General features: G+C 45.7%; 5 protein-coding genes and 1 pseudogene across 24 annotated transcripts; 3 read left to right on the top strand and 3 right to left on the bottom strand.

Annotated features, from left to right (window-relative positions):
• The first annotated feature begins 9,769 nt into the window (after positions 1-9,769).
• On the top strand, positions 9,770-145,203 carry FNBP1 (formin binding protein 1). 13 transcript variants are annotated; one of them, NM_001206712.1, is made up of 17 exons: positions 9,775-9,992; positions 56,867-56,982; positions 69,642-69,698; positions 70,399-70,546; positions 86,330-86,392; positions 86,828-86,932; positions 112,863-112,991; positions 114,656-114,802; positions 116,786-116,983; positions 117,938-118,120; positions 123,888-123,902; positions 127,762-127,871; positions 133,149-133,281; positions 135,567-135,688; positions 136,010-136,146; positions 138,284-138,442; positions 142,254-145,203. In NM_001206712.1, the coding sequence occupies exons 1-17, from the start codon at positions 9,969-9,971 to the stop codon at positions 142,259-142,261; spliced, it is 1,854 nt and encodes a 617-aa protein (NP_001193641.1). In that variant the 5' UTR covers positions 9,775-9,968; the 3' UTR covers positions 142,262-145,203. The 13 variants fall into 13 exon arrangements, with proteins under 13 accessions (XP_024854738.1, XP_024854734.1, XP_059747366.1 ...); XM_024998970.2 differs by lacking the exon at positions 123,888-123,902 and having other exon boundaries at positions 9,770-9,992; positions 117,968-118,120; XM_024998966.2 differs by lacking the exon at positions 123,888-123,902 and having other exon boundaries at positions 9,770-9,992.
• A 5,194-nt stretch (positions 145,204-150,397) lies between these two features.
• On the bottom strand, positions 150,398-194,603 carry USP20 (ubiquitin specific peptidase 20). 4 transcript variants are annotated; one of them, XM_024998400.2, is made up of 26 exons: positions 194,436-194,603; positions 184,707-184,821; positions 181,197-181,293; positions 176,179-176,232; positions 174,367-174,429; positions 173,958-174,089; positions 172,848-172,944; positions 172,510-172,579; positions 171,321-171,434; positions 170,191-170,269; positions 167,919-168,366; positions 167,237-167,374; positions 166,758-166,867; positions 166,305-166,477; positions 165,577-165,671; positions 158,508-158,541; positions 158,299-158,344; positions 157,001-157,181; positions 156,796-156,922; positions 155,935-156,104; positions 155,774-155,855; positions 154,682-154,790; positions 153,737-153,839; positions 152,603-152,674; positions 151,896-152,072; positions 150,398-151,746 (listed from the first exon to the last, which is right to left on the bottom strand). In XM_024998400.2, exons 3-25 carry the CDS (start codon positions 181,275-181,277, stop codon positions 151,912-151,914), a joined length of 2,739 nt encoding a protein of 912 aa, XP_024854168.1. In that variant the 5' UTR covers positions 181,278-181,293; positions 184,707-184,821; positions 194,436-194,603; the 3' UTR covers positions 150,398-151,746; positions 151,896-151,911. The 4 variants fall into 4 exon arrangements, with proteins under 4 accessions (XP_024854168.1, NP_001098803.1, XP_059747064.1 ...); NM_001105333.1 differs by having other exon boundaries at positions 194,559-194,591; XM_059891081.1 differs by lacking the exon at positions 194,436-194,603 and adding an exon at positions 185,452-185,777.
• Positions 181,302-184,677, bottom strand: LOC132346641 (prefoldin subunit 2-like; annotated as a pseudogene).
• A 206-nt stretch (positions 194,604-194,809) lies between the features above and the next one.
• Positions 194,810-203,355, top strand: C11H9orf78 (chromosome 11 C9orf78 homolog). 3 transcript variants are annotated; one of them, XM_005213303.5, is made up of 9 exons: positions 194,810-194,935; positions 195,300-195,359; positions 197,742-197,793; positions 197,928-197,998; positions 198,529-198,606; positions 199,145-199,342; positions 200,343-200,479; positions 200,583-200,681; positions 202,696-203,355. In XM_005213303.5, exons 1-9 carry the CDS (start codon positions 194,853-194,855, stop codon positions 202,785-202,787), a joined length of 870 nt encoding a protein of 289 aa, XP_005213360.1. In that variant the 5' UTR covers positions 194,810-194,852; the 3' UTR covers positions 202,788-203,355. The 3 variants fall into 3 exon arrangements, with proteins under 3 accessions (XP_005213360.1, XP_005213361.1, NP_001069516.1); XM_005213304.5 differs by lacking the exon at positions 195,300-195,359; NM_001076048.1 differs by lacking the exon at positions 197,742-197,793 and having other exon boundaries at positions 194,827-194,935; positions 195,300-195,354; positions 197,943-197,998.
• Positions 203,356-204,444: 1,089 nt separating this feature from the next.
• TOR1A (torsin family 1 member A) lies at positions 204,445-212,371 on the top strand. Its single transcript, NM_001099058.2, is given in 5 exon segments — positions 204,445-204,685; positions 205,290-205,555; positions 208,152-208,327; positions 208,429-208,556; positions 211,766-212,371. Coding segments are annotated over 5 exon segments (1,002 nt in total). The 5' UTR covers positions 204,445-204,504; the 3' UTR covers positions 212,017-212,371.
• Positions 212,372-214,319: 1,948 nt separating this feature from the next.
• On the bottom strand, positions 214,320-221,555 carry TOR1B (torsin family 1 member B). Of its 3 annotated transcripts, none has more exons than XM_024999589.2 (5): positions 221,299-221,555; positions 220,400-220,665; positions 218,369-218,544; positions 216,659-216,786; positions 214,320-216,205 (listed from the first exon to the last, which is right to left on the bottom strand). In XM_024999589.2, the coding sequence occupies exons 1-5, from the start codon at positions 221,495-221,497 to the stop codon at positions 215,964-215,966; spliced, it is 1,011 nt and encodes a 336-aa protein (XP_024855357.1). In that variant the 5' UTR covers positions 221,498-221,555; the 3' UTR covers positions 214,320-215,963. The 3 variants fall into 3 exon arrangements, with proteins under 3 accessions (XP_024855357.1, XP_024855358.1, XP_059747838.1); XM_024999590.2 differs by having other exon boundaries at positions 216,043-216,129; XM_059891855.1 differs by lacking the exons at positions 214,320-216,205; positions 216,659-216,786 and adding an exon at positions 220,024-220,071 and having other exon boundaries at positions 218,457-218,544.
• Between the last annotated feature and the right edge of the window lie 1,241 nt (positions 221,556-222,796).

Below are 222,796 nucleotides of genomic sequence, written 5' to 3'. Positions count from 1 at the left end.
ACTGGTAAGCAAACTGAAGTTGAGAGATTGTCATTTGTTCCAGGTTGAAGTGGGAATCACGTGGAAAATGCTAAATACTGTTATATCGCTTCATGCTATTTCATCCAACCACTAGAGTATGAATCTCTTAATCCTGTGTGGAAACTTGCCTTGCTTCTAATCTTTTGAATTTGTAGAGAGACCTTTAATGAAAGAATTCAGTAGTTTGTTCCCTCCAAATCGCTATTTTGATCATGGAGTTATAAAAAAAAGATAATGCTTATTAAAATTACCAATAGACTAGCTAGGTTTATTTAGTTTTTCGGTGTATTTTTGTTTTGCTTTTTTTTTTTGGCTTGCCACGCAATGCATGCTCTTTGTGGGCAATCATTTAAACAAAAGAGAAGAAAATAAAAACCACAAGGAATCCCCCAATACTGCATGACTATCAGTGTTTTATGACAGAATCAGATTCCTAATCTTTTTAACTGGAACTAGGAACTGAAGTTAACATGATATATCTAAATGAAGATAAAGTGAGTAAACTGCTGCACTCAGGTTAACAAAAATCAGGAGGGGAAGTACAGAGGAGAGGAGTGAGAGTCCCAGATCTTTTAGCTGTGCAATCTCAAAGTCATGAATCTATGAATTCTTGAAAGTGAAAGTGGCTCAGTTGGGTTGTCCGTGGAATTCTCCAGGCCAAAATACTGGAGTGGGTAGCGTTTCCCTTCTCCAGGGGATCTTCCCAAGCCAGGTCTCCTGCATTACAGGCAGATTCTTCACCAGCTGAGCCACAGGAAAGTCCAAGAATACTGGAGTGGGTAGCCTATCCCTTCTCCAGCAGATCTTCCTGACCCAGGAATCTGCACTGCTGGGAGGTCAAAAACTAGTACAGGTTCTGTCACACCCTCTGTAAGAACAAAAGTAGGGCACTAAGGTGTAGCCAGGAAGATAGAAAGGCAATGTTTACTAGTTGGTAGTTTAATGTCTTTCTACAACCTAAGATTTTTAGCCATGTATTATGGATATGTCATCGTACTTCTATGAACAAAATTCTTGTCTGATCTTACTACACAATTTTACAGATGAAGAAGCTTAGAACAAGAAACTTTATTGTCTTAGAAATCCACAAATGAGATAATAGTTAATCTATTTATCAAGCAGTTAAGTTTGCCAAATATTCTGCTAAGTACTCTATATGTTGTTGTTGTTGTTTAGTCACTAAGTCATGTCCTACACTTTGTGATCCCATGGACTGCAGCACACCAGGCTCCTCTGTCCTCCATTGTCTCCTAGAGTTTGCTCAAATTCATGTCCATTGCGTCAGATGCTGTCTAACACATCTCACCCTCTACCACACCCTTCTCCTTTTGCCTTCAGTCTTTCCCAGCATCAGGGTCTTTGTGCACATTATCTCATTTAAGACCACAAAATCTTTGTATGGTCTGTATTTTTGTTCCTTTCTTAAAGACAAGACTTGGTTAGAAAAATTTATTCAAGGGTGGTCTGATAATTTATAAATGACTCTCATCCAGGCCTTGCCCACAAAGCCCAGCATTTAATCCTTATTCTGCAATTGTTATAAAAAATCTCATACGAGGCTGGAAGTGTCCTTAGAAAATCAGCAAATCCTTTCACCTTATTAATAGATTTGAAAACAAATCCAAGGAACTCAAAAATGATTTTCTCAGGATCACACAAGGATTTAGGTAATTTTGGGCAAGCATCCAGGACTGGACCTCATGTGCTTTAAACTGGCTCTCTGCTTCTTGTACTGTACCATACGTGGCATTCTTTTTATTCAAATTTTATTATTTTTTAAATTCTTTTAAATTTTCAAAAAATAAAATCCCAGAATCTGAGTAGCCAGTATCTTATGAAGTGAAATTCAAGAGAAATGTTCAGAAAGCATTTTAAAAAATCAGCAATATGAAAGAACATGGAAGAAATAAAAAATAATTGATACTTTCTTTTAGGTAAGAGGAAAGAAAAACCAGACAGTCAACTGATCCTCACGTCGATATCAAACTAGTTGTCAAAAGAAATGGGGATTTTTAAGTGCAGTTTCCTTTTTTTATGGAGGCTTCCTAGCTGGCTCTGTGGTAAAGAATCCACCTGCCAGTGCAGGAGATGGGGATTTGATCCCTGAGTTGGGAAGATCCCCTGGAGGAGGAAATGGCACCCCACTCTAGTATTCTTGCCTGGAGAATCCCACGAACAGAGGAGCCTGGCGGGCTACAGTCCACGGGGTCACAAAGAGTCAGATACAACTAAGCACGCACGCACTTCATTTTTAAAGGGAATCTGCAATGTTTTGGAGTGTTATTGTATACTTTTTAAAGTGAGGTACCATTTTTGAGAATCTCTGGTTTTAAATTTGAAAATAATAGGCTTCTAAAAATGGATTGATCAGGAATAATCTTAATTTTATATTAGAATAACCAGTTTATAAAATAGGAGACCTTTGTCTTTTAGTCTCTGGAAAACAGTTTGACAAGGGCTCAAAGCTGGGTTTTTATACCTTGCTGCTTTTCACTTGGGAATTATTATGTGACTTTCACAGGGTCACATACCAGTGACATCTGTCCAAAAGTTTATGAGAAATGGCTTCTTCAGGTATTTGAGAACTATATTGTGCCAGTCATTAGTTTGGAACTGAGAGATTTGAGCAAACTCCAAGAGTTGGTGAAGGACAGAGAAGCCTGGCATGCTGCAGTCCATGGGTCGAAGTCAGATGCAACCTAGCAACTGAGCAACAAAAGAAAGGGAGCACAAATTACAAAGATTTAAAGGTGAAGTATGCTTTTGAACCATCTGGTGATGTCCATGTATAGAGTCTTCTCTTGTGTTGTTGGAAGAGGGTGTTTGTTATGACCAGTGCATTTTCTTGGCAAAACTCTATTAGTCTTTGCCCTGCTTCATTCTGTATTCCAAGGCCAAATTTGCCTGTTACTCCAGGTGTTTCTTGACTTCCTACTTTTGCATTCCAGTCCCCTATAATGAAAAGGACATCTTTTTTGGGTGTTCGTTCTAAAAGGTCTTGTAGGTCTTCATAGAACTTCAGCTTCTTCAGCATTACTGGTTGGGGCATAGACTTGGATTACTGTGATATTGAATGGTTTGCCTTGGAAATGAACAGAGATCATTCTGTCGTTTTTGAGACTGCATCCAAGTACTGCATTTCGGACTCTTTTGTTGACCATGATGGCTACTCCATTTCTTCTGAGGGATTCCTGCCCACAATAGTAGATATAATGGTCATCTGAGTTAAATTCACCCATTCCAGTCCATTTCAGTTCGCTGATTCCTAGAATGTCTACATTCACTCTTGCCATCTCTTGTTTGACCACTTCCAATTTGCCTTGATTCATGGACCTGACAGTCCAGATTCCTATGCAATACTGCTCTTTACAGCATCGGACCTTGCTTCTATCACCAGTCACATCCACAGCTGGGTATTCTTTTTGCTTTGGCTCCATCCCTTCATTCTTTCTGGAGTTATTTCTCACTGATCTCCAGTAGCATATTGGGCACCTACTGACCTGGGGAGTTTCTCTTTCAGTATCCTATCATTTTGCCTTTTCATACTGTTCATGGGGTTCTCAAGGCAAGAATACTGAAATGGTTTGCCATTCCCTTCTCCAGTGGACCACATTCTGTCAGATCTCTCCACCATGACCCATCCATCTTGGGTTGCCCCACGGGCATGGCTTAGTTTCATTGAGTTAGACAAGGCTGTGGTCCTAGTGTGATTAGATTGACTAGTTTTCTGTGAGTATGGTTTCAGTGTGTCTGCCCTCTGATGCCCTCTTGCAACACCTACCTTGGACTACAAGGAGAGCCAACCAGTCCATTCTGAAGGAGATCAGCCCTGGGATTTCTTTGGAAGGAATGATGCTAAAGCTGAAACTCCAGTACTTTGGCCATCTCATGCAAAGAGTTGACTCACTGGAAAAGACTCTGATGCTGGGAGGGATTGGAGGCAAGAGGAGAAGGGGACTACAGAGGATGAGATGGGTGGATGGCATCACTGACTCGATGGATGTGAGTCTGAGTGAACTCTGGGAGTTGGTGTTGGACAGGGAGGCCTGGCATGCTGTGATTCATGGGGTCGCAAAGAGTCGGACACAACTGAGCGACTGATCTGATCTGATCTGATGCTTTTGAACTGTGGTGCTGGAGAAGACTCTTGAGAGTCCCTTGGACAGCAAGGAGATCCCACCAGTCCATCCTAAAGGAAATCAGTCTTGAATATTCATTGGAAGGGCTGATGCTGAAATTGAAACTCCAGTACTTTGGCCACCTGATGCGAAGAACTGACTCATTTGAAAAGACCCTGATGCTGGGAAAGATTGAAGGCGGGAGGAGAAGGAGACGACAGAGGATGAGATGTTTGGATGGTATCACCGACTCAATGGACATGAGTTTGAATAAACTTCAGGAGTTGGTGGAGAGGGAGTCCTGCCGTGCAGTCCATGGGGTTACAAAGAGTTGGACATGACTGAGCAACTGGATTGAACTGAAAGTAAAGGGTTTTTAGATAGTTACTTCTCAAATTCTGTGAAAATGCTATCTTGGCAATTTTACTTAGGCACATGATTTCAGAGTTTCAAGAGCAGGTTATTTGCATAATCATGATACTGTAACTGGGAACAGACCTGTTGAGTAACAGAGCAAGTTAGGTTTGCCTCTCCCTGGCCGCATTTTCAAAGGGGCATTAAACTTTAAGGTACTGACTGAAAAAGCCTTGAGGGGCTGGAAAGACTATATCCTAAACCTGACTTTCAGCCTTACCCTCTTCGTCAAGTGGGTCTTATTTTTCTGTTTCCTCTAACATTGCAAGATCTACTGAAGTTTGCCACTAGTAGCAGAATTTGGAGTTTGAAACTAGTGTGATTAATAATGTTTGACATCAGTTTAGAAATTTCCAGAGATATTTAATGTAATTATGGGGTTAATATTCTCTAGTTATGATTGTTCTTGTCTTTCTTATCAAAAGAGATGACGTTTCTGATCAAAATTCTGTATAAACACAGTACAGGGAACCAGAGGTCAAACTAGAGCGTGGCAATATATTCAGAAGTCAAATGTCACTTTCATTCTTTGACTTGAAATGTCATTTCTTGGGGCTTGGGGAATGCCCACAACTCTCCTTGCAGAGTCATCTTCCTGGAAAAGCTAGCCCCGGACACATCTTGAATCCTGCAGGTTGGAGAAGAACTTCCAATCCGCTTCTCCTCAATTCGGTGGCACAGTGCGTAACTTGCTCAGCCACAGACAACTGGTTTTTCCTGATATTATGCACATCTTTATAGACCATCAGGGGAATTCCATTATTGAGTACAAAAATTGGTTGCAGTCTTAAGATTCTACTCATGACAGAGTTCTCCTTTTATCCCACTCCAACTTTTTCCACTCCACTGCTTTCTTGGGTCCTTAGTAAGTAGTTTGAATGTTAAACAAATGGAGAATTTTAAGCTGGAAACTGATGGAACCTACTTTAAAGGAAAAAGAAGAAATCCTGAGAATCTCATTAAGAAGAGTACTTCAGCGATAGACAACCAGTCAATGGTAGTTCAAGCAATCTGTTTTACCACATCAGGAGTGCTTAAAGGATTGCTTTCCTTGATAGAGGAAGTAAAAATCCTCCAAAAAATAAGAGGAAAAATAGGGAACTGATACTCGTGCCCCCATGTGCTACATTTTAGAACATTTTACATGTGTTCTTTCTTTTCGTCTTTGCAGTAACTTTTGGAGCAAAGCATTATGTCCATTTTATGGAGGAGGAAACTGAGGCCTAGAGAAGGGAAATAATTCAACCAAAGCTCTAGAGGTTTCTGTGTGGGGCTATCCACTCTGTGCTCATGCCAGCTCCCTTCTTTCAGCCTCACAACAACCTTGGAAGTCTGTGTTTCAAGTGAAGTTCTGAGAGTTTAAGTAACTTGTCTAAGGCCACAGACCTAATAAGTAGTGTAACACTAGGATCCCAATGGAACAATTACAAAACCACTTAACGTATTAAAGAGCAGAGCGATCACTTTGCCGACAAAGGTCCATATAGTCAAAGCTATGATTTTTCCAGTAGTCATGTACGGATGTGAAAGTTGGACCAGAAAGAAGGTTGAGCACCAAAGAATTGATGCTTTTAGACTGTTGTGCTGAAGATCTTGAAAGTCCCTTGGACAGCAAGGAGATCAAACCAGTCAATTCTAAAGGAAATCAACCCTGAACATTCATTGGAAGGACTAATGCTGAAGCTCCAATACTTTCCCAACTCATTGGAAAAGACCCTGATGCTGGGAAAAATCAAGGGAGGAGGAGAAAGGGGCAACAGAGGGTGAGATAGCATCATCGACTCAATGGACATGAGTTTGATAATACTCTGGGAGATGGCCAAGGACAGGGAAGCCTGGCGTGCTGCAGTCCATGGGATCACAAAGAGCTGGACATGAGTTAGTAACTGAAAAAAGGAAGCCTTTTAAATAGATTAGATAGTGATATCTCTACATCTAAGCCCCTGAATTAGATGTTTATACTAGCAAGAGCATTGGAGTTGCTGAAAGACTGTATTAGAATTGTTTACCTCTAACTCCATAGCAACTATACAGGGTCTATATTTTCTAGATACCTTATTTCAGTGCTAATAACATCTGTGTGATCAGATTATTCAGTGGGAATTTATGTAGTCACCTGCCAAGATCATAACTTTGTAAATCAGTATTCTCCACATGTTCCTAAAAGGTAAAACAGGTGTATATAGCCCAAACCGATCCCCTAGGTAATTTAGAGTCCCTTGGAGAGCAAGGAGATCCAACCAGTCCATGCTGAAGGAAATCAGTCCTGAATATTCATTGGAAGGACTGATGCTGAAGCTGAAACTCCAATACTTTGGCCACCTGATGCGAAGACCTGACTCATTGGAAAAGACTCTGATGCTGGGAAAGATTGAAGGTGGGAGGAGAAGGGGACGACAGGATGAGATGGTTAGGTGGCATCACTGACTCAATGGACATGAGTTTGAGTAAACTCTGGGAGTTGGTGATGGACAGAGAGGCCTGGCATGCTGCAGTCCATGGGGTTGCAGGGAGTTGGACACGACTGCAGGACTGAACTGAACTGAACTGAACTGAGGTCATTGCAGTATTTACATAAATGAGGTTTACAATTGTTTAGGCATTAAATCATGTCCGGCTCTCCTGCAGCCCATGGACTGTAGCCACCCCAGGCTCCTCTGTCCATGGGATTTTCCAGGCAAGAATACTGGAATGGGTTGCCATTTCCTCCTCCAGGGGATCTTCCTGACCCAGGGATCAAACCCCCATCTCCTGCATTGGCAGATGGATTCTTTACTACTGAGCCAGTGGGGAAGCCACAGGATTTACAACACCTCTTGTGAAAACTGATTCCTAAGCAGGTCAGTCACAGTGACTTGTTAATAGAAGTTCTTCTCTTAAACTCACTCCCTTTTACTATAAGGTAAACTGAAATGGATTCAGTTCCTCCTAAAAGATACTGTGCTGTATTTAATTTTTTTCTTTGCTAGCTTATTTCTTTTTATGCTGAATCCTGTTTGTTTCCATTGCTTTAAAATCAGTGGTGACTTTTCCTTTTATTTCTTGGAGATTCTGATACCTTCAACCCTTTTTTTCAGTTACCACCAGACTTAATGAAGTTAAAGGTATTTGCAGTATGGTCTAATTAACCCAGTTCCATACAGTACTGCTGCCGTGGCTTTTAATGGGTTCCTATAACTGTTTCCTGCTTACTCATCTTAAAAGGTTTCCTTCTAATGTGGTCTCTCTCTCTTTCTGCTATCTCTTGCTCTTTGTCCCCCGTTTCTCTTCTTTAGAGCTGCAGGTTGTTTTTCCTCCTGATTAGCATCTTTTCACAAGTCACTGGCAGTCGAGATTAGATCACTGTATTTGAAAAAACAGTAAATCTTGGCAGGAAGAAATTGAGGTGATTTGTGAGGCAGGGTCCTGTTAGATTACCTGCATTTCACTCAGCATTTCCAAATAGCAAACTAAACTGTGCAGTATTGATTGAGTTTCTGACCCCTCCAACTCACTCAAGCTGTTAATGAATGTACCTTGGAAGGTAAGTGGCTGGCTGTTCTGATGGTTACAGGTCTAGCAGGATTGGAGTACAGAGTTTCCAGACCGGGTAACTGAGAAAAAAATATTTAAAATGCACACTAACAACAAACTGGTGGAAGGAACTCCTTACTGAAAAAAGATAGACCAAAACAGGTTTGACAGTTTAAATTTATTGTAGTCCTGTCCAACAAAGGAAGTAGACTTGGTTTATCTGCAGGAGTAGGACACCACCCTTGCTCCACCCTCTCCTGGAGAAGAATGATAAGCTGGTTGAAGCTGGGTGTAGTGGGATTAGAGAGACAGGCAGCTGAAATACTTCTTAAATGGGGCCCATTTTAGGAGTTCACAGATAGTCAGAAAAGTCAGTAGGATTAGCTGAGGAAGAAAGAAAAGTTGGGGGAGAAAGGGCCTAGTGATTCAGAGGAAGGAGTGGGAACCCAAACAGTTCTCCAGTCCCAATCCTGGAATCGGGCTTCCCTGGTGGCTCAGACAGTGAAGAATCCGCCTGCAATGCAGAAGACCCTGATGGATCCCTGGGTGGGGAAGATCCCCCGGAGAAGGAAATGGCAACCCACTCCAGTATTCTTGCCTGGAGAATTCCACGGACAAAGGAACCTGGTGGGCTACAGTCCATGGGGTCGCAAAGAGTGGGACACGACTGAGCGACACACACACACACACACAATCCTGGAATGTTATTTGTGTATACTCTGGGAGTGCAGGGGAAAAGGAGTCCGTATCTACTTAAAAATTAGTTCTCAATTTACCAACCACTGGCCGGGTAACAGGTGGTCATCTCTCGCTGAGCTGGGTAGTTACTGCCTCCCTTTGGCGGGAGGTGGGGGAGGAGGCTCTGAGCTTCTCCAGAGGTGGAGGCCTTGTCCTAGGCCACCCAGCTAGTGAGTGCGGGTTGGCGGGACTGGAACCAGAAACGCGAATCTGTGGACCCAGAGCCTTTGCTTTTTTCACCCACTACGCGGCAACGTGATTTCAACGTCTGAGAGTTTCTTGGCCGAACAAGTCGGAAATCACCGGTTTCAGAGATTAGAAATCACCGGTTGTGCGCCCCTGGACTCCTTTCCCCAGGCACTCTGCTAGGTCGCTCTCGGCCTCCGAGTCCTTCTGTGTGCAGTACGCAGACAGCACCGCACCTGGCCCCACGCCCACCCGCGCAAGGCTGCGAAAGACCCCCGGGCCTCCAAGGCTTCCCGGGCGGTGGGGGAAAAGACCCGCTCGAGCTAGCTCTGATGGTTGAGCAACGAAAAGCATGGTCCTTAAATTCAAAGCGGCGCTCGGCGCAGGGGAGCAACCTCAGGCTACTCGGCAGAACCCCCGTAATAACAGAGGCCGGCTCCGTTCAGAGGCGAGTGGTTTGTCCCTAAGAGCAGAGAGTGTGGCTGCTAATAAATAATTAAAAAAAAAAAAAAAAACAAAAAAAACGGCAGCGGGGAGGCCGGCGGCTCCAGGTCTCACCAGGGCCCCCGGCTTTCTGCAAGTCCTTCCGGACCCCTGGGCCATGCGGGCGGGGGGCTCCCGGGGGGAGGTTGGGCCGGGGGCGGGGCGCGCGCGTGCGCGAGCTGTCAGGCCGGCCCCGCCCCCGGCGCGAGGCCCCGCCCCTCCCCTCCCCCGCCCCTCGCTCTCGGGTGTGGGGCGGGCGGGCGCTGCGGAGACCGCGGCTGCTGCTTCCTCGGGCCATTTTGCCGAGGAGCGACCGGGGAAGAGGACCGCCGCGGAGACCCTAGGCGAGGAGCGGCGAGCTGGAGGAGGCGGCGGCCGCACGGAGCACGAACTTTCCTCGATCGCGGGGATCTCCCGGGGAGACGGGATCGCTGGGGAGGGGGACCGGAGAGCCGCGCCCCGCCGTGCGGTGCGCCCCTTCCCGCCCCCTGCACCATGAGCTGGGGCATCGAGCTCTGGGTGAGTGAGGGGCCGGGCCCGCGAGGATGCAGGGAGGTCGGGGAGCGGTGCCTGGTGCGCCTGGGCTGGGGGACGCGGGCCGGGCTGCCCCCGGTGGACGAGATCGCTTGCCGGTCGGGGGTCTCGGCGGCCCTGGCGGGAGGCGCAGGTCCGAGTGCCTCTCGTTGGCCTCGGCTTGAGCGGGAGGTGCGCGCCAGATTCGCCCTTCCGAGGTGAGGGGGGGCTGGTGTGAACCGCGCCCCCCGCCCCGGCGGCCAGAGCAGGGGCCGCTGGTGTGGGTCCCCTCCACGGCCCGAGAGGGGCACGCGGATCTGGGTCCCCGCACCTCCCGATCAGAGGCGCGGGCGGGACCCCCCTGTCTTCAGCGCGGCGGGCCGACTCAATGGGGGCGTGGAAGGCCGGGGATTTTCAGGGCTGCGTTAGGTATTCGGCGCCCAGACCCGCGGTCCCCTGCTGTCTCTCCAAGGAGGTGCGGGTGTGTCGGGCGCTCTCCCGGGGGGCGGGGCGGCCCTGGCGGGGCCGGATCCCAGGGCTTGGGTTTGGGGGTGCAGGGGTGAGTGAGAACTGGTGTCTTCCCTCTAGTGGCGAGGACGTTTGCCCTGTGGTGGTTTGGGGTGCGCTTGTGATTCTCCCGGGGCAACTCAGATCTTGGATTTGATGGGATTGCGGCGTTCGGCCTGGAGGGGAGAGTAGTAGGAGTTAAGAGGGACGCCTTGCGTTGCCGCCTGCGGGAAGAGACATTAGCGGGGTCAGTTTTGTATTTTTTAACCGCTGGGAGGAAAGAGTCTGAAATGCGGTAGGGAGCGCCCCGCCGGGATGTTTAACCCGGGGCGCGGATGGATAAACAAGCGGCGTGGTGTGTGCAAGCTCCTCTCTCCCCGGACCCGGATGCCAAGGCGGTGCACTGGCGGTCCTTGGGAGGAGAGGCTGTGGCTTGTGGACTGGGGCTTGTTTTCCTCTGGATTCCTTGCTTCCTCTGGATTCCTAAGGAGATCTCTGGGCAAGCGATGGGCAGAGCGGAGTGCAGAGGAAGAAGGAGATGAAATCTCAGTTATTGCACCGAGACGTCCTCAAGATGAGACATTTCCCAGGAGGAACTCGAAAGTGCCTCCTTTCGGAATTCCATTTGTAAAGGGTGTGGAGAAGAAAGTGTGGGGTGGTGGTTGCTATCTGAGTGGAGGCCAAGAAATCTCACGTCAAAATAAAAGGTTAGAGCAGCTATAGAAACAGAGCGCATCCTCCCTTAATTAATTTTTTTTCCTTTAATTGTTTTTACATAACCACTTCTTAGGCTCAGAAGCAGCTACTGTTATTGATACCAAAATCCTGAAGGCAGTAGTTTCCTTAAATGAGAATTCATTTTGTAAACATCCCCGGCTAAAAGGATCTCAAATTTTCGACTGATGTTTGCAAATATTCATTCTTAAAGTAGCAGATGGTCGTAAGTATTCATACACAGCCAATTAGGCAGTCTACCATTTTAAGTGTTGGATTTCTTTCCTCTTCAATTCCTTCTGCACTCCCTTTGCCTCTTTTTACCCTAGGGGGAACGAATCAGAATAAATTTTTATCAACAGAATAGAAATTTTGGCACAATTTTTATTTTCACTTGTTCAAACAAGAGAAAGGGTTTATTGGGAGGAGGGAATACAATATATTTCCAAGTGAAATAGGCTGTAGTTTAGGGATTGAACACCATGGTGGCCATTTCATGGTGATGTTGGTGAATGTTATAGAAGGTGATCCAGAAAGGGGTGGGCGGTGGGATAGTAGTTATGAGGAAACACCAGATAAAATAGCCTCAATCCCCTGCGTTATTCTGTACACTTCTTTTGGCAGGTAGAGGGTGGAAAGGAAGGCAAAGGCAAGTTGTTGAAAATCAATAGGAAATGGAATATACACAAGTACAAAGAAACCTTAGATTTGCTTCAAAAGAGTTTGGGGTGATAGTGGATGGGAATGGGAATGAAATGAAATTGCGCCAGAGCCGGTCACTGCTGACCTGGGGAATGGGTACAGGAAGGCTCGTGATACCAGGTTTTCTACTCTCTAGGATTGAAATTCCCTACAGTGAAAATAACTGGAAAAGATTTTTAAGGGAGAGGGTGTGTAAACTACTTGAAATTTTTTCTCACTTGTTAAGGTTTACGAGAAAGAACTAGTTATCTGTTGTCTCTAGGAAACACCTGTCCATGAAGAGTTAAAAAAAAGAAAACGGCATTCTACTAGAGTATCGCCCTTTGCCCTTGAGTGGTTTAGAGGTTAATAGAGGGAAAAGAATGGAACTTGTAATTTGTACTAAGAGAAGTGCAAAATCTGAGTTTAAATTCCAAGAAGCATAAGGGCACCAAAATGTCTGTTTTCAGTTGCCTCATTTCATTAAAATTTGAGATTAAAAAAGAAAATTTAAAAAAACAAAAAGAAGAAAAATGTGAGATTAAAAAATGAAGAATTCTGAAAAACGAACCTCCAGTTCTCTGGTGGTGAGAGACTGTGGTGTGGTGCATGGGGCGGCCTGGCAGAGCCCTGATTGAGGGTTTTCCTTGAATGGTGGCTGTGGAATTTTGCACAGGGGTAATGAGATAATGACGGGGCACTCAAGCCTAACTTGGCAGAACGATGCTTCTAGATGGAGAGAGATGGAGCTCTAGTTTGGATGGCCATGAGTTCTTTGCGACAGGTCTTTGCAGCTTTCATAGACCTTCACAAACGCCATCAGGTTTTACACATGTTTTAGGAACGCAAGTCAACGTCCCTATAGGCTTTTCAAAAGGACGTATTTCTAACGTGCACTTCACATTAAAGTTCTGTTCTTAGCCACATCCTGCTTTGTAGACAGTAAAACCGTTCTCTTCTCTTTTTTCTTTTAACCTGTTCATCGGCATAAATTTTGATATTCCTGATAGTGAGAAATCAGGAAATGTCAGGAAGGTCTCATGCAATCATAAAAATGAACTCAAAACCCATGATTTGTAATAACTGTACTAGATTGTGTGAAAATTGGGGCTTTCTATTTTATACCAGTAGGTCGTAACAAAGTATAAAATGGATGATTTGAAGTGATGGGGTCATTACAGAGTATCGAGCAGATGGGAATAGAATGAAAAGAGTGGATATATCAACTTATGTATGTGTGACTGATTCACTTTACTGCACAGCAGACACTAACAATATTGTAAATCAACTATACTCCAATAAAGTAATTTAAAAATTAAAATTAATTTAAAAATTAAAAAATATAGTAATTAGGATATAATAAAATATTTCTGTACATCTCTTCCTAATTTGCATTTTAGTCAATTTTTAATTTTTTTATTGAATAGCTATTGTGTGTAAGACTGACAGGAGCCTGTGGTTTCGCTTTATATACTTCGAAGGGAATCTGCCTATTTCAGTGAAAGCATGTAAAATCGGGTTTAACTCTAGCCTGCAACCTCAAAGTCAAAAAAGAGATTTGTTTCCAAGATTAACCAAAATGCATTTACTCAAGACTGTGTTTAAAAGGTCATGTTAAGAGGCTATCTAGTTTGTACTGACTTGTTCAAGTTGTCTCTGGTCATTGGAGAAATGGCAAAGCAAGAATTTCTTTTGAATTTTTTGGGGTTTTGTATCTGCATATTAAAAAGAAGTAAGGCATTATTGACGTGTCAGCTCAACTTTTTATAAGCTTGATCATTAATGTGAAGTAAAAATAAATCCATTGGAAATTTTAACCTGCCTTACAATGGTCTACTCTTTGTGGCTAATAAATTACTAAGTGATATAATCTGTTTTTATCTCCTAGTGTTCTCTCTGCTATCTTTCTTTCTTTTGATGCTAATAAGAAATGGAATAGCCCAAAATAATAACAAGAAAGCAGAGACCCAACTAATACATATTGGTTAACATATTACTATGTTAAGCCACCTGTGTTGATGGTACTTAATTTTCTTTTAAACATATTGTTTTTAGGACAGTGCCAGGCATATAATGCTTTCCACAATTTGTTGGCTATAGTGACATTGATTGTGGTGTTCACTTTTAAGAGGCAGCAGTGAAAGTTGTCGACCAACTGGATCAGGAACAATACCTGCCTCACAGTAGTAGTTCAAGAAATAACTTATTGAATAAATGAATGAATCCTTTTTTTTTCCCTCTTGTTTTAATATTTGCTGTTTGGTTTTTTTTTTAATATTTACTTATTTTTTATTTGGCTGTGCTGGATCTCAGTTGCGGCATGCAGGATCTAGTTCCCTGACCAGGAGTCGAACCCGGGCCCCTGCATTGGGAGTGTGAAGTCTTAACCTCTGGACCACCAGGGAAGTCCCAACATTTGCTGTTTTAAAGTAATGGCAGGGTAGTTTTAATGCCTTTCTTTGCTTTGGCAGTGTAAAGATTAAAAAAAAAAATTCCAGGCACCTTTTTGTAAAAAGTAGACTATTAAAAAAATTTTTAATATATATTTATTTGCTTATTTATTTGGCTGCGCCAGGTCTTAGTCGTGGCTTGCACTCTTAATTGCAGCATTTGGGATCTAATTCCCTGACCAGGGATGAACTGGGGACCTCTGCATTGGGAGCTTGGAGTCTTAGACACTAGGCCACCAGGGAAATCCCAATAGACTACTTTTTAGAGCAGTTTTAGTTTCACAGCGAAAATGAGCAGAAGGTCCAGAGATTTCTCATATACTCCTTCCACACAAACACAGTCTAGACCTTTTTTTGTTTTTTGGCCACCCCAGAGACCTGTGTGCGGAAGCGTGTGTGCATGCTAAGTTGAGTCTCTTCGATGCTACGGACTGTAGCCTGCCAGGCTCCTCTGTCCGTGGGATTCTCCAGGCAAGCACCCCTGGAGGAGGGCCTGCGGAAGCGCGGAGTCTTAACCCCTGGGCCTCCAGGGAAGTCCCTCTAGACATTTTTTTTTACCTTTAAAGTAGAGCTTGAAAAGTTGTCTCTTTTCTGTTGTTCATGCGGCTGATACCTGATGCATATGTGTGTGTTTATATAAGAACACTGTGTGTGTGTGTGTGTGTGTGTGTGTGGACACACTCCTGTGCGTGCTAAGTCACTCATTCTTATCCAACTCTTTCTGACCCCATGGACTTACACCAGGCTCCTCTGTCCATGGGATTCTCCAGGCAGAGATACTGAAGTGGGTTGCCCTTCCCACCTCCAGGGGATCTTCCCAGCCCAGGGATGGAACCCCCATCTCTTGAATCTCCTACATTGGCAGGCAGATTCTTTATCACTGCACCTCCTGGGAAGCCCATAAAGAGCACTTTATAGTGTGTTAAAATTTCAAGCTAGACAATACTGATTCTTTTTTTTAACATTGACGTAATTAACTAGTTGCAGGATTTGGAGAATTATTAGCTTTTCTCACTGCCCAGCACTCAATGGAGCAGAGTACTAACAACAGTTCATAGCTCTCCTCCAGCTCTTTTCTTCTTTAACCCTTCAGAGGTTTCTGTTTGGGATAAACACGGCAAGACTGACTTGGGAGACATCAATCCTGGAACTAGGGTGAGCAAAACCACCTCAAAAGACAGACCAAAAAAAAAACAAAAAAAAATCAAGTGTAGTTCTGTCAACCCCACCTTTCCATTAAAACAGGGTTTGCACCGTCTTCTCTGGATAGTAGATTTTTAAAAAATATTAATTTATTTTTTATCTTTATGTTCTGTAACTGAAGTATAGTTGATTTATAATGTTTCAGGTGTATAGCAAAGTGATCCAGTCATATATATATATTTCAGTCTCTTTTCCAGTATAGATTATTACACAATATTGAATGTAGTTCATACAGTAGGTCCTTGTTGTTTATCTATTTTATATGTAGTAGTTTGTATCTGCTAATCTCAAACTCCTAATTTATCCCTCTGCTGACTCAATGGACATGAGTTTGAGCAAACTCCTTGAGATAGTGAAAGACAGGGAAGCCTGGAGTGCTGTAGTCCACGGGGTCACAAAGAGTCAAGACACGATTTAGCAACTGAACACCCTTCTCCTTTGATCACCGTAGGGTCGTTCTCTATGTCTCCGAATCTATTTCTGTTTTTCTTTTTTTTTGCCACACTGCTCAAGGCATGCATAATCTTAGTTCCCTGACCAGGGGTGTATCTGGAGCCGTAGTATTGAAAGCGCCGAGTCCTAGCCGTTGGGCTGTCAGGGAAGCCCCAGTCTATTTCTGTCTTGTAGGTAAGTTACTTTGTGTCATTTTTTAAAAATTCCACTTATAAGTAATATGATATTTGTCTCTCTGGTTCAGTCAGTTCAGTTCAGTTAGTCGCTCAGTCGTGTCCAACTCTTGGTGACCCCATGAATCGCAGCATGCCAGGCCTCCCTGTCCATCACCAACGCTCTGGTTAGTAGGTATTAAACAAAACAGGGGAGATCTGGTGATTTTCTGGTTGACATTTACCCATCAGTGTGTTGCTTCCACCTTGTACTCAGATATCATCCTAAACCTGCATTTTGGTAGGTGAAGCTGTACTTCACTACCGTAAGCGGTTTTGCCTGTACTTCCTGTGTGACTACATCAGAACGCTTGCTTTACATTGGTGCGACATGGAAAGTGCCTCTTGGAAGGACTGCTCAAGTGTCACCCACTTCCTCGCTAAGCTAATATTGTGTTTCCTGCAAGTATTACTCATACTTGTTTCATCAACACCGCCCACAGTTTAAAATAAAGCTTTATTTTGACACTTAAAAATTGCAAGCTACCAAGAATACATGTTTGCCCTAGGAAATTAATCTAATTAGATTTTGGAATGTGGGTGTGAAGTCTTCTGGAATTAGTGTTTGTAATGAAATATTTGTTTCCTGATTTAGTAATATATAGTCTTAACGGCCTGAGCCTAGTGATGTGTCTGGTTAATGAATTCAAAAAGTCAATAAAGGGCCAAATGTGTTTATTATGTCAAAGAGTTAGTTGGGAATATACACATTTTTTTAATATTGATTCTTTTAACTCATAAACTTCATCTGTAAGACTCTGTGCTAACTTTCTGTAAATCTTAACAACCTCAATTGCCTAATACTAGAACTGGATTCATACCACCACCACCACCAAAAAAATAGATGAAACTTAAAATTTCCTGTTGCACAAATTATAAGATTTGTTCACCTCGAAACTGTAATATCACATTCACTATATTATGGTTTCTTTTTAAAACTTAGAACACACTATTCTAATAACTGGAATGAAATTTTTAATAAGAGTTAATTCTTAGACTAAAGCTATGGTTTTAGTGTGTTAACAGTTCAGCAGCTACAGTTTCCACCTTTACTTCTCTACTCTACGGGTTGTAAAAATAGAAATAGATTATCATTGCATAAACTCTGTAGTTCTTGTAATAATTTCACGTGCACCATGCCTTAAAAACAGTTGAATTGGTGTCATCAACGTTGCTGATTATTATCATGCTGTATACCTCACACTTATTTTCTGTATGTCAATTATATCTTAATAAAACTGGAAGAAAAACAAAACCAAAGCAAAAAACAAAACACACTGCTGCTTACGGAGAGCATACCATGCCTCAGGTGCTGTGAAAGTTTGTTGTCCGTCATCTCATCGAATCTTCAGAAGAATCCAGTGAAGTTAAAAGTACCATTTGGGCCAGCATCTGAGAAGATTCTGAGATGGAACTAGGAATGCTAAGCTGTGTAGCGAAGGAACCACCTGTGAAAGGAAAAGGGAGTAATTGTGATTGGGCCGAGGGAGCCATCAGACCATAATGCTGCCTGAGAAAGCCTCCACCCGGCCAACGAGAAGCTCTAGAGCCAAGATTATCCATTCAGGGAGTCTCACGGTGGGCAGAAACGGCCAGGCCCTTGTACCACTGCCTTGCTCGTTCACTGGCAAAGGGCTACCCCAAGAACAATGTGACTTTGGCTCGGAAGACAAGGCAGACCCTAAAGGAAGCTGTCTGCTAACCACACCCTGTGCAGCTGGGCAGCAAGTCCTTTCTGGAAGAAGGATCTGAGTGGCACAGCTCTGCACTGACCACACCATCATTATCCTTTTACAAGAGAGGAAATCGAAGCACAGAACAAACAGTACGATAACTTAGCAAGTTCACAGAGCAGAAAGCAGAGATTCAATCCCAGGTCTGGGATGCTAGAGCTCTCCTCATCTTTCTTTCAAGTTAATACTTTCAGATGTTTTTGTTGTCGTTGTTGTCTATTTTATTTTTATTATTTATGTATTTTTATTTTTTTAACACCAAAACCATTTTCTATTGGGATATAGTCGATTGCCAGTGTTGTGATCGTTTCAGGCGAACAGGGAAGTTCAGCCACACGAATTTCAATTGTTTGAACTTCTTAATAGGAATTTTCAAACATACATAGAGAAAATACGATGAACCCCTCTGTACTCACCACCCAGCTTCAAGATTATCAGTGTTTTGGCATCTTTTTGCCCCCATGTGGTTTTTCCGGCCCCTCGGTCTTCATCAGCACACATCGCAAAACCTCTCTGCTGCCTCCTTTTCTGGGGAACCTGCAAAGAGCCCAAATTGTCCCTCCATCTTTTAAAGTGTGAAAACAGAGAGAACCAGCCTGTTCAGTGCTTGACACACCTTGATTAAGGGATTTAAATACATGCTTTCATAAACTAATAAGGACCCTGTGAGTTTGTTATTCACATTTTATAGACCAGACCCACCCAAACCATGAATACCAGTGCTGGAATGTTTTTTTTTTTTTCTCCTAACACTAAACAAATGTGAGTTTTAAAAAATGTATCTTCTGTATTAGCAGCTCATAATCCCTCTTTCCCCAATTCAGTTCAGTTCAGTCGCTCAGTCGTGTCCGACTCTTTGCGGCCCCATGGACTGTGTCGTGACTGTGTCGCGACCCTGGCGACAGCACGCCAGGCCTCCGTGTCTATCACCAACTCCCAGAGTTTACTCAAACTCGTGTCTGTTGAGTCGGTGATGTCGTCCAACCATCTCGCCCTCTGTCGTCCCCTTCTCCCGCCTTCAATCTTTCCCAGCATCAAGGTCTTTTCAAATGAGTCAGTTCTTCGCATCAGGTGCCAAAGTATTGGAGTTTAACGTCTTTAACAGCTTTGACAGCTTTAACATCAGTCCCTCCAATGAATATGCAGGGCTGATTTCCTTTAGGGTAGACTGGTTGGATCTCCCTGCTGTCCCCATTACTCACTCGTGTTTCCCCAACCACTGATGGGGGTTTTGCTTTCTAAAGCATTTAATGTTACTCACATTGAGAATCACTGAGAACTAATGACTCATAGTGCTGTGCTATAATCACAGCAGAAACCACTATGAACAAAGCTTCTGTTGTAGCAGGTGCTGCGTGCATGTCTAATGATCCCCCATTCCTGTAAATCTGAAGGTTATTTTTCTTTTTAAAGAAATTAATTTGTAAAGGTATGGTGAAAGAGAATGAAAGCGAAAGTCACTCAAAGTCGTGTCGGACTCTGCAACCCCATGGACTGTAGTCCATGGATTTCTCCGAGCCAGAATACCAGAGTGGGTAGCCTTTCCCTTCTCCAGGGGATCTTCCCAACCCAGGGATTGAACCCAGGTCTCCCGCATTGCAGGCGGATTCTTTACCAGCTGAGTCACAGGGAAGCCCTGTAAAGGTGTTATAATTTGTATCTATTAATTTGTATTACAATTAAATAAAGGCATTAATTTGTAAAGGGAGTATCAAGTTTCTGATCTGGGGTCTAACAAAATTATGTCTTGATGAAAAGTACTTTTAATGAAATTGAGACAGAGCAAAGAGAATTAGATACTGACCACTTTGCGGGTGATCTGGCCGTCCCAGGCAGCACCTCAAAGTTTTGGTTCCCTAGGAACAAGAAATTAAATATTTCCCTTCATTTCAACAGCAAAAAAAAAAAAAAAAAACCCGGCACCTTTACGGGAAGCTATACCCTTTGTACTTCTATCTGCACAACCAAACTGGACGGTTCCTGAAATGCAATAAAATACCTATAGGTCTTTGGGAGAAATGGTGTGGGCACACCCAGATGGATGAGAGGGCCTGGAAGCACTCAGCCAGGACTGCATGGCTTGCCCCATCCAGCATTTATTAGTGTTGGGCACATCTTTATCTCTGCTCCTCGTTTTCCTGATCTATCAATTGCTACGATGAAGCTTGCCTTCACAAGAAAGTGCAAAGATGAGTGCGTGCTTGCTTGTGAAGTGCTTCGAAATTGTTGGATGAGAGGGGATGGGTAAATACAAGTTAGGAGAGTCTTGTTGTTCAGTTGCTCATGTCTGACTCTTTGTGACCCCATGGACTGCAGCACATCAGGCTTCCCTGTCCTTCACTACCTCCCAGCGTTTGCTCAAACCCATGTCCATTGAGTCAGTGATGCCATCCAACCACCTCATCCTCGGTCGGCCCCTTCTTCTCCTGCCTTCAGTCTTTCCTAGTATCAGCATCCTCTCCAGTAAGTCAGTTCTTCTCATCAGGTGGCCAAAGTATTGGAGCTTCAGCTTCAGTATCAGTCCTTCCAATGAAGATTCATGGTTGATTTCCTTTAAGATTGACTGGTTTGATCTCCTTGAAGTCCAAAGGACTCTCAGGAGTGTTCTCTAGCACCACAATTTGAAAGCATCAATTCTTCGCCACTCAGCCTTCTTTACGGTCCAGCTAGAGTCTGGGGGAAGGTTAAAGGGGAAAAAAACAGACAAACCTGTTCCTTGGGAACAAATTGCAGAGTTCTCCTGCTGGAAGCTAGTCTCTGTTAAATGAACATTTCTAGTTTGCATGGCACAGGCTGTCCTTTGATTTAAAATTCTGTTTTCATGTTAACCATAAAATAAAATAACCTAATAGTAGAGAGAAGGCAATGGCACCCCATTCCAGTACTGTTGCCTGGAAAATCCCATGGATGGAGGAGCCTGGTAGGCTGCAGTCCATGGGGTCCCTAAGAGTCGGACACGAAAGTGAACGACTTCACTTTCACTTTCCACTTTCATGCCTTGGAGAAGGAAATGGCAACCCACTCCAGTGTTCTTGCCTGGAGAATCCCATAGACGGAGAAGCCTGGTAGGCTGCAGTCCATGGAGTCACATAGAGTCGGACACGACAGAAGCGACTTAGCAGCAGCAGCAGCAGCAGCAATAGTAGGAAAGTGCCTGGAAATAAGTGCTTTGGAAAGGAAATCTGAATTATAGACTATGCATGCATGTTTATCTCTTTTCTTTAAGAGATAAGACTCTAACCATTCTAATTTTTTAGAAACATACTTGGATCTACTTAAGGTATAATATTCATATTATCCCTCAGGTGGACATAATTCTTTGTGGCTGTTCTTACCATTTAAAAAAAAGCTCTGACGAAGTCACATTGTCCTCCCCCCTCCCCTGCAGAAGCTGGGTGTTTGTTGCTTGAGGCAGCTAATGAATATTCTATATATCAGCTCAGTTTGAGACTGTTTTCTTCTTAGCAAAGAGAACTAAGAATTTTAAAAATGTTTGTGTTAGGACAGATACATATGAAAATGACAGTGTTTGTGCAAAGAAAGTTGGATTTCATGAGTGTACATGTGTATGTAAAATATATTTTTCAGCATGACTCTGAATTTTTGAATTTAAAATTTACTTATCTTTAAAAGTAAAGCAATTATCCTTCAATTAAAAATAAATAAATTTAAAAAACTTAGGTTATCTGTTTGCATTATTCAATTTTCAAAAGATACTAAGGTTACATGAAAAGTCTATCTATCATCTTAGGATAGATGTAACTCTTAATTGTCATTACCATTTTCAGCAAGAGGGTCAGTGATGTTGGTGGCAAATAATTACGACTTTAGTACATAAAGGAAGACACCAAAATTAGAAAAAAGTACATCAGACGAGGGAGACAAACACCTTGAAAGTGACTGAGACTTCATATTTTGTCCACAGTATCTATTTATTCTTTGAGCATCTGCTAAGTGCTAAGACAGTGTTCTTGCCCACTGGCTTGCAGTCTATTCAGGGGACAGAAACATACATAGGAAATTGCAGTACAGTGTGATAAGAACTACGGAGAAGGCAGTGGCGGCCCACTCTAGTACTCTTGGCTGGAGAATCCCATGGATGAAAGAGCCTGGTGGGCTGCAGTCCATGGGGTCGCAAAGAGTCGGACACGACTGAGTGACTTCACTTTCGCTTTTCACTTTCATGCATTGGAGAAGGAAATGGCAACCCACTCCAGTGTTCTTGCCTGGAGAATCCCAGGGACAGGGAAGCCTAGTGGGCTGCCGTCTATGGAGCCGCACAGAGTTGGACACGACTGAAGCGACTTAGCAGCAGCAGCAGGGGTAAGAACTAAGATAGAGTAAACTACCCAGAAACTTGTACATAGGAGTGTAACTCAGTTGGGGAAGAACTGGACCTATATGCTGTCCTGTAGGACTGGTAAGTTACACAGGTGAAGACAGGTGATCAGGTTGGGAGGGCGATCTGGACAGCCTTCCTGGAGGAGGGATTAAATGCCAGGTTCAAAGACCCACAAGTACAACAGAATGCCGAGCTCCAGAATGAACCGAGCCATGAAGAGAAGCCTGAAAAGGTAGACTGCGGCTGAAAACAGGTGAAGACAATGGCTTCACCTTGGGGACATAATAAGATATCCATCCTTGAACTGCTGAAAGCAATTGCTATGGGGCTAGTTCTTCAGTCTCCTTACTGCAGTGCAGAGAAGGTTGGAAAGCAGCGACAAAGCTGCGGGCCAGACTAGGCTTAATTGGCCTATTGGATTAATCCCCTGGTTTGGAGCAGAGAGCACCCCTTCACATTTTTCTAAGGGTGGCATCACTGACTCAGTGGCCATGAGTTTGAGCAAGCTCTGGGAGTTGGTGATGGACAGGGAAGCCTGGCGCGCTGCAGTCCATGGGATTGCAGAGAGTCGGACACGACTGAGCGACTGAATTGAACTGAAGCGTGGAATTGGTGTAAATGATTTGCCAGGGAGTCTTGTTGCCTAGGGAAGACCTGGCAGTGCACTTCGTGTGTGGTGAGCCAGGGCATTGGAAGGATGAGGTCAATTCACTGCTTTGGCTAATGGGTTAAACAGTATATTGGCCTTAGTTCATTTTTGTTTTCTCTCCAGTTGGACACAAACTGCAAACCTACAGTCACTTCTTTCTTGCTTTCTCTTTGTTTGTGCTCAGTGCAACCTTGATGGGGCTACCGGGGTCTGCTTCTCAGCTCTTTTCACCTAGCAGAATTGGTATTTTCAATCTGCGTTAGAGGTGACTCACATTAACCAAACTCCCAAGACTGATGCACAAACCAGAACGCAAAGTTTCAAATTTACAACGAGAAGTATATCTATGAGCAGACTAAGCTATTCATATTTGCTGAAGCGCACGTATTTCTTCCTGAAGGCTAATCTTTGTGGAAAGTTAAATTCTATACAAAGTTTCTTGGAGAGCATAAAATCAAAATAGAGTTGGAGGAATTTAATGGATTGTGACGCCAAGCTGTGGAAGCCTGAGGCATCTGTTTCTTCTGGAGAGGTAAATCTGCATTAAGGATAGAATGGAGTCTGTTTTGGGTTTCCCTCAGTGGCTCAGTGGTAAAGAATCCTCCTGCCAAGCAGGAGACACTGGTTTGATCCCCGGATTGGGAAGATCCCCTGGAGAAGGAAATGGCAATCCACTCCGGGATTCTTGCCTGGGACATCCCATGAGTCAGACACAACTGAGCGACTAAACAAGAGAGTCTGTTTTACTGATACTATGTAGATTATTCCCTTTCCTTTTATATTTCTTTAGACAGACTATAATGTATTTAGTTAAGTCAGACTTTCTAAATTCTAATCTCTATTCCATCTTCCATCCCTGAGATTCCATCAGGGTTTCCAGGTTGGGCATTGGGTGTTCATCATCTTCTCCCTTCCCAGCATTCCCCAGGCTGGCACATCCAAGCATCTGTGCATTTAAAAGCTCTCCTAGGTAATTCTGATGTTGCTGAAGAAGCATGATTCAACACTAAGATTCCTTTTTCATACATCCTCAGTTTTTGCTCATTTTATCCTTTATAACAAGTTTAAAATCTAGCAATACTTTGGAGCTACTTGCTTACCCCGTTAACCACTTACAAGCATAATCATTCTAAGGTACTCTTTCTTTGAAGTTACATGACACGGTGTCACTTCTTTTTTAAAATGTTTATTTATTTAATTTCGGCTGAATGGGGACTTCATGGCCGCACGCGGGCTTCCTGCTCTGGATGCAGAGCGCGGGCGTCTCACTGCGGTGGTTTCTCTTGTTGCAGGCTCTAGGACACGTGGGCTTCAGGAGTTGCTGCTCCCAGGCTCTAGAGCACAGGTTCCGCAGTTGTGATGAACAGGCTTATTTGCCCCGTAGCATGTGGAATCTCCCCCGACCTTGTCCCCTGCATGGGCAGTCAGACTCTTAGTGGCTGGACCACCAGCGAAGTCCAGGCCTCTTTATTCCTTTTGGGTCTCTCACTGTGATTTATTCAGGCACCAGGTAAGTCATCATTCATTCATTCAGCAAGATTAATGACCACCTCCTATATGTCAGGCTTTGTTCTGGGCATCGGGAAAGGGACAATAAACCAAATGGTAAAAAAACATTGCCCTCATATATGTGATCGAAGGGCAAGTGTAAGGGTATATCTAATGTATCCAGTAACGATAAATGCCGTGGAGAAAAATAAGGCTGTGAGAGACTGAGAACAGGATTAAAGTTGACGGTGGCGGAGAGAGGGGGAAGAACAGAAGTTTAATGTTGGACATTTTGCCAGATGCTCTTAGATATCTAAGTATCTAGTTAAATATATGCATCTGGAGCTCTGGGCTCCGGGCTGTTTGGGTCTGTTTGGATCTGATTATTCAATATAAGGTTGGGGAATCAGAAAATTCTAAGCTCTTGACATGGTTATATTTCTACAAGCACTCTTATTTAACTTTAGAAAAACTGTCATAATATGCTGCCCTTTTGGACAGGGGCTGTGCTCTCTCTGCTCCACTGTTTGCCTTACTAAAAATCCAGACTTGCCTGGTGGTCCAGTGGTTAAGACCCCATGCTTCTAATGCAAGAGATGAGGTTTCAGTCCCTGGTCAGGGAACTAACATCCCACATGCTGCGTGGCATGGCTAAAAACAAAAACGAAGACAAAAAAAAGAAAACCTTACTGAGAATCATAATGTGAGACTTGTGTTAGTTTAGGAGGGCATAGACTATTAAGAGTTGATTGGTTTTGTAAAATGTTATAGGAGCATAATAAACAGATCTGAAGCTTCGATAGGCGTAGAAGTAAAACTAATGTACCGATTCATAGATGAAAAAATAAAAGTAAATGGCCACTGATGGGCACTGAGTTTTTCGTAATAATCAGAAATTAATGTCACACATGCATCATTTTAATAAGCTTTTGCAGACAATCTGAGTTTCAATTGTACTTCTTTGAAAGCTCCGCGTGTGCTTTGGAGATGCTTAAAGAATGTTTATAATTATTCAGTTTGCATTCTGTTGACTTAGGGATCTCTCTCGTGCCTGATATATGGCCTAATATTCCCCTTTGCATTTCTCAGAGGTAGTTTAAAATATTAGATCACAAAATCAATCAGATTGGATGGGGTGGGGGGGTGGGGGGGTGGAGGGAGGGATTCTACTTCACACATGTGACAGGTTCTGTTTTGCAAGGATGACTACAATAGTATCTCCCATTCTACCTGCTCTTCCAATGTCACCTTGAGATTCCTCCCACTGAGGAGCGGGGGAAGGCTTCTGTCCCTTTCCCTTGACCCTAGGCAGAACCTTATGACTTCCTTGACCGGTAGAATATGGTAAAAGTGACGCCATGTTATTTCTGAAGCAGGATTGTAAATACACCAAATACACCATGCACTTTGGCCTTGCCCTTTGGGGATGGTTACTCTTAGAATTCAGCACCATACTGTTAGGAAGCCCAAGCAGCCCATGTTGTTGTTGTTTTTCAGTCGCTCAGTCGTGTCTGACTCTTTGCAACCCCATGGACTGCAGCACGCCAGGCTTCCCTGTCCATCACCAACTCCCGGAGCTCGCTCAAACTCATGTCCATCAAGTCGGTGATGCCATCCAACCATCTCATCCTCTGTCATCCCCTTCTCCTCCTGCCCTCAATTTTTCCCAGCATCAGAATCTTTTCCAGTGAGTTGGCATCAAGTGGCCAAAGTATTGGAGTTTCAGCTTCAGCATCAGTCCTTCCAATGAATAAGCTGTCCATGTAGAGAATCCATCTGGAGAAGTTAACTGTAGGGGTCCCAGCTGACAGCCCAACTGAGGGCTTGGCGAACAGTCATAATCAACAGCCAGCCTTAGGGAAGGGCATGCAGATGGTCATACCCTCTTGCAGTCAAGTCCCCACACACAGCCTTCAAGCCTTTCCAGTTGGGGTCCCAGCCATGGAGGATCAGAGACAAATTGTCCCTGTCAAACTGCTGGCCTAGAAATGATTCTTCCCCACTAAGGTTTAGGGGTGATTTCTTACACAATAACAAGTAAAACAATATCCTTGGGTGTCATGCTTGATAATAATACTACCATTGTTCATTTACTTAAGAATAGAGCTACAGTTTGTCTTTTTCTTCTATCTAAAAATAAAATAAAATACCTTTCCAAAGAAATTCCTTAGAATAAGAAATCGAAAAGTTGAGGAACATTCAAGTAGTATTTATGCTTACTCTTTCTGAAGATGATGGGATAGGAAACAGAGAAGCTCTGACATGAAGACTTATAGGAGAAAATAAACTCCCTAAACTATGCTGTGCTTAGTCACTCAGTCATGTCCAGCTCTTTGCGACCCCATGGACTATAGCCTACCAGACTCCTCTGTCCATGGGGATTCTCCAGGCAAGAATACTGGAGTGGGTAGCCTTTCTCTTCTCCAGAGGATCTTCCCAACCCAGGGACCGAACCCAGGTCTCCCGCATTTCTGATGGATTCTTTACCATCTGAGCCACCAGGGAAGCCCAAGAATACTGGAGTGGGTACCTTATCCCTTCTCCAGGGAAACTTCCTGACCCAGAAATTGAACCAGGGTCTCCTGCATTGCAGGCGGATAGAGGAGAAAATAAACTCCTTAAACTAAATTTGTCCTAAGGTTCTTGTCATGAAATTGTCAACTTTGAATATGATGATACTGTGTCATTCTTTACCAAGCCTCAAGATTTTCTGCATTATTGTCACAGCCATGGACCCACAGAAGAGGACATTTCCCTGCAATTCCTTTTCATAGCAAATAGTTTTTCTAGTTTTTTCCCGCCTAAAATGCATCTTCTCTCCGTGGGCCATACTGATCCAGTAAAGAAGTGTTATATAAGAAATATCAAGTAAAATGCCATGATTTCTGTTGCTTTAGTTGTGAAATAGAGTCAATATTCTGGAGGCAATGAACCTGTTAGACTAAAGCTAAGCAGATGCATCTCGTTGTCTGTCTGCTGCTCATTCATTCTGTCTTCATTCTCCGAGTGGACCACTTGGGCTTGATAGCCTCTAATGATTCCCTGGCGTGCTGCGATTCATGGGGTCACAAAGAGTCGGACATGACTGAGCGACTGAACTGAACTGACTGAACTGAATGATTGCTTAAAGTTCTTTTATTCTTAACAAGATTTCCACAATTTAGCCAGCGCCACATTGTTCAACAGCAAGGGACTGGATGGTGATGGCTTGGTTCATAACATGATACTAACTAGCTGAGTAATTGTGGACAAGTCACCCGACCTCGGTTCCTTCATCTGTAAAATGGGGAGAAGAGTGCCTGCCTTATGGGGGTACTGAGAACATTAAATGAGTTAATGAATACTTGGAGCAGTGAATGTCTGACACAATAAGCTTTATGAGCGTTGTGTGTTGGTATTCACCTTTACGTGTTGTGACGATCTTGAGTTTTCTGTTGAGAAGAAACTGAATGAGTACTCCTTTCTGTGTTGGGGGTTTTGTCGAAGTGACTGATGAATTGGGTGTAAATTAGACCGCATGACCTCAGGCCCCTTCAAGTGTTCTAGGGTAATCTGAGTTCCAGGATCAATTGACCCTAGAGGTGGTTGTCCCAAGAGTAATGCTTCATAATACGTGGAGAATACATCAAGGTCAATTATGGTCGGGTAACTACTTCCAAGGCTAGCAACTCTATTTAGAAATTTTACATACAGTTCCCACACTGGAGCTCAAAGAGATGCCAATAATTTTAGTCGGAGGTTTGTAGAAGTTTCAACAGATCAAAAAGTGGCATGTAAATAGACTCATTAGACCCATTCCCTAAGTTGTCAGATGCTCTATACATGGATTGAATGTCTTGGGTGTGACTCCATACACAGAAATATCTGGGACTATTTTGCCAAACAAAAGCTTTTTGGCTGAGAAACCCGAAAGGCTGGATGTTAAACTTATTTTGTCACTTTGGTAGCTGCAGGTAAATAAGGTAGCTACATGAGATCATTCCAGGAAAACTTTTAGGCCGTCAATGCTTCGTTTCTAGATAAAAATATTCAGACACTGATAAAAATGAAATGCAGGTTGGCGACTTTTTTCTTCTTTACTTTCTGGATTATTTTTTGGTTTATGAAGTGCTAATAATTGAGAAAGTGGAAGGAACAGCCAGTCGAATGAGAAGGAAACCCTCCATTAGATGAGAGACACTGGGATAAAGAATGTTCCTGATAATTCCAAGCAGATCTACACATGCTTTGATTGTTGGAAGAAAGAAAAACTTAAAATTTTGTCATTTGCAGAAATGGGCAAAAAAAAAAAAAAAAGAAATGGGCAAAGGATCATCTCCATCAGCAGTGTTCAGTTAGGTGCCACCCATGTCCCATAGTCTGTAAAAAGATCTGTTTGATTAAAAAGAGATCAAGTTTGTTTGAGGTATAGACCCCACTCAGGTCACATGCTTGGAGTATGGGACTGGCTGTTAAATGATTGCAAACGTAGGCCAAGCTGAAGATTGTACGTATCTTGATTTTACAATGTGGCAGAGACCAGGGTAGCTCAAAGGGAGATTAGAGGATTTTCTACACTATTTACTTGGTCATCTTTGAACTGTGGGCTCATCCTGGGGACCAGGCAATCTCACATGGGATGAAAGGAAAGAAAGAAAGGGAGAAAAGAGAGACTAGATAGGAGGAATGTCGGGTTTGCCGACGTCAGTAGGACGTTGAGCTCAGGTAAACAGGGAAAATGCTAAATACTCAGATTTTAAAAGATGACCCACTCTTGGGATCTCGTAGGCAGCTTCAAGGGGTACTGCGGGGAGAACACGTAGGAACCTGGGTTATCTCCTACGCGGTAGGTGAGGCGTGGCCCTGAGCCCACACCTAAGGAGGCCTTGCCATGCTGGAGTAAAATGGGAATTTAAGAGGACTTCCCTGGCGGTCTAGGGTTTCCGACTTTGCCTGCCAGTGCAGGGGGTGCAGTTTCGATCCCTTGGTTGGGGAGCTAAAATCTCACATGCCTCTAAGCCAAAACACCAAAGCATGAAACAGAAACAATATTATTTAACAATTATAATAAGGACTTTAAAAATGGTCCACATCAAAAAAAAAAAAAAACCCTGTAATTAGACAACCCTTTACCTTGCCAGCCTGCCCGGTGTCCCTAGACACTCTCTTCAGCCAAATCTGCCTTCCTTCCTAAGCACCAGCCTGCTTCTCCCCTTGGGCTCTGCACTGCTCTGTCCAGCTTCACCCTCCACCAGGAGCACCCTTGCCTGGGTAGCTTCGTGCCTCTTCACCTCCTCCCACCAACCTTCCTTGTGTGTCATTTCTCCCTGTGATATCCTTCATGTAATTCCACACTTAAATGAACTCTTCGAGTTCAGCCCTGAGAGAAGACTGTTAAAGTAGCCAAACTGGAGAAGAGTCATGATTTCAAAGGAATGATTTATTTCTTATTTACATACTGAATTTATTTATGTATTTGAATAGGCGATACACCCTTTTTCCTCCCTGGGGACAATCATTGTTACTATTTTGTTTTTTTTTTAATTATTTATTTTAATTGGAGGCTAATTACTTTACCATATTATGGTGGTTTTTGCCATACACTGACATGAATCAGCCACGGGTGTACACGTGTCCCCCATCCTGACCCTCCCTCCCCATCCCGTCCCTCAGGGCTGTCCGAGTGCACTGGCTTTGAGTGCCCTGTTTCATGCATCGAACTGGGACTGCTGATCTGTTTCACATATGATAATATACATGTTTCAATGCTATTCTCTCAAATCATCCCACCCTTGCCTTCTTCCACAAAGTCCAAAAGTCTGTTCTTTATATCTGTCTCTTGCTGTCTCACATATAGGGTCATTGTTACCATCTTTCTAAATTCCATATATATGCGTTAATATACTGTACTGGTGTTTTTTTGTGACTTCTTCCAGTGACTTGTTGGTTTTCGTTTGCTAAGTCATGTCCGACTCTGTGATCCCATGGAATGCAGCACACAAGGCTCCTCCGTCCTCCGTTTTCTCCCAGAGTTTGCTCCAATTCATGTCTGTTGAGTCAGTGATGCTATTTAACCATCTCATCCTCTGTCACCCGCTTCTCCTTTTGTCTTCAGTCTTTCCCAGCATCAGGGTCTTTTCCAATGAGTCAGCTCTTCACATCAGGTGGCCAACGTATCAAGGCTTCAGCTTCAGCATCAGTCCTTCCAGTGAATATTCAGGGTTGATTTACTTTAGGACTGACTGGTGTGATCTCCTGGCAGTCCAAGGGACCTTCAAGAGTCTTCTCGAGCGCCACAGTTCAAACGCATCAATTCTTTACGGTCCAGCTCTCACATCCGTACGCGATGGATAGCTCCAGTGAGCTATCGAGTGTTTATAAACAGTTGCCACTCCCCCATAGAAATGTTAGTATATTATTCTCACTTTTTGCTACCTTTTATCACTTGTAATATCTTGGTATTTTATTTCGTCTTTTTCCTTAGCTACCTCGTTCTTCGTGTGTCCCTTTTTTCCTCTTTTCTTTTTGTTTAAATTCAAGTATAGTTGATTCACAATGTTGTGTTAATTTCAGGTATACAACACAGTGATAGTTTTATATAAAACTGTCTACATCAATATATATAACTATGTATTTAACTATGTGTATATTCTTTTTCAAATTCTTTTCCCTTATAGATTATAACAAAATATTGAGTATAATGTCCTGTAATTTAATGTAACTTAACTTTTAGTTAATAAAATCCCATGATACTGATATATTGAAATTTGCTAAGATCATTCAACTGCCTTCAGTATATTTTCCTATTAAAAACAGTGCAGATTAATAGTCTTCTATGTGTTATTTTCCATCAGTGTAAGTATATTTGAAGGATAAATACCAAAAACTTGGGTAAGTGTCATCAGATCACCCTCCAAAGAGGTCTGACAACTGTGTTGTCACCAGGCACGTATTGAGTTCTCCTTAACTGTTTGTAATCAAATGTTTCAATATCTGCTCAACAATTGAGTGTTGTTAATTTTACGTTAGGTGAATTTCATCTCAGTTTAAGACAAAAAAAAGATAAAAAGCAGATTGGTACTGGGCATATTTGTTATCTCTAAGACGACAACCAATCTGGGAAGCTTCTTGATCTTTGGAAATTTAAAAGCCATTGTAAACACTATATAAAACAGTTGAGCTTAAACTCCTCAGAAGGGTTCTAGAAATTTTCTCCCAAGTAATTAAAGGATTGCTGTGTTGTGTTTGAAGTCTCCTTAATGATTGTCTGAGAACTCTTGTTGCAAAACAGGTTCTAAGGGTATATTAGGTGCAATTAAAAAAAAAAAAAATACACCCACAACATTAGCCCAAACTCGAAGAATTAATTGGGAACTGTTCTCTTTGCAAATTAATTTTTCACCAAATCAGTTGTTAAGCTGTCTACCCAAACCAGTACTTAGTGGCTTTCAGTTAAGTTGGCTAATGTTAGTGTTCCAAAGAAGAGAAAGGAGCAGACGGTGAGCAGTCAAGGTTGACTTTTTACATCTCACTGTAATTACTGTGTGGGACTAAAAATAGCTACGTGGTTTTGTTTTTTTTTGTAAAGCTACTATAGTTAGATCGACTATAAACATCATGCAGTTTACCTGTGTTGTAACTCGCTTCCACAAACATGCAGTGTGCAAAGCACCGAACGAGGTGCCTAGGGGGTGGATATGAAAAGACCTGACAGCCGTCCTTAAGCTGACCAGGTGTGAGGTTTCTAGAAATTGCTGTCATCATTTTTCAATACCTAAAACCCATTTGTTCTGAATGGCCAGTTTTCTGTTAGGTCAAAAGCATGTTGGAAAAATATTAATAGCCAGTATTTGACATTGTTTGAAGAAGGCTTTTTTTTTTTTTTAGCAGGTGGGGATCTAGAGTATCTATTAATGGTGATTTTGATTTGTCTTAGTAACAAAGGATGTCCTGACACCCACAGTCTACAGGGGCCAGTTGGGCTTTATATTCTCTGCTGTTCCTGCAGTGGGAATGAAAGGCTGAAGGCTGCCTGCCACTTGAAAAGATGGCAGCTTTTCAAAGTCCTGGAGTGCTCCCCTCCCTTGAATCTGTTAAGGCATTCAGAGCCGAGTACAAGAAACTCAAGGTCTGAATTGGATTCTCTCTTTGCTGAGTTGGCATAGCATATTAATGCTCTCTTCCTATTGGCAATTTTTGGTGTTGTTAATAAATTCTTAGGGCTTCCCTGGTGGCTCAGACAGTTAAGAATCTGCCTGTAATGCAGGAGACCTGGGGTTCGATCCCTGGATTGGGAGGATCCCCTGGAGAAGGGAATGGCAACCCTCTCCAGTATTCTTGCCTGGAGAATCCCATGGACAGAGGAGCCTGGCGGGCTATAGTCTATGGGGTTGCAAAGAGTCGGACATGACTAAGCAACTAACACTTTCTTCTTAATAAATTCTTAGTACCTTTTTTTCCCCCTGTAATTTATTATTATTATTATTATTTAATTTTTGACCAAGTCATGGGGTGTGTGGGATCTTAGTTCCCTGACCAGGGATTGAATCCATGCCCCTGCATTGGAAGGGTGTAGTCTTAATCACTGGACTACCAGGGAAGTCCCACCTTTTGGTTTTATGTTGATGTAAGGTAGTTCAAATGTTACAGAAACCGTCATTTTAAAGTTGTCATTGTACTATTAGTCTCAAATAGATAACATTTAATAAAGCAAAAAAGGAAAAAATGCCTAACACAAGAATAATGACAGGGCGATTCTGAAGTACCCGAATTCAATGAGAAAAATCAGTGTTCACGTGTATTGCTGATGTGACAATAAGCACGTATGCCATTTTCTCCCAGGCTGAATCACTGCTGTTCGTACCTTGTGTATCATCTAGGGTGTTGACAGCCAGTGGGGATTTTCCCTTTAGTATCTACATGGAGAAATATGACTGGAACATACTTCTGTTGCCTAAAAGGCAGATCATCAGAACAGCCTCCTAAGGGACGTCCAGGTTGCTTTCACGTTCTGTAGGCTTTTTTGTGTTTAATCTAGTGGGGTCCTGTGAAATAGTCCACTGTTTACAGAGATACGATCAGCACCGCGCATTTGAGCACTCGAAAAACTCGAGGTTCCTTCCTGGCCAGCCATCATTTAGAAAACCAAAACAAACAGCCAAACAAGCAGGAGTGGTATTGTTTCTTTCTTTCCGGTTAATTATTGTCAAATAGGAATTTGTGTGGCAGCTTTGGGTCCCAGATGGAGCAGTCAGCTCTTTTGGAGCTTTACTCATTGATTTTTGTAAACACAGGAGCAAATTACAAAACTGATACTCCCAGAATATTTTCTTAAATCACTCCACTCCATGATGTCTCTTTCATCCAAAATCACTGTTAAACTCATAAAGACTTTTTATGAAACCAATGCAATCGCATTGTTGGTTTAACCCAGGAAATCATCTTGGCTGGTGTATGTTGGCTTTTGTCTGGGGAAAAATATAACAATTTGATTGTCTTTTTGATGTGTTATTTTATTATTTCTAGCTAGGAAAAACTGATACTTACTTGCTTGAAATAAATTCCCCACTTCAGATTTTCATGCAGCAGAGTTTTCAGTTTGTAGAAATTCTTGTACAACAATTTAGCTACCTTACATTCGTTATCCCAGCTTTATTGATATAATTGACATATAGCATGGTATAAGCTTAAGAAGTACAACTTGTTGATTCAATGCTTATATATTACAGAGTGGTTACCACCATCATTACCTAACACCTCCATCATGTCACGTAGTTATCTTCTCTTTCTTGTGGTGAGAACAGTGAAAAGCTACTGTCTTAACGATTTTTAGGTATGTAATATAGCATCATTAACTATAATTACCATGCTGTGCATTAGATCCTGAGAACCTTTTCACCTTCTAACTGGAAGGTTCCACCCTTTCACCAACATCTCACCATTCCCACATTCACCTCCAATCCTACTCCCTGGTCCTTGGTAACCACCATTCTACTCTCTGTTTGGCTTTTTTATATTCCGCATATAAGTGACACTATACAATATTTGTCTTTTGGTGTCCGATTTCTTTCATTTAGCATAATACCTTCCGAGTCTATCCATGTGTCACAAATGTTGGAATTTCCTTCTTTCTCATGACTGAATAATACTCCATTGCTTATATGTACATCACATATCTTTATTCATGTATTCTTATTTTCGTAAGTGGTAAGTGCCTGTATATAAAAGTGGACTCTTCTTTACTGCTTTTAAAATCATCCAGGGGGTGGTGGGACGGAGGTGATACATGTGTACACAGCTGAGTCACGTTGATGTACAGCAGAAACTAACACAACTTTGTAAAGCAGTCATACTCCATTTAAAAAAATAATTCCGTATTCTCCATATGCTATGTGACAAGTCTAAAAACAAAATTTTGAGGTGGCGAAAATTGCAGTGAACCTTAGCAATTCCTTTTTGTCTTTTTCTTTCTGCAGCAATTTTTAATCAGCTGTATATGAGATGCTGTTTGAATCTTTTCAAAACCTGAAATGTTTTTAAGTTTAAGAAATTTCTCACTAACGCTGGCTCTTTTGATATTATTAAAATAGTTCTTTTGCCAAAATACTCATTCTGTTATACCCCAGAGGAATACAGGGGTGAGCACACAGAGGGTGCCTACCCTCATAGAGCTTACTAATCAAATAACATCCCAGATAAGTGTGGATTTATACTCTTATCATTACCACAAGAGAGGAGTACATCATATTATGAGACCGTGCTTGGGGAGCTAGCTAAGACTAGGAGTTTCAAGAGGTTTCCCTGGGGAAGTGAATACCGTCTTGCTCGTTTATGCTATCTTTACAAATACTGCCTGAAAAAAAAAATTTGCATGGCATGCCTACAATTTACCACACTTTAAATTAGTCAAGATTTTTTTTTTCTGAAGGGAAAATATCAGTCAGATAGACACACCCATGTTTATAGCAGCTTTATTTATAATTGTCAAAACTCAAGAAAGAAACATGATGTCTTTCAATAGGTGAATGGTAAAACAAACTGGTATATTCAGACGATGGACTATTCTTCAGCAATAAAGAGAAATGAGCTATCAAGTCACAGAAAGATATAGAGGAACTTTAAAAAAATTTTAATTGAAGTATAGTTGATTTACAATATCATGTCAGTTTCAGGTGTATAGCACAGTGATTCAGTTATACAGGGACACACACACACATATAAATATATGCATTCTTTTTCAGATTATTTTCCCCTATAGGTTATTACATAATATTGATTAGAGTTCCCTGTGCTATACAGTAGGTCTGTGTATGACAGGGAGGAACTTTAAATGCATACTGCTAAGTGAAAAAACTGGTCTGAGAAAGCTACGCATTGTCTGATTCTAACTATATTACATTTTTGGAGAAGGCAAACTATAAAAAAAAAAAAAGTCACTCAGTCTTGGCCAACTCTTTGCGACCCATGAACTATACAGTCCATGGAGTTCTCCAGGCCAGAATACTGGACTGGGTAGCCTTTCCCTTCCCCAGAGGATCTTCCCAAGCTAGGGATCGAACCCAGGTCTCCCATATTACAGGCAGATTCTTTACCAGCTGAGCCACCAGGGAAGCCCAAGAATACCGAAATGGGTAGCTTATCCCCTTCCAGGGGATCTTCCTGACCCAGGAATCAAACCAGGGTCTCCTGCATTGGAGGTGAATTCCTTACCAAACTAAAAAAGTCATATTTGGTACAACCCCTAAAATTTGGTACTACACCAAGAGCGAGGCTCTAGTTTCAAGAATATTAAAATATTCAAATACATAATGGTGTTGTACGACAATAACCAGGGTATGATTGGCTTACTCTGTTGGGCAGTATTGCTATTCATTTATTTGTAATAAGTAAAAAAGCAAGTAACTCTGCAAGCCAAATTCTATGTTGGAAGTGCTTTGGGTCACTCCGATGAGAACAACAAGGTTAATCGCTATTAGGTTTTGATCTTTCTTAAAGCGAAACTTGAACTTGACTTTTGTTTCAATTGCTGTTTATAGTACCAACTATTATTATGACCTCTTCTTGTGCTGTTGGACTTTGTTTCCTTTACTTAGAATAAACAGAGGTTTTATTTATTTATTTATGGTTGCACCGGGTCCTTGTTGCAGTACCCGGGTTTCTCATTGTGGCTGGCTTCTCCTGTTCACTAGCTGTGGCTCTAGGGCCCTAGAGCGCAGTGTCTTCGGTACTTGTGGCTCACAGGCTTAGTTGCTCTAAGGCGTGTGGAATCTTCCCAGACCAGGGATCAGACCTACGTCCCTTGCATTGGAAGGGGGGTTCTTTACCAGTGGACCATCAGGCAAATCTGCATAAACTTTTTTTTATTGTAAAATATACATAATATTTCTCTGAACTATCTGTTTGTGTTGATTTTTTAAACTTGAATAGCTTTTAGTTATTAAGACGTGAGTTTGAGTAAACTCCGGGAGTTGGTGATGGACAGGGAAGCCTGGCGTGCTGCAGTCCATGGGGTCACAGAGTCCGACAGGACTGAGCAACTGAACTGAACTGATAAGTGTACAGTTCAATGGCTTTAAGAGTGGTATTTGCACTCACAGAAGTTATGTGACTTCACGCTGTTAGCGTGGTGGGGCGCTGAGACAGGAGGCCAACTGTGGTGCCTCATGCTGCAGCGTCCACAAACCTCCCTCCCCCTGCCCTGCAATAAAACACGGAGTCTGACTAGCAACGCTGTATGTTTTTAGCTTACTCATTTTAGTTCATTTTTAAAGTGTGACACAGAAATAGCTCAAAAGAATGGAATAAGATGCAGCTAGAAACACTTTACAACCTCTCAAAAATAGAGCCAAACACGATGGGTTTTCTTTGAGCTATCTGTTTGTGTTTATTTTAAAAACTTGAATAGCTTTTACTTATTAAGAAAACTGTGCTGAGTGCTACATCACTTCAGTTGTATCCGACTCTTTGTGACCCTATGGGCTGTAGCCCGCCAGGTTCCTCTATCCATGGGGATTCTCCAGGAAAGACTATTAGAGTGAGTTTCCATTTCCTTCTCCAGAGGATCTTCCCGATGCAGTGGGTCCTTTACTACTGGTGCCTCCTGGGTAGCCAAGAAAACTGACTACTCATGTATAATTAATGAAAAGAAAAGAAAATACTTGTGCCAGAATTATAGCTATCTAAACATTTGGCTGTCTCACATTCCTTGGTAACAGCTTGGGAAAGCAGCCATGTACTAGAATTTTAAGGTTTTTTTTTTTTTGCACCTGAGCTCAGAGACTTAAGGGCATGGAGACCTTGGTTCGATTCCTGGGTTGAGAAGATCCGCTGGAGAAGGGATAGGCGACCCCCTCCAGTTTCTTGGGCTTCCCTTGTGGCTCAGCTGGTAAAGAATCCGCCTGCAATGCAGGAGACCTGGGTTTGATCCTTGGGTTGGGAAGATCCCCTGGAGAAGGGAAAGGCTACCCACTCCAGTATTCTGGCCTGGAGAACTCCATGAGCTGAGTGACTTTCACTTTTAGGGACTTAAGGCAAATCTTAGTTATTGTGATTGGAAGTTGTAGAAAACAAGGCCAAAAAGTAAAAGCAACCTTATATATGTAAAATCTCATGTTATTGTAGGTTCTTCAAAAGTAACATGTTTAATGCCTCCATGAGAGCACGGTACTTTTCTGCTCGCAACTGCAGTCCTAGCTCTTGGCAGAAAGGCTAGCACACATTATCCTGAAATCCAGGATAACTCATTCTGATCATGGACTTGAAGGAATTAAACAGCAGAAGAGTTACAGTTGTAGCTGAAGAAGTTTCCACTGATTCATTCATTCCTCAAATATTTAACAATGACCCCCCTGGTGGCACGTGCCATGTTAGTCTTGTTTGATGGTGCAAGACGTGGTGAGCCAGGCTCAGATGAGGTCGTGCTCCGTGAAAGAGGTAACTAGTGTTGGGATTACAGGTGAGAGTTCCCAGCGCATCTTTGGTAAATGGATTACTATGAAGGTTTTGGCACTTGGCAGCACGTTTAGAAATTTAGACAAAAAGACATTTGAAAGTGAGCCATGGATTCCTGTTTAATGTACAAAAGTCAGTGGAGATGTTTTCCCTTTTAGTAGAAGCACCACACTTGAATAAAATGGCAGCATTTATGCTATTTTTATCATGAATTAAGGAAATGGGAACCCATTCCAGTATTCTTGCCTGGAAAAGCCCATGGACAGAGGAGCCTGGCGGGCTACCGTTGATGGGGTCGCAGAGTCGGACACGACTGAGCGACTAACACACACACAGCCTGGAAGGAAATGGTAATACAGTAAAGTGAAGGTAGGAGTTACTTCCAGTATACTAGATGTTTACGTATGCTATTTCCTTAGGTGTCTTAAAATACATATGTATGTGTATTGTGGGCTGCAGCGGGTCTTAGCTGCAGCACACAGCCTCAGTAACTGTGGTTCGGGCTTAGTTGTCCTGCAGCATGTGGGGTCTTAGTTCCCCAACAAGGTATCAAACCTGTGTCCCCTGCATTGAAAGGCGGATTCTTAACTACTGGGCCACTAGGGAAGCCTCTCCTTAGGTATCTTTAAAAATAATAGCTAATTTTAAATTAACACCAAACTATATTGATAATCGGAGAAGGCAATGGCGACCCACTCCAGTACTCTTGCCTGGAAAATCCCATGGACAGAGGAGCCTGGTAGGCTGAAGTCCATTGGGCCGCACAGAGTCAGACACGACTGAAGCGACTTAGCAGCAGCAGCATATTGATAATCAGGGAAAATGCTCATTGAAGAAAACTTGGAATGCACAGAGAAGTATAAAATAGTGGGGGGACCCTCAGAGTTCTCTAATCCCCTGAGGTAACCATAACCATATATTACATTTCTCTGCATAAAAAATATACATCCAATTTTAAATCCAACAAACTACGAAAGACATTTATACCAAACATGACGCTTAAACATTTAAGAAATGGTGAGCTTATGCAAAGCAATAAGATAAATTCAAAATTTCTAGTAGATAAGTGAATAGAGGTTAAGAGAATAGTTATGAGAGGAAATTCCAAATGCTAATGAACCACTGTAAAAAACTTAAATTCATCAGTCGTCAAAGAAACACATAATAAAGCAATGTTTAACAGATTGGCAAAATGAATTTTTTTTGTTCGTTTTTTAAAAAAAATTTAATTGAAAGATAATTGCTTTACAGAATTTTGTGGTTTTCTGTAATGCAACAACACGAATCAGTCATAGGTACACCCGTGTCTCCTCCCTCCTGGACTTCCCTCCCACCTCCCTCCCCATCCCAGCCTTCAGCCTGTCACAGAGCCCCGTGTGAGTTCCCTGAGTCATACAGCAAATTCCCGTTGGCTGTCTATTTTACATATAGTGTTATAAATTTCTTTATCACTCTCTGCATCCGTCTCCCCTTCTCCCTCCTCCCCTCCCCCCACGCCTGTTCTCTGTCTGTTTCTCCATTGCTGCCCTGAAAATAAATTCATCAGAGCCATCTCCTCAGATTCCACATGTATGTGTCAGTATATGATATTTCTATTTTCTCTTTCTGACTTACTTCACTCTGTACAATAGGTTCTAGGTTCATCCACCTCGTTAGAACTGATTAAAATGCGTTCCTTCTTATGCCTGAGTAGTATTCCGTTGTACATAGGTACCACAGCTGCTTTATCTGTTCATCTGTCGACGGACTTCTAGGTTGCTTCCATGTCCTAGCTATTGTAAACAGTGCTGCAATGAACATTGGGGCACATGTGTCTTTTTCAGTTTTGGTTTCCTCAGGGAATATGCCTAGGAGTGGGATTGCTGGGTTAAATGGTGGTTTTATTCCTAGCTTTTTAAGGAATCTCCATACCGTCTTCCATAGTGGCTGTATCAGTTTATATTCCCACCAGCAATGCATGGGTGTTCCCTTTTCTCCACACCCTATCCAGCCTTCTGATGATGGCCATTCTGACTAGTGTGAGGTGGTATCTTGTTGGAGGTTTGATTTGCATTTCTCTAATAATGAGTGATGCTGAGCCTCTCTTCATGGGCTTGTTAGCCATCTGTATGTCTTCTTTGGAGAAATGTCTCTTCAGGTCCCTTTCCCACTTTTTGACTGAGTTGTTTGCTTTTCTGGTATTGAGTTGTATGAGCTGCTTGTCTATTTTGGAAATTAATTCTTTGTCAGTTGTTTCCTTTGCTATTATTTTCTCCCATTCTGAGGATTGTCTTTTCACCTTGTTTGCAGTTTCCTTTGCTGTGCAAAAGCTTTTAAGTTTAATTAGGTCCCACTCGCTTATTTTTATTTCCATTACTCTAGGACGTGCGTCATAGAAGATCTTGCTTTGATTTATGTCATCGAGTATTCTGCCTATGTTTTCCTCTAAGAGTTTTATAGTTTCTGGTCTTACATTTAGGTCTTTAATCCATTTTGAATGTATCTTTGTGTATAGCGTTGTTAGGTCGTGTTCTGATTTCATTCTTTTGCACGTAGCTGTCCAGTTTTCCCAGCACCGTTTGTTTTTTGCTTTACAAATGGTAATATTAAATTCTGGTCAATGTTCAGTAAGATAGGCACCCTTATTCTCTGTTGGTGGGGTGTAACTGTAATTGGTCCACCTTTTCTGGAAGAGACCTGGGCAACAGACAAGGCTGATTTTCGGTCAGAATGGCCTCTGTTCTGATTGGATGGGGGAGTCTGTTGATATTTGGTTGTTAAATATTTTGACTGTCACTTCTGCTAGTAGGTATTAGCGGGTTTTAAAATGATGTTATCTGGAGACCTAGTAGTTATCATGGGAATGTAAACTAAATTAATTTTGGATTAATCTTTCTGAGATTTTTTTTTTATAGTTTAATACAGTAAAGATCTACTAGTACATAAGCTCCATAAGAATAGAAAATTTATGTTTTCTCTTTGCTGCTATGCCCTCCAGTGTTTGACACATAGTTGGTGCTCAATAAAATATCACTGGATGAATGAATGGATGGATGGATGTGATTTTGGTATAGAGAAGACATAGCATATGTTGCTTACTCTGTAATATAATGTGTTGTCTTAACCTTCATCGGCATTTTATTGGAGAGAAATTATCTATTATGTTCCTGTGATAGTATGTGAAAAATATTTTTGGCTCTTAGACAATAATAGTCTTGGATTCTTAAAGTTTTTTTGCTTTTAAGTGTGAAATATTTTTTGCAATCAATAATCAATCCATACTTGGGTATTAAATGATGCCCATCTTCTGAAGAACATTTTATATTTTTTATGGGAACAAACTAAGAAGCACATCAATCAGGGAAAAAGTAATATTTCAATACTTAATGTAATAGATTTTTCTATTAACTTCATTTTTTTTTTCTTTCATAAATGTATCTTCATTTTTGATTGCCCGTTGGCAGAGGTTTCAGTGATCTTAAGTTCCTCTTGTATTGAAGGTTTCCTCATTAATCAAACTGTAAACTAATAATTAAATATTATTTATGGTATAATTAGTATAGTATAATTGAGTCAGGTGGCTTAGTGGTAAAGAGTCTGCCTGCCAGTGCAGGAGACCCAGAAGACCCATTTCATCCCTGGGTCAGGAAGACCCCCTGGAGGAGGGCATGGCAACCCACTCCAGTATTCCTGCCTGGGAAATCCCACGGGCAGAGGAGCCTGGCGGTCTACAGTCCATAGGGTTGAAAAGAGTCGGACATGACTGAGCATGCACGAGCAAAGAGCAGTATGATCTATTATAAATCAATGTATGAAGCTGTGTATGGATAGAATGATGTGTGCAGAAATAGTGAAATGCACACCCATGAGCATTTCATCCAGGGAAAGAAATAGAACTTTACTCCATCCAGAAGTCCCCTGTGAGCCCGATCACATCTCCCCTTTCTGTCGTATTGCTCTAATTGAGCATTATTCAAAATTTTGTATTAAAAACAGTCTTCAGTTTTTCTTTGTAGTTTTTCCTCACTTATGAATATACCAGTAAACAGTAGAATAGTTTTGTCAATTCTATGACTTGATATTCATTCTTAAAGTTATTATGATTTCCCTTCTTTCCTATTGGGTTTCTTTCCTCTTTTTCAGAAATTTAATTTGGTTCTCATCTCAAAGAAAAAACAACTTTTGTAACTATGTATGGTGACAGATGTTGACTTACTGTTGCAATCATTTCAGGATATATATACATATCATAATTATTTTGTACACCTGAAACTAATATAATGTTATATGTCAGTTATACCTCAATTAAAAAAAGAAAATTGATCTGACGATTCCTTCTATTAATATATTGTAGATACTTACTAATCCTTTGTTGATCATGTATTACAAATATCTTCTCCCAGCTCGTCATGTATCATTTCATTTTCCTCATGGTATCTTTTCACGAACAGAAGTTTTTAGTTTTTACACAGACAAGTTTATCAATTTATTTTTCTTTATGGTACATGCATTTTTTTATCTTGTTTAAAAATCCTTTCCCACCTCAAGGTTGGAAAAGCATTCTTGAATATTGTCTTCTAAAAGTGTTAACAGTCTTGCTTGTCTCCATTTAGGTCCTTAATCTGCCTGGAATTATTTTGTGTATATATTGTAAAAGAGAGTTTTGATTTCATTTTTCCCAACAAATATACAATTATCCCAGCACCTTTTATCGAACAGCTTGTTTCTTCCCCATTGACCTTTGATCATGATGGTATGATGGTGGTCATGATGCTAGTATTAACACTCACTAAGGACTGACCATGTACCAAGCAATGTTCTAAGTGTGAGACAGCTTATACAAATCCTTTTACAAATTCCTACAAACAGATCCTGCTATTATTCCCAGTTTTTAGATAAGAAACAAGCACAGAGAGTTCAAGTAACTTGCTCCATGTGACATAGCTGGTCTATCAAAGAGCTAAAGTGAAAATGTTAGTTACTCAGTCATGTCCAACTCTCTGTGACCCCCATGAACTGTGTAGCCCACCAGGCTCCTCCGTCCATGGGATTCTCCAGGCAAGAATACTGGAATGGGTTGCCATTCCCTTCTCCAGGGGATCTTCCCAACCCAAGGACTGAACCCTGGTCTCCTGCACTACAGGCAGATTCTTTACCATCTGACTCCCCCAAGGAAGCCCCAAAGAGCTGGAGTTCAAACCAATTCATTCTAGCCTCCGGTTCCTGCCTTTAGCTTCTCTGACTCTTCTATACGATTACCTGTTTTCTAGACAAAGTCTTTTTTGGCTTGGGCCTGTTCCTGGCCGTCTCGTCTTTGCATTCTCCTATTTTTCTGTCCCTGGCCAGTACCACACAGCATTAACTTTACAGTAAGTCTGTGCTGGGTGTGGCCGCTACCCCTACCTTGCTTTTCAAGAGTGTTTTGTCTGTTGACTGACTTTTGCAGTTCCTTTTAGTCTTGAATTACATTCTCCAGAAACCTGGGATTTTAATTGAAACTACATTAGATCTATCGATAATTTGGGAATGATTTGATATATTTACATTATAGAGCCTTGTATCTCTTCATTTCTTCTGGGTTTCTTTAATGTCTCAAGAAGGTTTTATTGTTTTCTCCCTGATGGTCTCACAGGTTTTTTATTCAGTTCATTTCTACCCAGTTGCAATTTTTCATGCTATTGTGAATGATATTATTGCTAAAACTTCACGTTCGGCTTGTTGCTCTTGTACTGAAAAGCAGTTGCGTCCTATGCATTGATTTTATATCCAGCAACTGTATTAAACTCTTAGTTCTTAAAAGTTATCACTGGATTCTTTTGTCTGTGCTACATAGTTAATCATATGCTCTGTGAATGACATATTTCTTCCTTCCTAATCCTTATATTTTTTTCCCTATCTTGTCTTATTGAGCAACTGATTTCCCCAAATTAGGTCTGACACCCATTATCCAAAACCTTTGGGACCAGATGTGTTTGGAATTCCAGATTTTTTTAAATTTAGAAAGGAACTACAGTAAATATATCATGTAATGTAATAACAATCTGGTTCTACCATGGAAGATAAAACTAATCACAGTAAGTGTGACACATGGGTAAAGCGTGTCACTAGATGAATTAATATTTCTTAAAATACTTTTTTATTATTTATTTGTATGCGTCAGGTCTTCATCATGCAGGGTCTTTCATTAGTTTTTCTAACATGCCTTCTTTAAACTTAAGTATTTAAAAAATATGTAGTATTTGGACCAGATGTTGTGAATAATAGCAGAAATAAAAATGTTTTATTCTGTATTTTTAAACCTGTTTCGTACAAATAAGAGCTCTCCTGGTCGCAAAACAGACTCTCAAAAATTCTCTAGCTGTGGCATGCAAGCTTAGTTGCTCGGTGGTAAGTGCAATCTTAAGTTTCCCAACCAGAGATTGAACCTGTGACCCCTATGCTAGAAGGTGGATTCTTAACCACTGGACCACCAGGCAAGTCCCTGAACCGACTTTACTTAACATTGGAAGTGAGTTAATTGCTACGCGTTTACTCTTTTTCATTGGTGTTAACTAAGTTTCAGGTGCCAGGACTTAAACAAAAATTTTCCCCTATGGTATTTCTCTAATATTCTGCCCAATCCCACACACACACCTGGAAATAATTTATAGAGTTTAGAAATAAGTCAGAGTTTTAAAATCTGGCTTTTTCCTTCTCATTAAAAGTTTAGTTTATATACTTTGCTCTTCGTTAGAGTTTGGACCGCCTTCAAAGTTCCTCCTGGTATTCAGAATGTGGTTTCCTCCTCTCTCCCTCTCCCTCTTTTCTTCTGCCCTTGGGTTAGTCTTAAACCTGTGGAGGATGGTGTGGGAAGTTTGAGAGGTACAGTGAGTTCTCTAGGACTCAGAGGACGGCTGGCCAGCTGGAGGAGGGGGAGGGGACTGAACTCTTGGACCTGCTGAGGGAGCTGGCCCAGGAAAGAAACCAGTTCGTATTTAGACAGCCTTCCATGTCCAAGCTGATGCACAGAAACCTGGAAAGGAATGAGAAGATTCCATTCCAGGTCGAGGCCAGATGGCGATGATCCTGAGCGTTTGTTTTAAAAATGTTCATCTTAACAAACTTGACTAAGCAATGAGAGCGTTCTGTCACAAGGAGAGCGTTTTTTTTTCTTATAAAGAGCAAGGTTTTGTTCTCTAATTTCCATCTTCAATCAGCATTCATGCAGCCCACTACAATTTCAAGCTAGACCCGGCTTTCTGAGCCTAGTTTTTATAGTTTCATCATCCTTCCTTCCTTCCTTCCTTCTTTCATTGAATATACTTGATTTACAATGTTGTGTTAGTTTCAGGTATACAGAGCAGTGATTCGATTTTATATATTTTTTTTTTCAGATTCTTTTCAGTTATAGGTTATTACAAAATAGTGAGTATAGTTCCCAGTGCCATACAGTAGGTCCTTGTTGTTCGTCTATTTTATATACAATAGTGCTTAGTTGCTTAGTCGTGTCCGACTCTTTGCGACTCTCAGACACCCATGGACAGAGGTGCCCGGTGGGCTACAGTCCATGGGGATTCTCCAGGCAAGAACACTGGAGTGGGTTGCCACGCCCTCCAGGGGATCTTTCCAACCCAGGGATCGAACCCCAGGTCTCCCGCATTTGCAGGTGGATTCTTTACCTTCCGAGCCACCAGGGAAGCCCTATACAGTAGTGTGTATCTGTTAATCCCAAACTCCTAATTTACCCCACCCTACCCATCACCCTTCATTCTTTTCTTCCTCTACTTAAATATTTGACAATGTCTGTCTGGAGGAGTACCATTAAAAATACCATTTACAGGCAGAAACTTAACACAAATTGTAAAGCAATTTTCCTCCAATTAAAAAAATATATATATTAACCATGAAATATTATTTACAAAGTTAGTGTTTTTTTCTTTTTTTTAATGAAAAATAGTGAAAGCTCCTTGAAATGTTTTTTCGTTCAAAATCTTATTCTTTGCTATCTCTTTCACGCAGCCTGTTTGGGGTAGTTACAGATGTCTGTTTTTGTTTGTTTGTTGCTTTTACTGTATCCAAAGGAACAGAGAAGAGGGCAGAGAGTGATTAAGGTGTTCTAAGAACATTGAAATAGGCCGGAAGCTCACTGCAGCTTCTTAAAGCAGTATGTTCCAGAGCAAATTCCCCTGCGAGTCTCATCTGCTTGGTCTCGAGAACAGTCAGAATTTGGGTGCTTTTTCTCACATACGATTTGTTACCTTCTCTTTTCATTTCAGGATGCAGGGTAAAATCACATTACACTTGGCCAAGGGCACCCCTCATTCATTGGCCTGAGTCCTCTGCTTTCTGGGGCCTTTAATTTGTTGTACATCCAGCCAGCACCAGCCTCCTTACTGCCCTTTGTACACAATGTAATTATTGTTAGAAAAATTCCAAGACGCAACTTTTCATGTACTGTGCGCCTTTCCACATTCTTTATGTCAATAACTTCACCCATACGCTGTTGCCTCTTAAACTTCAGCTACAGTTTTTGTTTTTGACTTGAACATGTATTTTCATCTCGTGTTTATGTCCTTACCTTTTATGTTTCCAGAGCACTGGCTGGAAAGAACATGGAGTGATTCTTTAGTATTTTCATTTTCGTAACAGAGAGAGTTCACAACAGTGACTCATTATAGCAAATATACCTAACTTTGTACCTGTTTTTTCTGACATGCTGTAGACTTCCTTGTTTGTTTTTAAATGTTTATTTATTTGGCTGCAGTGGGTCTTAGTTGTGGCACGTGGAATCTTTGATCTTCGTTGTGGCATGTGGGTTCTTTCAGTTGCAGCACCCAGAATTTTTAGTGGCGGCTTGCATTATACACCTTTATACCATGCAAACTCTTAGTTGCAGCATGTGGGATCCAGTTCCCTGACCAGAGATTGAACCCAGGTCCCCTGCATTGGAAGCACAGAGTCTTAGCTACTGGACAACGAGGGAATCCCTAGACCTGCTTTTTAAGGAGATCTCAAGTTCAGGAACGGAGAAGGCATTGGCACCCCACTCCAGTACTCTTCCCTGGAAAATCCCATGGGTGGAGGATCCTGGTGGGCTGTAGTCCATGGGATCGCAAAGAATCAGACACGACTGAGCGACTTCACTGTCACTTTTTACTTTCATGCATTGGAGAAGGAAATGGCAACCCACTCCAGTGTTCTTGCCTGGAGAACCCCAGGGGTGGGTGAGCCGGGTGGACTGCCGTCTTATGGGGTCGCACAGAGTCGAACATGACTGAAGCGACTTAGCACCAGCAGCAAGTTCAGGAAAGCCTTTCGTTTTGCATGCATTCCCTTCCTAATTAAAATCTGTTGTACCAACTTGACTGTCCAGCCATGACCCTGTCACATCAGAGCCCCTATTTTGTCAGTTATGTTACAGGCTGTTGCCTGAGTAGGCATTCTCAACCCAAGGAGCTGCACCACCCCAATTCACTGGACCCATTTCAGAATCAGCAGATGTATATATGGTTTGACAGAATCTGCAAAAATCTGTATTGTCAAAACACAAGGCTATCTGGCTCCTTGAAAGAAACCCTCTAATGCTGTCTCTCACGTTTTATCTACTGTGGACAAACGCTGACGTCACTTTGGGTAATGGTTTTTCATCACTTTCGAGGTTTGACAGCTTTTACGTTGAACCTATATTTTGGGGTATTTCTGCCTTTAATTTAATGTATGAGGACAAGTCTTCCTTTGTCCAAGGAAATGAATTGAAATCTTTGTTAAACATCCAAGAAATAGAGTCGCAGATGGTATTTTGGATGACACGTTTTTGTTTATAAAGTTCTATAATTTTTTGTTGTTCTTTCTATAGATGCAACCACTTGAATATTCAGACTCAAGTGGATTTTTAAAAACTTTTTAAGTGAGTTTTTCTTAGATTCAGTCTGGGTAAATCTATATCTTCTGACATTTTGTGTGTGTGTGTGTAGTAACTTTTTAAAAAATTTTATTTTTAATGGGAGGGTAATTGCTTTACAATATTGTGTTGGCTTCTGCCGCAGAACAACACGAATCAGCCATAAGTATACATTTGTCCCCTCCCCCTTGAACCTGCCTCCCGCTCCATTCTACCTCTCTAGTTCTCACTGAGTTCCAGGCTGTGTTCCTGTTACACAGTGACTTCCCGTTAGTTGTTTTACACGTGGTAATCTGTATGTTCGATGGCTGCTCTCTCAGTTCGTCCCGGCTCTCCTTCCCCTGCTGTGTGCTGTGACCCTTCTCGGTTCTGTGTGTCTGTGTCTCTATTCCTATCCTGCAAATAGATTCATCAGTACCATTTTTCTAGATTCCATGTATATGCATTAATATATGATATTTGCTTTTCTCTTTCTGACTTATACTTCACTCTATAAAACAGGCTCTAGGTTCATCTACCTCACTGGAACTGACTCAAATGTGTTCCTTTTTATGGCTGAATAATATTCCATTGTATATATATACCACAACTTCATTATCCATTCATCTGTTGGTAGACATCTAGGTTGCTCTGACACTCTTTTAAAAGTTTTTTTATTTTACATTGGAGTATAGGAGATTAACAGGGCTTCCCTGGTGACTCGGACGGTAAAGGATCTGCCTGCAATGTAGGAGACCTGGGTTTGATCCCTGGGTCAGGAAGATCCCCTGGAGAAGGGAATGGCTACCCACTCCAGTATTCTTGCCTGGAAAATCCCATGGACAGAGGGGCCTGGGGGGCTTCAGCCCACGGGATCTCAAAGAGTTGGACATGACTGAGCAACTAGGGACTCATACAATAGTAGGTTAACAATGTTGTGTTAGTTTCAGGGATCCAGCAAAATTATTCAGTTACACATATACCTGTATCTATCTTTTTTCAAATCTCTTCTAACACTTCCCTCAAAGAGAAGAGGATGCCAACACCAGTAATATCATCCCAAGGGATTGTGTTGAAATAGAGCCATTTGGGACACTTCCCTGGCTGTCCAGTGGTTAGGACGCCTAGTTTCCACCACAGGGGGCACACGTTTGATCCCTGGTTGGGGAACTAAGATCGCGTGTGCCCCATGGCACGGCCAAAAGAGAAACAGCCGTTCAGGATCAGGTGCTTCTCAAGGCGCCCAAGTCCTTAGGAAAGCGGGTTTCTTACAGAATTAGAGCACCCTAAAACAGTGTTTTGATACCACATGGAAGTGCCCCACTGACAGGAGGGGATAATTCCCTTTCCTGAGTAAGTAACTTCCGGCAAGGGGATGGATTTCCGCATTTCTGTGTGGAGGAGGGCTGCCTTTGGATACCCTTTCTCCAGTCTGCGCCATTTATACAGAGGCGACTTTGGCAACTTAGTTTCTTATTAGATTGGCTTTGGATGTGTCTGTTTAATATCCTTTTTGATTAGAGGAAGTATCGTGTTAAAAATTGACCTGTACTTTGGAGACAGCTTCACTGTGGCCGATATGGGTCTCTTCATCTTAAATAGCTTTTGTGCTCATAATTCCTGTGTTAGTTCTTTGGTATAATTTGAAAAAAAAAAATCCGATTTCAGAAGTCTTCTTGAGTAAGCAAGAATAGTCATTATATCTGACCTAGAGAAACCAGTCTTCACCCTGACTGATGGGTTTATATTGTAGGTCTATGGGAAGGCAAATTTTGTTTGTATTAAACTTTATGATTTGGGGACTTGACTGCAAGGAGATCCAACTAGTCCATTCTGAAGGAAATCAGCCCTGGGATTTCTTTGGAGGGAATGATGCTGAAGCTGAAACTCCAGTACTTTGGCCACCTCATGTGAAGAGCTGACTCATTGGAAAAGACTCTGATGCTGGGAGGGATTGGGGGCAGGAGGAGAAGGGGATGACAGAGGATGAGACGGCTGGAATGGCATCACTGACTCGATGGATGTGAGTCTCAGTGAACTCCGGGAGTTGGTGATGGACAGGGAGGCCTGGTGTGCTGCGATTCATGGGGTCGCAAAGAGTCGGACACGACTGAGCAACTGAACTGAACTGACTGAACTGATGGCGGTCCAGTGGTTAAGACTCCATGCTCCCAATGCTAATCCCTGGTCAGGGAACTAGTCACACATACCACATGGTGGAGCCAAAAAAAAAAAAAATAGAAACCCAAAATACAAAAAAATAAATAAACTTCATGATTTTTTAGAACGTCTGATGACGATAACTTCATGACCTAAACCAATGCTAGAGGTCATGCTTATTTCATTGTTCAATCTTCAATGTATAAAGGAGCTTGATCACAGTCTAGGACGTAAAACCAGACCTGAAAAAATAATTGTAAAATACTGATTAATACAGTTGCACTTTCCTCATTTGTCTTTTCAGCTTACTCGGCCCCTTGTGGCTGAAAGCTCCTGCCAGGAGCCTTTGGTTCATTAGAATTCAAGGAGCAATGAGAATTCAAGAGAAGGGGGGAGCGGGGGGAGGGGGAAGGGGATTCTGAAAAGGTACCTGTCAGGTTGTAATCAGTTACTTGGACACATCCGTTTGCAGTTCTCTTGGCAAATTTGGAGTTATTTGTTGAGTGTGTATATAGTATACACTTATAAATTAAACATTTTCCATTAGGTCCTACATTATCCGACTTTCTTCGTCTTTGGCAGTATGAAGCTTTCAAGTGAAATTTTAGGGTATGTGTCATATGATAGAGGTTCCTCAAGTGCGTCTCTGAACCTCTGGAGGTTCCAGAAACCCTCTCGTGGAGTGCACGAGGTCAAAACTATTTTCATAATGATACTAAGACATTGTCTTTTTCACCGTGTGGGCATTTGCACTAATGATACAAAAGCAGTGGTGGGTAAGATGACTGGTGGCTTAGCAGGAATCAGGGTGCTGGCTCCAAATTGTGGTAGTGGTTATTGTATTCTCATCATTGCCTGTTTAAAGAAAAAAAAATCAGTTTTATTTTTAAATGTCTTTGATGAAACAGTAAAGATGAATGATTTTATTAAATTTCAATGTTTGAATATACATCATTCATCTTTTTAATAGTGTGGCAAGATAGGAACCAGAATACTTAAACCAGATATTAAAGTATTAAGTAATTAAACCAGTATATTAAAGTATTAAGAATACTTAATCCAGAATACTTAAGTGATTGTATTTTGAGCTGGACTAGCTGCTTTTATCAGGGGCCTTCCCAGGTAGCTCAGCTGAAAAAGAATCTGCCTGCAATGCAGGAGACCCTGGTTCAACTCCTTGGTTGGGAAATTTCCCTGGAGAAGAGATAGGCTACCCACTCCAGTATTCTTGGACTTCCCTGGTGGCTCAGACAGTAAAGAATCTGCCCTGCAATGAGGGAAACCATGGAAGACCAAATGAAGGAGGGCATGGTAACCCACTCCAGTGCATACTTGCCTGGAGAATCCCCATGGACAGAGGAGCCTGGCGGGCTACACTCCGTGGGGTTGCAAAGAGTCGGACACGACTTGAGTGACTGAGCACAGCTCAGCTGCTTCAGTCATGCTGCTGCTGCTGTTTGGCTCCTACGTCGTGTCTGGCTCTTTGCAACCCCAAAGACTGTAGCCCACCAGGCTGCTCTATCCATGGGATTTCCCAGGCAAGAATCCCACAGCAGGTTGCTATTTCCTTTTCCAGGGGATCTTCCCAACCCAGGAAATGAATCTGAGTCTCCTGCATTGACAGGTGGATGCTTTCCCACTGATCCACCAGGGAAGCCCACTTTTATCATAGGCTGTCGTTTTTACTTCAAAGAACAATCAACAGATGAACTCTTGGGCATTTGGCAGACATTTTCTCTAAAGTGAATGAATCAAGCCTGTCACCTCAAGGAAACAACTGACCATATTTGTAGCTAAAGATAAAATCCCAGCTTTTAAGTGGAAATTAAAGCTTTGGAAAATGTGTCCTTGCCACTGTGACCTGACTGTTACCACATACTTAAAGACTCATCGGATAAGATCAGTAATGATATAGACGTGTGTTTCTAAAATGGTTTATATTGAAACATGTCGACACTTGGAAGATCTGCATAGTAAGTGAAATAACATTTCCAAATGACCAGAGCATAATGCAGTCATGCCCAGGTAAGAGATCCATTCACAGTGCAAGACAGACTAGTGCATTTTATTGTAACTGGTATGAAAAATTCATTGCCATGGTTTCAAGTTTCACATTCCAGCTAGCCTTTAAGAAACTAGTATTTGTTGAGTTTGGGTATGGTATCCACAATTATCTAGAAAGGACATTGAAATATGCCTCTATTTTCTAACCATTGCATATCTGGGTTAAGTTGTATTTTTTTATATACTTCCACCAAAATAAGGACCCACAACAGACTGAATGTGAAAGAAGATGAGAATCCAGCTGTCTTCTATTAAACCAGACATTAAAGAGATTTGTAGACATGTAAAACAGTACCATACTTCTAATTTTTGTGGGGGGAGGGGGTGTTTTTTTGAAGTAAAGTGCCTAAAAATAATATATATAGATATATATATGCTAGGTAAATTAATATACAACAAATTTATTGTTGTCTTTTAAAATTAATTGATATTTTTTAAGTCTTTCAACTTTTAATTTCTGATAGAGTAAATATTGATAGCTATAAAGCAGATAAACAGGAACTTGCCTGGTGGTCCAGTGGGTAAGACTCCTCGCTCCTGATGCAAGGAGTCTGGGTTTGATCCCCAGTCAGGGAACTAGATTTCACATCCTGCAGCAAAAAGGTCCTGTGTGCTGCTGCTAAGACCCAGCACAGCCTCTGTGTGTGTGTACACAGATACACACACACATGCGTATGTGATAAAATAAGATGAGCAAAGGCTCTTTGGGGTCTTTAATGAATTTTAAGAGGGGAAAGGAGTCTTCAAAACTGCTGCGATGTGACATCAAACAGCAAAGGATACATTTTCTCTCTCTCTTTCTCTCCCTGCCGCTCTTTAAATCAAGTATAATTCACAGAAAATGGAAAGGACTCATTTTTGATCATGGTACCATCTGCAAAGTGGTAAAGGCTATTTTGAAAAATACCACATACAATATTTGTTCATAAAAGAGTCTTTTTAAGATCTGGAGGGTTTTGGGTTTTTTTTTTTTCCCATTAAGTTTTCCACATTTTCATCAAGAATGTAAGCGGGTTGATTGGTTTTTCATCTGTTTTGAATTTTCTTGTAGCTGCTGTCAGAAAGTCCATGTTGCGGCCGTCCATGTGACAGCAACAGTAGAGTCTTGCATCACTGAGGTGTTGTAATATAGCAGAAAAAAGAACTATGCTATATTCATGAGCAAGTGCTAGTTGGTTACTGAGTCAGGTTTTTTTTTTATTATTATTATTAAGATCTTCTATCCCATTTGGACACTTATTTTAGTAAGTGCTTTATTATAGCTTGCAGAATGGTCTTGAATAGAGATAACTTTATTGAAAACATATTGTTGGTTTGAGGCCAGTAATTTTTAAGGTAGGCTCAATTCAAGTGTAAATTTTTTTTTAAAAGTTTTTTGATCTCAAAAGCTATTGCTTTATATTGTACACATTAGTGCTGAAAAGAATTGCAAAATAATATAGTAAGGAAAAGTAGGAAATTTGGTTGTTAGCAGGACAAGGGTGAAATCTAAGAGCAGATGATCTTAGTAAGATTTTGAGGAAACATCTATACCTTTAAAAATAGTAAAGCTGGGGACTTCCCTGATGGTCCAGTGGTTGACTCCATGCTTCCAACGCAGGGGGTGTGGGTTTGATCCCTGGTCAGGGAACTAAGATCCCACATGCCCTGTAGCATGGGTGAAAAAAAAAAAAAGTAAGGCTCTGGTGGTAGAAATTATACAGAGAGAGGGGTCTCAAATGGAGGGAGGGGTATGAAAAAGAGTTAAATAAATAAGGTCATTGTAAAACTGTATTAACAACGGTTTACTGATTAGCAGAAAGCTTTAAAGTAGCCTTGCTCTGGGAATTCCCTGGTGGTCCAGTGGTTAAGAATCCAGCTTCCAATGCGGGGGACACAGGAATGATCCCTAGTTGGGGAATTAAAATCCCACATGCTGTGGGGTAATTAAGTCCACAAGCCCTGCAACTAGAGAAGCCTTGATGCACCTCAACGAAGACCCAGAGCAGCCAAAATAAAGAATAAAATAAAACAGCTAATTAAAAATAAAAGAAGCCTCTGAATAACTAGGAACGACTGCAATCATTACTTGAACTGTTTGTATATTTGTTCTCTGCAGTACTTTAAAGAGATCTACAGTCTTGTTTACACTTTAAATTTGCCTGACCATCCTTGTCCTTAGAGGTAACATAAATAACCTTCTTGAGCAGTGAAGTCTCAGTTTGTGAAATCTATTCTCGGGGACCAGGAATCAGTGAAAGTCTTTAATATTGGTCCTTGATTTTTGGTGGCTCAGCTGATAAAGAATCCGCCTGCAATGAGGGAGACCTGGGTTCGATCCCTGGGTTGGGAAGATCCCCTGGAGAAGGGAAGCCTCCCACTCCAGTATTCTGGCCTGGAGAATTCCACGGACGGTACGGTCCATGGGGTCTCAAAGAGTAGGACACGACTGAGTGACTTTCACTTTCTTTCACTCAGTTTTTTTGTGGTAACAGTAAACATTATTAGGTATGGAGATAAACATTTTACAGTGCTAATTTTCAATTAGAAAACATTCTAGTAAAAGAAAACCTGAATTTCCTTTTTTTTTTAATTAATTCTTTTCGGTTATGCTGGGTCTTCGCTGCTCTGCATGGGCTTCATCTAGCTGGGGAGAGTGGGGGCCACTCTGTTTTGCGCACCAGCTTCTCCTTGTGGCAACTTCTCTTGTTGCAGAGCACAGGTCTAGGCGCATGGGCTTTAGTGGTTGCAGCTCACAGGCTCTAGGACATAGGCTCAGTGGTTGTGGAGTTGGCTTAGTTGCCCTGCTGGCATGTGGCATCTTCCCAGACCACGGCTCGAACCCATGTCCCCTGTATTGGCAGGTGGATTCTTATTCACTGTACCCCACCAGGGACGTCCAAGAAAACCTGAATTTCTTACGTCGTTTCTCCAACTGTTGTGTGGGGCTGAGTTCTGCTTCATGGAGAAGACAGGCAGAGGGGCGGCAGTTTGGGGTGAAGTGATTTGTTGAGTTAGGGTTCCATGAAGCAGAACCAAGCAGCCACCCTAGGATTCTCCCCTCCACATCCCTTCCAACTCTCCATCTAATCTGTCATGAAGGCTAGCTGAGTTTGAGCTCAGTGGTGCGAGCCCATGGACTGTAGCCCACCAGGCTCCTCCATCCATGGAATTCTCCAGGCAAGAATACTGGAGTGGGTGGCCATTCCCTTCTCCAGGGGACCTTCCCGACCCAGGGATTGAACCCAGGTCTTCAGCATTGCAGGCAGATTCTTTACCATGTGAACCACCAGGGAAGCCCTTCTAATTGAAGTACAGTTGATTTAGTGTTGTGCCAATCTCTGCGATATAGCAAAGTGTCTGAGTTATACACATATGTATATTCTTTTCTTATAATCTTTTCAATGCATTTTTAAACATTCTTTTCCATTATGATTTATCCCAGCATTCTGAATATAGTTCCCCGGGCTGTACATTAGGTCCTCGTTCATGCATTCTAAATGTAATCGTTTGCATCCTCGCTGATTCTTTGTTCATGATCTGTAGACTCCTTCCCTCTGCTCCTGGTTTTTTGCCTTTGGATTACTGAACAGTCCCCTGACTTCCAGCTCCTGGTGATGCTAAATGTATCTCTGGCAGTGCCCCTCCATTTGTAAGCCATTCAGTGGCTCACTGGTGCCCACCAGAGAGTCTGAGCACCTTAACTCGGCATTCAAGGCCCTGGGTGATTCAGCCGGGCCCCTCTGGTTCCATCAGCCACTGCCACTCGTTCCCTTGCATCCTACCCCCACCTTGGACTCTAGCAAGACCAGTCCACCTGATTCCTCTCCCTGCCTTTGCATTAGCTGTGGCTGGAATACCTACCCGTTCTCACTCTTGCAGACTGCTGTTCTCAAGGCACTCGGCACATTGGGGCTATATTTTTATTCTTGGTTCCCCAGCCCCAGTCACCATACCTGCCCCACACGGTAGGCTTGACGCATGGGTGAATGTTGAATAGAGTCCATGTGAGTCATTTTATTTGTTTGAACTCTTATTTTGTAACTCTTCTCTCTCCCATTTCTTTGCCCCAAATTTCAGTGAGCTTATGTTGAAAGTTAACTCGCAAATGACCCTTAAGGGGCTAAGAGTGTGGCTGAGTTAACTCGGGAGTGTGTTTCATGTCTCAGTTTTTGGTATCTGCAGAAGACACTGCTTTGCGCCAATACATTAAATATATCCAAACACCACGTTTTTAAACAGAAATAGGGAACGTGAACGGATGGGTCAGAGTTCAATATCTCAGGCAGTTTTCAAACCAAATTTGGTAATGTTGATTTAAAATTGCTCAACGAAAAAGCACCCAAGTACAATCATGGAAAATGTTAGAACTGCTTTCTACGTACTGATATATTGTTGAGAGAACTGTGCACTGAAGTTATGTTAATCACAGAGAAAGATTACAAGCTCTGCCTTTGTTTTTTTTTTTTTATTAACAGGATCAATTTGACAACTTAGAAAAACACACACAGTGGGGAATTGATATTCTTGAGAAATACATCAAATTTGTAAAGGAGAGGACAGAGATTGAACTCAGCTATGCAAAGCAACTCAGGTAAGTTGATATTGAGAAAGGTTGTTTGTTAACTGCAGAATGAATGTAAGGGTCATTTATATCCTCATTTTATACCATAAATGTGTAAGCCTTTAAATATTGATTTTCCCCTTTCAGGAAAGCTTATATTTCAGTAAAAGCAATTTTTTTCATATAGAAAATTATTTTTCAGAGCACAGTAAACAGAAAAACCAAATTATTGCTTTTATACTCTGTTGCTTAAAAGGTCAGCAGCTGAATTTTTGAGCAGCTTTTTTTTTCCCCCAGAAAACTTTATCTGAAGCATAACAACAGAGAAGTACACATATCACAAGTGTATGACTCCAGAAGTTTTCAGAGTGAATACAATTATGTGATCGGCACCCAAGTGAAGAAACAGAAAATTACCAGCCTCAGTGTCCACTCCCCCAGTCCCTTCTGGTTCATGCCCCTCCCCTGCCCCCGTGGTTGACCACTCTGCTCATCTCTGGCCGCATGGATTGGTCTGGCCTGTTTTTGAAGCTTTGGTGAATGTTATCATTTATTATGCACCATTTGTATGTGGTTTCCTTTGTCCCTCATTAGGTCTATGAGATTCATTCATGTTACATGTTGTGGTGCTTTTTATTTTGGTTGATGAGTGTGCCGAAGCTTGTCCAGTCTGCTGTCACTAGGCTATTGCTTGTTTCCAACTGGGGGCTGTAAAGTACATGTCCAGGAGTGGAATTCCTGGGTCTTAGGCTTTGTGTATGTTTAGATTTAGCAGATGGAGTCAGTTTTCCAGAGAGCTCGTCTGGTTCATGTTCCCTCCAGCAGCAGCTGAGAGGTCCTCAGGCAGCCCTTCTTACAACTCCAAGGACCAAATTATCCAAGAAGTTTGTGTTCTTACATAAAATATTTAAAAGTTGCTGGCAGAACTAAGCTTGAAGTGGCAAGATCTTTAATGACTTCTTGTTTGGTTGGTTTGTGCAGATTGTGAGTATCTAGATGACTTTCGATTTAGAAACATTTTATTTTAATCCAAAGACCATGTGGACAAGGTGAATGTCATGTATCTTTGAAAGAATCATCTTAGAGAGCTCTTGTTGTCATTTAATAAGCACCTAAGTGGTACATATGGTGCACTTCATGGATGATAAGTTTTGTTTCCATTGAGCAAATAAAATACAATATATATTGCTCAATGAAATAATTTTTATAAAGAATTTTTTATAAATTTACTATTTATTTGCTTAATAGTACAGCTGGGAAAGACCGCAGACAACAGGAGACAGGGGCGGCAGAAGATGAGATGGTTAGACAGCATCACCGGCTCAATGGACATGAATTTGAGCAAACTGTGGGAGGTAGTGGAGGACAGAGGAGCCTGGCGTGCTGCAGTCCATGGGGTCACGGAGTTGGACATGACATAGCGACTGAGCAGCAGCAACAACAAATTTCTTTAGTAATAAATATATTATTTAATAATAATTTGATAATTTATTTACTATGAATTAAATTGTCTTTAATTTTGCTGAATAAAATTTAAGTAAAATTAAATTTCCTCAATAAGAATTTCGTAAATAAACTTATTTTTATAAATGAATTCTATTGCAGATGAACTTCTGATGCCTTATATGTGCATCAGCCTCATTAGCAGTTGAAAGCTTCATAACTGACAGTGTGAGTGGCCAGCGAGCTGCTCCGTGTTGATTATTTAAACATTGCACCGTCATAAAATGTTGTCTTTCCTGTGGAGATGGGTTGCGCAACAGCTTTAGCCAAAGTGTGCTGCGCTGTGCTTGGTCTCCCCTAAAGGATTTCCCTGCCTCCGTCGACTTTCTGTCTTGGCGTCGTCTCCTCTTTCCTGGAGCCTCCGCCACTGCCTTGATTTGCTTGGGAGGTTTGTCATCCAATGTCGTGAAGTCTGTCCTCGGCAAGCTTCTCCGTCAGTTCTGTGTCAGGACAGAAAGGCACTGCTTTTGCTGCCCTCTGGGCAGCACCTGTCTCCCGGCCCTTTCTCATGACTCTGTGAGCGAGGATTTAGGTAACAAAACTGGAGGCTATTGGAAAAGACTCCCAATTCCAGCAGTAGGTTTGGGGTAACATTTAATAGCTCTCCATTGACCATTTCCCCCTGTTTCAGATCTAGAATAGCAGTGTTACTGCTGTGGCTGTTATCTCTTGGGAAGTCCTTTTCCTGAGATGTAAATGTTAACATTTGTTTCACTCCATCCCTGCAAAGTATCTAAATTTGTGCTTATGGGTGTGTGCTTAGTCGCTTAGTCATGTCCGACTCTTTTCGACCCTATGGACTGTAGCCCACCAGGCTCCTCTGTCCATGGGGAATCTCCAGGCAAGAATACTGGAGTGGGTTGCCATGCCCTCCTCCAGGGGATCTTCCCAACCCAGGGATCGAACCCCAGGTCTCCTACACTGTAGACGGATTCTTTACCCTCTGAGCCACCAGGAAAGTCCTATGCTTATGGGAGAGGTTGACAAAAACAGATAATGAGTAATTGAACCTTGCCTTCAAGACAATTACTAATCCTCTGAAAGTGTCTTCTAATCTTTAAGACTGAGATCTGGGCAGGGCCCTTGGTGCTGAGGAGTAATCAGACTGTCTTTTGTTGATCTGCTTTTCCATTTGCCTGAGTTCTTCATGGCTTCTCTTGCCACACACCCCAACATCTCCTTCCTACTATCTTCACTGCTTGCTTCCCGCTTCCCTGAGAAAATCGAAGCAGTCCAAGGAAAACATCCTTAGAGTTTCACACTCTGTAACCCACCTGTCCGAATCTGTTCCCATACCTGATGCTCCTGTCTGAATCCCAGCCCACCTCTTACACCCTGGCCCTTCCCAGAACTCGATTCCACTAGTTTTTCCTCCATCTCCATGTAATCAGTGCTTCACTTTCTTAGATGATCCCCATCTGCACAAAAACGCACCGTCTCCCGTCGTTGAAAATCCGCAAAGAAAACAAAACTTTTGAGCTCACCCCTCCTCTCCTTATTGAGCTCACCTGTGTGAACTCCTCCTAGGGGTGCCCGTGACCTTCATCCTGCCCCAGCCAGTTGCCTGTCCTCAGTCCTCACCATCCTTGACCCCTCAGCAGCTTTGATGGGGTGGATGCTGCCTCTTCGAAAACACTTCCCTCACTTGGCATCTGAAACCCCTATCTCTAGGCTTCCTTCCTATCTCACCGAAAGCTCTTTGGAAGGCTCTGCTCAGGCTCCCTAGAGGTTCCTCGTCTCCTCCCGCCCCTTCACCCCAATCTGCCCCAGTGCCCAACTCCCGGTCATCTTTTCTTATCAGTCTATGCTCTCCTGGTGATCTTGTCTGTCTCCTGGCTTTCAGGATGGTCTCTATGGCAACAGATGTGTGTCTCCAAGCTAGACCTCTGTCCTGAACTCCAGAAGCAGGTTGCTCAGAATCTCCGTTTGGATGTCTAGAAAACATCTCACATGTAACGTATCTGAAAAGGCATCTCTCCGCTCAAAATCTGCATCTCTGCAGCCCAGTTCTCCCTCTCCCCACTGCCCCGCCCCCCCCCCCAACTCAAGTTTCCCTCAGAGTAAATCCTAAATCCTTACGGTGGATGTCCTACAAAGCGAACACAAATGGTCTCCCTCCCTCTCTTACATCATCTCTCCCTTCGTATCTCTGCTCTAACCATCCCCGCCTCCTTGTTCAATCTTGTGCGCACCAGGCCTGCTCTCGCCACAGGGATGCTGCATGGCCATTCATATGGATCACATAGAGGTTTATCTCCCGGGATCCACGTGGCCAACTGCCTCACCTCCTGCAAGTCTTTGCTCTAATGTCGCCTGCACAGTGAGGGTCTCCCTGCCTCCCTGCTGTACTTTCTGGTTTTTCCAAAGTGCTGATAACTTTCTAATATTGTATAATTTTCTTATATACTGTTCATCATTGCCTTCCACTTCTGCTAGAATATAAACCTCTCAAGGGCAGGGCTCCTTGAGTTGTGTTGACTGATGAATCCCCATAGTACGGAACAGTGTCTGGCACATACTAGGGACTTAGTAAATAGTTGTAGAAAGAGTGAATCAATGGGAACAGGTCTGCAATATTTGGTCAACACTGTTTCAAGGAGAATTGCGTGTTGTCACAGGCCTATAAGAGCTGATGAGGCTTTAGCAACAAACAGAACAACTAACAATATGTCGGTAGGGTTAGGGGAGGGGATTCTAGTGAAAGAGACACCGGAAGTGCCAGAGCCTAAGGGATTCACCTTCTCACTATGGAAAACAGACCGCATGCAAATGAACAAGGCCGTAAATCACTTAAAGATAGCATTTTATCACCTTGAATAAGTAAAACCAGTGATGCGTTAAAGCTTGATGTGGGGCAAGGGTTACTTAGTCACACCGGCCAGGGAAAATCCATAGCTTGAGAACTGACAGACAGCAAGCAAAGGTCTGAGAGTCGTTCTTCCAGGCCAAGGAGTCAGCACGTGCAGAGCTCCTAAAGTGGTGACAAGTTCGAGGAATGAAAAGTTCCAGCCAGTGTGACTGGAGCATATTCAACAAAGACTTGCTTGAAATATCAGTATGATGTTGAAAAACATCACTTTTTTGGGAAGATATCTGTCGTTAATTCTTTTCTGCATTAGAAGAAAAAAAACACTAACTTATTTTAGATGTAGAAGATGATAATTAAGGCTTTGGTTTCTGTAGGTCAGTGGTTAACAAACTATTGGCCACCTCTGTGGCCCAATCCATCACTGCCTGGTTTTATAAATAAAGTTTTATTGGAACACAGGCACATCCATTCATTTATGTATTGTCTGTGGCTGTTTTTGCAAAAAATAATGGCAGTGGAATAGTGCAACAGAGACCACATGACCATGACCTGCTTGCAAGTCTGAAATATTTAGTGTCTGGTCCTTGCTAAGCTTGCTTATGTACGTGTTCAGTTCAGTTCGGTCGCTCAGTCGTGTCCGACTCTTTGCGACCCCATGAATCGCAGCACGCCAGGCCTCCCTGTCCATCACCAACTCCCAGAGTTCACCCAGACTCACGTCCATCGAGTCAGTGATGCCATCCAGCCATCTCATCCTCTGTCGTCCCCTTCTCAAATGTAAATATAAATATATATATATATATATATATGCTTATATAAGTTTGCTGACACCTACTATAGTTACACTCCATTCAAGGCATGTGTGCATGAGTGCTCTGTCGCTTCAGATATGCCTGACTCTTTGCAACCCTATGTACTATAGCCCACCAGGCTCCTTTGTCCATGGGATTCTCCAGGCAAGAATACTGGAGTGGGTTGCCATGCCCTCCTCCAGGGGATCTTCCTGACCCAGGGATTGAACCCATGTCTCCTGTATTGTAAGCAGATTCTTCACTGCTGAGCCACCGGGGAATCCCCTCCATTCAAGGCAGGGTTAAATTCTGAATATAATCTTAAAATATGTTATATGACCTATATAAGAGAACCAAATATTGATTGCCCCTTAGCAACTGTTTCTTAAAAAAAAACAAAACACTGACTTATTTGTTATGACCAGGTAATGAACTCATATGACTGAAACGTCTAATCCTTGCTTCCCTGAAGTTCAGGGTGGCCTTGCCTTTCTGCATCCTGCAGATTATTCTAGAAGTTCATGTTTATCTTTTATAACTATACAGTGTTGCACTGGATTGGTGGATAGTTGATTGTTTCCAGCTGTTTGCAACTCTGAACAAAGTTGCGATGGATAACTTTGAATGAAACACTTGGGCAAACATGTCTAGAGAATAAGTTACTAAAAGAAGCACTTTGGTTCTGGTAAAATTTGCTAAGTGGCCCTTCTTGGAAACTGTAACATTATTACCATCCAAGAGTGCATGGCACTGCTCCCCACCTTGACCCTCAGTACTTCTTGTTACCTGTCTTTTTTAAATCTTTGCTAATTTGATAAGTAAATATTGCTAGATCTGACCAGTAATTTATGTTTTTCTTCGTAAGAATGAGGTTGAGTATGTTTTTATGCATTGGAGTCATTTGTACTTTCTTCTTGAGCCATTCTTATCCTGGTCATTTGTTTTTTGTTTTTTTTAATTGGAGCCCATTGTAAATAAAAGGAAACTGTCAAAGTCATTTTATAAAATATACTGCACATTGTATATACAAGGTATTGAATTTAAATTTACTTGAACAGTTAGCAAGATATTAAAGGGAAACTTGAAGGATTTACTGAGCTTGAAATATTAAATTCTTATAAGATTTAGCAAAAAAAAAAAAAAGCAGGTTGTCATTGCTGTTTGGTGGGGTTTTTTGTGTGTGTTTTTGTTGTTGTTTGTTTTGTTTTTAACTCATGTTGTAATTTTAAACAGTCTCAGTTGACTCACTGCTAGGAAAGATAAAGAAGAGAGTATTTACATCTTTTACTTCCTCTCCTAGTTGAGTTATATAACTTGGTTTATAAAATGAGTCTCACAGTTAGTTTGTCTTAATTACAGATATATGTTCATCAGCATTCCTTCTACCACAGCCTCTGCACTTGTTTGTTGGCATCAAGAAAAACAGGGATATTTTACCCGTGATGGGAACTTTTGGCATGCTCCTCGAGTTCTTTCTTGTTTGAGAATACCACTCTACAGTCATCCCCCAGTGTCTGTGAACATCGGTTCCAGGAACCACCTCCTCAGATACGGAGATTTGAAGATGCTCAAGTTGCTTTATATAGCAAGACATAGTATTTGTGTATAACCCTCACACATCCTTCCAAATATTTAAATCATCTCTAGACTCCTTATAATACCTCATACAATGTAAATACTGTGTCAACTGTTGCCAGCGTGAAGCAAATTCAAATTTTGCTTTGGGGAACTTTCTGGAACTCCCCTCTCCCCTCTAATATTTTTCATCTGCAGTTCATTGACTCCATGGATGTGGACCCCAAAGATATGGAGGATAGACTGCACCTAACAACAATTTGACTTAAATTATTCTGTGGTCATTCTTTCTCTCCAAACCTTGTTGTTGCTACATTGTCTTCTGGTGTAAAAGTCTAGGGGCAGCCCAATATTTATTCTAACCTTTTTGTGCCACTTAGCAGTTTGGTAACTTTTCCAAGCAATGCTTTGTGGTTGATCCCTCTTTATCAATTTTCCTTACTTTCAATTGCAAAGTCAGTTGTTTATTTCATGCCCTCATATATTTTCTTCCAGATTGGGTTTTTCTCTGTCATTTTCTTCCTCCCTTGTCTTCTGTATTACACTGCATCTTTTCACCTTGCTTGTATTTAATGCAGGCAGTTTGGTGAAGTGCTTAAAAGCAACAGACTCTAGAGCAGCGGGCCCCAACCTTTCTGGCACACCGGTTTCACGGAAGACAGTTTTTCCACGGACTGGGGTGTGGGAGAGATGGTCTTGGGTGTTCAAGTGTGTTGTATTTATTGGGCACTGTGTTTCTATTATTACATCAGCTCCACCTTGGATCATCAGGCATCAGATCCTGGAGGTGGGGGACCCCGCTCTAGAGTCTTAGTGTCCGGAATGTTCTTCCACTTAACAGTAATAATGATTGGGGGCAAATTACTCTGTGTGCTTTGTCTTTTTTCATCTGTAATATGTGAGTAATAAGGATGATGATCTTTCCTGCCTTACGAGGTTGTTGAGGGGTCTTAATGAGATAAAGCATGTAAGTGTCTTAGGTTGATGTCTAAGCATGTTTTTGGTATTAACAAGCGTCACCAGCGCTCCTGTTTGATCTGATAGAATGTGAACGATCGTTGCTGTGCTTCTGGCGCCATTGGTCTTGGTGTTACCAGATCAGGTTCGTTGGCCAACACGCGGTAAACCAAACACTGAGACACCGAGGTTTGCAGCAGAGAAAGGGTTCATTCACAAGGCTGCCAAGGGAGGAGGCAGGAGAACGAGTCCCAGATCAGCCTCCTGGAAGGCGAGGGGCTTGGGATATTTATTAAAGAAGCAGGGTGGTGGTTGGCCTTCGGTGTGGAGAACGATGATTGCGGGCAGGATGAGGTCATCCGTTTTCTGTGCAGGTGTACCTGAGTTGCCTGCTTCTTTGTGGGATGCATGTTCCAAAATGGAGGTGCTTAGCGTGATCTGAGGGTGGAGTTTCTGACCCTCTGCCATCAAAAGGCCATTCACTGGACACCTGTGCAGCTTCAGGTTTAGGTGGGGCTTCCCTGATGGCTCAGATGGTAAAGAATCTACCTGCAGTGCAGGAGACCTGGGTTTGATCCCTGGGTCGGGAAGATCCCTTGGAGAAGAGTATGGCTACCCACTCCAGCATTCTTGCCTGGAGAATTCCATGGTCAGAGGAGCTTGGTGGATTACAGTCCATGGGGTCTCAAAAAGTCATACATGACTGAGCAACTAAGACACAAAACCAGTGTTAGTTGGCTTGAACTTGAGCTCAACACAGCTGACTCCAGGTTCCCAGGCAAACATCTTACTGTTTCGGCTGTGTAATGCCTGGAAGACAAGCAAGGCTTTTGTAGCAAGAAAGCAAGCTTGAATGGTGAAGGCAGGTTACAAGCAGAGGGGTTTTGAACAAACTGGAAGGCAAGCTCAAGAATTCGTGTTAATCACCAGTTTCGGTTAACCCCATGGGGCGCCTGACTTTGTACCTCTTGTCTTTGAGACTCTGAGTTTCATTGTCTCTTCTGAAACTTTGTTAGTGTTTCTATTTTGACATTCATTCCATTAGGTCACAAGCATTCACTCCTATTCCTTGGGGGTCCTTAGGTTTGGGGTGATCTCCCCCAGGCATTCAGCTTGCGGCCCTGAGAAGTGGAAACCCAGGGGGCCAGCCCCGGCCCCTGCCAAGTCCTGGAATCTGGATGCTCAGTCTGCCTGTCTCCCTCTCAGAGCTTTTCTGTCTCTGTTCCCTGAGTGCTGGCTCACCCCTCATTTAACTTCTGTCTGACTTGATTTTCAGTCAGTCCATGTTCCGCGGACTTATTTCCCTTCCAATGACTGTGAGGGAGGGGTCAAGCATCTGTTGTACACTGTTCTAGAACCTTCCATCTCTCACATGGGTCACCGCTTCTCAAAGTGTGTAGACTGAGGTTATGTGCCTTTCTTCATTGGTTTATTTTCTGCTCTGGAAAATTTCCTGGCTTTTATTTTACCTCTTGTTGGAAAAAAGCACAATTCTCTGATGAGATTTTATTTTGCCATCTTTATCTGGAAATCTGCGGTGAGCTTTTAAAAGTATGAAAGAAAGATAGAAAAAAAAAATTTCCTGGGTCCAACCCTAGACCTTCCGTTTTAGAGGATCTGAAATGGAGCCTAAGCATCTCCTTTTAAAAGCCTCCTGGCAGCTCTTAGGAACAACCAAATTTAAGTCTAGTATTTTTATTAAAAGAAGTGTATTTTCCTCCTACCTTTTAATTAGCCTATCTGAAGAGCAAATATATAAAACACTTGTTTCTCAGAAAGATCCCATAAATTTAAAGTTGCTTTTGGTGGTTTATTTGCTTGCTTATTTTTATAATAACTTCATACACATAGGGCAAGAAAGCCCATCTCGAGAGAACGGAAAGGCTCTTTTTTTTTTTTTTTTTGTAGTGGCCCCTGACAGAAGTATCTTTGGATCTGAAGTTCTCTTCTAGACCTCTTAAGGTTTTAGTTTTCTGTTAGCATTTATAGAGTGAATTATTCATTGATGCTTTTAAGAAGCATTTGAATGCTATATATGTGTAACACTGTCAAAGTGATACTCATACACAGAAGTGGACCATCTTTACTGCAGATCACCCACAACAGGTCTTTAATCCTGTTTGGGGTTTGACTGGGAAAACGGAACTATAAAAAGTGCTGGTTTCTCCTGGATCTCTTCAAGCTCTGCTTCCTTCGATTAGGTATAAAATTTGAACTATTTTTATGGCTGCAAAGGACTGGAAGCTAAAAAGAAAGTGTGGGTTTAAATAAACCTCTAAAAAAACAGTTTTGAATGGATTTTTATATAAGGTGTGAATTTAGAAGGGGCATTTTTCCATTTATAGTTTATGGTTAGCAGAAGAAATGGTCATTATTTAAAACCATGCACTAAAAATGTCTCATAAAACTTCTAGGCTTTTCAATACTGAAGATCACATATATGCTACTTTAAATATATTTGCCAAAGAATCTATTGATTAGTCATCTGCTTTCCATGGCTCCCCTTTTAATATTCCTGGTACATGTAAGTTGGAGCCACTGTTTTTGTTAAATCTATCTTTTTTTTGGCTGCACTTGGTCTTCACCGTGGTATAGGCGCTTCGTTGCTCCAAGGAACGTGGGATATCAGTTCCCCAACCCGGGATCGACCACCAGGGAAGTCCCCAAATCTTTAAAGATGAAATGTGGTAGACCACCTCAAAGAATTCCACTGTGTTCTTGATATGCAAGATTTCTCTTTTCTGCATCATTGTTTTTCTCTGAAGTACTTGCTTTAGATATTTCATATTTAGGAAATATTGCTTCTTCACAGTCTTTTGAATCTAAATCTACCAGATAATCTTTGCTGTGAGAGTATCAGTAGAGAAAACACGACGTAGTTGAAACACAGCTCATGTGATAGCAACCTCCAAGTCAGTACATTTTTCTTTTATCAGTTTGTCTACTTAAAAATTTTAAATTGTTATGTACCCCTGCCTTTTTTAAGTAATTGCAGCAATCACTATTCTATTGGGTGATGTATATTCCCTTGGAATTTCGAAACTTTAAGGGACGAGAGAGGTCATTTCATGCCCCTACCTCAGGGTTTGAGATGAGGAACTGGAAGCACAGACTTGCCCATTGATTTGTTCGAGGTCACACCATCCAGACACTTGGTCTCTGGATTCCCAGAGCAATGTCCTTTTTACTGAAGTCCTCTGCCTCTCGTGTCATTTAGTAACACCTGTTGGAGATGAACTCACGTTTCACTCTGTCTGTAAAATGTACCATGATCAAAATTGCAAATTGATTCCTGTATACTTCTCTAGGCACATCTGTAGATTCAGGGGAAATGAAAGAAATTAAATGTGAAATAATGAAAGTAGGTACTATGAAAGAGGAATAGCAGTAGGGAATAAAAAGAGAAGTGAACAGTGAAATGGCGTCATACGGAGAGTCTCACTGTGGACCACGGGTCACCTCCTAGGACTGTTCTTTCTCCTCCCTTCTTCTTTTTGTAAAAGTTGAAGTATAGTTGGTTTACAATGTTGTATTCATTTCTGCTGTACAGCAAAGTGACTCATTTATACATGTACTTACTGAGTCACTTCTTTTTCATATTGTTTTCCTTATGGTTTATCCCAGGACATTGAATATAGTTCCCTGTTCTATTCAGTAGGACCTTATGGTCCATTCATCCGACAGGCAATAGTTTACATCTGCGAATCCCAAACTCTCGGTCCTTCCCTCCCCCGTCCCCTCCCCCTCGGCAGCCACAAATCTGTTCTCTGTATCTGTGAGTTTCTAAACTTACATAAAAATGTTTCACAGACAGGTTCCTCTGTGCTGTGCTTTGGCATTTGTTTTTCTCTTTCTGACTTACTTCACTTAGTACGATAGTCTCTCGGCCCACCCATGTTGCTGCAAATTCCATTGTTTCATGCTTTTTTATGACTGCACAGTATTCCAGTGTGCACCCCACTCCAGTACTCTTGCCTGGAAAATCCCATGGATGGCGGAGCCTGGTAGGCTGCAGTCCGTGGGGTCGCTACAAGTCGGACACAACTGAGTGACTTCACTTTCACTTTTCACTTTCATGCATTGGAGAAGGAAATGGCAACCCACTCCAGTGTTCTTGCCTGGAGAATCCCAGGGACCAGGGAGCCTGGTGGGCTGCCGTCTCTGGGGTCGCACAGAGTCGGACACGACTGAAGCGACTTAGCAGCAGCCGCAGCAGCAGTATTCCATTGTACATATGTACTGCATCTTCTTTATCTATGGCTGTTCTTCTAACTACAGAAGCCAAAATAGGACCCAAGAGAAATCAATCAGTGGAGCCATTAGTGAATTTTCTTTTTTCAAGATCACTCTTAGTTTTTATGTAAATTTAGGCCTGCAGAATGTAGAGGGGAGTATTTGGATTCTTGACCTGGAGGTGGGATTAGGAAGAGAGATTAGAGCAATTTTAGCTAATCTGAGTGTGTTCAGTGTGAGCCTGCTACACAGGTTAAAATTTCTCCTAGTTAAATGTCTTAGCATAAACATCCCTCCAAATATTGTTTCTACTTCCTTCAAGGAGACTTATTCACACAAGTGGTTTTCATTAGCTCTTTGAAAGAGAAGCCACAGAGCCTTGAAAACATGCCCTTTGAATTTTAATTTTAAACATTCGGACCCAGTCCATATGTTTGCCTTGGATTTAGAGCAATAATGCTTGACTGAGGATGAGTATACGGGATGGTGACCTGGTAAGAAAAACTACCCCAGCTCAGTGCTGTAAATAAAAGCCACTGCATAGAAACCCATGGTCTGCCCTCTAGTTAAATAATGTCAGGTCTTAACATCCAGGTAAGTGACCAGCTGGTGACCATGCCTATTCTTATTTGCTCTATCTTTAGCTAAAAGATTCAAACCTATGCAAGTCTTTCACATTGAAAGATGGAAGGAATTAAATGGTTCAGTTGTGAACATTTTGTGGCTTTTTAACTTGTAAACAAAAATACTAACTTCATCTTTTATCCTTGATTTCTCAATCATCTTCTGTATAAGGTGATATGTCTCCCTTTTTGTTTTAGGAACCTTTCAAAGAAATACCAACCTAAAAAGAACTCGAAGGAGGAAGAAGAATACAGGTGTGTTTATCACTGATTGTTATGTGGGCGTATGTATATGTCCTTGGTGATGATTATAAAGGAAATCTACATATACTCTGTAGATGTAGTGTACCTACAAAAATAAGTTGCATTCCTCATTCATATTTGTGTCAATTTTTAAATTGGGGGAAGACAATAAAAACTTAAATAACTTTTCTTATAGAGGCACTAGACCTCGTCCAGATTGTTTCAATTAAGGTAATTAGGAAAAGCTTAGCCTATAAGCAAATACAGGAAGTGTGGATGGACTGTGCATTCCACATCTTGGTAAATTCAGGTGTCTCATTCATCTAGGAAATATGTCCGTTTCAGACAGCAGTTAAGACATCTTAACATGGCTAGTCCAAAAGTATCATCTCTAATTTAGATCTAAATATCCATGACATTAGAACATTTAGTAGATATATGTATTTGGGGTTTTACCTGGGCTAGTAACAAAGCCAAATGTTGCCTGATACAGAGCAATTTGGCTTCGCCAAATGAAAAATGTTTCAGTTGTAATTAATTGTGTGCCATGTTGATGAGAACACCCTGATGTGTAATGAATTTGTCAAGACCCTATGGGAGCTGGAGGCATATTACCCTGATAGTAACGTTAATTACTCTTTCGCTGGCGGGAAGCCGCGTGAGAGAGGATGTGCCCTGTTTGGAAAGGAGTGGTGTGTGTTCTGTTCTGTAGGTATACGGCTTGCCAAGCCTTCCTTGCCACCCTGAATGAAATGAACGATTATGCTGGGCAGCATGAACTCATCTCCGAGAATATGACCTCTCAGATCATTGTGGAGTTAGTGCGCTACGTCCAGGAACTGAAGCAGGAGAGGAAATCGGTAACTAAAACTTGTTTTTCTTCCTAAGAGGTGGAGCAAAGATGATGGGACTATCCCTCCAAGTTTTTGTTTGTTTGTTTTTATGGTTTCCTGTGCTATACAGTAAATCCTTGTTGCTTATCTATTTTATTTATTTTTTGACCATGCCGCTAGGCATGTGGGATCTTAGCTCCCCAATCAGGAATCAAACCTGTGTCTCCTGCATTGGAAGTGCAGAGTTTTAACCACTGGGCCGCCAGGCAAGTCCCTCCCGAGAAGTTTCAAAGTTAAATGAAATCATATGAGACGGTGGGTCTTAAATTGCCACCTTTGAGAGGCATATAAAAATTCAGGACCCTATTCCTAGAAAGTGTGTCCAGATCTTTACGTATGATTTCAAGGGTCCATTATATACTCTGCAACTCATTTGTGGGCCCCAGAATACTAACCTTTTACGATGAATTTAAATATATTTGAGGCTCTGGGACATACAAGAGCAAGCAAGGTAATATGGTGTCTGCTGTGTGGAATAAACTGTATTAAAATAAATCCTTATAAGGAGTTCAAAAGAGCCAGAAAGATGGCCTCAGTTACAGACACTCTGTTCCCTGGCTCATTCATTGTCATCTAATAAAGGGCCTTTTTGGTCCTCTCATCACCATTACAGTCTTTTCATGACTTTTATTGATAACAAAAGGGAAAAATGTACCCTCGAGTAAAGTATATTCATAGTCAAGATTTTGACCGAAGAGATTTATCATTAAGCCGTGGTCTATATCACTGTACTTGGATTGCCTGTGAGGCACGTAATAATTTGTTGTAATAAAATACCAAAGTTGGCCAGTGACATGCTTTTCTCATGCAAGAGTCGACTCATTGGAAAAGACCCTGGTGCTGGGAAAGATTGAAGGCCACGGGAGAAGGGGGTGGCAGAGGATGAGATGGTTGGACAGCGTCACTGACTCAGTGGGCATGAATTTGAGCAAACTCTGGGAGATAGTGAGGGACGGAGGAGCCTGGCGTGCTGCAGTCTGTAGGGTCACAGTTGGACACAGCTGAGGACCGAACAACGATGACAAAATGCTTTCCTGTGTACGTTTGAGTCCTTCTCTGAGTGCTCTGGAGATACATGAGCCAATAAGACTGGTAGAGTTTTTGCTGAAATGGAGGAGACATTAAATAATAATGACCAAAATAATTATTTAATTGCAATTGTGATAGTGTCAACAAAGTCCAATGTATATACACAAATGAACATATAATGGGAACAGCTGACATGCTCATGCGCCATATCAGGGGAAGGTTCCCCAGAGGGCTTGAGGGACAAGTGGGAGCCACCTGGGACAAAGATTCAGTAGAGAGAACAGCTGTGCAAAGGCCCTGAGGCAGGAAGGTGTTTGGAACAAAGTTATATTGAGATGAGGCTTTTTGTCTGTTCACATTAGAGTGGTGATTCTCAAGAAGGCACAGCTTTTTCTACCCACCCCAGCAAATATTTGTCAATGTCTGGAGATGTTTCTGGTTGTTTGGGTTATTATAGCTGGGGGTGGGTGTTGCTGCTGGCTTCCAGTGGGTAGAACCCAGAAGTGCTGTTAACATCCCATAATGCACAGGATGAGCCTCCACGACAAAGAATTACCCGACCCAAAATGTGTGCGCCAGAGCTCCAGTAGGGTGACAGGCTCGATAGACTGTTCACGAAAGGGGAACTTTTATGTGACGGCAAGGAAGCAGCGAAACAGAATACTGAGGTTTGGAATGAAGCAAAATCCCCATACAGTCATAAAATAAACACGGTAAATCTGGATGCAATGTTGGACTGCTTCCCTGGCTCCAGAATTTCCCTCGACCCCGCAAAGTTTCTGTTAAACACCTTCTTCTTATTTGTTCCTTTGGTCAGTGCCTCGTATCTCTTACTGACCTTCCTTCGCTCATACGGTTTAGCATTTTAGCCAACACTCTGAGTTGAAAACTCCGTGTATTTACCTTAGAGGGAAGTATTCATTCTCTTTTCTGGAGTGAATCGTGAAGTGTGAAGTCCACGTGACTTGGCCTCCTGTTGCTTTTTTCAGTGCCTCCCCTCCAACCACACAGCCCCCTCGCTGCTCCTCGCCCACGCCCTCTGCGTCCTGGCCCAGAGCCTTTGCACTGCGTTTTCTTGCCTCGGTAAAACTTTTCCCTAAGTATCTGCAGAGTCCACTTCCCGACTTCTTTCTCAGGAATGTCAGCTTCTCATTCAGGTCTGTCTCGTTTATCTTATTGAAGACTATAGGGCTTTCCTGGTGGTCCAATGGCTAAGACTCTGCACTCCCAGTGCAGGGGCCCAGGTTCCATCCGAGTCAGGGCACTAGATCTCATGCGCCGCAACTAAGCTGCTGTGCTACAACTAAAGATCCCACATGCCACAGCTAAGACCCAGCACCGCCAAAGAAAGAAATATTTTTTTAAAATTACAAGGTCCTCCCACCTTCTCCACCTCATTTATGCTACTTCCCCCTGCTTTATTTATTTATTTTTCTTTAGCTGTTGTTGTTCAGTCACTTAACTTGTTGTACTGCTGCTGCTAAGTCACTTCAGTCATGTCCGACTCTGTGCGACCCCAGAGACGGCAGCCCATCAGGCTCCCCCGTCCCTGGGATTCTCCAGGCAAGAACAGTGGAGTGGGTTGCCATTTCCTTCTCCAAAGCATGAAAGTGAAAAGTGAAAGTGAAGTCGCTCAGTTGTGTCCGACTCTTAGCGACCCCACTGACTGCAGCCCATCAGGCTCCTCCATCCATGGGATTTTCCAGGCAAGAGTACTGGAGTGGGGTGCCATTGCCTTCTCCTTGTACTAAAGCAAAGCTTAGATTCTCATGTTTGCATTTTCATGTAAATAACATTATGTTGTTGTTGTTGTCCAGTCACTAAGTTGTGTCTGGCTCTTTGTGACCCCACGGACTGTAGCACACCAGGCTTCCCTGCCCTTCACTATCTCCCAGAGTTTGCTCAAACTCATGTCCGTTGAGTTGGTGATGCTATCTAACCATCTCATCCTCTGCCATCCCCTTCGCCTCTTGCCTTCTTTAGTACTTAATAGTACCTAACATTTTAAGTGTTTGTTTGTTTCTCTTTCACCCCACACTGGAAACTCCACAAGGGCAAGACATGTCTTGTCTCAGCCCCTAAAAGAGTGACGAGTGTCGGGCTCTCGATCAATACTCTTGGAGTATTGAAAGGAAGAATTGAGGAGTAGAAGCAGCCATCTTCAGCATAGCTTAGTTCTCAGTGGGACTTTACTAGTTGGGGATCCTGTGTTTCTGTGTTATGACTGCATCCTTTTGTTTAATTGACTCACTGTTAATCATATGTCTTTTTTATAGTGTGTCATATCTGTACTTTGAATTCTTTTCCTTCTTTAATCAAAAATTATAGTCATTTAATGAGTAAATGATAGGTAGTACAGTCAGACATTAAATGATATCTTGCAATACATAGCATTGCTTTTATTTTAGGGAGAATTACTCTCTCTGAGTCAGATGTTCTGCTGGGAGGAGATGTAAACAACATACTCTCTTAAAGCCTTTTGTAATTCTATTCAGATGAAAATTTAGGAAACTGAAAGTTTTTAAAGTTCTAGAAAGAATATCAATAAATACATGTACATTTCCAGTGTTTTAATGTAATGATTTATGAACTTATTTGCTTTATTACATGGTAATAGTTACCATTATTTAGAATGCTTGATATGGCAGTATGTTGATGCTCTAATATCGAAAATTATTTTGATAATAATATTGGATATTTAACCATTTGGCCTCAAGTGCTTGTTTTTATAGGTGATAATAACTGATGAGGAGGAGGGGCAGGCTGTTATACATTTTGCTCATTGTCTTACTTACATTTTGCCCCCAGCCAGCCCACCTCTCTGGGCAGTGGTTGTTCACATACGAGCTTTTGTTCCCGCTGAGTTTATTTTCTTGAACTTACATCCAAAGATGCCAGATTGACAGGTATGAAGGTCTCTGCAGCGTAGAAAGGGCTGTAGAAGGGCTCCTTGGGATGCTCTCGTGCTGAGCAGCCTTTCTCCCCTTGACCTTTCACTTTTGGTTACCCTGACTTTTCTTAGTAAGTGATCTAATTTTCTTAAGGATGATTCTCAAAACCACAGTGCACTGCTATCGCTTCCACTTTCTGGTGATGGTAACTATCAGCAGAAGGACACCAAGAGAGCTAGAGACCAAATCCAGCTCTTCTGGGGTCACATTCAGTTGCCGCTTCACTGCGGCACTGTGAAGCGCTGCCAGTGAACTTCAGATCTTCCTGGGAGGAGAGGAGAGCCTGAATCAGAAGTATGTCCAGAGAGCCTCAGGTCCCGGTAGTCGGGGAGGTGAGGAAGGGACCCAGGGTCTGCAGTCAACAAACCCGCTTAGGACTCCAACAGCCCCACCAGCTAGGAAACCTTAGTCAGGATGTAAAAGTCTGAGCAACTTAGTTCTGCATCTGTAAGTGAGGCTGATGGTAATAAACCCCTTCCAGAGTTGCGGGGAGGGTTACAACAAGACAAGTACCCACCACCTAGCACCTCACTGGTATTGATGCGTAGGCACTGCACATCTGGAACCTCCCATCAGGGCCTTCTGTTTCTCAATACAGAATCTCCTTCCTACTCCAGAGAAAGGGCTTGATCAGGGTTTATTACAGAAAGCAGGAATGTCTACAGGTCTCCTTGTGACCATGTGTCATAACAGGTGCATTTAAAAGGATCTTTCTAAAAATGTTGACTTGGCGGATGGTATTGAAAACAAGCTGCTTTTAAAATTTTAGGTCAAGCTATTGTTTCTTGTGGCTGGCTAGAAATACTGTCCTGCTGAAGTACCATTCTTAACTGTCAGCCTAATACCTTCTGAGCCACTTAATATAGTGGTGAGTTCCTCCCTGCCCAAAGGGACAGTTTAGAATTTACAGGATTACTGCTGGATCTTATTACTCCCAATAGAGAGTGTTTCCACGTTCAGTTCCAATAGCAGTAGAAAATCATTTTTCATCTAGATTTTTCTATGTTTGAGCACATTAATCTCTAACAAGGTGAGAAATGGCTCACTATGCAAAAGATGAGGTTTCCTTCCTTCCTTGGATGGATTTGAAAGGAAGTGGAAGCACCCGCCTGCCAATGCAGGTTAGATGTAAGAGGCACGGGTTCGCTCCCTGAGTTGGGAAGATCCCCTGGAGGAGGGCACAGCAACCCACTCGAGTATTCTTGCCTGGAGAATCCCATGGACAGAGAAGCCTGGCAGGTGGCGATCCATAGCGTCACACGGAGCTGGACACGGCTGAGGCAACGCACGCTGGTGGTGTGAGAGATGAGAGTAGAGGGGGATACGGACATTCTCCTTGCCTCTGGGCCATGTTGTGCTCACAAGTGAGTTGTCTGATCTTAAGCAGAATCTTGAGGTCTTAAAGGTATAACCAATTCACGATGCTGTAGAGCAGAAACTAGGCTCCCACATGCTGAGTGGCCAAAAAAAATTTTTAATTAAAAAAGTGTACAACCTGAGAGTTTCAAAAAATTAATTTCAAAAAATCTCCAACTGTAAGATAGAATGATGCTCACTGTTCATATTTTTAGGGGGAAAGATGATTTTTTAAAATTTATTTCATTTTTTAATTGAAGCATGGTTGATTTACAATCTTGCTCCAATCTCTGTTGTACAACAAACTGACTCAGTTATGCACATATAGACATTCTTTTAAAATATTCTTTTCCATTATCGTTTACCCCTGGAGATTGGATGCAGTTCCCTGTACTGCACAGTAGGCCCTGGTTTATCCATTCTAAATGGAATAGTTTGCATCTACCAGCCCCAAACCCCAGTCCATCCCTCTCCCTCCCCTGCTCCCTGTTGGCCACCACGGGTCTTATTTCCATGTCTAGGAGTCTGTTTCTGTTTTGAGGGTACGTTCATTTGTGCTATATTTTACATTCAACATAGAAGTCATGCCATATGGTATCTCTGGGCCCATCCGTACTGCTGCAAATGGCATTATTTTGTTCCTTTTTATGGCTGAGTAGTATTCCACTGTATATATGTACCATATCTTCTTTATCTATTGTTCTGTTGATGGACATTTAAGTTTCCATGTCTTGGCTCTTGTGAATAGAGCTGCTATGAGCGCTGGGGTACAGGTATCTTTTCGAATTCTAGTTTTGTCTGGATTTATGCCCAGAAGTGAAGTTGCAGGATCTTATGTGCTGTGCTGTGCTTAGTCGTTCAGTCGTGTCTGACTCTTTGGGACCCCATGGACTATAGCCTACCAGGCTCCTCTGTCCATGGAGATTCTCCAGGCTAGAATACTGGAGTGGGTCGCCATGCCCTCTTCCAGGGGATCTTCCCAACCCAGAGGTTGAACCCAGGTCTCCCACGTTGCAGACAGATTCTTTACCACCTGAGCCACCAGGGAAGCCCCGGGATCATATGATAACTCTATTTTTAGATTTTTGAGGAACCTCCATGCTGTTCTCCATGATGGTTGCACCAACTTACGTTTCCATCAGCAGTGTAGGAGGGTTCCCTTTTCTCCTTTCTCTTTCATTTGTTATTTGTAGACTTGAGGAAATACGATTTTTATGCAGCAGTTTCCACACATGCTCTGTTCTGTAGGGAGCTCACTCACCTAGTATTATGAATAACCAGTGTCTGTCCTGATACACAAAAGTGTGTTTGCTTGTTTTGACGAAAATGTGTTGATTTTGTGAAAGGAAATTCTTTAAAAGAGAGCTTTGACTTGCCATTTGCAAGAGCACAGCCATTTAGGTTCTTTCCTGCCTGGTGTTTGAGCCAGCAGCAGTCCTCACTAGGGACCACCAGCACTTCTGGAAGCCTGAGAGGGGCAGTGGCTCTTAATTTCTTCACCTAATGGGCTCCACTCAAGGCAACTGTATTTTTGGCAAGATGCTCACCTTCTCTTTAGAAGTAATGGAATTAGTAGCCTGCCCTTGGGGTGAGTGTAAGTCAAAATATACAGTGACCGTTTCCTTTGCTTCGCATTCAGTCTTTTATTCTCAAAGATAAATTCACACATCTGATTTTGTGCCAGTGTCTTGGATTTACTGGTGTTCAATGATTATGGGTAGAAACAACTGGGGAAATCAACAGTTCTTTCTAAGGCAGCATGACGAATTTTAATGTGTAAAATCTGGAAGTTTTATACTGGCTTGCTTTTCGTGAGTGTGAGTGAGTGCTCAGTCATGTCTGACTCTTTGCAACCCCACAGACTGTAGCCCACCAGGTTCCTCTGTCCATGAGATTTTCCAGGCAAGAATAGTGGAGTAAGTTGCCATTTCCCCCTCCAGAGGATCTTCCTGACCCAGGGATCAAACCTGTATCTCCTGCATTGCAGGCAGATTCTTTATCTGGCTATCAGGAAGCTTGGGCTGGTTTTTCTAGATTTTTATAAATTTACAATGAGAGCGATATTCATTATCTCTGTAATCTAACCACATGCAATGAAAACTTCAATTTCTTTTATTTATTCTTTCTTTTTAGGTAGAGAGACAGTGATTCATTTATTAGTTGCCAAAATTTTACAAAAACTCTGAATTAAAGAACAAAAACTTAAAATCCTTGTCAATCAAAATCCTCATTTTTGTAAGTTTCCTTCTGTGTATATGCTCAGTCACTCAGTTTTGTCCAACTCTTTCAGTCCATGAGGTCATTCTTTGTGACCCCATAGACTGTAACCCACCAGGCTCTTCTGTCCATGGGGTTTTCCAGGCAAGAATACTAGAATGGGTTGCCATTTTCTTCTCCAGGGGATCTTCCCAACCCAGGGATTGAACCCGAATCTCTTGCATCTCCTGCATTGGCAGGCAGATTCTTTACCACTAGTGTCACCTGGGAAGTCCTGAAAATATGTGGTTTTCATAATTAGAATTTTAGTGGCTATAGTTATTAAATAATTTTAGAGAGCAGTGTTCAGCTCCAACCTCTGAGTCTGTGTAGGGTTATCTGCAGTGGTCACCACTAACCACATATGAGGGATTTATGGAGATTTATAGCTCCAGGAGGGGAATCAGGAGGTTCCAGCCAACATTTACTGGAACCTCTAACTACATTTCTCCCGGCAGGTGGAAAGAATGCTTCATTTCAAAATGTTGGCCAGGAGCAGAATCAGTTTTTGGCAATGGTTATCTGAAGAGTTCTAGAGGAAATAATTATACAATGCCTTCAGTGACTCACTAAAATTTTTCTAAATCTCAGATAATGCTTGCAAGACCCTACATTACTGCAAAATGACCATAAGAAAAATTTACCCAAGGTTTCAGAGATGTTGAAAAATTGATAACTAAAAGTCACGCACTCTTCTTAAAGTTTAGGTGTTGAATAGGTTCTGTTTATGAAACTTACAAAACAAACTTAATTGCCTGTAAGGCAGTTCTGCAGCCCAGACTGGCTCTCATATGTCTAGGGCATGTTTTTTTTGTTCGTTTGTTTTGGCTGCACCCTGCCGTGCAGCTTGGGGGATCTCAGTTCCCTGACCAGGGACTGAACCCCAGCCATGGCGGTGAAAGCACCAAATCCTAACCATTGGGCCACCAGCAAACTCCCTAGAACATGTTTTTATAAGAGATGACAGTGAACAGTTAAAACTTAGCATGAAGGAAAGCAGAAAGTAAAAGGAGCTTATCTGTGTGATCAAGCTAATTGCAAATCTGTTTTTGATTTATTCAGTCCTGTTGAGATTCAGCTGTGGATACTCTGTTATAAAGCCAGAACCTGTAAGAAGAAAATGCAGAAAAGCAAGGCAGATATTAGATTTCATGATCAGGAAAAAGAGCAGTGGGTCTAAAAAAGCAGTTAGTTCTTCCTTACTGGTGTTACTGTGCTGAGTCACTCGGTCATGTCTGACTCTTTGCAACCCCATGGACTGTATAGATAGCCCACCAGGCTCCTCTGTCTGTGGGATTTCCCAGGCAAGAGGGGGTTGCCATTTTCTCCTCCAGGGGAACTTCCTTACTCAAGGATGGAACCCACATCTCCTGCACTGCTCATTTATCACTGAGCCACTTGGGAAACCCCTCACAAAGCAGGAAACCCTCCAAAACTAATTGGCCTTTTGTAAGTCATGCGTATACAACACCCACTAATAGCGTTGGGTTTAATGTATGTCTAGAAGGTATATTTTGTTTTGTTCTGTCCTCTTTGTTTTCAAAGAATATTCTATTTAGACCAGCATTCTATGAAGACCCTGTCCCCACTGTGGCTCTGTCACCTGCAAAACCACTGGTCTGATGAAGCAAAGAAATTCTATTTTCTCATTTATGGGATGACATACTTAGTTATCAGGATCCTTCAGTTTTGTCCTTGACTTCCTGAATTTGAAATGTGACTTTGTATTTCCCCCTTGTAAGTAGGAATGAGACCTTTTTCTTCTAAAATTTGTGAGAATTCCTTGACAAAAGTTGTGTGTCTCTCCCCTGATTCACTGACACAGCATCGTTGTCAGTGGAGGCCCTGGAGCCCAGGAAGAGTGTAAAGGATGTCCCAGAGTTCTGTGATGAGGTGGCCCACTCAACCTGTCCAAAAACAAACTGTGGATCCCCAGAGTTTATCCTTTATCCTGCCCCAGTCCTATCCTGTTATCCAGTCCAGCACTTCCCTGGTGGCTCAGACAGTGAAGAATCTGTCTGCAATGCAGGAGACCTGGGTTTGATCCCTAGGTTGGGAAGATCCCCTTGAAAGGAAATAGCAACCCACGCCAGGATTCTTGCCTGGAGAATCCCATGGACAGAGGAGCCTGGCGGGCTACAGTCTGCGGGGTCACAAAGAGTCGGACACGACTGAGTGACTAAGCACAGCATTCCTATCTACAATTCCCACCATCTGTGAATGGCAGTCCTTTTTAACCCAGTTGTTCTGGCCAAAAACGTGGGGCACCCAAGGCTTATTTTTCCCTTACGCCCCGTCTTCTGGCTAACGTCAGGTCCTGTCGGCTGTACCTTCAGTAAATGTTCTGAATCCAGACACTTCTCAGCACTTCCTGCACAACCAGTCTCTCATCATCTCTCATCTGATGGACTGTCCTAAGCCTTTTAGTTTTAACTTGTCTCTGCTTCCAGGCCTGCCTCCTGGTCAGTGGTCCAGCTCCCCATCTCCATCTCCACCACCAGCTCCCCCTTGGGCAGGTGCAGCAGCCTGCCCCTCCTGCTTCCATTCAGTACGTTCTCCATACAGCAGGCAGCACAACCCTGCGATAATGCAAATCAGACCATGTCACTTCCCGTCTTACATTTTTCCAGTAGCTTTCCACAGTGCTCGTGGGGCTTGGGAAGCCGTCCACGGTCTGGCCCTTGCTTTCTTCTCCTGCCTTACCCTCCCTCTCAGTCTAATTGCACTGGCATCTCTCAGTTCCCTGGACAGGCCAAGCCCTTTCCCACTTCAAAGCATCCTCATTAGCTGTTCCCGCTGCTTGCTTGGAACGGTGTTTCTGAGAACTTTGCAAGTTCACTCCTGCACTTTGTTCAAGCCTCTGCTTCAGCATCCTCCCAGACTGCCCCGTCTAAACGCTGCCCACACCCACACCCATCCCTCCCTAGTTCCTTACCCTCTTCTCCTACCGCTGTGTCTACAGGTCCACAGGGAAAGGAACTTTGTTTTATTCACAAGCAATGTAGCACCCTGCACGTGTGGGTGTGCAATGAACACACTTGAATGAATGATTTGAGTTGGACTTTAAAACCTTTCAGCTCAGGGAAGGATGACTGTCCCTGAAGTTTCACCTACCCACCTAGCACTCTATCTAAAACCCTTATTAAAGGTGATTTCCCTTGGTTTGGTTTGGAAGAACAGTTTCATACCCTTGGAAGAGATCACCTGAAGAATCTAAGCCATTGGCTGCTTACTATCGATCCTTTGAAGATCCTTTCATCCTGAGTGAATCAGGATCCTTCAGAGGAATTAGAATCTTAAGGAATGTGAAAGAATGGATTGTTTTGAAGAACAGTTTTAAAAAAGACTTCTGGAGTCTAGGTGAAAAGTGTGGATGCGGGGAATTCTCTGCAGGTCCAGTGGATAGACTCTGTGCGCTCACTTCCGAGGGCCCAAGTTCAGTCCCTGTTTGGGGAACTGAGATCCCATGAGCCTCGTGTGCAGACATAAAGAGCAATAGTGTGTTTGTGGAGAGTTCTGGGGAGTGAAAGCCAGCAGGAGAATAAGAGGGTGCTGGGGGGAGGGGAGCAGCAGGAGAGGGGGTGACGGCAACTTGACCAGAGCTGCTGGACCTGGACTGGGCTGGGGGTGGGGGCTGCCCAGTGCCCAGACGGTCAGTATTATGGGGGAAGTTAAGTAACTGCACACGACACAGGGAGGCAGGCATTTTAGGAACTTTAAACAAGTCCATTGAGAAAGTATTTTTGTTATAAATGAATTTGGAGGAAACAGGTCTTACTGAAGAAAACCACAAGGCCATTCCCATCACAAATGTTTCTGGGGTTATGGTTTGGGCTTCACTGAAGTGACAACTGCCCTGAACCTGTCTGAAGGTGCTTCACAGCTTCCCTACACAGTCCACATGAATATCCACACACACAGATTTATCATTAGGTTAATTAACCCTGAGTCAGGCTAGCACTAGAAGCCTGCTGGTATTCAAGCCCATCACACTGTAGGGTTTTTTGGAAATTCTAGTATCTGTCACAGCTATATTTTCTGGAAACTCCTTTCTTCTTCCCCTTTTAAAGTTTTTTGTGTTCCTTTGTTTTCATATGTAGAATCTGAGTTTTATTTAAAATTCCAGATGGCTGGCTGGCTGGCTGTCCTTATTTGAGTGTTTATTCTGTTATTTTTTTTTCCACCTTTTTTTTTTTTAAAAGAAGTGGCTCTTTTCACATCAATGCCGTATTTTGCTTTTTTAATGTAGTTTTAAAAATTGTTGATCTATGTTATATATATAGCAAAATGAGTAGCTGTTGTACCTAATTGCAGTGTGTGAGTAACAAATAATCTCACCATTTATCTATTCAGCCTAAGGATGATTTCTTGCAGCACAGTTAAATCTGCTTCGAAGCTTTGTCTTTGTCATTTTGCTTTGAGTTAATGCCTGCCTATTTTAGGTTTCTTGTGATTTTTTTCTTTTTTTTTTTTTTTTTTTTAAATCTCAGCTCCTCCTGGTCCCTGGGAAATTTCTGAAAAATTTTTGAAGGCTCATTTGATTTGTATAGATTTTACCTGTATATTTTTAAGGTTCAACCAAAAGTTGAAAGTAAGCTTCGCTGCCACCCAGATAGCATCAGGCATTTAAAAAGGTCTATTATCATGTTTGAAGAGAGACTAAAGCATCTTATTACAGGAGAAAGCAAAGAGCGTTTTTTTTCTTTTCCTGGGTCTCTAGAGATGGCATTTCCTGTCTCTCCTCTGATAGGAGCAAAGAGCTGTGATGACTTCACTCCGTGGCTCCAAAAGAAGTGCCTATTATCTTTTTTCTCGAGAACAATTCGTCTTTATTTAGAGCTTGGAGGCACACTTTTTAGATCCACACTTGCTCACTGCCCAGCGAAGAAATGTTTGACCATTGTTTGTTAATAAACAAGAAACACATCTGGCAAGCTGGTTGGTTTGTTTAACTTTGCAACTGTTGAAATAAAGCCATTAAAGGAGGGAAGATCTAGCTGGCTACAAAGGGCCGCTGCTATTTAGGTCATGGGATGCTCGAAACCATCAGAAGGGCTTTTGTTCCGTCCATTGGTTTCCTAAGGGATCAGCCAGCCCAGGGTTTTTGTGTCTTGCAGGCAAATCCATCTTGGAGAACACATACTAGGCAAGAAAGACTAGAAAGAAAATCGGTGACAGTTTTTTTTTTTTTTTTTTCTCTTAAGCCACAGGAAATGCAAGCACAAGTGTACTTCTTGAATAATTGTTTTGGTGTTGCGGGGGCGGGGGGCGGGGATGGTGGGGGAGAATGTTATGACAGGAGCCCTTCCTGGGAAAAAGCTAACCAATAAAGTTGAGGTCCACACTGTGCTTGAAAAATAAATGCATATTTATTATTCAACCTGGAAATGAAGAAGCAAGAGAATTTACTATCTAGTAGGTTTTTGATCAAATTATCCACTTGTGCATCCCAAACATGGCCTTTTTTGGAAGACTGTGGTCTTCAGAGCCGGTCCCTCTGCTGGTAAAGCCCGATCCCCCTTTCCTGTGCAGGGTCCGTGGCTTTTGCACGTTCTTGGGCTGCGTTTCCTCTCGGTCAGGACGGCGCTGGCTGTGGGGGAGCTTTCGTTTTGTGAAACCGTTCATTTCAGAGCTGCTGTTAGAGTAGAAGCTTAGAGCCCAGCTCTGAATTGGGTGCCGAGGTTTTCTTTTTGTGTCTGTCTTTGAATCTCAAAGTAAGATTGGGGAGAAATGGGGATAGCTTTTCAGCCAACTATAGGACACCAGGGACCTGCATAGGAAATGGGGCTGGTCCTCTGGATAGTTTGGGGATGAGGGACTCTCGGGGCCGAGGGGCACAGCTGAGCCTTTGTCCCCCTCCCGAACCCCTCACTCCTCTGTCTCCCCAGATCCTCCCCACCCCCCTTCACCTTCTTTAAAGTGATGTCTGTGGCTTTCAGAAAACCTGCTCCCGTTCTGTACTTCCCCTCAAAGCTCAACTCTGCTCTCGGCTCATCTTACGCCTCCCCAAAGTCCATCCTTTCTTACTTGTTTATGCCTACCTTCGACTCCATCTCTTTTTGGTCGTATCCACCTCTTTTCTGTCGTATCCCTCTGTCTATTATGAGACTCGAAATACGAAGCCCCACGGGGCTCCTCCAGACCAAAAAAATTGCTAGATGGGTAAACCTTGCTGTCAAGAGGCACTTAAAATGGTGAAACGTGACCTCTGAAGAGAGACAAGAAAACATTCCCTTATAAAGGAACACTGTTCTTTAAGAAAAAAAAAAAAAGAGTCTGATTTTTGTCTCCTCCTCTCTGGCCTCCCGGGGTCAGTTACCTTGTGTGTCTCGGCTAAGCCATAGGTTCTGATGAGGTGAGAGAAAAGGCTCTGAGTACCGAGGGGACCTCTCCATGCCCGCCACCCTTTTGCTTCCCTCCACTACACCCCACTCCCAGCCATGCTTACCTCCTCCGCCAGAAGACAGACAGCACATTCACGCCGGGTCACTGAAGGAAGGTCATTTATTAAAAGGAGCATTTAGCACTTGTGGAGAGGATTCAGGAAGAGCAAAGGGATGGACTGGTACTCCCCACACCCCGGGCTGATCACAGTAGGGAGCTGCCGTGGCCCTAGGTCTCAAAGAGCAGGGGAGCCTTGTAGGAACTTCAGAGATGAGCTGTGGGGGCACTGCCCGGCCAGAGCTGTGGCCTTTGGTCAAAGGACTTGGTCACCCCTTTGCATCCTAGCGACGGTGCAGATGGAAATTCCCACTCTCTGATCTGCCAGAACCTGTCAAGTCTAACAGCGGGCAAGGGCTTTCGTGCACGTGGTCCATGCAGGTCAGAACATCCTTGGAATCACTCTGACCTCTCCATATCTCACAGCCCACATCTGATCTGACTTATTGGTGATTTTCCCGATCAAAGGACACCGAGAGTCTGAGCCTCTGTCACCACATACACTGCCGCCCCAGGGTGCAAGTGTCCATCATTTCTAGGGTTGGAGAGGGACTCCCACCTGGAACTCCCTCCTGGACTCCCACCTGGAACATTCTTGCATGACATCCCTGACTTCCCAGCTCATGCAGACAAAAAGCCTACAGACTCTGCATAGGCTGCACCTTTCTTCTCTGACCCCATCTCCTCACATTCTTGAGACTCACTTTGATCTGCCTCTCTGACGTCCCTGGTGGTCAACACCAAGCATATACCTGCCACAGGGCCTTTGCAGATGGCAGGAAGGTGAATCGAAGTTTAAGAAAATCTAAGTTATGGAAACATCTACCCAAAACTTAGACAAGTATTTGCAGAAGCATTATTCATAATAGCCCCAAACTGGGGATCGGTCACCCAAAAAATTACCATGTGGCAATAAAAGGAATAAAGTACTGATATGTGTGATCATTGGAAACATTAGACTAAGTGAACATTATGATATGCTGAAAGCATGATGTCAGTCACAAAGGACTTCATATTGTACAATTCCTTTCATATGAAATATCCAGAATAAGCAAGTCTATACAGACCGGAAGTGGTGCGGTATTTGCCTAGGGCTGGGGAAGATGGGAGGTGACAGCTAAGAGGTGCAGCATTTCTTCTGAGGTGATACAAATGTTCAAGGGGCTTCCCCAGCAATCCAGTGGTTAGGACTCTGCCTTCTAATGCAGGGGGTGAGGATTCGATCTCTGGTTGAGGAACTATGATCGCACGTGCCTCGGGAGGGTGGGGTGACAGGGGTACGGCCAGAAAATTTTTTTAAATGTTCTAAAATTGATTGTGATGAGAGTTATTTATTTTGTGACTAGACTAAAACCCATTGAATTGAACAGTTTCAGTGGGTGAATCGTATGATATACGAATTACATCTCAAAGCGATTAAAAATAAAGATCTGATTGCCATCTTTATAAAGCATTCCTGTCATTTTTACAAGTAGCATAAATAACTCTTAGCATTCAGTAGTCTTATAGCTAAAGTCAGATGGAACTCTGTGACTATTGACTTATTACTGTTTTCATTTCTCATTTATTTTTTAAGTCTTACATTTCTTCGGAATGCATGGGCTAGATATTAATATTTAAATGTCCTTGGAGTGGGTGAATTTTTTTTCAAGTCTTAATAAGAGCAAGATGGGGTACTAATCATGGGTGTGTCTCTGCTCCTCCCCCCACCCCCCAGCACTTTCACGATGGACGGAAGGCACAGCAACACATAGAGATGTGCTGGAAGCAACTAGAATCAGTAAGTGAAAAACCAACCGCTCAAGAAATGTCTTTATAGGTGTTTCTGATCTGAATTTAACTTAAGTTTGAATCAACAGGAAGTACAAAATAGAGACCCTAACGTCTTTAGGGAATTTTACAATTTGGATTTAATTGATTTCTAGAGATTATTACTGGAAGTAAAATGTTGAGCCCCAAAGAACCCAAGTGGAGTCTTTTTTCTAAAAATCATAGGGAAGAACAAAGATTAGACAGTTTGGATGGAAATAAAGGCAGATTTTAAAATAAATTCCTGAAATGATGGCATGGAACAAATCAGTTCGGAAAAGAATGCTTTTGGGGAGGGGGCATGAGGGAATGCCGATAAAATTATGATAAAATTACATCTTCATATAGGAATCTCATGGTTTCATTAACAATCACTTTCCCTGTCACCATCTTCCTCTGCTCTTAGAGTAAAAGACGTTTTGAGCGGGATTGCAAAGAGGCTGACCGAGCCCAGCAGTACTTTGAGAAAATGGATGCTGACATAAATGTTACGAAAGCAGATGTTGAAAAGGTAAGGTGAAAGCGAGAGTCTTTTTTTTTTTTTTTCATTTCCCCTTTTAATGCTTGTCACGTATCCTCCCAGACTGCTGGTCCCCAAGTTCTTCTTTCTGATGCAACCACAAAAGGCCACTCAACTTGGGATTATTTTCGTTTCGTGTCAACTTGGGGTGTGGGGTGTTAGGAGGAGGCTGGTGGGGGAATCTAAAATGTGGGGGAATCTTCAGTGTTCTGATTTAAGCAGCGTGTTGATTTCTTTAGTCACCAGGACGATTAACGTGGAGACTTAAACCATGAACATATCTTACGGGGTGGTTTCCGCAGACTGTGGTTCTCTCTTAATGGCTTTTCAAAGAAAAAAAATCGACCTCTTAAAAGCTGGAGCAGACCGCCCAGCGCCATCTGAAAGAGCTTGGCTGCTGGCACTGCTTCTGATAAAAAGATAAAGAGACTCACGCTAGTGGCCAGAGTTCTGATGGACTCATTCAGGTTGCTAACAGGTTGTAGCCCAAGGCTTGCATTGGGAGGTCCTCTCCAAAGCTTTTCCCAAAATGGACTTGTGTGGTTGGCAATTAGGAATATAATTATAAAGCTTGTACTGTGTCTTCTTGTGGTTCCCTGTGTGTTTTTTCCCTAGAAGCTAAATTTTCTTTTTATAAAAGTCATCAATATGACTGTAAACAAAATTAGGCTGTTAAAGAACCGTATTCATTCCTGACTGCCCAGGGCTGATTTGGCATTCATAGCTTCATGCTTTTACGTGGGGAAAAGCACTGCGTTTTTGTAGATTTCTTTCACTTTTTGCCAGATAATTTGGAGATGAATTTGCTTGGAAAATATTGTAAATTAGGTATTTAGTTATTCGCCCAATTCTGCCAAATTCCTTGCTTAAAGCCTAGGCATAGATTAGTATGGCTTCCTCTAAAATTACCTAGTATATTAGAAAACACATTCTTAATATCTGTATTTGATCTTGAGTGGGGATATTTAGTTTACCAAAAGATACATTCATTTGCTGGTAAAATTACCATGCTCATAGTAATGTAACAGTCACTCAGTCATGTCTGACTCTTTGCAACCCCATGGACTGCTACCCACTGGGCTCATCTGCTCATGGAATTCTCTAGGCAGGAATCCTGGAGTGGGTTGCCATTTCCTCCTCCAAGGGATCTTTCCTACCCAAGGTTTGAACCTGAGTCTCCTACATTAGCAGACCCCATGGACTGTAGCCTACCAGGCTCCTCCGTCCATGGGATTCTCCAGGCAAGAGTACTGGAGTGGGGTGCCATCGTCTTCTCCAACCTGAGAAGCCCCAAAATGCACCATAAATTACCATAAGTTCTCATGAAATGTTAATGCCCCAAAGTATTTAATATGTTACTCAATTAAAATAGATTGACCCAAAGTTTATTTAAAAAAAACAACTGGAGGTTAAATGAACATAAAACTTTTGTATATTCATTTAGAGCCAGATGCCTTGCTAATAAACTCTTTTTATTTCTATTTTGGGGTTTTCCTTAGAGACAGTCGTAACAGCAGATAATGACAGTCTTATTCAGTCTTTATGCCTTTTATTTATTTTTCTTATCTTGCTCTTCTGGTTATGACCTCTTTTATCCTGGCAGAAGCAGTTATTGTGGACTTCCTTATCTCGTTCTAGATAAAGAGAGTGCTTCAAATGTTTCCCCATTAAACATGATTATAATAAGCCTTTATCAGGCTTATTATAAGGGATTCCCTTCTTTTCCTATTTTGCCAAGAGGTTGTTTTTGTAAAAACTCAACTTGATATTGAATATCATCAAATACCTTTTCTGTTTCCTTTAATCCATTAATGGACAGATTACATTATTAAGTTTTCTTATATTGAACCAAATTAGCATTCCTGGGACTAGTGTAACTAGATTTTGATGTATATTTTTTTTAAATACAGAGCTGAATTTACATTATTAACATTTTACTTGAGATCTTGCATCGATGTTCACTGAAATCAGTTCAGTTCAGTCGCTCAGTCGTGTCCGACTCTTTGTGACCCCATGGACTGCAGCACACCAAGTTTCCCTGTCCATCAACAATTCCCAGAGCTTACTCAAACTCATGTCCATTGAGTTGGTGATGTCATCCAACCATCTCATCCTCTGTTATCCCCTTCTCCTCCTACCTTCAATCTTTCCCAGCATCAGGGTCTTTTCCAATGAGTCAGCTCTTCACATCAGGTGGAGTTTCAGCTTCAGCATCAGTCCTTCCAATGAATATTTAGGACTGATTTCCTTTAGCATGGACTGGTTGGATCTCCTTGCTGTCCAAGGGACTTTCAAGAGTCTTCTCCAACACCACAGTTCAAAGGCATCAATTCTTCAGCGCTCAGCTTTCTTCACAGTCCAGCTCTCACATCCATACATGACCACTGGAAAAACCATAGCCTTGACTAGACAGACCTTTGTTGGCAAAGGAATGTCTCTGCTTTTTAATATGCTATCTAGGTTGGTCATAACTTTTCTTCCAAGGAACAAGTGTCTTTTAATTTCATGGCTGCAGTCACCATCTGCAATGATTTTGGAGCCCCCAAAAATAAAGTCTGTCATTGTTTCCATTGTTTCCACATCTATTTGCCATGAAGTGATGGGACCAGATGCCATGATCTTAGTTTTCTAAATATTGAACTTTAAGCCAACTTTTTCATTCTTCTCTTTCACTTTCATCAAGAGGCTCTTTAGTTCTTCTTCACTTTCTGCCATAAGTATGGTGCCATCTGCATATCTGAGGTTATTGATATTTCTCCCAGGAATCTTGATTCCAGCTTGTGCTTCTTCCAGCCCAGCATTTCTCATGATGTACTCTGCATATAAGTTAAATAAGCAGGGTGACAGTATACAGCCTTGACGTACTCCTTTCCTAATTTGGAACCAGTCTGTTGTTCCATGTCCAGTTCTAACTGTTGCTTCTTGACCTGCATACCGATTTCTCAGGAGGCAGGTCAGGTGGTCTTGGTATTCTCATCTCTTTAAGAATTTTCCACAGTTTATGGTGATCCACACAAAGGCTTTGCCATAGTCAATAAAGCAGAAGTAGAATGTTTTTCTGGTTCATTGAAATAGAAACCTGTGGTTTTTCTTTCTTGGCTGTTCTAGTTTTCTATGTTAGTTTTGGAATGTTCCTTTTTATTTTCTAAATTATTATTTAGAAATGTTCCTTAAATGTTTTGTAATACTTTATAGTGGGAGAGTTTCTAACTACTGATCTAATTCCTTTTTTGTCCTTGAAAGCATTCACTTTCCGCAAAATGAAAAATCTGATCCCACATGTAGTTTCCTACGCTTACCTGTTGTTTTTACACAGGTGGAAATATCATTCCAGATTTTGCATTCATAGTCCCAGCTTTTCTAGAGAGCTCACAGAATGCACATTGTAGTACTTCTTGAAGCCGCTGAGCCAGCCACTACTTGCAATCTTTAGCCTTTTTCTTCCTTTTTTTTTAAATTGAAGTATAATTGACTTACAATATTATATTAGTGTCAGGTGAACTTCACCTTTGTGTTAGTTAAGATCTCATGACATTGTAAAGGCTTACCCATGATTGCTTCCAAATATTGAGTATGAAAAATTGCATAGAGACTGGCAAGCCTCCTATACCAACATCACCACTGCCTTATATTTCAGTCACATAAGAAGGTAGAAGTCACAGGAGAAAACCTGTGAGATTGAGAAGACAGTGTGTGTGATTATAAATGTATGTTCCTTGGAATTTCCACTCTGGCCCACATTTAAAGTGGGTTCTCCGGGAAGCTCTCCCGGCTCACGGCCAGGCCGGGACCACCTCAGTCTGAGTTTCCCACTTAAGGTTAGGGAATCTACACCTGCTGGGTGAGTTCTGGGCCTTTGTGATTGAAAAATTTTCCAGGGTGATTCTTTAGTTTTCCTCCCTTGGGTCGGGTCCAAGAGAGTTAATGTATCAAAAGCACAATTTCTAGGTCCGGTTGCAGCTTTAGCGCTTTTGAAAGGTACTACCAAACTGAATCGCTCTTCTCAACTATTTTAATATTTCCAAGGATGCATTGTTATTTCTTATACTGACAGTGTCATTTAGTTATGTTTACGGAAGTCCTATTGCAGTTCTGTTCAGTTCAGTCGCTCAGTCGTGTCCGACTCTTTGCGACCCCATGGACCGCAGCACGCCAGGCCTCCCTGTCCATCAGAAACTCCCGGAGTTTACCCAAGCTTGAGTCGGTGATGCCATCCAACCATCTCATCCTCTGTCGTCCCCTTCTCCTGTTTACCTCCTCCCTAAGGACGTGCACTGTCTAATGTTGAAATTCTGGGACTTGCCTGGTAGTCCAGTGGCTAAGGCTGTGCTCCCAATGCAAAGAGCCTGGGTTTGATTCCTGGTCAGGGAACTAGATCCCATGTGCCGCAACTAAGACCTGGGACAGCCAAATGAATAAAAATAAATAAATATTTAAAAAACAATAATAACAACGATAACTGTGCTTCTCCTGACACAAACTAGGGCACTTCACACTTAAAAAAATAAATAAACATCGGAATTCTTAAATTATTCTGTTTATGAATGTGACTTGAAGCGCTGTAATTTCCCCAAAGCAAAGCCATGATTTGATTGTTGTATTAGTTTTTGCATTATCTGTCGCCAGTGAAGCCTCTTGTCAGGATCAAGCTGAAAGGAAGCAGTGTTTCAGTTCTTAGGGGCACTTAATGTAATTTCCCATCTTGACTTCTGAGAGTCTTCGGATCTATTATAAATGTCTTTTCCTCCAGTTTCTGCAAATGATTCAATTACCCAGTTGTCTTTGAGGTGACTCCCCCTGCTTTTTCCGGCAGTCAGCTCCACAGCCCTTGGAATGATAAGCCTGTGTTTACAAAGATACTGTCGCTGCTCCCACTGCGCGTAGGACGGACTTTCCTAAATCGCGCTTGTGTTTGATGACACCGTCTGTGGGGACTGTGTCTGCATGATGCTTCTTCTGTGCTGCATGGGATCTGGATGGGAGCTGATCTTCTTTCCCTTTGGGGGGTTAATGTTCCGCAGAGAGACTGCCCAGATCTACCCCAGCCCACACTTTGGCTTTGGGTTCACCTTGAGTATGTCTTTCGTCCTTTGCTTACAAGCGGGCATGTGTTAGCTTTGAGGTGCCCAGTTTAACTAAATGTAAATTTATATGTATAAATAGAGAGACAAAAAAAAAACCCCAAATCCACTGGCAGTCTTGTCTGTGGGCCCGTGGAAATATCTGGGTGTCATGATCCTGCCATGTCCCTTAGAAGAATGATGGGGAAAGAAAGTCAGTTCAATGGAATGGTTTTTATTGGTGATGAAAATGCAAGGAGCCAGGCGGTTTCTTTTCCCTTGCCAAGAGGCCGCTGTCGGAAAGTTTTGAATTTGAAGACTTGGAGTGAGCTGTAGTGACTTGAAATGGGTGAAGCGGGGTTTGTCAGAGAACCAGTATAGGGTGGAATAGGTCATCTTGTGGCTTGTGACCTACATGTTCAGGTTAAAGGTAAGGGAAACCAGCCTTTTCCCCTCCCTTTTAACGAGATGGAAAAGATAATCCTTACTCTCTGTCTTGTAATATTGAGAGGTCAAAGGACTGCAAGTGAACACGGAACAATTAAACCATGTTACGTCTTACTCAGCTACAGGAGTCTCATGTAAAAAAAGGCAATTAAAGCACTGAGAATAAGGTGAAGTATTCTCTGCTGTCCAGCCCTCCCCTTCCCAGACCCTCCTCAGGGGTGGTCACTTTCGCCACATGATATGTGTCCTTCTAGGCCTTTTTTAAAATATATTTTATTTGTTTACTTGGCTGTTCCAGGTTTTAGTTGGGGCACGCAGGGTCTTTGCTTGAGGTGCACGGACCCCCTAGTGGTGGCGGTGGGCTCAGAGTGCAGGGCTCAGTAATTACAGTGTGCACACTCAGCTGTTCCCTGGCTTGTGGAAGCCGATCCAGGTCCCCTGTGTTACGAGTCTTAACCACTGGACCACCAGGGAGGTCCCGAGACCTTTCAAATGGGTGTTTATCGAGGTGTGATTTACATACCATAGCGTGGCCACGTCTTATGTGGACAGCTCAAAGAGTTTTTGCATATAAATGAAATTGTGTGCTAGGACCCCAAATAAGGGACGTTCCTAAGACCTCAGCAGTCCCCCTGGGACCCTATCCCCACCTCAAAGTTATTATTATAATAATAATAACTATTATCCTGACATGGGACATATATTTGTTTAGCCTGTTTCTATAGTTCATACAAGTTATACCATCCGTATTCTCCTGTCTAGCTTCTCTAACTCAATATGGTGTCTGTGAGATTCATACTCTCGTTGCAAGTAAGGGAGATGTGTGTTGCTGTGTGGCATCCGTCGTGCGGACGTACAGTTTATCCGTTCTCAGGTTGGCAGATGTTTGGACTGTTTCCATACTGAGGCCAAATGAAGAACAAAGCTCGTACGAACATGTGTATACACCTCAGTTGGCAGACACGGGCTCTCCTCCTCCTTAGTGGTGTGCCCGAGGCGGAACGCTGAGTCACAGGTGCGTATCTGGCGCAGTGCGCTGTCAGACCTTGACAAGGTGGCTTTACCAGTGGACACACCTTCAGCAGCGGCTCCTCACCCTCACCGAGGGTTGGTTCTCAGTCCTTCTATTTCGGCCTTTTTAATGAGTATGGAGTGGATTCTGGTAGTGTTTTTAATTTACCTTTACATTTCTTTGATAAAAAATGATGTTGAGCATCTTTTCGTATGCTATTATCTGCTAGTTATAATAACCTTTTTTGTAAAATGCCCAAATCTTTAACTCATTTTAAAAACAGACTTTCTTCTTTCTGGCGTATGGTAGTGGTGGTGGTTTAGTCGCTGAACTGTGTCCGACTCTTTGCGACCCCACGGATTGGTAGCCCATCAAGCTCCTCTGTCCATGGGATTGTCCAGGCAAGAATACTGGAGTGGGTTGCGATTTCCTTCTCCAGGAGACCCAGGGATAGAACCTGTGACTCCTGCTTGGCAGGTAGATTCTTTACCACTGAGCCACCTGCATAGCCATATACATATGTATGTATGTATATAATTATACAGTTATCTTTACTTACCCCAATCAAGCTTTTTGCTACACTTTTAATTACTATGTGATTGATCTTTTAAAATTTTCATCACTACTATTGAAATATTGTGTGATGGGAAAAGCCTAGACAACTGGAATATTAACATTTCCAAGTCACACATTTTTAAGGGTTAGGCTTAGAAGTACAGAGAGCCCAGCTCTCCATGGCCCCTTCTCTCAGAAGCTCAGTACCATTGCCATCAGAGTGGACATGGTGCCAAAGAACTATTGTTCATGGCCACCGTGAGCAATTAAGCTCTTCATGTATTCTCGATTTTGGGGGGGGGATGGTGGTAGAGTACAGTGTATAAAGAAGTGGGCAGGAGACGTTTTTTTAAATATTTATTTGTTTGACCATTCTGGATCTTAGTTGCAGCGAGTGGGGTCTTTGATCTTTCAGTTGCAGCGTGCAAACTCTTAGTTGCGGCATGCAGGATCCAGTTCTCTGACCAAGGATGGAACCCAGAGCCCCTGTGTTGGGAGCAGGGAGCCTTAGCCACCGGACCACCAGGGAAATCCCAAGACTACTTTTAATGGAGTCAGTATTTCAAGTTTTATACAGTTTGGAGATTACTCGTGAAGAATAAGAATTCTAAGTAGCCATTAATTTATTTTCATAAAAATTGTTTCTAGTAATGTCTTTCTTGCAGTTTCCTTCCATTTGGTATAGTTCTAAATTTGGTATAGAACTAAATTCCAAATTTGTCTTTTTCTATGTAAATATAGGCCCCCAAATGAGTTGCTCCATACTTTTTTTTTTTTTTTTAATTTAAGGGAATTCTAATAGAATCAGCATTTCATGGTCTTATTCTCATTTTTAAAAAACGTGTTTAAATTTGTTTTATGGATATATAGTTGGTTAATAACACGTTGGGAAAGACTGAGGGCGGGAGGAGAAGGAGACGACAGAAGATGAGATGGTTGCATGGCGTCACCGACTCGATGGACGTGAGTTTGAGTAAACTCCCAGAGTTGGTGATGGACAGGGAGGCCTGGCGTGCTGCGGTCCATGGGGTCGCAAAGAGTCGGACACGACTGAGCGGCTGAACTGAACTGAACTGAACTGAACTGAATAACGTGTTAACTTTTACGGTACAGCAAAAGGATTCAGTTGTACATATATGTGCATTCTTTTTCATCTGCTTTGTCGCAGGATACTGAGTAATTCTCCCCGTGCACACAGTAGGGCCTTGTCGTTCAGCCATTCTCTATATAATAGTTTGCATCTGCCAAGCCCAACCTCCCGGTCCATCCCTCCCTCACTCTCCCTCCGTTTTGGCAACCGCAAGTCTGTTTTCTAAGTCCGTGAGTCTGTTTCTGTTCACAGATAAGTTCATTTGTGTTGTGTTTTTTTAGGGGGGGAGGGTTAACATTTTTTAAATTTATTTTTTAATTGGAGGATGATTGCTTTATATCGTTGCGTTAGTAGCATCTCCCTTTGTTGACAAAATTCCTGAGCTGTGAACTGTTCCCATCCATCGATTCATCCCCTCAGCCATTATCTATGGCCTACATCCTGGCCAGGTGCGGGGTTGACACAGATACCATCATGGAATCACTGCCTCCTTGACTTTAAGGAATTCGCCTTTCACTCTCTTCCTAACACTCAGGGACTGTATGGTGAGTTTTCCCACGTGTTCCCTAAGTACTTCTTGAATGCCATTCTGGTGACAAACACATTAAAGTCGGGTTTTATCTGTCCCTGTGCGTTGGAATAATAACACACTAGACAGACGTGGAAGAGAAGCGGTGCCTCATCTCTGCTTCCTGATAATGCTGCAGCCGGCTAGTGTGGCGCTGGGATGAAAAGGAAAAGGTTATCAAAATGAATGGAATGTGCACTAATATTTCCCAACAGAGAGCACAGTGTTTTCTAAATGCATGCATTAAACTGAGTTCATCCATGTCAGGCAATGAATAATTCCCTTTCTCCAACTCGCCCTCGCCTTGTGACTGTTGGCTCTTACATAATTTCTAAATGCAAAATAGGATATTGTTTAACAGAAACTGCTGTTCGTTTGGTTACAAGTAGCTGCAGAAATGGTTAGTGAGTTCGAGGTTTGATTTTTAAACTCCGGCATCCATTTCTCCTTTTCCTATGTAGGTTTAGTGTTGTTTAACTTGTCTGATTCTTTGACTGCCAACGTCTTCATTTTCTAGGCAGTTGTTTGCCGTCTAATGGTTAACTTGGCTTCTTAATTCAAATTCATTGCAATTCTGAGTGTTGACTAACCAGAAGAATTCTCTAGACCATGTGAGAAGTTGCCTTATTTGGCCTAATCGTGAGTTTTCCTGTATCACCTGATTTAAGAAAATGTTTTTAAAGTTATATTAGATTAAAAGGCTGACTATGAGCCTTTAGAACAATGTCTCCATTTCTTAGGGAGCTTGCATTCCATTTTTGTGTGATATTACAGCTTCTAAAAATATTTTGACTTTGAACATTATTAGCTTTTAAATTCTTCATCGATGCCCCTATCATAAAGTATTATAGAATAAGACACTCAGTCATCTATGAATTAAGGTAGAATTCTAAGAAGTAGGTGATAAAACTTCACGTTTCTAATTATAATAAAATATACAGGTACTGTTTTTATGTGTCACTGGAGTGGGTTGCCGTTTCCTTCTCCAATGCATGAGAGTGAAAAGTGAAAGTGAAGTCGCTCAGTCGTGTCTGACTCTTAGCGACCCCATGGACTGCAGCCCACCAGGCTCCCCCATCCCTGGGATTCTCCAGGCAAGAACACTGGAGTGGGTTGCCGTTTCCTTCTCCAATGCATGAAAGTGAAAAGTGAAAGTGAAGTCGCTCAGTCGTGTCCGACTCTTAGCGACCCCATGGACTGCAGCCCACCAGGCTCCTCGGTCCATGGGATTTTCCAGGCAAGAGTACTGGAGTGGGGTGCCATTGCCTTCTCCGATATTACAAAATAGAATCCCTTAAAGGGAAAAATACAGTTTTAGTAAAGAATCTATGTCAGTATTAAGCAAGAATGAAGGAGTTTACTTTGATTATCAGTTTGATACTTATCTTAATAAAGCAAATTAAATTTACTAGTTTGGGAGGTTGCCCTCAGTTGGAATCAGGGATGCTGGCTCTGTGAAGCACCAACAGGGCAAAGTTGTTCTAACTGAAGCCAGCTGAGGAGCAGAGTGTTAAATTTTTTTACCATTTGGGGAAACATTCTCTAGCAAGATGACTACTTTAGTCGTTGTACGTATAAGGAATTGTACTATTAAATTTTTTTCTCTTCCCTCTCTGTAACTACGAGGTTGACATCTTTATTAAACATGTGAATATCTTTAGTGTTTTCCCCAAATTTGCTTTATAGCAAATGTCTGCCTGGTTATCTGAAGGGATTGTTCACTGTAACGATTTAGAAAACAATTTTTTTTTTTCCCAAAAGAGGAAGTGGTTAGCATGAATGCAGGAAACAAATTTTGCAACGGCAGCTTGATCTTTTACTTTAAAAATTGTTTTGTTTGCAACAAGAGAAAATGTATAGAATTTAAAATGGTATTGTTGCTGTAACTATTCTTTAAAAGAGGATCAATGTTCCAATCAAAGATGCCCAAAAAAGTCACTTTCGTTACCCTCTTGTTTACATCTGTCCAGTAAGCAGTCATATCTGTAGAGTTTGTTTTATTTATTTTACTTCTCAGTGTGCCTGTATTGAATGAACATCGGTTTCCATTGTTTTGATGCTTAATATTTGTCCTGAGTAATAATGGATGTGTTTTCTTCCTTTGATGCTTCCCATGGGAAATGGAATTTAATGGAAATTCCCCCAAATTATTAAATATAGAATACATGTATTTATATTTGGAAATGGGACACAACTTTGATCTATGTCATAAATGAATATTAGCGTGATGAAGTTTTTTTTTTAAGGCTACACTCAATATTTAAAAATTGAATTTGTGATAGGAATGTCAAAACATAAAATTATTTACTATGGTTAAATGTTTCACATACCAGATACTCTTAAAGTTGCATTCAGCTCCCAGTTTTAGTTCATTTGCTAGTGATTACTACAGTCTCTATGTTGTTGACCTTAATTTTTGCTTATTTGCTTTGGAAATAAGTGGTTTTTGCACAGCAAATGGAGTTTGGGTAAATGTTTAAAAAGAAATAGGAAAGTCAAAATGTCAAAATCTCAGAGTATCAGAAATGCTGGGGATGGGGGTGCTGCCCAAAGTGAATTTGTGTAAAGACTGAGTACTTTTAGGACTTCCCTGGTGGCCCAGCAGTTAAGAATTCTGCACTCCCACTGCAAGGGGCACAGGCTCGATTCCTGGCCCTTCCTGGTTTGGGAAGATCCTGCATGCTGTGTGGCATGCCCCCCCTCCCCCCCAAAAAAGAATAAATACTTTAAGAACCTCTTCAATGAAATATTTCCAGTATACATTATGTGATTTACATGAAAATGCTAACATGAAGATCTATCTTAGCTTTGCTTTAGTACTCCTAACAGCAAGCCTCTAAGTAAATGTTCAAAATAGCAATAGGATGAGGATGATAGTTCATTCCCATACCATAGATCTGAAAATAAAAATGAATTGAATAAAACATAAAGTGAATACAAACACTCATATTATATGAATATATGAGTATAAAATAAAATGAATTTAACTAAAAATGGTATTTACTTATTTGGGGGTGTGTGTGTGTAGCTTCAATTCTTGGCATTTCCATCATGCCCTTCACTGTTCTAAAGGCTTTTGTATGGCAAGTCATTTAATAAAATGCTTTAATTTTTACTAGTAGTAAATGGTCTGACTTGGCCAGGAGCTGTGTCTTGATACCGCACAGATAAGGGTTCTTCTCTTGTTTCTGTCATTTGATAATGGTCTGGTGTGACGCAATTTACTTCATCTCTGAGCCTGTTTCCTACTCTATAAAATAAGGATAATATTATACACTTCAGGGGCTGGCTGAGAGGTTTCAGTGGTACATGATGTAGGAAAACAGAGCCTATGTTTGGATGTGAATCCATTGGTTGACACTATTGTCATCTGTATTTTCCTTGTTGGGGTTCTTCTGATTGCTTCGGACTCTTCTCTTCTTAGTTCTTCTCCCTTCAACCTGCTGTGAATCAATAAGTATATTTTATCTTCTTGTTGTTGTTTTTGGCCATGCCACACAGCATGTAGGATCTTAGTTCCCCAGCCAGGGATTGAATCTGCACTCCCTGCCGTGGAAGCAGAAGGTCTTAACCAGCGGACCACCAGGGAAGTCCCTGATTAAGTATATTTTAAACATCCAAGGCATTTGCTAGAGTATTTATTGAACCAATAGTTCAGAGCATCAGTAAGGTTATAAAGGAATATCTTTCATAAGGGCCTTGGTTAGCAGATAACAAAGAGATGGAGAGATCAGGAAAACTCAGTTACAGAATAAGATAATGTTTATATATGCAAAGCTGCCCATGGTGAAAATATTAAGAGCAGCAGTAGTTAAAAAATTATTGAGGGGCTTCCCTGGTGGTCCAGTGGCTCAGACTCCACGTTCCCAATGCAGGGGTCCAGCTGGGTTCCATCACTAGTCAGAAAACTGGTCAGAACTAAGGATTCATATGCCACACTAAAAATAAAGATTCTGCATGCCACAACTAAAAGACCCATGTGCCTCAGCTAAGACCTGGTGCAGCCAAATAATTTAAAAAATAATGAGGTTCATCATACGTGGAATTACCTGGTCCTGTGACCGCAAATACTAGGAGCTCAAAAGTTGCTCATAGATTCAGCATCTGGAAAAGCCCTACATGGATTAAAGATTGTTGGGATAGAGCTGAAGGAAGAATCAGGACTTGAGTATGATGGATGGGTAGAAATTGAATAGATAAAGCAGAGAGGGAGCCTCTGAGATGAAAAGAATTTCATCCCAGGCACTGAGGGTAGCATGCTGATGATATTACAGAACAGGGGGCTGAGTAGGGTCTCCTGGAGAGATGATGTGAGAACCGATTGTGAAGGATATCAAGAGTAAAATGGGAGAATGAGTGTGATCCGTGTAAAATGCTATTGAACCAACTTCTCAAAAAATTTACACTGAGAACATGGTTTATTTTTTTCTTAAAGGATTTCAGTCCTTACCATAATTCTTTTATCCCTCTACAGATAAAAAAAAAAGGTAAGGCTATCAATGTTAAATTGCCATTAACCTAAAGTGGCCCTGCTGGATATGGGAGAGCTGAGACTGAAGCATATTTCGATGAATTCTTTTTGAATTCAGTGTTCCTGCCAGTGAATACCATGTGATTTCACTCCTGGATTGTATAGTAAATGAGCTCTTTGTTGTTAACCACTGCTCTTGTCTACAGAACTCGGCCAGGGATAGTGGGTTGGGAATACATGATAAATAGTAATTGACGTGAAGCCTCAGTGTGTACAAGGGGTCCAGTAAGGAAAACTGGGCCCCAGGGATGATCTAGAGGGGGAAGCCATGTCTTCGCCATCTATCCACACAGCCATAGACATGTGCTTAGGCAGGCTTAGTGTTGTTCCTTCTTGCATATTATTCCCTTCTCAGGGAGCATTTTAAATTTATATTAAATATTTTAAAAACTATTTTAAATTTTACATATTTTAAGTTAAATTTCCTCCTTCCTGAGTGATGTTGTTTTTATTTTTTTCCATAAGGGTATGTGGGCTTGGTGGCTCAAATGGTAAAGAATCTGTCTGCAATGCAGGAGACCCAGGTTCGATCCCCGGGATGGGAAGATCCCCTGGAGAAGAGCATGGCAACCCACTCCAGTATTCTTGCCTGGAGAATTCCATGGACAGAGGGGCCTGATGGGCTACAGTCCATGGGGTCACAAAGAGTAGAACATGACTGAGTGACTACAACTAACACTTTCTCTTCACTTGTGAATCATAAGTTGTTTATTTGTCTGAAATGTTTCTATTGTGTCCTCACTCTAATGTGATGGTTTAGTTAGGTATAGAATTCTAAGCTGACAATGGTTTTCTCTAAACATTTTGAAAACCTCATTCCGTTGTCTTTTATCCTTGATTGTTCCTCTTGGGAAGTTGACTAACTACTTAGTAACATTCCTTTTGTGGGTATTTGACTGTCCACACTATCTGTTAAGACCTTATCTTTGCTTTTGGTGTGCTTTTGGTGTTTTGACATTTCTGTGTTATTTCAAAATACAGACTTTTTGGTTCTCATTTACTCTACTTGGGATTCACTGGGGATTTGTTTCTTTCATCTATGTAGGAAAATTCTCAGGTGTTACCTCTGCAAATATACCTGTCTTTTCATTTCTATAATTGTCAATTCTGGGACTCAGATGTGGATGAAACTTTTTATTCTGTGTCTCTCGTTTTCTTATGATTTATTTTGATTCTTTTATTTCTTTAATCATTTTAAAATGTTCTTCTCCTGTATTTTCTTTAAACTGTTCTTTTAGCTCAAGATTATTTTAAAAACAATAACTTTATTTATTTGACTGCACCACTCAGCATGTGGGATCTTAGTTCCCTAACCAGGGATCATCCTGGGCCCCTACACTGGAAGTGCAGTCTTAACCATGGGCCAGCAGGGAAGTCCCTTAGCTCAAGTTTTTATGGTGCTAGTTTTTCTCCCTATTGTGTCCGCTCTCACGGTGGTTTATTTCCTTGTGCTTTTATGATTGTTAATATTATTATTTTTTTTTGTATGAGCATATCTTCAGCAGGGATGGACTTTTTCCTCTGGGAATCCTAGAGGAAATATCTATTGTGACTTGGGTACTGAGGATGAACAGCTGCTCACCAAACACCTCAGATTTCTTTTTTCTTTTTAATTGAAGTATAGTTTTTTAATAATGTTTCATGTACACAGCAAAGTGATTCAGTGATACATATGTGTGTGTGTGTGTGTGTGTGTATATATATATATATACACACACATATATGTATGTGTGTGTGTGAAAGTGAAAGTCGCTTAGTCATGTCCAACTCTTTGCAACCCCACGAACTCTACAGTCCATGGGATTCTCCAGTCCAGAGTACTAGAGTGGCTAGCTGTTTCCTTCTCCAGGGGATCTTCCCAACCCAGGGATCAAACCCACATCTCTCACATTGCAGGCAGATTCTTTACCAGCTGAGCCACCAGGGAAGCCCAAGAATACTGGAGTGGGTAGTTTATCCCTTCTCCAGCTGATCTTCCTGACCCAGGAATCGAACTGGAGTCTCCTGCATTGCAGGCAGATTCTTTGCCAGCTGAGCTACCAGGAAAGCCCACATATACGTGTATATATGTACTTTTCCAGATTCTATTCCATTACAAGTTATTACAAGGTAGTGAATATAGTTCCCTGTGCTATATAGTCATCATTGTTTATTTTATATATAGTGGTGTGTATCTGTTAACCCCAAATTCCTAATTTATCCCCCTCACATTTTCCCTTTGGTAACCATAAGTTTGTTTACTATATTTGCGAGTCTATTTTTGCTTTGTAGATAAGTTCATTTGTATCATTTTTAAAAATATTCCACATGTAAGTTATATCACATGGTATTTGTCTTTCTCCGCCTCCACTTACTGTGATTATCTCTGGGTCCATCCATGTTGCTACAAATGGCATTATTTCATTGTTTTTAATGGCTAAGTAATATTTCAGTGTGTGTGTGTATCTCAGATTCCATGGTATTTCATTTCTCTCCCTGGGGTATATAACATGATTATTTTTTTTCACTCTTCTACGGAATGTATCTTTTGTAGAGCTGCATTCCATAGTGCTTTCAGTATATTTGTTCTTCACAGTAACGCCACAGCCACAGAGAACAGTGATCGCTGTTTATCATCATACAGTTAAGTCATTAACTTTCCAGAATCTCAGCTGTTCTCATTAGCTGTGCATATATGGAACCTCATGAGTGTCATATTTGGGGGTGATGTTGTTCATTAATGGGGAAAAGGGAAGAGAAAGAGATAATTAATGTCAATCTACTGTAACTAAAAACTCAAGACCCTTGCCAAATATAATGTGTTAGAAACCAGGAGGGAGGAGGGACCAAGTCTTGGAGACCATGCTTTATATTTGACCAAGATCTCTGAGCTCATGCCACGTTTGTTTTCTCCAGCTTACCTTGGAGGTATGCCAGCATCAAGACAAGTTATATCAGCAGTGGCTTCTCTTCCAGCAGAAACTGTAGCTCACCTTCTAATTCTACTTTTTAAATAAGGCAACTGGGGCGTAGGGAAACAGAAGGCTTTTCTTAAAAACTGTTTAGCAAGTGAATGGCCCATGAGAGATTGAGATGCTGGTCTCATTTGCTATCTTTCCGTATTCTCTCGCTTCTATTTCAGTGACCGGGTACCAAAGTAACCTACAATACCGGGGCTAGAAGTTGTAAGCCTGTTTAAAAAAAAAAAAAATCAGGAAATTGCTGGAATACTTCAGGCATATTTCTTTGGTTAACTTATTTTGAAGTTTTTCTCTGTTCTGTATTTTAGCTGGCCTTATAATTTATCAAAGACAGGCTCATTGTTTTGGCAACTCCCTGGTCTGGAAGCCTCCAACAAAAACTCACAGCACTCTGTCTGAATAGGAATTTTTAAATGCATTCTTAGTCTTGAACTGAAAATGTATTCTAGATGCAAGAGTTTGCTGGGAAATTGAAACAATGCCATCTATCATACAATAACATTACTCCAGACAGAGAGCTCCTTCTCTTCTTTGTTAATGCCCCTTCTACTATACCTCTCAGGGCAGTGTGTGTGTGTGTGTGTGTGTGTGTGTGTGTGTGTGTGTGTGTACCTCAAAGACAAACCTTCCTGCTTCAGTCTTTCACTGTTTCTGGAATTCTGCATAGAATTTGTCTCTTTCACTAAGCTTTTTAGCAAACTAAACCATAACTTCATCACTTTCAAAAGTGATCATTAGTGATGGGGTTTTTTTAATAATAATGAAGGTATGTTGTAAATACTGCTTTGGAAACTTAAACAAATTAAATCACATAGAGCTTTCACTTTCCCTTATTCAATACTCTTTCAAATTATTTTTTCTTCCAAGCCACACAATTTTCTTGTTGTTCAGCTGCTCAGTCATGTCTGATTCTTTGCAACCTCATGGATTGCAGCATATCAGGCTTCGCTGTCCTTCACCATCTCCTGGAGCTTGCTCAAACTCAGGTTCATTGTGTCCGTGATGCATCCAACCATCTCATCCTCTGTCACCCCCTTTTCTTCCTGCCTTCAATGTTTCCCAGCATCAGGGTCTTTTCCAATAAGTCGCCACTTTGCAGCAGGTGGCCAAAATATTGGAGCTTCAGCTTCAGCATCAGTCCTTCCAGTGAATATTCAGGATTGACTGGTTGGATCTCCTTGCAGTCCAAGGGACTCTCAAGAGTGTTCCCTAGCACCACAATTCAAAAGCATCAATTCTTCGGTGCTCAGCTTTCTTTATGGTCCAACTCTCACATCCATACTTGACTACTGGAAACACCACAGCTTTGACTATACAGACCTTTGTTGGCAAAGTAATGTCTCTGCTTTTTAATATGCTGCCTAGGTTTGTCATATCTTTTCTACCAAGGAGCAAGCGTCTTTTAATTTCATGGCTGCAGTCACCATCTGCAGTGATTCTGGAGCCCAAGAAAATTAAGTCTGTTACTGTTTCCATTATTTCCCCATCTATTTGCCATGAAATGATGGGACTGGATGCCACGACCTTCATTTTTTGAATGTTGAATTTTGAGCCAGCTTTTTCACTCTCCTCTTTAACCTTCATCAAGAGGCTCTTTAGTTCCTCTTTGCTTTCTGCTGTGAGGGTGATGTCATCTGCATACCTGAGGTTATTGGCAATTCTCCTGGCAATCTTGATTCCAGCTTATACTTCTCCCAGCCTGGCATTTCGCATGATGTATATACAATAGGCTAAATAAGCAGGGTGCTATGCAATAGTATGACATACAATTAATCAGTTACATTACTGGACATTTGTCTCAAATTATTAGGGTTAGTGGATTTCTTTATGAACATTGAAGATTATTTCATTAGGACAAATTCCCAGAAGAAGAATTGCTAAGTCAAAGACTAGGGTGAAATCAGTTTTGCTTCTAATCATTAACTAATGTTAGAGAAATTCAGTCTAGCAGTTAGAGGTTTCAGTGATTCTTAAAAGAGTGCTATTTTTCTGATCTCAGAAATACCTATTGGAACTTCCCTGACGGTCCAGTGGTTAAGACTCTGTGCTTCCATCATAGGGGGATGGGTTTGATCCCTGGTCAGGGCACTAAGATGCCGGGTGGCACAGCAAAATTAGGAAATTTAAAAAATAAAATACTTAGGGCTTCCCTGGTGGCTCAGTGGTAAAGAATCCACCTGCCAACGCAGGAGACGTGGATTCTACCCCTGGTCTGGGAAGACCCCACATGCCACAGAGCAGCTGAGCCCCAACTACTGAGTCCACATGCCCTAAAGCCCGGGCTCCGCAACAAGAGAAGCCACAGCAGTGAGAAGCCTGCACACGGCAACGAAGAGTAGCCCCTGCTCGCTGCAACTAGAAAAAAGTCCGCACAGCTGTGAAGACCCAGCACAGCCAAACAAACAAACCAACCTAAAAAACAGGTTATAATATCCTTGTATGCCATGAAAACGTGTGCATTTCTTCCCATTAACCTGGCCACATCCCAAAGGCAAGGTGCTCCAGTCGCCGGAGCTGCTGGTGACTCTGAGACACACCAACTTTGCCAGCTGTTGACTAGCGATCCTTATAGCATGGTGGTATCATTCATTTAGTGATGCCCTTGCTGCTGTGTTCTTGGAACTTTCACCAGAAAGTTCCCGAGGCTGCTCTACCTCCTCTCCATGTCACCTGAGGTCCTGTTGTCAGTGTTACCAGTGATTATCAGAAAATGGGACGTGCAGGGACTTTTACTTTCTACACCGTACAATTTTATAAATTTGAATTAGTTACCACAAGCATATTTTTGTAATCAGGTGAAAAAAAAAAGAACTGATGAAGATGGAGAGAAGTCAGATAACCCAGATTATAAAACTGGTGTGTTTAATTTTATCTATGACATGAAGTCAGCAGCTCAGGTAGTTGCAGAAGCGTGAGGCGAGAGCCAGGTGCCCTGCCGCATTCTTGCTGTGCCTCCAGGCCAGGCTGTGTGCCCTTTTGGAATGCTGTATGCTGGTTTCCGGGGCTGATGGTTAGGCCATCTGCCCCCTAAGTGGAGCTGCTGCAAGTTGCTGGCTATTGAATAATAAATATGGGCAGCCTTAGCTGTGGTGCAGAATAGTAAATTCAGAATACAATCTTGATTTAGCCTCCCCTTTCTTCCTGGCCTAAAATACAATTGGTTTCTCATCATGCTGAGAGTTCCTTGAACTGCAAAGAGATCAAACGTGTTGATCCTAATGGAAGTCAACCCTGAATATTCACTGGAAGGACTGATGCTGAAACTGAAGCTCCAATAATTTGGCCACCTGATGAAAAGAGACAACTCACTGGAAAAGACCCTGATGCTGGGAAAGATTGAAGGCAAAAGAAGAGAGTGGCAGAGGCTGAGATGGTTAGATAGCGTCACTGCCTCAGTGGACATGAATTGGAGCAAACCCCGGGAGATAGTGGAGCACAGAGGAGCCTGGTGTGCTGCCGTCCATGGGGTCTCGAAGAGATGGACACGACTGAGCGACTGAACAGCAACATGATGATGATGAAATAAAATATTGGAAGTCCAACTTCTCCAGAAGATACTTACTGCTGTTGGAACTACGACTGATGAAACCCTCTACATTGTGTTCCCCCAATTTTTGGTAATCGAGGAGGGCCTTTCTAAGTTCTTATATTACATACTCCAACCCAAGGGAAAAAATGACTTTTCAAAGCTCTGAGTTCTTCTGCAATGAATAGTTTGTCATTTAAGGAACAGCAATGGATACAGTTCTGAGAAGTCTGAGGACATGTTCAAAAAATTAATATATCTCATGAGACTTCCCTGATGGTCCAGCGGTTATGAATCTGCCTGCCACTGCAGGGGACACAGGTTCGATCCCTGGTCTGGGAACTAAGATCCCCCACACATGCATGCTCAGTTGCTTCGGTCATGTCCAACTCTTTGTGACCCTACAGGCCATAGCCTGCCAGGCTGCCCGTCTCCATGGGATTCTCCAGGCATGGATACTGGAGTGGGTTGCGATGCCCTTCTCCACGGGAAATTCCCGATCCAGGGATCGAACCTGCATCTCCTACATTGGCAGGTGGGTTGTTTACCACTAGCGCCACCTGGAAAGCCCAAGATCCCTCATTCCACAGCTCCTGAAGGGGCATGCTCTGGAGTCCTCGAGCCACGACAAGAGAAGCCGTGTTACGCTTCATTATGTATATGAGTTAGGGTATAGGGATCAAACTTGTCGATCCTAAAAGAAATCAACCCTGAACATTCATTGGAAGGACTGATGCTGAAGCTGAAACTCCAATACTTTGGCCACCTGATGCGAAGAGCTGACTCATTGGAAAAGACCCTGATGCTGGGAAAGATTGAAGGCGGGAGGAGAAGGGGACGACAGAGGATGAGATGTTGGATGGCATCACCGACTCAATGGACATGAGTTTGAGTAAACTCTGGGAGTTGGTGATGGACAGGGAGGCCTGGCGTGCTGCAGTCCACGGGGTGGCAAAGAGTCGGACACGACTGAGTGACTGAACTGAGCTGATGTATATGAATAGAACCAGTCTGTATTTATTCATTTCGTTAAAAGGTCAAAAGCCATAAGAAGTCCTGGTAAAATATGTGAGGGTATAACATAGTAAGAAAATCTACAACGTTCCCCATATGAAAGTAAACACATCCCTTAGTACGGCTCATTTTCTCTGTTTATGATGACTGAGACTCAGCCAGCAGTATTCTTTTCTTAATGAATTGAACAGGAAGTAGCTGCACATTTTGGCCATGTTGATCATCTAAATTTAACTAACTAAATGGATTATAGTATTTTTGTCTTTAAACCCATTAGGATTTAGAAGCATTGGGCTGCAGCTTGGTTTCTAAAATATTGTTTCCTTTATTTAGAAACTAACTCTGACCTTTGAAGCAGATGTCGATAAAACAATGTTAAGAATTACCAAGCAGTGAAGTCACACTTAAGTGATACATACTTAGGCCAATTTGGATTTATCTGGGGAGATTCCCAAGGATTTGTTAAAGAAATTCCACAGTTCAAGCTCAGTCTTTCTGACTGACGGTGAAAGTGGTGTAGCGCTTATTTAAAGATCTCTGTGACTTATGGCCTCAGGCAATTGTGGTCATTCTGGACTTTTTTAGAATATTATCTCTAAATTCTGTAACTCTGACTCGTTAAAAAAAAAAAAAAATCCTCTGAACTTCTCTCTGCCCCACAGTAATGTTGCCACAAGATGCTTTATCTTTTATTCTTAGAATGGGAACTTGAATGAAAAGAAATAGCTGATGGTCTTACTGAGGATGGAAATACTGTACCTCTTTAAGATAACAGTTGCTATTTTTAGACAGACTTACAAAGAGCTGGGAAATGGTGATGCTTCTAATCTTCACGCAGCCTTAGGCATGAGGAGATGCACTCTCGAAAATATCTAGTTATTTAGCAGTTTCTCCAAATAAGTTTTCGAAAATACTTTACTTTTAAAAGCATATTTGTAATAATGAGTAACTGACTCAGCCCTGTTGTTTGAGAGAGACTCTTGAAGTTCCAGTGCAAAGTAAACATCACAGCTTATGAAACAAAAATAGATTTCCATAGTAAATCTTAGTCAGAACAGTGGCACATTCCTGGGCCTGGAGTTCAACAGTGGGTATTAATTCAAAGCAGCTGGGTCCTGGGATGAGCGTTAAGACAGCCCTGTGTTCCGTCTATGGTCTTGCAGAACGTGATATGCGACGATGTTTTGCTGCTTCTAAGTGTTGCTTTATCTTTTTAGTGACTCAGAGACAGACTGTAGATATACGAAGGCTTTTGCATCCTGAAGGCCAAGATTTTTCTTTTCAGAAAACTGCCCAAGACGTAATGCTTCTTTCACAAAGGGTAGACCAGTTCCTTCCCTCTGGAGTCTGTTTTCTTCCGTGCTCTCACTTTCCAGGCTGGACTTTATCCATGCTCTTCTTTATCTCAGTTTCTTCCGTAGCTTACGTGTAGCAGTCACCAAGCTGTATTTAGGGATTACAGCGTATGGGGCATTGCGAAACAATGAGTTGATAGGCTTATTAAAGCAATTTTGGGCTCCCCTGGTGACTCACTGGTAAAGAATCCGCCTGCCAATGCAGGAGATCTGAGTTCAGTCCCTGGGTCGGGAAGATCCCCTGGAGAAGGAAATGAAATGGCAATCCACTCCAGTGTTCTTGCCTGGGAAATCCCGTGAACAGAGGAGCCTGGTGGGCTGTAGTCCATGGAGTAGCAAGAGAGTCAGACACGAATTAGTGACTAAACAACAACAGAAAGTAATTATCTAGACAAAGCAAAAACATTAGAGATTCTGGGGAGTTCAGAGGAAGGAGGGTAACAGGCCCTTCCCGTCAGGTGGTCCTGGGGCACCTCCAACAGGCTCGCCTCCTGTTCTCATGAGTGAAATATTCCACAGTCGTTATGATGGATGGATTGTCAGGAAGCATTGATCTGCTTATGTGGGCTGTGTGTGTGTGTGTGTGCACGCACCCATATGTGCATATTTAATGATGACATTCTGATCCTTGTTTCAGAACTAAGCTATATTCAGTGTTCACCAAGTTGGATCATTTCTCCAAAATAAATCAGGAGATGCTCCACCTTGGTACTCTTCATTTATAAAAGAGATGAAGGAACCTGCCTGCCCTGGGGATTTTCTGACTTTTTTCTGAAGAAGGTTTGTGAATGAAGTAGTGAGTTTTTTAGAAATGGCTGGGTGGGGGGGGACGGAGGTGGGGGTCTACCTGGGAATTTCCTTGGTGGTGGGTTGTCATTGTCGCTTTTTTTCCATAGTCCTAGCAGAGTGAGACATGATAAAACTCTAGGTAACTGCAAGAGTTAAAAGGGTTTTTGAGTTGGTTGCATCACGGAAACAGATGGAGTGCACGTAGGTGGGGAGGCTACTGTTTAAACGGAGGGGGGTTACTGTGTATTGGAAGGGCATGGATTTTACAGGGAAGCTGGGGACTGGCTAATACATGTACTGGGGAGCACAGTAAAGCGGAAGCCGAAGCATATGGTCAGGAAGGGCGTTAAGAGGCCGCTGACAAAGAGGAAGAACGTGGCAGCTGGACTAATAACGGAGGGGAGATGAGACGTTGGTAAATTGGGTTTTAAGTACCTAAAGGTCTTAAGAAACTAAGAAATCTCAGGTAATAAGGAAATCAGTTTGGAAATGTTAATATTGATACCTGCACTAGGGAAATGTTTACCGAGAAACAGAGAAAGGAATGAAGGAAGCAGGTCTGAATGACCCCCGTGGCTTCACAGACACAGAGATGAGCGAAGTGTGTCACGGAAGTGAAATCAGGTTAAGCCTTCAAGTCACAGAGGCAGGAAACCAATAAAGGACTTTGAGATGCAAAGAAACCGACCTGGAACCAGCGACCAGACAGAGGGTAGGACAGACAGACAACTCCAACCTTTTTTCTTCGTGTCGGCATTTGAATGGTTCTCTGTTTTTTATCTTAAAAAAAAAAATAGTTTCAGTAAAACAAAGCAAAACAAGCAGACAAGAGTTGTCTTGGTTGCGTTGGAACAAGGCCCTTCTCCTGTTGTGTTCTTGGCTTGGTGTGGTAAGTTTGCCAAGCACACAAGCCAAGCCATCTCTTCACCTGGCAGGAGGCAGTTCTTGCCCTGCATGGACCTCAGATCGTCTTAGAGATTCATGAGATTATATTTATCAAGGCTCCTCCAAGGAATCTGAGGAGCTAATACCAGCATAACAATCGTTGGTATTGTTTGTGTGTAATTAACCAAAATATGAATTAAAAGAGAGAAACAAATTTAGGAGTTCTATTATTATTTAGGAGAAAAGCAATGCAATAAAACATTGGAAAAGACCCTGATACTGGGAAAGGTTGAAGGCAGGAGAGAAGGGGGCGACAGAGGATGAAATAGTTGGATGGCATCACTAACTCCATGGACATTAGTTTGAGCAAACTCCAGGAGATAGTGAAGGACAGGGAAGCCTGGTGTGCTATAGTCCATGGGGTCACGAAGAGTCAGACACAACTGAGCAACTGAAAGACACACACACAAGGCTCAAAGAGGACTCCATACTTAGTGCTGCTTTAAAATATGTTCTGAAAAAAAACCATAGTGGAGGGTTTTAGAAAGACCCCTATAGATTAGTGGTTCACATGTCTTTTTAATTCATGAACTCTTTTGATAATTGGATAAAAAATATTATGGATCCCCTGTCCCTGACTCAAAAAATAAAAAATAGGATCAGAGGTTCCCATGAGGGAACCTAAATCTTGGTAATAAATATGTGAATTGGGCCAAATGTAGACAATAAAGAATGTTGGTACGTTTCAAACTAGAAAGTAGTGCCGCGTTAAGGCAATAATGGTGGGGTTTGTGAAAATCGAAGTGTAGTTGATGAGTTGGATAGATAGCATCACCCACTCAACAGAAATGAATTTGAGCAAACTCCAGGAGATAACGAAGGACAGAGGACCGTAGCGTGCTGCAGTCCATGGGGTCGCAAAGAATCGGACACGACTTATTGAATGAACAGCAACAGAAGTTGTTTTATAATATTATGTTAGTTTCAGGTGTTGGCTATATTTCCCTGTGCTATACAGTATATCCTTGTTGCTTGTCTATTATAAATATAGTAGTTTGAATTGTTAGTCTCCTACCCGTAATTTGTCCCTCTCCCTTTTGATAATCACAAGTTTGTTTTCTATATCTGTGAGTCTGATAATCATTTGTAATATTTTTTTCTTAGATTCCACCTGTAAGTGATCTCCTACAGTATTTGTCTTTCTCTATCTGACTTATTTCACTAAGCATAATAGTCCCTAGGTCCATTCATGTTACCACACATGGAAGTGTTTCATTCTTTTTTATGGCTGAGTAATATTCCATTAGTGTTCCAAGACATAGCTCAGATGGTAAAGAATCTGCCTGCAATGTAGGAGACCCGGTTTTGATCCCTGGGTCGGGAAGATCCCCTGGAGAAGGAAATGGCAACCCACTCCAGTATTCTAGGCTGGAGAATCCCATGGACAAGGAGCCTGGCGAGTCACAGTCCATGGGGTGGCAAAGAGTTGGACACGACTGAGCGACTAACACACAATATTCCGTTGTGTATGTATATCGTATCTTCCTAATCCATTCATCTGTTGGTGGGCGCTTGAGTTGCTTCTCTGACTTGACTGTTGTAAATAGTGCCACTATGAACACGGGGGTGCACATATCTATTTTTCTGGATGTACACTCAGGAGTGGACTTGCTGGATCATATGGTAGTTCTGTTTTTATTTTTTTGAGGAACCTGCATATTGTTTTCCATAGGGGCTGTACCAATTCACAGTGTACAAGGGTTCCCTTTTCTCTACATCCTCACCAACATTTGTTATTTGTAAACTTTTCCTAATAGCCATTTTGACAGGTGCAAGGCGATAGTTCACTGTTGTTTTGATTTGCATTTCTCTAATAGTTTGTGATATCGAGCATCTTTTCATGTGCCTATTGGCCATCTGTGGGTCTTCTTTGGAGAAATGTGTCTTCAAGTCTTCTGCCCTATTTTGGATTGGGTTGTTTAAACAATTTTCAAAAAAAACCAGCACCTGGTAAATAGAATATGTTTGAGGAAAATGTGACACCCCCTACCCCCAGTCCCTCCAGTTTGCAATCCTAAGCTTTTATATATTATGTATAAACATGGGAAGTTCTCATTTTTTGCCTTAAGGCACGACAGCAAGCTCAAACGCGTCATCAAATGGCAGAGGACAGCAAAACAGATTACTCATCAATTCTACAGAAATTCAACCACGAGCAGCATGAATATTACCACACTCACGTTCCCAATATCTTTCAGGTAAGTGGTTCAGCTCTCTCAGATTTGCTTGGTTTAGAAACACGTTACTTGGAATCATGATTTCCAAGTATTTATAGCATTCTAAATTTCCTCTAACTCAAATCACTTTAAAAAAAATTTCAGATTAAGCACATACTGACATTAAGATGAAACGTAACATGAATTTCAAGATTAATCAATAGACTTTGTAAGTTTCCTTAGTTTGACCCTGCAACCATTCTTGGTCAGACTTAGAACTGTGATTCTTACATTAACACTCTTTTTGCTAAAAGGACCATTCTGCTTACAAAAATGCCAAACTCACCTTTAGGAGTCAGAGCAACATGAAGACAGTTGTAGGATTTGAGCAGATGACTGTGAACATTGGGGTGCATGTATCTGTTGGAATTAATGTTTTCTTTTTTTTTTTTCTGGATATATACCCAGGAGTAGATCATATGGTAGCTCTGTTTTTATTTTTTGAGGAACCTGCATACTGCTTTCAAAGGGCAACACCAATTTGCGTTCCCACCATCAGTGTACAAGGGTTCTCTTTTCTCTGTATCCTCACCAACATTTGTTTTTGTAGACTTTTCCTGATAGCCGTTTTGACAGGTGTGAAGTGATAGCTCACTGTTGTTTTGATAGTCCTGTTGTCTTTCCTTTGGACTGTTTTTCTTTGGGCTACTCTAAGTTGTCAAGAATAGTGTGAGAGAGGATACATGATGCTGTTCTCCCACTATGGGAATTTTTTACAACTTCAAGTTCCACTGTAGAAAAAATAACAAAAATGTGTACCCTGGTGTCTACACAGCAAACAAGAACTTCCAGCTTGCGAAGGAGAGGGTGAGACAAATTGAGAGAGTAGCAATGAGGCATACACATTACCATATGTAAAACAGATAGGAAGTGGGAATTTGCTGTATGATGCAGGGAGCTCAACGAGGCAGTCTGTGGCAACCTGGAAGGATGGTGGGGGGGTTGGGAGGGAGGTTCAAGAAGGAGGAGACAAATGTATACTTACGGCTGATTCACATTGTTGTATGGCAGAAATCAGCACAATATTGTAAAGCAATTATCCTCAATTAAAAAGAAATAAAACAAAAACAAAAAAAAACACCCAACTTGTAGAAGGAAGGTACACTAATTAATCTCAGCCTGTGTTGGGTCAAGGCAGTTAACCTGGATGCCATGCTTTTGGTAAAGGATGAAACAGTGGCTCAAAGATGGAGGAAATATTTGAAATCCATTAACTGAACTGAACTGAACCAAATGGTATTAATAGTAAAACTACCTGCATTTCAGGTTCTTACTGAAATTGGAATGGAATTGTGTAAAGTGTACATTTAGACAGCCTCACAATTAGTAAAGTATGTGTCCAGCTGGCTAAAGTAGAAGCACAAGAAATTTATGGTTGCTTTAACTCTAACCTTTTTTTATTTGTTTTTGGCCACCTCGAGCGTCATGAAGGAATCTTAGTTCCCTGACCAGGGATCAAACTCCTGCCCACAGTAGTGGAAGGGCAGAGTTTTAACCACTGGACCGCCAGGGAAGTCCCTAACTCGAACTTTTTGTAGGCCTATTTCCCTCCTAGAGAATTTTTTAGAGGTAACAATGCTGCCAAAAAACAACTTCTTTAAATAGTAGTAAACCAAACTAATTTTATGCAAACTCTAATGTTGCAGAAAATACAAGAGATGGAGGAGAGGAGGATAGTAAGAATTGGAGAATCAGTGAAGACATACGCAGAGCTGGACCGGCAGGTGATTCCCATCATTGGGAAATGCTTGGATGGAATCGTAAAGGCAGCCGAGTCAATTGATCCGAAAAATGTAAGTACTATAGTTTGGACTTAATGTATAACTGTGGTTCCATTATTTCCCTGTCCCTTCCCACAGTGACCATATTCAGTCATCTGAGAGTAGTTGCTTTCAGTGATCACAAGTACTTTTCAACAATGGCAATACCTTTTCAGAGTTTTTTAAATTCAGCCCTCCGTGTTTTGGATTTAGTGTGGTCCCTGGCGCATTTGGGACTGTGGATGTTACTAAGTTTTGTTGTCACTGTTTAGTCACTAAGTCGTGTTTGACTCTTTTGCATCCCCAAGGACTGTAGCCCCCCAGGTTCCTCTGTCCTTGAGATTTCTCAGGCAAGAATACTGGAGTGGGTTGCCATTTCCTTCTCCAGGGGATCTTCCTGACCCAGGGACTGAACCACGTCTCCTGCTTGGCAGGTAGATTCTTTACTGCTGAGCCACCAGAGAAGCCTGAGAGGGTAGGTTTAGGTTCATGTAACCATGACAAGAGAGTGTCTTAAGAGTTTGTTTTTCCTCCCACATGAAGATGTCTGCCAGGCAGAGCGTCCAACCGCGGTGTGGGCAAATGATCTGCAAATCCTCAGGAATTCAGGCTTCTCCTAGTTCACAACTTTTGATGATATGACTTTCAAACTCAACATGGCTTCCATAGCTCCAGCCATCACATCCAAATTCCATAAAGCATTATATAGAGAAGAGTCCACACTATCTATTTAAAGAAGCTTTCTAAAATTGCTCACTGTGCTTCTGCCTACATCTCAGAGATCTCAGAAGTCAAAACTTAGTCCTGGGGCCACTTCCTGCTGTACAGAAGGCTGGAGAGTGAAGCTTTTTTGCTGGGTGGCCGTGTGCTCAGCTTAAAATCAGGGTTCTTATTACTCAGAAGGAAGGATGATTGGCTCTTACAAGACAACTGACATCTATGGCACACCTACAAATTCCATGTTAGCTAAAATAGCTACAACAAATTAAAATGTGGGCTCATGGTAGAAAGTTGAGATCTTTCCAAATTGTCTTCTCTAATAGATTTTTCTTTTTTAATCAGATAGCATTGAGTTAGAATTTTATTACAAGTCACAGGTGCTTTTGTAATACTTTAACTGTACATCTATCTTGGACACGATGGTTGTCATTTCCTTACCCATTGGTCTTCATCATCTGACCCCGAAAAGACTCTGAACTTGAAGTTCCTAGCAGGGGGACACCACAGAGTAGGCAGTCAGTTCCCTCATTTATTCAGCTAATAATTATTCTATCATTATCATCAGGCATCATCCAGGTGCTAGGGATGCAGTGGAGGAAAAACAGAAGGGAGCTTACATTCTAGTGAACAAATATATATATAAAGGAAAATATTCGATAAATTTTTGAACCACAGTGAACCAAAGAAATTGGAGGGAGCATCTTTTTTTGCCTTGACTTTGTGTATGCCAAATTGCTTTAAGACCTTCTGATGAGAATCAGTTTATATATTATTGCATTTTTCAAGGGAAGGGCTTCCTAGGTGTCTCAGTGGTAAAGAATCTGCCTGCCAAGCAGGAAATGCAGGTTCGACCCCTGCATCAGGAAGATCCCTTGGAGAAGGAAATGGCAACCCACTCCAGTACTCTTGCCTAGAAAATCCCATGGACAGAGGAGCCTGGAGGGCTGCAGTCCATGGGGTTGCAAAGAGTCAGACATAACTTAGTAACTAAGCAACAACAATTTTTCAAGGGAATTGCATAATAAATGACCCAGTTTTTCTGCTTTTTGGCAAAGTTGTTCTTAATATTCATTTCTCTAAATATAGAAAAGTAGTTATTAAAATTATCTTGAAATCTCAACTGCATGTATAGCTTTACAAGTTATTCTTTCAAATGATAAAAATATTACTAGAAAAAAATTTGTTACTCAGTATAACTTCCTTAGAATGTCATCTGTGTGAGGGCGTCATAGTTCAGTGTGTGGAAAGTATTTACATAGATTGGAACATATTTGTGTGTGATGGGTATCATTGCAGGATTCACAGCTGGTCGTAGAAGCTTATAAGTCTGGGTTCGAGCCTCCAGGAGACATTGAATTTGAGGATTACACTCAGCCTATGAAACGCACTGTGTCAGATAACAGCCTTTCAAATTCCAGAGGAGAAGGCAAATCAGAGCTCAAATTTGGTGGCAAATCCAAAGGAAAGTTATGGCCATTCATCAAAAAAAATAAGGTACTGATGACTGGACCCAGTGTGATATGAGTGTTACAAGGTGTGGAGATGTTCACTCTGTCTTTTAGTCTTTAAAGGAATGAAGATTTTTAAGCTCGTAGTTTCAGAATGCAAACAGAAGGCTAGTGTGCTGTTTTGTTTTAAGGCAATATCTCTCTTCGGTGGTGGTACCTTGGCCATGGCCATTTGTCTTATTTCAGATGCACTTATCACCTGCACCGTGTCACCCACACTAACAGACTACTGACCTCTGGCCGTTTCGCATCACGCCTTTCACTCCTAAGTCTCCTAGATTGCTGGTTCCCTGGGCTGAGAGAAGGGACGTTGTGCCACATTTCTATAACCATGTATCAGCATCTCTAATCGAAATGGTTTCCATGGATTAACAACTTGGTTTTGAGCTCATGTTAACATATGTATCCATGAACATTTTTTATTTTCTTTCTAGAGTGTGATACGTAGGTGCATGGCAGCATTAACCTGGGCATAAAGTGGGTGATCGAGGCGACACGAACCGCTTTAACCTTAGAATAATTTAAAATTTCGTTTTAAGACTGTCTTGCTGTTTTCACAACCTTAGCATTTAAGGACTTTCATTTTCTCCCATCCAGCTGTGTTAGTCTAGGTGGCCTAGAAGTATTTACCCTTCTGGCTTAGACTGGGTTAGGGTACCTAGTTAGAACGGTAGTTTGCATGTCAAAGTCTGCATGAGCTTCTTGTCAGATATTTCTTGCTCTTCTTCTGTTGCTTTACTTACTAAAACTCCCACTTTCACCATATTCTCCATTTAACATGTCCTTCCATGTTTTCCTTTGGACCATGGCCTAAATTTTTAATTGTTTGTGTTTGACTTGCTTTGGATTTCAAATATTATTTGATGCTTATTTTTGTTTTGTGTCTTATCTTCTTGTTTCTGATTTTTTACTCTGTCACCGCTCCATCTCTTACACGTAGCTTATGTCCCTTTTAACATCCCCCCATCAGCCTCCCCCACCTCCCCCTGCCTCTGCCTCACCCTCTGCTGTTCCCAACGGCCCCCAGTCTCCCAAGCAGCAAAAGGAACCCCTCTCCCATCGCTTCAACGAGTTCATGACCTCCAAACCCAAAATCCACTGCTTCAGGAGTCTAAAGCGTGGGGTAAGTTCTCCTCTCAAGTCCTGTCTCTCTGGTGCGCTTTGGTTGCGTGTTTTGTTCCGCATAACTTAATTTTGTTTGTGAATGACTCCATTGTGTTTTCCCATAACATAAAACAATAAGAACCTATGATTCATTATAGCCGGAAAGAAGAGCCACAGAGAGCACAGAGAGAGCAAAAAAAAAAAAAAAGAAAAAGAAAAAGGAAGGAAGCAGGATGGATGGAAGGAGAGAGAGGGGAAGCCAGCCAGCCAGAGTTCTTTTTTGTCTCTAATCCATTTTGGTGGGACCTTGCTTCATTTCCTTTCTGAAATATCTAAGTCATTAATATTTTACCTTGATCTAACTAAAAAAAGGAAACTTAAATTCGGTTTCTAAAGCTAGCAACATTTGAAGAGGTGAAAATCACTGCATAGTCAGAAAATATTTGCTTAATAATTACTGAAACAGTGTATAAAGAGGCTACTTCTCTCTGAGCTATGCCTCCAGGTCTGCAGGGAAATGGTATGGGTTACAGGGGTTTCTTTAGCTGTTTTCAGTGAATTTACAAGATGTTGATCAGATATCTGGGAACAGATCTGACTGCATAAGAGCTAGTGCAGTACGTATCTTGAAAGGGTGACGTAACAGCAGCTGACATGTCCTTTGCCAGACTCTGTTCTATGTGCTTATTTAATTCTGTCAACCACCCTATGAATCTAGGTACTAAGATTTCTTTATTTTACTGATAAGCAAACTGGTACCTACAGAGATGAAGCTAGGAAGATATATAGCCGGGATTTAAAGCCAGAGAACCTGTTTATGATCTGAGAGTCTATGTGTTCACACTCAAGAAGAACCTGTTTTATTCTGACTGACTCAGTTTTGCCGTCCTAATTAAGATCGCGTGTGCTTAAGTCACAGGGTTTTATGGAATTGATCAGCAGTCCAAAGCAGATACCAGTTTGGTTTTTCAGAAAAAAATTGGAACAAGGTCATTCATTTGTAGCCACCTGAATAAACCTAAATGGTCAGTCTAAGCCATCCCAAAACACTCTTTATAATGAATAATGGGTAAACAAACATTAAACACATATGTGGTAAGGTTTTCTTTTATTCTGGTCTGTGAGAGTTACAATATGGTTGTAGTGGAGATATGTTCCTTGTAACAAATTTTTTCTTTTCTTTTCCTCTGTGTATAAAAGATGTTTTAAAAAAATAGCTACATTCTTACCTTTTAAAATAAGGGGCAAAACCCTCATTTTTTTATATGCTGATTGCTTTGGTAATGAAATCTGAGTTTTCTGCAAAGAATATAGTTGGTGGAATTATCCTGTTTTAAGGTTACCCAGCATATCAGGGTAAGAATTCAAATTTAATTTCCTGAAGATTTCAAAAGCGCCTTTGTCAGAAGGCAGAACATAGCTTCAGCAGTGGATGGTGGCTCATGTTGAACTCTATAATTAGATCTCCATTATGCTGGCTTTTAGAATTAATTCTCCATCCATCTCAGCTCCTTGTTCATGGGAGAATCTCCAACAGATGACTATAGGTCGCTATACTAGACTATCAACTAGGAAGCTTTACATTAACTGTAAAACAGTTACCCCACCTCTGCTGCTTCCAAAACCTTTACAGAGCACTCATTTATTATATTTATAAAAATATGTCTGCATTGTCTTTTGTAATCTCATAATGAAAAATGTCGAATATTCATGGTTTTTCACTGTTTGTATATGTATCTATCCCGTTCTTCCGTCAACATCACAACCTTGGTGGCAAATGGTTTCTGAAGCATGTTTCATGTGTTCTCTAAATGTTTAGGAAGAGACCAAGAATGTCAGTAATCAATAAGCATAAGAAAAGATGGCTAGGAAAAAAATAAACACTTGAAAACAAAAACAGTGAAGTGAGAAATGGGTTATTTTGATAAATTAAAGGAACGCCCTTCTCTTTAAAAAAAAAAAAAACATAATTAGCAAAATAAATTTTATTTCTTACACCTCAAATCTGTGCTCAGCAAACCTCTATCTTTAAAAGAAACTTCCCAAACGGTGAGTGTGTTTTTGAGAATAAACACACACACACATGAGGCATCAGTAAATAAGTATGAACATATTTTTACTTCTCTCATTTTTAGTTGATCTGTTTTTAGGGTCAGATTTGATCTGCTTTTCTTCAGGAAATAGCAATGCGAAAAAAGAAAAGGAAATGCATCATAGAAGTAAGATAAGGAACTTTAAAAAAAATCTGAAGTTTGGGGAAATAAATTTGATTTTAAAGCAATTTCAAAACAGAAGGTACGTGGTTTACAGGATCCCTAACTAAAATGATACAGTCCTCACTAGTATTTCATTTATTCCACTTTTTAAGATTATTGCACCAAAGACAGGGAAAGGCTTCTAGGAGAATAACAAATCTGTGACTTTAATGTGTCTTTTATGGTGCTGTGCAGCTTTCTGATCTAGATTTTAATCATTTGTTTCTGATTATCAGAATGTGTAAATGCAATGCAAATATTTTGTCACAACTGATTTTGTTTCTGAATAAGTAGGATAAAATATTTTTTGTTGTAAATCATTCACATTTGTAAGAAAATGTCTCATTGAACATCTTTAAAGATTGGCATGCCACCATTATTAACCACTATTTCATCTTTATGTAAGTTAAAGAAAAATGAAGCAAGATTGTGTGTTCTCAATTTGCAGTCTACAAAGTGTGACTTTACTGTCGTAAGATTTCCTGATCTGAGTAAGGGCCTTCTAAATCTAAAATATGGACCTATCTCCCCCCTCCCCACACTTTAGAGTTCATTGTATGGAAAAATACCATCAACATTGATCAAAAGATTTTGAAAATCCCTACCAATTGTTTGTCAGATGTTACAATCTTCTGGTTAATTTCATTTGATTTACTTTGTTCTCTTGCTGATTATTGGCAGACTCAGGCTCTCTGTTTTCACAAAGAACTCATGAAGAGGACGATAGGGAAACCCACGTATGCTTTTGAAGCTAGGGACTATGTTGTAAGTTTACCTGTGACGGCCAGGTCGTGCGGTCACGGCACAGGCACTAACCCCTGTGACAGCACCAAGACTGGGGACCCAGGTGCTCTCTGACCCAGACAGCGGGAGAAGCCTCCTTGTACCCACCCAACCACAGGCTTCTTCATCCCGGAAAGTTGCATGGAAAAAGGGGCCGAACTTTCCAATAACAAGCTTCCTAAAAACGTCAGCGAGCCGAGCTTGTGTTTCTCCCCTTTGCGTGGATTGGGACTGCTGTCTGAGCTGGTGTCACTGAGTGTGATTTTACGGCAGAATCTCACCCCTAAAACGTCGCTGGTCACGGGAGAATGGCAGTCTCGCAGACCCTAACCCACATGCACATCTGAAACAGATGGGTCCATAAAGGACAACCAAAAAAAAAAATCAGCGAAGCCTGAGCAAGGTCACAGAGCAGTGAAATGACCTTCCATGGACCTTAGACCACAGACACTTACATATTCGTGTTCACTGTCCCCTTTCTCTGTACTTGAGGTTAGTACCTGTGACGGCCCAATAACACATGGACCCGCCAGCTCTGTGTGCCCTCATGTGTTATTGACACTCGTGGCTCCCCAGGCTCCATAATCGTTGCCTGAAACTGACAGCTTTTTAGTACTTCAGGTGTCGCGCAGCGCACTTAATGCAGCCTTTCAAAGTATTCTCTTGGCAGGTGATTCAGTTTCTAATTTAAAAGGATCTAACTGGCTGGCTTGCAACTTAAGATGGAAAACCAGTTTACAGTCGTTAAAAAGATTATACTGATGGCACTTCTTGTAGATTATCCATCACCTGTCCACTTCAGAAAATTGGATTTGAGAATGCAATATTGCCTATTTCTATCGGGATCTGTTCTCAATCCTAATGACTTATTTTTATTATGAAGTGGTAATAGTCCTGTGCTATTAGTCTTGATGTTAGAATTCTGTTTTTGGAATGGCTAAGAAAAAAATATATTACTTTAAAAATAAATAAAATTTTAAATATATATATATATATATATATTACCTTAAGCCATGGAAGTAGCCGAATAGACAGCAGGTAGAGTGCCGAGTTCAAATTAGCAACATTTACACGGTAATGTGTGAGGAAACGTTTATATATGGTCGTCTGCTTTGCAAGAAAGATATTTGCAAGGTTTTCTGCTGTGCACCAAAAGCGTTGTCTGTAAAAAACTCAAATTGTGATAAACAGATCTGTGCTAAAATTTACAGGAGGGGCTCAAGGCATTATATAGATTGCCTACCTGGACAGCGATCACAAATATGACAGTTTGCATCTTTTCTTCCCAAAACTTTGTCTTGCTATGCCTTTCCTTAAAAGTATTTTTCCCCCAGAGGGAAAATTTCTTTAAAAGCTTAATGTCTATTCACAATGAAGTATCAACTTTGAGTTAGTCTGAATAATAAGATTTTTTAAATCTAGTTAAGGAATTTTTAACACCCTGTTCCCTCCCAATTTAAAACCAAAGGGCCCTGGGGACTTCCTGGTGGTCCAGTGGCTAAGACTCTGCATTCCCGATGCAGGGGGCCGAGGTTTGATCCCTGGTCTGGGAACTAGATCCCACATGGAGCAACTAAGAGTTTACTTGCCAAAACTAGAGATCCCATGTGCCCCAACTAAGACTGGGTGCAGCCAGATAAATAAATATTCAAGTAAGTAAATAAATTCAAGAGGCACTTTCTCTGCCACTCTATCTCCAATGTATTTTTGGATCCTCCTACCAATTGCCTGAACTTTTAGGATTACAACAGCCGAGTAAATATGCACCAAACTCTCAAAATACTGCTTTATTGCCAAAAAGCACGTCTCACCTATCACTGAAGAACCAGTGTTTCTTTTCCTAATTTTGAGATGCCTTTTAATCTGGTTTTGGATCCAGTAATCGGTATAGTTTTGCCAACCTCCAGGCCTAGCAGAATTGCAAACTGCTGTGTCCTGGCAATTAACAGGAAATCCACAGCAAGGAGTAAGTACCCCTCAGTAGTTAAGACAGTTGGCTGTTTCCTAGAGGTCACTTGCAAGAGCAGCAACTTCTGTTAACTCCCCAGGTGCTATGGAACCTCTGTGGGTGGGGCCCCCAGTTCAATAGAAAGCTCCAGAAGACACCTTCTGTATAGCAGGAAGTGCCTGCAGTACACAGGTAGGAGAGAGCATCCATCTCCAACCTGGTGCTGAGAGGCTTCCTGGTTCCTGCAGGTCGGGTTTCAGAGCATCTTCCAGTCCTTGGTTCCCATTTACCGATTTGAGACTTTGCCTTAGTCCTTTAGGAAATGCCAGTGTTCAGATGTATTAGAGCCCCTTAAGATAAAAATATTACTGATATGTTGTGGAATTCATTGCTTTCCCAACTCTGCCAGTCTGTGGGAAACTTTCCATGGAAAATTTGGTGAACAAAAGTTTCTGTGATCATTTCCATCTTTTATCATCATGACATGTCACCGACCGCAAACTCTTACTAATTTATACTCAGGCTGACATGACCAATCCAGAAGAGTAAGTGGAAGCTCTCCTTTCCTATCTTTATACTTTGCTCTGGCAACATGGCCACTAAAGAAAGGTTTGGGTAGATTGGCCCCTCTTGGGAATTTCGGCACAGATCCGCTACAAGCCTTGTTCACAAAGCGCCAGGTTGAATTTATGTGTTATGTTAATTCAGTGGAACGGACCAAGTTCCTCTTCTTCTCATGTGTTGTTGTTTCTCTCTCTCTCTCTTTTTTCCCCTGTTACCCCTTCGATTTTTACGTGAAGCTTTCTCTCAAGCTGGTAAGCACAATTACCCCATGCATGTCCTGAATCTACTCAGGCCTTTCGGTGTACATTCTGTGGGTGCTGTGCCGCGTGCAACCTATCTTCACAGTTAACTGTCGATGTGTGTTTCCCTTGTGTGTGGCTTTGTTGGTGTTTCCTTATTAGATCTCTGGAATACGAAGGTCCAGAGTCTAACAGAGGTGATCGTAATCTTTCCCCATTAAGAAAATTAACGCTTAACTCATGATTTGGTTTTCTTTACCACTGGAGTCTTAAGAGGATGACAGATGACAGATGTTGATAAGCTTTATTTAAATATGAACATAAACATAAATACTAAATATGAGGAAGTTTATGTATCGAATCATTCTAAATGAAAGCAAATTGAATAGCTGAAAGTTGCTCCTCTCCAGGAGCCACAGAAGCAGATGACAATCACTGGGGACCTGAGGAAGGCATGCAGGAATGATGCTGGGCTCAGACTCAGGTCTAAGGCACCTTCGAGAATTGAAGGTCATGAAACTTTTAAGTTGCTCCGTAAATACATTGGTGCCTTGTGCGTAGCTGATTCAAGAAATCAAAGACAATTTTATGGACAATGAAAAGAGCCTCCTAAGCCTTTCTAAAATGATTTCTTTAGTGTTCGGTGTTTTCTACTTTTAATTTCATAGCCCTAGTAAATAGTCAAACTAATCATTAAATCTATTAAAAGAAACCCTTAACCACATAACCCATACTGTTCTTCAGATATGTGTAAGTTATATAATAAGCTCAAACACCACAGCTGAGAGTATCCTGAAGTCATGGACAGGATGAACTTGACAGTCCGACCAGGAATAACATCAGCATTTTACGCACTGTTATTGAGAATATAGGACAGTATTTATGGTTATCTTTGTAGGTATGTACTATTACATGTGCTTGAGTATATATAAAAGTATATACATAATTTTTTCGACCTGACCTGATATTTGACAACTGATCCAGCCCTAAAGAGAAAGAATTTTTTATTAAATGGAACATTTCTTAGAGGGTAAAATAAAATCCTGAGAAGAGTTCTCGATTAAGGTGTCTACAAGAAGGAAAGATCTAGATGTTTAAATGAACATCAGTATGAATTTGGGAGACAGTGGGTCAATTAACTGGGAATCTGTCAGATGCCAGGGCTTCTTTTTCGCCCTTTATTTGTTCTTTTGCTGAGGTGCTGGCGGCAAAAGATAATATTATCAGACAGTCTTTCTGTTTGAGATATTGTTGCTTGATACCCTCACTTTGAAGCTGATAAAGAAGTTACACAAAGATAGGGTGGGTGTAAAAATTATAAATCTCAAGAAGCAGCTCATGTCAAGCGAGCAAGTGTTTGATTCCGATAGCAAGTAAAACAAGATCTCCTTAGAGTCACAGCCATTGAAAATATACATACGTGCCTGCGGCCTGTCTTCCAAACCCTGGTAGGGCCAGTCTCTTTGAGGCCCCTCCAAAGAGTTCAGAAAATCTACTCCAACTCGAAGGCAGAAATAAAAATTCTTTCATGGCAAAATAAATCATAGGTTAGAGTATTGTTTGAAAGAATTCAAGCTTCAAAAGGTGAATACGACAAAGTGAACTTTTGAAGGTACTGTCCAGAGACCTGAGTGTCTTTGGATCTAGAGGAACTGTTGACCTGAATCTCCCATGTAACTAAAATGTTTAAATTTAGTTCCATAATTGCACTGGGCACATTTCAAGGGCTCAGCGGCCACGTGCGGCTACCAGATCGGATGGTGTGGACGTGTGAAAACATTTCCATCATTGTAGAAAGGTCTTTGGGTCTCACAGCACATAGTGAGGCTCAGAGCATCTGAATGAATGAACGTCGACCACTTACTAGCTTTCCTGCCTTCGGAAGCAGTGCGTCTTCCACTGTTTTGTCACAGTCTAGCATTAAAACACGGAGAAGGCAATGGCACCCCACTCCAGTACTCTTACCTGGAAAATCCCATGGATGGAGGAGCCTAGTAGGCTGCAGTCCATGGGGTCGCTAAGAGTCGGGCACGACTGAGCGACTTCACTTTCACTTTTCACTTTCATGCATTGGAGAAGGAAATGGCAACCCACTCCAGTGTTCTTGCCTGGAGAATCCCAGGGACAGGGGAGCCTGGTGGGCTGCCGTCTATGGGGTCACACAGAGTTGGACACAACTGAAGTGACTTAGCAGCAGCAGCAGCAGCATTAAAACAAAAATGAAAATAAAATCTCCAGTTCCAGAAAACATGCTGATTTAAGTCAATTCAGCATAAGAACAAACTATTGAGCTTTTGGGCTCAGTGACTGAGTTGAGAAAATTGGAAAGCAATTGAGGTTTCAAGTATTATATGGAAAAGGAAAAACAAGCCTGTTTTATTATTATATTGAAGATTAGTTGGCTTCATCTTAGCTTTAGAAGCAAGTCGAGCTTTCTTGGGTTGGCATTAGGGAATAATCACTTCTATTTTGCTTTCACTCAGATCTCGTCCCACTCAAACACGTGCACGAGCCCGCGCGTGCACACACAGTTTTTGAGAATATTAGCTGAAAGGTCTTTGGTGGCCTCAGTGGTGAACTATTTGCTGAATCACAAACTTCCAACCCAGAAGCCTGGCATTTTCTAATAAGCAGCCTAGGAACTTCAGTCACAAGCCCCTGTGTAAGCTGCTTGGCAAACTCAAGCTGATTTTGCAATTACATTATCCAGGTCCCTTCTTTTCCATCCACTCCCAAGCAAGTCTGTCTTGCCTTTTTTTTTTTTTTTTAAGGGATTCTAAAGCAAAATCTCTTTTCAAATTCCCTGGCTTATCCCTGGCTATTGAGCGAATTTCTTTCTTTATGAAAATAGCCTCATTTAAGGAAATGATGCGTAAGCGTGGGTAAAAGTCTGGCAACTCACAGTTGATATTTTCTACTTATAACATATACACAGAGGAAAGAGAGCAGTTGTTTTTGAAAGGGAATCAAGATATCAAAGTATACTTCTTCCAAGACTTCCCTGGCGGTCCAGTGGTTAAGACTCTGCCTTCCAATGCAGGGGGCGTGGGTGCGATCCCTGGTCAGGACACTAAGATCCCACATGCCGTGTAGTACAGCAAAAAAACAAAGTGTAGTTCTTCCGATGAGTTAGAAACAGCTGAGGTTGATTTCAGACATTATGGAAAAGTTGGTTTTGAAACTGGGGGAGTGGGGGCGGGGGTGATTCTCTGCAAATTCTCTGAGATGCTCCTAAAGGTGACAAAAAAGACGTGACGGGACTTTTAGAGGAAGCAGAGGCAAGGAGAGTGGATGGGAGCTGGGGGAGGGTTTTTTCCCTTAATGTCCTTTTCACCCACATTCCTGGAGGAACTAGATGTCCCATCTGCCACTTCACAGGGGTGGAAACTTTTGGCCTCAGGCTCTATGCAGAGACGGGAAGGAATACTCAGCCGGGGTGGGGGTGGGGTGGGGAACAGTGCCATCGACATGAAACAGTTGATGGGGGCACTTACCAGTTTTTTTATTGGAAGAAAACATAAGCCTAAAGCTTCAGTGTTGCCATCGACACTGACAGCGAAGTGCAGACTGTCTCCAGACTAGTTCCTCACTGATTCTCGATGGGGTCAGAAGTATGTCTTCCTGTCTCAGGGGTCCCTTCCTTGTCGGAGGCTGCGGGGCCAGCATGGAAAACGGTTTGCGGGGCCTTTGCAGTTTGCATGCACGGATTTTTGCATCTCAGCTGGGTGTCGTGGGAAAGAGCTTAATTTATTTCATGAAAACACACGCAGACATCTGCATCGCCCTGGTGTCTGGGGAATCTCCCTGCAGGCTTCTCTCGGTGTCTTTTTTTCAAGGAGGCTTTCTGGCTAATTTCTGTTTGTATCTGCAGGGCGCGACACCAGAAGATTTCAGCAACCTCCCACCCGAACAGAGAAGGAAAAAGCTCCAGCAGAAAGTCGATGAATTAAATAAAGAAATCCAAAAGGAAATGGATCAAAGGTAGAGTGGATTGAAACGACTTATTAAGAAATTCGAGTTCAGTTTGGAAAGATGAGAGGCTCTAAATTAGATTTTAATTTAGGTGGTTGTTTTAGCCAGGTGTTTGGTCATAGCTAGTCTACTGGATTCCTTTATTCAAGACAGAGAGGATTCCTGGGCACTTTGCTGGTGGTCCAGTGGCTAAGACTCTGTGCTTCCAATGCAGGGGGCACAGGTTCAACCCCTGGTGGGGAAACTAAGATCACATATTCCCACATGCCACACATCATGGCCAAAATAATAATTATTATTATAAAAATAAGTAAAGACGGGGAGGATTCTTTTAACAAATAGGTATTATTCTAAGTTTGGGGAACAAAATGCATTATGGTTCTCTCTCTCCTTTTTTTTTTTTGGATGTGTTCACTTACTGTAGTAGCACTACATTTACCACGTTGTCACCATGGACTATAAAATCAGGTTAGATAAGAGAATTTCACAAGTACAACGCAATATTCTGTTGTCTGTATGATGTCTGAGCAAACCAGCTTATTCTTAAATCACCTTCCATTATAGGCGATTTATTTGGTTTAATAGTTATGATTTTTATAGAGAAAATAAACATTCTGCACAGGTTTAAAACGCATTTCTCATTTACCTTTGCATTAGCACTTAAAATACACGTTTCTGTTTCTGCTGTTGCTGGCATTCTACAGACCCTGAGGTTGCAAGGAGTCGGATACGACTTAGCGACTGAGCAACAGCAACTCAGTGTTTTGTAATAACCAATAAGGAAAAAGAGTCTGAAAAAAAAAAGTTAGACGTGTATGTATAACTGAATCACTTTGCTGTATACCTGAAACTGACACAACATTGTTAATTGACTACACGTAATTTAAAAAGAGAAAATCCCCCACTTTCTACAGTCTCACTGAGGGACTTCAGTGAGTCATTGAATAATGGAGATTTGGACTTAAAGGATAACCTGAGGGACCTCCCTGGTAGTCCAGTGGCTAAGATGCCGCACTTCCAGTACAGGGGCCGTGGGTTCAATCCCTGGTCAGGGAACTGAGAGCCCACATGTTGTGTGGCATGAAGTCGCCACATGGTAGCCCTACATAGATTCAGTGACATCGAGGGAGTGAGTGACAGTCACTCAGTCGTGTTCAACTCTTTGTGACCCCATGGACTGTGCGGCCCATGGTATTCTCCAGGCCAGAATACTGGAGTGGGTAGCCATTGCCTTCTCCAGGGGATCTTCCCAACCCAGGGATCAAACCCAGGTCTCCCACATTGCAGGCAGATTCTTTACCAGCTGAGCCACCAGGGAAGCCCAAGAATACTGGAGTGTGTAGCCTATCTCTTCTCCAGCGGATCTTCCTGACCCAGGAATTGAATCAGAGTCTCCTGCACTGCAGGCAGATTCTTTACCAGTGATATTGAAGCTGAGGTTATAATTTAGTTATTCAAAAAATAAACCAAGTTGGCAAGGCAGCCAGTTTAAAAAACCACAGATAAAAAGTGGTTTATATATATATATTTTTAATCCCTGGGAGAGCAACTCCTGAAAAATATATCACTTTATAAACATTGTTTCAGTATGTTAAAAATAAGAACACATATAATGAACTTTGTTCTAGATTTGAATTAAAAATATACTTTGTGAAATAAAAATTTTGTCTTTGTACTTTTTATAACATCTGGGACCATATATAAAAGGTTTATAAATCCATTATAAACCTCATGCTGTTTACTAAGTAAGCAGATATAGTTTGCCTGGAGTAGCAAGTTATGACTCAGATATCTGAAATGCCATTTTATAAGTGATTGACAGACCCTCCCTAATTGTTTGATTTCATGGAGAACAGTTTCTGTCACTTGGGTTGTGACCATGGTATGACCTTTGAACCCCCAGAGCAGCGCTCGCTAGTAATAAAGCAAATCACCTTCACCTTTCACTGCACCTCTGTCTGTTGACCATTTACTGTATGTAAGGGAATATTCTAGGCCTTGAGGATAAAGAATGAACAAAACATCAAAAACCTCTGTTGTGCAACTTACGTTTTACGCAGGACAAACAGAAAATGAAAGGCTTTGAGCAGAGGTGACATGATCTGGAAAAGGTTGGATTTTTGGTTTGTTTTTGTTTAAAATAATCCAAAAAGGCAAGATGGGAGAGAAAAAATATATATAAAATAGGCAGGACAAATCAAAAGCACAAATTAGGGTGGAAGATTGAAAATACCAAGCACACTAGACACCCCAGTTCCAATCTGGTTCCACCTGTTTCATTTGCAAACGTTGGACAAGATTCTTAAGCTCTTGGTAGTTGGGTTTCCTCACCATGAAAAGGGAGTTAATATGCCCGCGTGAAGTGTACCAGGGTACCTCAAGGGCTGAGGACAGTGCCTGGCATATTGTGTTTGTAAAATAAAATGAATCAGTATGTTAAATGTGAACAGACTACATGTTCCAATTAAAAGAGATTTTCAAACTGGACAAAAACCTGAAACTAGCACACCACTTGTGTGCCAGTTACAAAAGACACACCCGCTCATTAGGTGCAGAGAGGTTGAGAGTAAAGAACGGAAAACGACAGACCATGAAGGTGTCAGCTAGAAGGAACCGGGTGTGAGAAGACTGACTCTCAAGCCAAGTAACCGCCCCCCACCCCAAACTATTCAGTTCAAAAGGATCAACTTCAGGGCTTCCCTGGTGGCTCAGTGGTAAAGAATCTGCCTGCCAATGCGGGAGGCATGGGTTCGATCCCTGGTCCAGGAAGATCCCACACTGCATGGGGCAACTACCCCGATGCACCACAGCTACTAAGCCTGTGCTCTAGAGCCCATGCTTTGCAGCAAGAGAAGCCACTGCAATGAGAAGCCCACGTGCCGTAACTGGAGAGTAGTCCCCACTCCCTCAATTAGAGAGAAGCCCAGGCGACAGTGGAGACCCAGCTTTGTTGCTGTTTGGTCACTAAGTAGTGTCCCACTCTTCTGCAACTCCTTGGACTGCAGCACGACAGGCTCCTCTGTCCTCCGCTATCTCCCGGAGTTCGCTCAAATTCACGTCCATTGAGTTGATGATGCCATCCAGCCCTCTCCTCCTCAGTCTCCCCCTTCTCCTCCTGCCCTCAATCCTTCCCAGCATCAGGATCTTTTCCAGTGAGTTGACTCTTTGCATCAGGTGGCCAAATTATTGGAGCTTCAGCTTCAGCATCAGTTCTTCCAATGAATATTCAGGATTGATTTCCTTTAGGATTGACTGGCTTGATCTCTTCGCAGTCCAAGGAACTCTCGAGAATCTTCTCCAGCACCACAATTCAAAAGCATCAGTTCTTCAGTGCTCATCCTTCTATACTGTCCAACTCTCATATGACTACTGGAAAAATCATAACTTTAACTATACGGACCTTTGTTGGCAAAGTGATGTCTCTGCTTTTTAATATGCTGTCTAGGTTTGTCATAGCTTTCCTTCCAGGGAGTAAGCGTCTTTTAATTTCATGGCTGCAGTCACCAGCCATAGTGATTCTGGAGCCCAGGAAAATAAAGGCTGTCACTGCTTCCACTTTTTCCCCTTCTATTTGCCATGAAATGATGCGACCAGCTGCCATGATCTTAGTTTTTTGAATGTTGAGTTTCGAGTCAGCTTTTTCACTCTCCTCTTTCCCCCAATTGTAATTAGTTTTGAATAAAATCTGTTTTTACTGCTTTAGAAAAGGAAAGAATGTAGCTCTAAGTAACACATAGATTAAAGAAGAAATCATCATAGATATTAGAAAATATGTGAAACAGAACTTAACCTTAACACACATTCTCCACCTACATTTGGGGATGTCATTAAAGCCAATGCTCACAAAGGGAAATTGACAGCTTTCAATACATATTAGAAACAAATTGAACCAAAGAAGATAGAAAAAAGGAAATAAATACTAAAGGAAAGGGTACCAACTAATGAAATAGAATCACATATTCAACAGAGAGGATGAACAGATCCAAAAGCTGGTTCCTTGAAAAGATTAATAAAAATGATAAACCTCTGGAGAGATCTGGAGGAGAGGAATGGGAGATAATGACTTCAAACACCTCTTTTGAGAAGTTTTACTGAGAAATAGGGCAGTAGTTGGAGGTACAGGTCATGAAGTAAAGAGATGACTCGTGAACCTGTGGATGACCGTACAGTCTGTCCCACATCTCTTGTGTCTCCTGCATTGGCAGACGGATTCTTTGCCACTGTGCTACCTGGGAAGGTCATGTACTTGTTGAGCATCTGTTGTATGCCAGGTGTGGTCTGGCCACTGGGGGTGTATCATGTTACCAAAGGGCTTGAGCCCTGAGAGCTTCTCAGAGAGCTGCTGTTCTAGGAGGAAGAGATAGACAATAAGCAATAAGCATAATAACAAGATATGTAATGTTGGGAAGCAATACATGCAGTGGAAATAAAAGAAAGTAGAGTGATGGGACTTGCCCAGTGGTTCAGTGGTTTAAGACTCTGAGCGTCCAATGTTTGGGACCCAGGTTCAACCCATGGTCAAGTCAGCAAGACCAAACCAGTCAATCCTAAAGGAAATCAACCCTGAATGTTCATTGGAAGGACTGATGCTACAGCTGAAGCTCCAATACCTTGCCACCTGATGTGAAGAGCTGACTCATTGGAAAAGACCTTGATGCTGGGAAAGATTGAGGGCAAAAGGAGAAGGGGGTGGCAGAGGATGAAATGGTTAGATATTGTCACTGACTCAATGGACATGAGTTTGAGCAAACTCTGGGAGATGGTAAAGGACAGGGAAGCTTGGCACACTGCAGTCCATGGGGTTGCAAAGAGTCAGACACCCCTTAGCGACTGAACAGCAATGAGAGAAATAAGATCCCACATGCCACACAGCGTGGCCTGTGTGTGTGTGTGTGTGTGTGTGTGTGTGTATAAAAGATAGAACAGGGTATGTGGACTGGGAGGGCAAGTGGGTAGAAGGCTCCTACAGAGAACAGATGGTTCATGGCACCCATCAAGTGGCAGCAGGATGTGTGGGCTCAGAGGCAAGCAGGCAGGTGGAGGGGTAGTGAAGACATAGAAATTCTCTTCCACTTATTTCTATATTTTGGTTAAACTATTTCCTGTGACTCGCAATGCAATTGGTGTCATTGGTCTTGTGTTGGGTGGTTAGTGTAGAGTTTCTTTTGCTGACGTTCAGCAAAGTTGTCCACCCTACTGCCCAGTCCCCTGCCTGGCAGGGAGTCATTTGCTCTAAATCTAACAGTGGCATTAACTTGACCATGTTCTGCCCCTTCTCTTTTTCAGAGACGCCATCACAAAAATGAAAGATGTCTACCTAAAGAATCCGCAAATGGGAGACCCCACCAGTTTGGATCACAAATTAGCGGAAGTCAGCCAAAATATAGACAAACTGAGACTAGAGACCCAGAAATTCGAGGTAGGAAAAAGCTGTTGTGGAAAAGTTTTGTTGGGGGAAAAAAAAATAAAGGAAAGAAACAGAAGTAGGTGTGGGGTCATGGGACGATGAGGCTGTAGAGCACCAGCGTTTCTTTCCCTGTGAGGGATGCAGTGGGAAAAGTCAGGTGTTCCACGAGTTATGATGAAAGGAAAAAGAGACTGTCATCCATTTGCTGTTCTGCTTTTCAGGGTGTCCTGTTTTAGTGGTGTCCCTTAAAGGGGACACTGTTTAAGGTGATAGTTATATACGGGTGTTTTTTGGTTTTCATTTAAGTGTTTCACTTAAATTCACTCAAGTTGGTTTGTCTCACCTTGTGTCGACAGTGGGTATAATTGGGGAGTATACAGTTGTCCATCATCTCAGTGAATCAGAACGACAAATTTAAGAAAGCCATTAATATTTGTAATTGTCTTGCAGGGTCTTTGTCTGGCTTTGGTATCAGTGTCAACATTTTCAAAATATATTCTGGATGTGAATTCCTTTTCATATCTATGATTTGCAGATATTTTTTTCCATTCTGTGGATTGCTTTTCTACTCTCTTCAAGATGGCCTTTGAAGCACAAAAGTTTTTGTGTTTTTTTTTTTTGACCATACCACACATCTTTCAGGATCTTGGTTCCCTGACCAGGGCTTGAACCGGGGCCCCGGCTATTGAAGCACTGAGTACTAACCACTGGACTGCCAGGGAACTGCCAAATCATTTTAATTTTGATGAAATCAATTTATCAGGTTTTTTTTCTCTTTATCAGTTGCGCTTTTGGTGCCATAACTAAGTAACCAGCACCTAATCCAAGGTCACAAACCCTTACGCTTATGTTTTCTTGTAAATGTTGTAGTTTTCCCTTTTCTGTTTGTTTGGTTCGTTTTGAGTTAATTTTTGTACACGGTTAAAAGTACAGGTCCGGAGTCATTCTTTTTCAGTTGTCCCAGCACCATTTGTCAAAAAGACCTTTTCTCTCCTTGAACTGTCTTGGCTGTTCAAGACAGCTTGTAACTGGCTGTTACAGGCCAATTAATCATAAATACAGGGTTTATTTCTGGGTTGTGGGGGGAAACCATCGACATATGTTATAGTCGTTTTTAAGGACCCATTATCAAAAGATGAAAACCAGTAGGAAACACACACGAGACTTGAAGAAGAAACACAGATAATGAATCTTTCAAGCTGTGAACAAAAGGCTTCTCCCCCCACCCCTAAAACGTAAAGACTAGAAAAATAAATTACTAACTGATAATTCTGATGAAAATAGATTATTTCCAGCCATGAAAAGCCACATATGACATTTTCTCATTCTTTCTAGAATCTGTCAGTAAGTTGTTATTGGTTGAGATTTTAGAACCTAGAAATGTCCTTTTCTGGTCATTTGGATTCTTTTGCCATTTTTACACTATTTCAAAGGTTGCTGAAGAAAATGTGATCTACTTTGATTTCCTGTATACAAGGTTTCTTCACTATTATAAAAAATACTACATTCCTAAGGCGGTGGGGGGGGCAGATAAAAGGGAAGTGTGGCTTTTAAACTGAGTCACTGCTTAAGTGTGGCAGGACCCTCATGGTTCCCAGTGTGACATCACAGTCACAGAATTTTTGGAACCGGGGGAACTAGATGCGACTTATCAGAAGTCACACAGCTGCTTAAAAAGCCCGAGAGTCGTGGGGACTTTGCTGGTGGTCCAGTGGCGGAGACTCCAGTGCAGGGATGCAGACATGGGTTCAATCTCTGGCCTGGGAACTAAGATCTCATATTGTTGTTGTTAGTCACTCAGTCATGTCTGACTCTTTTGTGACCCCGTGGACCATAGCCCACCAGGCTCCTCTGTCCATAATGTTTCCCAGGCAGGAATACTAGAGTGGGCTGCCATACCCTCTTCCAGGGGTCTTTCCCCACCCAGGGATTGAACCCGTGTCTCCTGCATTGGCAGGCGGATTCTTTACCGCTGAGCTATGAGGGAAGCCCTAAGACCCCACATGCCGGGCAATAAATGAATGAATGAAAGCCCGAGAGTTTAAGACAGGCCGGTGTCTTTCTGCCACTTTATAAGCAATGGTTAAATGTAAGTCTGCTCACACGCCTCCAACTTTGCCTTCAAGTATGTGTATACAGTCAAGGCAAACAGACTGGAGGCTCCTCACCCCTGCCACGTGGTCCTTCTTCAGTCGGCTTCAATGACCAATCAGAAGCCCAGACTGGGGGCCTGAACCCTGCTTGGTCCGGCCCTCAGCTGAGCTCAGACCAGAGTCTTTCCTGATTTCTCTTTGCAGGCCTGGCTGGCCGAGGTGGAAGGCCGACTCCCAGCCCGCAGCGACCAGGCCCGTCGGCAGAGTGGGATGTACGAGGCGCAGAACGCCCCCTCCGTCAACAACTGCGCGCAGGATCGGGAGAGGTACAGTATCTGTACGGCGCCTGCTTGGGGCTTTTTGTTTGTTTGTTTGTTTTTGGCTTTGTGTTTACTGCCCGATTCTGGAATCAGAGACAAGCACAAGGTCCTTGTCAGGTTCCATGCGTCTGTCATGACTGGCCTGTGGTTTTCCCCACAGTGCAGCTGTCTGATGCCCCGCGGATGGTGCTGGAGCCTGCGGGGTGAGGGGCGGTCCCTGGTTACAACGCTCCGGAATTGCCAGCACTTGGCTCTCGCAGGGGCTGCATTCGAGCGCTTGCTGGGGTCAGTTGCTATAGTTGCTGTGTGTTTTGCTTTCTTGAGCAGCCCCGATGGCAGTTACACAGAGGAGCAGAGTCAGGAGAGTGAGGTCAAGGTGCTGGCCACAGACTTTGATGACGAGTTTGACGACGAGGAGCCTCTTCCTGCCATAGGGACATGTAAAGCCCTCTACACGTTTGAAGGTAACACCAACTGTCTAGGTCCCTCTTCTCTTTCTGTGGTCAGACTTTCTTTTGAAGCCTTCAGAACCTTCCTTTCAGGAAGAGGCTTCAAATGAACCTTCCTTCAGAACCTTCCTCTCTTCCTCTTTCGTTCTGCCTGTAGTATCTGTGATTCTGATTTCTTTCTGTTTGAGCGCTGTGTATTTTGCCTTTGGGTCTGGACTGTTGACCAACTTTCGGTGAGCTTAATTGCAGCAGGTAGTATGGAATAATGATTATATCATCCACACCTTCAATACTTAGGGAGCTCCTGTCTTGCAAAGACCCCTGAAAGCGTGGGAGGCAGGTGGTGTGGTCTGGCATCCGCCCTGGGAGGAAATAAAGCAGAGGAGGTTCAGCAGAAGAGGGGGACGGAGTGATGGGGGGTCCACACGAGGATATGACCCCTTCCCTGAGGGGATGTATTTATTTTTATTTTTGGCTGTGCTGGGTCTTCACAGCCGCATACAGGCTTTCTCTGGTTGTGGCGAGCGGGGGCTCCTCTCTCGTTTTGGTGCAAGGGCTTCTCATCGCGCTGGCTTCTCTGGTGGGGCACTGGTTCTAGAGGGCACGAGCTTCAGTAGTTGCAGCTCTCGGGCTCTAGAGCAACAAGCTCAATAGTTGTGGCGCACAAGCTTAGCCCCTCTGTGGCATGTGGAATCTTCCCAGACTAGGGATCGAACCCGTGTCCCCTGCATTGGCAGCTGGATTCTTATCCACTGAACTCACCATGCTGCAGGGTGTCAGAGGCACAGGCACTGCCAAGCATGGAGCAGGAAAGGCACGGGGTTTGTGCGCCTGGAGCTCAGGTGTCTTAGGAGTAATAGTGGAATATAAGACGAGGAGGGGTCTGGGGCCAGTGTGGAGGATGGGTAAGAGAAACACTTGTATGTTATCTGGCAAACATCAGGCCCTCCAGAAAGTATTTGAGCAGGTTGTTGACACAAGCAGACATTTACTGTAATGTCTGTACCATAGACATTTATTCTCATACGTGTGCTATCAGTTAGAAGACAGGGCAAATGCTTAGGACGCCTAACCTCATGGTTCCCAAACTGATGAGCCTTGAAACAGCGTCCTGCAGGATGCTGGGAAGGATGCTGTGAAAGAAGGAATTGGAGCTCAGATCGTTTTCAGAAACCCTGGGATAAATGAACTTCTTTGCTATAAGGCTTTTTTTTTCATCCTTGCCTCTTTGATTTGCAGGATCTGAGTTCTCCAATCAGCGATCAAACCCATGCCCCGTGGAAGGGCAGAGTCCTAACCACTGGACTGCCAGGAAATTCCCTTTACTGTAGGACTTTTAGAGCCTTCGATAAACTAAATGTTCACTGTGACAAAACAAAGAAGAGAAGCCCGAGGTTCAGTGCTCCCAGTGTAACTTCAGGTCCACACCATCCCTCTCCCCCTGCATCCACAGTTACTGCTATTAACAGCCCCCTAAGCAGTCTGCCTTTCGGGACACTGCTTGGGCGGTGGTGACTAGTCTTTTGAAATTATCTTAGTGAATGGTATTGGGGGCCTTGATTAGGAGACAGATGGACGTAGAGATGCTGCAGCCAATAACACGCTCAGATGCGCGGCTGATTGGAAGTTGGAAACGAAGCGGGGAGGAACCCACAGCTGATCCCTGAAGCTGTGCTCCTGGGACGATGGAGATGTCCGCTGAAATGGGAAAGTGGGAGGAGGATCTAGTTTGGGAGGCCAGACAGTGAGCCCAGGTTCACCCGAATTGTGTCCCAGATGCCCAGGCACCATCAGGGTGGAAATGGACTTCAGAGAGAAGGCATGGTGGCACCTAAGCCTCAGATAAGAACCAGAACGGGAGAAAGAAAAGTGGAGATGCTGTGTAAAGAGGTGTCGTTGATGCCAAAGGAGCACCTTCAGGGGAGGGTAGAGAAGAGGACCTAAGATTTCCTCCGGGGGAGATGCCGCCTGTTCTGGGAGGCAGGAGAGAGAGGGCTCCCACGGGGAGTTTAGAGAAGGGTCCTAGCGACGCAGCTTCCAGACGGGAGGAGAGCGTCCGTCTTTTCTCCACTTGTTTCACTGCAAGACTCGCCGTCTGCTCCAAACCCGGGTTTGACAAGAAACCTAAACTACTCTGACTTTGCTTTTTCAGGTCAGAATGAGGGAACCATTTCAGTAGTTGAAGGAGAGACGCTGTACGTAATAGAGGAAGACAAGGGCGACGGGTGGACCCGAATTCGGAGAAATGAAGATGAAGAGGGTTATGTTCCCACTTCCTACGTCGAAGTCTATTTGGACAAAAATGCCAAAGGTGCTAAGACTTATATTTAATACAACTTTAAAAAAACCCACAAAACTTTAAAATTGGAGTTGTTTCTCCCCGCAATCATGCCTGTTACAGGCAGTTCTTCAAAAGACTGGATGGGGAGCATCATGGTGTGTGTTTCTTTTAGGCACAAGCTGAATTTCCTGGGCTGGTTTTGATGATAATTCAGTGTCACTTGCTCATGACATTTTCCCTGGAAAGCTGCCAACTGCCAATTTACAATGGTGTCCTTTGAAATCTGATAAACATTTCTCCTTGGGGCAGCGACTGTAGATAACCAAAAAGTTGCCTTTTAGCTTCTGATTCATATTTCTGAATCTGAAAGTCCATGCATGTCCTAGGGGTGCAGAAGACTTCAGCTCTCACTAATAACTAGTGTCTGCCAGAAAGTGAACCACCTTAAGATGTTACATTTGGTAACTTCATAAACTGAACTGCGTTAAGTTTTACAGTCATTCATTTTGGAGGAAGTCATCAATAAAGAATAGCGTAAGTAAAGAATGGCGTTGGTACCAAAAGTGTGTCTATTTCCTTAAACATGTTTAAGATCATTGTTAGAGCACCATGCTACCCGGTTATGTCGATACGATCCTAGACAACCCATTGAATTATGGAAAACTTGGTCTTTCAACCAGTTGGTTTTCACATATGACTACTCATCTTTCTTTTGCCAGTTGACAGAGTTGATCAGACGTGCTAGAGCTGTTGAGATAAATTATGTAAAAACAACTGTCTTCATTCTGTTCTGTGGGAGGTTTTTTGTGCCCAGGTGGTGTTGTGAATAGACCCTTGTAAGCAACACACAGACCCCAGCACATCACTTTTTAAGGTTCTTTTGGTTTGTTTTAATCGTTGGCATTGTTAAGACCCAAAGTGTATATTTTACTGAAAATCATTTTAGAACTTCTAGATCCTTTTATATAATAACCATAAAGTGGTTAATTATATAATAAAATGTTTCACCATCTTAAAAGAATCTGGGTCACATGGGGATTTGCATTTTTAAATTGGCAGGCTAGGTAGTGAAACTGGGGACATGCCCAATGGTTGTGCTTATGTCTAGAATCTTCCCTGAGATCACAGAGAACCAGCTAAAAATGAGTCAGAGTAAAGGTATAGGATTGAGATTCTCTTTTTTTTTGGCTTTGAAAATTATTTATTCATGTCCTTCCTACTTTTAAACAGGAAATCAGCTCCTTGCTTCTACACTATGGACTCCTTTTAGAAGATCGGGTCAATTTAAAACTGATTTTAAAACTGACAGCAATGCATTATGGGGTCCAGGACCTGGCAGGAGTTATGGGTGCCTGTGGCAGATTCTAGCAGAAAGTTCTTCTGCATTTCCCAAGGGCCTCTCCATTATTCTTGCCTGGAGAGGAACTCGGTGACTATGGTCCATGGGGTCACAGAGTTGGACAAGACTGGGCAGCTAACATTTTAAGGGCCACCAAAATGGAATGTAGTAACCTTTACTTAATGACTGCCTGATTTTTAAAACACTTTTAATTTTTAAATAATCACAGATTGTCAGGGAGTTGCAAAGATAGTAGAGAGATCCCCTTTATCCAGCTTCCCCAAGTGGTTACATCTGACAAAATCGTGATCCAGTATCAAAAACAGGAAACCGACACTGGCCAGCCCGATTTTATTTTTTTAGTATAATTGTCATTTAAATTTCTTTTGCATTATTATACCTTTGCTGCTGTAGTATCAATAAAACCACCCATCCTGACCCCAGATCTCTCAGGAGAATCATTTCAGCACTTCCTTTTAACTACCACAGCAAGGAAAATCTGGTGGCCCTTAACCCATGGGGAGTTCATGAACAGTAGGTGGTCACAGCCTTGGGCATGTAAACCAAGTGAATACGTAAGACATTAAAACCCAGGATGAACTCATTTCCAGACTGTGAAGTATTGGAGAAAATAAACTAGACACTGAAAAAAAAAGTCTTAAAATGAGGCAAGTCAACATTAGGCTTTTTAAAACTTGATTTGAAAAGTATGGCATGCCATGAAGTCGGTTGAGTTTTGATTTATTTGTTTGTTCATTTTGCTTTTATTCCCCTCCTCTTTAGAGCTGTGCAAATCTAATTCAGGAAATAGCTCAACTGTCTTTTGGAAATGGGTGGGGCGATTTGGGCACATAAATTAGATCATTATTTTAGCTTGTATGCCTCAGTACCTTCAACCAGATGAATCTGTGTCCTAGTGACTCAACAGCAGAAGATATTTTTTAGTTTCAGGTCCATCTAAGTCAGTGTGCAAAGGATTAGCAGAAGTCTTGAAACAATTCCCAAAGAGTTCGGGAACTTCCATTTCCACCCCCAAGGCACACTTTGTGTTCTTGTAACAGTGAATCTGTCAAAAGTAGCGAAGTCTCAGCTTGTGTATAAAGTTTTCTCCTTTTATGCAGAGATACACTTAGAAGCTAAGAATGGATGTAGACTCTTTCCTTTCCCTACCTTGTTCATAAGTCTGTTCAGCCTGCCCCACAAACGCTGCCCTCCCTTTAAGCCCAGCGCAGCCGGGTGGGGCTGCTGCTTTCCGATGCCTGCGACTCAAGAGCAGTGGTCTTATCGTCAGTGATGCCCATGCACTTTCGTGTATGTGTGTGGTGTCTGCCAAGTGACTATTTAATAACCGCCAAAATAGTTAGACTAGAGGAAGTTCCACTGGCCAACTGAATTGTGACTGTCCTCTTTTATGGTTTAGTTTTGTTTTTTTTAATTGCTCTCTGTGAAATATGTCCATAACTGCCCCTTCCCCAATCTATTTGTATATACTGCAATAGGAAAACTAAAAGGATGACTTGAATTCGTTGTTTTAACGTTTTACTCTTTTATTTGTTTGTTTTATTGGTGATTCTGCTGCCTAATGACCTTTTTGTTTTTGTAACCGCTGGGGGAGCCGGAAGGACGGTTTCACTGGTAGCTAGGTCCCCTGCCGGCTGATCCACACTTGAGTTTATTGTAGACACTTGGGTTCTGAGTAAGTTTTGTTTAAATACGGCCAACATGACTGTTTCCTCTCTCTTCCTTATCCTCCGAGAAAAGAATCTGTGTGGCATCTTGTAGCTGTACCCTCGTATCTGCCTCTCTAATAAACGTTATATTTTTCTCAGTGTTGTGTATTTTAAATGATTTTTCACCTCTCCAAGAAATTCTGTGTAATCCAAGCATTTAACCCTCTCATCTTCAATAATGGGGAGTTTTCTAGCCAAATGCTTTTTTTAAAAAAAAGAAAAATTCTGCCCTTTCCCCCTTGTTAAATGATGGCACCTTCTCTGTTGCTCACCCTGTGTGCGCCTGTGGGCTTCGGGAGTCTGTCTCTCATTTCTCTTCTGTCCCCCAGATGAAGAACTTTCACTGTTTATTACTGAGCAATAGGTTTTCCTTTTCATCAAAGATGCTGCCTTTTACTGCCAAGGAACCAAGAGTGTCGGTCACAGAGAGAACCGGGTCCTTGGGCTCCTGACATCTTTCTGGGAAGCTGGTTTCTTTCTTTGTCTCAGAGCTCAATTGATGAGAAAGATGAGTTGGGGGCGTGCGGGAGTGCACCGTCTCCTGGGTGCTTTCTCTTGCCCCGGAAGGAAAGACTAGCTGCTCTGACTGCAGATAAAACCGTGAAAGTTCCTTATCTCAGACTTGCCCTGTGGTAACCAAGTGCTCTAAAAATGCCCCCTCCCCCGCCCTGTCCAGGGCGGTGCAGTCTGCCTGAGAGGCGGAGTGCCCGCCCCTGACCTGCCCGCCCTCCACTCTAACTGCCTTTTTCTTTCTCTGTCTTTTGTGTTGTAGATTGCTAAAGGTGGTTCCGGGAGCCAGAGCCTCGGGGAGCCTTCCCAGGAGAAACCCTTCGGTCTGCTTGTCTCCACAGGCCTGAGCGCCCGCGAACGCCCTGGGCCTGGGTTGCTGTGTGGCCCTGGGCCCCTCAGCCTGAAGTTGACATCCATCCCCACCTGCAGCTGCTCGCTTTCTTCTTTTCTTTCCTTTTTGCAGCATGTTCCTCAGAGCCCGGCTCCGCCCCTGGCCCAGTCTGGCCGCCTCTTGGCAGGGGGAGGGCGTCCCTGCCCCGCGACCTCGGTCCACCTGGCGCAACCCGGCCCGTCCACGATTCACACTGTGCCTTTCCGTGAAAACTTTGCCACTGGTCTCCGGGCGAGACAACCGAATCTGGGCGAGGAGGGTCAGGCCTGCGCCTGGTGGACTGGGTGCCCAAAAGTCACTGATGTGTCCCTTACGTTAGAAAATACTCATCTTTTCCCAAGTCCATTGGGTATTCGGTGGTCCTTTCCTGACTATGGACCCTCACCAGGTACTAAACGATCAGCCCTTGAAATGTTTCACGGCCTGAGTGTCCATGGTGGACACACACACACACGTTTTTGTTTGAGGTCTTGTCTTCAGTGGCCTAGAAAAGTCCACACCAGAAGTCAAATTCCAGCTCTTAGGCCAGTCCCGCTGTCTTGCCTGTGTCCCCTCCCTTTTCATGGGGTCAAGGAACATCCCAGCCCACCTTCTCCCCGTTGGCCACCCATTGATAAGGACCGCGGGTTGTGAATGAGCGTCTTGCCTCTGCATTAGCTCATTGGCCAAAGGAAGACTCTCCCCTTTCTGTGAATTCCAAAGTCCGCGCCTTAGGACTCCAGTGCTGTCATCACCAAAGCCCCTGTGCTTCTCGTGGTCCGCCAAGTGATCCTGTGGCTGCAGCTTCCACATTTCAGTGTGTGCTCTCCAGGCCACGCAGAGTTAATCGTGTTTTGAGCTGAATCTCCTTCCTCTCATGGATCTTTGAGGAAGACATGAGGTCCCGTACCCAGTGGGCCGCTCACGCCTTAGAGCAGCGTAGCTTCTCTACTTACCTGGTGCAGAAACAGTCAAGAGAAATCTTGGACTGTGGGTTTCTGTGAACAAAGATCCCGTCAGAAGCCCCAGGGTGCCATCAGGCATCTTTCCTGTTGTTTGGCTTTTGGTGACTAGATGGTCACCTTGAGCCTCCTTGCTGCTTTGCCACACTTGCGAATCTAAGACAAGGAAATCTGGCAGGAGCTGAAGGGACCGGTACAGACAGGACGGGTCCCGAGGGTTAGGCCTTGGTTCAGGGGTAGGAAAATTGTTCCTCTCAGCAAACCAGGGTTGACCACACACCAGCCTCAAAGCTGCTCAGTCAACCTTTGGTGACAGGAAACCACGAGGGAACAAACGCCAAGTGTGAGCAGGGGAAGAGGAAGTGGCTTCAGGTTGGAGCAGGCATTGGGCCCCTCTCACTCCTTCCGCCCCAGAGTGAGCCTCTGCAGCTGTGAGCGTCTGGGACCCCTCTGTTAACCCAGGGGGCAGCCCCATTGTCCCAGGCTCCTCAGTCTCACAAGACTGTCTTGGCAGATGACGGCAAAGCCAGGATGCCAAAGGACAGGAAGAGTCTGGGCTCCACCCGCGTCCCTGCAAACCAGCAGGCGCGTGGTTGCTCCGTGCAGCCCCAGCAACCCCACATAGGGTTTGTCCATCAGGCGTCTCCAGGAATTCTGAATTTCACCAAGTCAAGCTGCCCGCTCTCCACAAGGATGCTAATTTTTTTTTTTTTTTTTTTAAGAAAAAAAAAATTAGATTCTAGAGCCTCGGGAATGCATGTGCATTGCATCTTTCATATTAGGGGTCAGGGTAGATGAACTCCTTCCGAATTAGGGGGAAAGGTATAAGCTGCAGGATTTGTTCTTTTAAACGTCTGTTTAACCTGACATGGGCTATGCTTGTGTCCTCTTGTGTCCCCTCTGCCTTTCTTTTTCTCTGTACCACCTGCGTCCAAAAAAGAACGAAGAAGTGCTTTTCAATGTTCACCTCGGTGTTTGCTTCTCTGCCAGTCTGTGTGGCTACGGGGAAAGGGGAGTGCTGTACCAGCTGGGGCTTAGTCAAGAAAATAAGTTATTATAGGCTAGTTGAGACTTATCATTTACTCTGGGAATCCTACTGTGAAGTCGTCTATATATTATTATGAGCAGTTCACATAGAGTAGAAACGTGGACTCTGCCATGTGCTTTCTCAGCCTTCCCTCATATCCACTGACCATCATTTCTCCACCGACGCTAGAATATTGTTACGCCGTAAGAATGACTCATTGTTAAAGAACGTACTCTGAAAATAACTTAAAAACAGAAAGTGAGGAACTTGTCGTTTACCCAATTTTTCCTTTGCAGAATAGGAAAGAATAAAAAGGCATGGTAAGCTGGGATGGGATTTTCCTTTGGGCTTTTATCATGAACACCCTGAAGCTTTGGGGTTCGAGGAGTCTGTCTCTCCAGCGGTTAGTGCAGAGGCCTCAGTCCCTTTTGGTAACATCTGTAATTGCTGGGGAAAAGTTTACTGAACATGAAAAGGTTATGTGGATGCTAAGTATTTTTCCAGAGAAGTCAAATTTCATACTTCCTAATGGCTCTGCCTCCTGTGCTTATATCATCAAAAGAAAAAAAAAAAAAAAAAACTTTAAAAAGTGATCCAGAATTCTATTTTAACCTGGTGTCCAGCACCTTTAAACTTCTTGGTTTATCAGTGTGTGTTGCACTAATTCTAAACTTCGGAGGCGTTTCAGTGTTGTAACGGCCCACTGCCATTGTAAAGGTTCTGGAATTGCCCATTTGTCTCTAGAGATGGAATTAAACCAAATAAAGTGCTTCCATTGGAAGGCTCATATCGACCTTGTAACTATATGTTAATCCTCTAAATGTTAAATAAAAGTGTAACTTCTGGCACAGTATCGCGGGACTGCTTTGTTGCACAAAGAGGTGACCCCAGTCTTGGAAGCAGTCAGAGTCCCCTGGGCTGGAGGCTGAGCTCCGATCAGGTCATTGATTTACGGTGTAAACTGGACATAAGTCCCGGCGCCATCTGCCTGGAGAAGGGCCTCAGACCCAGCCAGCTCGAAATTCCACCCTGGCCCTCTGGGGAAAAGCTGTCAGAAACCTTGGTGATGCAGAATTCAGGTTGACTCAGTGCAGAGTTCTGGGGAAGCTCCTTCAGTCCGGGACATTTTTCATGCATGCAAATTTGGCTAGCAGCTACGCTGGGATTTCGAGGACCCAACTGTCTGTGGGGGGATGGAGGGAGCCGTGAAATTGCAGCAGGTTTGCATTTCATTCGTGGTCTGGTGTCACGAGTGCTCAAGCCCACCCTCTTCTTGGCAGCTTGGCTGGAATAATCACTGGCTTGTGTGAAGCTCAGGACAGCCTGCCGCGTTTAAGGGTAAGGGCCTTGTGCCTGCACCGGCCGGCCCTTTCCATATCCAGCGCTGACAGTCTCACCCCGGGTTTTGCTAGGGGGAGGCTGGTTCATGCCCAGACCTCTTTGTTTTTTAAGGCTCTTTAGAGCCAAGGTAGTAAAACAGTTGGTGAGGGAGTGAAATATTAAGTGAGCAGGGCGCCCTAGCTAATGCCAAGTGCCACTCACTTGCTGAGGGGGTGGGAGGGGAGGCCACCAATGAGATGCCAAGCCTCACTGTGGCCTCAGCTCCTACGGACATCGCCAAGTTCTCAGCAAAGCCTGATGTCTTCTCTGCTGGGGAGGATGGTGTCAGAGAGCCAAGGCAGGGTTCTCGGGCAAGAGACAGGGGTGGTCAAGGGAACAAGGCGGCCTATGACTGTCCTGCCGAGGCCCTCTGGTCCAGGTTGTCAGCAAAGGGCTATTATGGGAAGACTGTTGCCAGCACTTTCTTTCTGGGCTTTTCTCATATTTGGAGAATAGTCTCTTAACAGTCTGTAGGAGGCAGAATGTCTCCACCTGTCTCTTAGAACCGCCCTCTCCACCCTACCCCCACCCTTCACACACACCGCCCCCCTCGCCGGCTGGACCGGGGAGCACCGAGGGGCTGGGAGCTGGGTCAGCCTGGGGCGCGTGTTGCCACCTCTCTGGCCTCCGGTTCCGGGGTAGCGGGGTGAGGACAGGAGGCCGGCAAGAAAGCACTCGGTCGACGCCACAGCTACAGCTTAGATGTCAGTTCTGAGGTTCTTAGATATCAGTTCTGAGCGGGAGCTCACTCCCGTCTCCGTGATGGTGTTATTCTGATTCCTGGGCAGAATTCAGGGCTGGAAGCTCTGTGACCTCACTCTGCGCGCAGGTCTGAAACACTGAACCGCCCGCCGTCCAGCTCGGCCCGTCTTTATATACAGCTACTTGCTTCAAGCATTTCGGGATGTGACACTTGAACCTTCTGCGACCCACCTCCCGCCCCTGCGGGATCGAAAACCAGGGGCGGTGACGCAGTAGGAGCGGCGGACCGTTGGTTTCCTGGTGCGCTCCCGAAGGCAGCCTCGGTAGCGCAGAAAGCCCTGACTCAGACTAGTCGGTCAGGGTCCTCGGGTGGGTCCGGGAATCGCAGCATCCGTCCCGGCCAGGCCCCGCCCCTCTCCGTCTCTCCCCGCCCCCTGCGGCCGGCCCCGCCCCCGCTCGCCGTTGCGCAGAGGCGCCCGCGCGACCCCTAGTGGCAGAGAAGCCTGCCTGCGAGGAGGGAAGGACGAGGGTCCCCAGGAGGGCGACTAGACCGGAAATGGAAGTGGGCAGAGGCAGCGGGGGTGGTTCCAGGATGCCCTCCCTCTTAAAATTAAAGCGAAAGAGATCTCTGGATTGTGCGATCCAGGGACAGCAAAAAAAAAAAAAAAAGGATGGTGCAGGTGTGAGTGAGGGAAGGAGCAGGAGGCCTGGATGGCGACCAATAGCAGGCCCAGCCGCCACGTGGGGATTAACGTCTCCATGGGTCCTGGGCAGTGAGGAAGTCCAGACCCTGGCACTGCCCACCTGGCCTACAGAAGGCCTCTCCTTCTTCTCCCTGGCTTCTGCTGGCCTTTTCTGAGAAGGGGAGGCATAAGCCTTGTTGCAGCACCCTTTGAGACCCAGGATTAAAGTGCAAAGGCTGCAGAATGGCACTCAGCAGCCTCTTTGTGTCAGGAGTCATTTCTTCACAGCTGCACGTGTTCGGACCTAACACTATCTCTGTCCAGATGGTAGAACGAGTGGTGTTTACTTAAATGACCTCCCATGAGCTGGAGATGGGAGCAGAAACAGAACCACCCCCATGTGGCTTTGTCCTCAGAGCCTGGGGGCCAAAAGCTGCGGGAGGACACAGGGATTTCCTCATTTTCCTCTGTTGGGCCCCGGGAGCAAAGGGGGTGGGGAGGATCCCCTGGGTGCTACGGCATTCTGCCCCAGGAGCCTCATGACCCGCATGCGTGTGCATCCTCCCACCATGCCAGGCCAAGAGCCCTGCCTGCAGTGCCGACTCTCCTGTCAGCCCTCATCTGGGCTGCATGCTGGTGCCTGGTCCAAAGACGGCCTGGAGGCTGCATCGGAACACATACATCCTGGGGGCAGCCTTCCTGGACACGCTTTGTCTAAAATGGGGATGGCTCTCTTTAAGAGCTTTTCCCAAAGGCATTAATTGCTTCTGCATCCTGTGCCTTTGCTATGACCAACAAGCCTCTCAGCTGTGGACAGATAAAGGTGTCATAGGGAAGACAACCAGAGGGAGGTATGGTTCCGAAACACCACTTCCTTCCCCGAGGCTCTCAGGGACTCAAAATGTGGTTGGGCAAGACTCGCAGGATAATCTACTGTTCGCATGGAATTCCAACTAGAATAAAGGTAAGGAAACTACACGTTGGGGATAGCCGCACCTTACCAATGGAGAAAGCAATGGCACCCCACTCCAGTACTCTTGCCTGGAAAATCCCATGGACGGAGGAGCCTGGTAGGCTGCAGTCCATGGGGTCGCTAAGAGCAATTTCACTGTCACTTTTCACTTTCATGCATTGGAGAAGGAAATGGCAACCCACTCCAGTGTTCTTGCCTGGAGAATCCCAGGGACGGGGGAGCCTGCTGGGCTGCCGTCTATGGGGTCGCAGAGTCGGACACGACTGAAGCGACTTAGCAGCAGCAGCACCTTACCAATGTATTTTCTGATGCAGCTTTGTGAACAGAAGCACAGACAGGTGGAAAGGCCTGCAGACACAGGTAGCAGTTGGTCTACAGACTCCCCGGTCTGCCAGGTGGCTTTTGACTCTAAAATGTGCTGCTGGAGCAAGGCCTGGGCCAGCCTGGAGGGAGGAGCCAGACCACAGGATGCCATGTGGGAGACAGAAGATGGAGGCGACTTCCTCTGCCGCCCAGCGCTGCCCATCTCCACTCGTCTGTAAACCAAGTTCACCAACCACAGACTCCTGCTCTGCTTTCACATTCTATCTCAGTGTGGCCCAGCCTGTTATTTCAAGGGAAAACAGAGGAAATATCTGAAGGCCAAGTGGTACCTATATCCTCCTGTGCGTGTGGTAAGTCGCTTCAGTCGTATCCAACTCTTTGTGACCCTATAGATCATCACCCACCAGGCTCCTCTGTCTATGGGATTCTCTAGGCAAGAATACTGCAGTGGGTTTCCATGCCCTCCTCCAGGGGATCTTCTGGACCCGGGGATCAAACCCACATCTCTAACATCTTCTGCACTGGCAGGCAGGTTCTTTACCTCTAGTGCCACCTGGGAAGCCCCACCCTCCTGTGGTAGCTGCAACAAATGAATATTCATCTCCAAGCCTCCAGATGACTCCACCCTCCAGACAAAACTTTCCCATTCCCATCTTCCATGTTAAACAGGAAAAGCCAGTCACCCTATCTTTACCATGAGATTCCCCCATTCAAATGGGGGAGCAAAGCTAAAATGAGGCTCAGACACACACACACACACACACACACACACACACACAGCACGCACGTGGTGAAAGTATAAAGAAAAGTGAGGCCGACTATAAAGAAAGCTGAGTGTCGGAGAACGGATGCTTTTGAGCTGTGGTGTTGGAGAAGACTCTTGAGAGTCCCCTGGTCTGCAAGGAGATCCAACCAGTCCATCCTAAAGGAAATCAGTCCTGAATATTCATTGGAAGGACTGATGCTGAAGCTGAAGCGCCAATACTTTGACCACCTGATGCAAAGAACTGACTCATTTGAAAAGACCCTGATGCTGGGAAAGACTGAAGGCAGGAGAAGGGGACGACAGAGAATGAGATAGTTGGAGGGCATCACCGACTCAGTGGACACGAGTTTGAGTAAACTCTGGGAGGTGGTGATGGACCGGGAGGCCTCGAGCGCTGCAGTCCATGGGGTCCAAAAGAGTCGGACACGACTGAGCGACTGAACTGAACCGGGGGCCGAAGGAAATGCAGGGAACAAGCTTCGGCTGAGGCTGGCGGGGGCGATCCGCAGGCTCTGGAGGGGCTTCAGTGGGACTGTAAGAGTCTTTCCTGGGGGTGGGTATCTGTTGCCCCTTTTATTACTCTCTTGATGTTTCTGCAGATCTGCGTCTGATGGGATTTCGCAAGTAAATGTTTCAAGTCATACATAAAATCTCAAGCTCTTCTCTCCCCTCCAAACCCCCAAAGCATAAACAAAACCAACTCAAACCGCAGAGGCTGTAAAACACTAGCGTCACTTAAGTGTCAGGGAGCCCTGGGTGCCAGACACGGGCAACCACAATGCCATGACAGAGGTGCCAAGGTCAGCCGCTGGGGAGGAGATGGTGCCCCCGCCCCCCCGCCCAGGCTTTGCTGCCCTCGAAGGGTCCAGCAAGAACCCCTGCTTCTCAACTGCTCCGAGGGGTCCGTGCTGCAGAGAAGAGAGATCTGTGGGCGATGGGGGCCTCAAGCCCCGACCACAACCGGCCCCCCTTCTCTGGGGCTGGGGTGGGTCCCAGGAAAGGAAGGACAGAGGCCAACACGGGCTGAAAGCGATGCAGTCTCCTCTTCCGCTCCTGCAGCCTCTTGGGGAGCCGTGCAGAGCCCCCTGCCACGTCTGGTCACTTGTCACGTTTATCACGGTGGTTCCACGGCCCTCCCCCACGGCAGCCAGGTTCCCTCGCCTCCTCCCCACCCAGGAACAGAATTAAGCGCGGCGGATGCAGAGACGCGGGCAAGGACTGTGGGGCATGGCATGTGTTTACTGGGATGCTCTGAGCTCACGCTAGACGCAGACGTGGGGCGAGTACAACCTGCACAGCGGAGTCCATGTCACAAAATGGGGCAGCGGGCAGCCGCCAGGATCTGCAGGGCGGGGTGACTGCTGGCGGCGGCGCCGACTTCCCAAGGGCTGCGGCAAATGTCCAGAGATTCCAGCAGCAGCCTGTTCTTTGATCTCGGCTGCCTCAGTGGGGAAGGAACCAGATCCGGGTGCAACGAGAGCACAGAAGTGAGTGACACACTGTGAGAGCTTCGGGGGCCCTGCCAGGGCCACCGGCCGCCACGTTCCATGGGCATCTCTTCTACGGAGACTGAGGGCACAGCAGTTGGGGGGCTTTGGTCCCAGGACCCCTTCCCTGCCCCTCATTCACTCTGGCCCCAAGGAGGTGGGCCTCTCCACCTGGCTCTTTTGTCCGGGGGCTTCTGTGTCACCTTGCTGTGCTCAGGGGTCCCAGCACCCCGGTGGTGGCCTCACTCAGCATCTACAAGACACCCTTCTGGGACCCACCCATGTGAGCTGGTCCAGGCACTCCCCTCCCTGGGCCAGGGGCTCTGCGTGGCTCAGTGCTGGGGAGAAATGTCAGCGCCCCCCCTGCGGAAGCTGCATTAACAGCAGACACAGGAATATGAGGGACTCCTGCTGCACCACCTGGGTCCCTGGCAGAGGCAAGTGACCAGTGATGCCCGGGGCAGGGCAAGGCAGAGTGAGAGGGGACCAGCTGCCTCTGGAAACCGTCCCCCCGGAACAGAACACCAAGCCCGCCCCTGGGTCCCAACTGCCAATGCGTCCAGAGTTGTTAAGTCTGCAGGAGAAACGCTGCGAGCAGGATTCTGGAGACTTCTGTGATGACCGACCAGGTGCGGGGCGAAGCGGGGCCTCAGCAGGAACCAGCACGGGGACCCGCGGGGGCGGCATCCTCAGGGCCGGTGTGCGGCACCCTGCTCGGGGCTCTGACCCGCAGCTGGACCAGGCACCGGTGGGCAACGCCTGGGAAGCAGCAGCCCCCCTGCGACCCCCCATCCCAAGGCCGCAGCCCCCAACTTGAGGGTTCCAGGGACCACGGCTGGGCCCGAGCCAGCAAGAGGGCAGGTTCGGTGACAGCGACGACACAACGGCAGGGACCCGAGTTAACGTCGCGGAGCCGTGGTCATTTAAACAAGCCTGAAGGGGATGTATTTCCGAGCTGCGGTGTTACTCACTGTGAACCAAAATAACTCTTCTGCCTCTTTACACATCTGGGTTTCCAGAGCGGCCAGCCTCTCTTCTGGGGACAGACACCCTCCACGGGGCGGAGGGCAAAGGTGGGGACCTGTGGGGACAGCTGGGTCATCCCTCGAGAAGGTCCTTCTTCTGAGCAGCCTCAGGGAGGGGGTGCAGGGGTGGGGGGTTGTGTGCGCAGGGCACTCCCCAATGCTTGAGGGACACGGGAGGGTCTCTGCCAGGGAGGAGGGGACTTACAGACTGGCCCACCGAGTCACAAGGCCCGGGTCTCGGCTTCAATCTTCTGTTCACCGTGCAAGCTCTCCGGGTCCGGGAGCTGAGCCACGCTCTGGCGGATGGCAATCTCGGGGCCGCCGCCATAGAGGTTGTTCAGGTACACCCAGGTCTCCTCGGAGATCTGCCCATAGTCAGCTCCTGCAGGGTCCGAGGGGCTGCCGCTCAGGCTGGGCTTGCCTTTGCTGGAGCCACCACCTTGGCAGTATGGGGGCTCTGAGAGGGGGGCTCTGGGAGCGCCAGGCCCCAAGGAGGTGGCGGGGGGGCAGGGAGGACAATCATGGGCTTCTGTGCCAAGCTGTAAATGGGAATCTTGGGGTTCTCCAGGGGCAAGCCCATCCCCTGAGGACCCCCAGAGGGCACATCTGTGGCTGCAGCCCCTCATTTCCTGGGGTGGGGGTCATGCAAAAAGGACAGGCAGATGAGGTGGCAGAGTGGGGAGAGGGTGTGGGTAGGGAACAGAGGGGCTGGGGCACCCACGCAGAGGCTAAGCACCTCGATCGCTCTGCTCAAGGCCCAGGCCTGGACTTGGATGGATGTCACAGCCTGACTCAGGGGGCAAGGGGGCTCCTGGGAGGACCTGGAAGCCAGAAGGTGGCAAGAGGGGGCTCCCAGGAGCCAGGAGGGGAGCCTGGCCGGCTGGGAGGGGGCAGGGCAGGGCTGAGCCTCACCCGGCTTCAGCTGGATGTGGCCGCTTCCTTTGACCTGTGCGATCCTGCTGTTGTCAATGGGCCCCGGGGGCTCTGGAACAGACAGCTCGGGCTCAGGACCTCTGGGCCTCTGCAGCGGTGGGCAGAAACCCAGTCCCCAGCCACTGGCAGCCTCCAGCCCTCAGCAGATGAGAGCTGCTCTCCAGGTGTGAGATCATACCTGTGACCCTGGAGAGGTGGTGCTGGGCCCCAGGAGTCAGGGTCAAGGTCTTACGGGGTGAGGCACTCAGGGCTCCAAAGGCTCATCTACATGAGTCTAAAGGCTGGAGGCACTCATGGTGTCCCTGGACCCGGCAGAGGGGCATCCTGAGGACACCAGCCCCAGTTTCAGACCCTAGCTTGGGGCAGAGGCGGTCGTGGGGAGGTGGACATCCAGTGTCAGCTGGACCCTGCCCTCATCTGAGAGTCTGGCCCGAGATGGGGCTGTGACTCTGGAGCCGGGTTCCTGATCAATCGAAGCCGCTACAGGCGGGGAGGGGGTGTGTGGATGGCAGTGAGACCCGCCTCCTTTCCCCACGTCCTGTCCAGCGCTTGTGCTCGAAAGGGTGAAATGAACATTCAGAGGCTCCGGGCTCTGCTGGCCCCGCTGGGCTCCAAACCCTGGTCTGGGAGCCGAGTGTGGGACTCAAGGGGTAGGGAGAGAGCCGCGTGCAGGTGAGCAAGCCCAGGGTCTCAATGAACGGCCCTGCTGTCTCCACCTCTGTGAGTGGAGAATAACAGCATCCAAGTCCTAAGAGTCTGAAGGCATCGAACAACTAACATCTATCTAGGGCCACGGAGTCCCCAGAGGAAAGGGCCTGGCAGGAGGAAGGGCAGTCACCCTGGTCACCACAGGGCAGAGGGGCAGGAACGGAATGGGCAGCACGAGATAGCTCCTGTCCTGCTGCAACCAGAAGGCCCGACCGGGGCGGGGAGAACACCCGTGCTCTGTGTAGAGGGTGAGCGCTGGAAAGGGTGGCACCAAAAACCTGCTGGGCGGGCTCAGATCCGGGCACCCCAGCCCACACCTCCTGGGACACTCCCGGGAGGTGGGCAAGCCCCAAGTCCCTGCCAGCACGGGGTGCGGTGGGCATGGGCCGGGTCCCCCTGACTCACCGTTGTCCTTGCCCTTGACGAAGGCCTCCCACTCTCGGAACCACTGCATGCTGATACAGTAGATGACGCTGGGCGACTCCTCGGCCTGGAACGCCTTGTTCAGCTGGGCGGGGTGGAGCCGAAGGGAGGGTCAGTGAGAACATGCAGCCCCTCTCGGGCCCCACCCTGGACTCTCACGAAACACCGGACACCCAGAGAAAGTTTAGAACTGCCAGATGAGTTCAAAGAAAAGAACCCTCTCCTCCATGCTCCCATCACTCCGAGGACTGTTGCTAACACTTGGGTGAATCTCTTGTTAATGACTTTGTAAAAACCCAGTTGAGATCGCACGGCAGATGCTGTTCCCCCTGCACTGAACTGAACCTGGTCCCCTGCTCACTCCTTAACTAGCCTGACATATTATTTTTTAACAGCGACGAAGCCAGGTGTCTAACGTCCAACCCTGGACGGCTGAATGATGGAGGCACCCTGGGTCCCACCCCTGTGAGCAGCACCTGGGGTCTCGGTTCTCACACACCCCTGTGGCCCCCGCAGGAGTCTTTTTCTCCCAAACCGGATCATACTGGGTCCCATCTTGCAACTTGGTGTTTTCATTCAATGCACCCTTCCGTTGTCAGTTCACAGAGCCCAGTGGTTCCCCGGGGGAACACCTGCCCAGGTCTGGAGGTAATTTTTGCTGTCACTGGCATCAAGTGGGCAGAGGTCGGAATGTTGCTAAACATCCTACAACCAGCCCAATAAAGGACTATCCAGCCCCAAAGGGCAGCGCCCATCCCTTTAACAGCTGCGTGGAGTCCCCTGAGCGGAGGCACCTGAATTTACTAAACCTGACCCTTCCCTCCGGTGACCCCCTTCACCATCTGGCCTGGCCTCTGGCCCTCTGGTCTCCTACAGAACTAGGCTCCCACCTGAGCCTGCCTGCCCTGGGCTCCCCGCCCCTCGCACCTTGATGAAGGTGTCGATCTCCACCCGCCTGCGCTTGGCCAGAGCCTCGATCTCCACCTGGCAGATGGAGCACACGTACAGATGGTTCACAGCGGGGCCGCCCCCAAACCTGCACCCGGGTGGGCGGGAGAGAGAGACACACACACACACACGAGTCCTGAGGGGAGGGCTCCACCGGGGGAGGCAGAAGAACCTGCCAGAAAGTGAGGTCTCCTAGTGCCGCCCTGGCCCAGCCCTCGGGCTCCCTGGGCTCCCTGCGCACGGCCTGTTGGCTCAGCTCACCTTCCCCACTTGACTGGTGGGGCTGCCCGCGCACCTGAGGGCCCGGAGCATCCAGGAGAGCGCCTGCCCCAGGGCAGGGGCGTCACAAATATGTGCTTCATGGTCACGAGGACCGTTCAACACTCTGGCTTCCCGTCCTGGCCACTGGGCAGCGGCCGTGGTGGCCGAAGCTCACCTGACCTGACTCTGAGGACAATGCCGAAGGAAGGCTGCAGGTCCTTCTGCAGGCAGGTTGGGGGCGCAGGGGTGGTCTACACTGGGCCTGGGGATGCTCTCACGGGGTTCTAACCCATCCATCAGGGCACAGGCCACGCCTGACCTGCCAGTGGGTGGGGCCGAGCCAGTCCAAGGAGTTGGGGCAGCAGGGACTCCCCAGCCTCTTCCTCCCCATACTATGATATCACCCCGATGACATGGCACAGCCCGCCTGCTGGGTGCAGAGTGACCTGAGTCTGGGCAGGGGCTCACCCCTCCATGAGAGATCCACAGGCTCTTGAGGGACTTGAACCTGGAGGGCCCCAGGCAGCAGGCACTCATGGCCCCAAGCGAGGCATGGGGTGGGGAGAGACATCTACCAGCCGGCAGCCCCACAATGGACTGCGAGGGGACCGCATGCTCTCTCTGGCCAGGTTTCTGTCCCCTGTGACTGCGAGGGTCTGGCTGGATGCCCCAGGCAGACACGGCTGCAAGGGGGAGCCACTCCCAAACTGCTTCTGTGCTGCTCCGCTACCGGGGTGAGGGCAGCGTGGGGTCAAGGAGGCACCCCTCCCAGGCCCTCCTTGACAGAAGAGGATGCTGCGGGCGCCGTACCTGCTGTAGAGGTGCTCCCACACGTTCTGCGGCAGGATCACCACCAGGTCATCGATGTAGTGATATTTGTTGGGCGGGATCCCTGAGGAGGAAGGTACACAGAGGAGCTGGACCTGCCAGCCCTCCCCCGCCCCGCCCCCCGCACAGGAAGGCGGCCTCACCTCCGTGGGAGCAGAGGAACGTGTGGTTGGTGATGGGCCCTGGCTCCGCGAAGGTGTTAAACTTGTTGAGCCATTCCCGGGACACGTAGAACCGCAGCAGGCTGGGCTCCCGCATGGCGGCCAGGGACACCACCTGCTGTCGCTCCCGCACAGCTTCCTCGCTGCTCTTCCTGGGGCGGGGCGGCACGGGGGCGGGTCAGGGGTGGGAGCCACGCCCCGTGCAGGAAGCCCCACGTCTCAGGCCCCTCAGCACCCCTCCACATCTCAGCACCCTCCTCATCTCAGCACCCTCATTTCAGCACCCTCATCTCAGCACCCCTCATCTCAGCACCCCTCCATATCTCAGCATCCTCCCATCTCAGCACCCTTCATCTCAGCACCCTCCTCATCTCAGCACCCCTCCCGACCTCAGCACCCTCCACGTCTCAGCACCCCTCCGTATCTCAGGACCCTTCTGCATCTCAGCACCCTCCTCATCTCAGCACCCCTCATCTCAGCACCTTCCTCATCTCAGCGCCCTCATCTCAGCACCCTCGCATTTTAGCACCCCTCCATATCTCAGCATCCTCCCATCTCAGCATCCTCCACATCTCATAGGCCCCACCACCCCTGCCAGAATTCCAGCGTCATCACCTCCCACCAGGACCACTGCAGAAAACCCAACTCAACTACGTGGGTTTCCTGCTTTCCCAACAGCAGCCAGAGCAGCAGGCTCTTTCTAAAACCCCCAATCATCACTCTTCCCTGGCCTAAAGCCCTCTCAGGCGCCCCCCTGCACCCGGGTGAAGTCCCGTGGAGGTGGCGCGGAACGCTAGGTCCCGGGTTGCTGTGCAGGGCCCCGGCGCGCTGGCAGAACCGCACCTGTAGAAGAGCACGTAGGCCTCCGCGTTCTGCACCACCGTCTCGTGGACCTCGGTGACGTACTGGTCGTCGAACTCATACCACTGCCCGTTGATCACGTTCTGGCAGTAGGCGATGTAGTGGCCACCTGCGACGGGAGACTCAGGCGGTGATGGAGCCCCCAGGGGACTGGGCGGGGTCGGGGCAGGGGCGGGCGCGGACTCACTGCCTGCCGTGCCGTGGTGGCAGATGACCGAGAGGAGGTCATAGGTGGTGATCTGGGACGTGCACTCCTTGGCGAGGAAGGGGCGCAGGTCAAGGCCCTCGAGGGGGAAGGACACATGGCTGCTGATCTTGAAAGAGTACATGACCTCGTGCCTAAAGCGCTTCAGGTGAATGCACAGGATCTGGGGGAGGTGGGTAGAGGTGCCGATCACTCGTGGTCTGGCCAGGGCCCCGTGACCCCCAGCACCTGATGGAGGCCTCGAGTCAGGGCTCCAGGAACCGCCCCCCCAGCCCACTGCGTGACCCACTCAGGCCCTGCAGCCCAGGTGACTACAAGAAAGTGCTTACAGCCTCGCAGAGGCCCGGAGCCAATGGTCCGGCCCTTGACTCCGTGTGAACACCTCAAAGAACCACGCCTGGGGGTATGCTGCCCACCCTAGCTGGGCACCCCCTGGGTGTCTGAGCAGCCTCCCTTTGTTCAATACACATTTTCAAGGATGGAAAATCCTTATTGACTACTGGTAATTTGGTTGTATTTTAGATTAACAGCCTTTATTAGAGCCATTAAAAAAAGAACCATGGATGGGAGTGGGCCCAGGCCAGCTTCCAGTCCCTAGAGAAGGTAGGTGTGACTGAGCTGCACCACCAGGACTGGCCGCTGGGATGGGCTGTTCTCGAACACTCGGCTGGTCTGGACAAGAAGCTGTCACTGGCCCATCACACTGACCCCCCAAAGAACTCTAACCACCAGCTCTGTGGGTGCCAACTTGTAGAAGGCTTCTCCACAAAGGCTCCCCCCAGACCGGCTGAGCCAAGCTCGGCACCTGTGCCTTAGGCCACGCACACCTCTCGTCACAGCCACAAGCCTCGGCCAGGCCTGTTTCTGCCTCAGGGTTTCCCCCACCGGTTCCTCCCCTCATCTCGCTCCACCAGGCCAACACCTGCCTACGACCGCAGGCCCGGCTCAGACGCCACTTCCTCAGAAAGGCCTTGCCAGCAGCCCTGCCTCGGGCTCACCCCAGAGGGTGAGCTCAGTGGCCCCACACCTGCTCCTGCCCTCACAAGGCGTGCTGAGGGATGAAAGAACTGGGCTCTGCATTACACACTGAACAACGAACCTCCCTGGCATCGGCCAGACCCTCCCGGGGTGGGGGGTACGGGGGGGGTCTCTCAAGACTCAGCAGCAGAATCTCCACGGGTCTCCTGAGTCTGGGAGGGGGTCAGCCACTGCCCTGCACAGCACTGTGCACGCGGTGGACAAGGACCAGCAGGCAGAGGGGCGGGGAGCTGCCCACTCACCTCCGGCAACCGCAAGACCTTACAGTACTTCACCCCGTTGCGCAGCCTGGGAGGAGAGAGCAGGAGACGTGAGCATCTGGAGAGGGGGCCGGGGTAGGCGAGTGCCCCTCCCACCCCAGGCACTCTGTGAGGCTGAGTTCCCTGGGGAAGGCCAGGGGGAAGATAGAGACAGGAAGTCGAGGAGAAGCCTCCAGAATGCACACACTTACTTTTTACACCGTTCACAGCTGTACATGTTGTCACCTGGGCAGTAAAATAAAGAGACCAAGGTTAGAAAGGATGCGACATGGTGGAGAAGGACACATGATGACTCAGAAGTAGAACCAGACCATGCTGCCTACACGAGATCTCTGTTTTATCTTCAAGGACCCACAGAGGTTGAAAGTGAAGGGATGGAAAAAAATATTCTGTGCAGTGGTAACCAAGAGAGAGCAGGAGTGGCTGTACTTATCTCAGATAAAATACTTTCAGCCAAAATCAGTTACAAGAGACAAAGAAGGTCACTATAAGTGATAAAGGGGTGAGTTCATCAGGAAGATGTAACAACTGCGGGCAACACGGGAGCACCTGAATACTGAAGGCACAACTGAAGGGAGAGATACACAGCAATTCAGTAACAGCTGGAAACTTTGACGGACCATCCAGACAGAAAATTAATAAAGGAACAGCAGACCTGAATAACACTAAAGACCAAATGGACCTAACAGACACACACAGAACATTCCATCCACCAGCACCAGAACACCCGTCCTTCAGACATGCACACAGACACTCTCCAGAAGAGATCATATGTTGGCTCACAAAGTAAAAACCCCAACGTATTTAAGAAGGCCAAAATCACGTCTAATATCTTTTCCCACCACAAAGGTATGAAGCTAGAAACCGGTAACAGGAGGAAACCTAAAAAACTCACAAACACGTGGAAATTAAACAACACATTCCTGAACTGATGGGTCAAAGAGGAAATCAAAAGGAAATCAAAAAGTATTCTGGGACAGAAATGAAGATACAGCACGCTAGCACTTATGGGAGGCAACAAAAACAACTCTGAGAAGCAACTTTAGAGCAACAAATACCTACAGTAAGCAAAAAAGAACGTTCCCAAACAATCTGTTTTACACCTTAAGGAATCAGAAAAAGAACAAACTAAACCCAAAGTTAGCAGGAGAAAGGGGATCATAAATATTAAAGCAGAAATAAATGAAACAAACTAGAAAGACAATAGGGAAAAAAGCCAATGAAACTTTTTTTTTTTCCAAAAAGAAAAAATTAACAAATCTTTAGCCAGTTTAAGCAACAAAAAAGAGACAGGACTCAAACAAAATTATAAATGAAAGAAGAGACATACAACCAACACTGTAGAAATATAAAGGATCATGAGAGACTTTATATCAATGAACTATACACCAACAAATTGGATAACCTAGAAGAAATGGATGAATTCCTAGAAATATAAAACCTACCCAGACTGAATTATGAGGAAATGGAAAATCTGAAAGGAAATGCCACACAGCTTCCCACATGACCTGTCCGATGTACCTCTTCCATCTGGCTCTTCCTAAGTCATATCCTTTTATGTTAATAATAAACCAGTCATCTAGGAATAAAATGCTTCTCTGGGTTCTGCAAGCTGCTCTAGCTGCTCTAATTGAAGCCCAGGAGGGGGCTGCTGGGACTCCCCATCTGCAGACACTTGGTCAGAATCCCAGTGACAACTTGCACTTGTGTCTGGAGTCTGAAGTTGGGGAGGGGGAGGTCTTGTAGGACTGAGTCTCTAACCTTGGGCTCTGGGGCTGTCTCTAAGTAGAAAGTGTCAAAATCAAGTTAAATGGTAGGATACAACTCAGGAATACTGAGTTGTTCCCACACAATGACACGGATAAATGGAAAGATATCCTATGGTCATGGAGCAGAATGATAAATATTATTAAAATGTCCATACTACCCAAACCCATCTACAGATTCAATGCAATCCAATGACGTTGTTATAGATATAGAAAAAAATCCTAAAATTCACATAAAACTATAAAAGATCCCAAATAAACAAAAGAATCTTAAGAAAGAACAAAGCTGGAGGCATCACATTTCCTGATTTCAAACTCTACTGCAAAAAGTCCAGTTATCAGAACAGTATGGTACTGACCTAAAAACAGACACAGAGAATCATGAACAGAATTGAGAGGCCAGAGGTAAACCTGTGCATATATGGTCAACTAAGATTTGACAAGGGCGCCAAAAATACTCATTGGGGAAAAGATAATCTTTTCAATAAACAGTGTGGGAAAACTGGATATTCACATGCAAAAGAATGAAACTGTACCCCATCTTACACCACTCACAAAAATAAACTCGAAATTAGTTAAAGACTTAAATGTAAGATTGGACACTGTAACACTTCTGGAAGAAAACATAAGAGAAAAGACTTCATGGACATTGGTCTTGGCAGTGATTTTTTTGGCTATGACATCAAAAACACAAACAAAAAAAGCAAAAATAAACAAGTGGGCCTACATCAAACTAAAAAGCTTCTGCATAGCAAAAAAAAAACCAAAAGACAAAAAAAACAAGCAACAAAATGAGGAGGTGACCTACAGGGTGGGAGAAAATATTTTAGAAATCATATAATATTAGGGGTTAACATCCAAAATATATAAAGAATTCATGCAGGTCAATAGCAAAACACAAAGAGTACCACTTAGAAATGGGCAGAGAACCTAAATAGGCATTTTTCCAAAGAAGATATCAGATGGTCAGCAGGCACATAAAAGATGCTCAACATGACTAATCATCATGGAATGCTAGTGAAACCCACAATGTGACGTCACCCCACACCTGTTAGAATAATTATCAAAAAGAAAGCTTTTCAATTTTTGAAACTTATTTATTTTTGGCTACATCAAACGGCTTATGGGATCTGAATTTCCCAACCAGGGACTGAACTCAGGTCCTCAGCAGTGAAAGCCTGGAGTCCCAACCACTGGACCACCAGGGAAATCCCAGAAAGGTTTTTAAAAAAAACAAGAGAATACAATTTTTGGCAAGGATGTAGAGAAAAGAGAACCCTTGTGCCCTATTAGTGGGAATGTAAATCAGCACAGTTATTATGGAAGATGGCAGAGTAGTTCCTCAAGAAAATAAAACTATTAATAGGACAATCATTCAGTTCAGTTCAGTCACTCAGTCTTGTCCAGCTCTTTGCAACACCATGGACTGCGGAATGCCAGGCTTCCCTGACCATCACCAACTTCTGGAGCTTATGCAAACTCATGTCCATCGAGTCGGTGATGCCATCCAACCATTTCATCCTGTCGTCCCCTTCTCCTCCCGCCTTCAATCTTTCCCAGCATCAGGGTCTTTCCAATGAGTCAGTTCTTCCCATCAGGTGGCCAAAGTATTGGAGTTTCAGCTTCAGCATCAGTCATTCCAATGAATATTCAGGACTGATTTCCTTCAGGATGGGCTGGTTGGATCTCCTTGCAGTCCAAGGGACTCTCAAGAGTCTTCTCCAGCACCACAGTTCAAAAGCATCAATTCTTTGGTGCTGAGCTTTCTTTATAGTCCAACTCTCACATCCATACATGACTACCGGAAAAACCATAGCTTTGACTAGACAGACCCTTGTTGACAAAGTAATGTCTGTATTTTTTAATATGTTGTCTAGGTTGGTCATAGCTTTTCTTCCAAGGAGCAAGTGTCTTTTAATTGCATGGCTGCAGTCACCATCTGCACTGATTTTGGAACCCATGAAAAGAAAGTCTGTCACTGTTTCCATATCTATTTGCCATGAAGTGATGGGACTGGATGCCATTATCTTAGTTTTCTGAATGTTGAGCTTTAAGCTAACTTTTTCACTCTCCTCTTTCACTTTCATCAGTTTAGTTCAGTTGCTCAGTTGTGTCTGACTCTTTGCGACCCCATGAATCGCAGCACACCAGGCCTCCCTGTCCATCACCAACTCCCAAAGTTCACTCAAACTCGTGTCCATTGAGTCGGTGATGCCATCCAGCCATCTCATCCTCTGTCGTCCCCTTCTCCTCCTGCCCTCAATCTCTCCCAGCATCAAGGTCTTTTCCAATGAGTCAACTCTTTGCATGAGGTGGCCAAAGTACTGGAGTTTCAGCTTTAGCATCATTCCTTCCAAAGAACACCCAGGGCTGATCTCCTTTAGAATGGACTGGTTGGATCTCCTTGCAGTCCAAGGGACTCTCAAGAGTCTTCTCCAACACCACAGTTCAAAAGCATCAATTCTTCGGTGCTCAGCTTTCTTCACAGTCCAACTCTCACATCCATACATGACCACTGGAAAAACCATAGCCTTGACTAGACGGACCTTTGTTGGCAAAGTAATATATCTGCTTTTGAATATGCTATCTAGGTTGGTCATAACTTTCCTTCCAAGGAGTAAGCATCTTTTAATTTCATGGCTGCAATCACCATCTGCAGTGATTTTGGAGCCCCCCAAAAATAAAATCTGACACCGTTTCCACTGTTTCCCCATCTATTTCCCATGAAGTGATGGGACCAGATGTCCCATCACTTAGTTTTCTGAATGTTGAGCTTTAAGTCAACTTTTCCACTCTCCTCTTTTACTTCCTTCAAGAAGTTCTTTAGTTCTTCTTCCCTTTCTGCCATAAGGGTGGTATCATCTGCATATCTGAGGTTATTGATATTTCTCCCAGCAATCTTGATTCCAGCTTGTGCTTCTTCCAGCCCAGCGTTTCTCATGATGTACTCTGTGTATAAGTTAAATAAGCAGGGTGACAATATACAGCCTTGACATACTCCTTTTCCTATTTGGAACCAGTCTGTTGCTCCATGTCCAGTTCTAACTGTTGCTTCCTGACCTGCATACAGAGATCTCAAGAGGCAGGTCAGGTGGTCTGGTATTCCCATCTCTTTCAGAATTTTCCAGTTTATTGTGATCCACACAGTCAAAGGCTTTGGCATAGTCAATAAAGCAGAAGTAGATGTATTTCTGGAACTCGCTTGCTTTTTTGATGATCCAGGGGATGTTGGCAATTTGATCTCTGGTTCCTCTGCCTTTTCTAAAACCAGCTTGAACATCTGGAAGTTCACAGTTCACGTATTGCTGAAGCCTGGCTTGGAGAATTTTGAGCATTACTTTACTAGCGTGTGAGATGCGTGCAATTGTGCGGTAGTCTGAGCATTCTTTGGCATTGCCTTTCTTTGGGATTGGAATGAAAACTGACCTTTTCCAGTCCTGTGGCCACTGCTGAGTTTTCCAAATTTGCTGGCACATTGAGTGCAGCACTTTCACAGCATCATCTTTCAGGATTTGAAATAGCTCAACTGGAATTCCATCACCTCCACTAGCTTTGTTCGTAGTGATGCTTTCTAAGGCCCACTTGACTTCACATTCCAGGATGTCTGGCTCTAGATGAGTGATCACATCATCGTGATCATCTGGGTCGTGAAGATCTTTTTTTGTACAGTTCTTCTGTGTATTCTTGCCACCTCTTAATATCTTCTGCTTCTGTTAGGTCCATACCATTTCCGTCCTCTATCAAGCCCATCTTAGCATGAAATGTTCCCTTGGTATCTCTAATTTTCTTGAAGAGATCTCTAGTCTTTCCCATTCTGTTGTTTTCCTCTATTTTTTTGCACTGATTGCTGAGGAAGGCTTTCTTATCTCTACTTGCTATTCTTTGGAACTCTGCATTCAGATGCTTCTATCTTTCTTTCAAGAGGCTCTTTAGTTCCTCTTCACTTTCTGCCATAAGGGTGGTATCATCTGCATATCTGAGGTTATTGATATTTCTCCCAGCAATCTTGATTCCAGCTTGTGCTTCTTCCAGCCCAGTGTTTCTCATGATGTATTCTGTGTATAAGTTAAATAAGCAGGGTGACAAATATACAGCCTTGAAGTACCCCTTTTCCTATTTGGAACCAGTCTGTTGCTCCATGTCCAGTTCTAACTGTTGCTTCCTGACCTGCATATAGGTTTCTCAAGAGGCAGGTCAGGTGGTCTGGTATTCCCATCTCTTTCAGAATTTTCTAGAGTTTGTTGTGATCCACACAGTCAAAGACTTTGGCATAGTCAATAAAGCAGAAATAGGTGCTTTTCTGGAACTCGCTTGCTTTTTTGATGATCCAACGGATGTTGGCAATTTGATCTCTGGTTCCTCTGCCTTTTCTAAATCCAGCTTGAACATGTGGAAGTTCACGGTTCACGTACTGTTGAAGCCTGGCTTGGAGAATTTCAAGCAAGCCAGAATTTTGAGAATGATCAAATAACCCAGAAATCCCACTAATGGGCATATAACCAAAGGGCATGCAATCACTGTCTCAAAGAGTTATCTGTGAATCCCTGTTCGTTACAGCGTTATTCACAAGAGCCAAAAGGTGGAAGCAAGCCAAGGGTCCACTGACAAGATGATGAATAAACAAAACACGGTCTATCCAAAATGATGGAATATTATTCGGCCTTAAAACAGGAAGGAGATTCTATACCTGCCATAATATGGATGAACCCTGGGGACGTTACGCTAAGAGACACAGGCCAGTTGCTAAACGACAAACACTGTATGATTCAACTTGGATGGGGCAAGTAGAATAGTCACGTTCAGAAAAACAGAAAGTAGGATGGTGGTTGCCCAGGGCGGGTGGAAGGGGAGACCGGGCACGGCTATCTAAGGGACAGAGAGTTTCAGCTCCGCAAGAGGAGAACATTCTGAAGACTGGGTGCGCAACAGTATGTATATAGTTAACACTACGCTGAACTGACCACTTAAAAGTACTCACAACGCTACATTTTATGTTATGTATGTCTTAAGTGAAAGTCACTTGTGTCCGACTCTTTGCAACCCCATGGACTGTATAGTCCATGAAATTCTGGCCAGAATCCTGGAGTGGGTAGCCTTTCCCTTCTCCAGAAGGGAATACATATCTTACCACACTTAAAAATTAAAAGGGGTTTTCCCAAAGGTTAACGCAATGCCAATCACTGAACAGAAAAGCAGGAAGAGGACAGGAACGGGAAGTTTCAAAATGGGAAATACAGTCAGTATTTTTTAAATGTCTGAGCTTATCAATAATCAAGGAAACGCAAAATTAAAGAATGCTATCCAATTTGCCCACCAAATAAGTAAAGAAAGGAAAACAGGGGAACCCCTAAGAGCTTCAGGCTGGTGGGGCTGCCAGAGTGTGCAGTCCCAGACCCAGTCCGCAGGCAGGGGTGAGACGCTGAGAGTGCGTCCCGGAACCTTGAACCGTATGCTGACCCAGCCCCCCAGCCCCATTCCCGCCCGATCCACTCACCCTTCAGCTCATCAGCAGCAAAGAAGGCAGCCAGGCAGTCTTCCAGGGTGACGACTGGCCCCCAAAACCAGCTAGGGGTACAGGACACCACGAACCTACAGAGACAGAAAGCGAGTGTGGGGGGGTGCTGCCAGGGTCTTGGCAAGAGTAAGACGTTGGGGGCCTGGGGGGCTGAGGTCTGTTTGGATCCAGAGAGGCAGCCTGGCCTGGCACATGGTCTGAGCTGAGGTCTGGAGCCAGAAACCTGGGACCACCAGCCAGTGTCCTTGCGAGGGTGACGTCACCTCCCCCTGAGTCTTGCCTTCGCTGTCTGTGAAGAGGCCCTGGCCATGCTGGCCTGTCTTCAGGGCAGAGCACAGGTTCCTGACATCAGGAGGGTAAAGCAGGCTTCGTGGAACACACAGGGGCTCCAGAAAGCCCACCGGCTCTCCCTGCAGGGCCAGGCCCTCACTCAGCCACTGCCCTCCTTTCTAGCTGCCACCTGGTCACTCTCCCCATCATACTGCCTTCCAATCTATGGCCCTGCTCACACCAGGCCACCTCAATATGGCCACAGAACATGCTAACTCACGAGCATCCTTCAGCCTCAAGCCCCTTCCGAACTACACCCTCATCCCTGTGAAAGCTGGTATTTTGCTGTTAAAGGTCTGTTGGCCCATCAGGCTGCCAGCTCCAGGAAGACCAGGTCAAGGGTGGTTATCTTCCAGCAGGCAGGGAGATGGACCCACCGTCGGATATACTCCACAATAAAGGCAAGCCAGCCCTGGGCCACATAGCTGTCCCCGCAGGCACCCGGCTTGGCCGGCACGTTCTGGTAGATGGCCGAGTGGAGTTTGGCCAGGTCCTCCTTGCCAGGAATGGGCAGTGACAGGTCCTGGAATGTCTCCACAGTGGTGGACACCTGGGACGGGGGGAAGGTTGAAGGTCAGCCTGGCTTTCCATCTGCCAGGGTTCGGCCCTGCCCAGATGAGCCCAGGTCTGGACCCCAAACCCCAGCTGCCAGATGACAGGTGTGTGGCAGAGAGCCAGCTCCCCAGTCCTGGGACACGGGGAGCCCCAGGACCAGGGCCTGCCTCTAGAGAAATGCAGGGGTCGGGGGGTACCGGGCGGAGAGCCAGTGCCCCAGCCCCAAGCTGAGTGGGAAGCCCTGTGCATCGCTCCCCTCCCCGCGCAGCACCCACCCGGTCACAGGTGAGACACTGCACGAGGCTGAGGACGGAGCCGTCGAAGATGTCCGAGATGACGCTGCGGTAGCTCTGCTCCTTCCGCCGCCGGCTGCCGGGGACCTGGGCTGGGGGCACCACATCCTGGGGCTAGACCTGGGACTAGGCCCCGCCCCGCCCCGCCCCGCCCGCCTGCCCGGCGCCAGGGGCAGGCGCTGGGTGGTCACGCCTGTACGAGTCACGTGACCAGCTCCCACTCCACCTCCTGGGTCTGTGGGAGCCCCCCCAGCAACAACTCGTGTCCCAGCCATGTTAGGACGGCTCAGAGACACCGCGTGAAGGGCGCCTGGCACAGCCCCTGGTAGCAAGTGCTCGCGAACCAAACATCACCACCAGGGGTGCAACCTCCGCCACCCGCCCCGCTCCCGCCCCCTGCCCGAGCTCCAGGATGGGAGGCCCTGCCCGCCTCCCCTCTCCACCTGCCCGCTCCTCCGAACCTTTCTTGAGCACATAGGCCGGCCCCATCCTCACAGGGCTCGCACGATGAGGGCTGCTGGCCAGCTTGGCGTGGCCTTCGTGGTGGTGGACGGGGCTGCAGGGCCGGGAGCTGCGCATGTGCGCCTCGTTGTCCGGCTCTAGGGGCGGACGGAGCGAGGGGGACAGTGCTGGGCGGCTGAGCCAGCCCCTAGCCTGGTCAAGAAGACCTCCAGCACCTCCGAAGGGCACCAAGGCCTGAACCCACCACGTCTCCTCTGTCCTGAGCCCAGCCCACTCCCCAGCCCCTACACAGGACCTGTGTCCACACACTGCCCATTCCCGCTGGGGGCTTGAACTCGGGGAAGGCTCCTATCTCACTCCTTCACCAAGTGACATGCTATTCACCTGACTGCTCACCTACAGGCCAGGTCTAGTGGGAGAGCAGCCCCCTAGTGTTAGTCACTGAGTCGTGTCCGACTCTTTGCGACCCCCATGGACTGTAGCCCACCAGGCTCCTCTGTCCATGGGACTCTCCAGGCAAGGATACTGGAGTGGGTTGCCATTCCCTTCTCAAGGGGACCTTCCAGATCCATGGATCAAACCCAGGTCTCCTGCACTGCAGGCAGATTCTTTCCCGTCTAAACCCCCCAGGGTAGGGCTGCGGCCCAAGAGGGCCGCGGTGCTCCCGCAGCTGGCTGGTACCTGGCGTCCGGCAGGGACTGGTGGACCGCGGGGAGGGGGGCTGCGTCTCCGGGGGCTGCTGCTCCAGGGCGGCCATGGCGGTGTCCACGTCGGCGTCCTCGTCCACCTGCTCCGAGTTGGTGCGCTGCTGGCCCCACGAGAACTTGCGGTCCTTCATGCGCTCCTTCTCGGAGATGGCGCGGCCCGCCTCGTCCGCCATCAGCAGCTCCGCCTCGGCCTGGGAGCCTCCCCCGCTGCGCCCCTGCCCGTCGCCCTCGCCGCGGTCGCTGCTGGAGTCGCAGGACAGGAACTCGTCCTCTGAGGGGCTCCGGTCACCCTCCCGCTTCTCATCCGTGTCGCTCGAGTCCGAGTCCCGCGCCTCGGTCAGCGCCGCCGCTGTGGCCACCACGGGCTCCTTGAGTTCCTCGTGCAGCTGGTCCATCAGGCAGCGCAAGAATTCCTGGGTGTCCTGGAATTCCAGGGCGGCCTCAGCATGGGCAGCCCTCCCCAGAAGGGCCCACCTGACCCTCTTCTACTGCCGCTGCTGCTAAGTTGCTTCAGTCGTGTCCGACTCTGTGCGACCCCGTAGATGGCAGCCCACCAGGCTCCTCCATCCCTGGAATTCTCCAGGCAAGAGTACTGGAGTAGGTTTCCATTTCCTTCACCAATGCATGCACGCGTGCTAAGTCGCTTCAGTCGTGTCCAACTCTGGGCGACCCTATGGACAGCAGCCCACCAGGCTCCTCTATCCATGGCATCCTCTAGGCAAGAATACTGGAGAGGGTTGCCATTTCCTTCTCCACCCCTTCTACTGAGGAGGACGCAAAGGCTGGGTGGCCAGCCGACCCCTCCCAGGTCTCGTGCTCTGAAGTGGCAGAGTGGACAGGGTGACCCAGGTCTGCCCGTCTCCAGGCTCCTGCTTTCCAGCCCTGCTTCTGACTGAGCATGGGAGACAGCGGATGTAAGCGTTTAGCCATGAAAGTCTCCTTGTTCCCAAAAGGAGGGGAAGTGAGAGTAAGCACGGAGCTGAGTAGGACACAGGTGATGCTGTGGGGGTGTATGCATGTGAGCACCCGGCTGAGTTTTGTGGGTAGCAACGCCAGCCGGCAGGCCAGGCCACCAACAATCTTAACCCATCTCTGGCGCTCTCTGCTCCTCTGGCCCTTTGCCAGCCCTGGTGCCCACGCCTTCCAATGACTTGTGGCAGGAGGGACAGGCGTCCCACAGGCCTGGACACGACTCAGTGGCCAGGACAGGAAGTGGGCAGAACACAGCTGCCACTGCAGGCTGGCTGGGCCTCTGATCCTGGCAGTGCTGCCGTGACCCTGACTACTCTGTGATGAGGTCGCAAGCCCAGGGGGAGCCAGGGCAGCAAGGCCTCTGGCACAGCTTTGCCCACTGGCTCAGGCAGGCACGCTGCACACAGGAGGTGCTTCAGAAGGTCAGAAGATGATGGTGCAGGCCGCGGGCAGCTGGGGGCCCCTGGTGCCTGTGTGGGACCACTGGGTTCAAAGTCCAGTCCTGTCCCTCACAGTCCCCGACCTGGATGTCAGAAGCAGCCCCTAGGGCCCAAGTCCCACCCACACAAGGTGGCGACTCTGCAGTGGCCAGAGCCAGCTGCACACCCAAAGCCTCAGGTCGCCGACATGGAGAGAGGGGCCTTGATTTCTCAGTTCTAGCTGAGGGAGGGGGCCGGCTCTGGGTGGATTTCATCAGCAGAATGTCAAACAGGTTCAGCCCCGGCTGCAAGCCCAGCAGTGAAACCCCCATCTGGGGTAGGACCTGAACGGTCAGCTTGGGGCAGTGGGCAGCATGTGGCTGCATTCTGCTTCACCGTGGGTCCATGTTTTATGCTGTAGAAAGATACCACTGATTCCAGAGGGGTTCTCTAGATTTACAAAAACTTACCATCAAAATGTCTAGTTTACTACGAGTGAAATTCTGCCCGTGGTTCGGGGAAGGAGAAAGCACAGGCCTATGTGAGTGGTCAGAGATGCATGCGCCTAGAATCAAGGCTGCCTGAGGTCAACTCTCCCCTCTGCCTTGTGCCAGCTATGTAATTGATACGTGGTCACTGGGCAAGGACTTGCCTGCTGAACCTCAGTCTCCCAACCTGTCAAGTGGGGAGAACACCAGCAGGTTCTGGGAGGCTCTGAGGTCCTTGCACCCATGAAGGGCTCGGGCAGCAAGTCTGGTCTAGGAGTCCCGTCTGGCAAAGCAGACCTCTGGTTTTTTCCACACTGGTCTTGGTTTATAGCCCTGGGTGTCCCCCGGGGCAGCTCAGATGGCCTACCTGCTGGGCATAGCCTCGGAACATTGGGTTGACCAACTTGATCCCATGGGACAGGCTGGTGGGAACCACATAGCTGGGGCTGTAGGAAGACCAAATCCGTTAGTACAGGCGGTGGTCTGCTCTGAGCTACTCAAGCCTGCGAGGGCAGCTGGGCAACCATGATGGCCAGATCAGGCTCTGTGTGGCGTTTACCGCGATGTCGGGCGGTGCTGGCCCGGCCAGGGACCCAGCAGGTCTGCACATCTCTAAGGTCAGGAAAAGAAAACATCAAGTCATGGCTCAGCCAGGCCTAGTCAGCTCTTGACTAGGATGGCATCACGTCCTGCCAGCCCGTGACATGCCTCCTTTAAAATGGTTCTCATTCTGAAATATTTACTGTTGCTTTCTAATTTCAAAAGTCATACATGTTCATTATTCAACAGCAGAAAATTTCGGAAAAAAAAATACAAAATTTCAGGAAAGCACAGCAAAGAATCATCAACACTAGCAGCATCCTGCAGAGATAATGACCATGAAGATTTCCAGACGTTTCCTGGACAATGCAGACACAAAATTACACGCAGGTAAACACTTGAACGTGGCTTAAAGTTGGAGCTGTATTGCATCATGCTGTTTAATAATCTGCTTTTAATTTAATATATTTCGATGCACTCACTTTATTCCCAATGTTAACATTTTCCTGGATCTACCCCAAGCATCTGGTCTTTAAATTCCTTTTATACTGAGCTAAAGCCCCTGGTCAGTGTCAGCCACCACTTCTGAAACCTTGTTCAATGTGCACAGATGTGGCTGAGACCTAGGAGTGGTCACCGTGTGTCTCCAGACCGCAGCACACACGCTCTGAAGCGCTGCCAGCTGCAGTCAATGCCAGGTTCAAGTTCTTGCTGCGCCTTTCACAAGATGTGTTATCTTGGGCTAGACGCTTGAATCTCCCTGAACCTCAGTTTCCCCAGTTTGCGAGCCAGAGTTGGCTGTGACCTGTACCTGGAAGGGCCCCCATAAGCATGACACAGGGGAAAGTGTGGCCTGTGGTGGCGAGAGGTTGAGGGCACCGGAAGTGCTCCATCAAGGGGCCCGACAGAAAGCCTGTCCCCATGCCCCTGCCAGAGGTCGGGGACTCGGTCACTCACCGTTTCCTGTGCCAGACCTCAGAGACCAGCTTCTGATAACTTTTGCACAGGGCTGGCTTCTTGTCTGTGCGGACCAGGCCTCCACACTCCAAGAAGAACTGGGTGAGCGGGGGGCTGGGGGAGGGGGCAGGGAGCCAGGTCAGCAAAGAAGAGAAGGGTACACGGCATCATTTACAAGAGCTGGCTGGAGGAGAAAACCTGTCCTGTGTGGGGATATACCAGGGCCCCCCAGAGCCATAAATACCTGTAGGTGACTTGACAGACCCCACCTGTTATGGGGCTGAATTGTATCCCCCTGCAAATTCATACACTGAAGTCCTAACCCCCCCACCGTAGAATGTGAATGCACTGGAGATAAGGTCTTTCTTTAAAGACTGTTGTGTAAAAATTAGAGGAAGCATCACCCCTCCTTTCATCGGCCCCTGCTTAGAAACCTTCCTGAACCTGAAGGCCTCTCCCTCGCTTCTTTTTTCTTTGTTTTTGTTACCTCGTTACATAAGAAATAGTCATTTATTGTAGAAAAATTAGGAAATACAGATAAGCAAACAATAGTAACTGACCTTAATCCTACCATGAGTGGGGATAGCTACTCTGAAGATATCCTCCTAGAATTTTCTATGCATGCAGAGCCCCCATCCTTGCCCTCCTTCTCTCTCTCTCTCACACACACACACACACACACACACAGAACCCTTAGTAGGTGTGAGACCCTGAGTGCCAGGCAGAGGAGATGGCCCAGCCTCAGGGAGTAGAGGGTGTCTTAGATGGAAAAAAATATTTTCACCCCTAAAATGGGACTGCACCATATAAAGGATCACAACCTTTTCCTACTTATCATATTCTGAACTCCTCCCCGTTTCAGTAAATATTGTCCTGCACCATTTTTCCCTGAACTCACCGTAAAGCTGGTCTGTACTGAATTTGTGATTTTTATGGGCCTTTAACATGTTTCCAATAAATGGCAGGGTGAGGAACAGCACAGACAGCTTTTTCAACCTCTCTGGGTACTGGTACCTCCTTTAGGAGAAATTCCCATTGGAGGGATTGCTGGGTCAAAGGGCAGGTGTGGCTTGGGGCGTTTTGATGTGTACCCACATCCAGGCTTCTATGAGCAACACACACGCCCCAACTTGGGGGCGGCAGCTGCTATTCCCAGGGCCCCCCAAATCCCAGATGAGGCGAAACCTACCAGTTGGACAGAGCCTGCAAGGCCGCATTCATGTAGCAGGAGTTGCCGAGGTTCTTCATGCCCGTGAGGCCTGGGGACCAGCACACACAGAGGGGGGACCATGAGCACTCGGAGAGGAGCCGTGGCTCCAGAGCCCCCAGGACCTGCCCGGGAAACCTGCCGAGTCAGCAAGGGCAGCGACCCGGGTTGAAAGAAGCCGGCCTGCCCAGGGGCACAGGGCTGAGGCGTGGCTGAGGGCTGCCGGGCCCCAGGGCTGCACTCCAGGGAAGCCCTCATGTCACAGAGACCGCCCTACGCCGCCCCACCTGTCCAGGCGGCACAGCTCGCGGGGCTGTTACCTCGTGGCTTCAGGTCGTCGTCCTCCGACTCGGACTCTCCTTCGTCCGCCACAGCGATGGGGACGGCTTTCAGAGGGTGGGAGGGTGGCGGAGAGTCCTGCGTCCAAGAACCAGGGTGAGAAGTCAGGAAGACTAGTAGGTGAGGGGGGAGAGGGGCTGGGCACGGGCCCTGCGCTGGGGTGTCGGGGGAGAAGCCCAGACCCCTAGCCACTCAGTCAGCCCACCTGAGCAGGGGACATGGTGGTTAAGAGAGGGCATGAGTTTGAGCAACTCCGGGAGATGGTCATGGACCGACCGGGAGGCCTGGCGTGCTGCAGTCGCCAAGAGTCAGACACGACTGAGCGACTGAACTGAACTGGTGGCTTTGCCCTAAGAACTCTCTGGCTTGTGCTTTACTTACAGTAATGAGTAATAATATTTTATTTATAACAAATTTGAGAAAAAAATAGAAACAAAGAAAAAACAACAGGCAGCCCAACTTTTCTGAGACAAACACTGTTGATTATTATATCTCTGTTGCATTTAAACTGTTAATACACACACACACATCCAAAACAGGACTTGTATATACTTTTTTATAGACTTTTTTGTAAAAAAAAACAAAAACAAAAACAAAACAACTCATATATATTGATCATTTAAGTCCACAAACATAGTCCATACACATTTATTGAGCACCTATTATGTGACCATCATTGTCAACATGGAGGAAAGACAGCACTGTACCCAGACACGTCAGGCCTCTCCGGAGGCTCAGATGCTGATTTAATGAGCCCTCCCTGAGGGTCAGCTCCACGCTGGGCTCTCCCACCCGCCTCCTCGAAGGGCCTGAATGGCTCCTGGCCTGGTGCACTGCCTGGGGGGAGGGTGTCCGGGTGTTTCCCATGCCGGCCTTGGCCCAGGGCACCCCCAAGGCCTACCCACCCCCAGTCACCTCTGCATCCTGAGCCCTCACACCACCCTGGACAGGGCTGGGGCTCAGCGGGCATTAGCTGACTTGAGCTCTTCAGAGCCACCTGGAAACTCGGGAGTGGGAACAGACACTGTCAGGGACCCACTGCCCTGCCCTCGCCCTTGTTTCACCGCCGGCTGGCCCCTGCGCCCCCTCACCTGCTCTGAGAACTTGGGCGCGGGGCCAGGCGGGTGGGCCGCCAGGCGCGGCTCCAGGAACACTTCCTTCTCACAGGCGTAGCACCACACCCGGAACGTGGTCAGGTTCACCGTCAGGTTGTGCTTTTTCGCCTAGAGGGCAGGGTGCAGAGGAAGGAGAACACACTGGCCTACCAGGTGCCGCAGGCCTGCCTCAGCTACACGGGCTCGGGAAAATATCAGATTTTCAGGAATCTCAGATTCTGTTCCCCCCACCTCAGCCAGGCTTGCCAAGGGCTGCGGCTGCCTTCTCTCTTCCTTCTTTGCCGTGACTGTTCCCATTTTATACACACAACCGCCGAGGCCCAGAGAGGCGAGTGGAGCCAGGGGGCGGCTGGAGCTGGGGTCTGACCTCAGGGCCCACGCTCACCTGTGCGTGCAGGGTGCTGTGGTCAGCGAAGGATTCTCCGCAGCCAACGTAGGAGCAGGAGACCTGGGGAGAGATGGAAGGGGAGCGGGCGGGGGGCCGAGAGGACAGACAGGGCCACGCCGTGAGGGGGTATCCCCGCTGCCACCCCGGGACCCCAGGGACCAAGGCCCGGCTGCCAGTTTGCACACCCAAGGTGTGCACTGGGCACGGCTGGCCGCCACACAGCTGCCCCGCCTCTGAGCGAGACGGGCGGTGGGCCCTGGGCTGAGGCCTGGCTGCTGGGCGCCCTGACCTGCTCCTCCCTCCACTCACCCCTTTTCCACCAAAACCCCACTTCCTGATGGGCCAGTTGGCAGGGCCACACTTTTGGTGGGGGCGGGGGGAGCCTGGGCCTCATGGCCATTTTCTGACGGGGACGCTGAACGGGCAGAGGCAGCCGGGGGCCCTGTGCTGACCCCGTGCCCCGTGGTGACCTGCCTTTGGCCTTGCACTCTCCTCCCCCAGATCCGCCCAGCTCCCACGGCCCAGCTTGTGGTCTCCACCCAGCCCTGGCTGTCAGACGGCTTCACTGCAGAAGAGCGCTGGTGCACCCTGAGCAGTGGTCAGCCATGCACCAGCTGGAGAGGGGTGGCGTCACTTTCTGCGTCGGGTTCCGTCTCGGTCTCTAGGGGGGCGTCTGTGGGCTCCCAGGAGGCAGGGCCATGACCCCCACTTCCTGCCGTCCCCGGGGCCCCAGACCATGTCCTGCAGCGTAGTTTACCCTGAGCGACAGGCCCCAAAGGACGAGGCCAGAGCCCTACGGAGGCTCCTGTGCCTTCTGCTAAGAGACTTGAACTGTGATCTTTGTGCCCATTTGCTGCCTTTTTTTGTCTCTCCTTGTATTTGTTTTCAAAGAAATTTTTAGTAAGATTATATAGTGTGATATATACTTGTGGCAAAGTTGGAAAACACTACAAAGTTATAAAGAAAAATGAATTATCTGTAATTCTGCCCCCCCTCAGAGAAAATCGTCACTTGTTCACACATTTACTGTTACTCTTTTGCGTGAGCATAATAATCACAACCAGATTTTACTGGACACTGTCTAAGGGCCATGAACCATGTTAAGGCCATCACAGGCACCATCTTGCCAAATTCTACCCTAAGGGGGTGGTCCACAAGGCGGGGGCAGTCGTCAGTATTGTGGCCTCTGCTTTATAGATGGCAAAACGAAGACCCAAACTGGCCCAGGGGTGTGTGTGTGTATGTGTGTGTGGCTGGGTGGGTGAATGCTCAGTCACTCAGTCACATCTGACTCTTTGCAACCCCATGGACTGTAGCCGACCAGGCTCCTCTGTCCATGGGATTCTCCAGGTAAGAATACTGGAGTGGGTAGCCATTTCCTCCTCCAGGGGATCTTCCCGACCCAGGGATCAAACTCTTGTCTCCAGCGTCTCCTGCACTGCAGGTGGATTCTGTACCACTGAGTCACCTGGGAAGCCCCAGCCCAGGAACTGACTGCCACTAACAAGTGCCAGGGTTCACAGCCAAGATGCTACATCGTCTCATATGCACGTGCTGAACAGAAATTTCCCCTTCATGTTGATGGGCTCATTCAGTCCAGAGCTTTTCCCTCTTCATCTTTAATGGTTGGAAGGGCAGGCAGCCCAGGGGCTCACACACTCTGGGGCCCTCTTGGCTTGGGCACCACACCCGAGACATCCATGCCCTGTGTCCCTGCCCAAGGTTTCAGGCCACGCCCACAGAGGACAGGTATTCCCAGCCCAGAGTCTGGACCCAGCTCCAGGGCCCCAACAGCTGCAGGAAACTTACCTGGAGACAGGCCCACAGGTTGGGTCCAGAAACCCCGCATGACTGACAGGTGCTCTGTGTGAGGCGGGGAAAGAGACCAAGAGGAGGGTGTGAGTGGCCACAGGACATGAGCCATCAGACTCAGCCCAGAGGCTTTGCCTCACAGAGATTCCAGCCCACGGGGCCACTTTAAGCTTTACTGTTCGAATTTTGTTTTTTTCATGTGCCTGAAAAAACATTTTCAATACAATCACTTAAAGCTTATCAGGGAATGTTTAACAGGAGGATTCCTACGTGCTGTTTCTCATAAATCCTCTGTTGCTTATCAGCTTCTGCCAGAAGCGAGTAGAACTGCACGCAGCTCTCAGGACTGAGGTCATACGATGAGACAGGCTTGAATCTCCTTCAGTAAACATTCTCCTTAAGACAAAACTGCCCAGTCTCGATCCTCTCTCTTGGATATGGATTGTCTCCTGACCTTGTGACCATTATTATCCCTTGTTCCCTTGGTAACGGTTGTTGTACTTTTGGTTTTCTGATCTTTATCATTGTTGAAAGAAATTTCTTGTACCATAGCCTATATATACTCACAGAAAGACCATTAAAGCACTCTGCTCCATCAGAGCTTGGGTCCCCGTGTCTTTCTTTCTTTCTTTCTCTCTCTCTCTCTCTCCGGCTAATTTGATGGAGCGCAGAAACCCGTCGCGCTTACTCTCCTGCCCGGGTTTCCAAGACTCCCTAGAGAAGGCGCCCTGTGCCTTCAGCCTCTTGAGAGGGTGCCCTGTGCCTTCATGAGCAATACAAGCCCTGTGTCAAGAGCTTTATTGGTTCTCTGCGTAAACCAGGGAATATCAGCCTCTTTCTCTCTTGCACGTTCTTATCATCAACTCCGGACTGCCAGTTCCTTTATGACACTCATTTATTTAAGCCTTTCTGCCCGGCTAGACTATGGGCTCCATGAAGGAGGGATGGTCTGTTTTGCCTACCCCTGCGACTTCACAGAGTATGGTACAAATCAGATCAGTATATTTGTTGACCACAGAAACACCCAGGTATCTGTTGATCAGGATGACAGAGCCTGCTTCTGGTCCACTGATATCTCTCTTCCCTGCTTTAATAAAAGAATCTACGTATTTTGGCTGAGCACATGGTCAGTGAGCTAAAGACTATGTGTCCTAGCCCCCACTGTGATCATGGGACTCGGTTCTAGTCGATAGCGTAACAGTAAAAGTGACATGTGCCACTTCTGAGTTTTGCACAACCCTTGGTCTCTCTCCTGTTTCCATTGGCTGGAATGCAGATGTGATGGCAGGAACTCAAGTAACCACTTTGGACCTGGAGGTGAAAGGCATGTGTTGAGAATGACAGATCCACTCTATCAGAGCTACCTACATCTGGACTGCTCAATGAGAAAAGCAAACTCCTATCTCATTTAACTCACTATATTTCAAGGTCTTTTCATTATAATTTAAACTGTCCTAAGTAATTTTCTCTGTGCCTCTCTAGAACAGCAGTTTCCAGCTGAGCTTTCACAATACCCAGTGTGTCTCTGCCAGTTGTGAGATGAATTCTAAGCACTGGTCTCTGCAGCAGTTACAGAGCTGATCCCTGGTGAGGGATCATAATGAGCCAGGTATCCAGCTAAGTTCTTTGGACCTTGCTCATGTAATCCTTATCACAGTCTCTGCAATAGGTCCCAAGACCCCCTTCTTACAGATGAGAAATGGAGGTTTGGAGAGGTCATGACCCTACTGTCAGAAGCACTATCAGCTGAGGAGTCAGGGTCATCAGACTTACGGGAAAGGTCTAGTCTCCTCCCAAGGGTGGCCACATCGACCCTTAGGCCTCCATGGGAACTTCTTTCCACTAAGCCCAGATTCTGGCTGTGTTTGTAAAAATCCTGAACATGGCTCTCTCAGCAAGGTTGAGAAGGCGCAGCTCATCCCATCAGTGGGGCTGAGGTTTGCAGTCTGTGTCTTAGGGTCTCTTGCCAAGGATGCTAAGGGGGCAGGAGACCAGTCTGCTCGATAGACTCAAAGTTGCTACTCCTGACCTTTCCAAATTTGTCATCTCTTTTGTGACTTTCTGATTTCACAGTTCACTCCCATCTTCCCAAATTTGTTTTTTCATTTCAGTCATATGAATGATAAAAGTATTATGTGCTTATTTCAACAACTTAAATGACGCATACGCTGTATATAATATGTAGCATATTACATACAACACATATACACTGTATATAATATGTAGTATATTATATATAATACATGCTATATGTGTGTCATATATTATATATAGTATATATATGCTGTATGTAATGTGTCCTATATTGCATATAATACATATATGCTGCATATAATGTGTCATATATTATATATAGTACATATATGCTGTATATGTGTCATATATTGTATATATGTATGCTGTACATAATGTATCACATATTACATATATGCTGTACATAATATGTAGTGTATTATATATAATATATACATGCTGTAATAACTTGAAGTATTTCCCTCCATACCTTTGGCTAGTAAAAATGAGATCACACTGTACACACTTCTCAGTAACAGGCTTCTGTCACCTACTTAGGGTCACCCTTGTGTGTCTGTATACAGAGATCCCCATCTCATTCTTTGAGATAAGTACACGGGGGCCCACACTGCGGGTACAGACGCCACAACTGTTTCACTCATTCCCTTCCTGGTAGATATGCGTTTGACCACCAGTGTTTTCCTTTTACAAAGAATGCTCAGTAAACACTGCTGTATTTGTGTCTTGTAACTGGTACATACACTGCTCCTAGACACATTCCGAGCACGGGAACTGAACCCCTGCAGTCACGGTAACTTGACTGCAAACGTCGGGTCCACGCCCCTCCTCCCTATCCCTGAGTGACAGCAGTTTGTGCCGTGCGCGTCTGAAACGGTGCCATGTTGGTTTCCTGGCCAAATCCTTGACCACCAGGGAAATCAAGCACCTTTTTTCAAGAGTTTCTCAGCCACTTGCATTGCCTCCATTGTGAGCTACCCGGCTCAATCCTTGCACCTTCTGGGTATTTTAAAACCACGTTGGTTTCATTTTGTAGATTTCCAAAAGGCTGCCATGTCCCAGCCCGATCTTCCCAAGTTCTGCCTCCCTCTTCCCACCTTGTTCGTCTCCTCCCTGCTCTCAGATTTCCCAAGAAACTCTCAGTTTGTTTCACTTATTCCTTTGTGCAGACGCAGGAAGAGACCAGTGTTAGATGGGGCAAATGCACCACAGCCTTGCTCTGCTCTTCCTCCTGACCACACTGAAACCATCCTCTACAGGGTTAGCAGAAACTGGTGATGAACAGAAATGGAACTTGTCTTACACAACAGCAACTAAGGGAACAGCTGGGTAAAAAACCCCTAGCCTATACATCACAAGACTCCTTAATCACCCCTACAGATAACAGCTCTGATGTATACGTTGCCATAGTAATAGGGGTCTAAGCTGTTTTTTCAGAAACTTGGAGTCTTGTCCAGTTCGAGCCGGCTAAGACTGTTTGGGACCACTGACCCTAAAACTGGGTGTGTGTAAGTGTCTGATAAATGACATTTTGATGTCAAAGGGCCCAAGACTTCAGCCTCAGATCATGCTAAGCACCTCCATTTTTGAACACGCATCCTAGGAAGAAGCACATAACTCAGACACACTTGTGCAGAACACTGATGACCTCATCTCTCCCCATGCCTAAGACCATCCTGCTTCTTCATCCCATAAATATTCCAAGACCCTCGCCTTCTGGGAGGCTGATCTGAGGCTTGTTCTCCTGTTTCCTCACTTGTGAATCAACCCTTTCTTTGCTGCAAACTTCGGTGTCTCAGCGTTTGGCTTGCTATGAATCAGCAGATGAACCTGGTTCAGTAGCAGACGACTTCAAAAGAAGCCACAGGAACTTTGAAGAATCACACCTGAGACTGAGCCAGCTCAGGCCAGAAGCCACCCAGCACCTGCTGGTGCAGGGAGGCTGAATAACCAGCATTAGGTGCCTGGAAAGAAGACACAGGAATCTGTCTAGGAGTCTGACCCAACCCCACCCCTGGGAATGGCCCCTCCACACGGCCCTGCCCCTGAACACGAGGACACTGTACAGACAGAATGCTGCAAAGCGCCCAGATGTCCACCCACAGAGGATCGGCTGCGGAGTCTACACAGTGAACTATGATGCAGCTTTAAGACAGACCACGAGACCCATGTGCTGAGACCACAGAGCTCCAAGATACTCTGCCAGGCGAACAGAGCACGTTACCAAAACAGCTACAGTACACTGCTTTCTATGTAATAGAGGGGAAATGAAAAATAAGTATTCCCATAAGCAAACTCTGAAAAGATACAAAAGAAACCAACGTTCGTGGCTGTCTGGAGGGTGGGATGGAGAGGGTGAGCACAGGACGGGTGGGAGGGGGACTCCCTGACATTTTTCTTCTTACATCATTTCAGTTTGAACCATGTGAAAGCGTTACCTACTTAAATTGTTTTTAATCTAACAAACAGACAAATAGCACATCCTCCCTACTCAGTGTGGCCCACCTTTGGGAGTCCCCTGGGGGTCCCACGGTCAGGACTCCAAGCTTCCACTGCAGGGGGCACGGGTTGGATCCCTGGTCAGGGAACGAAGACCCTGCAAGCCACAGTATAGACAAAAAAAAAAAAAAAAAAACAGAGGCCCACCTCTTCTCTTTGAACCTCCCTGAGCCCTCCTCAGGTCAAGTGTGCAAAAAGCCCGTGGACTCTCGGAGCCTGACTCTCCGCCTTGCACCTGCTCCAGCCACTAATGGGCATCAGCGCTCCCAAATGGATGGTCTACGTGGTAATTAATGGCTGTTAGGACGCAGCCCCGGAAGGCCTCCTGAACAGACGCCAGCTTTTCCATTTACATAAAAGGCCAAGCTGAGACTGCTGGGAGCCAGTGCTTCCGCGGCTTCAGAAATGTCTGTATCCCAGGAATGTGGTGGAGGCGGGGGATGCCCTGGGTGTGGGCCTCGGTCCCGGAAAGTCTGACCCTTTACCTTGGATTTGAGCAGCAAGTCCTCTTTGGTCACCTCCCCTATCGAGTCAAGATGAGGACAAAGGTCCCTGGAGTCCCCCATGCTGGCCCGGGCTCACCTATAAGGAAACACAAGGGATCCTGGGTTAATGGCAGCCCCTGCCGGCTGGAGGCAGGAGAGGCTGAGGGGTTAAGTGCATACTTGGGTCTCGAGCCCCAGATCTGTCACGTACTTGCTGGTGACCCAGAGAAGCTACTTAACTGCTCTGAGCCTCACCCTCTTCGCCTGACGATTGGAGAAGGAGATAACACCTTCCGGAAGGGTTGCTCAGAAGATTCACTAAGGAAATATCAGCGAAATGCCTGGCCCAGGGACAGCAAGTGCAGGGAGATGATTAGAATTCAAGCGCTGGGTGTGATGATGAGAACTGTTGATAGGGAAGACACAAGGGTGCTTCCTGCATTTGGGGAGCTGCCTGTTAGGGAATCTAAAACTGCAGTCCTGTTGAGAGACACCAGCTCCCTGACCTGGAGACCACTCTACACTAGGGGGCAGCAGCGGGCAGGGTAGAGAGGCCAGGGCTGAAAACCAAGGAGAAAGGCAAAACCAGAAGGGGACTGCGCTCTTCTCTGAGCAAGCAAGCTCCCTCTTCTCAAGAGCTTCAGAGAGGCCAGGTGACCCAAAGGCCACTTATCTCACTTCCTGTGAGAAACCCCACTTACAGAAGAATCTTTAAACTCCAAGATACTAGAGGAGGAAGTCAGAGCAGCAGCTCCTCCAGATAATGTTATTTGAGAATGAGAAAGTCGCAGAGAAGGGCGGGCAAACCAAGCTAGGAAGGGGTCTGAAGATGTTCGCTGAAGCACCAACGGTGGTGTAACTGGGTGACAGATTTCATAAGAGCTGTGTGGTTGTTGCTTTTGTTTTGTTTTTTTTTTTTTTACAATTATAAAAACAAAACTCAGACGATATACTTTTTAAAGTACAAGGTATAGGAGCAAAATAGAGGGCTTCCCTGGAGGCTCAGACGGTAAAGCGTCTGCCTGCAATGCAGAAGACCTGAGTTCGATCCCTGGGTCAGGAAGATCCCCTGGAGAAGGAAATGGCAACCCACTCCAGTACTCTTGCCTGAAAAATCCCCTGGACAGAGAAGCCTGGGAGGCTACAGTCCACTGGGTCACAAAGAGTCAGACACGACTGGGCAACTTCACTTCAGTTTCTGGTGACTCAGTGGTAAAGAATCTGCCTGCCAATGCAGGAGATACGAGTTTCATCTCTGGGTCAGGAAGATCCCCTGGAGGAGGAAATGGCAACCCACTCCAGTATTCTTGCCTGGGAAATCCCATGGACAGACGAGCCTGGGAGGGTTAGAGTCCATGGGGTCACGAAAGAGTCGGACATGACTTAGCAACTAAACGACAGTAACAATAAAGTAAAATAAACTGCTGATGATATTGTGGCAAACTTCCATCCTGACGCTCTTCTGTGCATAATTCTCTCTTTTTTTTCCCTGACCAAAACATTGAATTAACAAAAAAATATTACAATGGCAGAGAAAATAATAATAACAATAAAGAGAAATTCGAAGTGGGAATCAGGGTAGAAAACAATGCAAAGACTTTGGTTCCTAGGAGACCAACACGCCGGCTGAGCTGGCCTTAGCCCCAGCGCCTTCTGAGTTTTCCTTGGCTGCTGGCTTCTTGCCTTCCCCCAGGAGACGAAGGTTGTGCTTTTCCCAGAATTCATTTAGTTCTTTTCCCTTTGCCTGAAGCTGTTGTGTCAGCGTCTCTGTGATCTTCTGTATCTGCTCCTTGTAGTTCCCCAAGGCAGGCGGCGCCTCTTGGATGGTCCGCTCCCCCAGCACCCCTCCAAGCATGAGGCAGGACTTGCGGGTTTCATCTGCCTCCTTCAGAGTGTCAGTCACTGCGCTGTGCTCATCCAACTCCATCGCCAGCTCCTTCAGAGTATCAGTCACTGCGCTGTGCTCATCCAACTCCATCGCCAGCTCAGCGGCCTTGGACGCCAGGCCCCGCTGATCCTTCCCAAGACGGTTGAAGCCAGCGATTACCCGCTCTGTGGACACCCCTGCCCCGTGCCGCTCCCACTGCTCTCGCCGGCGAGACCGCCATTCTCCACCATCTTCACTGCCTGCTAACTAATTCTTCTCTTTTTTAAACCAGAAGGGGAAAAAAGCTATTTCAGTTTGAAAAGCAGATGCTTCCTTGGAGGGAACTCCTTGGTGTGCCGGCAGCTCTGTATTTGACTGTGGTGATGGTGACATGGACCTGTATGCATTTGTACGTATTAGTTGCTCAGTTGTGTCCGACTCTTTGCAACCCCACGGAATACAGCCCTCCAGGCTCCTCTGTCCATGGGATTCTCCAGGCAAGAATATGGAGTGGGTTGCCATTCCCCTCTCCAGGGGATCTTTCCGACCCACGGATCAAACCCAAGTCTCCTGCATTGCAGGCAGATGCCTTTGCCGTCTGAGCCACCAGCGAAAACTGCCTGGAACTGAACACACACACGTGCACGCACACACACACACACACACGAGTGCGAGTAAAACTGGTGAAGTCTGAATGAGCTCCCTGGTGTACCGGTCTCTCTGCTGGTCATGACGCTGTACTACGGATACACCAGAGATGCGGTACCACTGGGGACCGTGGGGAAGGGAACCTCCCAGCACAGTTTTTGGCAACTTACTCTGAGTCTATAATTATCTCGAAAGAAAGAAAACGTTTAAAAATAAATAAGTAAATGCTGCCGCCACCCAATATTTTAGCAGAAATTGTACCCAGGAACCTGGCTTTTGACTCTAGCTCCAAACTGTTACCAAGAAAAAGGGCCCAATCAAAGATGCAGGAGAAGCCAACGGTGCTTTAATCAAAGGCAGAGGTTGTGCAACCACCAGAGGGAGGTGGACCCCCCAAGCGCCCTCCTGCAAGCCCCACCCCACCCCAAAAGATCTGCCCACGGTGAAGTGGCCCAGACTCCACGCCAGACAGGAGTGACTGGTGCTGACGAGGGGCCAAACTTAGTGTTTTCCACGCATTCTTCCCCTGAAAGCTTCCCCGGCCACCTCAGAGGCGGGGCTTTCCCCGTTTTATAGATGACTAAACAGGACACCTCTAGTCCCAGGTCTTGCAGACGGGAGCTCCAGGACTGGGGCCAAAACCCAAGTGGGTCAGACTCTTGGCCCGCTCTTTGGAACGTACAGAAAATGCAAACATAGGCAGAAGGAGACAGAAGTGTGTAACCCACCCCCAAGCACTCATCACCTGGCTTCACAATTAATCCATGGCCAACCTTGCTGAATCTCAACCTGCCACTTCCTCCTTTGTGCAGCAAATCCCAGATATCATATCATTTCATCCGCATACGTCTTTCTATGAGACTCAAAAAAGAAAAAAAAAAAAAAAAAACCCACACAACCAAGATTCTATCATTTCACCTAAAAAGAAAAATCTATACTTCCTTCTTGGTCCGTGTGTAAGGGCGACACCTGAGTGGGAGAGGCTGAAGGCCTACCTCTGTGCAAAGCGACAGCCCCCGGAGGCAGTCACCCTCCGCATTCTTCGGTCCCGGCCAACGGTGGTGAGTTGCTGCGCTGGGCTGGGGTGAGCACAGGCTTCTGCTGGGGAACCTGGGAAGACAAACCAGCACACTTCATGTCGTTCTGTTAACCTTAAAAATCACTCTCAAGGCTTCCCTGGGGGTCCAGTAGTTAGGAGTCGGCCTTGTGATGCAAGGGACACCAGGTTGACCTCTGGTCTGGGAAGATCCCCACGTGCCTTGGAACAACTAAGTCCTTGAGCCACAACTGCTGAGCCTGTGCTGAAGAGCCCAGGAGCGGCACCTACTGAAGCCCGAGCACCTACAGCCTGTACTCTGCAGCAAGGGAAGCCCACACACTGCAACGGAGGGTGGCCCCCACCGGCTGCAACTGGAGAAGGCGTGCTCGCAGCAGCGAAGACCCAGCACGGCCAACATCAAAATAAAATACATACATAAACCTTGAAAAAGAAACATTCTCAACACCAAGCAGAAGCTATAAACAGCCCACAATTCCTCCTGAGGGAGGGGGGGCAGGGAGTGAATTTTTGGACATTTGGGGCATCCACAGGCTAGACATACGCTCCAGTATGTCTCCAGGGACAATGAAAACACACCACTGCTGGGACGGCTGAAGAAGGCTTGGGTGGAGCTGGCAAACAGGGTCAGCCCTCCCCCCAGGGGGGTGTCAGACCCCTCACTAGTCACTGCTGGGCATTACCTTTGTGATCCCCGAGAGATGGTTTGGCAGCAGAGGGCCACGGGGGGCCGCTCCGACAACTGCTCCCCGCTGGACCAGAGGATCCACCCTTTCCACGAGTGCCTCAGATCGTGGAAGCACTCAGATCATCCTTTTGATCTGAGACCCTCAGATCAGCCTTCCAGCCTCCCAAGAACTTCCCGCTGCTCAGGACCCCTGACCCCCGGGTCGGGAGCAAGCCTAGGCTACTGACACAACAGGGTGCGTCTGCGCGTCAACACTAGCCCCCCGTGGTGGGCCACGTCTTCTAGGCGCGGGCAGTTCAAAGAGGGAGAGGCGGTTAGAAGCTACCATTTAAAACGGTCACGTGACAATGACGGGGCTCAAGGTTCTGAATTCCAAGCCTCCTCACTTGAAGTCAGACTTGTAGTTTTTTCGTTTCCACTGAGGTCAAGTGTGCTGGGTGGCTGCCAGCTTCACACTATTTTAAGCTGCAGTATGTGGGCTTTTCAGTGTCTTTGGTATGCGCTCCATCTTTTGGGCTAGATGGTGAAGCCAGGTCATGAGCGGGAGACTCCATGCCAGGAACACTGCCCCGGACAAGGACGACGGTCGACAGGCCCACTCCTGAGTCACAGGTGCCATCCTACGACTCAGGTTCTTGCAACTTCAGATAGAAGAAGCAGAAGAAAAAAAAAAAAAGCCCTGTGGCAAACAAACCTGTGTACTGTCGCTGCCCCTGCTTCATGGATGAAGAAACAGAACTGGAGTTTAAGGAGCCAGGAACCTGGCCAAGATCAATTCTGGGCTAGTAAACAGTGGGCGGGGACCTGACTGGTCTATCCAGCGCACAGCCTTGCTCTAAGTCAGGGGTCAGCACACTTTTTCTACAAAGGCCCAGGTAGGAAATATTTTAGGCTTTGCGGGCCACGCTGATCTTTATCACGTACATTAATTTTATTAAAACCAAACCAAACAGCCTTTTTCTATTTACAGGCTAGGCAGGAGATGAAACGTTTTAATCCAGCATGGAAATTAACGAGGCAGAAACAAAGGAGTGAAGAGGAGACCCTTTTCTGGATGAGTCATGGGGTGAAGAGCTGCGCTCTCAAGCCAGCCAGGTAGCAGCCTGGGGCACTTCCTGGGTTGGGGCTTCCGGGACCTCTCAGGGGCTGATGCCCTTCTCTGAAATGGTCCCCAAGTGTCTTGTTCACTCTCTGTGGGCCTGGAGATCTCCAGGGAAGGAGGTTCTGCTCCCCAAGGTGCTCTCAGGGGTCTGGGGAGAAACAAGCACAGACCTAAGAGGGGAACCTCATGTACCAAGGATGCCAGACACAGGTTCCTCTTATTTTCAAAACTTTAAAGATGATACTTAAAAGTAACCTATTAGGGTCTGTATTACAAAAGCAACACAAATTCATCATAGAGTTTGTAGAAGGGACTCTCCTGATGATCCAGTGGTTAAGAATCCGTTTGCCAAGGCAGGGGACACAGGCTGGATCCCTGGCCTGGGAAGATTCCACGTGCCGAGGGGCAACTAAGCCTTTGTGTCCCAACTACTGAGCCTGCGTGCTGCAACTACACCCATGCTCTGCGAGAAGAGAAGCCACTGCAGTGAGAAGCCTGTACCGCAACTAGAGAGGGAGCCAAATAAAGCAACGAAGACCCAGTACAGTAAGAAAATAAAGTAAAACATTGTAGAAAATGCAGATGAACAAAAAAGAAGGAAACAAAAATCGCTTGGGACTTCCCTAGTGGTCTAGTGGTTGAGACTCCATGCTGTGGAGGCAGAAGGTTCAATTCCTGGTCAGGGAACTAGACCCCACATGCTGCAGCCAAATAAATAAATATTAAAGAACATAAGCCAAAACATAACAGATTTAATTTGCATACAGCTTTTGGAGGTTCACATTCTGTTTCCCATGTCACTAAATTTCTTTTCAACAACTTCATTGCTGGGCTTCCCTTGTGGCTCAGCTGGTAAAGAATCCGCCTGCAATGCAGGAGACCTGAGGTGGGAAGATCCCCTGGAGGAGGGAACGGCTACCCACTCCAGTATTCTGGCCTGGAGAATTCCATGGGCTGTGTGGTCCATGGGGTTGCAAAGAGCCAGGCAGGACTGAGTGTGCTTATATGCTTCCCACATCACTTAATTTTTTTTAACAACTTCATTTCTAGTGGCTGGATAATATCACACCACATATAATCTAAGCTCTACAATACCTTACTCAATCATTCTCCTACTGGTAGACACAGGATATCTGTGAGTGTGTGTGTGTATGGCAGTGAGGATTATTTTAGAATATAAGTCTTTGACTACATCTTTGATCAAAAGAAAAATTACTGGGTCAAAATATTTGTTTTGAAAGTACTAGATATATACCGACAAGTTTTCCTCCAGAAACATTATATAAATTTATTGGCCTCCCAACAGTGTCTGAGCAACATAGAAAGTTTAAGGCTTACTAATATTTTTTTAAAGTTAATGTTTAAAAATCAGTTTATAGAAACAGACTCACAGATATGGAAAACAAACTATGGTTACCAAAGGGGAAGGGGAGGAGGAATAAATTAGGAGGTTGGGATAAGTATATACACACACTACTATATATAAAGAGATAACCAACAAGGGCCTACTCTATAACGCAAGGAATTATACTCAATAGTTTGCAATAATCTATAGGGGAAAAGAATCTGAATAAAACATAAATTCACGTATGTATGTATAACTGAAGCACTGCGCTGTACACCTGAAACTAACATGACACTGTAAATCAACTAGACTTCAATTTAAGAAAGCCAGTTTATATATGGGGAAATGTCGAGTGGTAGTATCAAAAACTAGATGCTTAGTATTCTATGCAGGACCTGAAACATCTGAAGTGCACAAGTCTACAAGGATCACACTCTGATGACCCCGGCCGTCTAAAAGCTGTCATTTTGCTTTATCTTGGTCCCCAGTCAACGCTGACCAGGCACCTTCCTGGGTGATGGGAAACAAGCCAGGCATGGGCGCTGCCCTCATGGGACACAGAGTTCCCTGTTTCAACACCAGGGTGCCTGTGTGCAGCCATGAAGGATATTATAATCGCTCACGGGAGCCACTTTCCGTTCTTACCGCAGTCAGCTGCTCCGCAGGCGTCACCCCTGGAGTTGACTACGATCACGGAGGGCAATAATGGGGACAGCTAGACCCGCGTTCAGCTCCTCGATCTTGTCACTCACAAGCTGGTGTCTTTAGCTAAAATCACCAATCCTCAGTTTCCTCATCCAGGAAAATGGGGACAAAGACAGCAGGTGGCTGGTAGGGTGACTGAGAAGATGAGGTGGGACAACACATAGCAAGGATTTAGCGTAACGACTTCTGATCATAGGGACTTGCTCAGAGTTTGTATTTATCTGAACAGCAAGCACCTCCCTACTAGTCCAGTGGCTAAGACTCCAAGCTTCCAACGCCGGGGCCCCAGGTTCATCCTTGGTCAGGGAACTAGATCCCACATGCTGCAACAAAAGATCCTGTGTGTGGCAACTAAGACCCAGCACAGCCAAATAAATAATTTTTTTTAAATAAATTTTTTAAAAAAGAGGAAGAATGTTCAAAAAATGCTCGGTACTATAAAGTTTGTTGTGGCGCTCAGTCACTTAGTCGTGTCCGACTCTTTGTGACCCCATGGACTGTAGCCCGCCAGGCTCCTCTGTCCATGGAATTCTCCAGGCAATACTGGAGTGGGTTGCCATTTCCTCCTCCAGGGGATCTTCCCAATCCAGGGATCGAACCCTGGTCTCCTGCAATGGCAGGTAGATTCTTTACCACTGTGCTGCCTGGGAAGCCTGTAAAGTATGTCACTGGCTGTGTTTTTGGTTTTGTTTTAAATTATGTATTTATTTATTTTATATAAAAGGTAATTAAATCATATTAATGTTGGCAGAAACCAACATAACATTGTAAAGCAATTATCCTCCAATTAAAAATAAGCAAACTATCCCCCCAAAAGTAAAGTAGTTCAGTTCAGTGAGGTCTTTAGGGTGGACCTTAATCCAATGTGACTGGTGTCCTTATAAGAGGAGGAGATTTGGATCCACCAAGAGGCACCAAAAGAAAGGACCATGTGAGGACATAGCAAGAAAGTCACCACCGGTATGTCAAGGGGAAGTCTTAGAAGAAATCAAACCTGCTGACCTCTTGCTTGGACCCCCAGCCTACAGAACCGTGAGAAAATAAATTTCTGTTGTGTAAGTCATCCAGCCTGTGGTACTCTGTTATGGCAGCCCGGGGAAACTGACACAGTGTTAGATCAACATTAAAGCTTCTGAAGATGGGGACTTCCCTGGTGGTCCAGTGGTTGAGAATCCGCCTTCCAATGCAGGGGATGTGGGTTTGATCCCTGGTCAGGGAACTTGGATCCCCATGCCTCTGAGCAACTAACCCGAGCTCTGCAACTAAGCCCTGATGTAGTTAAAAAAAAAAAAAGCTTCTCAAGATGAAAACCATTTTCTGGTTATGTATCCTTGTTCTTAGATGATTCCTCCTAAATATTGAAGGGCAAAGGGTCATGATATCTGCAACTTACTCTTAAATGGATTGGCAAGAATAATTCTGATGATGATGAATATATAAATACATAGAGAGTAAATGGGGCAAAAATGTTAACAGTTGGTGGATATAGGTAAAGGGTAAATGGCATTTCATTTTATGACTCTTTTTACTTGTCTGGGTTTGACTTTTTTCAAAATAGAAACTTTTGTTTTGTTTGTTTCAAATTCTTTATTACACATCATGGTTGCACAATTTGAGGCTGGTTAAATACCACTGGCTTTCAATTTTTCTTTGAATATTTTCCAGATCACTACATGCAAGTGACCATGAAAATATTTGGCATTTTAAAAATTTGAAACACTGAACAGGCGCTTACATGATCAAAATAGAAACTTTTTAAAGATTCCTTTTATCTCACTTAAGATGGGAGCAGAGAAGGGTCTTTTGGAAAAGGTAACCTTAACTCACGTCAACGAATGTGAGCTTGAGCAAGCTCTGGGTGTTGGTGATGGACAGGGAAGCCTGGCGTGCTGCAGTCCATGGGGTCGCAAAGAGTTGGACACACCTGAGCGACTGAACAACAGCTCAACAACAGGAGCTCCAGGACCGAGTGCCTACTCTGAGCCAGGCGTGATGGGCAGCGCTTCACTACATACTCTCGGGTGAGGACAGCTGTTTCTTATTTTATGGAGGAAGAACGGAGGCTCTGAGATGGGAAGCCACTTGCCCAAGACCACAGAGCAAGGCAGTGGGACAGCGGGAAGTGAGCCAGGTGGGGTGAGCCTTCCCATCCTTCCCTCTGTGCAAAATAAACGGAAAGGACACAGAAGGTGTTTAATAAAGACTGAAAAGGAAAGATACCTCCACTGTGGGGAGGCCTGGATTTGGGCATGGGCCCTCTTGAGAGCAGCAGCTCCGTGGTGCTGTTAAGAGTCACCGCCCCATAGCTGGTATTCGAGATGCCAGCCAAGGGGCTGCGCCTCCGCTACAGACACCCAGGGCACCTCTCCCTCCTGACCCACCAGACCCACCTCCTCTCGGCGACGAGAAAGCAGGAGGAGAGGAGGCAGGCTGGCAGATCTGGCAGAGAGCCTGCCCACTGCAGGCCCCGGATGAGATGGCTAAGAGGCTTCTTGTCCTGAACAAGGGCGGGTGAGTCCCCCCTCCCCGGGGCCTTCATGGAGTGATGGGGAAAGCCACCCCCACTTCAGCCCCGCACAGGGGCACAGGCAGTGAGGCAGCACATCTGGGCACCACCACTGAGACCAGGCCTCAGGGGCCCATTACTCATCAACTTCCTGGAGGCTCTGGCTACATCCTTCTGCCAGCTGCGAGCCCAGCTCCTCAGGATTTAAAGGTGATGCTGCCAACTCCGGCACCAACACAAGGACACCCCCTGCCCTGATCCTCACCACACTGGCCACCCCACACACCTGTGCCCACACCTTTCCATGCTCCCCTCTACCCCACAAAACATGTCCCCTTTACCTCCCGCTCCTGCCTGCTCCCCACTCTACTTCCAAGCCATCCCCTTGCCCCCAAATTCCTCTCTTTAACCAGACTTAATACGCCAAGTCCACTGTCCTTCCAACTCTCAAGGCAGGACCCTCAGCCCTTCTTTCTTGCCAAGTTCTGCTTGCCCCCATTCAGGATGGCCCTGTGAACTGGAAACGGATACCAACAGACCTCACGAAATCCTCACAATCACCCTGGAGGTCAGGCAACATTGAGAGCAAAATCCATCTCCGCCTCCATCACTAAAAGAGGGAAGGCTGAGGCTCAGAGAGGGGAAGCAACTGGCTGGGGGTCGCACAGCTACAGAACAGCTGAGCCAGGATTCAAACCCAGGACTGCCTAACCCAAAGTCAGTGCTCTGAACTGTCAGCTCTACCAGCTGCCAAACAGCTTGGAGTGGGGATGATGACCTTCAGGTCCTCAGACCCAAATGCCCAACCCCAAGGGTGGCTTCCCCTGGCCTTCCTCACAAGCAACTCTTCTGAGTCATTCTCCACACAGCACTTTTTTCTGCTTAATTTCAGTTCCTTAAGTTTAGGTTAACATCCTTGCACGGCCTGAAGCCCGGTACTGCACTCTGTCCAAGGGGCCATAAGAGTCCGTTAATTGGGGTTATGGCTGCTCCATGCTGGCAGTCCCTGGGGGCTGACAGGCTAGAGGCAGTGACTGGCCCAGGTCACTGAGAAGCTGCAAACCCTGGAGTAAGTAAAAGCAGAAACTCAGACCAGGACCCCTAAAACCACGAAGCAGGAGAGGATTAGAGAGGTTCATGCTGAAGTCACACGACCAGCGGATGGCAGAGCAGGGGCTCTGGTGGGGAAAGGCTCCTGTCCAGGCTCACACAGCAAGCTGGCAGAACTGGTCCTTGAACCCAGGGCCTACAGTTCAGTCCACTGCTTTGTCATGTCACCGACCAAACCACAAACCAGAACACCAATTTAAATCTGCAAGTCAATTCTCTCTCGATCCTGATTCCCTCCCCTTGCTCTACTTTTTTTTACCCATAGCATCACCTTCTAACACCTTTACATAGTTATCAGGTTATCTGAACATAAAGTCCATGAGTTCAGGGGGTCTTTAGTCTCTTTTGCTCCCTGACGTATTTCAAGCACCCAAAGCAGTGCCCTGTATACTGAAAGCTCAGTAAATATTTGCTGAATAAGTAAGTCTGTCCCACACTCAATGAATACTTACTATGGCCAGGCTGTGAGCTGCAATCATTTTGCTGGATTGCAAAATGATTTTCCTAAATCGACCTAGACATTAATGCTCACTGAGACAAGCCCACATTTCACCTGGTTCCAGGAGCTAGTGCACGAACCCAAACTCAAGCCAAACCTGGACACTTTCTTCAAGAACCAAACCTTCAAACCAAACGAAAAACATGGCATTTCTCTGAACTGAAGAGAACTCAGATTTCCCACAGGCTCCCTCCGAGAAGCAGTTTCAACCCACCCCCTAAAAGGCCCAGCCAAGTTCAGAGGATCTGCAGCCCCTCAGCCCAGCCACAGGCCACCAGATTCACCCCTGCCACTTCTGCAGCATCACTTCTGCTAAACTCAACTCAGTCAGACCGAGGTTATCAGTGTGCACGCTGGTCTTGCCCAGCAGGGACAGTACATCTGTACCAGATGGTCCTTCCTGGGATATCAGCAGAAATGTCCTTGGCCTTGCAGCCCTCTCCTTAGTGCTGTCCAGTACCCACTGGTGGGAGGGATCCTGGGAGGGCAACATTGGAGCCAACTCTGACAGCGTGAGAGCTGCAGGCGTCCACTCCCTGGGTTCCTGCGGCAGTTCCCAAGGAGCGTCTCCTGCAGCCATCACAGACGAGGGGCCCAGTGACCCCCATGTGCATCTGGGTTTGGTTGAACCAGACTGCAGAGGGTTAGACCTGGACACTTTTAAACTATGGCTTTTCATCAAAACCACAAGGCTGTTCCAACAAGTCCCGAGTCTACTATCTGTCTCAGTACACGGAAGACGACGGCAACCTCAGAGGAGACTGTTCCAGAGAACAGTAAGGCATTCCAGAAATGCTGCCCGACTTCCGGATGGTCTTCACGAGGAGGGAACCTGCAGAAAACCAACACTACTGTGCCAGGTACTGAGCGCAAGGTGCCGCGAGGGAGGCCTGTAACTGATTTCTACTCCCCCTTCCAGCTGTGTTCCCTGAGGTACACACTGCCTCTCTGAGCCCTGGTGTCTTCCTTGGCAAAATGAGAAACAATAATTGAATCTACTTCCTAGGACTGTTGGATGAGTTTAATGAAATAATGCTGAGTCCAGTGCCTGCCACGTTAAGCGCTTAATAAGAGGTAGTTCTTGCTAAGGAAAGGACAGACAGCATATTGAAAAAAGGAAAACTAATAAGGGCTTGCTAGATGTCCCATAAGCCATTATTTATGCCTTTAGTTATATCCTAAGCGTCGGTTGATTCCTGTTTTTCAAATAAACTTAATCCTCAGAGCATCCTCGGGTAGAAGGGGCGGAGGCCAGAGCGACAGTCCTCGTGACAAAGGACGAAAACAAGGCCCCCGAAGGTCCCGGGAAGCGGCCAGCAAGCACCCTCTGCCCTCAAACCCTCCCGAGTGGGTTCAAAACACCAGACACGACTCTCCTCCGGGAGAAGTGGCTGGAAGCGATCGTTAGCTGGGGAGTCGGGGCTGGGGCTTTAATTCATCACGGCTAAGAAGTGGTTATCTTTTGTCCCTACAGGAAAAAAAAAGTGCACGTCAGGGCCCAGACCGGAGGAAAGAAGTCAGCGGTCCGAGACGCCACAAGCGTGCTTTCAACGCTGGGGCAGGCCCAGGCAGAAATGAAAGAGACGGCGCCCCCTATTCCGGAGCCTAGGGGCCCGAAGTGGGGCGCCCGGGGCCCGAATAGATACCCTGGGCGCCGGCCGGAGGAGGGGTCAGGGCAGTGGCGGCCGAGGGGGGTCCCGGGCTCCGCTCACCTGGCCACGGCGTTATGCGCACCAGGCAGGGCCAGGTTCCCGCCGGCCCGGAGCCGGACTGGGGTCGCCCCTGCTCGGAGAGACCCGGCCCCCTGAAACAGCCGGCGGCGGCCCGGAACTCACCTGCAGTCGCAACCGCGCCGCCACCGCCGCCTGTCAGTCAAGCGCGCCCTCCGAGCCGCGGGCGCAGGGTCTTGAGGCCCGGCCAGCCGCGCCCCGCCTCCTCCCCCCTGGGCTGCCCAATCGGGAGAGGCCGACGCCACGGACGGGGGCGTGGTCAGATGGGCGTGTGGACTGGGGGCGGGGCCGGAGCTGGGGGCGGGGCCGGGCTGGGCCGGCGCTCTGACCTCAAAGCCGCGCGCCGGAAGTATCCCAGTTCTCGGCGCAGAGGCTCTGGACAGCAGTGCCGGTGCGACTATGCCGGTCACCGGGAAGACTTTCCGCCGGCGCCGCGCCGACTCGGAGTCGGAGGAAGACGAGCAGGACTCAGAGGAGGTTCGGTGCGTTTGGGGTGGGATCCTACGGGGCAGGAAGAGAGAGGCAACCTAAGGGGACTCACGACCAGCCGGGTACCTCGTTGACACCATTGCTGTGAGCGGAGTCGTTACCCCTCTGCGAACGAAGAAAACGAGGCTCCTAGGGATGAGACCGCCGCCCCAAGGTCTCATGGTTGGGAGGGGTGCCCCTGGGATGCGAAGTGGATCTGACTCCTGGTGTGTCGAGACACAGTCACTCTCTGGACCACTGCGGGCGGCTAGACGGCCAGTCATTGGTGTCCGTCGAAGCTGCCTTTTGACTCTTTGAGTTCCGTGAAGGGTATCTCAGCCTGTGCGTTGCCTTTTTATTTATTTTTTCTCTTCTAAGATTAAAACTGGAAGAGACCCGAGAGGTGCAGAACTTGAGGAAGAGGCCCAACGGGGTGAGGTGGGTACCGCTTGGGAGTAGAGGACCCAGAACAGGAGGGGATGACAGAGACACCACCTCCCCCGACTCCTCTCACCCCGCCCGGGTCGTTGTCACAAATATATTCTCAGACATAGACAGCCCCTTTTCTTGACAAACTTTACACTTTGTACTTCCTGGAGAGGGATTCAAGCGTTGTTGTTTGCAAATGTTCAACCAGGACATGCCCTGAGCCTTGTGGTCTTGAAGTTTGCTCCAGAGCTACCATGGGCTTCCCTGATAGCTCAGTTGGTAAAGAATCCGCCTGCAATGCAGGAGACCCTGGTTAGATTCTTGGGTCTGGAAGATCTGCTGGAGAAGGGATAGGCTACCCACTCCAGTATTCTTGGGCTTCCCTTGTGGCTCAGCTGGTTAAGAATCCGCTTGCAATACGGGCAACTTGGGTTCGATTCCTGGGTTGGGAAGATTCCCCTGGAGAAGGGAAAGGCTACCCACTCCAGTATTCTGGCCTGCAGAATTACATGGACTGTGTATTCCATGGGATCGCAAAGACTTGGACACAACTGAGCAAGTTTCACTTCTTCCAGAGTTACAGGTCATTGCTTGTGTTTTTTGGTTTGTTTTTGTTTTAATTCCAATACTTTGGCCACCTGATATGAAGAACCGACTCACTGGAAAAGACCCTGATACTGGGAAAGATTGAAGGCGGGAGGAGAAGGGGACGACAGAGGATGAGATGGTTGGATGGCATCACCAACACGATGGACATGAGTTTGAGTAGGCTCTGGGAGTTGGTGATGGACAGGGAGGCCTGGCGTGCTGCAGTCCATGGGTTTGCAAAGAGTCGGACACGACTGAGCGGCTGACCTGAGCTGATGGCTGCACTGGGTCTTTGTTTCTATGCAGGGGCTTTCTCTGGTTGCAGTGCTTGGACTTCTCATTGTAGTGGCTTTTCTTGTTTCAAAAGATGGGCTCTAGGGTGCCCAGACTTCAGGACTCATGGCATGTGGGCTCCGTTGTGACTCACAAGCTTAGTTGCCCCTCAGCTTGCAGAATCTTCCCCCGCCAGGGATCAAACCCATGTCCCCTGCATTGGCAGGTGGATCCTTAACTACTGGACCACCAGGGAAGTCCAGACTAGTGTCTTTATTACACTTCAATTAATTGTGAAATGCACACTGATTGTTAAGGGTTTGGGAAATTTAGAAAGGTATAATCAAGAAAATAAATAGTACCTATAATTCTCCCATAAAGAGGTAACCAATATTGACATTTAATGTTCTTCCCTGCCTGTTTTTTCTCTCTCTTTTGTAAAGACTGTGAGCAGCCTTATTTTTATTCTATGCTTCAGTACTCTCCTCTTATCCACAGGGGCTATGTTCCAAGACCCCCAGTGGATGCCTGAAGCTTGAATAGTATCTAATCTTATGCAGACTATTTTTCCCCACACTGATAGGTGGGTCGTGTATACAGTGTGGACCCTCGGGACCAAAGGGTGGTTCACTTCCTCTGTTGGACCAGGCAAGAGGGCAGAGATTCGTCACACTGTTCATAATAGCTGATAGATAATTTAAAACTTACGAATTTTTTTATTACTGGAATTTTCTGTTTAATATTTTTGGACCATAGGTAACTGACACTGTGAAAAGTAAAACCACAGCTAAGGGGGGGGGGGTAACTACTGTATTTTCAATTCATGATATTGTGGGTATTCATCCACATTGTGGGTAATCGCCCCCCCAAAAAAAAACCTTTTTGATAGCTGCATAATATTCCACCAGATATACATACCATAATTTAACTTGCCCCCTCTGTTTTGGGATCTGTAGGTCATTGTGCCAAATTTCACCACCAAATAAGGCTGCAATAGTATTTTCCTACACTTGTCTTTAGCTTCATTTTCTGTGAGGGCAAAATCTTAGAAATGAGGTTTCTAAGCCAAGATAATGCCAAATGACTTTGTAGGAAAGTGTACCACTTAGGTGAACACTACCCCCATCTCTAGCATCTAGAGCGTCTCTCTCGCTTTCTCATTGTTTCATAACATTTATTTTATTTATTTGGCTGCACCAGGTCTTAGTTGTGGCACATGGGATCTTCAGTCTTCGTTGAAGCATGCAAACTCTTAGTTGCTGCATGTGGGATAATTCCCCGACCAGGGCCCCTGCATTGAAAGTGCAGAGTCTTAGCCACTGGACCACAGGAGAAGTCCCTAGAGTGTCTCTTGATCCCTGTTATTCTTGTAGGCTTTCCATGTGACTTTGGTGTCCACTGCTCAAATCTTAACCCCGCACTAATGTTGCAGACTTCCTAAATGTTTCTTCAGACTTCCTAAATGTTTCTCCTCATCTTTGAACTGTGCCATTTCTCTCTCTCTCTCCTCTGCTTTTTGGTTATTCTCAGTGCTGTTGCCCTGCTGGTGGGAGAGAAAGTACAAGAAGAGACCACTCTAGTGGTGAGTTGTGGGACCCTCCCTGGGCAGTGGGAAGATGTGACTGCTCTTCAGTGGGTGATTGAGTTTTCTTTAAGAACAAAACATTCCACTGCGAGTTACATAGATGTTGCTTCTCCGCTGTTTGCTTTCTGCAGGATGATCCCTTTCAGATGAAGACAGGCGGGATGGTGGACATGAAGAAACTAAAGGAAAGGGGCAAAGATAAGTACGTGCAAAACAGGCTCAGATACAAACTCACCTGCACCGCCTGCCAGCCAGGGAGCTGGGGCCTGCTGCAGCTTGTATACGGCTTGAAGTGCCCTTTGTGCTCTGTAAAGAGTATGTTGTTTAAAAGCAAAGAAAACAGAAACTCTTCAAACGTTAACTTAGTGTAACGTAGGTAGGCACCTCTTGTAAGGGTGCATTATATATTGTCTTTCAAACCCACGTGGAAGTTATTTTTCTTTTTTAAGAAAAACATAGAAAACACAATTACCAAAATAATACAAGCAACGCAAAAGTGAAAAATAAATATATCTACTCTCTCCCCCTGAAGTATCTCCAGAGGCCATCAGTGTGCTTGCGTATATTCCTGGAGTTCCTTCTGGTTACGTGTTATATATGTATCTTATTTTTTCCAACTATGGACAGGATGTTGTACATTTCATTGCATACTTGTTTTATTCATGTAGCATCATATTCAGCCTCATTTATATGTGACTCTAAGGCTCTCCTTCACTGTTCTCTTTTTTGTAGGATCAGCGAAGAGGAAGACCTCCATCTGGGGACATCATTTTCCGCAGAAACCAACCGAAGGGACGAGGATGCCGACATGTAGGTGTCAGTCTTTTCAGCGCTGAGCGATTGGAGGTGGGCTCCAGCCAGATAGTGTCTGACATTTAGTCACAGATGACATTTCTAATCTTATCCAAAAACAGCAAATTTGACCCCTCTTGTGTCCCTGGTCCCCCTTACCCCACCACCTCAGGCTTGAGAACTTTGAAAACCTCAAGATTTCTTTAAGAACGTGGTTCTTAGAATTTTTAAATTCCTTGGCTGGTAATATTCCCATCCCACCCCTTAAAGAAAATTGTAGGGAGAAACATTGGACTTGCCCATTTTTCATTTTGCCACCAAGGCTGTTAAATAAAAACTGCCATCAAAGAAACTTCCACATAATGTGGTGGGACAGGATCTCATTGTATAGACTAGTGCTTTAAATTGAAAACTTTTAGCTTGATTTAAAAACTGAAAAGTTATTTTTCTCACTTCTCCATGGAATGATGACAACTTCATCATCACCCATCATGGCTCTGGGCCAGGGTTGGAACTGTCCTGCCCCTCCCTGAGGCCTGCGGGTATCTCATTTCAGGATGAAGTACATTGAGACAGAACTGAAGAAGCGGAAAGGGATCGTGGAACATGAGGAACAGAAAGTCAAGCCAAAGAATGCAGAGGATTGCCTTTATGAGCTGCCAGAAAACATCCGGGTTTCCTCGGCAAAGAAGACGGAGGAGATGCTGTCTAACCAGATGCTGAGCGGCATCCCCGAGGTGGACCTCGGCATCGAGTGAGTTTCAGACCCACAGTTGCGCCTCTCTCCCGCCCCTAGGCAGAAGGGCTAGCTCTCTGCTTTCCAGGTAACAGTTAAGGGGGCTGTTTCTTAACCTGTCTCCTTGGAAATCCACAGATACAAACTTACCCTCTCTGGCCTGCTGACATGGTTGCTGCCCAGAGTTTCTTTGGGTTGATCAGAGGAGTTAAAGACCCTAGGTACTGTCACCACCAAAAACAAAAGTATTTGTTTTATTTTATAAAGTAGAGGGATACTTTCTTTCTGTTTTTTCTTTTATATTTATTTATTAATTTGGCTGCTTCGGGTCTAAGTTGCAGCATTCTGGATCTTTTCATTGTGACATGCTGGCTTCTCGCTAGTTGTGGCGTACGGGCTTACCATGGCGTGTGGAATCTTAGTTTCCCAACCAGGGATCACACGCAAGTCCCCTGCATTGGAAGGTGGATTCTTAACCACTGGGCCACCGGGGAAGTTCTGAAAGTGTTTGTTTTTGTTTAGCCTTTGTTCACAGTCCTTCCAATAGGTGCTTGTAGTCTCCCGCTCGCTTCAGCAGGAGCAGTGATAAGGTTCACCCACCCCGTGATCCTCCTTTCATTTCAACTACAAAGCATCTGCTCTAAAAGGGGACTTTTGTGGAGGAAATACAGGGTCAGAATCTTCTTCGGGTGTGGTAGAAAGTTGGGAGACGTCTGAGTTCTCACCTCTTTGCTGGCCTCACTGGCTTTGAGCCTTAGGGAGTTCACCTGTTCACCTGACCTCTGGCTCAGTTTCCCCTCAATCAGAAGAGAGTAAGTCCTGCATCTCCCATGCTGTGAGAGTGCCATGATGTTCTGGTCGCAGGGGAGTTGGTGAACTGTAGAGAGCTGTGCCCTGAGAAAGATGACATCCTTATGCAGCTGAGTGAGGAGGGGTGCTTTGAGCCCCTCCAGTCAGTTCCATCTGAGGCCCGCAGTGGCAGAGCTCTAACTGTGGAGTGGCCCCTCTCTCCCCACAGTGCGAAAATAAAAAACATCATCTCCACGGAGGACGCCAAGGCCCGCCTGCTGGCTGAGCAGCAGAACAAGAAGAAGGACAGCGAGACCTCCTTCGTGCCCACCAACATGGCTGTCAACTACGTGCAGCACAACCGATGTGAGCGCCGCGTCTCCGGGGCGGCGGCTCCTCCCCGCACCCCTGGGCTCAGGTGCCTGGGCCCTGTTCTGTCTGACACACCCCCTGGTCTCTTTCGGTCCAGTTTACCACGAGGAGCTCAACGCTCCCATACGGAGAAACAAAGAGGAGCCCAAAGCCCGACCCTTGCGAGTGGGGGACACAGAGAAGCCGGAGCCTGAGCGTGAGTACAGCAGGGGCCTCAGGGCCGCTGGGGGCGGCCGTGGCCCAGGGTCGGTGGAGGCGGGGAGGGGTGGCGCTTGGGCTTTGGGGCCAAGGCATCTGGGTTCTAGTTCTTTCTCTGGACCATGGTTATGTGCCATCTCCTTTCCAAGCCTCAGTTTCCTCACCTTTAAAATGGGGTTGGTAATAAAATGTACCACTGGGGGTTGCTCTAAGGATTCAATGGGCTATCAAGTGTAACAGAGACTCAGAAAACTTGAATAAGCAAAAACAAAAGTTACTCATGATTTCACCACCCAAAGAAGGCCACAGTTAACATTTTTTATTTTTACAATTTACTTTATTGAAGCATAGTCTATTTACAGTGTTGCATTAATTTCCACTGTATGGCAAAGTGGCTCAGTTACACGTACATATGCACGTTCTTTTTCACAGTTTTTCTGTTACGGCTTATTGCAGGATATTGAGTATAGTCCTCCGTGCTGTACAATAGATCCTTTTTTTCCCTGAGCTATACAGTGGGTTCTTTTTATTTATTTATTTTCCAGTTGTAATATAATTGCTTTCCACTGCCGTGTTAGTTTCTGGTATACACAACATTGTTACGTAGTGTTAACCCTCAGTATTCTCGGGGGGCTGGTTCCAGGACCTGCTGCCGACACCAGAATCTGTGGGTGCTCAAGCTCAAGTTCCACAGTCAGCCCTCGGTACCCACAGCTGCCAACCAACAGCGATTGCAAATGCAGCACTACACTGCCTGGGATTGGCTGTTGAACCCTAGATACCAAGGGCCAGCTCTGTAACCTTCCCGACTTCTAAAAAAGCACACACATATATTGTATACATACTTAATAGGATATCACCGCTCTTCAGTGTCTGTCCTCTGCCTGTTTGTTTGTGACAGTAAATTATATTTCCCTTTCACTGGGCACGTCACGTTCTGCTGTACAGGTAGACATCCTTTAGTCTAACTGCTTTCCTCTGGCGAGACACTCAGGCTGTTTCCCATGTTTCCCTATGTAATGATGATCGTCCATCCAGCAGTGCCCTTCCCCACGTGCTCTTAGCACCAGGCAGTATCATCTTTTTCATCAACAATGGGACAATTCTTAGGAAATGCTACATTTGCTGAGACTTCTCTTGTTCCTCCTTTTTACTTCAGAAATTATTTCCTGTAACACTTTGGCCGAGTAGTCTTTGATTCCCAAAGAGTTTCCTGTTATTAATCTCTGTTAAACAGAAATTTTAGAGGCACCAGATTTGGGTTCAACGCGTAGCTTCCTGTCACTTTCTGAGTGACCTTGAGCAAGTCAGCTAACCTCTCTGAGGAGAGACGGTAACATGCACCTGCTGGGATTTCTGGGCAGGTGAAAGGAAGTCATGTCTAAAAGCTTGTGCCATGCCTGACCTAGTCAGACTCTCAATGCAGTTAAGAGTTTGCTGAATTAGTTATTGTTCATTTGCTGAGTAACATCCAACTGTGACTCCAATGGACTGAAGAACATCAGGCTTCCCTGTCCTTTGCTATCTTCTGGAGTTTGTTCAAACTCATGTCCATTGAGTCAATGATGTTACCTAAAAATCTCATCCTCTGTCGCCTTCTTCTCCTCCTGCCCTCTATCTTTCCCAACATCAGGGTCTTTTCCCGTGAGTCAGCTCTTTACATCAGGTGGCCAAAGTATTGGAGCTTCAGCTTCAGCATCAATCCCTCCAATGAATATTCAGGATTGATTTCCTTTAGGATTGACTGGTTTGATCTCTCTGCAGTCCAAGGGACTCTGCTACTCACCTGGTCTAACACTAAAGTCAGCGTATTTCAGCTGGCACCTGACTCCACCGTGCTTGTTGCTCAGCAACACATACTCCCTGCGGCCCTCCTGTGTTCCTGTTGACCAGGGTGGGCATTGGGGCGCCTCTCGAGAGTGAGGCACAGGTGTGGTTGACCTAGCCTGTGCAGAGCTAACCTGTCAGTGGCTTCTAGCGTGGCAGACAGCTTTTCCTCTTTTCCTTCTCAGGGTCCCCTCCCAACCGCAAGCGTCCTGCTAATGAGAAGGCCACGGATGATTATCATTACGAGAAGTTCAAGAAGATGAACAGGCGGTACTGAGGGAGGCTAAATGGGGAGAGGTGCAGCGTGGGATATAAATAACTGTTGTCCACTCCCTTTATCCCCATGATAAAAGATTTCCTGGACAGAAGCCTGCTCATTGGCTAGCAGATGGCTCCCAAAACAGACTCTGTCAGTCCCACTGCTTACCTGTGGGATTTTCAGGCATTGAATTTGTAACCTTTTGAAACAATGTGTAGTTTTCCTATTTGGGGGCAAACTAGTCTTGTGAGCATTATTAAATCTTGTTTGTAAATATGTTGACTTTCTCGTAGTATTTGCCCCAGGTCAGGAGGAAATGGGTCTGTGTTTCAGGGTAAGATAATATCCTTTAGATTGGGCTTTTATTATAATACATGCTGTCATTGTCTCTTGCTTTCAAATATCTGGAGTGAGATTCAGAAATGCCTCCTTCACTGTTTACAATGGATCCAGCTGAAAGTAGAAAAATCTAGACGATCAAAGGAACACTAGTATTTTCTGACTTTTACAGTTATGTTTCTTGTCATTAAAGAAAGAAAAATAATTTCTATCATTTTAAGCATTTAAATATTAAATATGAAATGGACCTAGCCTTGTTTTGTGTCTCCTTGCACCAGCAGTGACTCAGATCATATGTTCTGGGATTGGGCAACTCGGAAGCACAGTTCCGTCACTGAGAGGGGTTCTTCTCGTTTGGGATAGGCACCAGCCTTTGAGTGACCAGGTTTGGTACCACTTGTGGTGTCGCTTTTTGTGAGGCAGGTACACAGGTTGTGATGAGGAAAGAACAGGTTGGTTGACTCCTGGGCTGAGTTAAATCAGGTATCGTGTGGTTAGTGACATTTGGCTTTGGAGTTAGATTTGAGTCCTGCTCACAGCCTCTTTATTAAATCCTTGGACACATCTGTTTGCCTTGCAGCCTGTTTTCTCATCTGTAAGAGATTTTCTTTTCTTCCCCTTCACTCAAATGCAAGGTCAGTGAAGGCAGGATTCACCTGCACCTCATTTTTTTTTCTCCAATCCCCAGGATCTAGTCCATAGGAGATCCTCAAAATTATGAATCAATGAATGAGAGGAAGTAACTGTTACCTGGGAGAGACCTGACCAACACTACCTTATCCAGGTGAGGAAGGTCAACGTCAACAGTCATAAATCATGTTGATTATATGTACCTATGATATGATGTTATAAAAATAGTATCTCTGTATATTCCTTACCCAAACCCATAACTCCAATCTAATCATAAGAAGAGCATCAAATTCCAATAGTTGAGAATCCTACAAAAGATTAGGGCTTTCCTAGGTCGCTCAGTGGTAAAGAATCCCCCTGCCAAAACGGGAGACACGAGTTGGAGCCCTGGCTGGGGGAATCCCCTGGAGTGGGTTGCCATTTCCTGCTCCAGGGGATTTTCCCGACTTAGGGATTGAACCCGGGTCTCCCGCATTGCAGGCAGACCGTCTGAGCCACCAGGGAAGCCCATGTAAAACTGTTCCCCAAATGCAAGTTTTACTAAAAAGAGGAAAAGGAAAAAAAAAAAAAATTGGCCCTTCCAACTACCCCAGCGCCCAAAGTAGGAAAGGGCTTTGCCCTTCACAAAGATGGCGGCCGCCGGCGTCGGAGGCGATCCGCCCCTTTGAAGAATGGGGGCGCCGGCGGGAGGAACCGGAAGCGCGGTCTGGTGGCGGCGCCGGTCGGCGGTAGGCGCGAGAACGCGCGGGGCGGCGCGGGTCCCGGCATGAAGCTGGGGCGGGCCGCGCTGGGCCTGCTGCTGCTGGCGCCGTTGGCGGTGCGGGCGGTGGAGCCCATCAGCCTGGGATTGGCCCTGGCCGGCGTACTCACCGGCTACATCTCCTACCCGCGCCTCTATTGCCTGTTCGCCGAGTGCTGCAGCCCGAAGCGGAGCCTCAGCCGGGAAGGTAGGATGGGCCGGGGTCTGGTGTGAGAGCTGGGAAGGGGGTCAGAGGCGGGGGGCAGCCAGGAGGCCCGGAAGCCCGGGCAGTGCCCAGCCGGGGGATGGCGGGCGGGGGGAGCCGGACCCGGAACTGGCGTGCGGCACGGGGCCTGGCTCCTGGGCCACGACCGCAGGCCGACGGGACTTTGGTCTGAGACCTGCGGATGCCAGCTGCACCTTCGCCCAGAAAGCGGACGGGTGGACGATCCGAAACTTCCTCCAGAGAATTTCTTGCTCGTTCCTCACCGGAGACGGGAAGGCTGGTGGGGGCTCTCCCGACTCGGAGCAGCGGATCTGAATTAAGCTGCCCTTTTTTTCCTGCCGGCCTTCGGGTGGGGAGGGACAGGGCCGGGGTGGGTCTCATCCGAAAGTGTGGGCAGGACTTGCAGAGGGAGGGCCTCCTGGACTCACGGGTCATCTGGGCCGAGTGCCTACGTACATCTGCGTCCCAGTAAACGGTTGGAAGAGCTTAGCGGGCTTTGCCGGCTTTACGTGAGCCTGTAAACGGCTACGTTTTGCCAGGTGTGTCCCCCTACTCCCTGCCTGACTGGCTTTGGATTTTTTCGCAGCGCTGCAGAAGGATCTCGACAGCAAGCTCTTTGGACAGCATCTTGCAAAGAAAGTCATCTTAAATGCTTTGTCCGGCTTCATCAGCAACCCGAAGCCCAAGAAACCTCTCACCCTCTCCCTGCACGGGTGGACAGGCACTGGCAAAAATTTTGTCAGCAAAATCATCGCGGAGAATATCTACGAGGGTGGTCTGAACAGTGACTATGTCCACCTGTTTGTGGCCACGCTGCACTTCCCACACATCTCGAACATCACCCTGTATAAGGCAAGGGTCGAATTTGGGAATCCTTCAGGGACGATGCTGGCTTTGGGGTTTCTTTGTTGGGGGGTGGGATTTGGATGTTCTGTGTTGAAAGGAGTGAGCCCTGAAAACAGCCACACGTGGCCGTTTCCCTTTAAAAAGTGTGGAAATTACAGAGAGTTGGAGATGACAGAAGCAATGACAACGTCAAAGCTGGTTTCTGAAAACAGGCTGCATGTGGTACTTAGTAAGTGGTGTGGTAGGATTTTACAGATGGACGTAATCAAATCCGGGTTAAAGCTCTTCAAATCTAACATGTTTTATAAAAGGGGAAACATTTCTAGGGAGGCCTAAGTTTGCTTTTATACTTGAACTCACTGATTTAACAGCCTGGCTTCCAGGGCAGACACATCTGAATTTCAGCCCCAGGCTCCCACTTAGCTGTGTAACGTTGGGAGAGTCACCTGACTTCTCTTGAGACTCAGGTTCTTCATCTGTCAAATGACAGTTGTGAGAATTTCTTTTTAAAAAAAATTTTGACCATGCAACGTAGCATGTTGGGTCTTCATTCCCTGATCAGGGTTTGAACCCATGCCACCCCCTGCAGTGGAAGCTGGGAGTCTTAACCATTGTAAAACCAGGGAAGTCTGAGAATTTCTTGAGCTCTTAAACCTGTCAAGTATGTAACATGACGCTCAGCACATGAGCGTTCAAATCATTGGTAACTATTGCCTTTTTTTTGTCTCACCTGTGTGAACACATTTTTCCCTTCAGCTTGGATGAGCATCAGGGTCACGGACCGCCCAGGAGTTCCTGGGATGTGAGGCTTTCGCTGCTACAACTGGGAAAGTTCCAGGCAAATAGGGACGAGTTGCTCTTCCTAGTTAGCATTCCATCTTCACTGTTCAATAGCTGTGTGACTGAGCAAGTTACGTAACCTCCCTGCACCTCAGTTTCCTGGTCTGTGAAATAGGAAATGCAGTAGTTAACTGCTTTGACGGGTTTTGGAACGTCACAATAAAACGGGTGAACCGTGCTTAGAACAGGGTCTTGCCTGTAGTGAGTGCTCCATGTACGTTCTCTGTTGTCTGTAAGAGGGAGGAACAGAACGGAAGGCCTTGGCGGCTAGAGCCCGCCAGACCTGAGGGAATTCTCGTTTAAACAGTGACTCACTTTGTGGCCTTGTTCAAGTCACTCCAGCTCTCCTGAGGTTCTGCTGTAAATAGAGGTCAGTTCATATCTCCAGAGCAGAGATGGGCTTCCCAGGCGGTGCTAGTGGTGAAGAACCCACCTGCCAGCGCAGGAGATCTGAGAGACACGGGCTCGATCCCTGGGTTGGGAAGATGCCCTGGAGGAGGGCGTGGCAACCCACTCCAGTATTCTTGCCTGGAGAATCCCATGAACAGGGGAGTTGATCGGCTACAGTTCATGGGGTCGCAAGAGTCAGACACGACTGAAGTGACGTTGCACGAACAGAGCAAAGTTACTGCTTTGGTTAATAGGCACCCATGGAACACTGTAGCCGTAGTCTGAGTAGCCAAGCAAAACTCCAGATCATAAGAAGTCAAGACCTATATCGTAACTTCTAGAATTTTCCTCGGAAACTAATAGCTAACTCTTCTTCTTACCTTGCGTCGTGCTTGGTTGCGTCAGTTGTGTCTGACTCTTCGCAACCTCGTGGACTGTAGCCTGCTAGGCTCCTCTGTCCATGGAATTCTTGACGCAAGAATATTGGACTGCATTGCTGTGTCCTCCTTCAGGGGATCTTCCTGACCCAGAGATCAAACTCAGGTCTCCTGTGTCTCCTGCATTGCAGGCGGATTCTTTTACCTACTGAGCCACCTGGGAAGCCCTCTCCTTATCGTAGGGGGAAACATCTAGGAAAGCATTGTGCAAAACCATAGCTCAAATTTCTGATGGAAAAGGTCCTCTCTCCTTCTCATCTTGATTGCTTAATATAAGAAGTACCTACATAATGTTTGTAGGGAATGTTCCATTTAAGCAGATTTATTCCAGCAGTCTCCAGGCACTGTTTCAGAAACTCAGGAATGTTGCCTCCCCACACTCATCCTCGAGCATGTGTGCTCTTGAGGTCTCCTTACCCCTCTCGAAACCTTAGAGCCCTTCTCCAGGCTCTTCCAAGGACTTAATCAGGGAAGAGGTTGCTCGGTCTCTGCTTTCTCCCAAGAAGGCTGGTGTCCACAGGATACATTTTAACATGTTCGTTTTGATGACAGAGGACTAGCAATGTAGCATCCATGTGACACGTCACAGAATTATAATCAGGGTGTGGGGCCGTGGAATCAGGCAGGGTGGGGTTCAGGTCTTCACTCTGTTACAGCCCAATTGTGTAACATTGGGAAAATTTTGGAACCTGAGTTGATTATGCTCTTTGTGCCTCGGTCTTCTCATCTGTAAAATGGGCATGATGATGCCCACTGTGTGGGGCTGTGGTGAGGAACAGAAGAGCTCGTGTGAAGTGCTCCGCACAGCAGGAAGCACACAGTGAGCTCTTGTAAATGCAGCCTTTGTAGACCCCAGGTGTGGTGTTAACAGTGCTCCCCCCGCTGTGTCAGTCGCACTTCTGAGGATCTCTGTTGGCTTCCCCCTTGTCACTCAGGATCAGTTACAGTCGTGGATTCGCGGCAACGTGAGTGCCTGTGCGAGGTCCATCTTCATATTTGATGAAATGGACAAGATGCACGCCGGCCTCATAGACGCCATCAAGCCTTACCTAGACTATTACGACAACCTGGATGGGGTCTCCTATCAGAAAGCCATCTTCATATTTCTCAGGTAAAGTCGGGGCCGGGACATGGTTGAAGAGCTCTGAGCCCCAGCCCTGGGGGCTTCGGGGAGGAACACCCCAGTCCTTACTCACTGGAATTGTCCCGCAGCAATGCTGGAGCAGAAAGGATCACAGATGTGGCTTTAGATTTCTGGAGAAGTGGAAAGCAGAGGGAAGAAATCAAGCTCAAAGACATGGAGCATGCCTTGTCTGTGTCGGCCTTCAATAACAAGAACAGTAAGTGGGGGCACTGCCCTGGCGGTCCGGTGGTTACGACTCCGCACTTGCAATGCAGGGGCCATGGGTTCGAACCCTGGTCAGGGAAGTAAGATCCCACATGCAGTGCAGCGCAGCGAAAGAAAAGAAAGCACAGTAAATGGGGTTATCTGCTCCTAATACCACACCCCTCCCCTGGCCCCATTCATGATCCTGCATCCCTATTTTAGACTGACAGCCTCCCCATCACCTGGGACCGATTCTCGGTCTCTTCCCCAGGCCTACTGAGGTCTGAATTCTGAGGGAATCTGTGTAAACAAACTTCAGGTGACTTATACTCACACTCAAGAAAGAGGAACTTTGTTGATCCTCAAGATCTTGAATATTTGTTTCCTGTTTTCTTCAGTTAAATCGAAGCAGATGGTGGAACAAGGAAGACTGCTGGGGAGGCTTTGATGTAGATGGGCCGTCAGATCCCTTGCTTTCTTGCCTTGCCATGGAACTCTGAGGGTCTGTGCCCTGGAGGAACAGCCCGACAAGGAAGGGCTGCAGTTTTAAATAAATAGAGTGGTGAGGGAATGCTCACGTGAGGGTGACATCTGAGCTGACCTGAGGAATGAGGGAGCCATGGGGAAATGAGAGAAAAGCATTGCACCAGGGGGAACAGCACACGCAAGGCCCCTGAGGTGGGAGTGTGCCGGGACGAAGAGGAACATAGAATAGCAGGGGGCCAGATAAGAGCTGGAGCTTGGGGTGGGCTGCAGATCGTGGAAGGCCTGGGGACCCACAGCAGGGCTCGGCTGCAAGTGGAAAAGGGAGTCCTTGGAGGGTTTTGAGCCGACTGCCCTGTTCAGACCTAGTTTTAACAGGACTGCCTGGCTGCCAGGTGGAGAACAAACTGAGGGCAGCAGCGGGGGCAGGGGGACGGCCGGCGAGGAGCGGCTGCAACAACCTAGAGGAGAGATGCTGGCGGCTTGGCCAGGCGTGGCCGCGGTGGGGGTGGTCAGCCACTGTCGGCCTGGTGTGTACTTTGAAGGTAGAAACAATGAGATTTCCCACAACGAGACTGTGTGTGGGAATGAGAAAGGAGGATCTGATCTGAGCACTTGGCAGGGCCCCCCTCCCTGCCCCGTTCGTTAAGGGGGTGGCCTCCAGGAGGAGCAGGTTTGCAAGGAGCAGGGGAAATGACGCGTTGGAGGCATGGGAGCAGGCAGCTGAAGTCCCAGTGCACTTGTGTGGGGACATGTGGGGGAGTGCCTGTCAGGCTGAGGACAGGCCAGGGAGTGGTCACCAGGGCTCTGTAAAGTCATTTGCTCCACCTGAGCACTCTTCAGGGGTCTCTCTGTTTGGGGGTCCTGGTTGTCCTGATTCCCTGGCTGATTAGCCTTCTGCCCTCCTTGCCTGACGGCCCCAACTCAGCATTCACAGCCCCTGGCACTACGGGGGATCATCTGTTTACTGGCTGACTGGGCGGCTCCTCCGTTGTGAACCCCGGGAGGCAGGTCAGCGTCTGCCTGGCTGTGCTCTGTCCCCAGCCTCAGGCAAGTCCAGCAGGCCTTCGGGAGACTGGCCAGGGCTGTCCCACTTGCTGCGGGCCTACCACCCAGCACTCAGTTTGGTTCTTTCCCACGGCCACAGACTCCACCCCATCCAGTCAGTCAGATGTTTACTGAGCCCCGGCTGTGTGCAAAGCCCTGTTGGGCAGGAAAAGAATAAACCCCAGTTGTGATGCCATGATTGACAGTAAGAAACGTGTGTCTGGCCTTTGTCCTCATTTTCTGGCCCAGCGCTCCTAAAGCCCTTTGGAGGTTCCAAGAAATGAGAGCCATAAAGGTGTCTTGATGTTCCTGACAAGCCCCTTTCAGCCACCCGGAGTCTGTGTTAAGTGAGGTGACTTTTGCAGAATACCTAAGGTGGGGGGCGCTTTCCAGGGGAACCGCCCTGGATTTGGAGGGTTAGAGCTTTCAGTCTCCAACCCTTTCAGGCCCGTGGGGAGGGGAGGGGCAGCTGAAGGTTGATTCAGTCGCCAGTGGGCAGTGATTTAATCAGTCATGCCTATGTAGAGAATTTTCCTTAAGAACCCTAAAAGACAGGGTTCGGAGAGCTCCGGGTTGGTGAAGACGCAGAGATTTGGGGAGAGTGATGGGCTCAGAGTTCATGGGAGCTCCACGCCCCTTCCCACATGCCTTGGCCCCTGCGTCTCCTCCAGCTGGCTGTTCCTGAGTCGTATCTTTTTATAATAAACCAGTAGTCTAGTCGTAAAAGATTTCTCTGAGTTCCATGAGCTCCACTTACAAAGAAATTGAACCCAAGGAGGGACATCATTGGCCCCTCAGAAGCACAGGGGACAGCCGGAACTTTCGGTCGGGGGCTGGGGGGGCTGTCTTGTGGGACAGCGCCCAGCCTGTGGGACCTGATGAGGTCTCCGGGTGCAGTGTCGCCAGAACTGAGGTGAACTGTAGGGCCTCCAGGTGGTGTCCGAGGAGTGCTTGGTAGTGTGGGGGAAAAACCCAGGTGGGAAGGGCGGCAGAGCCAGCCCGGGATTAAGGCACAGGACAGAAGCGGGAAGGTGGAAGGAGAGACATTCTGAAGAACCTCCGGCCGTGACCCAGCGGGTGCTGGCTCGCCTCAGGAGGGAGTGGGAGGGTCCAGAGGCCGGGGTCCTCCCAGACCCGTGACCGCAGCGGCTCAGGCCTCGTCCGGGAAAGCGTGCGCCCTGTGGCCAGAACAGCACTGTCTTCACACATTAGTGGGGGCTCTAGCTTTTGGTCCCCCAAACGCTCTGGAGGGTTTGGACACGGTGGCGGCAGCAGAGAGCGTCCACCCTGTCACTGATCCAGCCACAGGAACCCCAGCCAGTCACAAATTTCCAAGAGGCTGGTCTTTCCCCGGGAACTCCCGTCACCTTCCCCGTTCTGTGAACCTGCCAACCTGTGAGTCTCTGGTCCCTTGCCTGCATGGCCTGTCTGTCCTGGGACAGCCGGTGAGCCTCCTTCCCGCGTGAGGTCTTGAGCTCACGTCTTGAGAGGCCTCCCCACCCACTGTGGCGTCACCCTGTCATTGGCTGCTGACAAGCCAGGCGAGCTCACTGGTTAGTCTGCCTGCTCCTTAGACCAGTCTCCCCTGAGGGCAGGCACGGGGCTCCCCCTCGTGGTCGACACACTGCCCACGCATGTGGACAGGCCGATGGGCAGACTGACGGTGGATGAACAGCACCTTTTTCTTCCCAGGTGGCTTCTGGCACAGCAGCTTAATTGACCGAAACCTCATCGATTATTTCGTTCCCTTCCTCCCGCTGGAATATAAACACCTGAAGATGTGCATCAGAGTCGAAATGCAGTCGCGAGGCTACGAGGTGGACGAGGACATTGTGAGCAGGGTGGCCGAGGAAATGACATTTTTCCCCAAAGAGGAGAGAGTTTTCTCCGACAAAGGCTGTAAAACCGTGTTCACCAAGTTAGATTACTACTATGATGACTGATGGCGCCAGAGCGGCTGCTTCCCGCGTCCCCTCTCTGGTCCTGGACGAGGAGTGAAATGAATTCGTCCTGTGTGACAGGACAGGCGCTTGCCCGGGCATTATTTTTTCATCCAGCAGAATCTGCAGGCTGTCGGTGACAGATGCGGACGGGGAGCAGGCCCCAGGGCCTGCAGAGGAGGGGAGGAGCCAGCTCCCAGCCCAGCCAAGCCAGGGCTCATGATTTTTTTTTTTAAAAATCATGTTTTAATTTCAAATGTTTCTGTTTCAAGGAAGGACGAATCAGTTTTACTGAAAAATGTGATCATTTTTATTTAAAATGGTTTTTAACATTATGAGAAACTTTTCAGACTCTTAAGTTGTTGACTTGTGTGTGTTTTAGTAATTTCCTATCATTACAACGTACGCTGTGATGTCACTACTGCGTAAATGCCCACGCCTGCCGCCCTCAGTCTGTCCTCTAGGGTGGCGTGACTGGGACCGAGGCTGGAGCAGCGAGCAGACCTGTCATGGGATGACCATTGCAAGGGCGATGAGCCTTAGACAGCAGACAGACACACTCAGGCCCAAGTGTCCTTCCCAAGAGTGTTCATCACAGTAACACTGTGAACTGTAACACTGTGAATGATCTTAGTAACACTGTGAACAATTTGTTAGAAACAGAATTTCCTGGAAAGCAAAGTGTCTGCAAGCCTGTCGCTTGCCTGTCAGTCAGCTTTGCAATGGCCCCTCTCTGCTTTCCATTCCTGAATGAGTCATGCACTCAGTGGCAGGTTTTGCCAAATTTTCATAAAATACGGTTTTTCATATTTTTTTTACTCATTTTCATCATGTTTAATCAACTCCCCAAACCTCTAGGAAAGCTTAGCCCCCATGACGCTGAGCACGGTGTTTCTATTTGTTAAATGCAAATGCTGCCACTTTACAATAAAACAGTATGATTCATGAATACATTTTTAGTGGAAAAAAAAACACCTCGAGGCCCTACCTTCTGTGCTTGAGCTGTGAATTGAGACCTAACAGCGCATCCCAGGCTGAAATGGGGAGGAGCGTGACACAGCTGAGGATCCGGGTGGCTCCGGCTCTGCTCAGCTCCCTGGGGTGTCACGGGTTCATGGAGCTCCCAACTCCCAGCTGTGAAGTTCATTCAAGTCTGGAGACCTAGCCCCCACTGAGAAGCCAGGCAGGAGCACAGAGCAGTGTAGGCGCCTAAATACCTTGTATTGTGCAACACATGTGTGCCTACAAGGGCTCCTGTGGGTGTGTGTCTGCAGTGCTCACAGGGGCGGTCTTCAGCAGGCACAGAAGACGGGGGACCCCTGCCTCAGGGCTACGCACCCAGTACAGGAACTAAGGCCACCCAGGCCCCTAAGGCAGCCCTGAGCACTGGGAAGTTCCTGATGTTGCCCTGAATCTGGCCTGCTGTCATGTCCCCAGGAGTCACGGATTGGGGCTATCCATTCATCTGAAGAAGTCCCCAGCCCCTGGGAGTCTCTGTTAGGGGACACTGGGGTCCCTGACTCACCTAGAAAGTTCAGTCTTCCAGATGAGGCTGTGTGGGGTGAAGTGGAAGCGGCAGAGGCCTGGGACCCAGATGGAGAGAGGGCAGGCTCACGAGGTGCACACTTCTAATCTGAAAACGGGGGGAGTGGGTGACCTGATGGTGAAGAGGGTCTCAACTTTGTAGAAAGGGCTCCATCCTCAGTCCTAGGAAGAGCCATTGTGAACAAATCACTTGCTGAAGAGCCCAGGTTGAGAGATTAAGCTGAGATCTGGTTAACGTAACAAGGATTTCGTTATTTTCAGGTTCGGGGCGGGAAGACCAGGCAAGCAGGTTTCCTGATCTGAGCTTGGCCACACTTTAGGTCCAGAATGGCAGCCGTGAATCACATTTTAGGGCCTCGCTTTCCTGCCTGCATTAATTTTAGAACATATCTGTTAGAAAACCGGCCTGGGACTTCCCCAGTGATCCAGTGATTAAGACTGCCTTCCAGTGCAGGGGGTGTGGCTCTGACCCCCGGTGGGGGAACTCAGGTGCCACATGCCGTGGAGTGCAGCCAAAACACAGAGTGAGACCAGCTCTTTCTGATGGTACTTACATCCAGGAAAATTAGCTGGGGTGTGACTCATCATCTAATCCAACTTAACTTTGTACCGAACAGCCTTTAAGGTAAACGTTGACATGAAGACAGCCAACCAGCGTGTCCAGTAAGCCTAATTCACCCAAGTTATTAAAGAGCCTTTCTTCTCAGCTCAAACTTCAGAGCTCCCAAATAAACCAGAAAAAAAAATCTTCAAGTGGCATCTCATGATAAAATTTAAGCTTTATTATTTGACATTCAGTAGGTCAGTCCAAACTCATCTACGTCTTACTCGGGGTGAGGAGGCTGGGCCATGGGCATCTGTGGCCTTTTCAAGTTACAAGTCAGTAACAGCAGTCCAAAGGTAGCCAACACGTCTTGAGTTTATTGCATCATTGTAAACAAGAAATCTTATCTCCTCCTGACCAGACACCCAAAAGGTTATAAAAGAAATTTAATTTAGATCCAACTTGAAGACAGGTACTAAAAGTTTCAAGCCTCACCTTGACATTTTTTAAAGACTAAGTGTGATCCTCTATAAGGCACTGCCATGCTGTAGGAACATTCATTCTGCCACATCTTATACATATAAAAAAGCTGCATGTTCTCATTACGCGTCTTCAGTTGCATTGCAACCACAAGATGGAGCGATTCACACTGGCTGGAATCAAAGTCTTATTTCCCCAAGGCCAGGGCAGTGCAGCCTGGCACCACCATAAAGGACATCATTCTTAGATGACACCCAGGACCAGCCAAGACCATCTGTTTTAAGAGCATCTGATAAAGAAACAGGAAATTATCCCTTCACATGTTTTAAAATAAGCAACGTTTTGTTTCTCTATTATGTAAGATTCCCAGTAAAAACATTATTAAAAATAGCCATGTTCTTAAAAACTCAAGCGTTTCTAGTGTACAATACTTTCTCTTTGGCAATGCAGAACCTGCAAGCTGACCATCCAGTTGGCACGTGTCATCTGTGGAGAAAGGTGGGGTTCTGCGGATTTCCAATGGTTCTGTGGAGTCAAGTGAAAAGCTGACCCACATGTAAACTGTAACAAGCATTCCACCGTGGGAACCAAGGACTCAAACTCGAAGCCAACGGCTGTGTTCTGATCCATCTCTAGAGATGAGATGGCTGGTGGGACCCGGAGCCCTGGCTGAAATTCAGGAGGAGCAGCAGTACCAGAAAGGCTGCGGTCAACACCAAGTGAGAATTGGGGATGGAATCTCACGACGAGGGTTGTAAACAGCAGCAAAGCCGCGGACAGAAGGAGAGGTCCTGCCCGTTCTGTGGGGCCGCAGGGGCCTGGCACGGAGCCCCCACCCCACAAGCAGACGGCTCGCCCAGCCGTGTGCTTGGCCTTTGGACCTGGGTTCTCCCACTGGACAATCTGTGCCCGAAGGTGCCACCAATGTTACCTGAAAATACTTCATCTTAGTGAACGTGTTCTGTAAAAGAAAAAGAGCTAGAGCTGAAGAGTGTTTCTGGCAGGTGAAAACCAATGCTCCCTGGCTTGCATTAGCCCCTGAACTTTAGTTCAGCTTCTGGGATGAGGGTACCGTTGGGTCAGAAAGAGTCCTTGGCCTCTGTTCTCAAGGCACTTCTGTCAAGGTCAGTTAAGTGTGTGGGGGAGGCGGATTTCAAAAGTTCATTTCCATCTGTGAACAGCTGCGCCGCCGTCATGCTGCAACACAAGTTCACTTGACAGCGGAGCATCATTTCACAAATCAACCCTCAGAACCTTCCGGATCCCGCGAGTCCACAGGTGCAAATGAGCAAACCCCGAGGAGGTCTTCAAAGTGCTTCTTCAGGCCCGGCCCCAGGTCTGCTGGGCACCTGCTCGCGTCTCAGCCCGCCTGCACGAGGGCTCAGTAGAAGTCCAGCCGTGACTGCACGGTCTTGCAGCCCTTGTCTGAGTATATTTTCTCGTCCTTCGGGAAGAACGTCATCTCCTCTGCCACTCGGGTGACGACGTCTTCATCGACGGCGGAACCGCGGGCCTTCATCTCCGCCTGCACGCACATCTTCACGTGTCTGTACTCCAGGGGCAGGAAGGGGATGAAGTAGTCGATGAGGTTCCGGTCTATCAGGCCGCTGTGCCACAGGCCACCTGGGGAACAGGGCACAGCTGGGTTTCCTGCCACTTCTGTCCTTGTCACCCCGCCAGCGTGCGGCTCCTACAGGGCCTGTCCTGATCCCCAGCACATTCCCCACGTCTGCGGCCCTCAAGATTCGCTTTTGGTCAAGGCTGATGTAAGGTTGGTTGGCTACCCCCGCTAACTGGCTTCTAGAATAGCATGCCCTCCAAAAAAAGAGTCCCTACTTCAGCCAAGCTACAGGGGTGAGCAGATTCTGTGGTTTTGTGAAAGGAAGAGAGACGGCTGGGACTTTCCTGGCAGTCTGGTGGTTAGGACCGGAGCTTCTACTGCAGAGGGCACAGGTGCGATCCCTGGTTGGGGAACTAAGATCCCACAAGCCGCAGGGCCAGAATAAAAAAAAGAGAGAGAACAGTGATGCTGTGGGCAGGGCGGAGGGCAGAGGGCACCCACTCAGGGAGACTCACTGTGTTTGTTATTGAAGACTCCGACAGACAGCACCGCCTCCAGGTCCTTCAGCTGGATGTCCTCTCTCTTTCTCCCAGCCCGCCAGAAGTCAAGGGCCGTCTTAGTTATGAGGTCTCCGCCTGCGTTGCTGAGTTTGCCAAAGAAACCAGATTAAAATCACACCCTGACTTCTCTATGACATATACACACTAGTATATATAAAAGATAACTAGTGAGAACCGACTACATAGCGCAGGGAACTCTACTCAATGCTCTGTGGTGACCCAGATGGCTAAAAATATCTAAAACACAGTGTACACACGTATATATCACTTTGCTATAACCTCAGATATGCAGATGACACCACCCTTATGGCAGGAAGCAAAGAGGAACTAAAGAGCCTCTTGATGAAAGTGAAAGAGGAGAGTGAAAAAGCTGGCTTAAAGCTCAACATTCAAAAAACCAAGATCATGGCATCTGATCCCATCACTTCATGGCAAATAGATGGGGAAACAATGGAAACAGTGACAGACTTTATTTTCTTGGGCTCCAAAATCACTGCAGATGGTGACTGCAGCCATGAAGTTTTTAAATTTGACACTTGCTCCTTGGAAGAAAAGCTATGACCAACCTAGACAGCATATTAAAAAGCAGAAACATTACTTTGCCAACAAAGGTCCGTCTAGTCAAAGCTATGGTTTTTCCAGTAGTCATGTATGGATGTTGAGAGTTGGACCATAAAGAAAGCTGGGCACTGAAGAATTGATGGTTTTGAACTGTGGTGTTGGAGGAGACGCTTCAGAGTCCCTTGGACTGCAAGGAGATCCAACCAGTCCATCCTAAAGGAAATCAGTCCTGAATATTCATTGGAAGGACTGATTCTGAAGCTGAAACTCCAATACTTTGGCCACCTGATGTAAAGACCTGACTCATTGGAAAAGACCCTGATTCTGGGAAAGACTGAGGGCAGGAGGAGAAGGGGGCAACAGAGGATGAGATGCCATCACCTACTCAATGGATATGAGTTTGAGCAAACTCCAGGAGATGGTGAAGGACAGGGAGGCCTGGCGTGGTGCAGTTCTTGACGTCACAGAGTCAGACATGACTGAGCGACGAACAACAAACTACCACAGAAACTAACACCACACTAAATCAACTAGACTCCAATAAAAATTAATTTTAAGAAAAAGACTCTAATCAGGAAACGTACCTGCTCTAAGTTCACTCTTTTTTTTTTTCAGTTTCTATGCAGCTTAAAGCCAAATATATAAACCAGTCTATATGTATTAAAGGGTTGTAATGACTTCTTACTGATGTCACTTATTATCAGGAAATGCTGTGAGTTTTCTAAGATGGAATCAGTTTGTGATAGTTCTCTAAAGTTTATTTTTAATCAAGGAGTATTTAGTATGTGCTACTAGACAAAGAAAAAAAACAAAGCATCTGCCCTCAGGAGCTGAAAATCTGTTTTCTCAGGCAGAGAAAAAAAAAAAAACAACTTGGTGTGTAACGCTGCAACTTTTTATAAACCCCAGAGATGACATGTGTAGGTAGCGAAACTGCCTATTTTCAGAAACAATTTCCTTCATTCGTTTCCTCCTGCCCCTGCCCTGGAAGACGTCTGCAAGTTACTTTTGCCAGGCTGGCACATTTGTCCCCAGCACCTCATTCTAGCCCTGGGAAAATGAAGGGCTCGGTACATTCCCACTCAAGAAATGCCTCCCACTGACCTGAGAAAGATGAAGATGGCCTTCCGGTAAGACACGCCATCAATCTGCTCGTAGTAATCCAGGAACGGCTTGATTGCGTCAATGACTCCCGGGTGCAACTTATCCATCTCATCAAATATGAACACAGAGCCCGCACATGCACTCACGTTACCCCGGATCCACCTCTGTAACTGGTCCTGGACCAACCATAAAAGAAGAAATGGGGCATGGGGACTCAAAAGGGTGTGCCCGGGGAGAAATGCCATGCTGTTCTTCACACTCAGTGGGGCATGGGGACTCAAAAGGGTGTGCCCGGGGGAGAAATGCCATGCTGTTCTTCACACTCAGTGGGGCATGGGGACTCAAAAGGGTGTGCCCGGGGAGAAATGCCATGCTGTTCTTCACACTCAGGAAGTGAAAAATCAGAGCTCTCTGCGGTTTAACAAAAACCACATCCTAATCTGCACTCACTGGGTACCTAGTTTTCCAAAACTTCATCTATAAAAAGTGGGAGGAACGTGGCTGATTCATGTCAATGTATGGCAAAAACCACTACAATATTGTAATTAGCCTCCAATTAAATAAATTTTTTTTAAAAATTAAATTTTAAAAAAAGAAAGAAAAAAAGGGGTGAGGGGGGGACGGAAACCAGCAGAGAGATGGGTGCTAAAAGGCAAATAAGTGTTTTCCTAACTCAAATGAAGTACCCAGTGCAACTTTTTAAAGGTTTAAGAAGTATAAGATATGTGAATATTTATCATTTCACTGGTAACCAACCAGTAATTTTCATCTCACTGTGGATGGAAATCTCAATTCTACTAGACATACTGAGGAATAAGAAACTAGACTAAGACCAGCGCTGTATCCAAGGCCAGTGCCTTGTACGGCGTTACAAGTGCAGTGAACAAAGACGCTGAGCTAGATAACATGTCATGACAAGCGTTTGTGCCTGTATTTCCAGGGAATTATGAAAGAATTTGGAAAATAAGAAAATCATTCTCTTTTTGGCTGTCTTCCCTGTCTTATTGTTTATGTGGCAGATATACACTTTTACTTCCTTGTTCAGTTTCTATTCCTTATCTCAGTCCCCACCTAACACTAAATAGGAACACTAAGGATGTAGGAATACAAGGATGTCCACTTAAACAAGAACCCTACTGGACAACTTAACAATACAATGCCAAGAATGCGAAGGACGGGAGGAGCAAAGGGAAAAACCGCTACTGAGGAGGAAAAAAAATCCTCTGGTCCTCACTGCTTAAATGCAGAGGGCAAGCTGAAGCTACATCATAGGCAGGAATTTATTTTTTCATTTTTGGCTGTGCTTGAGGGATCTTAGTTCCCTGATCAGGGATTAAACCTGTGCCTTCAGCAGTGAAAACATGGAGTCCTAACCATGAGACCACCAAGGAATTCCCAAGGGAGCCTTAAATAAAGCCATTTGAGTCTGTTTCACTTAACCAAGGGCTGGGACGGGGATGCTGCGCATACTCACTGCACAGCATGGCTACCCTGCAGACTGGGAGACAGGAGATTTGGGTTCCAGTTTCTCATTTGTCGTAAGGTCACAAAGACTGTAGGGAGCAAGTCACCTTCCCGCTCTTGGCTCCATCTTTTAATGGAACATCACCCCGCTGTACTGGGCTTCCCTGGTGGCTCAGTGGTAAAGAACCCACCTGTCAACGCAGGAAACGCGGGTTCGATCCCTGGATCGGGAAGATCCCCTGGAGAAGGAAATGGCAACCCATTCCAGTATCTTGTCTGGGAAATGTCACAGACAGAGGAGCCTGGTGGGCCACAAGTCCATGGGGTGGCAAAGAGTCGGACACGACTTAGCGACTGAGCACACCCACACCCCGCTGTATTATTTTGGAATCGGTGAGGCAGAAGCTGCAGAACTGCAAATGGCAAAGGGTCACCAGGGTGGGGGGCTTGTGCCTTAAACCCGTGGGGTCTGGGGCTACTGCAGCGCAAAGAAACAGAGGATGGAGTCAGGGAGTGGGTCACCCAGACCAGTCGGAGAAGCCAGAGGACGGGATAACAATTCCTTGCCTGATACAGTTTTATGTGCTGCTCATGAGGGAAGTGCAGGGTCGACACAAACAGGTGGACAAAGTTGCTCTTCAGGCCTTTGGGGTGAAGATTTTCAGCCACAATTTGGCTGACAAAATTCTTGCCTGTGCCAGCCCAGCCGTGTAAGGAGAGAGTCAGTGGTTTCTTGGGATTTTTGTTGTTCTTGAAGCCGGTCAGCGCCTTGAGAATCACCTCTGTGGCCAGATGCTGCCCAAACAGCTTCTCCTCCAAGTCCTGCTTGAGGGCTGCAGGAGCCAGCCCGAGAACAAGAGAGAAAAATACACATTAAACACGCACCAGAAAAGCAGTGCTCGCCCCAGCTGGCCAAAGTGGAAGGCACAGGTTCGCAAAGTGGTCCAGCATGGGATCTCTGCCAAACCCCAGGGCTGGCACTGAGGCGGAACCACGGGGCTGCGGTCACACGAGGCCACTTCCAAGGAAACGGACTGGAGAAGGAAACTAAATGTGTTCGCTCACCCAAGGACTGGCCGTCTCGACTGGGCTGCTTTGCAATTCCCCGAGTCAACCCTACTGGCTTGGAAGAAAACCGAGGGCCAGATGTGGGCTTTCGGGGCGGACGCTGCACGTCTGAAAGGTACTTAACAGGGTCGACACGGCACAGAAGGGCGGGTGCTTTTTCAGCTTCTTCTTACTGTCCTCCCAAGGAATGCAAACTTTTAGGGAGGAAGTTGGGCAGAACCCCCCACGATCCGGAGGATCTCTCCGAAGACATGGCTTCCGAGGCTGCAGCCGGGACCGAAACCCCACCTCTCCCTCCTACCCCATCGAAGGGTGAGCGCGGGGTGCGGGGGCACTGACGCCCGCGAGGGGCCTGTCTCCCGCACCCCGCGAGCCCCTCCAGGGCAGCCCAGCCGTACCCGACGCGTTGAGCGGCCGCTCGCTGCGGCAGCACTCGGCGAAGCGGCAGTACAGGTCCTTGTAAGACAGGTAGCCAGTGAGCGCCGACGCGGCCCCGATGGCGATGCCCACAGTTATAGGCTCGAATGCCGCCACCACGTGGGCCGCCAGCAGCAGCCTCAGCGCCGCGGCGCCCCCAAGCCGCGGATCCAGCCGCATAGCACACAGAGCCCCCACAGCTACCGCCTTCCCAGCAGTCTGGGCAACCCAGGCGGCCGGGCGGTGGGATGGACTTCCGGTGTGCGTCACTTCCGACCTCTAGGTCCGCCCACTCCATAGGACGGCTTCGTTGGCTAGGGGCGTGGCTCCGTGTCGCCATCTTTGTGAGTGGCACAAAAGCCAGACGTCTCCGTTCAGGGGCGTGGTTTTGTGCCGCCTTCTTTGCGAGTGGCACGAAAATCGTCTCAGCTTGGTCCAGTTGAGTCGCTTGCTAGTTTCCGACTCTTTGCGACCCCATAGACTGCAGCACGCCAGGCCTCCCTGTCCATCACCAACTCCCGGAGTTTACTCAAACTCATGTCCATCCAGTCGGTGATGCCATCCAACATCTCATTCTCTGTCGTCCCCTTCTCCCACTTTCAATCTTTCCCAGCATCAGGGTCTTTTCAAATGAGTCAGCTCTTCGCATCAGGTGGCCAAAGCATTGGAGTTTCAGCTTTAGCATCAGTCCTTCCAATGCATAATGAGGACTGATCTCCCTTAGGATGGACTGGTTGGATCTCCTTGCAGACCAAGGGACTCTCTCAAGAGTCTTCTCCAACTCCAGAGTTGGAGAAAAGCCGTCTAGGGACCCGCTTGGTGATGGTGGTGGTTTAGTCTCTAAGTCCACTCTTGCGATCCCATGGACTGTAGCCTGCTAGGCTCCTCTGTCTGTGAGATTTTCCAGGCAACAATACTGGAGTGGTTAGCTTCTGTTTCAAACCCATGCCTAACTTCTACTGTTTCGTTTTCTTCCCAGATCTTGCCACACTTTGCTTTGTCAGCCCTCCTTTCACTTCCCCTGGAGCTATCCTGAGCGTTTGTCAAGTCTCCCCACCCACCTGCCTTCCTGAAACAGTTGCTGAGTGCTGTGGACTGCGGGCCCCAGGCTGAGCCCTGTGGCTACAGCAAGGCAGACGTGCGAGGTCCAACCCAGAAGTCCATTCTTACGTTGAGCTGCTACAAGGCCAGCTCCTTGTTGGATGCTGGGAGATAGCAAGGAAGTAGAGGGGGCTGCCCCTACCCTCTGGACCTCTGGGGAAGGCAGTCAGTGGGTGAGGGTCCATACTGAGCTCCTTGAAGCTCAGGGGCCATGGAGCAGGGAAGGCGTTTGTCTAGACTCGAAAGAGCTGACGAAGTGAGAGTGATGTTGTTAAAATGCTGCGCTCAATATGCCAGCAAATTTGGAAAACTCAGCCAAAGAATGAATGCTTTTCAACTGTGGTGTTGGAGAAGATGCTTGAGAGTCCCTTGGACTGC

The sequence above is a fragment of the Bos taurus genome, chromosome 11 (assembly GCF_002263795.3).
Source record: "Bos taurus isolate L1 Dominette 01449 registration number 42190680 breed Hereford chromosome 11, ARS-UCD2.0, whole genome shotgun sequence".
NCBI lineage: Eukaryota > Metazoa > Chordata > Mammalia > Artiodactyla > Bovidae > Bos > Bos taurus.
This window is presented reverse-complemented; position numbering and strand designations above follow the sequence as displayed.

Coding starts and splice junctions, on each gene's coding strand:
- USP20 (XM_024998400.2), bottom strand. CDS start 181,277: ATGGGGGACTCCAGGGACCTTTGTCCTCATCTTGACTCGATAGGGGAG. Junction 166,478..166,757: donor AGTGTCTCACCTGTGACCGG/GTGGGTGCTGCG, acceptor CCCCCGTCCCAG/GTGTCCACCACTGTGGAGAC. Junction 158,542..165,576: donor TGCTGCTGATGAGCTGAAGG/GTGAGTGGATCG, acceptor TTTACTGCCCAG/GTGACAACATGTACAGCTGT.
- C11H9orf78 (XM_005213303.5), top strand. CDS start 194,853: ATGCCGGTCACCGGGAAGACTTTCCGCCGGCGCCGCGCCGACTCGGAG. Junction 197,794..197,927: donor AAGAAGAGACCACTCTAGTG/GTGAGTTGTGGG, acceptor TGCTTTCTGCAG/GATGATCCCTTTCAGATGAA. Junction 197,999..198,528: donor AAGGAAAGGGGCAAAGATAA/GTACGTGCAAAA, acceptor TCTTTTTTGTAG/GATCAGCGAAGAGGAAGACC.
- TOR1B (XM_024999589.2), bottom strand. CDS start 221,497: ATGCGGCTGGATCCGCGGCTTGGGGGCGCCGCGGCGCTGAGGCTGCTG. Junction 218,545..220,399: donor AGCACATAAAACTGTATCAG/GCAAGGAATTGT, acceptor TGGTTGGTCCAG/GACCAGTTACAGAGGTGGAT. Junction 216,787..218,368: donor GCCATCTTCATCTTTCTCAG/GTCAGTGGGAGG, acceptor TGGCAAACTCAG/CAACGCAGGCGGAGACCTCA.
- FNBP1 (NM_001206712.1), top strand. CDS start 9,969: ATGAGCTGGGGCATCGAGCTCTGG. Junction 9,993..56,866: donor GCTGGGGCATCGAGCTCTGG/GTGAGTGAGGGG, acceptor TTTTATTAACAG/GATCAATTTGACAACTTAGA. Junction 69,699..70,398: donor AAGGAGGAAGAAGAATACAG/GTGTGTTTATCA, acceptor TCTGTTCTGTAG/GTATACGGCTTGCCAAGCCT.